The sequence below is a fragment of the Aythya ferina genome (assembly GCF_964211825.1).
Source record: "Aythya ferina genome assembly, chromosome: 4".
In the NCBI taxonomy this organism is placed as follows: domain Eukaryota; kingdom Metazoa; phylum Chordata; class Aves; order Anseriformes; family Anatidae; genus Aythya; species Aythya ferina.
The window spans coordinates 53,693,687-53,982,044 of NC_140300.1; the positions used below are offsets into that span (position 1 = coordinate 53,693,687).

The 288,358-nt window shown below is 35.2% G+C and overlaps 1 protein-coding gene and 3 long non-coding RNA genes across 7 annotated transcripts in view; 2 read left to right on the forward strand and 2 right to left on the reverse strand.

Moving 5' to 3' along the window:
• Positions 1-69,144: 69,144 nt before the first annotated feature.
• VEGFC (vascular endothelial growth factor C) lies at positions 69,145-173,758 on the reverse strand. 4 transcript variants are annotated; one of them, XM_084516601.1, is made up of 7 exons: positions 173,630-173,758; positions 92,619-92,832; positions 91,090-91,280; positions 78,788-78,939; positions 74,873-74,982; positions 74,115-74,445; positions 69,145-69,668 (listed from the first exon to the last, which is right to left on the reverse strand). In XM_084516601.1, the coding sequence occupies exons 2-7, from the start codon at positions 92,770-92,772 to the stop codon at positions 69,554-69,556; spliced, it is 1,053 nt and encodes a 350-aa protein (XP_084372727.1). In that variant the 5' UTR covers positions 92,773-92,832; positions 173,630-173,758; the 3' UTR covers positions 69,145-69,553. The 4 variants fall into 4 exon arrangements, with proteins under 4 accessions (XP_084372727.1, XP_084372725.1, XP_084372724.1 ...); XM_084516599.1 differs by lacking the exon at positions 173,630-173,758 and adding an exon at positions 143,984-144,294; XM_084516598.1 differs by lacking the exon at positions 173,630-173,758 and adding an exon at positions 143,599-144,294.
• Positions 173,759-175,136: 1,378 nt separating this feature from the next.
• LOC311436420 lies at positions 175,137-181,925 on the forward strand. The gene is made up of 4 exons (XR_014692831.1): positions 175,137-175,258; positions 179,863-179,958; positions 180,146-180,229; positions 180,580-181,925. It is a non-coding gene; the product is annotated as an uncharacterized lncRNA (long non-coding RNA).
• A 10,280-nt stretch (positions 181,926-192,205) lies between these two features.
• LOC311436419 lies at positions 192,206-197,231 on the forward strand. The gene is made up of 3 exons (XR_014692830.1): positions 192,206-192,321; positions 194,385-194,572; positions 196,500-197,231. It is a non-coding gene; the product is annotated as an uncharacterized lncRNA (long non-coding RNA).
• A 79,889-nt stretch (positions 197,232-277,120) lies between these two features.
• Positions 277,121-288,358, reverse strand: part of LOC311435512 — a 19,957-nt gene continuing 8,719 nt past the window's right edge. The window contains exon 3 of the long non-coding RNA XR_014692184.1: positions 277,121-277,417. This is a non-coding gene — a long non-coding RNA (uncharacterized lncRNA). The remainder of the gene's footprint in view (positions 277,418-288,358) is intronic.

Sequence of the window (288,358 nt, forward strand, 5' to 3'; positions counted from 1 at the left end):
CAGTGTGGTGGAAGAAGGATTTTTTCTTGTTGTTGTTCTTCCTTATCTCTCTTGAGTTCTAAGGCATGTTGTGTTTCAGTACTGTGCGGGGACTCCTGAAGGCCTTTTCATCCTGAAAAGATCATATCAAAGATTTGCACAAAGCAAAATTCTTTCTTCTGGCCCTGGTTCTATCTGTGATGATAGCTTGCTGAATAAAAGCATTAATATTTAAAATTGATGTAGATGAACAGAATACTGACTAGTACTTGCATGATTACCTGTTTCCTGTTATCTGTTTCCTCTGACATCTTTTCATATACATATATATATAAATAATTTTAGCTAGATATTTAGCCTTGCCGCTATTTTTGTTGTTGTTGTTGTTTTTACACATTGTACAGCTGAATTCACTGGACTCCTTTTTAACTTTAGAGCTTCATTGTGTAAAACTGCTGTATTTCACAATAAATACAATTTATCTCTTCTTATATTTCAAAATATTCAAATATATATTCAAATTCATATTTCAGAAATATTCAAAAATTCAAAATTCAGCAGATAAATCCATAAGCTAGAATTTAAATGTTGGCTATCCGGTGTTTGGATCAAGAGTAGAGCTGTATAACTAAAAATGAAATTGTTGAGGCATAGCAGGTTTTATTATTTCAGACATTGCACAGTCTAAAATTAGTGCCAAGAACCTCTAGAGTTGCACTGCTTGTCTGAGCACTTGCAGAAACAGTACAGAGCTCTTCAACCCCTACCTCTTGACTGTGTTCCTGCTCTCTCTTACCTCCCCCAGCAAACCCAGTAAGGCAGACCTTGGAACAGCTGATTGTGTAGAGGGGTGCAGGTATAGTCACTAAAAATATCCACAGCCTATCAGCAAGAAAATTTAACACTGAATTATGGTGGCTTTACCCCCCAGGTTAGAGACCATGAGAATCATAAGCTGTTTGCAAATCTAAAACCTTTTTCTTTGTCTCATGGTGTAAGAAGTGAGTTGATGTCCAGAGGCATTTCTGGCAACACTCAGCTCTCTAAACCTGCAGCTGTGGGACATGTTTTTTCTCTCTGCACTATAGAAAGGGGGAGCAAAGCCCTGTAGCACTCTGGTAACACCCTTCCATCTCTATGGGTTTTGCTGGATTTATGTAGGAGAATTATTTAATTGCTTCAACATACTGATTACAGAGTTTGTCAAGGGGGCTGTGGAGTTCAGTAAGGATACTGTTGTTTTCCTGTGGAAGATGTGTATGACTTTTGAAATAACCAATAAAACCATCTTTCTGACCACCTAAACTACTCTAAATCTTAATGTGGAAACATTTAATTCTTCTTTGATTCTTGAGGTGACCTCAATCTTTCAGTGGGAACCTGCTCAACTGTTGCCAGAAAACATTTAGGAGATGGTTGAGTGTACTAAGATTTCCCTTAATACAGCATTAAGCTTTCAGATATAAAACCTGTTACACAAACATACTATAACTATTGGTCATTATTATTATTATTATTTTTAATGATTAAAGAAAGCAGATGTGTCCAGGATCTGAAGTTGTTGCAATTTCTTGCCATTGCTATTTAACATGACAAATGTATGGATAGAGGTGAGGAGAAAAGACCATGAATTCAAGACACCTTTTTCTTTTTTCTTCTTCTTTTCTAAGATTTCTGAAGTCAGTCTTCTAGTCCTACATTTAAGATAGTTTGAGAATTTAAATGAAGTTTGAGTATGTAGTTACTTATCTTCATATGTGTATATCTATCTCTATATATGTAGTTACTTATTTTCATATGCTGCTGAAATTATTGGTAGATCTAATAAATCTTAGATCTTTTATACCTCAAGACAGTCCCAGTACCTAGAATGCACCTAGTTTCATGAGCTGGGTTATGTGAATATGAAACCCTGGCCCCTTCATGGAGTGATGAATGCTGTAAGTCCATGGAGATACCATGGAATCCATGGAAACCATAACTAAATATAGTATCCATTGTTTCTTCCTGCATAGGAGGATGTGAAATAGGCAGAAAAAAACTTAAATCTGTAAAATTTATCTACCTGTATAATGGGTTAATGGCATTTCCTTCCTTTTATATTTATTTTTTCTTTTTTTTTTTTTTTTTTTTCTTAAGCACTCAGATCTCTTGGTGAAGAATGACGTATGAGAACAAAATAGTATGGTTGTGAGTTTCTGCTATCTTAAATAGAAATACAATGCAACTTGCTTAACTTTTATTGGTTTTAAAGTCTCCTTTCAGTAGGTAAACAAAATATGAAGTAGAAACATTGTTTGTTTGTTTGTTTTTGTTTGTTTGTTTTTAAACAAGTAATTGCTCAGACTGTTCCCTTTTTAAGGAAATAAGCACAAGGCCATAGATTAACAATAATTTTCTGCCAAGAGTCAAAGCTGAAAATGCCATAATTTAAAAGGCTATTTCAGTTATGGTCTAATATGAGTTGAATTTATTTCCAGGATACATGATACAGCTAAGAGAATTTTACAATATCTTGTAATGCTGCAATATGTTATTTTCTGAGGAGGTTTCGTGCCAGGCTCTGTTTTCTTCCTTTTTGAGTCAGATAGAAATAAAGCAGCTAACCAGCTAAGGATTTACTGATTTTATTTAAGAAATCATTGTTTGTATAATTACTGCAACATGTAAATATGTTTGTATAATTGCTGTAACATATATTCATCGGGACTAATATTCTGAGTTACTTGAATCTAATTTACTAATAGAATAAGTCCTTGAAGAGTATGTAGCTTAAATTCGAATTAGGAGTATTCATTTATGTACTATAGCTATAAAGAGGCATTTTTAAATACACATATTAAAACATGAAATGCAGTGACTTTTCTTTAAAAATAGTCTATGTGTTTATGTGAAGGGTGGAAAAACATGTGCTGCTGTTGAAATAGTTATTTAAATAAAATAAGAAAAAAAAAAGCTTACTACAAATGGTAAAATGTCTATAAATATCAGGCCTTATTAACACCACCAAATATAAAGTTTATTTGAATACTAGGTTGGAATTGGTGATTGCAAGAGGTCCCTTCCAACCTAAGTGATCCCGTGATTCTGTAATTTCAGTACCTTAGGAACTTGGTGTTAGTGTAATAGTACATAGTCTTTAAGTCATGAAATCCCTGAATAATTCAAGGAGAAAGCGACTTCAAAAGGCCCAAACCTCCTCTCGAAGCAGGACTGTCTTAAATATTAGGTTAGGTAGTTCAGGCTGTCCCACGGGAGGGCAGGGCCTCACCAGCCGGGGTCATCCCACCACCCCAGTCAGGGAACAGGGCAGCCAGGGATAGCCCTGGGCATTGGGCACCTCCCTGGGGATGGGGACAGGCTGAGGCCATCCCTGGACATCAGGGGATGGACTTTGGCCCATGGGGTCAGGGCCCGCAGTCTGGCATGGTTTGGCAGCAACTGTCACTTGGGTAGGCCCTGGCCTAAAGTGGCAGGCAAAGGCTGGGGCTGGCCAGTCATAGAAACTTTTTCCCATGGCTATTCTTGGCCATATACCTTGTGTTGGCAGCCAGGGTGAGGCATCCAATGGTCCTTGCTACGGTCTTGCCCAGCTTGACTGTTTTCTGGTACTTTTGAGGAGGACCTACAGCCCTGATTGTTCTCCTTGTCTGTATCTACGTGTCGCTGACCTATTTTAAGAGGTGGTTCTTTACAAATGTCTTTTAAAATAAGAAGACCTTTAGGCTGCAAGAAATTGTTGAGTTATAAGTCTATTAGCTATCTACGCTGAAGATGTTATTTAACATAGTATTGTGAACTATAAAATAGGGTTTCTAGTTCAGTTGATAGTATCTGATATCAAATTAATAAGTCTTCACATTACAAAATTGTGTGGTTCAAGCTTGTATATATTTGAGCTGTTTTTCTTGAAACTAAAACTGTATGCTAAAGTTACAGTAATAGTGGTTACATAAACTATACCTCCTATCGTTGACTGGGTGAGCTTTCTTTAGTTTGGATTGTAATAATCTGAATCTTTAAGATGTTGTTATGATTGATACTGATCCCCTTATGGTGGGGTCAGGATCTTGTGGCTGAAGTGAGAAGTATGTAGTTGCTCCAAGAGATTTCTATTTCCTTCCTGTGTTGGCAAAACTGTTGTGAATTTTAATTTTGAGTTGGGTTTAGCAATTTGCTCAGTGAGTATGTCTGTCTCACAGTCTTCATTAATCTCTTTCCATGACATCTACCATTTTGTCACCTCTGAAGTAATGGGGGTTAACTGGTGATGTGAACTGAGCGATGTCTATCTGCTTATTTGTCTGCTTTCTAAACATGACTGTTTCATGCCCATGCCAGTCCTATATGTTCATATTCACAGTCCTTTCCCTCTTTACTGTTCCCACAGGTTGCTATGATTAATTATGCTGGTAAGTTGCAGTGATTTACTGTGAAGAAAGGATGCTGATATAGCAATGGCAATGCCAAACAATATTTAACTTCAAAATTTTAAAAAATCTTGCATGCACATTGTAGAAATGAAGAAAATAGGTCAATGTTATAAATCCTGAAGGTATTCTTAATAACGACTTGCAGTCAGAGCAAGGTGAGAGGGCAACCATGTGGCAAAACTGCCATCCTTACACAGGGGCTATTGCTCGGAATTGTCAGTCCCATCAACTTATTCCCCCTGCATTTCTAGTTCACTTTAAAGGAAAGAAGGAAAGCTACGAAGAAGCTTGAAACTTCTTTTAGTGTCACCCTGAGCGTGTTAAAAAAACGGTCTGTGTTTTACCTTCAGAGACTTCAGGCTGAATGGAAATCTTATCAACATCAGCAGATTCTTGTGAAAGTACTCCAAGGTATTGTCCCACATATTTTACTTCATACAGCTATGAGTCTGTGCAGGGTGAAAGAGTAGTTCTGGCCTGTAGAACCATCTAATATACTGCTGATACTTGTGTTATCAGTCTCTATGGTATGAATAATAAATGCATTGTCCATGCTTCAGGATTTGAGACTGAGGGTATTTTCTGGAAAACTTTCAAAAGAGATAATAACAACACTACTTCTCCCCCCCCACTCCCTTTTTTTTTTTTTTTTTTTTTTTAATCTTCAGTGCTGAATTATTATTACTAATCTTGTTTTTTTGTTTTGTTTTGTTTTTATAACATGTTATCTGTGACATTTTTCATTATTTTCCGACTCTGAGTGGAATTTTAGCTGGAAAGCTGCTGATCAAGTAGCCAGATCTTGTAAAGATGGTGTGCCTTTGTTAGGTGGGTTTTCTCCATGCATGTATTCAAGCATGAAATTTTTTATCTTGAAGTAAAAATAATATATATATACAACCTTGTCTGCCAAGGCAAGTGAACGAAGAACATTTGTATTTCTCATTTAGACTGAATATTATTGTTTTTTGTTTATACTAATCCATTACACCTAAGGCTAAGGGTGTTATGTATGTGCCAATTAGGGCAAGTAGAAATAAGTAAGACTATGGAAGTATATTTCTGGGTTGAATTTTGTCAAACGTATGCTAGTATTTGTAAATATTCATAAAAGTTACATCATCTCATCTGGCTTTTAGATTTTACTTGGACTTGTAGGGTAGAAGTTTAACATTCTTTGCTGTTTTAATTGTAAGCTATATGTTTGATATTAAAAGCTTTTTAAAATATCTCCGAGTTTTTGAAGATTTGTAAAATAATTTTTAGAATCTTTTTGCTTGAAATTAAAGTTAGTGATCTTTTTAAATTAAAAATATACAATAGTGAAGTACAATTCACCTGTATAATTAAAGCAGAGAAGGTTAATTTTGCTATGATTTGCAGTGCTGAAGTTGAACAATTTTTTTTTTTTTTTTTTTTTTTTTTTTTGCTTTCTTTAACTGTAAACTACGTACATCATATGGAAAGCATTTTTTAGAAAGATCAAAAACATCATTAAGGTATCCAAGATAGTTTTCAGAACTTTTGTGCAAATTCAGCTTACTAATCTTTCTTTTTAAATCTACAGCAGAGGAGTATGATTTGCTCATATAAATGATAAGGTTAATGATTTCAGATCTTTTTATTTTAATAACCCTATTTAGTCTGTTTGTAATACTACTGCCTGCAGAAAAGTAAAAGCTTTCTCATGCTTGCTTAAACACTTTTAATATAGTTAAGGTGCAGCCTTCAGTGATTAGCATAGTATTTCTCGTTTCCTAGAGACCAAGTGCTAAGTCTATTAGACATTTCCTGCTATTCTTTTGAATTGTAAATACTATTCTTGTAAATTGAAAAGACCAGTGTAGAGAGATAGTCATGCAATTTCCCATCTATTAAAGATGAAGATTTGAGAATGGAGAAACAATAAAATGCAGTTTTACATAGAAATTAAGACACACTATAGATTGAATTCACAGGAGCAAATATTTGGAATGCCAGCGTCAATTATTTTCATTTTCTCATGATCTGTTTGAAGCAAATATCAGTACATTACTAGAGCAAATGGTTGAATCCTGATCACAGCTGTCCTGGAGGAAACTCTGTAGCGACTCTTTTTAGCGTCAGTGAAATTATTCAGTGACATAAGTGAGCTCAGAATTTGGCCTCCTGCTTTATCTTTTCAGAAAGTCCTTCAGTATACAAATGCAGATGTTGTAATTCTTAAATTAAGCTATTTGGCTAGTGTTTGGAATAGCAGCCAGTAAGAACACAGAGAGCTCACAACCCAATGTACACTGTTCTGTAAGAATTAATGTTTATAGCCGGATACAGCTGATTTGGGAGCAGGAGAGAATGGAGGGAGAGGAGGAGAAAGAGGAGGGGGGAAATAAAGTTCAGGGAGGGGGAGAAAAGGGAGAATGAAATCACACAACCTACTGAATGTTAGCTCTGTGTGTCAGCCTGAAGAGGAAGGGGACCACCCATGGGGAGGACAAGCGAGCTGAGACTTTTCTTCAAATTCTGGCTTTCTAAAATATGCAGTATCCCATAAAAGAGCTGCAGCAAAAAGTGTTAACTACCTTCAAGTGCAGGTATCAACTTAATGCTGTCCAGACTTAAAATGCGTCCTTTCAGTTGTATTTATATACATTGATCTAGAACACATGAAATTTATGGATTTGGTTAATCTGTGTTGATGTAGGAAAGCTCAAAGCTGTGTGCCCCTGCTGCACTGCAGGAGCCAGGCGGTAGGTGTATTGCTTCCTTCTCTAAGGATTCTGCCATTAATTTCATTACAGTTTAGATTCCCAGGAATTGTGTGTGAATATATGAATATACATAATTGACCTGCTTCTTGAAGACTAAGCCCAAGATACTTCCACACAAATGCTAGCAACTTCGTGTGGGATTTGTGTTAGTTCTAGCTTGACTTTTAAAGATCTTCCCTTTTCTAGACAGGGCTCAAAATGAGCCCTTTAGATTATTCCACCCTTGTGGCTACAAAGCCTATAGATTTAAAACAGTTTTGAATAGTTTGCCAACAAACTTAAAGGCATTGTACAGGATTTAGCTGCAGACTGAAGGGGGCATGACTATAGCATAAGGACAGAGGGGCTTGCCTCTGTTGTGCTCAGCCTCTTACTCTTCTGCAAATTATAATAATCTGTTCCTTCATTATAATAATTTCTGAGCAACTCACTTTAACACAGATCTTTTTCTGTTGCCTCTAGGCGTTTTGTAAGTAACCTACGTTTTCCTTTTTTGCCTGACTGAAACCAAAACAACTTGGGATGGCAACAGCATCCAGAATTCTCTACATCAGTTTTGTCCTTTAAAAAAAGGCAGAAAACAGGCAAGGTAAATTGTAAAGAAAGAGTAAGGGCAGCATTGCACTTCCTAATTGACAAGGTTTCAGTTTATTCTGCAGCTTTGGCTTCCAGGCATTCCTTATGAAAGTGTAGGGCAATGCTTGTGCTGTGGTAGAGAGAGCTTGCAGGTGCAGCTGTGTTTTCCTTTCAACATTTTGACTGTGAAAGAGCCCCCTTTCTTTCTCTTACTCACAGTGGCTATGCTTTGTTCTTAAAAATAAATGTTATACAGTTTACAGAATACGAATGGTTTTTGTGTTTTGGTTTTCTTTTTTTTTAGAGCCTAGCTGTGAGGCCTGGTTTGATGTCACCAATAGTTTGGTCTTCAAAAGCTCTTCAATCTCTGGAGGTGGTGGAGTGGTGTCTTGTTGTAGCTCTCCTCTGCTGGGGGGAGAGAGGGGCTGGAAAGAGGAAGGCGTTCAAGAGGGATCACTTTTTCATTGACAGAAACGTTTTGCTGCCTGACTAGTAAAAGCTCTCTATAGAAGCCTACAGACTTCAGCACATATTGCTTCTTTCACTTGTGCAATATGGCAGACTTGAAAATGATCCACTTTGCACTTATTAATGATATTTTCCATGCACTGCATATATTTACAAATTGCATATGCCAGTCAATAATTATAGAAAACAGGCTGTATGGGGGAAAAAAAGAGAGAAAAATGTTTAGTGTGTTGTGTCCTGTATAAAGACTCTGGAGCATGCATTTTACAGCTGATTACTTGGATTATAACTTTACCTCAAAGTAGGATGTTTTTAATTAAAAAAAAAAAATGCAGAAGAATAAAATAAGATGTCAAATAGCCTCTCTCAATAAAAATGGTTTAAAGTAGAGATGGTGTCTCTGATACAGGAAGTCACTAGATTGCAATTCAGTTGGAAATTGGGTGAGTGTTCAGGGAAAGTATTACTATACACTTACTTATCTACTCTTTCCAGTCATTTTTGTCACTTGCTGAGAGAGAATGTCCTTGTCCAGATGATCCTTTGGCCTGAGCCTGTGCCCTTTTGTCACTGGAACCTAAACACAAACATCACTTATATCAACAAGAAATAGTTGTTCTGGTTGTATAGCTGGTGGAGATTTTTTGTTTTAATTTTATTTTATTTTATTTGGCTACAACCTGGCTTTGTTTGTGGAAAGAAAATGTTCTGACTGTGGAAGCAACAAGAGAATACTTTTATTATGACATGTTTTAAAAAGTGGATGAATAAACATTGGTATTAGTGGTGTTCTCTTGTAAATGTTTGGGGCAGTAGTTGAAGTGGAAAAACAGAACAGTCTTGAATAGTTGCTTGCAACAAATCTAGCCCTTATAAATCAGTGCTGGGAGCAACGCATAATTCAAAACTAGCACAGTTGGGTGTCAGCTAGCATTGTGTGGTTCTCAGATATATTTTTTTCAAAAACCATAGAGTCATAGAGACAGGTAGTTAAAAACAAAATGTCAACCTTATTTCTGTGGAAAAGCAGAACAGTTTCTTTCCCCATTTTAAAAAATAATCCCACCATGTTTTTTACTAGCAACCCTTTGAAAGCCATTTCACTTTTTGGCACTGGATGTGTTGAGAACAACTGTGTTTTGTATTACTGTGTTGCACTGGGATATCCTGGTGTTAAAGAATATTTTCCTTTTCCCATAGATACCAGCCAAGACATTCTGGGGGCAGAAGAACTATTATTGTGTGAAAATTATCAACTATTGTGCTTCATAGCTCTTATTCCTGTCTGCTAATATTTTCTTATTGAAAGTGCTTGCTTATTCATGTACCAGATTTCAATCAGACAGCACTATTAAGACTAAAGTTGCATTACTTGCTGCTTCATATTGGCCCTGATAGCTACAGGAAGCTATCATTTGTGTGACTGTTAGCTTGAATGGAAGGCATTAGGTGTAAGTGTCTAACTTATGGAAGTGGTTAGGTAAGGTAGTTTGCAAACTACTGTGGAAGAGGGATACAGCAAGGCCAACACTACTGTACCAGCTACAAGCATGAAATAAAAGTCAATTATATTACAGTAATGCTAGTCCAATATCATTTCCCAAAGATATGTGACTAGAATATGTATGTATGTATATATTATTTATTTTTATTCTGAAGATACATAAACAATAACCTATGCAGAGCAATGCAGAATAATCAGTCTCTTCTTAGGAATGACTAAGTTAAGTAAATCTAGATGAGAGAGTCATGGAAAAAAGCCAATATAAAGGAATAGGAGGCTAAGGTGTTCATCTCCTCCTTTCCAGCAAGAAGAGAATAGAGAGGAAGGGGAGGTTTGGCCACCTCTGGCAGATAATGAAAGAAATATATTCAGCTTCCACAGTTTCAGTTAGTTAGTTAATTTGGAAGTCTGCATAAAAACATGCCATAAGAACTGTTGGAACTTAGATTTTCCTGTCCAAGTGTAATAAACAGACCACTTAGAAAGTAAAATGTTTTGGTTATACAATATGTCTATCCTGTCCCTAATATTATTTCTACTTGGATGCAATTCTGTTGACTCCATACCTGCTCGTAGAACATAATGGATTATTTATATGTTTATTAATAAGAGCTTTAGCTAAATATGACAAGAATGCTTTTTTTTCTTTTTTTCTTTTTTTTTTCTTTTTTTTTTTTTTCTTTTCTTCCCCTACAACTAACATCTTCCGTGTTTTGGTCAGTCATTTTACATAGGACAGATAAATTGTTACTATCCTTTAACTACATTCTTGAACTACTAATACTCTCTTATGTACTGCAATACACCTTGGTGGATTCTCAGTCCCATTTCCTGTTGGTGGCACTGTGTGATAGGAGTCGACCTGAAGCCATTTAGTAGGAGGATTCATATATAACTTAATGGTTTGGGTACCTATGACTTACGTGACAGGCCTTAGGGCGGGATGCAGTAACTTAAGGCCAAAAAAAAAAAAAAAAAAAGTTAAACACCACTAAAGCCTTTGTATTGAGCTGGGAAAGGAGGCCTGTTTGCACCTCTGGCTCAGTATTTTAATTGTTACAGCCCTGTATTGTTAGGAGCCTGAAAGGAAATATTTATAAGCTTGTTCCAATGTGTGCTTCACCATTTAACTTTGCTAGCAAATACTTTTCTTCTTGTGTCAACCAACTGGCATGTGAAAGAATTTGCATGTTTTTAAGGCCTGTGTTTTATTACTTTTCAAATTCATCACTTTATTTGATAGCTTTACGTGTATCCAATTTATCTAATTCAAAACCTTCTTACAGAGGAAAATAGCGGGTCTGTTTAGAGGAAGAGCATCAACATCTTCTTATAACTGTTCTGTATTCATTACTTAAAATTTTGAAGTCTGATATCATGTTATTTGCTCTCTTAAAGTTTTCAATGCTAAGAAAAAGAAAGGCCTATTATTGCAGTGTTTCTCTGGCTGACAGGGATTTGAGGTTTCTACATAACTGTTTTCTGGTTTTGATGAAATCACCGATGTGTTTGCTGGCTGTGTGTACATCAGTTTTGGCTATGTCACGTTGTATTTCCAGATGGCATCCACCTTTCCAATTTGATGTGGAACCTGCTCAGCTCTTCTGCTGGGAGCCAGCTGTAGTTGCACATGTTGTCTGTTATGCTGTGTATATACGTTGTGTATATACACAACAGGGAGAAACCTGACCCACTGCCAATCAGAAATGGCTATTTGTAATGTCAAGGACATGAGCAGCTCAAACTAGCTTACTTTCAAGGTTTTTTGTAAATAAACAAATTCCTTCTCTTTTCCTAAAATAAAATTTAGTTTTCTGTTTTAATGGTTGTGATGCAGCTACACTACACTTGCTTTTTTCACAGGCAATATATTTGCCCTAAGCTTGTTGAAGTTGAGTTGTTAAGCCTGTTAAGCTTAGTTCAGACCTTAATATACCATGATCCCAACAATGGAAGGATTGTGGCTGGCTTCAGCTGGTGCAGGGGTTTGCAGACTTCAGCACTGTGCCTGTGGTACGGCCACTGGTGTTTGTCCCCTTCGTTCCGCATCTGGGAACTGCTTTGGGGTGAAGGAGCATGGATAATAAATTGTTTCTGACATCTGCAGAAGGCAGTAGCTGTAACTCATGATAGAGGTCACTGGTGGGACAGGAGGTTTGTATTGTCTCCTCTTTTCCTGCTGCCAGTCATTTACTTTTTATAGGCATTAAACGTTAAAATAAAAATGATTGTACATTATAAGCACTTCCTTTGATGAAGTATACAAATGTTGTTTGAAACAAAGTGAACTAATTCTAAGACTGATTTAGATTAAACATTCCACTGGAGTACCTTTATGTTAGGGCTTGATTCATTTACATCTCAGCTGTATTTAACCACTGATTTTTCTATTAATAGAACGCAAATGGTAGCCTGTAGAAAAGGCTTGAGGTGAGCCTACTCCATGTGCGAACTTTTGAAGGGCTGTATTTCTTTGTCTGTGTATTGCATTTGCATCGATTGAGAGACTTTCTGAAGAGAGTTGTAGCTTAATTTTGAACGTTATTAGGACCAATACAGTCAGTCTACTTTCTAAATCCATGTTTTGTTGTTTTTTGTTGCAGTTAAATATCTTTTCCTCACTTTCAATTTTTGTCTCAGGTCTGGTGGGATAATTTTCTGGTTAGCAGCCTGTATCATGGTGTGGTTTAGATTTGTGACCACAACAGTGCTGATAGCACTGATGTTTTAGCTATTGCTGAGCAGTGCTTGCACAGTGTGAAGGTCTTCTCTGTTTCTCCCCCGCTTCCAGGGAGTAGGTTGGGGGTGGGCAAGGGGTTGGGAGGGGACACAGCTGGGACAGCTGACCTGAACTGCCCAAAGGGATGGTCCATGCCATGTAACGTCACGCTCGCCAATAAAACTGGAGGGGGTGAGCTTCTCCAAGGTAGCTGTTGTTTGGAGGTTGGCTGGGCATCGCTCTGCTGGTGGGAGGTGGTGAGTGATTGCCTTTGCATCACTTGTTTTTTGCTTGTTTGTACATTTTTGTTTTTCTTCACTTATTAAACTGTCTGTATCTTGACCCATGAGTTAGTCTCACTTTTGCCCTTCTGATACGCCCAAGTGGAGGGAGCAAGGGAGTGACTAGCTGGGAGCTGAGCTGCCCACAACAGTATTAAAAGATTCTGCATTCACTTATTCTGAGGTTGCTATAATTTTGACATTGCAGCTTAAAACTTACAGATTTATGAGCTTTGTACAGAGGGAGAGACAGCCCAAGTACAGAAACTAATGCAAACCCTCTTTTCTTGTGCCAAATCTGAAATCTGTTGATATGGGAAATTTCTTTAAATGTGTAGACAGAAGTAGTCTCAGCTGCAAAAACAATGAAAGCTTTTGAACAAACTGGGGACCTCACCCAGAAACTTCAATGGTTTTAGGAGAAAATTATTGCTTGCCAACTGCAATATACATAGGGTATCCTTTATTTCTTCATTAATGAACAAAGCCAAGATTAATTCTACTAGTCAGTTGGTTTGGATTTAGGGTAAAAGAAACATGAGCACAGAAACTAGTCATAGAGCTTGTGCTTTCACCTTGTATTAAGTCAGTCAAACATTTTCAAGCTTTAGAACAATATAATCTTACATGAGAGGTGTTTGAAATACTAATCAAATTTAATTCTTGGTCTCTGATCTCTCTGCTGCAGGGCTCAGAGGAAAATGTAGCTGAATAAAACTGGGCCATTTTAGAAGTAAGCAGAAGTAGTAACTTTGGGGGAACCTCCCAGGAATTCAGGTTAGATCAGGACCTTCTAAATTTGGTAGTGTATTCCTAGCTGTATGTAAGTGGTTTGAAATAGTATATGGCAAGGTACAGAGTGAAGTCTGTCAGCTCCTGATGTTGGTAGTTGTTGCAATTGTAGCTGGTGGAAAGTTTTTGTAACACCCAAATAGGAAAATTAGATTATAAAATACCTTCAGTAAAACTGCTGGGCAGATTACATGGCAAATCAGTTTGTGAGAATGAGAAGTATAAAAACAAATAAAACAGAGCAACAATCTGCAAACCTAAAACTAAATAATGGGGTTTGGGCTGCTCTTCTGTTACTTACAGGGACTCTTAGAGAAAGTAAGTTTTTAACAATGAAAGATGAAAAGTATCTCTGTTATAATAATGTCACAAAAACAGAGACATTGAGGATTTTTTTCCTCTCTGACAACCTTATTTGTTTACCAAAAAATAAAAAAAAAGTTTATAAACTATGTAATAATTTCCCCTGTGACAAATGTACATTGGACAAAGCTTCACTCAAGGTTTTTCAGAACATTTGATCAGTGTTCACATGATCACATGAGGTTATTAAATGTGCAGTCTCATCTGCAGACAACCTCTGTTCAACTGGGAGTAGACACCTGCATTATAAAAAGAATGAGTTATAAAATGTCTTCTGTTGCCAGTGACTGGGAGGATGAAGTTTCCATCAGAGTTTTTACTTTGTATTTTAAAATGTGTATTGCTTTCCTAAAGGCCAAAGAGCTGCAGGGTTTCTACTAAATATCAAATATATTGATTGATTTTCTTCTTCTCTGACATGATCTATGGAAGATCTCACTGAACTCCTTATATGTGAGAAAGATGGTTCAGTAGTTTGGCAAAAACTAAAAAATATTAAGCACAAGGGTGCAAAACATTGGCTCGATACTGGTTTAATAAATATATCAATGTGCTGCATCTGTTCTCTTGCTTCTGTCTTGTCTCTTTCTGATATCAACAATTTTTATGATATTCTTGAGTAATGTTGAGTTGTTTGAGTCTGTGCTTTGCTTACTTTTCCTCTCCAGTATTGCTTTGGTCACTTTAAACAAAAAGTTATGAATGATTGTCTTCAAGTATATTTAAGATTTTTCTTATTACATAAAATAAATGTGAAAATATTTGAATGCAAATGTTTATAGCTTCCCCAGAAGACTTTTTCATGTGTATTGCTTTGGTTACTGTGCTAACATAGTTTGTAGTTTAAGTATTTAAAAGATATTATATGGTTTAGAATCAGGTTTATAATCCTTAATAATCCGTAACAATTCTGAGACCTCACCAGAGGATGAGCTTGAGTGGGTTGTCTCCAGTCTCAGTTTTTCTCTTTGTTCTGTTCTCCCCTACTTGCATTATTGTAGGTCTTCTTAAGCAGATCACTTAATGGTTATGTGTTAGAGAGCAGCCACCCAAATATTTATGCTGAAGAAATGGCAGGATACAAGTCAGTGGGAAGAACTTGTCAGGTCTGATACCTTAACCTTGCCACTGGAATAGCTTGTTTAACGATCAGCTCTAAAAAGAAATTCTGAGAAAATTATTTTAAAGAAAGTCTGTTTTAACAAAGTTGAAGGAAAAGGAGAGGGAAATCCAGACCATTTGTAAATGGAAATGAGGTATATGAAGATACATGTTGATGTGGCAGACTTTTGTGTGTTGAAAGCAGAAAAGATGTGCTTTGCTGTGGTAGAACTCAATGAATTAGAAAACTTTGCAATAGCTTTTAGAATAGCTTTTTTAGATTTGCAAAACTGGCTGTTTTGAAGTACTAACAGAACAAGTTTTCTCTTTCATATGTTCCATAAATACAAATCTATGTGCATATGTAATGGGCTAGGTAGTCTAGAAGACCCCACCTAATAGTATTTGGTTAAAAGTTATTGTTTCTTTCTGCATTTTGTTGCATTTATTTATACACAGGCAAAAATATCTGAATGCTATCAATGTTGGTATTGATATTTTTCCATTTGTCCATTTTAATGGATATTAAAATATGAAGTTCAAGATTGTAGTAAATTATCAAGATTAAATTACAAATTATCAATATAGTAGTAAATAAAAATCACTTGTAGAAATTTCAGAACTATTTCCCTAGCAGTCTGTTTTTGTCATATGTGATTTAATGTCAAGCAGCCCCTATTTTTTCTTGTAGACTCCTGTACAATAAGGTTTACTCCAACTAACTGAAAACTTGACCATACAGAACTTTATTACGGTGTACCTGTACAACTCTCAATGTATGATACAATTTAAAGGACAATTGTTAATTCTCAAGGTTCAGAAATGTTAATTTCCAACCCCCACTTCCATACTTTCTTCATCTTTTTGAAGTCAGATACAGCTTCAACCAATATATTCAACCAAATACACAGGAAGTGTAGTAGAACATCATCTGGTTCTAACCGACAGGTTTCGTAGTGCAGATGTGAGGACAGTAGGGTTTCAATTTCATTTGTGTTGTCACATTGATGGATTAGCCATCAAGCCAACCCTTGCCATGGGTTATGTGCCAAGTGATGTCTTTTGAATCTGATTTCAAAGAAAACAAAAGGCTTTCCAATCAATGAAAGCCATAAGGGGGTCTCAGTCATCTATTATTTTTAACAGCTAGCAAGTCAGGCACATCAAAATGTACATACTGCTGTGGCCACTGTACTTTACATACTGGGTAGAGAACATGAATCAATTTAATATAATCTCTTGACCTCCATTAGAAAATTGTTCTCTAGAGATATTAAAATCTCTTCTGAAAAAAAACTGCACAACACATTCATGTTCTATACAGGGTCTTCAGGTGGTGTCTATTTTTCAGAGCTATTTGAAGGAAACATCTATGTGATTTGTTTTTGTGGGATTTATTTGTTTTATACAAGGTGGGGTACATGGTATTTATAGCCTGTTTGTGCCATCAGTTAGGGGGTTAGAATTCACATTTCCTTTAATGGGGATTACATTAGAGCACCACAACTGACCTTTTGAACCTTGGATTTTTGGTTTGGTCATTCTGGACTTGTTCCTGTGCGTGGAAAAAAAGAATTGACATAAAGGTATGAGAAAGTAAAGAAAGAACTAAAGAAGATGGCAGTTTCAGTGGGCTGAAGGGAGATTAGTTAAAAAATAATAATAATAAAAAATAAATGGTACCTATCAAGATACCATGCAGTTCCTAGTAAAGGTGCCTAACTATTTCTGATAGCCAAGCAAGCTCATTGAAAGATAATCAGCTTCTTTACTTTATGCTGAAAAGTGCTATAGTACATATATTTAGGGCAATTACCTCAACACATTGAATTATTTTCATTTAGTTGAATTTCTTCAACTAAATGAAATAGAGCAGGGCAAAACATGACAAAAAGTGGAAAATGAGATCTGTGATGTCTAATAGACTGGATGGCTTTGATACCCACACAAATGGGTATTTTTCACTCTTGACAAATTTTGCTTTAATAGCATTATGTCTCATTCACACGGTTTTATCAGCATTCTGTGAGAAAAGTATTTCCTTCATCTGGTATAAAAATGACAAATTTAGATTAGGTGGAATCTTGTTCTTCTGCAGTGATTCTGTGAAATATTGCAAAGTGTCACTAAAACTTGTACTGCTGCACTTGCATACATGCAGCATATCTGCACTTGTCTACATCTCTTTCAAAACTGATGAAAGGTTCAATGAGATATATTCTGGAGCTTTGTGTTCACTGTATTGTCTGTAACAACTGGACTTCAGAGATCAAATTCTTTGTTGCTCAGTTACTGATAATGGCAATAGGTATGGGTGAATTAGGAATTTGGCTTCAGATATTTTCAGTCTTCTCATGCCATGTTTACTTTCCTGTTCAATCATCTCATACTCCTGATAAGTGCCAGGCCCCTCACATGCTATTTATCTAGCATAAACTGGAGCAAATCCACATATAGCTGTCTGGATTGGTTAAAACTGTAGGCATCAGACTTCTAATAGTTTTACTAGGCAAGCTTGAGGGATCATTTTGCTTTTTGTTATGCATGACAAAACAAAACAAAAGCCAAAACAAACAAAAAAAACCACCCTTCACATGAAAAGTTGAATGCAAACTCACTGTTGAAACTGGTTATTAAATGGCTAATATGTCATGCTGGTATCCAAGCATGTTCCGAAAACTTTTGGGGTTTCATGTTGTTCAGTGATTGCTAATGAGATTACTAATTCTGTTAATTCTGCAAGGCTCTTCCACTCTGAACTGTGTGTTTCTTCTGCATGTATATTTCATACACTTAAGAATGCCAACCTCAAAGTGTTAGCTTTGTTTCTATACTTCCAGTCACGGGGCTTATAGGTGAAAATCCTTCAAGCTTTTCTGACTCCTGTAATGTAGCTGTTATAGAAATCCCATCTTGCTCTTGAAATTCTATTCTGTCCAAGGAGGAAGCTTTGTACCGAAGCTAGCTCATGTCTCTGGAAGAAACCTAATGTGCCTAAAAGCAGGGACCAGAAATCAAGTGAGCATCTGAAAGTTACCATGTCAGATGAGTAAGATAGTTGAGAATATGCCTGGCAATGTTTGCTGAGGAGGGGAAGGTAGAGGGAAGTATAAAAGGCTTTGTTCCCTTGTCCTTGTCCATGAAGATGCTCCAAGTGTGCCTTCAGTTTTGCTTCCTGTAACAGGATGTTGAAGCACCTATCATGATTGTCATATTACAGCACTAAATGCTTGAGCTTTCAGCTGTGGGTTGTTTTGAGAATGGAAAGCCTTTCTGAAATACTTGTTTTGGTACACTGTGACCTTTTTCATCTTCTTTTTTTTCTTTGTTAAGAATAAAGGCACTAGGTTTTGTTCAGACGTAGTATTTTATAAGCTTTTTTTTTCTTTATTTTTTACAAGCAAAATTATCAACATCTGGCTAATAATATAAGCTAATTTCAAATAAATTAATTAAGAAAAGTAGAAAATGCAAGTTCCAACCACATTGCAGAGGCGTTGTTTAATTCAATATACTGTAGTCTGTGCTGCTACTTAAATAGTGATGGATTAGAAACATATTTGGTTTCTCCTGGAAAAAAAAATGAGCTCAAAATATATTCCAGTGTGTACAAGATACAAAACAAAAACTTGCTTAAAATGTAAAGAAGGAAAATTATGCTTCTATGCAGGCCATTTATTAGGTTATAATAATAATAATATATTTTTTATTATTATATGGAAAACTATAATTATGATATGAAGCCACTTCAAGTATTTTTTTTTCAGAAAAAATCAGTGTACCTGTGTGATATTCATTCAAAATTAAAAAAATAAAATGTTTTCAATCAAATCTAAGAGATTTTACATTGGGCTTATAGCTAGGATTTATCAAACAGTGAACAGGTGATGTTAAACAGACCAAAAAAAAAGACTGCATGACATTTTCTTGTTTGGTATTTAGTGTCGCGATGGTACCAATATGACCAAAAATGGCTGCTTCCTGGCATGGCTGTTCTCCAGGGCTTGATTTTTCCTTAATGGTACTCCAGAAGTCAAAGCTAACACTTGAAAGTGGTGTCAGGGATGGAGAAGCTTTGGACCTATTGGCTTATCTCCGAATCAAATAGAAGTGTTGTGGTTTTTGCTGGGATAGAGTTAATTGTCTTCTGTGGAGTTGTGTTTAAGAATTTGGATGAAAATTGTCATGATAGCACATGGATGTTTTAGTTGTTGCAGAGCAGTGTTCACACGCAGCCAAGGACTCTCCAGCTCCTTGTGCTGCCCTGCCAGCGAGGGGGCAGAGGGTGCCCCAGGAGCTGGAGGGGACCCAGCTGGCCCAGGCTGCCCAAAGGGATGGGATGTCCCACACTACCTGGCGTCACGCTCAGCAATAACAGCTGGGGCAGAGAAGGAGTAGAAAGGTTATGTTTGGAGTGATGGTGGTGGGGTTTGTTCTTCCCAAGAAAGCATTACACGTGATGATTCCTGCTGTCCTGCAGTGGCCAGCACCTGCCTGCTGGTGGGAAGCAGTGAGTGGATCCTGATTTGGCTTTGCTTGTGTGTGGCTTTTGCTTTCCCTTGTGCATACCCCAGCCCATGTGTTCTTGCACTTTTACCTACCCACTTCTCTCCCCATCCCACTTGGGGAGAGTGAGCGAGTGGCTGGGTGGTGCTGAGCTGCCTGCAGGATTAAACTACAACAAAGACAGACGTGATACTTTGTTTTCTCTGCTGGGCCATCAGGTTTTTGCATATTTTAGTAGCCCATTGTATGTTTATGCATTCATTGCCTTTCAGTCCCTCAGTGGCCAAAATAGACAGCATAAACAATTTCCAAATTAAAGCTGAAAAGGGCATTTGTCACAGGAATATAAAGAGAGTTGGCTTTAAAATAGTAAAATAAAAGTTGTTGCTTCCCTCTGAAGCATGCCAATAGAATATTGGTATATTGTTTTAAAAAAGAATGTGATTGAAAATTGCACATTTTTATAAATGTGTGAGTTACAGCAGCTTAGAGAAGCTGCTGCTTTTGAGAAAAACTGATTAAAAATTACTCTTGTTTTTCTCCCAGCTTTTCAGCACAAAGCCTTTATTAATAATTCAAGACAAATTCACACATTTCAATTTAAGAACAGGTTGGGAACAATTGCATTGAGGTGAGTTATGGTAGAAAAGTGTTTTTAATGCAGACTATAGTATGGGCTTCAGTTTGGAATATCTAAATGTAGTGTAGATTATTAAAAGAAGAGGTTCAGTTTTCTAGGTGAACTTTTAGGACTATTTACATTTTTATAAATTTATTTGTGAATCCATATAAAGTACTTTTGGGTTATGGTATATTTTAGTTTTCATAGTTAGAAGGCCGTGTTAAAAGACAGTATTTTTCTAAAGCAGATCTTTTAATTCAATGCTGCAATTAATATTCAGCATTAATCCACCTCTTGTAATTGAACTGTACACAAAAATGAAGCACTTTAAACAATTTAAGAAAGGAACTTACTTGAAATACTTGATGGATGTGAATGTGGTCCAATCTGGCAACTATAACTAAATAAAGAAACAGTCTTGTAACTGTGTTCCCCCCCTCATCTACACTAAATGTGACTAAGAGGGAGTGTGTTCTTCTTCACAATGAGAGGAAATTTCATTTGTTACGTGGCAACTTTTAATGTTATCTCTGTAAGCACTGTTTAAGCACAAATTACAATACCAAACACAGATTTAATGGGAAAAACATGTATTGAACATGTGAAAAATGTATAGTTTGGTCCTATGAAAATTACTGAGAATTTTTAGGTAACCTATTCTATACTTTAATAAAAATAAATAAATAAATAAATAAATAAATAAATAAAGGGGTGAGAAACTGTTTTCTTTCAAGTCCCCATGTTGGTTCCAACAGATGTTCCATGTTTCATCTTGTAAGTGATACTTTAAAGCCATCTGTGGTGTTGTTAATGCTGAAGATAGTGACAGAAAAGTAAAGCCTTCATTTTAAATTTTGGAAGAGGTTCTTGGAACTAGTCCTGCTATCTATGTTGGTGATTCAAGAACTGTTTGCTACTGTGTTTAACTAGCCCTGAATGAAACCTTGAGTCTCCAGGGAGTGCATCCAAAATCACGTTTAGTTAACTATGGTAGTTTAAAAGAAATTAAAAGATGCAATGCTTCTTGAACTCCATAGTTAAGAAATGATGAAAATGATATATCAAATATGATATTGTATGATATGGCAAATATGAGCCAACACAGAAGCCTGCTTTTGTAGATGATATGTAATGGTGTGGGTTTTTTTGTTTTGTTTTGTTTTTTCAAAATTTCTGATCTTGTATAAACCTGCTGAAATTATTGGAGAGTATTCTGTACTTTATTTTCTTTTAGGTTAGATAAATTTTTAATGGCTTATGGATAAAAAAAAAAAGTGTATTATACTTTTAAAAGAAAGAAGATAGTCATCATCAAAAGTGATGGGTTTATGTAAATTGTACAAGAAAACTAGATATAAGCAACTCCATTTCTAGTTTTTTTTTTTTTTTTTTTTTTTGTCTGTGTTTTGCCACATGGAAGTCGTTTAGCTTCTGTATAGCATTTCTTCTTGTTCTATAATATGAAGTGACTTAGTCTTTCAATAGCACATCTTTTTGTAAATATTACTATTATTAACACTACTATTTAGTTTTGTATGCAGTTCAAATCCTGTTTGCAGTTGCTTTTTGACTTTGTTCACGTGAAAGATTCTAATTGTCCATACATTCAACAGAATATATTATAAACCATTACAACAAAATAAAACAAAAAGGAGAAAATAGTTGGGGCTGTTGGGGCTGAAATAGAAACTGAACTAAATGAACACTGTAGCATAAGTGCAGTACACAACAGCTGTATGATGCTGATCCAGAAGCTATTTTAGTGCCTACTGTATATTTATTTCCTTTATGTATTTAGATTTTTTGTTCATTGTAAATTTCACTTTGAATTTTATTAATTTGTAATATTGGATTTTGACGAAATTGCACATCCATATATTGTTTTTTTCTCTTACTACTGTTGATGCATGCTGTTAAATTTAACATAATTCTTAGGGAAAATCCACATAAAAATACTGAAATCATAATATTTTTAGTTGTTGTAATGCTTTTAGTAATGTTTAAATTTGCAGTCAGAAATTAATAGAAGAAAACAAAAGATTTGGATTGAATTATGCAATTATGGTCATTGCAAATTTGTTTGATGGGAACCATCATTGATTTTCCCCTTTTACTTTGCTCTGGTGATGCCACACCTTGAGTACTTCAGTTATGGGCCCTTTGGTACAAGAAGGACATTGGGGCCCTGGAATGTGTCTGGAGAAGGGCTACAAACCTGGTGAAGGGCCTGGAACACAAGTCCTATGAAGAGTGACTGAGGGAACTGGGGTGGTTTAGTCTGGGGAAGAGGAGGCTCAGGGGAGACCATATTGCTCTCTACAACTGAAAGGAAGTTTTGGGGAGCTGGGGGTCGGCCTCTTCTTGCAGATAACGAGTTTAGGTTAGAAATTAGGAGATATTTCTTCTCAGAAAGAGCAGTCAGGCATTGGAATGGGTTGCCCAGGGAGGTGGTGAAGTCACTGGTCTCTGGGAGTATTTAAGGAGAGGTTGGACATGGAGCTTAGGGACATGGTTTAGTGGGTGATATTGCTGGTAGGGGGCTGATTGGACCAGATGATCTTGAAGGTCTTTTCCAACCTTAATCATTCTGTGATTCTATGATTCTATCAAAGTAAGTGAATGTAGGGGTGTTTAGAATAAGCAAAAGGTCTCAAGTTTTCTATGACCGCTGTCAGGAGGAGAGATCGTTTATAAGCAGCATGAACTTATATAGAGAATCATAGAATCATAGAATATCCTGAGTTGGAAGGGACCCTTAAGGATCATCAAGTCCAACTCTTGACACCGCACAGGTCTACCCAAAAGTTCAGACCATGTGCCTAAGTGCACAGTCCAATCTCTTCTTAGAGAGCAGATATTTTTAAAAAATATAATTTTTTTCTACAGATAAACAAACAAAAGGTATCTCGTACTGTTGCCAGTAATTTAGAGCTTTTCTCAGGAAATTGCTTTGCTCTTTGTAGTTTCTGTATTAGAAATGGTGCAAATAGGCACATGATACATAAAACTAGAAAAAGAATTTGGGAATCTGGGAAATAGACATTCATGAGTGAAGCCAAGTAACCTTTACAGAGGTGAAGTTGATTTATTGCTTTGGTGACTGGTTCATCTTATGTCTCTCTGCTTCTTGCAACTCAGAAGCACTTTCTTTTTATTTTTATTATTTTTAAAGGATTTTTTTTTTTCTGTAACAGAAATCATAGAAAACAGGTCTTGAAAGCATGTCAACAAGTTCTCTAGCTTATTCTCTTACTCCAAAGAAGTATCTTCTGTATATGTGTCTTTCCAATGAAAATTTAAGATCCAACTGGGCATAGACCAGTCTATGACCGGTATGTCTAGAAGATTCCTGCAATGCTTTGATGTTCTTACCACTAGAAATTTCAATTTCAATATAATCCAAGTGTCATAGTAGTCTTTAGCACCTTGGCCTTAAAATATTTGCTTGATTAGATCTCCAAGATTATATCTAAATTAAATGTTTTAGTTGTTTTGAAAGGGCTTTTTTATTAGAATGATAATTGTCTGACTGTGTTATAGTCCAGTAAAATGCAATTGTTCTGAAACTATTTTTTTTTTTTTTATTTCTAAAATCAGTCTGAGATAAAGTCCTCCTCATTATTATTTTTAAATATATATAGAAAGCCTGAAGTGTGCTAAATTAGAGATTTACAGAAATTGATTTCAACACTAATTATATTTCCAATAGTGAATGAATGGTTAGGAAGCATGTTCACAGGGGAAGAAAAGAATTTGTGTAGATTTATGAAAAGCAAAAATTATGGGCCAGATTTAATAAGTGAGAATGGTGGCATATTTTGTTTGGTAATTGCAACCTGTTTTATCAAATCACGTGGTACATAAATGAACATCTTTTGTTGAAAGCTATGCCAAAACAAACTAAGTTAAAGCGGATGTCTATTCCCCTTCAGATTTATTTCATCTGAAACTGAGATAATAAATCATTGAAGTGAGGCCAGAAAGACAGTCAAGATAATCACTTCACCAGACCTTAAACAACTCCATTCATTTATTGGAAATAAGTTTTAATTTCACTGTGAATTTATTTTAATTTATTTTAATTCACACTATGACTTTGATTAGGCTGTACTGACAGTATTAAATGCTTTGACAGAGTTCTAATTAAATGACAACTTGGATACCAATAAAGATCAAAACACAGGAACAGCTAACTTTTACTTCTACTTGAGCAATGTACAGCAGTTGTTTCCTTAACTGTTCAGTCCAGTAATTAGTCTTGGTGTGTGTACAAGATGACCATAATCAGCATTCTTTTCAGATTATGAACTACTAGCCATGTTTTGATGTTCATCTAGTTTTCTCTCTCAGATAGCAAACCAGAAACTTATTAGTTTAATAGTCAAGAATATTTTCTGCTGTAATGATCCTCATTTATTTCACAACAGTAGATACCAATGTTATAAATGATGCATGGACAATGTAGGAAAATTAATTCTTACATCGTACCTGGAAAGTCACTGCTGTCCTGTTCTGAAAAACAATAAAAGCAACAATTTCTTGAGACACAGGAAGATTAATCATATCTTCCTTTTTTACTGGTGAAGTTGCATGGATTTCAAGGCAAAATTGTTCTTGCAAATGAGAAAAAGGTCTAAAATGTTCAAAAACCAGTTTCTATTAGGTGATAAATATAAGGTTTTGATTTGATATTTTAACTGCAGAATCTGAATCTAATATTTAGACACTTCTCAACATCAACTTAAACTGTCTCCAAGTATAGAAATTAAGGTAGTATGATGCAGCATAAAAAGTGTTTCAGTTCACAGAAACTTTCTTGATTCCTGAAAAAATAATCTGTAGGCAAGCTAGACTTTCTGAGAGTTGAATTTGATAAATCTTCATTACCCACTGACAGCCTATGTAACAAATCCTCAAAATAATAGTGAAGAAAACATTAAAATCTCTAGCCAGGGTTAGATTGGTTCAATTCTTTTATTTGCTTCTGACCTTTTCAAATGACTAATTTCTATAATGGGCTCAAATCTGTTATCAAAACAATAATTTTGTGAGGCTTCCAAGGAATTTCTTTATCTGCCATACAGGAATAGCTGATATCTTATTCACACTGGGGAGCAACTAGCATACCACTATTATACAATAAAGTGACATCCAACTCACTGTTATCAATAAGAAGGTGTGTGATATTTCACTGGGTATCTGCCTCAGGCTCATGTTGGCAATAATTACCAGGGAAAATATTTTGAGAATATTTTGAAGTATAATATTGTGTTGCAATGAAGCTGGATCTTCAGCCTTCTTATTAAGATAACTATGTATTTTCTGGCTTTTGAATCAATCAGCCATTGAATTAATGAAGCCAGAAACACAATGAGTATAGTACAATGAAACCTTATCCGCACACATCTCCAAAATTTCATCTGAAAGTCATTGTTTTGTTTCTCTGCGTGGAGTCTTCACTGCACAGCCACTACAGGATTCTCTGATCTGAAGTCAGACCAATTAGTAAATTTAGGCTGACATAAGCATATTAAATATTACCAAATTCACATTGATTAAAATACAATTATTCAATTTAATAACCGTTTTTTTAATAACAAACTCCTCATCTCTTTCTCACACACACCCATACACATGTTTTTTATAATATTTATTGGATGTCACTTGTGAATAAACTGCACCACAATTTAAATAAAGCATTAGTTCATAACCTTAAAACACTATTTAAATATCCAACAATACTCTGACTTCTTTAACATTTTAAATATTTCATACATTTTCCTAATGTCAAAGTTTACTTTACAAGGAGCTGTTTCACTTATAATTTCTAAGAAAGCAAACCAAAAATGAATATTTTAAAAGGCTTTAAAACACTTATTTGATTTTGAAAGGAAACATGAAAAGAAGACTAATTAACATTAAGGAGTGTAAATCATACAGCACTTTATTTATTTAGGTAGGTAGTCAGAGTTACGTGATAGGGTGGAGGCAGGATATCCTAGTCATCATAAATTTTTCCCATATAATTATGAACCCTAATCAGCATTTTGTGCGTACTTTTCCCTTGTGCAAACACCCAATGAAGTTGACAGTACTTTTTCTGAAGTCTAAAATCCTGTAGTACTTAGAGCTAACTCTGTGACCTCTGTATTTGTTGGAAAAGCCTACCAGTGGATCTAGTGCCTGCAACTGGAGAGGCCAGCCTAAATTGTGGGTAGATCAGAGCAGATCTTGCTCACATGCAAGATGGGGGTGAGCTGGATGCAGAAGCATATAAATTTTGGAGGGGGCAGGAGAAACAATTTCAAAACTTCTGTTCACTGGCATGGAAGGAGCTGTGGGAAAAAATGTTTTTGGTGATGGCAGAAAGAGTAATAGTATAATTTGCCTACTTGGTCTGGTGGTTTTTCAAAGCATGAAGGAAAAATGGCTGAGTTAATTAGTTAAATTAGCTAATGTCAGGGAAGTCTGAATAGTCCTGAAAACAGGTATGGAGATAGTTGGTCATTACACTGCATTCTTGAATAGAAAAGGTTTCTCTTCAAAAGTAATGAAGTAAAAACATTAAATTGTCAGATGCACCTTCTAAGGCAAAATTGTAAAGATACTCCAAATCTGGTTGCAAGTTCACCTTATGTACCTGACAAACACTTGTTATTTGTAAAAACAATCAAACTGTTCTTATTTAAGACCTTAGCTGTCTAGATATTTAGCTTTTACTTTATCCAGCCTCCATGCTGAGATCCTTACCAGCGTTTAAGAGAAACTTTATGAAATTGGTGGACTAAATTTGTCAAAGGACCTTGCCTAAGAGTCATTTTCTGGAAATGCTTTGTATTGATGCATTATCATTGATGATAACCTTTTTTCCTCACTTTTTGTCTGCTTCTTCTTTGTTTTGGATACATTTGTTTTCCATGCTGCTTCTTTCTGCTCATCTCTTTCATTGTTGCTGAAGTTAAGTCTAAAGAAGAAATTGCTGAGGTATTACTTTGTAAACATGCAGTGAATTTTAGTAACTCTCATGCCATTGGCAGCAAAATAATACTTAGTACAACTGGAAGGGAGAAAAGGCAGTCTCAGAAAGGTTACAGCAACAAATTGAATAATTTTGTGGCTTCTCTTTAAAATACAAATCTTATTTTGTCTGAGAAGAGTCTCTGTACTTCTGAGCCTGTTAACTGTGAGTTGGTCTTGTAGATTTATATAGGGTAGGTACTTTATTGTTTCTTCAATCAAAAAGCAGCAAAAATACAAGGTTGGCTCATCACTGGAAGCATAACATAATTTTGAATGTCAGATGTATCCTTGGGTGTGCTTTCTTATATTAGACACATAAAACATTTTGAACTTTGATTTATTAGTAGTATTTTTTTCCCATTTGGGATTACTTTTATGTAACACTGGATATCTTTTCAGAGCAGTATTTGTTTAAAAAATAAATAAATAAATCACTTTCACAGAAAAGTGAACATGTTTAAAATAAAAACAAATATATATACTTGACAAAATAAGTCTTTTCTGTCTGGATGATCCTGTTTTACAACCAGCTCTGAGCTGATGTTTATCATTCATAATTTATTACATAAATTATGAAAACAATAATTTTCTACAGAGGTTCAGTATTAAAAATATATAAATATAAATAATTAATCAAAGCCAACTGTCTCTTCTGAGGTATGATAGGCCATAGTATGTTTAAGTTTTAGCTTTCATATATTAATCAAATTGGAGTTTATAGAAAAATCAAACACATACTCTTTTTGGTTGCATGGCTGTTTACAGGTAAACAACAGGTTATAACAGACTTCAAAATATTCCATAAAAAATATATATATATATATTCTGTTACATCTTTTAAATGGGATTTAATTAGATACTTTTCTAGTTTGTCAAAGAACAAGTATATAAGTAAATAAGTAACAAAAATAAGAACAAGTATATAAGTAAAAATTAAAAAAAAAAAAAAAAAAAAAAAAGCCTATCAATACAAATTTCTGAAATGGCAGATCAGAAGAAAGGAGATACATAACTGTATCTATATATTATATGTTTAATTGGCTGGAAATTACACGAGAGAAATACCAGTATGGAACTTAGTCTGTTTGTTAGCGATGATTTAGATATGATATACTTCATTTCTGTTAAATAAACTAGTTCTTTCTGTTGTCTTTTGAAGTGTAACTTAATTTTAGGAATAACTATAAAGTGTAGGACGTAAACAAACATACAAAAAAACCCCTACCCCTTTATTCATGCTTTCTCACCACTGCGTTGTGCATGCTTTCTGAAATTATACTGTGGTATGCGTGTGTGTGTATGAAACTGATCAATTCTTACACTTTCTGTTAGTATTTTCATATCTTGGATGTTTTCATAGGCTGAATAATATCTAATAATAGAAGTTAAGTACAGGAAGGTATTTGTAAATTTAGTTTAGATTCACTGGGTGTTTCCTATATTTCATTAAGATTTTTCACTTTAACAGCTACAATAAACTAAAGTAGTTGAAGGTAAGGTTTGGTTTCCCCAGTTTCTTTGGCTTTACAAATGTAAAAAACAAGATGGATATTCTCTCAAAAACAAATATGTATAATGCAATTACCCACATATAGTTTATATATGCATAGCCTCTGTATATAATAATAATATAGCCTATAGTATGTAACAATATATGCAATATAATATTTTAACTATACATTTTTTTGTGTGTGTACAATCTCATAGATAAACTATACACTGCTATGGTATATGTAATTTTTTTTGGATAAAAAACAAACAAACAACAACAAAAAACCCCACCATCTTAGTGTTGTGTTATTTTGGCTTATGTTTTCTATACTCTTCCAATCACTGGGAAAAAATATCAAATATATATTAATAATCAGTGTTGCTGTAGAATATTTTTGTATCATTGGAACCTGTTGATTACACTTTACTGTCTTATGGCCTTTTCCTGAAGTACATAGCAATCTAAATGCTATACAAAATTATCTTTGATTAACATTTGTGCAGATAACTAAGTGCTCTTCCTGGGTTTTCATTAACAATTTATTGAAGGATAAAGATTTTAATGGAGATTTTTTGCCTTCTTTTTCCCTTTGCACAATATTAGAAAAGCTTACCAATGTCAGAAATTGTACTTTAGATAAGCTAATCTGGTCACTTTGGCACCTGGAAGTATTAAAATAGTAAGGGATCTGTGGATAACTTATTCATATATTATAAGTCTGTGGTCTGTGTTTCTAAATGAGACAGTCCCAAATAATACTTCTTCAGTTTACTGAATTTACTGAACATAATTACTAGGAAATCTAAGTTTTATCAAATAAATTGGCTGAGATCTGATTTCATTTCCTCTGTATTCAGGTAGACCTTTACCCTCAGGAACTGAGCTGTGGGTTTTTACTTCTGAGAGCAGAAGGAAACAGGATATTGTATTCTCTTCTCCTCAGTACTTGAAGGGAGTTCATCTGTAAATTGTTCGGTCTAAAATTCTAAGTGCTGTTGCAAGACATTTGAAGATGGGAAAAATGTTGTGTAGTGCTTGTCTTCCTTCCATTGCTTCCTGAGTGCCTTCATTAGCAACCCCGTAAAATCCTGTGTTTTATCAGATTTCATTTATCAGCATTAAGGATGACCCCGTCGTGTTTGCCCATTGTCCACTTGCTCATACATTAGCTCACAGCTGTCAAACAAGTAATAGGTGGAGGTCCAGTGGGCTGGTACTTCCTGCTCACTTCCAGATGTACTGATAAAAGAGTCTTTGCTGGGATGTCCCTCAGGGTTTGAGGAGCTGTCAAACTAAGGCTGAAGGGTTGGTTTTTCTCCCTTAAGCACACATACAAACATATCTCAATATTGAGAGTGTAAAAACAAAGCTCCCAAATCTAGAAATACAAACTTGTATTGATACGCATTTGCATTCAGAGTGTCTTGTATTTTCTTTAATCTTAATAATAATAATAAAAAACCTATGGTATTTTCTTTTATTATTGAAGAAATATCTAATCAGAGGAAATACAAGCAGTTGAATGACAAAAGCAAGAAGAGCTACTGTCTAAAAAAATCTTGTTATTTAAAACCTTATGCTTGCTCTTCTTATGCATACACTCATGAGTGAGCAAGAAAAGGAAGCTGAGCACTATCTATTTTATTCTACTAGTTTTGTTTCCGTAATAATCATAGAGAGCTGAAATTTGGTCCAGTACCTCAGAAAAATATGGCAACACATATGCTATGATGATTAATTAAGATTCAGCAGTGATTTGATAGACAAAAACTGCCATTAAATACCAAGGTAAGTGAATGATAAGGGGGACAAAAGGGAACACATATTTGTGTATACATTGACTTGATTCAAGCCGTCAGTTTAAAAGCTTCAGATTCATAAAATGCTGTATTGGTTTTGACTTTGAAATTGGATCTAGTTAGTATAACATCTATCAAACTAGCTTGCACCATAGAAAATCATCTTAAAATAATCTTGGCTCTGGAGTGTTGTATAGAAACTTGGCAGCTCTCTCTGGCTATTGTGATGCTTGAATTGAGCAGCTCAATCCCCACTAGGGTGTTAACTAACTTCATCCATAAATAAATTGAGAAATTATAGGTAATTATAAATGCACACAGTTGGCTCTATATATCTGTAAAACTTGTACTACAATGTTTGAAAGTCTATTGTCAAATTCTTATTCTGGGAATTAGAGGGTGGAGTGTTTAGTGTTTCAAAAATAAATAAATAAGAAAGGGAAAGGGCATGTATTGTTCTTGATCAATTACAAGGCTGAGTTTGTAAGTTGAGAGTCTTATGCACTTATTGGCATGGGCTTTTGTAATGGATTGACTGCACGAGTATAGTATGAGGAAGTGTTAAATACTTAATGCTTGACTGGTAATCTTCTTCAGAAATATTGATCTTCCAAGATGCAATGTGCCTTCTGCTTAAATGGATGTGTATCAGTAGTAAAAACCACCAGCACATTTGGGAGAGTCCCCAATAAATTCTGCATACAGGAGTAGAAGAAAGAGGTCAACTTCATTTAAATTTTTCATCCATGACCAGATATGTGGAAAAGTATACAAATCACAAATCTAAAGGGTTATTTGGTGTAAAGTGATGCTTTCTATTATTTATGTTTATTGGAAGAGTGACGTTCTACTTAGGTCTGTCCTAGAATGCCATTGTTGTTGGTATCTGCACGTGAAATGGACAGATATTGGCTTGTTGGTGAGTCTGTTGCTGAAAGTCATCTAATGAGGACAGAAAGCAAGTGATAACCCTGGAGGTGGAGAAAAAATATAATAATAAAAAAAAGCAGGCTGGGAGAAGCTGGATGTTTAGGCACAGATGAGAAAATTTCTCAGTCTAAGGTGAGAAAAAAAGTCACAGAAACCAGTAGCAGAAGAAACAGGAAGGCGATGAACTAGATTATAAAGAAAAATAAGTTGATATTTTGTGGAAGAAATTAGAATTGGCATGGTATGCCAGTAGGAACAGAGACTGGTACTTGATAAGAGTTGGTTATGCAGAAGTTTGTGGTATGAGATGGGGGATCAGGCTGTGCAGGGAAGCTTAGTTCTAGATCCTCATGATTGTTGAGTGCCAAAAGTAAATATAATCAAGTTATCTCTGAGTATAATTATCATTGTCTGTCTTTTGAACCTCTCAGTTCAGAGCAATATTGGTAGCTTTAAATTAAAAAGCTATGTTTGGGGGGTAGTCTCAATGCAGAACAGCATGATAGTATGCTGCTACAACTTGTACTTCCTGACTGCAATGCAGTCAGAAGAGACATTGCTGAAAAAAAATATCTCACTTTCCAAATAAGCCTTTTATACTTTAATTATGAACTAAAAGAAGAAAAAACAAAACAAAACAAACAAAAAAAAACACAGTGGTTTAAATTGAAATCACAGTAGGTGGTTTAGTTAGGATCTTATTTACAGACATTTCCTACAAGGAAAATATTTTCCACATAACTCTGCCTTTTGACATCATTGCCAGGATGCTTAAGGTTTGCTTTGTTCTAATATCCTCAAGGAAGCTGAAACGATCTTTTATTTTTAATGTGAAATAATGTGGATTTGGTGACTCTTTTTTTTTCTTACATATAAATTTTAAAATATTTTAAACGTTGAATTACTTACTTGGTCAATTTTTTATTTTTAATTTTTTAACTTCAGTAAGTAATATTTTAGCACAGCAAGGTTATGTTTTAGTCTGTGGTTCAAAATAGATGTTAAAGAGATCTGGTAATGGGATTTTTTGAAATTATCTTTATGGTGGTCAGTGCTAGGGTGAATATTTTTGCATGTGTTTGTTCTGTGAAGACAAAAACCTATTTAAAAACAAAGTTTTTTTTTGAGTGTGTTCCTTCCTACTTTGTCTCAGAAAGTATTTTAAAAACATGTATCAATTTATGCAAATTTGTCTAAGATTAACAGTTTACTGTGCTGTTCTCATTTTTTTTCATTGTAGTTGAAATGTCAGAGATACACATGATTGCAAGTCTGAGCTTGCAGAATACTAGTATTCAGTATGAAATTGAAGCTTGTGGAAAACATTTGGCTCATTGATTTTGTGGGATTTGAAGTAATGAAGTGATCTACAAGACTTTCAGAAGCATTTTCCCTACTTTTTGAGCAAAGACCTTTAAAAAAAAAAACACAAAACCTACATTGTGTCTCAGTCTACTGAGTCTATCTCAGTCAGATAAGATAAGTATAGGAATATCCTCTGTAAAGAAACCTGTGGTAGTTTATCAAGGTAGAAGGAAACAGCTAAAAACTTCCTTGATTGTTGAATGTTTGAGATTCTCTTTGTAAAAATGGATGTACCAAGTATTAATCAGTTCCATCCCCTTTGTGTCTGATGACAAATGATGAAAAATAGCTAGACCTACTCTAGACTTACTTTTCATCATGTTTATATATGGTGTCTTGAAGAAAAAAATGAAAAGAAAACCTTCTTAAATACATCCAGTTACTGATAACTATCAGATTAACTAGATGTTAACTAGTTCTTAACTAGAATTTATGAGAAAAGTAATAGAAAAAAAGAATGATATATTTTCAGAACAGATTTAAATGAATTAAAATATGCAGTAGGTTTTTATTTTCAGTGGTCAGTCTTATATATCCTTATGTATTGGACAGAGCAGTGGTGTTTTTTCCTAGTCTTTTATTCTTTTATTGACTTTTTTTTTTTTTTTTAAATTTTAATAATATGTGACACTATCTAAAGAGAATTGCTCATTAACATTTTGTAGAGAAGATACAAACAAAATTTGGTTACTATTTTAAAGATGGGAGAAAAATGAAACATGCAAGCAATTTATTCTTGGGATAAAACAATAGGGATTTTTCTTCATTTTGAAATTAGTAATTCAACTTTAAAAATCAACTTAAGTTAAAAATTAAAGGAGAAAAAGGGGGAAAAATAAATTAATCAAAATAAAAATGAAATGTTACCTCTTGGATTAAGATAAATATTTCAGGTAAACTAAAATACACTCCTCCCTGCCCCATTTACACATACCATTTTGAGAGCTGAAAGATATAATTCATTGCATTTCAACCTTACCAGACAGGACCTGCTGTTGTTGTGATTTTGAGAGTTTTGGTATAGGAGGAAAGATTATAATGGAGTTCCATTGACTCTTCTTTGAGACATCATAGAAGACATTTCATAGGCAGTTACTTTTCTACCAAAGTCACAGCCTCAGAAATGTTCTGAACAACAGACATAAAATATTTTGATCTTTTCAGTTACTACAGGAGACCTAAGGGAGGATATGGGTTACCATTACATGGATTGTTATTAGTATTTCTAAGGTTTGTTTTGTTTTGTTTCCTTTTCAGCTAGAGCTGTTGCCTCCCTTTACGTTTGGCTGATTACAAACCCTGGACTAAGGCCATCTGGCTTAGCTGCAATCTAGATAAGGTTGGCAAGGAATAATCTTCTGAGCAAATGTCAAAATCTGTAGCTGGTCCCTCAGTAGATAGTGCCTGTCTGCAAGCTGTCACACTGGTTTACAGCAGTTTAAACCTTTGCAGTATCATTTTTTTCCTTATTTGAGATTATTGTTTTTTTTTTTTTTTTTTTTTTTTTTTTTTTTATATTTAGTGACTTGTAACTCCTCATTAATAAGTGGCATAAAGAGTTTTAAACTTTAAGTCAGTTCTCTGATACCTCTTTGTGGGTGATAAATCGCTAGAAATGTAGTTGGAGCTGGGCAGCAGGTCTCTTATTCATCAGCATAAAAATGACGACCGACTTTGTGCTTGTTTATGAAGGTATTTTTGGTGCAGAAGAATATTGATGAAGGCTTTAGGACATAAGATACAAGTTCAGAACAGGGCAAAAGAATAGAGATTTTCTATGAAGACCGCCAAATGAAATTTGTGAAATACAACTGAAGTTTTCAGTTAGTGTTACATGTGAATGCCTCCCTCTTGAGAATAGAGAGCTGTAACTGTTCTGGACTTTGACATTCAGTATTACTCAACAGTTACTTAAAGGGTAAAATAGAAGCTTTTAGTTTCTGTCTATGTCCGTGACTCCAGGCTCTGCTTACCTAAAATGATATATTTGAATTTTAGGTTTCCTGAAAGGGCTTCTATGCATGTGCCTGCATAGAAGAGTGGGAAGTGGTGGATCAGCTGGGTTTGGTTGTAACACTCTAACCTAATCTTGACTCCAAAATGTTAAAAAATAAGATAAAAGCTGTGTTCTCGTATTCACTCGCATGGGAGAAGATCGGGGTATTCTATATGAGTTATGTCAAGGCAGCAGATGAATTTCTTCCTTAATGACTGTCCTCATGCTGACTTCTGTTGCTATGCTGATCTGTTGTTAATCCCTAGCCTAATATTTAGCAATGATAACTGACTCTAAACTGACTTCACAAACACACCCCTGCACTGAAAAAATTCTCAGGCTACACTGATTGACTAAAAAAATAAAAACATGGGAAAGCTATTCTTGTTTGGTTGATATAAAGAAAATCCAGCAAAAATTTAATCTGTTCTCTGCATTGCATAACCTCTCTTTGAGATCCTAAAGGTGTATTTGACTAATAATTTTCCATTCTCTTTTTGTGTTTATAAAAAATAAACCATTCTCTACATGAAAATGAGAGGATATTTCTGTATGTAAGACTTCATGAATAGAACAGAATAGTTCAGTTGAACAGGACAAAGGTCATCTAGTCCAACTGCCTGACTAGTTCAGAGCTAACCAAAAGTTAAAACATGTTATTTAGGGCATTGTCCAAATGTCTCTTGAACACTGACAGAAATAAGGTATCAATCACCTCTATAGGAAACCAGTTCCTGTGTTTGACTACCCTCACAGTAAAGAAATTTTTTGAAATGTCCAGTCTGAACCTCCTCTGGTGCGCTTTTACATGCTTTTACAACTGAGAAGATATTAAGTGACTTCACTAGAAGCTTAATGGACCGTGAAAGAGAACTCAGGATTGTAAAACATTGCTTTTCAAAGTATGATATCCAGGTTAAATAAGAAATAAGTCATTCAGTCAATAGCATTCTTGTGGGAATTAACTAAAGGGTTGGGAAGAATGCTCTGCTCCTTATATTCCTGAGGTTTGCATTTCTTAAGAATCAGATCAGTATTGATTCTTGTTTGTATTAGTATTTTTTTCATTGATGGAGGTAATTCTTTATTTTTGATTAATTTGGGCTTTAGTAGGCTTGATTTATTTACTACTTGTTTGCAATATTACTTTCTACCTTTTATTTGTTTTTTGTTTTTTTTTTTTAATTGTTATTTTCTTGATTTCTGTGAAGCTCTCATAAACTCTAATAAAACTTTTTACAACAAATTTTGCATGCCCAAAAGGTTAATTACATATCCCAATGATATATGTTTGGGCATTATTTCCAAATTAATACTTAGCTTGCTTTACACAATAATGATAATGATGTACACGTAAAAACATGTTTAAGCAGGTATTTGGATGATCCATCTTTTAGCAATGCAGCCAAGAAAAAAAAGGCTTCAGGGAAAAAATAGGTTATATAGTAAGGGCAGAGAAACAATAACATCTTTGGTTGCCAGCATATGTTTATACTGGGTGGGCTTTTGGCACAAGTAATCCTGAACTCTTTTATTAAGTGCATTTTTCCTGTAAATTCCCTGTAGCATGTTATATTTTAGTTGATGGTGTATCTAACTTGTTTCTAAGGCAACTAGGCTCACTTTTCAACTTCTGAGAGAGAAAGTCACAACATACATATGGATATGCTAGAACAAGAGATGTCAATAAGAAATCTAAATACTATCCACAGGCTTTTCATTCCTATCTTCCTGTCTAATTCTTCTTGCTTGTACGTAGGGTCCATTCTTGTAGATCTGGCTCAGATGAATATACTAGTCATATGAGTTTTCACAAGTTTTCTAAAGAAGGCATCTGCAAGACCCTAGTGGTTAAAAGGAAGAGGCTTAGGTTGAACAAGTTGTGTATTGTCATTCAATGGTCTTTTGGAAGAATAGTCAGTTCATTGTTATGAGCAAATATGTGATATTTAGAATTTTACTTTTGCTTTTAACTCATAGTTTTGCTTTGTTGACCTTGCTTTATCTCGCACATGAAAAGAAAATAAGACCTAGGTAGACGTACATGAGGCGTCTACCCGCGTTTTCTCTTATGAGAGAAAATTAGGGGGAAAGACTTTGTTTATTTACCTATGATTGCATTCAGAGGTTTTTATTTTATTCATGTCATGTTCAAAAATTTTACTAACTTCTTGGTTTATGGTGTATTGAGGGATGGTAAATTTATAGACTTAGGTGAGATTGTCTTGATGGAACCTTCCTGTAGAAAGTTGCACTACTAGGAAAATATGTTATTACATTTCACTATCGAATGTCTCTGTGCGGTTCATATACTGAACTTCCTATTGGAACTGAGAAAATTGTGTTAAGAATTATAAGCGATATATAGAAAAATGATGCTGAATAATAACTGGACAGATAAAGCAGTTTTTGCATTAAAGCTTCTGCAACATGGTAATTGCATTTCAGTGCAATGCAACCTATCCTTTTTCCATTTCAGACGCTTACCCTCCCTGACTGTCAAATCTGTGAAGAGCCAAATAATATTTCAAGAAAAAAAAGTTCATTTTTATTTAAATATGTTTAATAATTTACAAGAAAAGAGATTCTCTTTAGACTTTATTTGTTCTTGGAAGGTTAGGTTGAAATTCAGTGACTAGATATCTTCTGATGGAAGAAGGCTCACCCAATTCATGGTTAATTTATCTTTACTGAGTACAAATAAGGAAAAAATGGGGCTTTAGCTGTTCTTAAAATATGCCACTGTAATGCACTACCATTGAATATTGCCAAGGTTCTGAGCTGCCAAGTGGTCTTTGTATTCATGGCTCCATGGAAAAAAAATTGATTTCATGCCATATGATGACATATAAATAGGAAGGCATGTTTCCTTGGAGGATATAATTTTGTTTTATCTTGAGAGAATATTTTATCACAATATCACAGATAGCTCTAAATGTTATCTTGCACTTCATGTCTGTTTCTTTGGTTTTGTCTTCTGTCTCTTTTTGATGAATGTGTTCTCTAGGGGTTATCGTGTATGTATACATCTCATTTATGTATGATAAAAAACGTTGCTAGATTTAATTCTGATTGTAAAGCTCTTTTCAACCCTTGCATGAGTTTACTTTGATTCATTGCTTTTCTTTGTTTGGTGCCTTTACACAAGCCAGATATTTCTGTAACCAGTATTAAAAAAGCGTTAGTGTATGATTTGGTTAAGGTCTTGCTCCACTCTTTTTATACCAACACAGAGTCTACAGACATGCTAATTTAGATAACGTTTTCAAGGTCAATATAACTTTTTTTTGTTTGTTTGTTTTCTTGTCAGTTCATTCTCCCTAACCCTGAACAACTCCTCCTCACATATCTAAGGAAAGATGTTGTCTGGTGATTTTCAAGTCATTGGCCATCAACTTCTGAGTCTCTGACCTTCTTAACCTTCTTAGTACTCAACAAGCAAGACTTTTTTTTTTTTTTTTTTTCTAAACCTTTAATTTAATTAGAATTTGGATAGAAATGTAGATGAAAGAAAAGTTATGTATTTAAATATTTACTACAATTCATCTCCCTGGAGGTATTTTTCCTCCAGTATTTGAAACAATATTGCTGTTATGAACCTCTGTATTTGGTATTTGTTAGTTTAAGAGATTAAGGATGAATTTCACTCCCCTCTCCTTTTATTTATTTATATATATTTTTTAAATCTTTGGAGGTATTTTCCCTCATCTTTGAACATATTAGTTTAAAAAATTTTTGGAGACAAAAATTTTGGAGACAAAAATTACTGGTGACTTTTTGTCAACTGATCTCTTAAATATACACGTACATTTTTTTAAAACTAAACTAGACAGCTTAATTAGTTTTTACCCAGAACCTGCTATTACTGTTTGTTTCATCCTGTGATCATTTAATGTTTATGACAAAGTAACACATCAGTAGTATTGTCAGTGAAATGATATATAGAGTTCCCAAAGATTCATAGCAAAAAATAATTGATAGAATAATGGTTTTATTGATAACAGTCACTCATTCAAAATGATATTTCTAAGTAACAATGTGTCAAGTATAAGTCAAGAAATAAAGGCTTAAAATAGTTTGTTACCAAGTCAGAGAGATTAAGTCAAGCATGTTTTCACAAGAAAACAAAACAAAACAAAACAACAACAACAAAAAGAGGCTATTCTATATGTAAGAATGATGAGAAAGAAAGACAGTCGGTTTGGGACTTATCTGATGTAATATTGACATCCATAACACAGATATCTTTATCAGAATTAGTCATCTGGGTTCATTTATAGACAGAAGAAAGAAACAGGCATTTCTATAGCATGACTAAACTCATTCTAAAATTGGTAAGAAAAATGCACCCTTTAAGTGACTTCCGTTGACTGTGAAGGGACACAGGTAACTAGCTCAGGTATAGCCAACCTGTTGTGTTACTCTGCACAGAGATATCACCATTCAACTATCCATATATACAGCATGTAATTGAAACCAGATGTGACTATACTGTACTCTTCATAAATAATACAGACTTGTATTATTAATACATACTCTGCTAAGAGTAAAATTTAATTAGATTTTGTTTTCATATTTGTAGACTTGTAGACTTCTAGTTCAATACAAATTAAAAAAGAAGAGAAACTCTACATGAACTTCTTAAAATCTGAATTACGACAATGATTACTATAGTTATTCTGTATTCCTGTAGTTTTGAAGTTCCAGTTTGTTTTAGTTTGCTAATACGAAGTTTGCAAATGTATTAAAAATATTAAAGCATCTAATAGGCTGGTGCAATAGTGTTGCTCAATTACTATGAAAAATGAATCATGAAGGATGTTCATGAAAAAGGAGTAAGTAAAGGAGCTAAAACTGATAGTAAAGTAAAGGCAGTTATGATGAATGCAATTATGGTCAGGTTTGCAATTTCACCTTTACATATTTGGGCTTTGTGTTTTATTTATTTAAGATTTAGTAAATGATGTCTTTATTCTTGAGAAAGCTTTGTAGCTTTGTGATTAATTAAATTCCATTAGATAGAGAAGACTGAATCTCTGGTTCCTTCATAAGCAATTCATTGATAAATTTGCTTTGAGGCATTGAAAGTAAGTAAATGAATGATGCAGTGAACTGAAACAAGACCTCATAGCTTCCAATGGGAAATGTCTTCCTTGTTAGGCTACACAATCAGATTGTCTTGCGTATGTTAAATATTTGAATCCTTTTAGCACAGGGACCCATTTACCACTGAGGGGAAGGAGACTTGTCCCATTACAGCCTGCTCATAGCTTATCAGTTGGGAGGGCTTGTTACTTCCTGGAAAGGTTGACGGTGCAAAGATTGTACAAAGATAGGTAGCCGCTACCATTTGCAACTGGTTTTGGCTCTCTCCAGGGCCGAAACCCTAACTGACAAACCTGACTACCTTTAGCATTGGGTTTGAACAATGTACAGTAAAGAGCAAAATTCTACATAAAGACTCTAAGAAGAAATAATAATTTCGAGCAGTATTTATGTTCAGCAATAAGTTCACTGTAAAGAACAGGAGTGCAATTAAAAGAAAGTATTATGCATACTCCCTTTATGCAAAGGCATAGATTAACCTGGACAACTTGAAATTAGCATTTACATGCTAGATTTCAATGGTTCTTGTCAAGTTGTAAATTCTTAGATATATTTAAGTAGTATGTATACAGATACATTGTGGAATGTTTGATAAGGTTGCAGTTTTCAAGTCCTTCTGATCATTCTTATTGAAATTAAACAAACAAAAACAATAATACATCCATTTCAAGTTTGAATGTAGTAGGGTGGTACAACTGAAATGGAACTTCACAAGTATGTGAAAATCAGAGGCTTGCTTAATCATTGTGTTTCTTCTTCCTTTTTAATTCTAGCACAGTTTTTCCTTCTTGATAAGTAAGTAAATATATAACCTACCTTCCCTATCCACATCTGCAACTGTCCTTCCTTGAATAACCATTGCAATTGGAGAAAGATATGAAAGGCGACATATAATTATCAAGTATCATTATCAAACTGTGCTCAGGGTTGTCTAGGATTATCCTGTTCTGGAAGGGTGGGAGGGGGGACAAAAACAAAACAAAATTAAAAACAAAAGCAATGCCAACCTAATTGCTCGATAATGAGTTTGTTCCATAGTCTTTCAGCATGCTTAAGACAAATAGAAAGAAGGCTTCTGGTAACTTGAAAAATCTGGGAACCTAGAGAGTCACATTTAGGGGCTTACAAGGGTAGCCAGTCCTACCACCGGGCTACTTTTGTTCCTGCAGACAGGGTCCTTCTTCCAAGCCTGAAGAAAATTATGTTCATTGCCTTAAAGAGTGGGACAAAGGAAAGGAGGTCCTGCCTTGGCAGCTGTGGGCTTTAGTGTAACACTTCCTCTGGTGACATTCTTATGGAGTCAACATCCATGAATTTAATGAAACTCCGACCACAATCATATCATACAGATCAAAAGAATTACTAACAAAAAGAAACCCAGAAAAACTGGATTTCAATTATAAAAGAAAAACAAAAGTGAAACATAGAAAGCTTCTGTTAGGAGCAGTACCAGAACACACTAGGTGGTGCTATAATCCTAATAGCAGTTGCTCAGTACGCATCTGTTGTGCTTTCCTACTGTCCAGATAGAACTTGTTGCAGTTAGCTTTTTATATATTTCCGAATACTTCTGAAACTTCACATATTTTCTGTGTATTTTTAGATGCTGTTACTGATCTTTTATTTGGTGGAAACATCATAGCATACTTTTATTTCTCGTTTTAATTTTTAGTCTAGTGAATCAAGGCTAATACATTTTGATTCTCATTGTACTTCAGATCCAGCTTTTGGACATAAACTTACCTTCTATTTTGTGATATGATGTTTATTGTTATGTATGCATTTTAATAATAGGTACTAATATCACAACGTTATTCTATGTAAAGTGGACTATCTTTCACTGTAGAATAAAATGTATAATAGAACAGTAAGGGCAGAGGATGGCAGTGGAAGCCTTAAAAAATTGTACTAGAGGCCCCAGTGCTGTGAAGTGCACCACTGCTCACCACAGAAATGCAGCTCTGGCAAAATTAGCGATAGGGACTACAAAGAGAAGTATCTGATATATTGAAACATGTCATATACAGCATATTTGTTGTGGTGTGGAATTGTAAACCGGTGATAAGATCAATATGTAGAACATGTTAGAAAGTACATCAAAATGGTACATAGATGTTAGAGAGGATAAATAAAACTTTTTATTTGATCTCTCTCTCCCCCCCCCCCCCCCCCCCCCAGTTCTGGTCTTGATTTGTCATGATTTCAGATTGGAAAAAAAAGCAGGTTGTAATTGTTAATTGGTAAGATGTGTTTCTTTATCCCATGTTATCTGCACTAGTTATAGTGCAGCAAACTGACTAACAACAGAGGCTGTAATCTGGATGCAACATCTCCAGCAGTTCAATAGCACTGCGTTTTACTTCCCTGCCTTGGGGGTCATTGCACAAGGAGGGGAAAGAAGATAAAATATTAGGTAGGATGAGAGGAAGAGGAACATACCATATAAGTTTTCAGATGTAATGTTTAACAACTCTTCCATAGTGCTTTCTTGCTCTTCTGTAGTCAAGGCGTGTCTATTTAAGACAACATTAGTATGTACCATTGTCATGCATAATGTGACAACTTCTGTATTCATTGTTAGCAAGAATAATAAAACAAGAGTACAACTTTCAAAGAAAAAAGTCATCAGAGGGATGAATTATATTGGAAATAGTCCTAGTACTCATTTTTATACATCTGGATTAAACAATAGTATGTGTTCACAGTGGTCCTATTAACAAGTCAGTAACAGCTGGAAATACTCTGTAGTTATGATGTGAACTGAGAATGGTGTGGGGAGATGAGAGCTCTCCAGTTCAACATTTAGATTAACATTTTTAGACAGTTTGAACCCATACCCTAGAAGAAAATCAAAAGAACTACATGTTTTTATTAGTTCTGCACAAGTCATATATTATTTTACTGTATCATATTTTGTTTAGGCTATTTAAATACAGTTCTTTTGTCCACTGTCCTGTATTAGTATACAGTTACATGCTGACATCCATTGACAAGGAAGGGTTTAATTGTATGTTTGCAATCATGTTAGAAAGACTTCTTTTTGCTTTGGGTAGCCAAATATTGCAGAAATTAAATTAAGTCTAACAATATAGAAGTAATAGCATACTGTCAGCACTGTTTGCATTTGATTTCTCCAAGTTAATTTTAATACAGGAAGTACCAACATCCATATCAGGAAATCTTTGCTCCGACTTTAATTTATTTGTTTATTTTGTCCATTCTTCAGTAAACAAGGAAACAAAACAAATAGTTTTCTCTACATAAAAAAGGAAAATCAATAGAAAGCAAACATTTCTCCCAGAGTGCTCTTTCTTACCTGTAGAGCTGCTTCTGCTTACAACTTTAAAATTTTTACATCAGCATCTCTGAAACAAAATAGCTGCATTCAGTGCCCCACAAAAACCTAATGTCTTCCTTTATAATAGGTCTGAAATCTTATTCTTTAAGCTATTGTGATGCTTCATGAGAGTTAAGTTCACATATCTCATGCTTTCATTATATCTGTTTGCCATGTTTCCCCTCTAGGTTATATGGTTCATCATGGTCACGGTAAATATGCTTTGTTATAGTGACTCAGGTAAATGGACAAGTGTAGTGACACTAAGAGCTGTAATCTGTTAGGTGAACCTCTTGAGCAGTAAACTTTAGTTATGAGATTGTATAAAATCCTTGTGATTTCTTTCTTTCCCTCTTTTTGTAAAATGGAATTTATAAAAAATTCCATAATTAAAAATAAAATAAAATAATAATAATTAAAAAAAAAGCCCCAAAACTCAAATTTCCAGATTAAAATAACAGGAATTGAGATAACTCGTATTCTCAGTCTTTGGCTGCTGAATGAAATCCTTTATGGTTCTCAGTAGTATTTGGTAACTATGATTTTTTATTTTATTTATTTTTAATCACATCTTCAGGCTAATTTCAGTAGATTAGGAGAATTAGGTAACTTGTAGTAATTTGAATGAGCTGGATTGTTACATCATGTAACACAGCAGGCCAGGGTAAAGGAATACCATTTCCCCATAGGAAATTAAAACAATGTACACCTAGTTTGAGATGAGAAAGATAACAATCAGTTTTAGACAAAAGATCTTCATATCTTATAATTTTATGATTACACAATAAGTATAATTAAAGCTGGAAAAAGTAGAAAGTACTTTTTATGAGTACACTGCTAGCAGCTTAATAAAGCAATGTTCTAAAAAATCTCTGTAAGCAATTTAGAAAAGTTCATACCGCATCCTTCCTTGTTCTATAACTGTTCTCTGCAAAAAGTGATTTTTGCTGGTAACTTTTTAGCTTTAGTTTGACATCCTCTGTGTATTATCCCTTCAGCTGACACAAAATGCAAGTTATTTCTGTTTACTTAAGAAATAAAACACGTCCATACTTATGTTGCTGATGGCACTGATATATAAAGACAGGGCAAAACTTAGGCTACTAGAGTTTTCTCTACTATTTCATAATTTCTCTAGGTAGAGTTCTCTAGGTGTTTTTGTTTGTTTGTTTGTTTGTTTTTTCCTTAACTTCAAAACAAAGAATTCAGAAAATTATGATAATTAGGTATCACTTCAGCTCAAAGGTTAAATCTGTAGGGTCCCTCAGACTTCATCCCTTCCAGTGTATCTCTCTTTGATACATGTATCTCTCACAGTAGCAACATTCTACTGGAACCATCTAGCTGTTAATACAGGTGAGGTTCAGGAATACCTGTTTTACAGAAATTTGGCCAAAATTGCAGAACTCTTCCTGCCAAAGATGATGATGTTCAGCAATTGCATTCTTCATCAAAAACTGCCAAATGTGCTTCTTGATTAGTTCCTTGGCATACATGGAGGAAAAGTCTGCCAAGGATTCAAGGATAGAAAACTAGTGAAACTAGTTGTAGTCCCTTCTCCACTTCTCCTGTTGGCTAACCAGCATGCCCTACACTTCACACTAGTAGTGATAAGATAAGAACAAAGATGACATTTTCATACTTTCTTCTAATGTTGGTTTTTATAGCAAGCATAAACCTCAGAACCTTAATATTCATTATTCATAACTTAAAAAAATCAGTCCTTGACCAGTCCAATATAAATATCCAAATAATATTCTTCCTATATGAGAATATTCACTAATGACCTAATCTGTCGTGTTTTTGTTTGCTTGTTTGTTTTGGCAAAGTACTTTGTGAAATCATATCTTTTCTACTTACAATTAATGTAAGATAATGGTAAGATAAGAATGAATTAAAGGTTGAACTTTCAGAATAAATCTGTAGTTCTATAGAAATCTATTGAATTTAGTTCGTGAAACTGTTTTCAGAATCCATGGCATAACAAAATTCCTAACATTTTTGCATGTTAATCACAGATATCAAGGTGCCTTAAATACACTAACCAGTCTTATCCTCTAGCTTGCAGGTATTTGAAAGTTTTAGTTTCTTCCTTTTAGGTTCATACTTTACTGAAGTTACTGAGAGATTTGCATTAGAAATAGGATCGTGTTAAGTTTTAGCTTTTCTATTTAGACCTCTTCAATTTTCTGCAGCAGTTTACAATTTTGGAGAAAAAAAAAAATATCTTGTATTCTTTTAGAAAGAGGAGAACTGGGGGAATACTTAAAATTGGTATTGGGATAGGTTTTGTATGCTATCAATAATACTCATCATTACTACAAAGTAATAATGATTAGGCTGCACGATATTTATCAATCCTACTTCTGTAAAAACTTAAAATGAACATATAAAAGCCCGTAGTGTAGAAGTCCTCCAGAAGTATCCCTTTTGGTTTACATCAGCAAAAATGAGAGAAGGCACTAAGTAATTTATTTCTGCAGAAAATGTACAAATATATTCATTCTGTCAACAAGTTTCATTTTTACATTGCCTTTCAACCTAGAAGATCTCAGGAGTTTTAAAAGCTTCACCAAGCAATTTGTAAGAGCAGCCTACGCCTGAACTATGGCCAATGTGCTAAATCTTTCGTTTTTGTGGCACTGAGTACTTTATAGTAATTTAGGTTATTTTTAAGGTACAATCAGAGAGACAGGATTAAAAGACTAAGTTGGTTAAATGAATTCCTGTGGGAGTGATAGTGATACATTCACTTTGTAAAGAAAAATAAGAAGCCACATCAAAAGAAAGAGAATTCCTTTGGATAAAACATGTAATATTGCTCTGAGTAAATACAAGTCTTAAATCTTTCAAGCTCTGGAGGTCAGGAAAGTCATTCACATGATCAGTTTAATTCCTACTCAAAGTATGCTAATGGGGCCTAAGTGTAAAGTAGAAAAAAGCAAACAAGGCATAAATATTTGTACTTATGTCCGTTGCTCTGAGTAGTGTCGACGTGAATTAAAATTTTTCTCTGCTTATTTGTAAGGACTAAGAACAGATCTTGAATAAATTTGCCTGTCATGTTTTAGAAGGAGGTGGATTGAGTTTTCATTTGATTTATTCTGTCCCATCAACCTCTTAGTGTCACCAAATCAGAAAAGGTATGGTTCTTTTTTTTTTTTTTTCTTCTGTTTTTCTAGTTTGTGCAATCAAACTGCAGTGATAGTAACTATGACTATTTGCTAGCTTAAAATGTAACCCTGTTAAATATCAACCAAAACCTTCTGCAGAAGGCTGCCACCCTCAGCTTGTGCGTGACTTGGCTGTTTACAGAAAACTAGCTGCATGTTTCTGGCTGTTTACAAAGTGGCTCCGAAGGTTTACTTAGCAGTGGTCTGCTTTCAACAAAGTTGTGCTCACTATTTCTGACTGATTTCTGTACTCCCATGAAAAAGGGGAATAGTTTGAGTTTACTTGTGCCTAAGCTTCAATTGTGAACTGATTTCAGAGTGTATTTTAGGAGAAAGTGTTGGTCCTTCAGTGAGAACTGTTTCTAGAGGAATTCTCTTCTGGGTGGATATAAAGGTTTAGTTGGTACCTACCTTGGTTTGGGATCTGAAAGATGTTTGAAATGGGGTGTGTTAGATGTTGGTTTTATATGTGACTTATTGCTTTCAGTGGGATGTGGTACTGTTAGAAGGTCCTCAGTGAGAATAGGAAGGTAAGAGAAGCACGCTTTTATTGACTGCTTTTATCCAGTGATCTACAAAAACACATCAGAGTGTCTTTATTTTAGATTGTTTAAAATGGGCTCTGGGAGGTGGAGAAAATAGTTGGAAATTCATAAGAATTTTATTTAAACAAACAAACAAATAAAGCTAGAAAGATGTAAATAAGCTTTTAGAAGGCATGATCCCATGAAGAAAAGTGGAATGTCTTGAGATTGTTTAGGGGAAGAAAAAAAAAAAAAAAGGAAAAAAAAAAAAAACAATGATGACCTGGTTGAATGGTGTTCAAATCGATGTGGGAAAAACTGCTTGAAAATACAAACTTTTTTCTTGTTTTTAGATAACACAGAAATCAATTGGCTTCAAATTGCACTGAGGACAGACAATTAGGGCAAGACAGAAACTTATCAATGGTAAGGACAGATGGATAGAATGCCTAGAGGGCTGTGAAATCTCTATAATTGCTTATTTTAATATTTCTTTGTATTTTTGAACTTTTCTGTTAAGGAATGATGTGAGTATGGGTGATTCACACCTTAACATATGGAAATGTATTAGAGACCATGCTGAGGATACTTAGAGGATCTTTCTACAACTGTTTCTTCTTTTTCCTTTTTTCCTGCTTGTGTTTTCACTCTACACAATATATAGTCTGTCATCTTACATATATTTTGTAAGTGCTCATGGCCAGTTTAAATAGAGTGGGACAGAACTGGAGATATATTCTTCCTTGCATATAGTAAAAAATTAAGATATAAGAAAAAGGAACAAGTTAATTTACCACATAGAAATAATGAAGAATATTGTTAGATATCCTTGGGTGCTTTGAATATTATAATGTCAACAGTTCACAGAGTCTTTTAAGAAAGATTGTAAAAATAAAATATGACAAAATATGTGCTCTGGTTAAAAAAAAAAAAAAAAAAAAAAAAAAAAAGCAGATTATAACAAAGAAAAAGAGGTATTCTTATGTTGTGGATAACCCTCCACATCTGGAATATGATGGTATACATCACTTCAACTGTACAACTGTTTCCTTGCAGAATAGCGTTGTGGCTGATGTATAGAGAATAGTTCTATAACTAGATATTAAGCTAGTGTTTTCTAGGACTAAACAATAGAAAAACTGGGTATTAAAAGAAGTGACACATATCTACTCTTACTTCTTTCAACTGAAAACAGATTCAAATTCAAACTCATTTCCAGAGATGTAAGACAGTTATCATGAACTAACCTGTTATGTGTTCCTTTGAGCTGAAAGAGAAGAGGAGAGGCAAAGAGGAGAAAACCTCTCTAAGACCTTAAAAATGAAATAATATAGAAGCAGTAGTCAACTTTGCAAATTGTTCTGACTGGTGGGCATTGTGTGCGTTTTGTGCAATTCTTTGGCTCCTAGTAATTAGGAAAATAGTTTTAGTCAAGTCATAGAAAAAATATTTCACTTGTGTATGTATTGCTTGAGAGATTTTGATTATATTAACAAATAGTGGTGTACTTAATTTCTTGTTTAAACTAACTTGGTGATTAAAGAGAAAGCATTCTTGAATTATTAAAAGCAAGCTTGCAATCACCAAGAGCCCAAAGAGCCTACTGAGTGATTTGTGACTCTTCCTTTTTTTTTTAATAACTTGATGTCTTTTATAAAATTTTTAATACAAACATGATTCTGATAGATGCAGTGGAGCTGAAATATAGTTTCTTATTTAGAAAGTATGAGGAAATAATCCAAATTTGTAAAGATGCTCAATAGATGTTGAAGGAGGTATTTGTTGTAAAAAGTACACATGCATGGAGCTGTACTTATGGAGACGGAAGAAATGAGGTGAATCTACTAAACTGCTGCAGTAGGTTCAAGACTGGCTTATGATTTGTTCCCTTGTAGTGCTCTATAAAAACAGTTTCCATGTGATTTAAAAGCTAAAGTCCCAGTTTTGAGAATTATACAGGGGACCTATACGTCATTGAAAATGGAAGGTAACAGTCAAACTTGGTCAGATTGAAAAATTATGTTGTCAGCCTAGACTCTGAAGAACAATGAGCAGTTAACATAGCTTTCCAAGGACAATAGCAGGAAATGCTTTTAAGAGAACCGTTAAAGAAAAGCGTTTTTAAACTGCCACTAAGTCATTTTTGACTCTGTCTTCAGTTCTGCCACAAGATGACAGTAGCTCAGGATGTGACTGTTAGGGTGTTTATATGTAATGTTCAGTAATGTTATGGTGTAACCTTAGATAAAAGGTGTGATCTAAGAATAACAGTATTTTGCAAGGGAGCATGCAGAATTACTTCTTTGTGAAATCATAGAGGTGAAGAGGGTAGTTCCAGTAAATTCTCTTATGAGTCATGTTAAGAGGGAAATGAAATTAAATATCTGCCTTGAGGCCTCATTTTGATAGAAGTAAGCTATGGATTGAGAAATATGCGTGGACAGAGCAAGAGGTGTAGTGGGTATCTGCTCTTGCTAACCCCATTATGCTTTATATAACAAACAGGTCTGATTGAGGTCTCATTGATTTTAGTCAATAGAATATACACAAATTACATATATATATGTATATATATGTATACATATATATTTTTTCCTGTTCAACTTCTCCCCTCTGAGTAGCCTTTTCAGGTTAATTCTTTGTTTCTCAAAGATCAGGCTGCTGCAAGTCATGGGAGGGAATATGAAGTATTTGTTACAGTTTAGGAAGCATAAGAAATTTCAATTACTGCAAATAATGGTACTTGGAGTTGTGTCGTCCTTGGCCAATCCACAGATGGTAGTGAGGAGACATAGTTCCTGTATATTAAGAGGCTGAGAGAAGGAGACTCAGTTGTGGAAACTTTTCTCAGGATACCTTTAACCTTCCTGGTGCAATTCATGTAAAATTTGGTCATAAGTAAACTAGTAATTTCTATGAAACCACCCTGTTGGAGGAGTTAAAATGAATATTAGTAGTTTGAATAGCTTCGTGGTGTGGAAGTGAGAGGGGAAGTAAAATCTCTGATGGCATGTGCAACACCTCCAGCTTCTGGCCTGTGAAATTTGCTTCCAGACTTGTTTCTAGATATTCATTCAAAAGAATCATTTACATGAAAGAAATTAATCTCATATATTTGATAGCTTTGATTATGATAGTAGTTTGGATATTTAACTTCATTAAACACATTTTAGACCATATTCTCTACCTGTTGCTTTATCTGAAAGGATGGTAGTTCCTCCAGAAGGACATGTGTCTTCCCAGTTACTCCATTGAAATGCATATTACCAGTCTTCTTGATGAAATGTACTGCTCCTTTTCTCACAATGACAGCATCCTTTGTAGGTAATTCTTCCACCTCGCAGTTCTCATGCTATTCACTTTCAAAAACTTCTGCTAGGATGTTCTTTTTGGAGCTTTTCCAACATCTGTGGTTAGTCATTGGAACATGTTGCCCAGGGAGGTGGTATTGTCACCATCCCTGGAAGCCTTTAAGGAAAGGTTGGATGTGGTACTTAAGGACATGGTTTAATGGATAATATTTGTGGTATTACCACAAATTATAATATAATATAATTAATATAATATTTGTGGCATTACAAAAAAAAAAAAAAAGATGTAACAGGGAGACAGTTGGACTAGATGATCTAGGAGGTCTTTTCCAACCCCAATGATTCTATGAATTTATGGTCTATGACATAACATGTATGAGGTGTATGGAAAAGCCAAAAATAGACACATTCTAGAGAAACAGCAGAAACAGCATAAAGCAGAGCTCCTATTTCGCTTTTAAAATAAATTTCACTTTAAACATAAATTTTAATTTCTGATTTCATCAGAAGAGATTTGTTTAAAAAGTTACATTAGTGATTTGATGCCGCAATTGTCTCCAGAAACCTTTTAATGAAACAAGTGCTTATTATCTTACCATTGTAGTTTAGCAGCAGACAACATACAGAATTTTAAAGGTCAGTGCTTAGGTAGCTATCTTCTAAATACTGAGGGACTGGAGTAGTGGAAGAGGGACAAAGATCACTGCTTTGGGAAGCTTGCTTTGCTCTGAATGGAAATAAAAACCCAAACAAACCATAAAGTCTTAACAATCACTTTGTGTTCATCATGATTTAAAAAGCTTTTGCAAAACCTCTCTCCATTATGAAGCCAAGCAGGATTTGTCCCTTTATGATGATTGTCTTAGAGCAGTTAAAATGCAGGAAAATGAGTTTAGCAGCTGTCAAAATTAGCACAACTCTAGGGACTAATAAAGAGAAAAACTGTAATGTTAACACATCAGATAACATCCTTGGGATGTGGGACAACACCTAATGTGCGTTTTGTCTGACCTACTATATACGTGTGTGGCAGCCCTTGAGTATAATAATTAACTTGAAGAAGGACATTCTGCTTAGGCTTCAAATTGTGTATACTACTTAAAAGAGAATAAACATTTGACTAAGCCCAGGAGATCAAAACATCATCTGAATTTGTGGAGAACTACATTTCAGTATTAATACGTGATTAAAATGTCCCTTAAAAAAATATACGTGCATTTGTTATTTCTTCAGTGTACGAATCTGTTAATATATAACAACACAAAATATTTCTAAAAAATTTACCAGGTTATGAATGACAAAAAACAATAAGTATATATGTTCAATGCATAACAACAAATTTTAAGAATTACTAAGCGTGTGTTCTTCAAATATATTTCCAGATGCTAAAACAAACAATAAAAATATACATAGAAACTATAAGTATGATTTTTTTTCCAAAGTAAAATCTAGTACCTCTTGAAGTCAACATCCAAAATTAATTAATTAAATCCAAAAATACCTTTTTAGGGAAGATGTCCAGGCTTACTGGGGTGAATAGTGATTTAAGAAGGAATTTCTTGCCTTTGCCACCTCCTCTCTGCCCCAACCTCCATCCTGCAAGACAGCGTGAAAGAAAGCCATTTCTTGTAGGTCAGATGAAGTAGAAAGAGGTTAAAATTGCCAAAGCTTGGGCTGAAACAGACTTTGCAGGGAAATTAAAATAGACATACATTCTTCAGATATACCTGTATTGGTCACAAAACAAGAACAGTGTTTAGATTCAGTTTTAAACAGCGGTGCAAAGAAATCTGCAAAAGCCAGATGGCTAGTCATTACAAATGTGTGGCAATGGAAATCACCTCCCTAATGATCAAAATAAAGCTCAGGATGTAATATGCTCCGGATGGATTATTGGTGGGAACTGGATAAATTCTTTCAAGATTTTTGACATTTCAGGTCTAGCAGCAAGTATTAAGAAAATAAAAGGAAAGAGAAGTAGAAAAACAGAGCGAGGGACAATTTAAGTTTATCAATAATATATCTTCCTAAACTAACAGTCTTTGATAACTTTTAATTCTGGTGATGTGTGTAGGTATTTTCTAGTCCCCCCTGAATGCTGTTCAAGCATTCAGTATGCACATGCCTTCTGTGCATACTGTGGTCATTGTAGTTTGCCTTTTGTATTAAGTGTTTTCCACTTTCTGTGGAATAGTGGGGTGTTTTATGCCTTGTTTTGTGCTGGAACTGTTGTTCTGTGGACTCCCGAATTTCTCTTTGCTTAGTTGCTTGGATTCTGGGAATGACACCTTATACCTGGAGGGAATTCCCCTCCAGGGAACTTCCCTTCGCTTTTGAAAGATGCTACATAAACTCTTCACTGTATGAATTCTTTACATGGAACTCATAAAAAGATGTCTTCTATGTAAACATGTATAACATAAATGGCATTGTCATTACAACCATAACCCAATGCTTCCTGAATTTTATTTTTGGATTACTAATAAGGGACAAAATAATAGCAAATGGCTGCCTGCTTGCATACAGAACCAACCTGCCTTTGCAGGTTTTTATCATTTGCAAGGTTGAAAACAGACTATCAGCTCTTGAAATGTAGGACTTGCAACTCTACTGTTTTTAAAGATCTGGAGAGGGGTTAAAGGCTATGTTATGAATGTATTACAAATACTAGTTGTTAATGGAAGTCACCGCCTTGACTACAATGAAAAACTCGTGCTCTCAGGGAGCTTGGAGAAAGTCTGCTTTCCGAAGGCACAATTCACTTATTTCAAGTGGTATTGTAGAAAAAAGCCAACAGCTCTGAACCACTATTTCTTTTTCACAAGCAACGAAGAAAATTTTTATTAGATTTTTTTTTCCCCAACAGACAGTAGCTACTATTGGCTGACTGTATTCAGAGAAAAAAGAGTGTAGAGGACTGACTAACAAAATATTTCCTGATACTTAACTAAAGGCTGGGATGTCTACCATTTTTACTTATTTATTATCTTCTCTTTGTCTTGCTTGGGTCAACTTATGTTGAATACCACCTTCTCTGAATGTACCTCTGCCATTCTTAGGTAGACAGAAACAGGATGATTACTAGAAAATAACAGCATGGTTGGTCTGTTTGCATCAGTACATTTACTAGAAAATCCGTTGGCTATGTTATGATGTATTTATAAAATCACTTGCTTTGAAGTATTACATAGAAAATAGATGGAATTTAACATGACTAGAGCACATGACTGTATTCTTAGGTGTTTTCTTTGCTCATATATCTTTAATCTGCATTTAGTATTGATGAACAGCTTGAAAGCCTTATAACGCTGTTAGCACAAATATTTTGTGTCATCTTTACAAGTAAAAGCAGCCTCTGGGTGATAACTTAGTCTATTTCTATTTTAAAAGAGATCTGTGTTGACATTGTATTCATGCTAACTGTGTTGATAGACCTGGTCAGATTCTTTGCAGGTCTTGTCTGAAGCAATGTTTTCAATGTCATACAGACTATGCCATAATCTTCCCTCTGAAATTTGTTTAAAGCCTGTTGTAAATCTATATGATCTTTTTAATTCAGACCTCCATAATGTGTATTTTCAAACGAATTATTTAAAGAACAAGTCAAATATAAAGTCAGTGTCAGTGGGATGTGGTGAAATTTTCCCTTCTTAACACGTGGTGGCAGGACATGAAATCAGGTAGAGATCAAAGAAAATGGGAAATGAGTACAGACCCAACAATTAGGTGTTTGGAGAGAACTCACAACTATACCAGTGTTATACTCAGGTAGAAAGTGCTTTGTGTGAAATGCAAAATTGCCATCAAGTTTTCAGCAGATGAGGTTGTCTGGGTTTCTATTCAAAAGAAAATTTGCACTGACTCCAGTAATTTCATGCAGGGAAAGCCCTGGGGCTGCAGGAGTTAGACTGTTCAGTCTGTCCCAGAGGTGCGGCCCTCCTGAGGCAGTTACCTGCCAGCCAATATGGAAGCAATGAACAGGGGAGAGAAGTGGAAGTCACCCCCTGCATGTGATTAGCAGTTAGCTTCTTCCCTAACATCAAGTTGTATCTGTTGCCATGGTAGAAGAATGTATTTTGTTCCCCCCGTATAACATGTATAATAAATGTGTTTTTTGATGAACTAGCCCTCCCCATTGATGATGTGCCCTACTTGTAAGAAATTCTGTGTTTTCTACTGCACTTTCTGCCATAAAATTTCAGTAACAGAATGAGATCTTGACCTCCTCTAAACCTCTCTGCTCTGCTGCTTATTTCAACCTTTTCCAAATTCTGCATGAGCCACATAAAGAGGCTGCTCTCTGGATGGCAGTGGACGCAGGAGTATGCCTGGTATGCCATTAGTACCTCCAAAGTTGGAGAGCTTTGTAGGCACCTACACAGAGAAAACCTGACTCTCGTTACATTAGTAGTTGTTTGTGGCATGCTCTTCCTAAACCATTTTAGAGAGGGAACTAAGTTTACATTAGTAGTAATTCAGTACAGCTCTGGCTAGACAAACAGCAATAACGCTGATGAGTGGAGCTGGTGAAGCAGGGAAAGAGCTGGTGGGACCCTTCAAAGAGGGTCTGCAAAGATTTGAAAATCTGTCCTGAATTACAATGTCTTGAATTCTAGTTTGTGTGCTTATTACATGTATGATAATTGCATCTTAGGTGTCAAGAGGTTTATCTTTTCTCTCTTTAAGTGGCACTCTCTAAAATTACCGCTGATTTTATAAAACATGACTGCAACACAGGCTACATAACCTAAAGTTTGGCATACTCAGAAGTCAGTGCTAGTGCAGAATGCTGTGGTTTCCCTATTCACGGATGCATGTGGTATGCATGATTAACCTTTGCCTTCAAGAATACGTTGCTATATTCTTTCTTTGTCACATTTAATGTTTTATCTGGAGAACACAATTTGAAAGTTTTTAACTGTGGTTTTTAGTTTCTATAACATCTCTATCTAGGTATTTTTCAACATCTGAGGACTTGCATTTGGTATTGTCATTTATTTAGGATAACTTATAGCTTAAACGGCTATTTTAATGTTGAGGCACAGCCTATTGGGTGGTTTTAGTCTCTATTGTGTTCACACTTGCACATTAAAATATTTTAGCTTTTTTTTTTTTTTTTTGTGTGAGTGTGTGAATACCTGTTTGCAATTGATGGTTTCTTAAAAGGTGGTTATAGGTTAATTTTGCTTTAAGAAATTCTTAGTTTGGGTGATATCTTAAAACAAAAATGAAAAAATGAACAAAAATGATGGTATTTGGTATTTTCATTCCAAGTATAAATTTAGTATCAGAAAATAAAATTGACTGAAATGTTTGCAAAATAAAATTATTACCGATATATGGAATATTTTCTGTAATCATACACTCCTTACAGGTTTAAGGAAATGAAATTTCATTCATGTTTGGCATATCATGTGCATAACCCCATAGAGTTCAAAGTTTTGTTTTACACTTCAGCACTGGGAATCGGGATTTCCCAACACAATGTGGTCACGAAAAATGAATTAGCACTGACGCAGAGCTCATGACCTCCTTGGCGCCAAGGGGCTACATTTAGCCAATTTCCTGCAAGAATATAGTTCAAGGAAAGTTTCTCACTGATGCCTAATGTAATTTATATGATCACACATTCTTTTAACTTCTATAGGAGTGACTTTAAAAAAATCCATTTTTAATACTTATATGAATACCATTCCCTGGCTGAAAATGAGATTTAATTCCACCACCTTTGTATATGCCCTGTTTAACTGTTAAGTCTGATGTTTTGTTATTTCAGCAGACTTCAAACGTGTAATAAATAAATTTCCACTGGGTTGGCACTTCCTTTTTGCTTCCTGATGTAGGGATTGATTGTTCTTTGGAAGTCTCTAGGGATTTTATGAGCTTTCTCAGAACGACTGACTTGACCACAAATTCAACCATCATAATTTTCAGAAACCGTTCACACAGAAAATCCAATAGAGGCCATTTTTAGAACAATAGCAACTGCTGCATATTGTATGAGATCAAATGCCTTCTCAGGTGTAATAGGAGATACAAACAATGATGGTGGAATTGACTCAAAATATTGTTAGTTCATGGGGTTAGAGAGTTGTGGGAGAGGTTGTTATGAAAATTTATATAGAAGAAGTGTTACTGAAATAAGGACTTCTCACAGGTGGTGTCCTTATGTATATGCATGAAAATACTAATGTAGTCACTTAGACTACAATTTGAAAGCTTAGCAAGTATTATGGAGAAAAAATAAATAGGTTTTAAAGCTACTTATTGAACCCATCTTAGGATAAGTACATAGTAAAATTTTGGTCTAAATTAATCTAATCTAAACTAGAATCACAGAATCACAGGGTTGGAAGGGACCTCTGGTTGGGGTCGGAAGGGACCACATTGATTTCAACCTTCCTGCTAAAAGCAGGTTCCCTTAAAGTAACCAGGTTGAGCAGGAATGCTTCCAGGCAGGTCCTGAATATCTCCAGAGAAGGAGACTGCACAGCTTTTCTGGGCAGCCTGTTCCAGTGCTCTGTCACCCTTGCTGTAAAGAAGTTCTTAGACGTGTTTGTGTAGAACTTCCTGTGTTCCAGTTTTTGTCCATTGCCCCTTGTCCTATCACTACACGCTGCTGAAAAGAGCCTGGATGGAATCAAGCGTATACACATATATGTGGTCAGAAATGAAATACAGATTCTTATTAAATAAGCATGATGAATAAAATTGGTTCTTCTGGATAGCTCAAAAGACTTGCTTAACACCTGAGATTTCATATATCCTTCCTTCTTAAGTACTTTTGGCTACAGCTCGGTATAATTTCTCTTCCCTGCCAAACTGTGCAAAATATGTAGGAAGATGTTTGTGTCTAACGAAGGAAAGGGAAAAATTGTCCAAGTGGTGAATACTTAATCACAGAATCAAGAATCATATAGGTTGGAAAAGACCTCTAAGATCACCAAGTCCAGACATTAACCTGAACTACTGAATCCCATCACTAAACCATGTCTCTTAGTGCCACGTCCATACATCTTTTAAATTACTCCAAGGTATTTAAATACCTTCCAAGGAATGATAGATTTTCTAAACTCAAAAAATGCTTAAAGAAGTTCATATTTCAAACTCTGTTAAGCTATTGCTCATCATCTGTCTTTGTTGGTAAGACAGTTTCTTCAAAAAATATATTAAAGAAAATTTTATTCTAAATGTAGAGTAAAACTATTTTAAATATTAAACAGTATTTGTTAGCAGATATGCTTTGTAAGGGTGAAAGATGCACAGTTAGCATTCCTAGATTCACTATTAAAAACAATTAATAGAAATAATGTTAAGTGACCCAGAAATAAGCATGAAATGTGCATTTAATTTATATATATTTTTAATTATTATTATTTTTTTTAAATTTATTTTTAACATCTTACCATTGTTACATAGTATATCCTGTATGGGTTGGAAGCCAAGTGGTCATTCTACCTGTGTAGAATGGGTGTACTTCTTTCCTTGCCAGGCACCATGACTCCTGTTAAAAGGAGTAATAAAATAAGTCTGCAATCTCTACTTGTTAATTCTTAATTTATATTTGAATCAGTTAGTGTTGGAATGGTCCATATGTGACTCTTGGAAGCCTTGGGTTTTAGGGGAAACTCTCCCAAACATAAAACAATGTGTCTGACACTAGCAGAAGGTGATGGCAGGGGATGTTTGAGGCAGAGGTTGACCTTGGGCCTTGGTGTAGGTCTGGACCTGTTGCCCTGGGGCACCTGAGGAGAAGTTATCCCCTCCAGCTTTTGCACCACTCCAGGGCTCTGCCTTCTCTTGGCTCTTTGGGGAACATGGTAACCTGTGACTCTTAGCAATGTGAAGGTTTGGGCATGTGACTCATGGATTGGTGCAGTCATTCACTTGGGAAGAGGTGGGTATTGGACTACTGTGCAGATATTATACTAATGAAACTGAATACAACATAATGTGATTTTCCTATGTTCTGACCACATGAAAAAAAAAGGCAAGGGCTTTGATCAAAAGTAATCATGTTTCTCATTTTTATCCACCAGTTTTACCATGCTGTGGAAAGACATGGCTGGAATTATACATACTATATAAGTAATTACTATACAAGTTTATACATGGGAAGTAAACGAGCTTGGAAATATTTTTACAGACTGCCATTTGCTGAAAAGAACTGAAACAAATTAATTTGTTAATGCATCTGTGCCCTTTATAATCAAGATAACTCAATCATTTTAATAACTTTATGCCCAATAGCATAACTTTTAGCCTTCAGATGTGACTAACATGTAACTAGTATTATGGACTTAACATGAAATTAGAAAGGGTAAGCTACATTCAGCAGAGCAGGTTTTTTTTTCTTTTCTTTTCTTTTTTTTTTTTTTTTTCCCCACCCACCTGCATGATTTTAGATCTTTATAAAGAGAACATAACTTAGTTTGATCTGTGTTGCTCAATAGCCAAAGTGGAAGAAGCTATGTATACAGTTGTATGAAGATTAATATTTTCATTATCATAGCTTTTCAAAGAGAAGGTGAGATAGGAATCAGTCTACTCTTTATGGACTACTTAGAAAAAGATGGTCATCTCTGCAATGTATATTTCTGATATTCTGATTCAGTGAGCTAAATTTTGAGACTTTGTGGCTCTATTAGGAGAGAAACTATGCAAAGTTACATTCAGGCCTTCTTCCAGTGACAGCTTACTACTGTGGAAGGAGGAGAGGCAAACGAGGTTGTGTGACGTGGCACTGGCTCTCGTATGAACAAGGGGCAAATAGCAATCTGTCTCAGTTTTGGAATTGGGCAGATTACCCCAAGCAGCAATACAGCAATGATTAAAGGACCAATGGTGGGACTTGAATTGCTACACAAGGATTGTGTATGAAATTAAGTGCACAAGGAAAAAGGTAAGAGAAACTCAAAGAGACTTGACCTAGCATTTAACATAAAATTAAATTCCAGTAGTACTACATAAAATATATTTAGAAAAACTATACGTATATAGATCTCTTACAGGTTAAACAATAGCTGGTAAATAAACATTTCTCTAAATTCATTCATAGTATGTACTGGGAGGAGAAAATTATGAGAAAATGGGACACATACAAAAAGGTTTGAGAGTTGCTGCAGTTTCAGACAGGTAATCTCATCAAAGACCTACTACAGGGTTCATTTCTTTGCTCAGGGTAATATCTTGTCTTTTTTTTTTCCTTCCTTTCCATAGTCATATATTGCCTAATACAACAAGAAGCAGCTCAAAACAATAGTTTTTCCCCAGTTTTCCCTTAATTTCAAAACTCAGATCTTGTATTTTTTGGCCCTTTTTATCTGTATATGCTTACATATACAAATATATGTATATACACTTCGCTTATACATATACATTTATAAATATGTCACTTCTGTATGTCTATATTTATAAACATGTATTATATCATCCTTGGCTATCTAAATGCAGGAGTTGATCAGGTATTAGCCAAGATAGTAGAAAACCAGTTTTACTGTACACTTAAAAAGGAATATTCATGTTCATTATGTTTACAGAGTAAGTAAGGACATGAAATACAAAAATTACATCTTAAAGTGCTCTCAGAATTATGCCATTTTTAACTCACTGATCAAGAGAGACTTAAGTATCTGTTTGTTTGACTTGGATGTTGGTACCTTCTGCCTATGAAGCATTTCCCATTCATAGCATGTCAGAATCTGAGATCTACTTCTGTGTGTAGATTCACTGAATTCAATGATTTCAACAGAAAGCAGAAGGAAGGTTAAAAAAAAAAATAGCCTTCTTGTGGGAAGGGAAAGATGAGTTTATTACTATTCTGGTATCATTATGCATTATTTTTCTCACTGTCTTTTCTGCTGTCTTTCAAAGACAACCATTCCCCATTCCTCAAGAACTGGATCAATTAAGAAATGGGACCAATTAAGAACTGAGCGTTTTGGATGTGGGTAGCTTCCTGCAGCCATCTGAGATTGTGTAGTAAACTAGTCAGCAGTTCAGGTTAAATAGACATTGAAGGTAAACTTTTTCTGCAAGATTTTGTAACAAATGATGAACTTTACAACTTAGTAAGGTGTGTATAGATGTGGCTTTTTGAAATTCTATTTGCAAGGATGCAAAACCCTAACTAAGACAGAAAAGAGACTGCTGCTTCTGAAGATAATGGTGTTCCTCACAGAAAGAGTAGTTGAGGAAAAAAAATCAAAATGGATCAAAAAGGTTGGCCGGAGGCTGAATTGCTATTGTAGGGGAATCAGGCTATATATATACTCTATATAATATATGAAGTATATATGACACACAGTGAGATCTGTTTGTACAATGCTTTGAGCATTCTTCATTCCCATCAAAGTCTGGAGTGAAATAAGAAGATAGGTCTTCAGAAATGTGTCTTGTCATAGGAATCAGTCTACTGTTTATGGACTAGTTAGAAAACAGATCAGCCTAATGCTAGTCTGAAAGAGCTAGTTAGAGTGAAAAGCCACTTCTCTTTTGTTTTCAATGTATATGTCATTTTTTAAAATTTATTTTTATTTGCTGAAAATTTATGAGATATATGAATAGCACCGGAACCATGATTTTACTGAGTAATAAAATCGTGCAGTGTTCTCTGTCTTATTTGCAGTCAAGCATCTCTAGAGAATATGTTTAACATTGATTTTTTCTGTTTTATTTTGACATGAGAGGGAGATTAGATCTCTATTAAAAATACATAATGTCTGTCAGATTAAAAAGCAAACCCAGAGTAATCAGAAATCTAACTAAAGGAAAAATATTTATATGCAGTATGAATTTTTAAAGTTCATTAAGGTCATATTTGATGTTCCTCTCATACTTGGTGTGTCTCAATAGATGGCAGGATCCAGATGAATAATTTCATTTGTGTATGAAAATGTTTTCTACTCAGCGGTGTTCAGTGGCAGGACAAGAGGCAATAGGCAGAAATGGAAACAGAAGGTTCTGTCTGAATTCCAGGAAGTACTCCTTTACCTTGTGGGTGACAGAGCACTGGCACAGGCTGCCTAGTGATGCTGTGGGGTCTCCTCCTTTGAGATCTTTGAAAGTTGCTAGGACGTGGTCCTGGGCACCCTGCTGTGGGTGGCCCTACCTCAGCAGGAGGGTTGGACCAGATGTCCTCCAGATTCCCTTCCAACCTCAACCATGTATTGGTTCTGTGAATCTAGTGCATACCAGGCAAAGCTGAAAAAGGCAAATGAAAATTACGAAAGCCACAGCAAAAATACATTTTTGTTGTTGTTATTGTTCATTGTAAAACAGTTGCAACTCATGACAGCAAGACGTTTAATCAAAGGAACAGAAACTTGTCATATCCTAGATAAGAGAAGCATGACAGAAGTGAGAAATGGAAATTATTTGCATGGAATAGGTGAAGAAAGTTTATTTCCATGCTTGTCAAAGCTCCAGAACTATGAGGTAATAGCGAGTGATAACATCCAGGACAGTTTAGTCCTTTCTCAAACATTGGCTGGCACGTTACAAGAACAAGACAAAGATGTATGTACTGGAATTCAGGTCTTTCTGGTTTGTGCATAAAGACTTTAGTACTTTCTGAAAGTCTTCCAGCTTTTACTTTACAGGGTAAATAGAGTCAATAGTTCATGTATTTTGATGGAGGTTAGGCATACAGTTATGTTTTACTAACAGCACAGACAGCTATAGGCGTTTGCAGAAGTGCATCATCGAGGTAGGGAAACGTGCTTTGAAAACTTGCTTCCTGTGAATTAGTGTCAAATGAATGAGGATTTTTAGTCAAGTTTGGGATTCAAGTACTTCTCATAGTGATTATATAGTCAGTTGTGGATCTAATCCTTTTTTTTTTTTCCTTTGTACATCCTTTGTGTTTTTTTTTTTTTTTTTACCATTCTTCAGTGATAAATAATGAAATTTTAAATGCTCATTCATGTGTACTCATTAGACTTAATCAGTTGTTTGTACGGCATTTGGCTATGTTGCAAACACTCGCTGCACGAAGAATATAGTTAATAGACCACAATGCAGTCTAAAGTATCTGTTTTAAAACTTCTTGAACCTTATATAAAACAGTTTTGCTGTCGATATGTGTTGTTTCAAATGCACTTAATCTTAATTAACACTTCATTAATGCTGGGATGTTTAATTTTCTCTTACTTTTTTTCAGTCCTCCATAAAGCATGCTTTGAACTTAGCAGTGTTGTTCATTCCCCCTGAAAAGTTGACAAGAATTCTAGTAGGCATCTGTGTGCTTCATTTTGTGTAAAGCAATAGCAAAAGTTGTGGATGATGTTTGCTCAAGCTGCACTATTCTGACAGCTATAGTTAACTCTCTGGTAACAGTTAAGAGATTTCAGGTAGAATGATGCTATATTTGTGATTATATGTAGTTCTTTATTCCTTGAGCAAATAATGCTGTTGGAACAACCTGTAAAGAACAGGAGTGCTTGATGACATTTACCAGGCCTTACTACTGTGAAGACTGATCACAGTCTTAGAGTCATGCCATCAACATGAGTAATACCATTTAAATCAGAGGAAAGAATCAGTGATGTCAGCAACAAGTTGTCTCCTGTAGATGTAATGGTTTTGATTTGCTTTTAGCTAATTTAGCTTATTGTTCTTCTCAGAGGTCAATATGTATCTATATATTATTACTATTTTATTTTATTTTTTTGGATGAGTATTGATTTCTCTCCTTGTAGTTTGAGAATCCCCTTGTCTAATACAGATATTCTTCATGGTAAGCTAAAACTAGGTCAAAAGAGCTGCCCTATGGGTATGCTCAATTGATGCCAGCACCTTAGAAGCACTGGTGGCTGTAGCCTCACCCCCAGCTTGATGTCATTTGGAGGAAGGATGTTGGTTTAGGAACCCACACACGGTATAGTGCAGGATCCCAGCTGGTGATAGAGGCAATAACAGAAATGTGGTTTTGAGAAGGTAAAGTTTTATTAACCTGCTACTTTGGGCTTTTTGTCATATCACAGTTAGCGTTACTAAAATAAAAGTAGTTATTTTGGAAGTATTTTTCAAAATAAACTACAGTTAAAGAATATAAGACATACAGGAAGTATGTTTTAAGGAACAATGAGCAGTACATAATAAAGTAAAGGGAAATGATAACTGGTAGATTTTCAATAGCTAAAGACTTGTGATTGTAATGATTTGTAAAATCTGAATGTTTGTAAACTTAACAAAAATGCAGTAATGTACTGGAAGACTAGATGAACTTTTAGTGCTTTGATTCACTAAAGCATAACACATTATTGATTATTAATCATACAAAAGAACAAAATACTAATTTATATGAATATACTTGCAGAAACATTAAAATTCTTTTTATTACTCATTGTCTGTTCTTGCACATAAATGTGAAAGGGCTGTCAGTCTTATGATTCCTCCAGAGATGACAAATATGTACCTAATATGTATTTAAAAACTCATTCTCTTATTTTTGGAAATTATCTTTGATAAACACTTAATCTCTACATAAAGCATACATATGTATATTTTTTCATAGGTTGGAAATGAAAGTAAACGTTAGTCCTACATCTTCCTCTAATAGGTGTAACTGACTTGATTTTGTTTCAGAAAAAATATTTCAGCGTTGCTTCTCTGAGCTTATCTTAATTTTAGTTGAGTTTAATTCCAGATAGGCTTTCAGGCAGCATGCCCATGCATATATTTAGATTTTTATTTATTTATTATTTGAAAGCAATACAAATCCAATATGTCTTCAGTAACAGGTTATATGCTGTATTGTAAAATAAATATCTCTTAAATGGTTTATTAAAAACTGATTGGAGCAACCAAAACCAATATAGCTGTATCTACCTTGATGCTAACCCATGGACTAAGTTGAACCTGAAGTGTTCTGTGACTTGGCAGCTCTCTGCATCCAAACTACTAGTTGTGGACAGGGAGCAGGCTGGTGAAAAACACATTCTCCTTATGAAGGCAGTTTACCAATACTACCATGAACTTACCAGTACTACCTATCCCTAAAAATAGCATTACCCTTCTGGGAAGGAATCTGTGACCTCATTTCATCTCTCTTCTCTCTTCACAGTGATTATAAACACAGAGGTGGGTAATTCTGTGATAAGAAAGAGCAAAGAGCTACAGGTTTTGTGTTATGTTCCAAAAGTCACCTTACCTGCCCATAAGCCCTGGATTTTTTCCAGGCAAGTGTGAATGAGGTGAATGTAAACTCAATTTTACAAGGCCAAACTGCTGTGTTGAATGTGGCTGGGGACTGTATGAGTGCAATGTTAGACTGGAGAGAGTGTCCAGCAGTGTTCAGAATTAAAGGTGGTATTTTGTACAGCAAAGGTGATATAAATTGCCTTTTATGTTTCAACTGTAATTTGTTAGAGTGGTTTCTGTAGGTGTTAATTTTATTTGCAAGTTCGCTTTGGGAGTCTCTCAACTGCATTATCATTTTTATTATTATTTATCTTGGGCAGATGGGATTTGCAGTCTTAGAATGCGAAGTTTCAAGTCATTCACTTTCAGACTTCTTTTTGAAACTTGTTCTTTCACGTATGTATAGTTAAAAGTATCACTAGGCATTAAAATGGATTAATCCACTTGTTTGGATGATTATCTAAAATATACAGTAGAAAGAGGTTTTAATGGTAATATAGAGGAAGACAATTACATTTTTAGTGGGAGATAAGACATAAAAAGCAAATGGAAGGGTTAGAGTTAACAGTGATACGTGAGAAATGCTGAAAGAGAACTTCAGATATTCTTATGGGGAGACTGAGATATGGTCCAGAAATCTAAGAGAAGTAATTTAAGTTGAAAAAGGGGGCAAAGGGGAAGAGTTCAAGGACCACGCTTAGCTGATACAAATGTAGGGAATGGATACAGATTTTGCTGAAACTCAGATGAAAGGTCAGTGTCTGTCACGAACAGATTCAGACCCCTTACCCAGGAAAAATGGCTGAAGCTAGAAAGTGTGATTTTCATTAGTGTTTTGCTGAGTAGAAAAAGGAGTAAATGGTAATACACAATTTTCAGAGATTTCCACACTGGTTTGCCAACAAATGGCAATACTCATATAAAAGAGCAAAGTATTGTGATTAATTTTTTTTCTGGAACGTGCTGTTTTTTGTGATCCAATCCATTCCTAAGAATGGTTTCTTGATTCCTAGTTGCAGAATACAGATAAAATGTACATTTTTATAATGTTCAGTTATTGAAATGTTAGAAATTATGCTATTGTAACTTTGGTGTTTTTTACTGTTCAGATGGTTACAGATACATTACGATTATAAAAATGTATTGATTTATCTAGAGCCTTTTAATAGCTCTAGTGTAGTCTGGACTCTTTAGCCTGAATTAATTAGTTCTTTGTTCATATTTATTACATAAATAAATACCTGGTTTATATGATGTTAGCATTTTGTCACTCAGAAGGTTGTCCTGCATTCTTTCACAGAAGTTTTTATCTGAAATGGAAAAGGAAAAGAGAAAGAGAACAAAAGCATTCTTCTATGAAATACATCATCAAATATAATTGTCACTTTTTGCAATAAAGTAAAATTAATATTATAAATTGTGACTATATTATAATGACTAAATTACAAAAGTTGAAAATTCTGAGTTCATCATGTTGAAACTTTTCTACTTGAGTGCAACCTTTTTGTACCTTCAAATGATTCAGTATATATTTCAAAGAATATGTTCCATTACTCAGGCTAATCTGTTGATGCACTTACTGGCTGCATAAATTAGTCAATTCCTAGCTTTTGGCATAGCTTATTATCACTGCAGAAGATCAGAGAGAATGATGTTAAAATTCAAGGGCATTCATACTTACCATTGAGATCTGAGGACAGTAAATAAGAATATCAAAAGTAATCCTAATGCTAAGCCTTTCAAAATGAAGTACCATTTACATATTCAAGATTTATACATATTCAAGATTTTGTGCTGGTCTTTCAAATTGACTTAAGAGGTTTAAGAGGTTTACTTGTTCAACACGAATTAAATGTCAGCAGACGAACACTCATACTGTAAATGTTATCTCCTTCTGTTAATAAAGGTAGAGAGGGACTGTTTTGCATAATTTATGGTCTCTATAAAGTATCATAATTGAGAGAGTGCAGGAACGGCTGTAAATTCCTGATGAAATGCAAGCATAAATCTGTTTACTATTAAACATGATTTACTGCTATTTCTCTCTTTTTTTTCCTCCTTCTCCCTGTATTTTTTTTTCTAGAAGGTGCACAGTTTTTACAAAAAATGGCAATATGAACTTTATATTCCAGAGTTGGCATAGAATAAATTGTACCTAGGACTATCACCTGTATTTTGAGATCTTCTTTTAGGTTGTATCTTCTGTATCTTCTTTTTTTTTATATATATATATTTAATGAGTTAGAAATTAAGATGAAAATTGCAAGGGAATTATAATGAAATAACACCTCTAACTGAAAATAGTGTAAACCTATTGGCTACTCTATATGCTTGATGCACAGAACCACCTATTATGCCTCCAGTAAATTATTTTTTTCTTGCTTAAATATAGATGACTGATTTTGTGCCTATACTGAGATAAACAATCACATTTTATCACATAGGGTGGGAAATCTGTAGGCTAATACTAGTAATAGTTGTAATATATTTTCTTCTTATGCATAATGTAATTTTTTTTTAAAAAGGAAGCTATTTTAGTGTAAAGCAGAATTGGAAAGCATGATTACCAGAAAATGCAATCAACTACTTGCATATATTATTCTACTTAACTGTGTACCTCTGAGAATGCCTGGCCAGTCTCTTGCACAGGCATAAGCCTCGTTTGTGGTAACTTTTAGAATTCAGGTCTTTGGTTTCTGTATAACTTAGTTTTACTTGGTGATTTACATTTTTTTTTTTTTTTTTTTTTTTAATTTTTTTATGTCTAAAGGTCTCTATATCTGGAAAGTTAAGAGACTGAAGAAGGTACATTCAGAAAAGTCATTTTAATCAACTGCTGCTGGTTGTAATAGTTTACCTGCCTGTTCAGTGCTGTCACTTCTAAACTGCCTGACTTCTCTTCCCCACAGTGCTGGGTTTTATGATTTTGGAGTGTAGTTTTTGAGTGTAGATTGTGGTAGAAATCCAAATATCTGGTTAAGCAGAATGACTTTATTAGCTCTGTTATTTTAATGAATGCATTTCAAATTGATTAGACAATGTGAGCATTGCGCTGTTTGGTAGTTTTATTTATACAGTATTATAACATTCGCTTTTTATAATCTATGTACTTTCTGGAATGCAGTTTTGCTCTGTTGCTGCTTGTGCCCTCCTCCTTTTTAACCACAACTACATATTATTTTCTACTGACTTACTTGGCTTCTAGTCCTGGTTTCAGATTTGGTTTGTCCATCCACCGCTACCTCTCTCCTGTATTGGACATGGGTAGATACGAGGAAACTTATTTTAGAAGCTTCACCTACATTTTGTTTTCTCAAGACTTCATTAAAGTTTGCTCCTTAATTGAAAGAAGCATAAAATATTTTAAGAAATCAAGCAGCTGGCATATATAAAAGTAAATGTCTGGATCTTTACAGAATCACAGAATTGTCTAGGTTGGAAGAGACCTCAAGATCATCGAGTCCAACCTCTGACCTAAATCCAGTATTTAGTAATACTGGATGAAGTTTTGGCTATTAACCTCTTGATATTAGATTTTCATAGCCAACAATTTAGACACCTATGAGAAGTTGTGCGTGGTTGCATTAGTATAAAGCTGTATTTAGATGCTAAATTGTCAGTTCTACCTGCATTTAGTTGCTGAGGCAATATACTGATAAAGACATTTCTCAGTACATGTATGCCCAAACTTCATCCTATTTAGCTAATAAATAGTTGGTCTTTTAGAAAGAACTGTGAAGATAGCAGATGTACAATGAAAACTGTGATCTCTCAAATAACTTTGCGTCCTGCCCACTTATTAGACCTATCTCAACTCACAGTGGAAATAGTAACTAAAAATAGCCTTCACTCATTTTAAGGAGCTCTGATAGCTAAACATGCAAAAACCTAGAAAAGCAAGCCCCACTTCTAGGAAACTTTCTAAGTAATTGCTACTCAGAACCAGCACTTGGTTGAGAAGTAATTATGACAACTAAAAATATTTTTGTAGATCTACCCATTATAGAAATCTTGCTTTTAAGATTTGATTGTTCTATTTATGCAAACCTTATTGGGTGCAGAATTTAACAACTTCCTTGGAAATTCTGAAATATTTCAATTTTGAATAGGTTGTCTATGCACATTGCTCTTCCCATGCAAATTAAAAAACCTTACCTTTATTTATTTATTTATCTTTGGAGTTGAAGATGTTCGATTTTGCATTCTCTTTAACTAAGAGTGGTCCTGACTATTTTTTTTATGTACAGTAGATGTCAATTCATACTGGACTCATGGATGTCTTCTCATGTTCCCAGTGGAATGTAAAATGTACTATTTTCCTTCAAAGTATTTTTGCACATGCAGATTTTTGAACAAGATAACCAACTGTATGAAAGGGTAAAAGTGCAACAAAGCATTCTGAATTATTTAGTAGTATATGGCCTGTAATGTTATATAAAAAGCATAGCTGGTGTTTCTACTTTCATACTACTAACCTTCAACAGATCATGGTTTTATACTATTCTTTAGGAATGCTAACAAGAAATGAAATGAAGGGTGTACGTAGTGGAATGTGAACAGTTGCTGTTGTCCTTATCCTTGTGCAAGGTACAGGATCTCCAGTGTTTTCATTAGTTATTAGCTATATTTGCTTTGCTAGTTTCCTTCTAAAGACAAGTATATCACTGGATTATGAAACACTAAGTATAACTCCTTATATTTCATATGACATATACAACAGATTCAAGAAAATGCCTGTAGTCTTCCTCTCTTAAAAGTACTTCCTTTTAACATATTTCTCCCCATTTTTAGGACTTCAGTAACATAGCTGAATTGTAGTTCCTTTCTATAGGTAGATGATCAAACGTTCTCAGCATTATATAATACAATTTCCATTTTATTTTAAACATACTTTGCATGATATAAAAATATTGATCACAGTGAGCTTTAACAATTGTTACTGCTATAAACAGAAATGCTGCACAATGGTTTTAGTGGAAATAAATTATATAGTCATTATCTCTTTAAAAAAATCACAAGAAGGAGAACCTAGGCTGTTTGGTCATTGGCATAAAATAAGTCCTTATTGAGTTCTTTACAAAACTTGAACCCCAGTTATTTTCTACATTTGCTTTCCACATCTTCAGAAAAGCACAATGTATCTGTCTCTGAAAGCCCCACAGGGTCTCTGGTGAACATTTAATTCCAAATATTTGCAAAGTTTCTGTTGTTCTTTTGTTCTAGTGGAAAAATGTACACCAAAATAGCAAGTAGTGCTCTCTTCACTAATTCATAAGTGGTCTTTTCCAATATGTGGGTACACAGCGGCATACTTCTTCACTAAAATAAAATCCAGCATCACAGCGTTTCGTTCGAACTGTACATGGCGGTCTGTAACAACTAAAGAAACAAATAAAGTGGGCATTAATAAAACACAATAATTTATATTAACCTGGAGTATAAATCTGTGTGCATTTACATTGCCGTTGCTCAATGGAAAGTTTTATTCCCATGAATACATATCTTTTGACTTCTGTTTGTGTTCTGGGAACCCCTTTTAATTGGCCTATTCTTCCAAGATAATTCCAAAAGACAATGGCAAGAATCATGAATGTTATGGAAAATAAATAGTTTCATTGCAAGAAATACCCATGAATTAAAGTGTTGCCGGGTTGTAACTGCAGTCTAACCTTCAGTATCACATCTTTTTTTTCTCCCTTTTAATTTTGAAAATACAGTAATATTTTTGCATTTAAATTGGCTTGTGATGAGCTTGCATACTGTATCCTGCCAGGTGGCAACCTGGAGTCCTTTCGATTGTCAAAAGTACCATTTTCCTACCCAGTACTGTTTCTTACCTTAATGCAGTGGGCATAAGAGATTTGTTTATTTTTGTTACTCTGTGACTCTGATCTTCAAAACGAGAACGTACTTTCTTCAGGCTGCAAATTCCTACACCACTCTCTGAGTTCAGTAGTGTTATATCTATCTATACCTCATATTGCATCTATCTGCATTCTAAAGTAAGGTCAGAGCCTGCATACTTCTGATAAATCTGACAGGAAAAAGAGCAGAAATAGCCTCTTTTAGATTAAAAAAAGTTCAACAAAAATAACGCACAAGTAGCTAAAAAGCAGGAAAATTTTTCGTTAACTGAAAAATAGAAGTCATACAAAGATAATATCTGTGGTTGTCCCTGAACTCCTCTTCCTTTTCCTTTTTTATTTTTTTTTATTCTTTTAAAACAAGAACCTGACCTAAAATAACCTTGCAATAACAATGCTAAATACTTTCTGGTGTATAATGAAGACAAAGTACAAGTCTGTTTTTTTGTTTTGTTTTGTTTTCAGACACTGGCAATGAGTCAAAAGACAAAAGTATATGTTTCAAATTTCAACAGAGTTATACTTAAAACTTGTATTTAAATAATGTGTGTCTGTGAAATAGTGATATTGCTAACTTCAGTTTAAAGACATTACATTACGCTATACTAAGGCAATTTCAGTATCCTTTTCCCTAGGCAATTTTTGTTTCAGGCTTGAGGGTACTCTTACTATTGTTGCAGATAAGATAGTATGTCGCATGCTTGTTTTGGATACCAAATTACCACTTTGCAATAATTTGTTTATGATATGGGGTCTGGATTACAGTTACATTAATTCAAGCTGGTTAGTTCAACCAATGAACTTGGCTATGAAGAAAGCAATAAGGAATGAGGAAGGCTGCAAACATGGCATTTATCAACTAGTCACGTCTTGTTCAGTGTTTTCAGTGTCATTAATCATAGCTTATTTCACCAGTGTGGTCTCTGTAATTAAGAGAGTAACTTTACTTTGTGCTAATCTAAGTCTTTACGTAGATACTTGAGATCAGCCTAACAGCTCAGAGGAACCTGTCAGAGCCCTACTGACCTTTTGCCCAATCACGTTTGGAAACAGTGGTAAAAGGCACGAAAATCTCATTGTCACTAGAGAGAGAGAAAGCAAGGGAGCAAGTAAACTTTACTATTATGCTTGCCAAAGGATCTAATACTCTGCAAATCAGCCAGAGGGTTCTACTGGGAAAAAGATATTCCTTAGTGATGCAATGGATGAAGCACTGAACTCTGTCTTTTTAACTTTCACGGCAGAGACAGGCAGACTACTTACTGTACTGAGTGATAGTACAGTGAAATAATAAAAAAGAAAAGATGATACACAAAGTCAAACTCCCCTATGACACACTGCACAGAATGAAAAGCAGTCATGTCGTCATTAAATATGTGGAGTCTGCTTTGTTTAGGCGTCATGCCTGCTAGTGAACTGTGGACTTCAACTCAACTTGCAGTTGAGAGATGCTATAAAGCATCTCTCCCAAGTGAGTGTCTCAGTTCTGGCAGCAGTCACACTCCAGTTACCTGCAGTCGTATCCTTGTTTGGGACACTTCAACAGAGCAAAAAATTCCCTCTGCTCTCCTCCCTCTAAAATCCTTTGCAGATAGGCACCCAGTGATCTGGCCACACCATAACTGGCCAAAATCAATTTTTAATGTAATGGTACAGAGTGAGTAGTAGTACAATAATTGTAACTATATAAATGTGACTTTCTTAGGAAACTGCTGAACAACAGACTGGGTATTTCAAAGATTTAGACTGAATATTGTTTATTCAGGTATTCTATGGGTGCTCTTATGTGGCTGATGTCTGTTTTGATGAGAACAATCTGAGCATGCTGGAGTGTGCCAACAGTATGTATAGTGTTGGGGTGAATCAGTGGCAACTTTTTATTTGTGGTCAGTGATTGTGATTTTTTGCTACCAAAAGAAAAATAAAAAATCCAATTCAGGTGTGAGATTTTGGAGAGTCTAACATCTCCACAGATGAAACTGAAGTAAATATGCTACTTTTAATGATGGTAGCACCTTGATAGTAAGTTTTAGTGTTATTTTATTTTATTTTTCCCTCCTATCCTGTGCTTTGTAAACGGGTTTTTATCCCTGCCCTCTGGAGCATGTTCTAACATTATGTATTGTACCTAAAACACCTCTGCCTCTAAACATTTAGGTGCTTCCAAACAAGAATCTGTAACACTGCTCTCTCTCTGCACAGGGAGCTGTCTAGGACAGCTGCCTAGGTCTTAGAAATCTAATTATTAGAAATCTTATTATTAATCTTATTAGAAATCGTATCATCCTATTATTATATATTTATAATAATAATAAGCATTATTATTATAAGAAATTATTATTAATCACAAAGTTATAGAGCAGCACCTCCATTTACTTGGTCTCATAACAGGAAGGGATCTTTTTTGCGAAAGACGATGTTGTAGGTCTTTTCCTTTTTACAGAAGGTTGTGGATTGTGGACAGAGCTAAAATGCAAATAAACTACACTAAATCCTTTACAACCTAGTCCAACCTCTGACCTAACACTAACAAGTCCTCCACTAAACCATATCCCTAAGCTCTACATCTAAACGTCTTTTGAAGACCTCCAGGGATGGTGACTCAACCACTTCCCTGGGCAGCCCATTCCAATGTCTAACAACCCTTTCAGGTTGGATGTTAGGAAGAACTTCTTTACTAAAAGTCCCCTGGCGCAACTTTACCCATTCCTCCTTGTCCTGTCGCCAGGCACGTGGGAGAATAGACCAAAACCCACCTCACTACAGCCTCCTTTAATGTACCTATAGAGAGCAATAAGGGCGCCCCTGAGCCTCCTTTTCTCCATCTGTTTCTTATATCATATTGTCTTTGAAAGTAAGAAAGAGATTCAAACTCTGTTATGTCAACCACAAGAGAGAAAAGCAGATAATGTTAATTATCTGCCAGTTGTTACTCTTTTTTTTTTACTCCTTTCTTCAGCACAGCTCTAATTCCTGATATTAGACATGTTGTCTTAATTAATGATAAACTAACGTGGACATAACTGCCAATTACATGTTTTATGAAAAAGCATGTGGCTTACTTTTGATAAACTACAAATTACCAGAGATATTTAAATCTCCCTATTTTCCATTTCCAATGAATGGACATTTCTGGAAGTGTTAAGAGTAATCAATACAATAGAAATAATTATGATATATTAATAAATAGAAGTGATCCTTCTCCTCCAAATAGCATAGTCTTATGTTTTAACAAATTAACTTTGCAGAAAAACTTACCTCAACAAAATTATATAAGGCAGAAATAATATTGTTTGATTCTTAAAACCTAGACATTTAAATATTTATGTATATAGACTGCTACCTCTGTTGATGTAGCAGTCATGGAAGGAAAAGCTCCTGTGATATATAAATAAATTTCAGAGTTTCTTGCCTGGCCAAATCCCATTTTAAAGGATGAATGTGTGTATATAACTGTAAAATTACATATTGTGCCTTTTCACAGAAATCACTCAGAGCTAAGAGACTTTTTGTGTACTCATAAATCTTTAGCATCAACTGAGTGAAATGAAGAATATGCAGAATTGTGGAAAATAAAACAAATGATTATATCTCCAGAACTGACTTCTGAAATCTAATTAAGAACAATTTTGTTCCTGGAAATAAAATAAGTGGTACTTTAATCTTCCTTTCTTTCTCTCTTTCTGTCTCTTTCTTTCTTTCATGTTACTTAATTTTCATCAAAAGAAAAGAGATTAAATATGAAGTACTAGTAAGAGAGAGCATAAGAAACTAAGCACGCTGTAAAATATTTATTCTGCCTAGTAGTTTCCTCTGAGATATAAAAGCTATAGAAGACAAAACTGAACCTAAGAGAGGCTTACAATTTATGGCTACAAAATGATTCAGCAAAACAGCTAATAACACAACCTCAAATTTTATACCTTAGGCACACCAAAAGAGATGAAGACTGATGTTTTACCTGCATGTCTGGTGATGGAATCTTTTTCCTTTTAAGAAGCATTTATTGGGAGATTCTATACATTCACAGATGCATTTTGCAGGATTTAGTGGCTGATGTTTGGGACAGGTCTTTTTACATACACACTGGCACTTCTCTTCATCAAATTCTTTGTTGGGTCCACAGGAAGCAGGGAGAAGTTTGTTTTTGCACATGCACTGACACGATGCTCTGTCTAATTCTTTGTGAGGTCCACAGCTTGAGGGCCGCATGCCTCCTTTGCAGACACATTGACAGGTTTCTTCATCCAGCTCTTTGTTTGGTCCACAAATATGGAATCCATCAGATGTGTCTGGAAATACAACAAAGAAGTTACACAAGTATCAGAATTTTGTTTCATCCTATTCCCATATTTTTAAGTGCAGAAATGATAGTAAATTCTTACCTTTCAAGGTGTCTGGAGAAGAAACATAAATCAGAAGACAGGCAACATTATGTAATACCATTAATAAAGAAAAAATTTATTTAGGCTGCCCAGAGAAGTTGTGGATGCCCCAACCCTGGAGGTGTTCAAGGCCAGACTGGATGGGGCCCTAGGCAACCTGACCTAGTGTGTGGCATCCTGGCTTATGGCAGGGGGATTGAAAGTAGATGGTCTTTAAGGTCTCTTTCCAACACAAGCCATTCTATGATTTAATTCTCAACTCTTAATTTCTTTACCTTCTTTAGGTAAGTCAAACAATGGAACTACATTTAATCTGCTAAGCAAAACTACCTACCAGAATCGCCAAGGTGAGAAGAGAAACCAAAATCATGCTGTGCCAAACATCTGCAAATTTGATTATTCCAGACATGATTTTTTGGACAGGTCTTGTTTGCCACGTGACACCTATAGAATGAAATATACAGTTGGTTTATTGCCATATGAAATCAAGAAGAAATTGTTTTTAGGTGCTGATTGCATTTTTCCCTCCATTACAAAATGCCTTTCAAAGGTTCATTCATGATCTTGTTTTTAACTCCTATCAAAGTCTGCTACTAGTTAAGGTTCCCCCAAGTAGGGGAATCTTTAACCATTTGCTGAAGATACCTTCTTACATTTCAATTTTTAGCTTTAACTTCTAGAAACTGATACTTGTACTTTCTAACCCTTGAATGGAAGCCTTATATATAAAATAGAGCAGTATAAAAAGTGTTTGCATGTCAAATACCACATAGGTGGCAACTGGAATAATTTTTTATGTTGCTTTTTAGCAGGACATGATGACAGTTGATAACAGTTTCTGAATCAACGGTGTAGACCAAACTCAATTTTCTAAAATGTAACCAGATTCTCTTCCCCTTTATATGATCGTTGTGTGTCATTAACTGATTATTTCTCATCAGCCTCTCAAATCTCGGCCAGTTTTCTTGACTCTGAAGATTTGGACCTCAGCAGTGATGAAGTCACTTTAGAAATGAAAGAAAATACACAATTTAACAGTTTAGTGCTTTGTACCTGCTGGAGTTTTGTAGCCAACATAGTGGTGCCAAAGAAAGCAAAAAAATCCTAACAGTAGCTAATCTCTTTACAGGATGTGAAACAGCTAGTAGGTCCACCACATGAGAATATTTATATGTATTATCTGATCTTCCTTATTTGCAATTTCTTTATCACCACAGACGCCCATTACAACTTTTAACGAGTCATGCCTAACTTCACCCATCCAGGCTGTGTCGTTAATTCATTGTGTCTAGAATATTTCTAAAATTCTCATGTGTTAAGACAGCTCATACATTACCCATTTTAGGCACTTTCTCATTTCCCTGAGAGCAGCAGCATTACTCACACATTCAAAAATGCAGGTGCTAGGACATTCTTCCTTGATTATCATTCAACCACATTAAACAACTCTTTGCTTCTAGTTCAACATCACCCTGTAACACCTCCTGTTTTATCAAGCTGGTGTTTTCTGATTTCATTCCGCTAATGATCTCATTCTTGCTCCTTCACTTGGCATATATGCCTTTTTGCCTGTCTCCTGTTGCAGCTTGAGAATGTACAGGCATGTAATTATATTCTGTTAACCCCCCCGCCCCAAATCACACCTGGAGCAGAGAAGGCAATTGTCAGAAGGGTGACACTGTGTGAAAACACCAAGAACACATGAACCATAATAAGACGATGCCGATATGAAAACTAAGAACTTGAAGAGAACCATATGTATTTCAACATCAAGATTGGAAACAACTAGCAAAAAACCCTGCAACTACTTTCCTTAGAAATTCTTTGGCTGCTGGGACAGAAAATTACTGGGGGACATGGCTCAAATTTTAAAATCTTATTATAACTTTTTTGGAAAGTTAAGAAGGCTTAAAAATCAGAGGAAAAAAACTTTGAAAAAAAAAAATCATTACCTTCTTTCCTAACCATTATCAACTCAAAATAAAATAAAACAAAATATAACAATAAAATAAAAAAGCATGCTAAGTCATTACCTGTCATTGTCAAGACAGATGACGCACAGGAGGGAGAAACATTTAATGTGTACAGCATGCACACAAACCACATCTAAAATACGCCTGTCAGCTCTGTAAGTACCTATTTACACTACCATGGAAAAAAAATGGTCATCATAGAGACTTGAATCTGAATGATATATATATTGAAGACCATGCCCTCCCCTCCTGCTCCACTTCCTGCCCCTCCAAAATCACCAAGCTCCTAAAATAAAGTAACAATTTTCTAACTGAGTTGCACATCTTGATGAAATTCTATACAGACAGAGAAGGGTACAGATTAAGATGCCATTAATCCAGAAGGTATTCGGAAACATTGGTTAGCATGAACTGACATGCCTCAGCCCCATAGGTATGTAGTGCTAGCTACTACTTATTAAAATGAAATAAACAGAACAAAGTGGGAGAACAGGCAAAGACCTGGACCTTAATTCGCATGATAAAGTTGTGCAGAAAATATATTTTATACAAAAAAGAGCAACTATTTATATTATGTCTTACAAGTTATTTTCCTCTTTCTAACATGTGCATCATGGCACAGTCCAGCCTTCAATTCCTACTAGATGCCAAGTTTACTACCCTAAAACCAGAATTTACACTCTTAGGCTTTTCTTTCCATTAATACATATGCATATTATTATTGTACTTCTGTTAAAATGAGAGGTGCAGAAATACATGTACACTTGCAGATCTACCACTGTGACAAGAATGTAAATTAAAAACAACACCAACAAAACACAAAAAACAGTGGGATTCTGAAAAGAATCCAGGCACTCATCAGCAACATGTAAATGGCTTTAAGTTTAAAAGCAATGATTTATAAAATGAAAATACGAAAAACAAACAAAAACAAAACACAAAAAACAATGAGCCTGAGTGCCTCAAGATTCTGGAAATGAAAGTAAAGATAATATTTAACAGTAGGCAAGGCCTGTGTGTGCTCTACTACTACAGAATGCTACTATATATTGTGTTCTACTACAGCATACTACTGCAGGACAGTCAGCTGGCCAAAGTCTGGTATGTCCATGCTTACTTCCCTTTAAATGTAGGTAGCTCTTTCATGCACAGAATAAACTCCTGTAATAGTAATTATAATTGTTCTTAGATACTGAGAAGCTGCCAACAGTCAGCATAATTTGTCTTCATTATTGACTCTCAGATTTTGACTTTTTACAATCCATTAATTATGCAATCAAACTATAAATAGATTTATTCCCTAGTATTTTTCTAATCCACTGTTTATGATCCACGTTTTGATAAAAACATTGAACATTCACATTTTAACTGAATGAACAAATGAAAAGAGAAAGACCTAGCTTGCTTCTATGGGTGTTTTAAACTATTCGCTCATCTTATTAAAAATGTATATAATTGATTCCAGTTTAGGTTTTAGTCATTCATCATCTATAATGCAACTGGTAGCCTGTTAGGTATTTTTGTCCTACTAAATATGTATGCACCATGAAATCACCACTCAGTCCTGTGAATTAATGATAGTAAGTTCTTCAAGTGTTTTAATGAAAATTACTTCAGTGCTAATACTTTTGTGAGTTTTTCCTTTCAAAATCACCAAGCCTATGAACTACTCAAACAAATCGATACGTCAGTTTGTCAGTTTTGTGGACTGCTTACCCTTCCCGCTCTATTTTGTTTTCACTTCTGGCATATGAAAATGTCCAAAAAGATTTTTAGTCAAAGATTCCCTAAGGACAGGAGTTTTCTTTTAACAGCTTTTAAAAAAATATTATTATTAATATTATTATATTAACAGTAAAATACAGCTTGAGGGAGACATACTACCTGTTCCTTATTTCTAAAGTCAGTATTTTTTGATAGCTTTCTTTTCTTAGTGTTATTCTTTTTTAAGAAGTTGATTTTTTTTTTCCCCTTAGCTACATTTTTGCTCCTCCGTGGGGAAAAACAAACCAACCAACTATTATAATTTTTTTTTTCTTCACTTTTTATTAGTGACCTATTCCCAGTTTACCCACTGGGTAGAAAGGTACTGTGTTAATTGCTTTAGTAATGTTCTTTCCATGTAAACCACCATTAGCTCCTTTGCAAAATGTATTCTGCTATTACTGATGTATACAAGGTCACCTATCTTAACTGTGAAAGCTTCCAGCAATATTTTAAATTTAATTACATATGCTTGCTCGTAAGGCGAAAGGAAAGACAAGTCTCATACTTACTGGGTTTGTGTTGCTGGCAAGGAACGTCTTATGATAGAATGAACTTGTCTGTAAACATCCAACTTAGACATGCATCGGCAGGACGTGTGATTGGCAAAACTGACGGTTACAGGTTTGGGGCCATGAGAAAGAGGCACTGTAATTTCAAACAACTACAGAAGGGAAAGCAAAGAGAATAAAAGAACTTTTTTATAGACCAGTAACAGTACAACTGAAGATATAATGACATAGACAAAACGCCATAGGGAATTTAAGCTTCGGTTTTTGTTCTCCACTATCATTCAGTTCAATATTCAATGATACTGCTAAATAATTACTAAGTTAAAAAAAAAATGAATACAGTATCTATGTCATAACAGTTAACATTTTTAGTGTTAAGTCCTGTTATATGCCAGTTTGCTTACTATGACATTCAAATCAAAGATGTTAAAAGATGAAAATTTATGAAGAACTCATTCTTCTAGAGGAAATTACTTCAAATTGGCAGCCTTTTTAATATCCAAAACATAGTGTTTGAAAGATTCTTCAAAAATTTGGAAAACAATAATAATTTAAAAAGGGGATCAGCTACGACATAATACATCAGTTGAAAAATTACAAAGCTTGTATAAAACAGCAACATACTGAATTTAGATCAAAACATTTTCATATAAATGAGTTTTGAGATACACATACCATATTTTTGACTTTCTAGTATTTATATCAGTGAAAATTATATGGTCACCCTAACAGAATGCATCTTGTACATTTCCAGAATATTAAGAAATGATATATTTTAATGAAATATTAATGTATGCAAATGAACAAAAGCCTAATTTTAGTGGGAACCGTAATTAAATGAGTCAAATAAGATAACTTCAGTGATGCCTTGTGAAAAAACTCAACATGGGATAACAGAAAACCACCCAGGTCATCTAATTTTAAGAAATTAAGAAAATTTCAAAACTAAAATCTCAATAGTTTACCGAAAAGTTAGGACAAATACTTTAGGTCAAAGTCTTAAAAGCTATTTTTGGTGGTATTTTTAATACAATAGCACACTGTTGCCTTTTAGGTGTGCAGTCACATTTCCAAATGCATTTAAGAATATTTCTGAATAGTCTGGGGCCTTCAAAATATGGTCATTAGTTATTTTTCCAGTTTCAGTTGATAATTAATTTTTAGCTGGAATCCGCAATGTGTTTTTATAATATATTTTATGCTTTTTTTTTCTTTACAGTCAGTAACTTTATAGTATGGCATATAGGAAGCTTGCAAATGTGATTAAAACACTGATCATTTTAAATTACTCAAGATGCAAAGTACATCTTCAGGATGTCTTGAACACAAAATCTTACAAAGGAGTACACAAGTGAGCCTGGGTGCTAATAAGCATGCAGGTACAGCTGTATGGGGTGTATTCACCAAGGACCCTCAAGGTAAAGGGGTCTTGAGGTAAAGGACCCTCAAGGTACAGCCCACAATAAAGTTCATATCATTGCCATACCTAAATTAGGCAACTTAAACCTAAACTTTGTGAAGGGCTTTCAACTCTGACAAATATCTATTTTACAAAATGAATTTTGGAAGCATTGAGTGACTGTATCTTTAAAAAAGTTTAATGTTGTGAGTGTCATCATAAAAGAACTGAGTTGGCAGAAGTACTATATTTGTATCTTATTCTGTTTCAGAATATTATAATGCTATTAGCTTTCCTGCAAGAAGTACTAAATCCTTTATATTATTATTTTTTTATTTTTTATTTTTCCCAATAGAATCTAAAAATGCAAAATGATATATCTTTGCTTCTGTACAAGGAAAAAACAAACAGAAAATAGTTTCCTGCATCTTCCATGTACTGATGGAAAAAAGCTCTCCATTTATGGAGCTACCATGGGAAGAGTTTATCTTGACAAAGAGGCTTCTCAACAAAGAATATTAACATTTGGATTCCTGTTCCCGTTGCAAAATAAATAACCCGTATTAAATTTTGGGGTCATTATAAAGGCACAAGTCCACTCCTAGTTTAAAGTTTGGTACTAATAAAATGAATGCAAAATCAGTGTCTGCCTCTCTTAAACATAACTATCACCAGGCAAACTTCCAGATTTTTCACTAAGTTCGATATAGATTTCTGGAAAGAGAAATTTTATCAACTTTTTATTATTCTTATAATCCTTGTTGGCTTACAAATCAATATTGGCTTCTTTACCCTCATCTGTTATAAAAGTTTTTAAATTAATCACAAAAGGCATTCTCACCAATGTCTCATCCAAAGAGAGCAATAATCATAACACAGTCTTTTCATACTAATATTTTTTATATGAAAATAAATTTATGTACCTATTTATTTCTCTTAAAAATATCCATCTATTTGAAGACCATCATAGGTTTGGAATTAACACACACACAAAGAAATCGGAGGAGAGTGTAAAGACAGAAAGGACCACATTTATGATAAATAGCTTTCACTTCTATATACAGTACACATTTGAGAAAATACATGCTGAGGTTTTTGGCTATCTGTTTTTTAAATCCTGATCTCTAAAGAGATGGCAAAAGTCAAAGTCACCTACGTATGCAAGAATTCCATTTTATATACTTTTTTAAACAATTTGTGCTTTTGGAAGGACAGTACAGCCATTAAGGCCTCTTTAAAAAAAGGGCATCTAAGAACTTATAGAAGCAAAGGACTTTATAATGCATTAAATATCTTGTAAAAAAGATTTTTAGTGCATATATGAACCGAAGGGCAGATCAAACACTAGGGCTGGACAAAGAATATACACTTCATCACACTATTACACATATAAAGAGAATCTTCTGCTTTCTCTGTTCTCCTATGACAATATGAATTTGCTTTTTCAAAGCTGAAGTAAAAATCCACTAAAAACCACTAGTTCTAGGGAGAAGTAATAAAATTTAGCAGCTGAAGATAAACATGATTCTTTGCATGGACCAAACTACAGCTTCTTGAAAAAAGAGCATGGTCTGTTCTTCCTTTGCTCTAGGAATACATCAGTCTGCCATGCTGTGAAGTGTAACAGACTCCAGACCACTGGAGATGGCAGTGTAGGACCACTGCTACAATCCCCAAGCACCTGTTGGGCTTCTGGAGTACACTACGAGAAATTTCATTAAAAATTCTAAGACTTCCCAATTGTGAGCTGAAAAGAGGGTGGGCATGAATTTTCTTCATCTACATTTATCCTTCCATTTAAACTGTGAAAGGTATCAGTTTAGATGTGAATATTGCTAACAACTATTACCATTCAGTAGTACAATACAAAGTACCCTACTTCAGCAATGGAAAGGTAAACTAGTTTCCCTATTCTCATAGAATAACCTTCAATTTGTTAAATAAAATTCTGTTAACAGCATATTTTACATCACCCGCTTGCAGCTACTGCTTACAAATAAAGCCAATAACCCAAACTCACCTATTTATGTTAGAGATTATAACACATTATATTTAGTATTATATTTATGGGCCTCACTTTCAGAAAGTGCTGAAGATGATACATGGACTAGCATTTTGAAAAAAAAAAATCCTTAATGGAAATGATAAAGGATTGGAATTATTGATTTGTTCTTCCTTCATATTTTAGCATGTCTGCACATGCTATTAGGATACTATATTCTGATGCATTCTGGAAAAGGAGATATTTATTCTTCTCTTCTGATAATGCAAAATATATCAAGAAGGGATTTCACAAGAAATACATTATTGAAAAGTAATCTGCTACAGAAAATGTATTATATAACTCTGAATAATTCTGCTTAAATAATCTCTGGCATTTTGAAATAGGGTCCATTCTAAAAAAAAATGCATTGCTCTCAACTGATAGCAGCATCTCTAAATCCAATTAAGTTATTTAAGTGAAAGTGAATATACATACACAGAGTTTGAATTATTATGTCAATAAATCACTTCAAGTTAGGTAAAATCTGACCTTCTGTAATGCTTTCTGGTTTTGTTAATATCTCTAATTTATTTCTTCCTAATCTTCTTCATCCAATAGAGCAATATGTTTAAACAGCTGTTGTCAACTACAGGGCATATTTAACAATACTTAACAGCCAAATGTCAATATCCAGAAAGGACTGTTGTATAAGAAATGTGCCACAGCATCTGAGCAGGATGCTGGTTCTTGACTGTCTTCTTTGCTGGCACCATTGCTGGGTGTCTACTGTTGCTGTGGGTACCTCCTCTCAAGAGAGCAGATGGTTAATATTTCTGTCTGACTGCCCCATTCAGTAGAGGATTGGTTTCACTGTATTCTTAAAGGCCCAAATCTGCCCTTCCTTCTCAGCTTCAAATGATAGTAAAAATCAGGCTAATTCATGCTACAGACAATAAGGGGAAAGACATTTCCACCAGGTCAGTTCTTCAGGGGCTGTTGCATAAAGACAGATACTCAGGATGAAAGGCTGCAAAGAATGAACTTCAATCTCCTGAAGAACATGAAATCTGATGGTAGGAGGTATTAGGGTAGTTGTTTTTTTTCAAGGTGGAGAGCTTTTATGGCTCAAAGTTTTGAGAAAAATGTGAATAATTATAGTACATTTAACAGCAAATTAAAGTACGTGCAATGAGTATTACTAGAGTTAGAGGCAAATACTCAAAATTTAAAAGAAAAAATTAGACTCAACTTTCCCATGCTGTTCTGTATTTACATGCTACCAACACTACATTAAGGTCAGGAAACCAATGGAAAACAACCACCACAGCAATATGTGATAACTAAAGAGTATTACATATATATATATATATATATATATATATATATATATAATGTTATATATATATATATATATATATAACATTAAAAAAATAATTACAGTTAAAGCTCTGTTCCAGCCTCTTCCACATGAGCTAATACTCAGCATATATATTAATAATCATAATCAGCATATATAATAATAATCAGCATATATAAATAACATACTGTATATATCAGTATATCACAAATACTAATTGGAATCTCGACACAATGGAAGAAGAGCTATAAAACATACAGAGTTAATGCATTTCACAGGAACTGAGCACATTCCATTCAGCCAGTCTAAGGCTGTTTTGCAACAGACAACTAGCCTGCAGGTCTTCCAGTCTTTCTCACCCCTCCCAGTATTCCTCTACAAAGCACTGTGTTCAGCCCTTGTTTCCTTAGGTCTACACCCAATATGATTCTCCATGCCAGCCTCCCCTCACTTCATCCCAAACATAGCTTTTCTTTCAGCCAGCCAGCCAGCCAGCAAAGCTCAATGCCCTTCCCTGGTTTTGGTCTCCTTAACATAATTCTTAGCATACGCAAATCTTGTCCCAGCTCCTTCTGAATCAGCCAGGTTCCATCCCTCCCACCATGATAAAGATAGATGTATTAATGACTGGTTCTCCCTAAAAAAATATGATTTAGGTGTCTATATCTGAAACTGCATAGTCGTTCAACTCAAAGTTATGAAGTGCTCTAGTCACAAATAATTCCAACTCTCCAGTTTCATGCCTTTCCTAGGTCTTAAAAAAAAAAAATAAAAAATAAATGTATTTTTTCAGGCTTAAGAGCATGCAGATTGTCCTGAAGATAACAAAACACATATTCCTACTACAAATTAACAAGCGTCATATACTTTGCCTAAAGCCAGGAAACATTACAACTTTTTCAGAGAAAAAAAAATAATCTAATTTTATTTTGTTGGCCCCTTTAATTATCTTTAAGTTTCATTTTATGCTGACACCTCAACTACAAGAAGGACATCGAGGTGCTGGAGTGTGTCCAAAGAAGGGCAATGAAGCTGGTGAAGGTGAAGGATCTAGAAAACAGGTTCTATGAGTACTTTACAACTACCTTAAAGGAGGTTGTAGCGAGGTGGGGAATCAGGCTCTTCTTCCAAACACCAAGTGATGAGGGAAAATGGCCTCAAGTTGCATTAGGGGAGGTTTGGGTTGGATATTAGGGAAATTTCTTTACTGAAAGAGTTGTGCCGCAATGGAATAGGCTGCCCAGGGATGCAGTTCAGTTACCTTACCTTGAGATCTTCAAGAAAAGTGTATATGTACAACATAGCAGCATGGTTTAGCGGTGGACTTTAGTACTAGGTTAAAGGTTGGACTGGATGATCTTTGAGGTCTTTTCCAACCAGAATGATTCTATGATTCTCTCTCATTCTGGTCTAAGAAGCAGCAGAATCACCACTTTTGCTGAAGTTTTAAAGCAAAAACCAAGAAAGTAAAAACAATGCATCAAGTGTCTGGCACAGACAACATCACCTATTATTAAAGAATAGCAAAGTTAGGCTGAGAATGAAAATAGAGTAATTACCTAATGGGGTAATTTACCCAATGGGGTAAACTGGGTACTCCTAACACTAGGCTGCTTAAACTATATTTGTTTACCATTGAACATGATAGTGTGTGACTCTGATGTTTTTTTCCTTTTTTTTTTTTTTGTCACAAAAAGATTGAAGAGCCTTGCACAGTAAATTGCAAGAAGATCATCCACTTTTGAGTAAAAACTATAGTGTTATTAAAGCAAGAATTTTGTGCCAAAATCATTGCAGTAATTGATACTATGTGGATTTTCAAAAAGCTTTGGTTGCAGGGCTTTTTTTTTTAAGAATACATATATTCTGTAGTTTCTACTGACCATTATCGAGATGACTTGATATTCTTTCTCCTTGTACAGAACATACATACTGAATAGAAAAAATATTTCCTATATTTAAAATGAGAGATTTGTATTTCCTTTCCATCACAACTTTTTCCATGCCTATAGTATAAGAAAATGTGATTTAATTATTGATCAACAACACATGTTAAGTTATCATCAAATCTCATGTATCTGCTAAATATACTCTAGATCTTAAAGCTGATTCTTCTTCAGGTACCATCTTTTTTTTATCAAAGTCTCTTCAGATACTAATGGTCATTTTTACATTTACTTTTCAAAGCATTAGGACTATGTTTAATAACAGAAGTGTTAATTATCAGATAGGCTACTGTGAAAGTCAGCTACGAGACTGTTGTTTTATATTGAAAAAAAAAAATGCTTTACTTTCTACAGAATCACAGAATGGCGAAGGTTGGAAGGGACCTCTGAAGGTCATCTAGTCCAACCCCCTGCCGAGCAGGATCACCTAGAGCACATTGAATAGCATGGCATCCAGGAAGGTTTTGATATCTCCAGAGAAGGAGACTCCACAACCTGGGGCAACCTGCCCCAGTGCTCTGTCACAGTAAAGAAGTGCCCTGTAATATTCAGCCAGAACTTCCTGTGCTTCAGTTTGTGCCCATTGCCTCTTGTCCTCTCACTGGGCACAACTCAAAAGACACCGCCTCCATCCTTTGACACCCTCCCCTCAGATATTTATACACATTGATGAGGTTTCCCCTCGGTCTTCTCTTTTCCAAGCTAAACAGGTCCATCTCTCTCACCCTGACACATGATAATGTGCACTTTACAGTACTTAATTCTATAAATATTTCTAGGTAAATTTCTGTACAATAGTTTCCCTCAGTAACTATATACACCTGTTTTTGCAATTTCGATTATTATTTTTTTCTGTGTAGGAAAACATAAACAGGTTCTATACTTTTATTAATGCTGGCTTTCTCATGTTAATTACATGTTAAATAACAAGCAAATAAACAAACAAACAAACAAAAAAACAAACACAAACAAACAAGGAATAGTCTTTAAATTTAGACCAAAACCTGATACATCTTCTATTCGGTCAGCTAAATTCACCAGTTGTGACTGATTTTGTTATCCCTGCAAGACATTTACAAATTTATCACTGGATATTTGTATTTATAGAAAAGTAAGATTTTTATGTACTGTATTTTTACAGACTTCTACAGCTATCATTTTGCATTAATAAAAACAGAATCTAAAGATCATCTTACAGGACTGATTTTTTGACTAAATTCATCTGAGCACAACACTAAACGTAAAACAGGAACAGAAAGAGAAAATGATAACCTTTCTCATAAATGAGTATACACAAATCTATCTACAGATAATACTTTGAATATAGTATCTTCCCCATCATAAATCTTTCAACCTAGCCAAACATGAAATGCTCATCTTCAAAAACAAAGAAAGATAATTTTTCTTTGTACATTTGGACTACAGGCTTAGAGTCTATCGCTATAGTCCATAAATATTTTTACAAATCTCTGGGCATTTAATTACTTTTTATTCTCCATAGGACTGATTTGAAGCAAAAAAGTCAAGTAGTTAGTTCACTATCTAATATATTTCTTAATATATTTCTTATAACTTTTCAATGTCAACAAGAGGTATCTGGTCATCTTGAACTCATAATGTCTTAATTATAGAATATGTGTAATATTAAACTGCATTTTATTCACAAAGCACAACGCTAAAATACATACCATACATGTACTTTAAAAGGTTTGAAAATGTTGTTTTGATTTTCTCTCCTCCACAGTAGGAGACCTGTAATTTCAATGGCAAATTTCTCTACCTCAGACACAACCTATAATCAGGTATATTTTAGGCTAAATAGTTATCATTCATTCCACTGCACCAGCCAAAACTAAAAAACTTGTCCTACAGACCTGAATGTCAGCTGCTTATGCTTATATTTTCTGCCTCCTGGTACAGACAGGTATGCAATTAAAGAACTTTTCAGACTAATAAAAAGGTAAGAGGATAATTAGATCCCTTACAGAATCACACATGCAATTATCAAACCATTTTTTCCTGAATTTTCATTTTTTTACTTGTAATTTTTTAAAATTCTTGAAGTTCAGCGCATATGCTCTGTGCTGTGCTTCTCGAGTGAGAAATACAGTCAGAGGAGACATTGCAAAGGTGGTCCTGACTTGTTCCATCCAACCCAAATGGCCTTTGGCACTCTGCAATTACTATGATGCCAAGTGCATCAGTCCCCTTTTCTTTTCAGCCTCATTATTTCTTTACTCCTCTTGCAAGAGCTTGCAGGCCAGAACTGTGTGGTACCATAGACCACCACATAGAAGACTTCATAAATGATTTCATAAATGTTTAGCATGCTAGGGTTCCTTATTCTAACTTCTTATATTTGAATCAATTTTCTTCCAATAGATTTTAACAACAACAAAAAAAAACATTTGGAATTTATATTGATTTATCTCCCACTATTAATAGTAGCTACTTTATCATTACGATCACCAGTCTAATATAGAAAAATGCATGGGAAAAGACATAAATGGTAAAGTTCAAAATGACTGAAAATTCTTGTGACAAATGCATCTCCAAATTGTTTAAAGGAACATCACGTACATCTCAAATATGGCAAACAACATCAAGCTGCTAGCTTATTTCCTGTGAGAAAAGCTCCTCTAAATCTCATCTCAAACTGTTTGGAAAGATGTTTTCCCTTAAGGGATTATTACTGTAACCATGAAAAAAGATTTAGGATCTTTACATCAAATAATGTGAAAGAAGCCAAAAAACTGTCCATCCTGCCAGCCAAGAGGAAGAACGGAATGAGATGGCTCATTTTTGACATCTCCTCACTGCTTCTCTTTACCCTGTAAGTAAGTACTTCTAGGTGGGGCATACAAAAAATACAGCTCAGGACAGCTATTGTTGCACCAGGTAGTTCCAATGTTTGTAACTGCTGTTGAATTACTCGTATCAAAGAAACAGAGAATGGATATAGGATCAATAACAATTTAGGAACAAAAAAACACTACCACACAAACCGACCAAACAAACAAACAAACAAAAAAAAATCACCATAAAAAAATCAAAATCAAAATACAATCAAAACCCATCCAACCACCCTCCTCACAGACCTTTATTAGATAAGCCACCACTTACAAACCTGGGCTATTGCAGTGTCACGGATAAAGGAGAAGAAATGATCTACGGCATTTTATGAATTAGCCTAAGGGGATCTTCAAATGTTTTCATAGACCTTGTACCGCATCTTAAGGAACTGTCTCATATCCCAATCGTGATTGTATAAACACCCCTTAGCATTACAAAAACAGTTTTTGTTGAAATTAAAAGCAAACCTGAATATTTTTCTATTTTTCTCTTAATAAAGTTAAGTAGCTAGAAAGGAGAAGCACAGCCAGCACTGGAGAACTGTTGAACTCTCTCTGGACCACCACAGCATTCCACAAGCCAACCTGGGAACAGCTGACCTAGACCATTCTCCTGCCAATCAATGATTTGGTCTCCATAAAAGTAATTTCTATGCTTAGCTCTTTTCTTTTTAATTAATTACGAATAAAGCCAATATCCATTTTCTTTAGATTTTAATGTCTGGAACCAATACCAAGGTTTGCCCTCACAGTAAGATCTCCAGCTGAAAAGCTCCTTTGCCATTAAACACTTTTTCTGCAAGGTGACCATAAGGCTTCTCTTATGGAGTTTATACATCAAAAAATAAGGCTACCAAAAATGCTGACTTATGAAAAGAAACAGAAGAAGCCTGGTTACTAACCATTTGTTTTCATTTCATTCAGGAAATAAAAGGAAAACAGTAGTGAAAATAGGTGTGCAGGGTACCTGAATTCCACAGAAGGGTCTTGAATCCAACACTTTTTCTTCCTAATGCTCATCTGATACAGGGCAAGCTGTAGTCACATAACTTTAAAAAGATTTGAGATGATGACAGATGAAGAGATATAGCTATAGCTCTCTTCCTTTATAAGTATTTTTTTTTTAAACTGCATTCTGTCAAGGACCAGATAAAACTGGAAAGCAGAAGCGAGATAGAAAACTCTGAGATTATATTGCTTGCTTTTACAGAATAGGTAAGAAAGCAAAACAATGCTGTCATCTCTTCTTTCTGACAAGCCTTGTAGCATTTTCCTTTTCAGTCTCTCTCAAATCTTTAACTACACCTGTATCATATCACCAATGACATCACGAACTTAGAAAGAAACTCAGTACTAATCTAAACATTTTATGCTAGGCAAAAAAATTGACTAATGACTTCACTCAACAGGTATAAAAAGAAAGATGAATCAAAGGGGATTATTTACCCAAAGCTTACAACGTATTCCAAGACCAGGAAGTCTGTGCAAAATGCAAAAACTGTCTCCAACTAGATCATCCTTTCTTCAGGTAAGATAAACTTCTTATATGCCAGATAATAATAATAATAATCTGGCCATATTTCTTAGTTTGTAACATGAAAAATATATATCTTTCAAGCAACTGGAATTAGGACAGTTGTTGGGGGAATAATATCTATGGAGCTGAATGGTATCAGTGTTGTAGTTTTCCTTGTTAAAGCTATTTGAGTTGCATTATCCCTGTGCTGTGTGGCTGGCTAGCACTAGCTCACACTCAGGATTAAAAATTTTTGGTAGAATACACCATTTCACATAGACAGGTTTCATGAGAAATGAAGACAGAAGATGTATTTAAAAAAAAAAGTTTGCTTTTGTTTTCCGAATTTTTCTTAATCTTCTCTCAAGAAGGCTCTGAGCAATAAGAATTATCGTGACAAGGGAATGATATTTCCATGGGCTACCATTTAATCATTGGCTATGCAGTTACATATCATATATACATATGGATGTCTTCAGCTAGAAGAATCTAGTTGAAAAAGGAAACTAGATTTACTATAAAATCAGTTTTCTTCAAAGCATTAGAAAGAAGTGTAAAAAAAAAAAAAAAGCCCACAACCAACAAAAAGACCAAATATTGTAACAAGAGCAAACCCTAGCAAATATTTTGAAGTGTGACTATTTTTACACAACTTTTGTGGAAACCATTGTTTTAAGATGATATAATAATTGTTATAGATACCTAAAATAGAATATGGCATGTATATTTTTCCTTTAACAGAAGCTCACAGGCTCAATGCACAATCCCTGCACACTCTTACCTGTTCACTAGCCTTGAGCTAGTCCTGAAGAATAAAAACTGGACATATACCTGAGGATGTTGCATGAAAACACACAAAAAAGCTACTTTACACAAGTATCTCTTAATATGCCAAGGTTCAGCTCCTAAAAGGCTCTCTTTGCAATGTGAATCCTGTCTGCACATGTCCTAATACAGTCTTCACTAACAAAATTACAGGCTAAATACAGCAAACAGATAAAATTAAGTTTAATGGAAAATGTCATAACAAAACTGGACATCATAATCTTTTTTTTTTTTTTTGAAAACCAAATATATTTGTGGGTTAAGCATTTTCTTCCTGGCAGTAGTATCTTCAGCTGTTTTTCCTATATATTTTAAAATTTATTTTTTTCTTTCCCCATTGTGGCAATAAATAAGTTTTAAGTATGCACGGCCATAAACAGATTTGCAAGGAGCACTTGGATTGTAGTAAGAGTGAGAACTTACTGTCTTGCTGATGTAATTTGTGCTGATATTCATGCACTGGAGTCCTTCACTGTTGCAGCAACCTCCACATCTGTAGATGGATACACATGGGGGCTTAAAGAAGGTGTTTGTAGTTGCTCCAAACTCTTTTCCCACATCTACGCACACTTCACGTGGCATGCACTGAGTTTTTCTCCATTCAGTATCAATACCTGCCAAAATATAGGGAATTTCATATGTTATAAAGCAGCTGCTTAAAAACAGTACTCTTCTGCAGTAAATAAGTAGCCTTTTTTTTTTTTTTTATTATTAGAAACAGAATATGCATTGCAAGAGTCCCACCCTTTATTCAATGAAATACACATTGTTCAGTGTTAACTTCTAGCTAATTTTCTCTTCAAAGGCATGTGCCATGGAGCAGAGGCATATTTACAATGGAGCTGTGGATGCTGAAGCTGCATGGGTTCCTTCTTTGCTTGAGTTAAGTCCCACCTTAAGCGATATCTAGAGAAGTACTGCAGATTTCAAATTAAAATTTAATGGTCCCAACACTGTACTCCATTTGGAGTACTATACATTAAAAACAATAAATTTGCTGAATTACATGAAATAATATTACATGAAATAATTACATGAATTACATGAAATTAATTTGAATACATTCACTTTGTTAACTACAAGAGTGTAATTTAAAGCAAAAGGCTTTAGCTATCATGCACACCACGTGATTTAACCTGAATGGTGGTATATACACTTAGATCATCCACATAAATTTCAGCCAGTATTTCACATAGTGTTATACAGCCTTTACCAAAAGCAGAGTTACACTAAACAGCCATGAGACTTGCAGTTGTACAGGCCATTTATTCTCTGATGGAGCTAGTATTTGGTAGGCAACTCAGAGAAAATGGGCTCCATTAAGGTACATGATTTCCAATATCATGTCAAAAATTACTACTATAAATCTTGTGTTCCTCTGCCTGCAAGCACTTGCTAAATTGTAAGCTTCAGGTCACATAAAATATTAAGGGGGTACTGACATATTTGTTTGAAAACTGTTTTTTTCTTATTTGAATATAAGTCAGCTGTCCTCTTGTAAAAGGAAAAAGTTACAAGTGGATAGTTTGACCTCCTACAGCAATAACACATAAGAAAAGAAAACATTATCAGCCATGACTTAATTGCAGAAAATGAGCAGAATCAGTTACTGAATTGAACTATTAGTGTCTTCTTTGCTTTTTACAAATTTTTTATAGCCTCTACAAATCAAGATTTCTTATACCTTAAGAGAAACAATTTCTTACATTTACTGAGCTAAGAAAGCAATCTATAGCTTTCTGAGAATGGATATACCAAAAATACTTCTGTGGAGCAATTCATTTCACTGTGAAAAGTTGACAATGAAGTTTTTTTTATAATCATTACATCAAATGAAACTGCTGAGAGTGGTTTACTAATGATGCTGAGCTTTTAACATATTTTTGATGTAACTGACAAGTCTTCAGATTTTAATTCATCATGTTATAACCTATTTTATAACTTGTACTTACTTTTCAGGATCTCTGCGTTATAGTGTGCTGCAGCAAATTTCAGTGAATCATCTGATCTTGTGTCAAAGCTAGACTGTTCCCTGTTGTGTTGCCAACCTCCTTTCCTCAACTGACATTTGAACATTTTCCAGTATTCGGGGTAAAGTACTGTCATGAGTTCATCCACACTGGACACAGATCGCAACTGATCTTCCAGGTCTTTGCTTGCATGAGCCTGTCAAAGTAACATGTAAGATTAATTACTTTCTCTATTACACAAGGTTTGCTGGAAACTAGCCTGAAAAACAACTCATGCATTTTAAAGTTTTGATCAAAGGGGTCCTCATTTCAAAATCTACTTTTGTCAATTGATGTTGACATAACACTATATTGACATATACTGAAACATTTTGCTTGTGACAGTAACTCTTTATCATACATGTAGTTCAAAACACCTGTGTGAGAAAGAAGCTGTAGAATTATGCATATCCAAGTACAATTTGCAGATTAAAACAAAACAAAACAAAGCATTTTTTCCTGGAAACAAAAGCTTTCATGATACAATTTGGAATGCTTAAGTCCAAAAATATTGATATGATGCTCACATTATTTAATATTTAACATTATTTTTTCATTTTCCAAAAGTCCAGGAAAATGAAAACACCCAGAAATACAAAAAGGGTGAAAGCAAAATTAGAAAAATAAGAAAATAATTAATACGATTTTTGTATCCTTTTATGGAAAACCCTAGCAATGTGAGCAAATTCTTATTATAAAGGATTAATCCTTAAATTTGTATGAGTCAAGGATTTTGATACCTTTAAAAATCTGAACTGCATACTCCCTTGCTAGTAAGACTTTCAATTGAAACTCTTCAGGACTAAGGACAAGGCATAACAGCTTTAAACTAAAAAAACGGGAGAACTAGATTAGATATTAGAAATAATTTCTTTACTATGGGGGTGGTGAGGCACTGGAACAGGTTGCCAAGAGAAGCCTCATTCCTGGAGGTGTTCAAGGCCAAGCTGGATGGGGCTTTGGGCAACCTGATCTAGTGGGAGGTGTCCCTGCCCATGGCAGGGGTGTTAGAAGTAGGTAATCCTCAAAGTCCTTTCCATCCCAAACTCTTCTATGATTCTATGAGTATTATGCTTGGTAACATATTATTTCCAGAGAAGCCTCAAGTCTGGTAATCTCATTTTCTTATATGCTGGCTTTTACACAAACTCATTGCAATGGCATTTTCTTAAAAGACTGACTGGGATTTACATTTTAATTTCTCATTTACTCAAGATTCCTAGATTTCTCTATCCCCTTAGCTGAAACAGTATCAAGGGACAGCTGTGATTTCTTGCCCACCCTCTCACCCATGGATTGCTGAATTCCTAAAGGGAAAAGAAGCAGAAAATATTAAAGAACCTTTAGTCACCTTCTCAGCTTACATCGCCCTTAGATGGCAGTATGAGACACGAAATATAGAGGTATGCTTAGTAAGGTGTCTAGCTGTAGATTTTGTGTATGCTGCTACAAAACTTGTTTTGTTGGTCCAAGAAACACAATGTAAATAAAATGTACGTCTAAAACCAGAAACATAAAACTACAGAAATTAAAATGTAAGATTCAGTTCCTTATCAAACTCCACTATTAAGAAAATAAGAAATTCTTTCAATTCAGTGATTAAGTTCTTCAGTGATGAATTGCCCAATTAGCTTTCATTAGCTAACAAGTAAGGCTCCCAAGTAAAGCAACCAGTTCTAAACAAGCTCACGCAAACCAAAACTACTAAACTACTTTTTATCTCACAAACAACTAGAAAAGTACAAAACGGCACACAGTGTAGCATCCGCTATCTTACCAGGTACCAAAACCAGGAGAAATGCCTCAGTAAGACAGGCTAACAGAACTCACTTCCATAACTACTAATGCTGGAACTAATGCAGACTTCAAAATCATTTCATATGTCAAAGTGTTGTGGGTTAAATAAAATAAATATATAAATCACTACAGCCCTGCTAACCACAATGCCATGACAGACTACTTTGTCCTCGATCATTTTCACAATCAAGCTTTCAGTCTCAGAAACACACATTCAGGACTTCATCTCTTTCCTTGCCTCCCTAGGAAGGGCCTTCTCTGGCCCAAGCCATGCTGCAAGCAGTATCTTGGGCATTGTCTTCAACATAGTTGGCAACACAGAGCATCTTGTGCTCCCATCACTCCTGCTGTCCTTGCAAGACACCACACAGTTTCTCAATCCATTGGTCACAGGCAAAAATCCAATCTTAACAAACAACTACTTCAGCCACTGTCTGCTTGCTTTCATCTCTCTAAGTACATGAGTCTGGAGCACCTCTCCTATACAGAAAGGCTGGGGACGTTCAGCCTGAATAAGAGAAGGCTCCAGAAAGACCTCATTGCAGCCTTTCAATACTTAACGTGGGCTTATAAAAAAGATGGAGAGAAACTTTTTGCTCGGGCAGACAATGACAGGACAAGGGTGAATAGCTTTAAACTAAAAGAGGGGAGATTTAGATTAGAGATTAGGAGGAAATTCTTCACTCTGAGGGTGGTGAGGCACTGGCACAGGTTGCCCAGAGAAGCCCTGTCCCTGGAGGTATTTAAAGCCCAGTTGGATGGGGCCCTTAGCAACCAGATCAAACAGGAGGTGTGCCTTCCCATAGTAGGGGCAGCGGAGCTGGATGATCTCTAAGGATGATCTCTTCCAACCCAAGCCATTCTTTGATTCCATGAAAAGAGAACAGTTTTTGAGTAGCCTCATTCCCATCAGGTAGTTTCCCAAGCATCCTGCAGCACATGCCCCTTGAGAAGCAAGTTGTTGATGCACTGTACTGTAGTAACTGACATGTGATGGTAATATATGTCGTGGGAGGTCACAGCATGGAGGCTCCCTATACATCTTGTCACAGGGCTGAATGCCAGTTCATTACACAGAAGACAGAGATAGAAACTGTTAGTCATCTAATAGCTGCGTCCTAGCTGAATGGAGGTGATGTGAAAGTAGAAAGTGAATTGACACCTTCCACACTTTGATGACTTTCTAAAAACAATATGGACCAGTGTAGACAAAGTGCTAACTAGTGCTGTTTCAGTTATTCAAGGTACAGGCCTAAATCATCAGAAAAGTAAGTACTGAAACTCAAAATGACTTAGTTGAAAAGATAACATGGTATAGAGCAGAAAAGAGGTTGTATTTACTACGTATAATTTGTGTTAATGAAATTCTTTTTGGTGAGGAAATCAAGTCATATCTTTCCAGCTGGACAGCAAATTCAGTATACACGGGTTAAATGCATGTGAATAAAGGAAAGCATGAAGAAATAAGTGGCTTTATTAAATTACATTCAGTACTTTATTAAAGTATTGTCTCCAAGTGCATTTCTTCCTAAATGTTCCATGGGCCTCAGAGCTATGTGAAAGACAGAATAACAATCTGCCTACCAGATAGCCTACAATCTCAAGTGTGAATATATGGGTATGCTTTTTTTTATTATTATTAAGTGAATCCTAATTATTGCATTGGAATTACTTTCTGTTGAGTTTTATAAAACCATTTGCTTGTAAAGGTAACTTCAATTCAAATTTACGAATACTCTGTAGAAAACTCATTGACTAGAAGGCTTTTGTTCTCTCTAATCTTCAGATTTAGCAAGAAAAGAAGGAAAACCATGCATGTATACTAACTGTGGTATATGCAGTGTTCTGGATTGTGGATATATATGAATGTCATTTTTGAATACGTTTCCAATATTACCTTGACACACAGCTCAATGATTTCTGCTTGGTGTATTCACTGCAAGTCTGTGAAAGGCGTATATTTTTGAACTGTGTCAAATTACTCTCAGCTGTGTCAAACTGCTCAGAGGAATATAAGCATAAGAAGCTTTTAGAGTGATTCAATTTTTGCATGACAGTCAAAATTTATTATTGACATGAACATCAAGCCAAATGTTAAATTTTGGTTGATTAGAAGAGTGTGCGCTACATATAGTAAAAACACCAGATCATTAAGAACTGCTAAAAAGAGATTGCAGTTTTTTGTTTTTTTTTTTTTTTTAAATTGAATGCAACTGCTTTTCTAAATGTAAGACTTGCCTGGCAACATTTCCTATTTTGTCCAAATTTTGGTTAATTTCACAAAAAATGCTGACTCTATATACCTGTCTTCCATTCCAAATGATAAAGTAATAAAGCTTGCTGACAAGATTTCTTTCATTAAAAATTATTTAACTTCGGAATGTTTTATTCTGTCAAAGTAGGTTTTTCACAATGTGGGTTTCCACAATTGGAATGTCCAGTTTTTCATAAAATTATACCTAACAAAAGGAGAGGCGGGACACAAAGCAGACTCCATAACCATTAAAAAAAATCAGATCTATAATAGATTTTCCACGCATTATTTGTCTTTCATATCCCCAGTGTCTGCCTCTATTATTAATAACAAAGGTCAGAACACTTAATATTTGGCAGAATACATGACACATAATTGATGGTGCAATGTGCTATAATGGTACTTTATGCATCTGTTCCAATAATAGTTGTCAACTCACTACATTTTCAAGGATTTTGTTGACAAATCTTAATAAGAAAATTCTGCCTATAAAATCCTCCATTTTAATATGCTTATATCCTGTATTTATTGACTGACTGAAATGCAGTAAAAATCAAGTAGTTAAATTACAATGTTGAAACAGTGTGCAGGCAAATGGAAATATTGCAAAAGTATGTATAAACATTTCACTTGCATAATATTTTATTGCAGTCTTCATGTATTTCAGCACTATTTTTTGGAAGTTGCTATGAGAAAAAAAAAAAAAAAAAAAAAAAACAGAAAATACGCTAATCAGAGAATATGTCTTAACCATACTTAAGAATTAAAATTAACTTTTTTGTTTGTTTGTTTGCCCTTACAGTAGTGCCAGAATAGCCCTGATTTTGATCTCATATGCACTGATTTGGTACTAGCAAAATTGAATGACTTTCCAGAATTTCAAACTTCAAAGTTCCTGTTGGATACTGTTACAAAACAGTGCTTTACTGAAATTAAATGTTGACACTGAGCATTTTTTTTTTTTTTTTCAGATTAAAGAAGTAGTAACACCAGTGCAGCTAATTTGAACTAAATCAGAACATCATAATAACAGCAGTAATCTCTCTGATCAAAAAGATCAGTCTCTGCTCCAAAAGAACTTACAAAATGCATTGGACAAACACAGCAAATAAGAATGAAGGTACAAAATAAATAGAAAGTAGAAAATGAATAAAATGGTATGAACTACCTTACGCTTTAAATGACCTTCATTCATTCTGGCATTTTAAATACCAAGAACAACATGAGGCAAAACAAACAAAAGTAAAATATATAAAATGGATGGGGAAGGAAAAATAAATGAGTTTGAGGAGATATGTGGAAGATGGAATTTTTTAAAAATAAGCTAAAAATTACATTGGCTATGAGGACAACCTTAAAACTACAGAAGTTTCACTCCTGTACATCTTATCACATCTTATTTTGTTTAGAGTATTTTTGGTGAGGATAAAGTACTAGAAAATCATCCCAGGATTCCATTAGTATTCTTCTATTTATGAGTACAAGCATTTAAGTGTTTAGCATACAATTTCCACTTTGTGGGAAACCCCATTTTTATATGCATCAACACTTTGCAGTAAATATTTTATTTCAATATTCTTAGAAAATGTTGAAAAATATTCTAAGATTGTATATTTGTACAAAGGTATTTATGCTTGGTCCTTTAGTCAACATTTCAGTGCTCCTGTGGTTCTGAAATGCACTTCTTGGCTTGTACTTATTCCTCAAGTACATGCATTCCTGAACGGTTCTCAACATTCCCTAATAAGACGGCAGTACTTTCATCCAATCAATGGCAATTACTTATGAAAATACCACTTTTTTAATCTAAGTCTGATTTCCCTGGGAAGCAGAGAGAGAGAAAGATCATTCCTCTCTTTCTAGAGCAACTCCCCGCTCCACTCAGTGGTTTCTTTAGAAACTCATCTTAGGTGGCCAATTCTCCCAGGTTTCCATGAGCCTAGGCAATTAAGACACTGTTGTAGGTGACACGATATCTGATACAAGTAGAGATCATAATGCCACAGTGCACAGTGAAAGAAATCCATAAGATACAGACCTTTGTTTTTGAATATACGTGACTGTGTGTAGACATAGGAAAAGAAAAGGTGTTAAACACCCTTCCTGAAGGAATAGAAAGTAATTTTGAGAAAGAGGTTGGTGGCACCATAGCCAGATCCTGAATATTTATGACCTTTTCTGAAGCAATTTCACAACTACATTATAACAACAGAAAAGGCTTTGTTCCCATGCCTGGTCTTTGAAAATCAGCCTTGTTCCACAGCAATAGCTCTCGACTTGTGGTTAGCAAAAACCTACTGGCTATTTCTAGGGATACACCATGTAGTAATTACAAAATAAATTATGAAAATCATGCCTGTTTTCAATAGACTCGATTCACTATTCAGGAGCTTGTGCTAGATGAGCATACAAATTAAAGGTCAAAGGCTGTACTGCAGTCATGGAAATTTATGGGATAACCATTTGTTGTGTAAGTGTACCTGCATCTAGATTCTTTAATTGATTGAAAGATTCATAGCAGGGTGTCCTGGTTTCAGTTAGAACTTCCACTAGCATTACAAATAGATTGGGAATCAATAAGGATTTGGATTATTGCTGCTGAAAAGCTTACACCTGATTAAATCTTGGAGACACCAGGCAGCACATTCTGTAGCAGAAGAGATGCATGCATTTTCTTGGTCATCTTCAGGTACAGTGATCAGTGGTGATAAATGGCAAGGATCACTGGGACTAGGTGCATGATCAGAAGAAAGGGGAACACGTTTGAAAACTAAAAATAAAGGAAAACATTGTGATGACTACTGCATTATTAAGGTGGCTAACAGACAACACCATCTACCAGAAAGGAGACAGCTTGCAAAATCAGCCCTGTGTCCCCTGCAACATAATTACTGCAGACTGTCAGTTTAAGTCATATATGTAACTTCTATAACATATATATGACTTATATGAGGGAATATAATGTTCATTTTTAAGAATCGAGTTCAAATAAACAACTTTTCATTAAGGATGAAAGTGAAGCATTCAATTCTGAAAGTACTTGGAAACTGAGCAGAAATTGAACTTTGACTAAAAACTCTGGTTCTAAGACCTTATTATCCTGGAAAAATGGTAAAATGCCTGTTACAAGTAGGGGTTTTTTTGTTTTGTTTTGTTTTTTTTTGAATATGTCTGTTTTAAATGCCCTGCAACCTTTTGTTTTCCTTCCAACAGTCAGACATATCTCATTAAAATCAGTACACAAGAATAACCCACCATGACTTTACAACAAGATTGTTTATTTTCAGTCTTTTAGTGAGCTTTCATTGGTATTATCATGACTTTTATTAGCAACTGCCATTAGCTTTGTCAGTAAAAGCAAACAAATATGGAGACGGTTTTTGAAGAAAACTATTAACATCGTAACACTGCAGTTATCTGTCATCACTTTGGCAGATGCAATACTGGCAGTGATATTTCAAGGCTTTTAAATTATCAAGCAGAGATTTACTAGATTGAAAGGTAAGGCAAAACCCCATTATTTTAATCTAAATGCCAGCCCACTCTGGGACAGTACCTGAGTCACACTGTATGAAAACATCCTAGACCCCAGAAAGAGGTGAGAATTCTGGTCATGTATCAAGCGTTGGACTTCAAAAAGGCAGTTGGTATAGATTTTCATGTAATAATTTCTATTCTACAGATCAATAGTGCATATGAGGAGGTTTTCCTAACAGCTGGAATAAGAAATTGCACATTCTTATGAACATTTCTGAATTATGTTGAACACATATGGCTACATCTTCTGCGACATTCTCACCACAATGACAGTATTTAGTTTTAAATTCAACTTTCTTGTGTATTCTTGAATTTTTAACAATGTGGCTGTTTATAGGACAGAAGGATTACATGAACACATCACCTCTTATTATCGTTGTATAATTTCTCTCACTGCTAAGTAACTTTGCTTTTCATCAAGTTTTTAAATCACTATTTAAAGCTCCGAGCAAACATAATTAATCCATGGTCTAAATATTTAGCAACAGGTCACAGAAATTTCTTGAATTAATTATACTTTTAAAGCAGTACTTAAAATAAATAATTTCACAGGCCATGAAACAAGATCAATTGGATTTCAAAGAAAAAGCTGAACTTTATTCCTAAACAAATGTCCTAATCTAACAGGACATGATTTCTGTATTGTTAAACAAGCTTTACATAGTTTACAGATCTGTACAGAAATATTAATTAGAAGACCACCTACCTTGTTACATTGCCTATTTCAACAAATATGCCCATTATAAACATAATACAAAGCTCAAAGTTCAACAAAAAAAAAGTTAAAAGAATAACAAGCAATTTACAACATAGTAATTCCAGTTGCAAAATCTTTGTTTTAAATTATTCTGGGCAAGTTTTGCATAAATGAAAAAAGAAACAAAGGTTCTTGAAAACTCAAATTTAGTAAAATGCACAGGTTTCTAAGTGCATTCTATTAAGATTATATTAACGTCTGTTTCTTTTATTTACTATCACATTTCTTCAGTTCATTTTACAAAAGTCATAAAAAAGTATATTTAGTAACTCAAAGTAACACACCAGACTAACAAACCACACAGCTAAGTCTTTGTTAACTAAGCTATTACATTCTGAGATTTCATTAATACACAAAATGCTGTAAGCTGCTTTTATTTTTGTTGTCAAACCCTTACCCAAATATTTTATATAAAAGTTCTTTGCTAATGTATGAAAAATAAAGAGATCATCTGAAATTCATTAGCCTGAGGTAGGTAGGCACAAAGGACTTGCTATCCATTGCCTACTTGTGCCCATTCTGGTAATCTGGAAATTTGTTCCATCCTAAATTCTGCGTGGAACATTCTTTGGATCACCATTTGACATCTGTTACAGAGAAATTATACAGGGAAAAAAAAGCACTTGTTTAGACACTGAGCCCGTATTTTTTTTTTGCGCTCACGCTTTGATGGTGCATAAAAAAATAGCCAGACAACAGAGAAAAGCACTATCCAATCTTAATCCCAAAATTCCAAATGGATTAGAACAGTACAAAGAGAAGAAGATTTATTCTCAAGCCTTTAAGTACAACATTACATTGAAAGCAGTTTAAAAACAAAAGACAACAACAAAAGCCTTCACCCCCACACAAAGCCATATTGTTCCATTACGAGCAAATTATTTAAACACAAGTAAATACAGCACTTCAACACTTCAATATTTAAGAACTACAGTAGTCTGGCAGGGAAGGAGACCATTGTGTTCCTCCCATGTTTAAATAGCCTGTACCAGATTCACACTTCCAGGGATGGCAATCAGCTCATGCATTCATGTACCCCTACAGAAGGGGTAAGAAAGATGCCAGACACACCCACTTTTGCTTTCTCTAATGGGCTAACTTTATTGCAACTACAGTGTAAAAGACCAGTAGTTCTGTGAAGCTGTCACATCCCTTCCATACAAGGGGGAGGAAAAATAAAAAAACTACATTTTTGGATCAGAAAATGAGAACACTTGTGTATCATTGAAAGAGAAAGCTTACTGTACCATGTAAAACCTGACAGGTATTAAGGGGTTTGTCAGCAAGGCATGAGAGATGGGGAAATGTAAATGAATCCTCAAGACCAGCAAATCCAAGAACCAGACTGAGACTTGCTCACAATTCCCTTTCAGGCAACCAAATCAGGACAAATATATATTGCCCATTATTTTTGGCTTAAATTATTCTGAATAGTATATTGTACCGTAATGTCACTTAAGAAAGGTCAGGGAACATCAGCACTATTCAACAAGACCCTAATTTATACTGACAGGACACAGAGTAATCCAACGGTGAACACGGAAGACTTTTCGAAGAGGTCTTGACTACAGAATGAAGTTTTTACATTTACAAAATACAGAACAACCATTGGATTGCAAGAATATGTATAATCTCTATTAGAAGTTACAATACGGCACCGTAAAATCCACGACAGCAGCATTAGTATAAACTTTCCCTATAATATCTTGCTGAGTTGCCAGTATTCTTACCCAGGCCTAGAAACTAATGAAAAAGAAAACGGATTTATAGGGATTATATATATTAAAAGGAGGCATACAGAGAGCAGAAGAAAGGGGAGCAAAGGTTCTAGTTTTTCAAAGTCTGTGGAAAGATACAAGGAAGATATTTAAAATTAAGCTAATTTTAAGGTAAATTAAGCACATGCCAGATCTTCCTGTTAGATTATTTTCTCACATTAAGCTTTTTATCTGTTTTAAGAAATAAAATATTATTTTGTGAAATAAACCTGTTTTGGATCACTGCATTTTGTACTCACCTGGTCACAGTGTCATGGACAGAAGAACTTTAAATCCAGGTACCAAGGAAAATGGGGGTAAGGATGGAAAATAGATGAAAGAGTAAACTTAGGTTAGTACCAGGACAGTGCACCCTAACACCCAATCTCAGGCTCTAAGCACCCTGAGGTGCTTACATTTACTTTCAGAAGTAAACGTACACATCTTGATGGGACAAGATGGACTTGAAAGTGTAGATGGCCTCTAATCACAGTTTTATATTCTAATACAAGAGGAAGAAATTAAATCAAAGTAAACAGGTCTGGACTTTCTGAATAAAATAGATGCTAACACACTTCTCAGCTTTCTCAAAATAAAAGTATCCTTTTTATTTTAAAGATTTTAGCAGAAGGAAACGTCAAAGCAGTAGAATTTATGCAGAAGAGAAGTATTTGAAGTTTTCTAGCACATCCAGCAACCCTTAAGGGCTTTTTTAAGCATAGGAAACCATCTCCTAAAGTCAATTTGCAGAGATTATTTATAATGACTTGCATTTAAAACTGTAATAGAGATATGTGCATATGAAGTTAATGTAGTAGAAGGATTCCTTTAACTTTTTTCCCAGCAGCTTACTGTGTGTACCATAAGGCACACATACGCTTTTACAGGACCACAGGCCTGCAAACTGGAATTTGCAGCATATACTTGCTAATATCAAGAGCCCATTGTAGTCACTAAGGTTACCCTTTATAGGAAGGGACCATGAAACAATTTCTGTCTGTTCTTGTGCACATTTCTAGGATTTCTTTTACTGCAAACTGTAATTTCATTGATCAATCTTTTGATCATCAATTCTTTGAGACAGCAGCTTTTCAAAGAAAGCAGGTTCAGACCCATGGAACACACGTCCCACTACAATAACCGGCAGTGAGAATGACACTTCCAGTATAATGAATTAAATTTTGCTTCAAAAGAAAGTGCTTTGTTTATTTACAATGTTATGTTAACTTAGATGGTAACAGAGGGAAAAAAAAGTAATTGAATGAATCTCAGGAACGTTTTGCTTCATTCTTACATAGTTTTAGAACAATAACAACAGCAATTATTAATACAACTTTAAAAGCATGTAGGGCAGATGTTGCTGTATACTTTTATTAATTTACCCAGATATTATTTCTGACATCCTACACAATAATCTGTCTTCCATTTCTGAAAAGTCACTTAACCGACTCCCTATATTATTAGGGACAAAACTAGAACACTATACAATTCCTGATTTGCCTGAGCAGGAAATGAACAAAGAATGAAGAATTCTGCCATTCCATAAGACTCAGATTTGACAAGTGTGGCCTTTATTCGTGTCTATGTGACTATCCGCATTTATCATTTAGATCACCCAGAAATTTCACTATGACATAATTGTATTTTTATTTTTTATTTTTTTGAGATTTCTTTAAAATTGTCTGTGCCTTTAAACAAATGTGCCCAGATGCTGTGGGTACAGCTAATCACAGGCACAAAGACCCAGTCAAGGTCAGTCTGCAAGTTTGTCTCTAATTGCCCAGTTATACATTCCTTGTTCACCCAAATCTTCTACTGACTTCAATGGGATTTTTGTTTAGTGAGGATTACAGGATTTGGCCTCCTAGCTTATTTAAGTATTGCATCTATACATCACCATGTGTAGCATGTTTCAGTCCCTACGGTCACAATAGCTGTAATTTTACTAGCCCTAAGTATCACATTGAGCTTTTAGAAATCCTTGCCCCTCCAAAAGCCTTAAAACAGATTCTTTTTGTTATACTTAAATTTCCTATTTCAACATTATTGGAATTTTTTTTAACATGACAGCCAATATTTGTCTCATTGCTGCTATATTTTTCATTTAAAACATGCTAATTGCTTTGAAAACCTATTTACCTAACTACTGTTTTATTGACTTAACTACTGTTAAGTCATTCTGATAAAACACAAAGACAGTAATTTTCCTACCCTAGTTTTTTACTTAAATTCTCAGTTACACTTCAGCTCCTTATTAAAGCAGTCTGCTGATTTTTAGATGATCTGACCAATGCCCATAATAGCTTTTGTTGACTTCTCTAAACATTTTTGCCTGTTGCAGCATGTTTGTGTGATTAATTCCCAATTCAATTTTTTTTTTTTTTTTTTCAGATGTTTACATCAGGTCGCCTGCAGTCCTTCCTTAGTTTACCCCCACAGCATATGTTCATAAAGCATTTTTTCATCATTATGCAAACACTACAATCTAGACAAAATGCATGCTATAATTTTTTATCAGACCAGCTGTACTTCTCAAAGGCAAGGGTGTTTCTGTGTTGTCAGCTCAGGCCTGTTGGTCTCTTCCTCATCCAAACCGAATACATGAGGAAACCCAGACACAGCTGACAAGACAGTTCACTCAAGGACCTGCTTCAAACAGCACAAACACAAAATGCCATGAGTCAAGCTCAACTGTATCCCAGCTGGTCTGGCATCCTCAAAACTCACAAGCACTCACAGCATTTCACAGTGCAACACCCCCCTCCCCCCCCCAAAAACAAAAAAACAAAAAAACAAAAAAACACACAACTCTAAAACCAAACAACCCTCTAAAGAAACAACAAAATACAATATTAATTACGCCTCTGAGATGTTACATAGGGCCCAAGAGACCCATATAAACTGCTAGGCCAAGTGCATGTGGGCAGCCTGCTCAGTGATGCAATATTAAGCTCCAGCAACAGCAACAAGAGTTGACCCAAGAGATCTGGGGGCCACTGTTTGCTCTCTGCTACAGTCCACAAAGATAGCCTAGACACTCTCCTCTTTAAGAAATAGCATACATGAGAGATACACATGGTGCGACCTTTTGCAAAATCTTGGTTAACTCCTCATACCTCACAAAGTAAGGCCTGGCACAACACTTTCCTGAAAAGCGGGAACAGATCAAGGAAGTTAGGAAACAATGCATATGATTTACAATGCAGTAACTCCCATGCAGGTTGAAGCCAAGCATCTTCAGGGTGCTGCAGCTTAGTCTAATAACTGTATTGATCCATATTAATTTTCTATTGTGCTTTTCAAGGTACTTCCCAGATAAATTTATAGGAAATGGTGGGCTTTTACACAGTATTCCCTACAGAGGCAGGGCCTTAGTGAAAATGTAGCTGCCTCAAACTCCCTAACCAGCTATATTCAAATTTTCTGCTGGATTAAATTGAGAAGTGTTAATGGTGAAAGACTTTACACATCACAGACTGTGCTACTGCAAGAATTTCAAGCAAAACACCAAGAATAACCCAGACGGGGTTGTCCAGGTAGAAGGCCAAGTACCTACTGTTCTTACTTCAGGACATGACTTGCCTGTCTCACATCCTCTGATCTCCCTTCCATGCTGCTCATCCTATCTCAGGTCCCTACTGTCTATACTAAAATAATATTCTCAGTTACTATATACAGTTAATATTCTCAGTATACTGTTGTAGCAGTATACTTTGACATAAATATAGAAAATCAAAATCTGTGTTAGGGGACTACATAGATTCCAAAATGGATTTTCAAGAAAAAAACACATTCAATCAATCAGAAAGATGTACTGGAGAACAATCTAGATTTAAAACCTTCCCCCCCCCCAATTCTTAAAGGTTTTTAAATATCATGTCTGACAATCTCTCCTAGAGACTTCGTTTCTACATAGGCCCATGGTCTTCAGTTTATGCTGGTCCTTGGACAGCATAAAACGTTTTTGTTGGCCTCAGTTTTAACTATTCATTTCCGATTTGTGAGCAACACATTAACTGTGCACCACAGACTGAAGCTGGGTGTTAACAGACTGATTTTTGTCTTGTGAGAGGCCAATACTCTATGTTTTTATTAGTACAGCCTCTCTTCTGTACAACTGAATTACAGCATTTTCAAAGAGGAGAAAAATCACATTCCCTTATCTACATTTTTGTGGTTAAGCATATAACTGTAGTCATTTTCCTTCTTCTGGTGTACATGCATTGCAATATAATTTTATTTGAACAAGATTTTTTGAGCAGTAGATGAAAGATGAAGAATGAGCAGCATGAACTACAATGACACACTGGAAAAACTGTATAAAGCATATCCATTTAGTTAGAAAACCACCAAGCAACAAAATATCTATAACCACTGTTTGAGATTTCCCAGTTTCTCTGATATCTCTTTGTGAGTAATCTGAATACGATTTAATCTGGTTGACTTTCAAGGTTACATTATGTTCCAATACGGTGTGAAACAGTCAATGTATGCACCTGTATTTTTCATGCTTGAAAAGCACATGCTAGGCAAGAGATGTTATCGTCTATTTACTTTAAACACACACAAAAAAGCACTTAACTCCTAATAAAAAATATAGGACACAAGCTCAGTGCCGTGTTTGAGACTCTGCTACATGTCTACAGTCAACAGGCACAGCCAGGTCTTGCCCACATACAGGAACAGCAGTTAACTTGTGATTTCTGGGCTGCAACGACCAGCCTGACTGCTGTACTCATCCCCCTAGGCATATGCAGTAGCCGCAGAGTATATAGCTAGTTGTCAGATGGTACCCTGCTCACCAGATGCCTTCTGGCTCTGCGTGAGTACTTCTAGCACTCCTTCAGTCTTCAGTATCATGGTATTTCGTCACATCCAACCAGGGACATCAGATAACAAGAACTGGCAGTTTGATTCAGTTCAAAGGCTAGGTAACTGTAATTGCCATTCTGTCTGTAAGCAACTTAAAGCACAAACATGCTGGACATAAAGCAAAAATAGACAACCCAATTTATGGAAAGTAACTAGCCCTGCTAAATAAGTGCACATTTTTAAACTGAACTCAAATCTGCATCTTTTCCATGATTCCAAATTTTTTGTTTGGCTTATTTTTTGACCTGCTAGTAAAGCTTCCACTAAGCCATGGTAGCTTGTAGCCTACGTACAGAACAGAAAATACATCCTCTCTGAAATACTTGGATGCATCTTTTCCATCCTCAGTTTTTTTCAGATATTTAACAAATACCTGTCATTTACGGACTCCCATCCGCTAAATGATTAGCTCCTTGAGCTTAACTCTAGCATTCCCTCAGATCATTACTTAGATAAGATGAATACAACCCTTCTGAACAGACTTTAAGACAAAACACGTGCATTACGGTGTCTCAGCATGGACTGAGACAAGGAACAAAGGAACAAATACAAATGTTTGTATTTTATATCTGATTCTTGATTTCTAGTTATGTAATACTACAGTAATGCAGTATCCAATATCCCAGAAGAAAGCCCGAGAAACAGAACACGTTTAACACCTTAATAGTTGAATTGAATATCAAAAACTGCTGTATCTAAAAGGAGATTTCTGTTGTTGTTATTTATTCTTTTAAAGAACAAAATTTGTCAAAGTTTGTGACAGGAATATGTTCTTTCTCCTGATATGCATTTGTGTGTAAAATATCAACATACAGAATATAATGCAAGTTATTAATTATATTGAGCAAGTCATCCGTATTTGAAGAAGAAATGTTAAGATTAGACTGAGAAAGCTGATATCTATAAAATTTCACCCCAGGAAGGACTTACTTTATCTTGAAAGACAGATGAACTCTACCACAGCCATTTAACAACAACAACAAAAAATAAAAAGAAGACACAACCCAGACAAGTCTCCCATTCTGTCTCTTACATTGTTTTAGAGTCTGTGTCAGGGGACTCCTTTCAAAAAATCTTCCTTTCTACCCCTCCCTATTCTTCTTCTCCTGGATCTGCAATTTTAAATTCAATTTCTCTGGTATTTCATCTTCTTTCCTTTAGTATTGACTCAAGAGCAGTGTTTCACCCTTCTTGGATATCATCTAGGAAACTGGAACTCCTATGTCCATAATGAAAGGATTAAAGGATTAATGTCGGTAGAAAATATATCCTTATCAAGCCCACATATAAAAACTAGAGCCTGGAGAACAATAACTCAGTTTTATAGCAACTTTCAAGGTGACTTTTTTTTTTTTTTTTTTTTTTTTTGACATTTTTGACATCTGCGTGTTCCCCATCAGAATATGGGAGTGAATTACATGGTTTCTGAAAATAGGAATACATGTGTTTCTCTTTGTATGTCATACGTCACCCCCTATTACCAAATAATAGTTTGCACAAACCAGTGCTATTAGCATTTGTTATTTGGGTTTGGCAGAAACATCTGAACAGAAGAAGGTTTGAGAGTTGTTTTATTTGTTTGTTGTTATTCTTGTTTTATTTGTTTGTTTAACATTGGCCAGTGGTGTTTACTCTCTATTCCTTTTATAATCATAGAATCATTTAGGTTAAAAAGGTCCTCTGAAAGACATCTAGTCAAAACTGCTGATCAAACCTCCAAGGATGGCCATCCACAACCTCTCTCAGCAAATGCTTCTAATTCTTAATTGTACTTCTAGGAAAACAAACAAACAAACAAACCCAACACTAACTCATTTTCCTTATTTACTCTTGGAGCTTTTCCTCTTTCAGTTTATGACCGTTGTCTCTTAGGCTCTTCACCGAAATACACAATATTATGAGATACACATCTCTATTTGCTCAGTATCCCCCTCAAGTGTTGGAAAACTGCTATTAGTTCCCACATTCAGATTCTTCTTATACAGCATCTGCTCCTGCCCATTTTGGCATCCTGCTACTAGAATCACTCAAGTTTACCAATGTCTTGTACTCTTTTTTGTACTTGTTCTTTTCTTTTCCCCCTATCTACCTCCTCAAACCCCAAAATTGGATACAGTACTCCATACTTAGCAGTTTTAAGTCAAATAGAGTGGGATAATTGCTTTGCTCAATCTGCTGGCTGTACACTCCTCTCAATAAAGCCAAAGATGCCGTAGGCCTACATTGCTAGTAGGGCACGCTGCTGGCTTGTGTTCAACTTGTCATCTCTAATATCCCCCAAGCCCTTTTCTGTAGAGCTGTTCCCCAGCCAGCCAGCCTCATCCTCTGCAAGGAGCTCTTCCTTCCCAGGTTAAAGATGTCACATTTGTCTTTACTGAAATTAATCAGATTCCTGTCAGGCCATTACTCCAGCCTGCCTAAGCCTCTCTGAATGACAACCCTCTACTAAAATCTGTCAGCTACACTACCTTTACAGGTTGGTGTCATTCACAAAATTTATACAGGTGCACCCTGTCTCCTCCAGAATGTACCCTCTTCTGTTATTGATGAAGATATAAAACAGGATAGGTCTCAGGAGAGGCCCCTGAGAAAAGATACTTGTAACTGGGCTCCAAACAGACTATGAAACTTCAACTACCTCATGGAACAGTCTTCCAACCAACTTTCATCGTTTTTCCACCCACCCAGACCAAACATCCTAACTCGAATACAATACTGTGAAACACAGCAGCAAAAGATTTGCTAAAGTCAAGCTAGATGATATCCACTGCCCTCTTCCACAGATTGATTAATTATAGATGGTGATTAAATTAGTCAAGCATGATTTACCCTTATAACCACTTTGCCTCCAGAAGAATGCCATCTACCAGTTCTGTAAATAAACCAAAGTTTACACTCTCAGTTTAAAATGCAGACTCTGCTACTTGTCTCCCTCATGATGTTAAACTCCATTAATTTGTGGTTGCTAAAAGACAAGGATGCTATTGACCAGTTCTTCTTTATTTGTGAAGGACCCACGTTGACTGCATATTGCATCTACACTACAGTCCCTTAGCAGTCTCCAGAAATCTCTTGGGTTGCTTATAAGCCACTTAGTTGTCCTTTCAGCAGGCAACAGGGTGGCTACAGCCTCCCCTATGAACAAGGGTCTCTGAGTTGCTTAAGTATAACTGCCTTCTTCCTCATGCTGACTTAACGATCTGTGACACACACTCACTGTAATGTCACCCACACCAGCCCCTCCTCTAATCCACAAATACTCAACCAACTCTGTCATCAGCTCGTCCACTCAAACTGCTTCACTCTGTAAAGGGAAGCCCATATCTCTGTTCCCTCCATGCCTTTCTATATCCATTCATCACGGTTGTTCCAATAATGCCTCAGTGATGCATCTGCATGCATCCTCCTATTTGATTCCCAGTTTGTGTGCATCTCTGTGCAGGCAATTATTCCCTGACATTCTATAAAACAGAAAATTTATGAGAGCTTTTTCCTCAGATTTGACCATCTGCTGATAATACTTTTCTGTCCGTCATCCAAATTCTGGATTCTCTTCCCCCAACGTTTTTTTTCCTTCTCTCTAATCTGTTCCTATTGCTCTCCATTCTGACATGAAAACATTAATTAAAAAGTGTGTATAGACAAACTGACACAGTAGCAGTTTGCCTGGCAGCTATCACATTTTCAAATTAGCATTACTACTTTTGGGAAAGCTGTACTGTAGTAAATCAAAATGATGAAAAAGCTGTAGAAGTCTATGCATTACAGCTTTCAGTACTATATCTGCAGACAATGGAAAGAGTCTACCAGATAAAATCCCAAGCATGGCTTAAGTCTGTTCTAACATGGTGATTTTAAAGACTATCACAGCAAACTGAAAATAATATATTAGATCGACTGAAGAGACATATAAATACAGCTATGCTGCTACTGCCCGTAACAGTTACCCTACATGTTTTTATGCATTGCAGTGCTGAGATTGTTGAACTCCATTGTTTTGTGGGGGATACTCTCTGGACCAGGACACAGACTAGCATTTCAAAGTAACTGGAGCTATTCCTTTGAAGCTGAACTGCTTGTGAACAGCCATTCTAAAACCATTCTACAAGCAGGACACTACTCTTGGGGAAGGTGACTTTGTGTTGCTCTGCCACAAAAATGCAGAAAGAGTGGCTGCTTTAACTTTTTTGAGAGGCATAAAATGGCTCACAGCACTTATCCTACCATGCTTCAGAGCACAAAGCAACAGAGCTCAAAACATGTCTTATGCCAGAATATCAGCAGGGTCTCACTTCTGCAGAGGATATTGTCCAGCTAGACATGGAAACACTGAGCAACAGTCAAGAACACCAGCCCTACACATCTTGAACTACATTTCCACTATATTTCCACTTCCTTGGCGAAGCTGGCAGGACAGGTTCAGAGAATGATGGGGAAAAAGATTCATTTATTAGAAATGTATGCTGTTTCTCTTCCATCTAAATCAACTGACTGATAGTCACTTAGTATTTGTGCAGTGAATGGAGATGTTATTAACCCTTTTAGTTATAGCTCAGGGAATCTTGGAGAGGAGGGACAGACACACAACTCATCATGCTGAAAAATCAGTATTAATGTTGATACTGAATGGAAAAACATTTATTGGATAACTCCCATTGGTGGGCTATTGCTACAGTATTGGAAAAATTGCAGATCACTCATTGCTCTTCATAAACCACATAGTCTCAATCCACATTTCCAGTAGTGAAACCAACTGCATCCAGACTTAACACTGAGACCACTTTTACCATTTTTTTTTTTCTAATTAAGGAAGGAGATAATCACCAAGATTAAAGTAAAGCACTACATGTTTGTAGGAGTAGAGTACAGACTATCTATTTTTAAATTTTATTTTTGAAACAAAGCTATTAAGGAAGCACACATGAACATCATCTGGTGACTGCCCCTATATAAGCGTAGAGACTCTTAAGCAAGATTGTATAAGCACTGAGTATAATTTTCTTTGTATTGCTTGGTTAGAGAAAGTTTCTTAGAAAATAGATCACAGCATGGAAAAAAAAATAGAAAAAAACAAACATGCAAGATCGAAAGATACTAAGTTCCTCATCACTCCATTGAAGCCCCTTTTCAAAATGCACACAAAAGCAGGTTGCGTAACATAACTCTAGCCTAACACCAGAATCAAAAAAAAAAAAAAAAAAAAAAAGGCAACCCCTTTGCTAGAAGTGCCTGCAGATCAAGAAACCCAATCAAGATATAGTTGAAGGCACAATTCTGTCTTTACAGCAGTTGTGAACATTGATTTTAGGTGAGTTTCGCTATTTTCAGCTGCTGAAGATCTGGTCTTCTAATTTAAATTCTGTCTTGACTTTGAGTAATTCTGTTGAGGTCACTAGAACAGGGTTACTCAGGACATAAATTTACCCCAAGGGCTTTTGTTGCCTAAGCTATATTTATATTACATTAATGTATAAACAGAAAATGCCTAACAAGTTCCAGAAAAGCAATTCATGTAATTAGTTTTTAACTTGTGCTTATGTCTCTCAAGGGTTACTGAGGGTCGAATTAGAGAAACATATTTCTGAAAAGCACAACTCCTGAAATAATAAAGCTTCAGTTTACACTTTTAAGCAGTAGCACCTGTCTTATTTCTTCTAATTATCTTTTAAAAGAATATGTGGATTGAAATGACAAAACGAAATACAGAAGAAATGACAGAACTTCACATTAAAAGTCAACTTGTAGTTTTGTGAGTTTTCATAAATCAAAAAAAATGCTTTAGTTAATTTTCATGTAAATGCAGAACATGAGAAAGGCACACAACACAAAAGTCAGACTTTTAAAAAATATTTTAAAATAAATACTAAAACAAAACAATCCAAACAAAAAAGTATTTTGTGTTATGTGTAACCTATTTCAGTCTGATGTTGAGAATTCAGTAAAACTTGCATTATATACTGCAATATGTAATTTAGCAGGATTGGGGCCTAGAAATTAAATGTCATTGGAACCGAACAAGACTTAAGTGAACAGATGCCATTTGTCATATACATGAACAGAGCAGTCCTGTCTTCTTTTACAAGCAGCAGTGCGCTTTCATTTTTAGAAGTCCGTATAACTTGAAGGTCAGGAAACAGCACAAGACATGCAATATCTATGAGAATGCCAGCATACAGAATTTTTATTAACTAAACCTGTCTGAGAACTCTAAATAGCCACTAAAATAAAATTAAAATAAATTACCAAAGGTCACCACGCACCAGTTGTTAGTTTGGATAACTATAAAAGCAGATACCAGCTGTTGATAACTCTCATTTATTGAATTTATTAACGAGCTGCAGTAATGTGCTTGTCACGTTACATGACTATGCATATTCAACAAGTGTTGAATTCAACTTCACTTGATTCCATTTTGCATACTCCACAACCATTCACGTGATGCAAATACTTAATTTTTTTTAGATCCTATTACATAACACATGATATTTACCAACATACCTATTGGTTACAGAAAACTGAGAAGAAATAGTAAGGAAATGCAACCTCCTTTAGCCTAAAGAGGACAGATCAATCGTGATTTTCATACAGCTACTTGCAGTATGTAGATCACTGGATTTACATGTTTACTTTGTCAAACATCTGGATATTTTCATGCTAAGTATACAATCCCCTTATTTAACAGTTGCTGACAAAGCATGAACTTTGAAAGTGGAGATCAAAAGGAATAAGACAGTCAAATCTGTTTCAATCAGGTTAACAATACAAAACATGATGTTTCCAAATATAGCTAGAACACTGAGTGATGTGGGCAGCCCCAAGCAAATCAACTGTAATGGAGAAAGACAGAATTACATATTTGTAAAATGTGGAAAAAAAAAAAAAGAAACGTTTTTTTGCATACCTCATGAAGCATAGCAATTCCTAGTAATATTAAAGTATTTGTGATGCTGTTTTCAGGTTTCATTATAATGTTATATTTATAATGTTCCTAACTTGTTAGTGTAGATAAATTGCTATTTTGCAACTGTAAATAAAAAGGCCTTTGAAATCAAAAAAGGAATTCAACCAAGTCACACAGTTCAAACCAAAATAAAAAAGAAATATTATTGTTTCTGATTTATGGGGGAGGAACAGCTGGCATTTATTATGTCTGTGTACTACATCAATCACCAACAACACACAAACTCTGATAAATCTACCTTATGTCCCTACAAATACAAAGCTGTTTTTCCTAGAACAGATTGTTAGCTTATGTAAAAGGGTAAAGCTCAAAATCCAGCCCTCTCTCTTCTAATCAGTTCAAATGATTTACAAGGCAAAAATTTATCTAGTTTAACTTTTACATTTCTTTCCCCCCCTCTGAGCAATTGAGTTGTGAACAGAACATACTTGCAGGATAAACAGGACTGGTATGAAAGACCATCAGTAAGTATGACTGACTTTGGTCAAAGCTGCAATTATAACAGATGCCATTTGCACATATCTGCTGCAGCACATGCTGTTTATAGACAGACATCTATTGCAGATGGAGAACGACAAGACTGAAAAGAGTAAAGGTGGTAGTAAGGATGTTAGCCACAGGAAGGTGAGTAGGATGCAGCTTCTCATGATCTGACCAACCAATATGCAGGACGTATTAGTACAGGGAACTGTGCTTTAACTTGCCCATCTGCTGAGAAAAAAAAATGAAGCAGAACAGATTGTCCAGCAAGTTTCTGTTACATACTTTTTTTTTTCTTTTTTTTTTTTTCTTTTTTTTTTTTTGACAGAGAAGATAGAGAAAACAAGTAGAGAGCAAGTATTTTGAAATCTGAGTAAAACTTTAAGGCAGAACTTAGTCCAGAAGTCCAGAATGTGAAGAAGGAAATAGAGTTTTTGACTAAAGTGTCCATTAAACTTCAAAACAAAGATGATGATGGACAGAAGTTTATTGACAGATTAATCTGAGAAGACAGACTTTTCAGTCTCTTTTCAGACAATTTTTTTTTTTAAACAAAAGCTCATTTGTAATTAGCTGACATAATTAACACAGTGACAAAGAACTTCAACTAAAATTGGGAAAGCACAAAGTGTTCTCCAACATGTTAATCTGGATGCTTCAAAACCAAATGCCTTTGTCTAGTTAGCCCTAAGATATTTTCAGATTTGACAGAAGCAACTGCAGAGCTATTAACTGCTGTCTTGGAGACCTTCTGGAGTATTGGTGGTTTCAGGAGACTGGAAAAGGAAAGCAGAATTCCAAAGCTCAACGCCAATTGCACAAACACAGGAACAAACAATAAACAAACAAGTTATTTGCAAGTTCTTGGGGAGTGGGAAAAGAAGAATCCTTGCCCCCTGTCCTCTCAAGGGATTGTAAACATCATGGCTGTGTATAACACACAAATCATGTCAATTTAGTATCATTATCTTTTCCTTTCATGACAGTGAAGTGTGTCACACTGATAAGGAAGAAGCAATATGAATCAGATGAGTTAGGATAAAACCTCTGGAAGGTAAGCAGCACTCTAAGATTTACACGTGGGGAAGTGCCACGCTTTCTCTTTGCAAGCCAGCAGCCCAGACTCATTGCTCCCAGCACCCTTCTCCCAATCTCTGCATGGAAATGCAGACTCCAGTCAGATCCAGACACCTTGTGCTTCTAGATTTACCATGGATGCTTTTTAAACCCCCAGCACAATGAAAGCTTTCAGCCAAAAACTGCATTAGCTGCACACCAAGCACTTGTACAACACAGACTTTTTTTTTCCTTCACAGTCCTACCCTGTGCATGATTTTGTGAGGCCCCATGGGTCAGAGGGACCCACTAAAAGATACTGATAAGCAAACACAGCACTTTCTCCAATGTGTTGCACTGGTAAGGGACTAAAAGAAACAGAAACAGTTACCATGGAGCTGCACTTCCTCTTAACAATTATTCTTGAGAAAAATCAGTATCATTTTTTTTCTGCTAGCTCAGATGCCTGACCCTACTTTTCTTGGAAAGCTTGTGACCTCAGTGTGATTTAGAAGTCTCATTTTGTCCACTCTCTAATTTATTTTGACTTGAGTAAGACTTTTTCCTTGATATTCTAAGATGCAGGAAATTTGGTATAGAGGAAGTTACTACAAAGACAGAAGCAAATCTTTTGGAAAACTATGCTACAATGTTTATTAGTGGTTAACTGTCAAAGCGAACACAGCTGTACTCATGGTGCTGTTCTACTGAACATATTATTTACAGATTTGGGTGGTGGAAGAGGGAGATGCTTACAAAATATGCAGCCAACTCCTTCGTGATAAGCTGTAAAAACAGGAAGACAGGATTGGAACTCCAAAGGAACTTTGCAGACAAGAGAAATACTCAGAGAAAACTAAAGATGGTAAATTCATTAGGACATATCCAGTCTTCAGGATCTTTTAAGTTCTGTCCTCCAAGAAGGAATACTCAATTGGACAAATACAAGTTGAAGAAATTCCAGCTTTGTACTCTGCTCTCCAAAACAGTGATCTATGAGTCACAAGCTGAGCACTAGTTAACATCCACAAGGAACAAACTGAAGGAACTAGCATTGTTTAGTCTACAGAAGAGAAGTCTAAGGGAAATAAAGGGCTAAGAACTAAGGAGAAGGAAATAAGCCATTCTGCTTGTCCACATTAACCAGGACAGATAGCAGTTGACCTAAATCTAGAGCAAAGAACATTCACATTGGATGTTAGGTAAGAGAGTTGTGTTGAATAATCCCCCTGTTCTAGATATTTGTACAATAGTAAACTTTGTACATAAACAAAGTTTACTAGTTTACTATTTCTCTCGTACCAGTCTTCCCTTTACTGTCCCATATGAAGAGCATATAATAGCAAACAAAAAAATGCTGTGAAGCTTTTAATCAAGTCAGCATCTCGTGGTAAAACTGTACCACTACAGATGAAATCAGACTAAACAATCAAGACAAATTTATTTAATGAAAACAGACCAGCATATCCTATTAAAAATTGTTACAAACTAATATTCCAGTGTATGTAACAAAATAAGGACATGTAATTTCATTTGTTCTGGCTTCAACTAGATTCAGTGGACCAAATATTTGTTCAAAATTGGTATAGACAGCTCTATATGGGAAGCTACAGGACACCTGATCCTAACAAGTGGAGTTTAATTTCATAAAAAAGTGGTCTTAAGTGTATGCATGTGTGTACACACACACACACACACATATATATATATATATATGAAGGAAAGTAAAACTGCTTTAAAAATGCAGACAAGCATTGGTATATTGGCTTTCAATAAATCTGTTTTACATAAGCAGCTGACAAAATCTCTTTATGAAAATATATCAAGTCCTTCTACACTATTATTTTGTGCTACAGTTAAAAAAAGGCCTAATAAATGTTGTTTTGACATCTGTTTCAAAATCAAGACTCTGTCTATCATATTGCTACCTGGTACTTTAAGAGGGTATGGGTATGGAGAGAGAATGAAAGGTAAACAGATCTTCTTATGACTAATGAAATAATTCCAGATGCTTATTTTAGAAGCAGTATCACTCTCATAAGGAGTATAAATACAATTTAAAATGTAGTTCTGTTTTCTTGGTGTCTGCAGAATTTATGACAACTCTCAGACTACAAAGTCCATTCCAACCGCGTAACGCAACAATACAGGCATATATAAAAGTCAATATTAGAACAGGTAGAAATGTACTTAGACTTTAAGTAAATAAAACAAGAGCACCACAGCAGTGAAATGCTTTCAGTCATCAATACACACTTATATTGCTGTCTGGCTACTTTTTCCATTCATGGATTCAAACATAAGCCACCCATCCCTGTGCTGGGTCTACATAAAAATCTGATCTCTGGCTTAGCCACAAGACTACCCTCCATTCTAAATTGCATCACACAGACATTCAGCAGAAGCCAGCTCTTTGTGTAACAAACACTCACAGTTGCTTGATTTATTGACCCACTACAACAATCTTCAGTTCATTAAAAGAAGGAAATGTAGTCTTAAAATGATTTGTTCATAATACATGCACCTCCTCACCAATACTTCTGTCTAAGGCGTAACATAACATTAAGGATCTTTCTGAATTAAAAGCTTTGCATTTAGACTGATGATACATTCCTAAATAGTTTTTTTTTTTTTTTTTTTTTTTTTAACTAGAATTAAAAGAAATCATGGCATAATTTTCAAACATTATTTTGCCCTTTTGTTTAAATAAAATATTTTGTGATAATAATGTACCTTAAATAATGAAAAATCTTGAATTTTATTAGTTTGATGAAATACAAAGTAAATTGTAATATAAAGTGGTATCTTACTTTCAAATAATGTAAGGCAGTAGAAGGAACAGCAAAACAGAAATCATATTTCCTTCTCTTGAAAACAAAAAGCTTGTATGTGACACAAAACAATGCAAGTGCATTTTGCAAGTGCAAAACAATGCAAGATTTGCAATGAAGTCTGCAAATCACGCTTGGACAAGTAAAGCTTCTTTTTCAGATACCAGTTTTCAATGAAAGAGACATTTGCTACACAAATACACAAAGTTGGTCCAACCCCCACTGCTATCAGTAGTGGAACATCCACTGGTTTTGATAGAAGATTAACCAAACATGTGGGGTGCCTGAATCTATAGAACGAGATTTAAGACTCTAAGAATGAGTACTGCCTTCATAACCCCAAAAATCCTCAGCCTGTGGATTACACAGAAAGTGATCTGAAGTGGAAGATGTAAGAAGAGGAAATAACATGAGGGGCATTAACCAAACTCATTCAGCTTTGCTGCTGTTTGCAATAATTCATACAGGCTAGTCCACAGTTAGTCATCTCCTCAAGAGAGTTTACAGGAGCACTTACAGGAGCCTTTGCTATGGACCTTCTTTGTTTAAATAAGCCCATAATGTAGTGATAATTGTTATTTACATTTAGTTTATGTGCGTGGCTACAGTTTATCTTTCTTACATATGATCACAGTAAGAAACAAATTTTAGCAAAAGCAAATTAACTATGAGTAACACAAGACAGATAAGAATTCTTAAAAATGAGCAATTAGAACATGACAGCTTTCTTTCACTTTCCAAATGATGCTTTAAAGCACTTCAGTATTTAACTACAGTAGAGGCTTAAATCATAATACCAGAAGCAACTCAACTGTATTTCAGGAGTTGGAAAGTGAATCAGACAGGAAACTAAATGATGCATTTAAATAAAGTGCCTTTTTAGAACCATGATTTTCCAATCAGCAGAACCTTTCTTAAGTTCTAAAATTGATATAGGTATGAATTAATCACATCAAAATATATTCAGCGTCACATTATGGCTTTAATCTGGGCAACTGTGAAAATCAAATCAGTCTATTTGAGTTGCATGGCAATTTAAACTTACAGCAAGCATCTTTCATACTAATTATGTAATATGGAGCTGCAATATCTGCTTTTGAAAAAGAATTCTTCCCTATTATAAAGATGCTATCACTGAAGTCCTGACTAAGGTAAGTGAGCTCATGTGTTTGCTATTTTATACTATCTCTAGTTTTTAAGAGAAAATAAAATAATAATAATAATAAAAATATTGGCCCTGCTTTTAATATAATTCAATTTTATTTTAAAGCACTTGCAAAAAAATAAATTTTACAGCTACATATCAATGGTCGTATTTTATTCTTGTAGATCACAAATTGTTCCAGTTGTGAAGTAGGTAAGCATACACACAGAACTGTTAAATGAACCTAAGAGCAGTGAAGCTTTTTCTGTCTCTTCTGTTTATTTTTTTTTAAAGCCTTCTGAGGCAGGGTTCTGCCCTTGCTACTACAAGATGTAGAGCAACAAGACCAATCACGTTTAAAGACCTAAGGAACATTTAACAATGCTAACACAGCTGCAGTATCCCTGCAATAATACCGCTACGTGAGTATAAAACTAAGGCATACAACAAAAATGCACACAAATTTTTTTTTATTTTTTTTTTTGAAGTAAGGATTCACTAACTCGGATAGTTTTTCTACCAAGCCAGACGTGATGTGCTAAGAAGCAAAATACACAAGCAGAAACCTTCAACAGTATAAAACTCCAGGATTTCCCAGAACACACTGCTTATACATTTAAATTATTTTCCTTTCAAGATGCATACTACAATAGCTAAGTGACAGGTATTTTCCTTTCTATTCACTGCGCTAATAAAAACATAACGCAGAAGTTATGACTAAGCAGAAAGAAAAGCTTTGATAGTAAGAAAACAAATGCGAGTCAACTAAAATGCATGATCCATGTCTCCTGTTTGTGGACATTTGCTTGGCATACACACTCCTTTCTAAACTCCTCTCTGATATCATTGTTTTGATTTTCATAGAACAGCTTGGGTTAGAAGGGACCTTAAAGATCTTCTACTTCCAATCCTCTGCCATGGACAGGGACACCTCCCACGAGACCAGGTTACCCAAAGCCCCATCCAGCCTGGCCTTGAACACCTCCAGGGATGCAGCATCCACAGCTTCTCTGGGCAACCTGTGTCAGTGCCTCACCACCCTTGGAGTGAAGAATTTCCTCCTAACATCTAATCTAAATGGGTCTTCCTTTGGTTTAAAACCTTTCTCCCTTGTTAACTGCCTGAATAAAAAGTCACTCTCCATGTTTTGAAAGGACGGGTTAGAGATGGAAAACAGCTTGACTGCCTGTGTTCATAAAGCAGTAAGGAGAATTTAGGAAATTAAGTATCATCCTGTACTCATTTGCACTTTCTTTGTGCTTCTCAGAAGACTAGAAAAAAATACATTCTAATAGTTCACCTAAGAAATGTGAATCCAGTATTTCAGGACTGTTTCTATCAGAAATTCAAAACCACCGAGGGATTTTTACCAAGTCCCTAATTCAGGGCATTGTCTTGCTCCATAACTGGCTGTTGCTCAGGGTTTCTCCCTCCTCCCTATCTGTTCAGTGCCTAGAGGTTAACCATGATATCCTGAGTGCAGGGCCACACAGTCTGGCCCTTAGCAGGTTTTCCTTTTTCCCCCATTCTTACTACTGATCAGATCCTTCATCTTTTACCCAAAAGTATAACCAACAATAAAGGAGTGAGATTTGTACTAGGGACAATGGCTACATATTTTGTTTCTTTCTACACATGAATCTGCACGTAGGTCTGCACTTTATGACAACAATATGGGTCAAGTTCCGTTTGCATGTTAGTGCAAACCCATAGTAACAATTGGCTTAATAGATTTGAGATATACAACTGAATAAATAAGAGAATATAAGCCAAAAAACTCATAGTTTTTTAAAAAAAAAACTCTTATTTTAAAATCCTTAACAATTTAAAACCATAGTCAAATCCGAACAATTTTAGATATTTTAATATATAAATTGTATTCTCATTTGCTTGGCATGCTTAGTCTCTGAAAAGTGGTGTATCCACATTTAATTATAAAACAAATTATCTAAAACAAAACACTGCATGAAAGATTTTTTTTTTTTTTTTCCTTTTAGCAATATTGCCAAATCTTATTTTCATCTTCTAACATGGCCTTTACTGTTTTACTTAAAACTTCTGGAGGCAATCACAGTTCGAACTTTCACACATGCTATTAAAAAATAAGAAAAGAAACAACAACAAAAAACACAGCCCACAACATAGCAAGAACAAAAAAAAACTCTAAAAAAAATTTAAAAAAAAAAAATAAAAAATGTGATACTTCTTCCAAAGCCAGTAAGGTCATTTGGACTGAAGTGCCCAAATTACTGACTGGATTTGGCTCACTAGAATAATTCCTTCTGTACATAGCTACAGCTTACTCCCTCCTGTCCTCTTTTTCAGATACTGCTACATATGAATATAGGCAAGCTGGGGCTGCCTGAATTGTTCTTACAGCTTGCTCCCTACCATATCATTTATGGGAAGTTCACAGCTTCTCTCTCTTCACTTAATTACAAACAGGCACATCATGATGATAGCTACTCTAACTTACTGAAATGTAAGTAAACATTTGTCCATCATACAAGTACACATTCTTCTTTTATAAGAGGATACGTAAGGACAGGTAAGAGGCAGCATACAATCTCCAATCAGGTGATGAAATATATATTCGTTACAATGGAGATGGGCACCTGTATGTTATTAACGAGCATCTTGGGATGAAGACACTTGAATAAAACAGGCTTCTATTAGCTGTTGATTTGACAGGACATAATTGCATTTTGGTCATGTATGATTATATTTCCAATATTTTCCATGTTCTCTCACATCATGTCATAACCAGATCACCCCATCTCAAAAATGCAAAGGCATAAACACAAGAATGGCAACCCACAAAGTCAAGCTCTTTCTGGACAAGAATTATAAAATCACAAGTGATAAAAATAATTATACACTATTTCCCACAGAACAAAATCTGATAGAAATCTAAAGAAACAGACAAACTACAGGTCAAAAACAAAGAAAAATGAGTTAGTTACACATCCCCACCAACACTCAAGCTGGTTGTGCAACACAAGCTTCTTGCCATGTAATGCTGTAGAGGCCAGGGCTATAAAGCAGCTCTAACACAGGAATTAAGGAAACCTGTGGGGATGAGCGGATAATAAATGTGATAGACTGGAGTCACTGCAAGGATAAAGCCAAAGGATAAAGCTGGGGTGAGAGGCGGCAGGAAGCATCTCTCCAAACACAGCCCTTCAAGATCTCAGTATTCACAACGCAGTCTGATGAAATACCAACCCTGATTGATGTCTTAAGCTTTTTTGTACTTGTAGTCAGACTGAGAAGGATTTGACGTGCCATGCTACATGTGCCTGTACAAGGATGGTATGGTGCTTGAGGAGTCAGGTACCACAGAAATAGATCACCTACTTCAAATTCCTGTGCAATGGCCATTTCCATATCTCAGCACTGAATCTAACATCTTGTAAACTTTAAATCTCTTAACCTGAGAGGCATCTAGACTTGATAATCAGAAGAGATTGTCAAGAAGTCACAATTTTCCTTGTCAGTTTATTCCAAAGTTTAGTCACTCAAAAAAAAAAAAAAGTACTAATATTTCAGACTTCAGCTTTTAATTTTGATATGCACTTTGCCACTTGAAATTTTCTATTTACCAAAGATATCTGCATGTTTTTCCCAGTCACCATTTATTTAAGATTCTCCCTAGAAGCTATTTTCCTCTCTCTCTCCTTTCATAATTATATTTCTATAACTATAGAAATAGTTATATTTCCCTCTTTTCCAGGGCAGGCTGATCCACAGACATCAAGATGAGGGGAGGAGGGTACTTCCCTGGTGCAGCTCACTTCTTCCCCTTCTACATGCACTATATTCTTATGACACCTCTCCCGTGACAACACTCTAACGAAGGATCAAATAGAAATAATTTTTCCTGTGGCCTTAAGTCTTTCTACTAGTACTACTTGCCATAATAGTCTTTTATTATCTACCAAGTACTCAACTTTAAACACTTGAAGGAATACCTACGCAACCTAAATCAGTTTTGTTTTAAGTCTCATCAGTTTAAAGTCTATATTTTGTTTTGCCTGGTTTTTCACACGTAGGACTCTATTTTAATGCATTTTAAAAGAGCAGGGTGAAAACAAAACTAAACGATCTTTAGAGATCCTCTTAAATTAATACTCTGTTCACCTTGGGCTTACACTAAAAACAGAATGGGAACTGTTTGTATGGGATGTAGCAGATAACATAGGAAATACTTTTGCAACAGTAACGTATGTTTGTTTTTTACTCTGCCTATCTTTATAGGTTGTCATTTTATAGGCCATATAAAACACAATTGTGATTTATTACTAAGGCCATTCAAGCTGGCACAGTAAATCAGTTGAACTATTTTTAAGATAAAGTTTCCAGGCTTTCAAGACAACATTGTATCATCTAATACTTCGTTTCTGCCAATGCTCATTGCCAGTCATAACAAGGAGGCCTGACAGGGTCAGTATTATCATGCTGAAAAATTAGGGCACTCCACTGGATTAAAGTAAGGGTTTTAATTGATTCATTTCCAATTTCCTCTCTAATGAAGTTGAACAGCCTTTTCCCATTTAAAAACAAAAACACGCCATGAGTGGGAAATGCAGGGAGTTGCATTCAGTGTTACTCATTTGTCATATTTTCTATGAAACTACCACTTGGAGTGCTAGTGTAGAGAACAACATTTCAAGTACAAAGTACAAATTGACTATTTTTTTAAATAATGGCCTACTTAAAGCATCTTTCTTTCTATTTAAAGCAGGAAGATGCATTCTGTTGCACTTCACAGTTTGGGGACAAATATGGGAAACAACTAAGGTCACTGTGAATCACTTTTGACTTAAATGAAACAAATAACTGTGAGAGGGTGACACAAGTCTCATTTTTCCACTCAAATAAAAAAAAAATTATTAAAGGAGGATGAAAATGAGGGCAAGTGTGAAAGGAGCAGGAGTGAAAGAGAAAACATGTTTGGCATCTAAGTTAGGAGAGTGTAGGCAATTGGTTCGTTGGCACAGCTACAAAGATCTCAGAGTGTATTTAAAGGTACATGTGTGAACAGTCACATTTAATCATGGAAGGAACTATGGAACAAACTATAATCATTCTTGAACTCCTATCTGTGCAGATCAGGACATAAAGACCTGCAAAACTGAAGGCATCAGATTAATAAAAACAAGGTTATTCAGTTCATCACTTACATCTCATGCATATCTTTATCAACTTTTACAACTATGAAATGACATAAGACAACATTTAAGTGAGAGGATCCAAAGTTAGCTCAACACAGCCTACTAGTCATTCACATCAAATAGAGCTGACACTGATTTGAGTGAGAGTCAGTCTTCTAACAGACAGAAAAGCTTCTCTTCAAGAAGACACTGCTTTGGCTTGCAGGTGTGTCTCTGCTGTAAATAAAAACCATTTTCCTGACAATGCACATTTGCTGCACTGGATTATACTAGATTTCAATAGTATATTAACCTAAGAGTATATAGACCTAAAAACTTGACATTTATAAAATATTAATAAAAAGGAAGTAAATATCCTGTACTCTTAACAAATGTCAGTGTAACATCTTATCAACACTGTAACAAACATAATAACCAGCTCCTGAATAACTTGTCTGCAATCCGTCTCCCTGACATGGGCTTGTCAACTTTACTAGAGTTGACAAGAAAGCTTCAGGCAGTGTATAAAATAGACAATTATTTTTTTCCAGTATATACCTTTCTAAAGACTATTTCCATTTTTAATGGATTTTCCCTATGATGCTGAATTTTGCAAATTGTGGCTGACCTACTGGAAATAAACCCATAAAATTACAAGACTTTACTTTATGGGAAAAAAAAGTATTTTTACTTCAACTGTAGCAGAATTGTTATCTGACATTTTTAAGCGTTAAATATAATGAAAATAATATTTAAAAGAATCTATGTGTATTGATATGTCTACACATACCTATGTGCATATATGGATATATATACATTTTGTGTGTGCATGCATGTGTGCCTATACATACAAGGGTGGGAACAGCATCATTTTATTCTACAGTTAGAGCTAAATTAAGCAACGGCATCCGGATACAGAACAATACTTTAAAATAAAAGTATATGACCTCAGGAAATACCATACTAAAATTATCTCCCCTTTCATACCACTGTATTAGCATTGAACACTAATAAAGACAACAGTTGACTTTAGGTATCAGATGTATTGATCTAAGTCACAGTTTATTTATTGTTTTCAAATATACTTTAGACTCTCTCAGCCTAGAGTATCTTGGTATATAGTGTTCGTATTAGCTTTAGTTTCTAGCTGCATATTGCTGGAGCTCAGGGAATAATTGCATGGCTGTTCCCCTTCACTTTCATCCTCTCTCCTCTGCTGCTGCTTTTCTTTACCCCTGTCACCCTCTCCTTCAGCCACTTGCTATTTATAACTCCACACCAACCGACAGGATTTAAACTACAAGCGATACTTCAGCACTGCATCTAGCTTCACCAACTTCAGCAAAGAGGACACAGAGAAGAAAGGATGGAGCAGAAAATACCTTCTCTGGTTACGTAAGAAACAGGTGCATGTGTGCACATAATTATTTCATTTAATACCCCCCAATCAGTATATGCCCACTTCAAAGTGATAACTTCTGAAACTTGAAAATTAGAAAACAACTTGAAACAGTAGCTGATGAGATAGTGTCCTGCATTCCTCACAGGTGCCTTTCTCTGTCTTCTAGTTATACAGAAGTCCAGACAGCATGAATCAGTTACTTAACCACTAGGCAGATAAAGTGAGATAAATCCAGCCAATAACCACAGGTGTTTTTCAAAGGATTACTGCATCCTTCAAGACACTTTCTGCTCTATTGCTATTTTTCATAGTGCATTCATTGCAAAATAAAAAGAAAATAGGCCCTCGTGACAGAGTTAGTTGTACCGCTGTGATCTGAAGTTATTGCTCAACAAATACCCTGGGCTAACACCACAACCAATGCTCTGCTCAGTCTGCTCCCAGCCACTTATTCCTGCACCCCCCATGTCCTTGAGTACATATAAAGTCAAGAGGTAAAACAGACTGAAAACGTGGCCTAACAGACTTACACGGGCTCTCCAGCAGGGACAAATAAGCAGGTGGGCAACAGGAATGCTATTTTGGCTAGCAGTACCAAACAACACTGGGTTAAGCTGTTAATTTCAGCTGGACCTGGTCCCATTTTTTCACTTATAAGACCTTGTTTCTAGTTGTTTATTCAAAGATTTTGACAGACTTTAACCTGAAGCTCAATTTTTTCCAATGTGGGTCTGTCCTAAAGCCTGCTTTTTGTCCGCATTAAAATTGTGCAGCCTCCTCTCTGGAGATTTGTAGCATCTTAAACTGACAGAGAAGTATGATCTGGAGTGATAGAGAAGAGAAAGAAACACAGAGGGTGCCTTAGGGGCATGCTTTATTATCTTTAGTAAAACTTGCCCAACAGATAAGTTTTCTAACCACTGCAGCTCACAAATTTCTAACAGAGCCTTTGGCAGATTACTCTGCTAAAGCAAGAAAGCTTGAACCAAGGATCAATAGGCTCTCCCTGAAGCTGCTGTCTTCCCCGTGTGTGTAGAGTTCTGGCCTGCAGCTGGTTATGAGGTCACAGCAGTGAGATTTTTCTCTCTTGGGCAATTCCAGAGCAGGCAGATGAATGGGGGAAACCTGAGTGTAAGGGAATAGAAAGCAGAAAAAGGCTGTCCACCCTGAGAGGAAGATGGTAAAAAAGGAAGGACACCAGGAGAGGGAAGGGAGCTAGAGTTTGCAACTGGGTGTCAGAGGAAAGAGCCAGGGAAGTAGGAAAAAAGTGCTGTGATTTGAAGCAGTGACCTGAGCTGGGAATGAATTTGCTACATGCAGATACTGAGCCAAAGGGATCAGAGAAGAGCTGAGTCAGCCTGGTGCCACTTAGTTGGCATCTATTTGCAAGAAAAAAGGTAATTAAAGGTTAGAGGGTTAGGTACAGACAGGGAGGGAAAGGGCTTAAACCATGGTCTGAAGAAGGGAAACAAGTAGTCAAGGAAGCAGCATGGAATTGGCACAAGATTTAAAACACAGAAGCTGCTCAATGGTAGAGGTGAAAGACAGAAGCCTAAAGCTACAGCTTGCTGCTCCCCTCAGCTGCTCTAGGATTTACAGTGATGCCTTGGAGAGCATGTGTTGTGGGGGAAAGGGGTCCAGACACAAAGGTTCTTAAGACATGGGCTTCCATCTCTTCAGCTGGATCAGTTTCCTTACGAATTCACAGCTCCCAGATTACATTCAGCTCAGCTAACGTGTTGTGGTAAAGGTGGAAGCAACCAGGTTGGTGTGGTTTAACACTCCCTAACCCCAAGCCCCATTGTGCCATATAGAGAAACAGGCTGAATATGGTGGGTGGAACCAGACGGGATGTGGGATGGCAGCAGGGAAAGGAGGACAGAGCTCCCAACACTCCTGGAAGCTGGTCATACAGGCCCATGCCCACTGAAAACACTGTATCAGGTACAGATGATACAACTGGGAGCGTTTTTGGTAGTCTTTTCAAAGTCCCTGGAAATTACTCAACTCCAAAGTGTTAATATAACACTGGGAAAAAAAAATAAAAACTTTAATTTTAGTTTTAGTTCTAGCATTGGTTTTAATTCTGTCATTTTGTAAATTCTGAATGCTTGATTTTTATTGGAATAGCAATCTAATACATATTTTCATATACCACAGTTGCAGTGTCCATCAGTACTATTATATAGGTAGATTTAGCTTGGCTTTAGGGTGGTACATTATCCATGTGGAATGACAGCAAAATAGCAACCCTAAATCTTCTTCAGCATAGCTAGAGAAAGGTTTCCAGATGCTGAACTCATGTCACTGTCAGCCTGGGTATAAAGTAAAAGGGAAGCAAGTACTTGCTTATACATGTATGTTCTTCCTTAGTTTAATATAGGTCACATGTTATTTAGAGTACTTCTATAGAAAACATTTTGGACAACTGCCTCCATTCGACATGAACAAATAATAACCAACCAAGGGATGGGGTGGCTGTACAAACTATCAGGATAATTTTAGCTGCTCAGGAGCAGAATTAACATTATTGCAGTAATTAACCTATTTACAAACTTAATTAACAATATCTCCCTGGTTCTCCCCGTTCCTGGGCCACCTTCTGCTGGAAACATGGATGACTAGCCAAATCTAGTTAAATTAGTAATGTGGTCCAGTATTACCAGTCCTTCACTGCACTGTCACTAAACTTTATACACATATAAGAAAAAAGTGGTAAATATAAATTGAAGATCAGATCATGTTACACTAAGAAAATAACTACTTCCATGTAAAGTTTTGCCTTAATCTTTTACTTCATATATTGTAACTTCTTCCACATAAACATAAAAAGTTCAACAGGAGATTTTGCTGCCAAATAAAAACCTATTTTACTCAAAAAAAAAAAAAAAAAAAAAAGCAAAATTTTAGTAACAACAACAAAATTCTCTCTCTATATAAATGTTTATATATATATATATATATATATATATATATATATATATATTTACATACACACACACACACATATAGTAGAATTCTCAAGTTGTCTTTCCCAGGTACAGATCTGCCAGAGTTTGGAATAAAATAGAGAAATTGCCCCCCAAATTAGTGGTAGAAATTCCTCTGTTATGATCAGCATTGAGTAGAGCCAGACAGGTTGTAGAATTTGTTTTTCTTTCAATCTTCCAGAAGACTTTGAAGCCAATATTTTGGTCCAGCTAAAGTATCAGGACACTGCTTGCAAAATGATTCTAATTTTATAGAAGGTGTCGTGGTTTAACCCGGCTGGCAGCTAAACACCACGCAGCCGTTCGCTCACCCTCCCCCCTCCCTCTCTGGGACGGGGGAGAGAAATGGAAAGTGAAGCTCGTGAGTTGAGATGAAGACAGTTTAATAAGACAGGAAAATAATAATAATAATAATAATAATAATAATAATAATAATACAATGATGATAATAGTACTACTACTAATAATATGTACAAACAAGTGATGCACAATGCAATTGCTCACCACCCGCTGACCGATGCCCAGCTTAACCCCGAGCAGTCCGGCCCCCTCCCCCCGGCTAGCCACCCCTATATATTGTTTAGCATGACGTCAGATGGTATGGAATACCCCTTTGGCTAGTTTGGGTCACCTGTCCTGGGTCTGTCCCCTCCCAGCTCTTACTGCACCCCCCAGCCTGCCCGTTGGCAGGACAGAGCAAAGGCTGAGATGTCCTTGGCTTAGTATAAGCACTGCTCTGCAACAATTAAAGCATCGGGGTGTTATCAGCACTCTTCTCATTCTAAGCCAAAACACAGCATTCCACCAGCTACTAGGAAGAAAATTAATTCTGTGCTAACTGAAACCAGGACAAAGGACATTGGTAAATAACTGGTAAGCAGTGGATAAAAATAGTTTTTGTATGAAATTCAGTCACTTTAATGATTACCAAAAGCAATGTTTACTAATTCCATTTTTATTTTAAGGTTACTACTCAGATATCAGTGCAAGTTTTACGATAAGATAAGCAATTCCATATCTTAGCAATACTTTGCCTTTACTTTAAAAGTCTCAACACTGCACTGTAACCCATAAAATAGAAAGGAAATTCCCATTCTAATGAAACCAGTTAGCTAATGAACACACCCTGCTTTGGCTCAGAATAAACTTTCAATTTTATAGTTTCCTCATAAGGCAGTTGAAAAGTTAAATAGACAGCGATTATAAAAATGTAAGCCTTTACAAGTGCATTTGTTAAATAGATAATCTGTAAATTAGGGCTTGTATGATAAAGACTATAACAGGGATTTTGAGGAATGTATTGTACATGTTATTTATGGAGGAAAAAAGAATAAAACTGAAGTTATTCCAAATACAGTTTTCAGAGTTCTGTAAAAGAATACGTAGAACAATAGCAAAATGTAATAGGTTAGCACAAACATGGAACAGAGACTTAGAATAAGAAGCTGAGGATTATTCAGAAAAGACTATCTTCCATTTTATTCACTGTATCACTTGCCAGACAACATCTAACAAATGATCACATGAATTTAAACATAAATGCATTCAGAACCCTTAACAAAATGCACAATTTCCTCAGAGAAGTAAACTTTACTTCTCTACTGAGGGAGAAGGAAGATATCCACCATTAAGAAAAAGCCTAGATGAACTAAGAATCTTCTTTGGGATAATACAGATGTTTCTAAAGGGATAATGCTGGATATCCTCTGAAGTTCATACTATATATAACCCTTACCTGAAAGTTTTCCTTTAACTCCCTTACCTTTTCCTTCGTCCTGGAAAAGTAGATAGGGGGAATGAACGGAAATTTTGGACTTAAGTGTGGACAACCCAACTCCTTCACCCTCCTTCTCTAAATATCCCTGCAACTCTTCCCACATTTTTAAATGGAGTAGGGCATCAAGACCAAGCTAGGATCCTCTGCTTTACCCCTGTACTCAGTGTACTGCAGTTGTGCTCATCAAGTGACATTTGGAATGTGGAAGTTCCTACAAACAAACCCCATAATAAAAGTTCCCATCAACAAAGCATCTTTAAAGAGGCCCAGATTTTGATTCTGACCTGTAGTACTCTGGGAAAGTACTGTACTCCTTTGGAAAAGTTCTGCACAAAGTTGTCAAAACCCCAGGCAGAAAGGAACTGAAAAGACATTGCACATATAATAAATGTCTAAAGCTTGAAGTAAAAGTGGCTTCTCAATGAGAGCGGTTGTGAGGGGTGGGAGGAAGCAATTTGACATTGGCCCTAGTCCCTGTGACTGGCCAAAATACATTTGTATTTAAGTATTTTTTGAAAGAATCAAATAACACTTGTGTTTCTTCTTTAGACTTTGAAAATCTCAGGACACATATCCCAGATCCCCAAACAAACATTAATTTTCTTCTCTCGCTACTGAAAATTACTTTTGTGTCTGATTCTTGTGATACACAAGGCTTAAAGGAATAATAATAATAAAAAAGAAAAAAACAAACAAACAAAAAAAAACAGAATATAAGCTTCAGAAAGCAAATAAACTGAAAAAAAACAACTCTTTATAAATATTGCTGGTCATCAAAATCAGAGACACTCCTGTCACAGTCGTGGCCTGAAGTAGCTCTAAATCTACTGTGTTGTCTTCAGTATGAACTGAGACAAATCCATGAACAAGATGTCCATAAACAGATACTAAAGAGAAGGGGCAGTGATGTATCCTCTATGAGTGTTAGGACGGCACGAGTGAGTGACTTGCAGAAAGAGACTAAGCCAAAGTGTTCTCCCTAAACAGCACGCTGTGCTGAGACTGTTAGAGGCAAAACACTTGTCTAGGCACACCTCAGAAGGGCATTTTGTACATTTGATGCTTTAGGCCAGGCTTGGCACAAATCTGAAAATTTGCAAGCATGGGTGGGTAGATTCAGGATAAATTTGCTTAGTCATATGCACCTAGTTAGTGCATATAACGAAGCTCTCACAAATCTTGCCCAAGAGTCACGTTTTATTGTTAACAGGTATAGACAACCTTTACAAGCTTGCTGGTATATTTTACAGATTTTGAGAACACATTTCTTAAAAAAAAAAAAAAAAAAAAAAAAAAAAAAAGTCATTAGGAACATTAAATATACAACTCATGGCTTATAACTCGGAAGATAGCTAGTCCCGTTAAACCTCTCATGCACATGTGGCAGGCAGAAAAACTCATAGCATTATGAGCACGTAAGTTAAATAACTGTACATTGTCTTAACAGAGGCCTCTAAGAACAGCTTTTATGAGAACTTTGAGGAAGAAAATAACTACAAAATGTCTTCCCCCATCTAATCCTTCAATATAAATACTTTTAAAACTTCTTTAGAAGAGGCACTTTAATCAAACTTGTGTCAGACATGTTACGAAATACTCTCCAATCAAGAGACTTAAAATAAGTGGAATTATTAGGGAAAAGAACAAAACATCATTGTGTTCCTACACACATCCGTGGTGTCCCATATCCGGAATACTGCAGGCATTCCTGGCTTTCCCCTCTCCTTGTTCTGCCATCTTACAGAGAATTAGGAAAGCTATGAAGTCAGATGATCAAAGGTAAGAAGCGGCTTCATTACCAAAAGCATGTTATATAAATGAAGGACTATTAGCCGGGAAAAGAACAACTAAGAGAACGCAGTAAAATCACAAGTGGCATGGACAAAATTGTTCCCTGCTCTGTCTAGGATAAGGACTAGGGATGATTCATACATAACTCACAAGTGTCAGGCTTAAGACAAATTGCTTTCAGTTTCATTGTTGTTTTATACATATATATATATTATATATATAATATTATCATTATATATATATATATGTATAACATTTATATGTACATATAAACAAACAGAACAGCCACTCAAAACTAAAGTTCTTAATACAAAGAGGTGTTGATGTCAAAAGCCTCTGTGTGGGATAACACACAGGAGAAAAGTCAAGTGAAACATTAGAAAAATACTTCCCCCCCATCATTTAAGGGGGTGAGGCCCACAGGCTACCCTGCTGCCAGCAGTCTGTAAGCATGTCGTGACACTTCCCATTTTGTTTGCTTAGAAGGAGGTTGTCAAGTAGGTCCTGTAATTTGGCAAGGCTTTAGATGGTAAGGGCATAAATTAAAAAGGAAAGAAAAAGCCCAGCCAAAAAACAACCTAAGAGGTACTGAAAGGGCCAGCAGAGTGGCTGTAGCCAGGTGCATGTTACCATGGTTGCCCTCTCACTCCAAAAAAACATCATGAGCCCAAGACTCTGCAAGCGTCTCTCTCCACTGCCCCTGTCAATGCTTGCTGTCAAAATTTTCCAGCTTAAGTCCCCAGTTGGCCATGGAACCAGCAGCAAGTACATGTTCACACACCAGGGCTGCAGGCATTCCCCTGAGCTCGCTCTGTGGGATGCAAAGGAGAAGAAACAAAGCAAACAGCTCATGAGCTGTTTCCATGGCATGGTATGGGGACAAACCAGCTGGATGCTATGTGCAGGGGACAAGCAGGGCAGCTCACCAGACAGAGGTTAGAAAAGAAATTTTGGGGGATCAGGACTCAGTGGGAACAGTCTTACTGGCTACAGGTGGAACAAACTGGGGGAGAAGCATGGCAGACTGCTCCTCATCACAAGAACATAAAGGGCTAACCAGGCATTTTGTCTGACCAGGTACAGCCACCATTCTTCTACTTTAATGTCACTTCAATACTCAAAATAAATACCACAAGCAAACTATCAGAATAACACATCGACTTAAAGGCTCAAGAGAAAAACACAGATCATCCATCTGTCATAAGAGATGAGGATTTGAAAGTTTCATTAATTTTCTGAAACTGTTAGCTATGCTAAGATATTCAAAGAGTTTCATTACTACAAAGACCTTTTTATGCCATTAATCCAGATTAATGACGACTGTTCAGCTTAGAGTTTGCTTAACTCTTTGGTTCTACCTCATACAATAAGGCATCCTAATTCTCCCTTCCTTTGAAGAATGTGGTCCTGGCCTCTGAAAATCCTTCCCCGCTACTTTCCCCATTTCCCCATCTACTTCCTGCTGCAAGATCGCAGTTCAATATGCTTTTACTGCCTTATCAGTCCTTCCACTGCTATTTGGAATAATAAAGTACTCAGAACTCCTCTCCAGGGCTTTACTCCTTTTTGTTTCTAGTGATTTGATCACTTGCTGAGCCAGCCACCCAGAGAAGAAAACAAGCAGGGTTCTCATTAATCTTAAGGATCCTGATCATTCTTCACAGTTGATGATCAGGGCAAAATAGGTAGGCTCTTATTGGGTAAGGAGAAAAAACAACAAAAACAAGCAAGCATTTTTTCCACCCCTTTTAGTTGCACAGGCTGCATTTAGTCTTTTTGATTGCCACAGTCCTAGGAAGGAATTGTACCTGCAAAGACACCACTATATAGCACAATTTGCTATTCTGAGACAGCCTGATCTTCACCTGAGCCCAGACTGCTATCAAACCCACCTTCCCCAGTGCAGACACAGCAAATCCCCTCCTAAGGATGGTCCAGACAATTTCACGTGCCCAGCACTATGGTGTTACTGTTTGGCAGGGGAAAAGTCACACAGCCAAGAGCTGCCCAAGCTGTTGGGCTCTGCTGAGCAGCAAGTAAGCAGACCTTTCCGAACTGTACGTTCAAAAAAGTATGTTCTCATGCCATAGGTACACCTGGGAACACAAGGCAGAAGCCCCAGATTCAGCACCACTAATGGTCCATCAAGGAGATCCCCTGGAAATTTGATTTTGAGCCTAACTTCTTGACTTCTGCTGCCCGACAGTTTAGATGAAACCTCTGTGAAAGGATATGAAACTACAAAGGACACAGGCCAACAGTCATGATACGCAGTCATGTCACTGTTAATGTTCTCCTAAAAGGTGTGCCCAGTGGCCCGTACGTCATGGTTCTTGGTATTTTAAAATGAAACTGACATTTTGTTCCTCTATAGACAGCCAGAAACACGCCCAAGTAGAAGGACAAAATAATTGTCCATTGCTATCTTCCTTCCTGGAAAAAAACACTTCTCCATCTTTACTGAACCTACAGTGATTCAAAAATAACAGCCTGCTGATTATTAGCAAGATTATCTGACTTCTTCCAAGTAACAGAATATTCAATACTGAAGATATAAAGGAAATAAAAAAATCCTTACCAAAAAGAAATATTGAGATCTTAACAAGAGTGCCTTGACATCCATGAATAACAAAAAAAAGAAACATGAAGTAAATGGTCATGTTTGTACCACAGCAGCATTCTGCCTGTTATGCAAGACTTGCTGGGGAGCAGATGGGGGAGAAGAGGAAGTCATAGGCTCTGCTTTTATTTGGAAACATCTGTCCCTAGGCAAGAGACAAATGTCAGTAAGCCGCTACCTCACAAGTACATCTCTTAGTTTCCTTGGTTAATTACTCTGTCACTCTAACCGTAAGTAGGAATTCTGAAAGGGATACACAGTGTGTCTATCTAGAGTCTTGGCACTATTAAATTCACAGGCAATGTTTCTTTTCTATCAAGTTGTCTGCTGCCAGATACAAACATCCATAACCAGAACAACTGATGTTACATAATTTGCCTTTTCTGCATTAGAAATAAAGAGAAATAGTAGGAGTGATGTTCTCCAAGTAACAGAGAGACTGGAAGCAAGCAGAGATTTTTTCATCAGTATTACTCAGTATTACATCAAATAAACTACCCTTTTTAGGGATAAGAAAGGCAAATGCTTTTTTTTTTTTTTTTTTTGGACTTCCAGTGAAACCCACTTTTCATGGTGTCATCTTAGTCTCCAGATTACAGAAAATACAATGCTGCTGCAGTTTGCGATACTTAGCAGATGTTGGTTAAGAAGAGTGAGAGATCAAGTCTGTGGTGAGTTCTCAGAGCAATAAAGGCAAGATTTCCAGAGAAAATCTGATTTTTATTTTTAAAACATACCAAAATGATATCCAAGAATTGTAGAAATTTCTCTCCCCCCATCCCACTCCCAAATGAATAAACGAAAGCAAAGCCGTTCAAGCACATTTCCAATTAAAGTTTTATTTGGTTTAGGCTCTCCTTATATTTTAAGCTATTCAGAAATTTTTCTTTCTCCATGTTAAGTTTCTGTAATATGTATACAGCTCAAAGTGAGAGCACCTGGACAAGGCAGTTCCTGGAGTTCAATTTTTAGAGCACTTCTAAGTGCAAATAAATGTGAAACCAAGTCCACAACTCCTCGTCTTGGTGTTTATGAGCACCTTGAACATGAAAACAGGTTCACAGCATTGTCTGCTTGGGCTGGCTTTGGGTCCCAGGGGGCTCATAAAAGGGAATCCCTGCAAGTTGCCATCAACCACTTCACCAGCAAGAATCCCACAAAACTGGACTTACAGTCAGTGGAGCAGGAACTTGGATCTCAACATCTGTTGGCAGCACATGGCACACAACAACTATCAAACTTTCCTCACATGGCTGTGTATACAGATACTTGGAGGTAACGAACATTAAGCCACCTATTTGGAAAAGGAGGGATGGGCTCTTGTATCAGAATTACAAAAGCTCTGCCAAAACTAATGTTTGACCTGGAAGTAATACCTCAACCTCTACAATTGTTTTTCCTTGTTTCTCTGATGAGAATGTTATTTTTTCAGCAGACTGCAGAAGTTACTACCAGCTGCATCTCTCTTGGCCAATCTGGAAAACCAAAAACCACACCCATAAAACCCCCAAATCACAAACATGAGTAAGTAGACAGCAGCTAACGTGTGAAGTTTCACTTGGCCAGTTTTTCTCTTGGCTCTAAGTATTGCAACTTGGCTGTAAATAGTGTGATGCGGCAAGTACACTCTAGACAGCTGGAGCAGTCCACCACAAATACATTTGGGTCTGACAAATTCTGCAGTCAAAGAAAATTGAAGGGCAGCTAGGGATTACTTTTGTTTCTTCTGAATAATCTCTAGTAGGAAATCTACAGTTTTACATCTTTACAAAGTCCTGGAAATTTCACACGTGGGGGTGCTACAGATTTCCTTTGGAAAAGACTGAGGAAATTATCAAGCACAACTACTGTTCAAAGAAGTAATCCCCTCTGATAAATTGCTCTTTTCTCTCTGGCAACTGAGCACAGATCTTGGATGAGTCAAAAATTGAAGACATTATACGGTGTAAAGGACTTTGCTTTGGATGACACAGGCAGATGTCATATCATTGTTGAAATTGCTTATGTCACAACACAGCCACAAGCATGCAAGAGTAACACAGGGGATGCAACATCTACAACACCAGACACAACAACCACAACCCTCCTGCAGCCTTCTGGTGTCTTCCAAGAGGTCTCCAAGCTCTTCTGCAGTATTTTCCCTTACACCCAGGACAAAAGGCCTGCTCTTTTTTATGAGGAACAGGATTTGAACCAACTTCAACAGGGTTCAGGGTGATGGCGATATCAGAAAATTTGTGTTGTTAACTTCCACAATCAATGTTCATTGAAGTTAACCCCAATCAAGGAACCAAGAATTCCATACAGAGGTAACTACTACTTCTGTAATACTCAGTAACCACTCCTAGGAAGACAACTCATCCTGTAAGAAGATGACAAAAACAGAAGTCACCCATACCTGGGGAGAACTACAGCCTAGCCAAAATCTACTAACTACTACTATTAGATTTTTTTTCCCCTCCAGTTGTCAGCTGTTTTTTCTTGTGCTTTTTATTTTCCTTCTGAATGAACTGCATTCCTCCTGGTTACTTTGCTAACTGGAGCACCTTACCAAAATATTCATTCCACCAGCAAATAAACTCTTTAAATATCTGCAAGGAGTTTTAGCCATCTTAAAAAGATGGCTAAAGAAAATCAAGAAAATTAAAAAAAAAAATATGAAAGAGATAGAGAGATTGATTTACAATGATGACAACATGAGAACAGAAGAGTAAATGACTTATGATTTAGCTACTTCACAACGAAATTCTGAAATGCAAAGGAGAGCAAACAGAGCAATGCATTAATATTGAGTCATTGGAAAAATCTTTTGGTGACATAAACAGAAAACAGTTTTTAATACTATGAAAAAAAGCTGACAAATTCATATAAAATAAGAATTGAGACAATCCCTTCGTGATCCCTCTAAGCTATCAATGTTTTAAATTAAAACTCTGTTGCAATTTACGCAGCCATTACTGTCTTTGACACAGATTCTTATATGTGCATGGTACTTAAACATCACTCAGGATGGAAATCCCTTCCTCCCAAAGTACAGCTGTTGAATATGTATAATAGTTAATGAAACTATACCTATCCCAGTTACTAAACAAAATTCAAGACTTTATAAGACATAACTCTTCTGCAACTCTGAAGGAGCTTACATCTTTCAAACAACAACCTTACTTGGAATTTCTTATAATTCATTCTACACACAGCTGTAGCACATTTTTTACATTAAACAAAGATATTAAACTTGATAGGAGACCAGTCTGACTTCATATGGATTTCCTTTGTTCCAAGCATTTTGTTTTAATGAATCACTGACCACATTCAAAAAGGCAGCAGCTGAACATGAGGTTCTAGCCAGACTGCCTATTCTGGATGCAGAGTATCAACGGGAGATGATTATAACCACCACTCTAGCTACAACAGCAAAAACAGCAAGTCTTGGTTTATTTTTTCCAAAATAACTGAACACACACCCTTGAAGAACATGCAGAAGCTTAAAAGACGTTAAACCTAAATGAGCTTAAAAATAATATTTTTGAAGGGATGTTTCTGTAAGCCTTCAAGCACTGCAGTTAGTTAAAATAATCCTCAAAGGGTTTTTTTAGAGCCTTCAGAAACGCGGTTATTTGTCAGCAGCAATCCTGTGAAATCCCTCACAGACACATAAGTGTGCTTACACAAGATACCCAGGAATGCACATACATACACCAAGAACTAGGAAGTGCCATGAGCTCTTGGAGCTTAGTATTGTACTCTCCTCACACAGAAAACTAGGCAAAGGTTTAACAATTTCACTTGCAGAAGCTCTACTTAGTCTTCACAGTAGGTCCTATTACATTACTCAGATTCATCTAGTTGCATTTGATACAAGTCATGCCTCCCAAAAAGATAGCATCTTTGCATGTTCATCTGAAAAAAGAGTGGCCACGTTTATAAAAAGTTGCAGGAGACAAAATAGTAACAGCAGAAGAAAAATAACCTTCTCCCTGCCTATTCATTTTAGCACTGCTTGATTACTGGGCATGAGGTTTATGAAAAATAGCAGTGCTCTAGCAGACCGGAAAACCCAGCCTCATTTCTTACTAGCGTGCGTAGCAAGCATTGAGGCACAGAGTAAGGCACACTTCATAAACTTAGAGCTGGCCATGGCATGGTAGATTTGAGATACCATCAGGATGTAGGAAAAGGAAGAAGTCTCAGACACTGACAGACTGCTTTCCTCCCACTCCCACATGAATGGTATTTAAACATCATTAGCCATCAACTGGTAGCACTTTATGATTAGGTCAGATTTAAAATAAAATTAAGATGATAAAGGCATGTCTCAGCAGAGATAGCATCCGAGATAATGGGAGCTCATGTAAGGGCACCTATTTTCATGAGGGTAGGAAAAGAAAAAAAATCCACAAAATCAAAGCACAAAGACTGTTCTGTATGGCTGTGTGCACAGAGAGGCCCCATTGCTACTTTCAGGGACACACCTAAAACAGTGAAATAAAATCAAATTTTCAGTTGTTACTCAAATTTTAATGCAAAACTAAGAATTCTTGTGTATTTATAGTTTCAAACTGCCTGAACTGATGTGGAACAATTGATCAACACTGCTTTTGCATTGCCACATAATCCTAAACGTTTGACTACATAGCAAGACGAAGGTGGGACTTCAGCAAGACTTCCCAGCTGTGTCACTAGCTTCTTCCTCACTATTGTTACTGTGCTACTGTTACCACTATTGTTACCATAATAACCTATTCCTGCTATTGTTACCACATTCCCATTAATTCAGTCTAAGTACATGCCACTGTCACGCCTTCATTTCAGTAACTTCAGAATTTTAGTTCATACCCAAAATGCCCACGTAGCCCCTCTAGCTCGTTTTTAAGCTTTTGCCAAACAATAAGGTATTATTATTATTACTAAGTACACTTTGACCTCCTGGGTAGGCAGCACATATTCGCTGCATGTCGTCGATTTAAAGACGTGCCACAGGCATGAAGCACTGGGGGCATGGCTGGGTGCCAGGGGACGAGGCAGCGGAGCCAGCTGAGTGAGGTTCTGTGTGCTGGGGGAACTCCCTGGTGGTGCAGGAAATCTGAAGGAGATGATTTACGGGCAAGGGTCGCTCCCCATCCACTGATCAGACAGTTCATCTGAGAAGTCTTAATCTGGGCCCTGTAATCTTGTCAAATAATGAACACTATCCTTTGGCAGAAGAAAAAAAAAAAGGGAGAGGAGGCAGTGTTGCACAAGCTTATCAGTGGCCAGCTGCAGCAGAGCATGCCTTTACAAGAGCTATGTATGAAGACGCACTACTATTTTTATCTGTAATGCTTCCAAGTTGCTGCATATCTCCAGGACAAAACTAATACATAACACTCACCTGCATAAAAACACAACACTATTTTCTGCCTCCTGTGTTGGAGGACCCTCAACTTCACCCATACTCTAGAGAAACATTTCTAAAGCTGACCTTCTTAAAATAGGAAGCAAAGAGGAATAAAAGTTGTAAAAATGTCAACCCAAAAGGCTATATAACTTGTACTTAGGCATCAGAATAAAATGCAGCAGTATGGGGTAGAAAGTTAAAACAGAGGAAGCGTAGTATCTACAAACAGAAGTGATCATGCATTTTTCATTCAAGTTCAGAAAGTTCAAGCAAATGTCTTTTCACTGACAATATAATCATATTTTCCTTGAAACAATTACTTACAGTTTACTTATTTAATCCTTTCTAATTACTTGAGAAAGTCATCCCACATTCTCTCATCACAGCAACAACTGTGCACAATACTCACTCATTCCAACAGTTCCATCAGAAGCAACAAACTCCCAGCTAAAGTCTCCCAACGTGACTAAGCCTGCTGGGATGCACAATCTCTCTCACTCTCTGCTACTCACCAGTAGCCAGGCACAAAAACACTTTTCTGTTAATGTTATAGCTTAACACACACTATCCCACTCACTTCCCTGTCTCTTGACCTTTCTTCCTTTGGTTTGTTCACAGTTCCCTTCTTTCCAGGGAGTGCTTGCACTTCTATACGGTGCTCTACAGCGGCAGCTCTGAAAGACTTTGAAGTTTCTTTAAGAAACACAGTGACTGCCTTACAACACGTGCATGGGAATGCACGGCATCACTCCGGCATTTCTTCACAATCAGCTGTTCGATCTCAGCCACTTCAGTGTGCAAAGGATGCACCATGTTCCAGTTTTGTTTTGTTGTGTTTTTTTTTTTTTCCCTACCTTTTCAGCACAAGGTAGTCTGAGGGCACACACCTCTAGCATCAGTTTCACTCAGTTCACTGGCTTGTAGTCAGTCACATGCTGGAGAGAGTCCAGGTATTTTTACCCTTTTGTAATTTTTTTTTTTTTTTTTTTAATAGCCTAAGTGTTAAGAGTGACCAGGTTTATTTTGTGTTCCTAACTTTTAATACTTAGATTTGAGGAGTACCTAGTAAACATTTAAGCAATAGGAAAGCTGACAGCATACTAGCATTTAGAACATTACAATTGACAACACTCATTGGTAATTAAAATATTTGGAGGGAGACTACAACATACTCAGCAACCTTCTCCATACAGAATATTACTTGAAATGCATGAAGCCTGTGAACAACATATGGTCTGCAACAGTCTGGATATCCAAACTACATGTATCTATGTGTACACCGTCAACACTTGACTTCCCATGTAGCTACTGTAAAAACTCCCAAAACTCCTGTTCAGTAAACCAAACAGCACTGTTACATTATGTTTATTTCTCCAACCAAATCAAAACTATCACTGCAAACCTAGAAAAAAGAAGTCAGAATACCAGCTCAGCTTGTAATCCACACACTCCCCCCGCCAAATGAATAACGAATAAACTCAATCCTGATTGCTTTCCAAAAGCATGACACAAGTCTTCAAAACAATGAGATGAGGGGAAGAGCTGTTATAAAGCTCAGACTTCAGAGGTCTATCTAATAATGTCACATTCATATACAATCACATTCTATGCATCATTTTTACGCATCAGCATACCAAGAACTGCAAAACCACAATTACTGCTGAGATGTACTCAAACACTAAGTTACAAAATTTCCTATGCAAATAGAAGTTAAGGCAGCCCTGCAAGTATCTGTGATTAGAACTGGAGGATTTAATCAGGACCCGATCCACATGCCTGGGCAAGGTTCATATTGGTGTGTCACATCACACCTTCTGTACGCGCTGTCACGCAGCACTAAGTCATCCGAAGTGTCAATAGCTCCAAGAGAGACTTTTCAACAAGTGGAAAGTCTCCATTTCTGCTGTCACCGTCCCCCACGTTTTCCTCACTGCTCCATCCCTGTGCCCAGCTGCTTCTCGCAGCCCTTCCTCCAGCAGCACCGGGCTCCTTGCACCTCAGCCCGCTGAAAGGAGCCGCCGGCGCTGCCGGGACACCCCAGCTTCTCTCATGCCGGAGAAGCCCTGAGCTTTGCCGGCTCGGGAAAGCTTCTGCTGCCGGGCACAGCCCCATCCCCATCCCCATCCCCGGGGCGCGCAGCCTCTGGGCTGCCCATCAGATGCTTCGCGTTTCTTTGGGAATGCGGCTATTCCCTGTGCAGCCTTCTTTTTTTCTTTTCCCTCCCTCCTAGAACACCTCTTCCCCTCCTCCCCTTCTCCCCAATCTCTTTTCCTCGCCGGTACGACTTATGAGCGGCGCACCCAAGGGGGCTCGGAGCCCGGTGCCCCGTGGGGCAAGCTTGGCATCCTCCGCGGGGCACGGCCTTACCTTCGGCTCCCCGGCGTCGGGCTCCTCCTCGTAGTAGCCCTGGCCGGACTCGTAGGCGGCGGCGGCGGCCGGCTGCCGGGGTCCCAGGAGCAGGGCGCCGGCAGCGAGGCAGCAGCCGAGGGAGAGCACCTCCAGCAAGTGCATTGTGCTAAGATGGCAGGGCGGGGGGCCGCGGGGCGGGCGGAGGAATGCGGGCAGAGCTGCGGGGCTTCTTCTCGTCCTCTCTCTCCCCACCCCGGCTTTCGCTGTCCTGTCCCCCCCTCCCTCCCCTCGCAATATCCAAGGCAGTAAAATCCGCGGGATGGAGAAGATGCGGTAGCAGCAGCAGCTCCTAGACGCCTGCAGGGGAGTTCCCAACTTTCCCGGCCGCTTTGCGGATTCTCACCGAAGTTATCCGGAGTTTGCCAGGTAAAAAACCCACCAGGAAACCGGACATCCGAGGCCGCGCTCACTCAGGAGCAGGGGAGGTGGAAAGCGCAGAGAGGAGGAGGAGGAGGAGGAGGAGGGAAGGAAAGAGAGAGAGAGAGGGAAGGAGAGCGGCACGGCGCAGCCACCCGCAGCTCCCCCTTGGCGGCGCGGCCCCTGCGCGCCCTCCCGCGGGGCCCGGCCCGGCCCGCAGGGCTCCGCAGGGCTCCGCGCAGCGCTCGCCCGACGCCTGTCAGCGGCGGCGCGGCCGGGGGGTGCACGGCGCCTGGGGCCGCGCATGGCGAAAGCGCCCTCTGCCTGCGCCTCCGGGCGGAGAGAGGGGGCCGGCCTTCCTCCTCCTCCTCCTCCTCCTCTTGCTGCTGCTGCTGGTGCGCCGCCTGCCGCCGGCGGCCCCGGAGCGGAGCGGAGCGCAGCGCCCCGCACCGCGGGCAGGGAGAGGGAGAGGCCGCCCCGCTCCGCCAGGGAGAGGAGGGGGAGCCCCAGGAGATGCGGGTGGCCGAGCCCGGCTTGTCTAGCCCCAAGCTTTGCGCCTCTGCCAAGAAAAAAAAAAAAAAAAAAAAAAAAAAAAAAGAAAAAAAAGCTCGCTCTAGGTCCCAGCCCCGAGGGGGAATCAAAGTTCCCCGCTGGCTGCATTCAGCTCCGAAACTGCTGGATCAAGTTGGTTACAATGCACTCTGAGCCCGTGTGAAGTTTTGCAAGATTTGCCTTTAATCCTAACCAGCTACTTGTTGAGCAGCATTGGCAGCTCTCTTTGAGAGAGCGTAGCAGGCATGCAGCTTTTTTGGCTGGAGAGAAAACATTTGTCAAGTGAAAAACCGAATACCCCACAGGGTATCTCTTACTTATTTGCAGCCTCCCTATCAATGACAGCTTGGAGCCACCTCGGAACAGAAGTGCCACCCTGTTCAGATTCTGAAGTAAAACAACACAGACGCTGTGCTACGGGGTAACACTGATCAAAGCTTACAACAAAATAAAAAGTCAAACGTTAAACCAAAGCAAATTGCACAGTGCTAATGAAATAATAGAGAACAGCCTGCCCAAACCTCTGCTATGCAAACAGAAGAAGTTATATTCCCTGTTCCACCACTGCTTGATGTTAGAGCATTTTTGAAACACGTATATGTTTAAAATTGCTTTTCAAACTGTTCCGCATCCCTCATAAACATCTTCTGGATACAAGACTATATCAAGACTATATGGGAACATACCGTGTGGGCAGATCCCGGACTGCCTTAGCTGGCTGCTGGCACCCTGCTCATGTTTCACTGCTCCTCTCCTTGGGAGCCCCAGTATGTGACTCTTCAGGGAGTGCCAACCTAGAGTTTACGCACAGGGGGCTCTAGCAGGCCTGTAGGCACCTTCTGTTCTTTCTGTGTCATTCCTTACCCTTCTCAAAATGGCATTTCACAGCTTGCTGCTGCACAAAGGATTTATTTTGATGCTAGGAAGCAATCACTTCACTTGCAGTCAGAATGAAATCTCAAGTTTGGATAGAGAGATGTTTATAAACAGTTTTCATAGTTACTACAAAGTTATTGAAGCACTAACAATTTAATATCTGTGGGACACAGTGAAGCAATGAATAGATGACAGTGGTAGAAGTTGAGTAAAACCCTAAGAAGACACCAAATAGTATAATTTACAAAGCCTGTTGTTCTTCAACAGACCCTTACAGTGCTACAGATCAAAGCACAGGATTAAAGCCAGCAAGCATACTCCAGGATGCAAAATCCATCTAAACAAACACAGCGTTATTTGATTGAGTTTTAAACACTCAAAAATCTCTCAGAAACATCATGTTGCTGCAGAAAGTGACAAAATCATGCACAGATATTTCAATGGAGTGTCACGCAAAGAGCATCTCTTCATTGCTAAATCACAAAAAATGGAACATGATGCTCATGCTATGCTATCACTACATCAGCTGGCTTCCTCATCTCTTTTCCCACTTCAGCAGCACTCTTTTCGCTTGATTCACAGAACATCCTTCATGGCATGAAATACTTTTACACGAGAGAGCATTTCCACCAACTGCTCTGTGTAGTGAGTTTAAACCATCATGATGGAAAGCTCATAATCACAGTTTCATAACACCTCAAGTCATAGTCTAAACTTAAAGGTTCTAAAATAAAAGTATCATAGATTTCAACCACCTTCAGTTTACAAGTAAATGAATACTACATTGGCTTGGAGTCATTTTACAGACTTCTGTCAATTCAGGCTGTATTTCTTTCAGTCCCCTAAAAGATGGGATAATTTAAAGTTTTGCTGATTTAAAATCTTTTCTCCTTTCTCCAATCAGCTAGCAATAGATATCCTTCCTCTTATTTTCAAATTACAATACAGAGATTATTTGATAATTTTCAATTATATGAAAATATCCATACAAGGCCTACAGGAAAATTTAATTAATTTTAAGCAGCTCTTAATAGTCTTGGCAGTGAACTGACCTTATAAACACAAATGACTAAAGAGATATCTCCAGTAGTGTAGAAATATAGTTTTAGCTCTTGGCATGTTATGCTTTAACAGTGGTAATAGCTACTATTGGCAAAGAAAGGAAGTTTTTCATGTCAAGTATAAAATTCCTTCAAATGAATTCTCTTGGTCTTGTTTTAAAATTGCTTTAAAATATATCCAGGCCTCATTCTGATGGTGAAGTTGGTGTAACATACATCTATGAAACACATTCTTCTGCAGCATCTAGATGTATCTGTTAACAGTCCTCTCCAATATATTTGGCAGATATATTTCACTACTTGCTTTCATACTGCTAATGAATGGAGATAAAAAAGTCAGAGATGAACCACCGTAGGAAACATGAGCCAAGAATGGGGAACAGAAAAGTGTCAATAACAGAAACAAAAGTCAGTAGCATGCTGTTGTAATTTGGTCTGTTTGCTTACTATAGAGTTTGCTTATTTTAGATCTTTCAGAACTGAAAAACAAGCTGTTGAATGTTTTCCTTTCACACAATGTCATTTCCATTCTCCTTATTCTTAAAGCCCTGCATTTGGTTTGAATCAATCTCTCTTGTGCTCTGCTCTTAGATAGAAACATATCCAGGAGTTAAAACGGCAAGTTTGCTTCTGTTTCCACAAACACATTTACTGGTGAGTTTTGGTGGTATCTGTATTTAATGTAAATCTCAAAGATAGAGACAATTTTCCCCAAGCTCAGCAACTTGAAGTGCTATTATGGAGTAACTCAAAAGAATGAAGGTGCTATTTTAAACTTAGTCCTTAATTCTCCTACAGATATGACTCTCCCATTGTTCCTCCAGTGCTTAAAAGTATGGAAGAAAAAAAAAAAAAGGATGTTAATTAGTATCTTAACTAGCAAAGTCCTCTGTAAAATACTGTAAATAAGCCTAATGTATGAGGGGAGAAGGCATTTAGGGTTCAGTGTCAAACTATCAGAAAATTCACTACTGATCAACTGTTCTGACAATTGAATCTTTCAGTTCCAACTCCTATTACACATTTCTTATCCTACTACTTATCTACCATGTGTAACTAGTTCTATGCAAGGGAACAATTAGCTACTGAAAAAGACGATGCAGTGGATTTGAGGCTGTAGTCCACTTCTCTGCCACAAATCCTCTTGTTTACATAAAACATATATGATTTACTGGAAACATTTTGGAGTACTGAAATTTCATTGTTTGTGTGCATAATGGCCTTCCGCATTCCTCACAAGCGGATTTAAAAGCATAATTTGTACAGGCCCTCAATTAGTATTTCCTTATACTATCCTAGAAAAGGATTTAAAGAGTGGGGGCTTAAAGATCACCATAAGTAACTGAAATCTTTCCTTGACTTTGATCAGGATTCCTTACTGTACAACTTCACCCATGGGGTACTGTTCTACACAAAACCCCCAACTAGGGACTCTGAAATGTAACTTTAATCAGAAATATTGACAGGATGAATAGCTTTAATTTAATGAGAGGTGGCATATCTGCAAAGTCATTTTCTATGATGCTTTGCTTGGCCTAGTGCTTTTCATTTTCTGGATTTTTATTATTTCCAGTATTTTTTATTTTTTAAAATCATCATCTGGAAATGTCTCTTTCTTTTGGTATAGGCATTCATCCGTCTTAAAAATTAACTGACAAGACAGAAACCTTTTGTCTTCAGCCCTTTGACACTCATTGATATTCAAGGATTACAGGATTATTAGAATTTCTTTGTTCTCAGGGATCCTCTTTCTAAACTCTTAAAACCAAGGCTATTGGCATTTAACATTAGAACTTCTTTATGCTATTGACTGGCCATCTGCAATAGCATAAAACACTATCAAACCTTGCCATATTAAGGAGATGTTATGATGTAAAAAGGTGCAGCGCAAGGCAGCATCTCAAGGAAAGGAAAGTGTTTGAATTCCCTGAGCCAAGTTAAATATCTTGGAAGTTGCTCTCATGCATTTTATTCAGCCATCTTACATTAGAATCTCTCTCTTTATCATAGTGCCTCTTTCGTCTTGTGTTTACGGTCTCACACATGAGCAGGCACGCAGAGAACATTAACTTCCTGTAAATTAACCTCTCTATGTAGTGATGTTGTTCGTAGTTATAACCTCTGACTAGAAACAATAAAATGACAGATTGTAAGCTTATGTTACCTCTTAGCTGAAAGCTGTGTGTAAACTAAGTTGTGTATAACTGAAGCCACGTCACTATATAAATAAAATTAGATTCAACAAAACATAGTAGGACTCAACACCATATGACCACTACACACACAAACTCTTGCACTGTTACAAACATTCCAGCAGTAGCCTTCCAACTGACAGCCTAATAAGACAAAGAATGTATTCAGAATTCTCCCCTTTTCCTATAGTTGCTAAAACAATGGCCCAACTAATTATTTCTGTAAAGAGATGCAGTTTCCATTAACTGTGTTCCTGCATACCTTTTTCTCCACTAGTGTATCTTCAGGTGCATTCTCCACTTTTTTATTCAGCGCCTCGTCTTCTGTTCAATATTGTGGCACTTCTGAGAGTTTAGAATATGCTGAACCCTTCAACTAAAAATTGAAGAAGTATTAACTTTTGGTGGAAGACTTATCAAGCAGTATCAAGATGAATTCATTTCCAAGCCCAGAACAGTGCAATGTGTTGTTACTTGTTATGATCTACATTTTTTCCTTATTATTTAATAGGTTCCTTACCAAAGTTAATTCTTCTCTTACCCTTTTTATAAAAGCCTTTTATGTATTTGAACACTTACTCCCTCCCTACTTAGCCATCTTGTTTTAGGCAAAATAATAAGCTTTTCCAAAATTTCTGCACAGATATTCATTTTTTTAAAGTTCTACTCATCCTTATAATTGTCCTTGGAATATTCTTTAATTGATCCAGACATCATTTGAAAGATGATGTCCAACACTGGAAAAGAGTACTTCAAAACTGACCTGTACTGAGCAAAACAAAGTGCTGATAATAGTACAGTAATAAAACATCCTTCTGCCTGTATGTTCCTATATGGTACTTGCATATTTGGCAGATTCATATTCAGGTTGTGGTCAGATTAAACTTCTGATTTATTTTATTTTATTTTATTTGAGGAATTTCTACCCAGCTAGATGTTCCCTTTCCTCCAATTATAGATCTGACTCTTCTAAAGCAAGTAGAGCATTCACATTTCCGAACAGAACGGTGTCCATTATCTCCCATTTCTTCCTGTCATTTCTTGACTTTATGAAAGTTATTTCCAATTTGAAGTCTACATGTCTGTGCTGTCCCTGCTAGCTAGATCTTTTCTGTAAATATAACAAACTAATAGTATATTCCACCTACATCACCCTTCATTCGTTAGGGTCAACAATAGCATTGTTAGTGATACACTGCAAGATTTGGCTGAATTTCTAAAAATTCAGGTGCTGGTTCAGACTTTGGATTTCACTTCAGCCCATGTTACTGATTCAGAAGTGTGAAACACAAATCAGGAGACATGCAGATCCAAGATTCTTGCTTAGGTTCATCTTCATTTTTCAGGAGGAAACTAGTTGAAAGTAGTTAGAGATTAGTTTAAAAATGATGAAAGGGAGGTTTTTGGGGGTTCTGTTTTTGTTTTTTTTTTGTTTGTTGTTGTTGTTGTTGTTGTTGTTGTTGTTTTTTGTTTTTTCCTCTCAGGGGCAGGGGTGGGGAAGATATGTGTTTTTTGTTTGAAACACCAGGTAGCTAACTTCTGAAATTTGATACTGTGAGAAGCTGTGTAGGCACACATAACCACAAAGTTTAAAAAGATCAGAAAAATAATGGAAATCAGGACAATAAATGGGTACTAAGAATAAGTGAATAAATAAATAAATGATGTAGGAGTGGAAGACTACCACCATGCATCCCTAATTCAGTGGATACAGGTGCTGGAAGAACATGAGTGAAGTGGACTGCAGAAAGCAGACAGTCTTGTGTGCTCTCCCTAAATAACATTTCCAATTGCAACTGTTGGAGACAGAAAACTAGATAGACAGTCTAGACAGACAGTTTGTCTGAGCCAATAGGGCATTTCTTATATTTTGAGGCAAACTGAATCAATTCCTCATTGATTCAGGTCCAAACCACAAAGTAAATTTGTTCTTGTCTTTCAGTCTCATGTCCAGACCACGTACGCTTAGTCATAACAAAAAAAAAAATTTTTGCACATCAGTATTGCAGCAGAAGTCAGTCCAACAGATAGGGTTGGAAGCAAGTACACAGGAAATCCAATCTGTAAAATATTCTTTATAATCCAAAATGAAATTAATAACAAGTGCTATTGCCATCACAATGGAAAATAGATTTTATCATTCCATCTTAAAAAGAAATATATATATATACACACACACAAACACATTATTTTTGATGAGGAAGTTACCATTACTAACAGTTTGAATTGGCACCATGCTTAACTCGGTCACTATGAAGGTTTGTCTCTGCTAAACAATTGCTTAATAAAAACCATAACATGTTTCTTTCAAAAAGCTGTGTTTTGTACTGAATCAAGAGTGTTATTGTTGCTATCAGACCTAAGGATATATTCTGGGCTCAAGACCAGAGGATGAGGATCTACCATGTGTGAGAACTCAAAATTAAATCCCCAACCTTTTAATTTTCCAAGATCTACTAAAAATAAAATAAAACAAACGTGATGACAAAGAATTAAAGAACAAAGGTGCATTGATATGCAGATTGCATCAGAGGCCACAAATAATTCCCTCCTTCACCATCTAGCCAGGAAATTTCATTTTCCTAATCACATGACATTAACACTGAGTGATACAGATCATAATTCCCTGCAATATGGCAAAAGCTGTGCTAATTTTCCCCCTCATCATTAATTATTTAATGAGAGACATTGTTAGACCAGTTCCGAACTGTTTCTGCACAACCTGTTAATATCTTTCTGGTCTTTTCCAACCATAATGATTCTTTGATTCCTTTAGCCTCTTGTTGACTTTTAATACTTCAGGCTAGACGAAGCAGCTGATGCATATAACATGGAACCAGCTCACCACTGAGCAAAGCAGCCCTCAGTACAGCACATCCATCGTCCTTCTGCTTGCTTATCTCTTTGTAACCTGAATTGAAGCAGCTACTACTGATCTAAAAAGCGGATAGCATGCTGGGCCTAATCTATTTTAAAAATTCCTATCCCATCACAAACCTACAGCTATACTCCACAGGGACACTTCAACTAATCTGTCCCAGCATAAAACTCTTGAGTGCAAAGGGTAGAGCAACAGACCATTTTCAGTAGCAAGTTCCAGCTGTGGAACTCAACCTAATCTTCTCTATTGATAACAAATATAAGCCTGAGTGTATTCAAAACTCAGAACAACTCCAGCCTCTTAGTAAGACTCCCTGCAGCGATGGCATCTTCCCAGGGCAACCAGGCGATATGGAAGGAGGAGGAGGAGGAGGTTAAAAGAATGGATAGGTAGGTAGATGCATTTAAAAAAAAAAAAAAAAAAAAAAGTGCAGATATTCTATATAAGAGGACAGGTTCCAAAATATAATATTAAAATAATTTTCAGAGATGCACAGAATTCACTTTAAAAAAATAAAACAAAACACTCTGAGCAATCAAAAGAGCCTGCTTAGTCATCACTAGTTTTAGAGCCAGATTTTGTTTTTCCTCCTTAATAATGCCAGAAGGTTAGTCATAATTCTGTTCCTGTCCATTTGTATAACTTATAGGGCCACTCATAGCTACCTCACCTACACAGGATACAGAAAAGCCCTGCTCATACATCCATCTCATTTTTCTTCACCACTGAAGCACTATGTGGTCAGGGAATGTGGTCATGGCTTCTGAGTTGCCTCAGTTGCAGGATTATGGAGAAGGTCAGACAGTCAGTGAGCCTGGTCCCTAACTACATGCTGCTGCTGCCAGCTACAAAAGCAGCTACTCAAGAGATTATATGAGCTACACCATAGTTTTAAAAATCTTTATAGGCTAATGAGGGAGTACAGAGGGCCATACCACATACTTTTTACTCTCAGGTTACTCCTAGTAAATCACTCAGCTTTTATAAATAAAGTAGATGTTTTCTGGTGGATCTTAATATTCTGGATTCTTAATATTCTAGTTGGCAAAGCTATATAGAAATTAGAGTAGTCCAAAAGCACATTTATTTCCACACAATTCTGAGATGAGTATTTTTCACCTGATAGCCTAACATCTATAGTCTACAGTCTTTGCACCAAAATGTTCAAAAGCAGCCAGTGGGGATTAGGAGCAGCTCTTAATTGCAATTAGATCCTTATGAATTGCAATAGGCTCCTTTCAAATCACATCTAATTTTTAAAAGTGATTTTCTTTATCCAAGTACGTTGACTATCTGAAAAGGATAAGATTCTTTCTCACTCAGTTGGGAAAGAGATGTATTCAAATAGTGATATAAACAGTAAGTCTGTTCATGTACATAGGAGATCTTGAAAATTCAAGTTTTAAAAATAAAGAGGAAAAGCATATTCTCTTCCCCTCCCCCAAATCAGAAGTAGACATCATAGTACAGCAGTTGAGTTTTTTTTTTTTTTTTTGCATATTTATTGTGTGACATGTTTAGTTTAACAGTAGCAGATGCCTCATTAAGTAATAATTCTGAGTGCCAGCAGGAATAAAACAACTTCTCAAATTCAATCTATTTGCAGTCAAGTTGGAAAAGAGCTAGGACAAAACTCAGTGAGTTTTCAAAAGGTTACCCTAAATATACAATATCAAAGCTGATAATTAAGAAGGCTAATTTCAGTCAGCTTCATGTTTGCACAGCAGTGGGAGTAATTATAACACTACTCATTCTTTCAGGTTGGCTTGAACACTTGACCTTATAAGCAAACTCCTTTTCCCCCCTCCCCCCAACCCCATGATGCAAAGCTAAACCATTTGATTTTAACAAAACAAATGTCAAATTGACATTTTGATGCACATTTAACTGTTTTCTTTCACTATAGATTAGGAAAAAAAAAGATACTTTCTAACATTTCTGCATATATTTTAAAAAGTTCTTGTTTGCTTGAGCTTTTCTTCAGTTCATCAGTTGAACTGTACAATACACAGAAGTCCCCAAATTCATGCAAATGCCAGGATGCCTCCAGGGCACCGTTGCCTTATTCCACATTCCTCTTAAATCATGCCAGCATTCACTAACTCACACAGGGCCAAAGAATGCGAAATCCAAAAGGAGAATTACAATGGTTCTTAACAGTAGTCATATGTGGGCACATTTTCAACAAAACTAACCACACCCGGGAAAAATAAAACATGGGGAAGAGGATCCTACCTCCCTGCTGTCAGAGTTAAGGTTCTAGCCTAAAGCCAAATGTCTGGTCAATGAAGAGCAATAGGCCCTTTCCAAAGGGGAACTCATTTTCCCTCTCTTTGGCGTTTATTTTAGGACATGTACTAAAATTTATTTGTTCTCTGTTAGTAGCAAGAGGGTGAGGGTGGCATAACTTAGACTATATACCCAACTTTGAGATACCTAAAGTTATAGAAGTCTCACGTGGAGTATCTGCATCCTGTCCTTGGGAAGCCCCCACATTATAATGAGAAGTCAAAGAAGTATACAGAGGAAAGTGGGCAGGAATATGATTGAGACACATAATTAAATCTATGGAATTAGTCTCTATGTTGATAATTTGACTATCAAAATGGAGCAATGGTAATAATAGCATATTTGATCAAATAGGAATGTTTCTCAACTGACTGACTTTAAGCCTTCATTTTAGAGTTATTTCTTGTTCATTCTTTTTGGTATGACAGATCTCATAATTTTTGGACATGTCTGAAGAGAAGTTCTTATTGCAAACAGAACATGCCTACCTGTGGATGAAGAAATTCTACAATTATCCATGCTAAGTTTCTTGTGCAATAAATGCAAACTGCTCAACCGAATTAATAGCAGAGAAGAAGGAGAGAGCCAACTGAGATATAACTTCCGTGTGAGAGATTTGTTCCTCCAAGGCACTGTACTTTTAATTTCCATTTAGGATGCTGAATTTCTGTTACAAAATTATGAACAGACAATAATTCTACTGAAGACATTCTGTTCTCCTGAATTTAGTTGGTCTGACAAAAATAAATTCCACAGCTGTGCTAATATTTCTTTTTCATTCCCTTTTAAATTATACTATGTATATGGCCTTAATCATTACACAATTAAGTAATGAGAAGCACATAACTTGCTTTTTACATCCACTACAGAGGCTTATACTCATTTTTTATTTTTTTTTTTAGAACAAGGAAGAAGTTATTTACCTTATTATTTTTATGATTTTTGCCACCTATGAGGTAGTAATTCTAGAAGGTCACAGACTGTAATTACATTATGGCATTCCTTATGTATTCTTACTTCAAAGAAGCAAAAAGTTGCATGAAGTAACATATCCTATTAATCACAGAGATTTGAGTCCATCTAATCTTTCTCGAGAATTTTGGGTGGAAAGCTATTATAATGTCAGATACTATTAGTGAAGCCTTAGCTACTCAACACATGCAGCAGACGTTCTTGCATGAGAATTGACTCAACAGAGTTAGGAGACAATGAAAGGGCAGCAGGGCCTGTGGCCTCTGCTCTCCAGTTCAGTAAAATGAAAAAAAAAGAGAATTCACTAGGAGCTGTCAGCAATGAAACATCTCAGTTCAACATGATTTCACCAAAGATCAAATAGAAAAGGCTAATCTTGTTTTCTAGACACTTAAATCCCATTTTCCCAGGCAGATTTACCCCCTGGCTTGTCCAAAAAGTGTCTTAAACAGAATATCTTATTCCAAGTTCTGTTTTTTTTTTTTGTTTGTTTGTTTGTTTTTTTCCTCCCCTCTCTTTAATACAACAGGGACAATAGCACTGAATACATCGGTGTCACAGTTACAGTTTCCAAAGATCAGACAGAATGTCATAATGCATCTACAGGAAATAGAAAGCATGTCACTAATACATGTACAGTACATTTATACTTCATGAAATTATTTGTTTACACTCACGTCAGAAATTTTCAACTTGCTACTCTCACAGACTTCTAATCATCCAGCAGAAGAAGAAAGCAACAAACCTTTATTAGGTCTTCTAGGGCCTAAAAGTTTTTTGGCTTATGTTCAAGATTGACAGGAGTACAATTTTATTAATATTTGGCTAGTGTTTTGTACATGAAAGACATCCTGCTGCTCAGTCATACACATGCTACCAGAATACATAATATCGAATTAATGAAACATGTAGCCATGTGATTTGGTAAGTGGCAGTTACTAAAATGTTGCTTAATCCACAGGGGTGGGGAGGGAAAAAAAACACATCACCCTGCATGCTATTTATAATATATAAATTTAAATCCAATTTAAGGTTAAGGGATTTAAACAAATATCTGTTTTTCCTTTGACACCTGATATTTACCTAGGAAAGCACTGTTTTGTTCTGGTTTAAAATTTGCTTTCTCCACTTCCCCAGTTCCCTCCATGCCATGATTTCCATTCAGAGAGGCTTTGATTTGTGTTCAAAGACCAAAGTGTTAGGATGAAATATGAATCAATTTTATACTTAAGTAGTAAAAGCACTTATCAAGTTTTATCTGTAAATTTGATTCAGATCAGCGTTATGGTTTAGAATCCTGTTTTCGTTATGGCTTAGGAAGAAAAAAAAAAAAAAAGGGGGGGGGGGGGGCGTTCCCAATACTATTGCTAGTAAAAGCCAGTTTACCTAACAATATTAACAGTTTTCTACTATCCTCACTGAGAAATTTAATTCCCAGTGTTTTGCTTTTTAGGCAGAACACTATATAAAGAAATCTATAGATTCCAAATGCCTTGGCAAGACAAAATTGTTTTTGCAACACAAAATGCTGTCAATCTCTGATTCTCCATCAAGTTCAGTCCTGTATTGAAAGCAAGGGAAGTGTTCCTCTTTCAACTTGGCATACTCAGCAACATAGCTTTCTATTTCTTCATTCTATAGGAATGAAAATGTAATTTAAGGACAAGATGAGGCTTACAGTAAGCTGATTCTATCATGACAAAAGTGCTTTCTTTCCTATTTAAAAATACTATTTATTTAGATTAGAAGAAAGAAAGAAAAAGACTCTAGGCACATAGTGCCATTCTAACAAACAACTCTCACAGAAATATTCATCTTAAACTATGGTAATTTACAGGTGCATGCATTCAGGAAGCAAGGACAAGGCTAAAATGGTTCATTTCCCTCTGTTAAAGCAGGACTTTCCCCCACTCCAACACAATGGCTGACGGAGAAAGGAAACAATGTGATGCACAACTCTATGCTTCTGGAAATACTTATACTTGGTGACTGATAAAAAGAAAATCAAAGGAACAAAATTCTTCCTCCAACCCCCAGCTCCAAAAAGTAGCGTGGTACTTTATCTTGCAACATTGAAGAAGAAGAACTGTAATAAGCAAACAGTTTATAATAAAGGAAAGTGTCTCCAAAACCACAAGTTTTCTCTCCAGATACCCAACACTTCCTATACTACTTTTTTTTTTTTTTTTTTTTTTTTTTTAATTTCAAAGATGAATTAATAAATTTCTTTTAACTTATTATGCACTTGTTAAAATGTTAAGCAAGGGTAATATAGTAGTGCTTCCAAAGCCATAAAACTTCATCAGACGCAGTGTAACCATGTATTTCTCGAGCAATACAGTTACAAATGACTACCAGAAACCAGCAACAAACCACTACAGAACAGAAACCTGAAATCAAAACCACATATTACCAAGTTTCTTTTACTTGGTATCACGTAAAACATAATTTTTATTTGAAACTTCAGCTCATATATAATCTGGTCCTATTTTCTAAGGTCACACAAAATTGCCTCTTATTTCTATCAATAGAAATAAGGTATTGAAATAGTAAGTACTGTTACATGACAAAGCATGAATTAAAAAGAGAAATCTTATTTTCACAGGTAATGGACTGTCCACAAGCTTAAGCTCCAGGAGTTTTTAATACAGTGCATATAGTTGTAACATTGTACATTAAGCAATTCTAATGAAATTAATATGATTAGAAAGAAGAAAAATGTGAAGTGCATAGTTCAGTGCTGTCAAAATTTAATCCTACAACTGGGAAATGTTTTGTGTGGATTCTTAAAAGAAATTCTCTTAAATGAATTGGGATTCTGTACAGAAATTTTCTCGCTTTGAAAAGTAGGGGAAATAAAAGGAAAAAAAGAAGAATTGGGGCAGAAGAAAATAAGAGAATTATTAAACTAGTAAGAAAAATGGTTAATAAAGTAATCTCAGTTCAGACAAAAATAATTAAAAGAAAAAAAATATAACAGATTGAAAGATTTTAAAAAAGGAAATAAAGCATCTATTCCATCTCCCTTATGGCCACAGTATTTTAACTTCTGTTAAAGAGAGGACATGACAACTATAGTAGCATTTCAGGCAGCATGTAACAGATGAGTTACTTTGCTCATATGTAATGGACACTAATAGAACTTTTTTTCAGTGAATATAAAATACATTGCTCAACTTTGAAAAGTATATGAAATGTTCACAAATAAACCAATAAAGGTCTGAGAGAATTTGAGCACATTAAAAAGAGCAAATTTAATTTAATAACTAATATTTATATTATAAATATTATATAATAAATTATTAATATGAACATGAGCTTCTTAAGAAATAAAGATGCAAGACATTTCTGGATCGCCTGTATAAGATAAGATTTCAGGAAAAAAAAAAAAAAAAAAAAAAAAAGACGTTGCATCATGACAATGAAACTGTGCTGAGACTCCTCCAACCAGGAAACTTTGTGGAGATCCAGGATTTATTTAGAGACAAGTCAGTTAACATCACATGTACTGAAAGGTACCCATCATTGTACATACGCATGCACTCAACCAAAAATAGTAAAACAAGAAGCATCAAATTAACATTAAGGCTATCTCAAGATAGCCTTAGAAGAACTTCTGTCTCAAAGCGGTATTGATATTTATTAGTGCCTAGAAAATTGCCATTAACATGTATCTGAGAAAATTAAGCAAACTTCAAATTAAGCAACCTTGAAGTTGATGGTAGTTTGACTTGAAATCACAGATGTTTCCATGTGTATTTTATGTGCTGTACCTCTTATATGTCCCATATAAGATTTGGGCAACACATTCAGATTATTTAATGTAATACAAAAGAAGACTGAGCACCATCTCTGCAATTGCTCTCACTGCTGCAATTTTTGGAGGAAATGGTACTTTTTAGGTGTCAGTTCCCACATAAAAGTCTCTCCTTAGTGATGCTAAACAATGTCTCCATTTCAGGGATCAGTGGTGGAGAGTTAGTCCATGACTATGAAAGGCATTATATCCAACTACTAATGGCACAAAGCAGAAACTAATTTTACATGAGAGTACTGACTGAATGTGGTAATTATTTAGTAATTCTTCTGATCTCTGTCATTCCCAGTGTAAATTCACACATAGCAACCAGAACCTTTCCAGAACTCAAGATCACATGCAACCAATCACATACTGTTGGACAAAAGAATTTTACTTAGATATGGATTCAAAATTCAATTGTGTACAGACATTTGAGAAAAGATAGAAAGAAAAGAAAAGAAAAAACAGCTAAGACATCTGAAAGCTGAATAAAGATGAAAAATTACAGGTCTTCAGGTGAAGCATATGACCATGACTCTGCAGAATTTATGTTAAAAAGAAAATTAATACGTTTAAAAATCATTATCTATTTCTGTTGTACAAATAAGAGAAAATTAAGAAGATTTTAAAATTATACATGCTGATACCATCTAGGGTTCAAGGAAGAGCAACATATACTGAATTAATTGATTTAACATACATGAGATCTTTTACTGTCCTCTTTCTTTTAAGATGCAATCTTTTTACAGAAAGGTACATTTTCATATGTTGACATTAATAGATTTTTAAACAGTGATCCTTGTTTAAATATTTTACTGAAAAAGGTGATAAAACGCTTCTGTTCATTACAGCAGGCAAGAATTAATTTACTGTGAATATACTGCAAGAACTGTTTATTTAGTTAATACCAAAGAGTTGGATTGTTTCTACTTCTTGTGCATTTTTAAAGACCTGCAACAGGAACTGGTGAAACAGAATCAACAGAATCAGGCTAAGGTTACTTGGTCATGACAGGCTACAACATGCAACTTATCCTGCAAATTGTGAAAAAAAATATCTGCTTTGTTTTCTAAGAATAAGTGATATTTATTTTGTGAATTTCAAATGCAAGTATGTATATTCTCTCAAGAATACAAAGGAAGAAAATTGGCCTTATTTCTTCTGTACTACCATAAGTTATATTGCTAATTACATATCATACTATGCCTGCTTTCTGTATTAAGCCATAGAGTCTGTAACCTTTTGGAGACATAACACTTGACTATTTTTTTTTTTTTTTTAAGCATTTAAACAAAGATTTTAGATGGTCTTTTACGAAGTGTCTGATGGGAAAAAAATAACCAAAAGACCCTCCAAACATTATTTGCTATATTGCAAAACCTGCTCTTCCTAGATTTTAGCATTTTCAGTATTGCATTGTCATGGTGCAACGTCTCCCCCGCCCCCCCCCCCCCCCAAAAATCTTATCTTATTCATACAGGCCATCCAGAAATGTCTTATATCTTTATTTCTTAAGAAGCTCATGTTCATTTTAATAATTTAGGCTTCTACTCTACTGATAAGACTCAAAATTGCATTATAACACGCAAAGGGAGCTATCAATACTCTTGCTAGTAGAATCAGAATAGTTGCTACCATTCCCATCTCTTCTTTCCCCAGGTTACCTCACTGCACTAGAAGCCTTTTGCTATGTAATGGAGAATAACTTATAGTAAACACCTGTAAGATCTAAGTGAATACATACAGAAGGTGAATGTGCCTCTGCAAATGTAAAGGCTGAAGGTGATGTACCGATCAGCATTATCAGAGGAGGCAACTGACAGTGACATCTGTCAAAGTCATTCAACTGACGGTTATTTCTGGAAAATTACATTCATAAGCAAAAATGTGTAATTGTAAGATAAAGTGTTCAGTTAGGTTCATGGTAAGAGGTCGTTTGTGGCTGCCAGCTCTCAAAAGATTTATAATATTCAGTTTGAGTTGTCTATTACCATAAAAGATAATTTTAAGCACTTGTTTTGGCTTTTAGGGTTTGTCAAAGAGCAGAAAAACCTAACTGATCAAGTACAATGTAGGATACATCTTCAGGCTTGCTGCAAACCTACTGTTGCCTTTATTTTGGGCATTTCGCTTTGAAAAGCTCAAAACAAGCAAGATAAATTCTCCAAACAATGGATGTTAAGAAATTAGAATTTAATCTAGCAGAAATATAACTCCAACATCACCCTGAAAACCAAAGCAAGTACTAATGAAAATAAATCATCTGTTTGTAATTGGTGAGATGCTCACTGAAACACACTACCACTACAGATCTCCCAGTCAGATGTGGGCACATTTGAATACATACTCTAGGGTACAAGACAAGGTAACAACTTCTTATATGCTGTGTTATGTTTGTCTGATCAGACTCAAATCTGGGAGCATAGAATTCATTTCACCCACCCCCCAGGGAAAGCTTCCCAGAAAGATGGCCTTGCTCTTGTTGCTGAGAAAATACAAAGTGCATGGTAACAGCCTGAAAAGAACATTATCTTTCTTTCAGAATCCATACATGTGAACATACTGTATTTAAATAGTATTTTGGCACCAATATTTTCAGCAAAAAAGGCGATAAAACAGAAGACATTCATTACTGTTTAAGCCCACATTCACTCACGCTTGTAATATGGATTTAGAAATTTCAATATGGCTTCAATTGTCACCTTGCAAACTGTGCAATCTTCAGATAAAAGTTCCAGCTACATTAATTGCCAAGCTGCCAGTTGTAGTTTCCTGTTCTCACTACTTTTCTGTTTCTCCTTTTCATCTGCCCATCATGGAAAACTTAAGCAAACACAGAGTAAGTGACAGAAATAAGTACTATTTAATATCTATCAATGACATAGGGATTGAGTGCACCCTCAGCAAGCTTGCAGATGACACCAAGCTGTGTGGTGCAGTTGGTACAGCAGAAGGAAGGAATGCCATTCCAACAGACCTTGGTAAGCTTGAGGAGTGGGCCCATGTGAACCTAACAAGGTTCAACAAGTCTTAGTGCAAAGTGCTGCACCTGGGTTGGGGCAATCCCAGACTTGTACAGACTGGGCTGCATCAACAGGGTGAGGGAGGTGATTGCCCTCCTCTGCTCTGCCCTTCTGAGGCCCTGGAGTGCTGCATCCAGGTCTGGGGCCCCCAGTACAAGAAAGATTTGGAGTTGTTAGAGCAGGTCCACAGAGGAGGGCCACAAAGATGATCAAGGAACTGGAGCACCTCTCCTATGAAGAAAGGCTGAGAGATCTGGGGCTGTTCAGCCTGAATAAGAGAAGGCTCCGGTGTGACCTCATTTAAGCTTTCCAATACTTAAAGGGGGCTTATAAAAAAAGATGCAGAGCAACATTTTGCTTAGTCAGATATCAACAGGACAGGGGGGAATGCTTTTAAAATGCTTTTAAACTAAAAGAGACTAAGATTTAGATTAGAGGTTAGGGGAAAATTCTTCACTCCAAGGGTGGTGAGGCACTGGCACAGGTTGCCCACAGAAGCTGTGGATGCTCCAACCCTGGAGGTGCTCAAGACCACATTGGACATGCCCTGGACAACCTGATCTAGCGAGTGGCATCCCTGCCCATAGAGGTGGGAACTAGGTGATCTTTAAGGTCCCTTCCAACCCAAGCCACTGATTCTATGAAAATTGATGTGTATGTGCTAAGGGTTGAACTAGCAAGTTAATTTGCTCAAGTGAGTAGTAAACAACAAGTGGGTAATAAGCTCCATCTCTGACATGCTTTACTTCTTGATTCATATTTGCAGCACCTCTGAAACCCTACCTAACAAGAAGACTTTTAAAGTTAATACCTAAACAGAACTTCATAGAAGTAGAATATAATTAAAGAGAACCATCAAAAGTTTCTATTACCTTTATGGAATCACACAATATAAAATAGTAATATGCTTAAACATGTCGAGTTATAAATTATGAAAGGTTTCCTTCGAATTTCCTTTTTGATTATTTGGAAGATCAAAAGCATATATATATATATATATATATATATTTAGTTTTGAAAGACTAGCAGGTTATGCTTTCTCTAACTGAAACACAGAAATGTAGTTTTTTTGTATTTCAATATGAATTACTTCACCTGAAGTGATTTATTTTTAACCAGAAGTCTTCAGTTTAAACAAGAGGATTTTATGATTGCTTTCATTTATACCTTTGTAGTTGGACTTGCAAGCAACTTACTATTGCCACTTAAGAATAAGACAAAGTATCCTCTTCGGCAATAAGACTTTCCTTGTCCTCCCTTCTACGTACACAAAATCAGTATAGGAGGGTTATCTTAAAAAAGATACATGGCACATTGCATAATGTGTGAATTCATCAAGAGTTAGACTGGAAGGAGAGCCTAAGAGCTAACTCCTCCCCAGCAGTTAAAAAGGGAAGGAAAGAAAAGTGCTGTGAGTGTTAACAACTCCAAGTAACAGAAGTAACAGCTCTGGCAAAAGTCCAGAATTTTTTAAGCTACAGCTCGACCAGTGTGTAATTTTTTTTTTCTCTGATGGCAACAGTATCTGTAGTCTTTGCTGAAACTCAAGAAATTCTTTCCCATTCATTGTAATATACCCTGTAATATAACAATAATTAACAGTTGCCACATTTTTCAGACAAAATGCTTGAGTAATGTGGTTTTCCAAAAATTCATTTCACAACCAGTTCCCTTGGCTGAGATTACTGTGTATTGCATTGTACCCACACTTTTAAAGCTGTGCTGTTACAGAGGAATGCAGGTGTCAGAAAGACATAGCTATTGATAAACCTTTGGTAATTAAATAGGTATTGCTAGAAGGCTGGGTGCATTTTTTTTTTTTTTTTTTTTTTTTTTTGGGGGGGGGGGCGGGGGAAGAGTTCTTGCCTGTTTTTAAAGTAGTATTTACTCTAAAATACTGGGTCACAGGGAGTAACATCTAGGTTGTTGTGTTTTGCCTTTGTGCTTTTTTTATGAAACAAACTGTCAAGGGAGGCTTTTTTTTCTTTCCTTAAATTTGGTCCTCTGAGGACCGAAGGATTGACTGCTGTGTCAAGCTGCTAAGCAGCAAAATCTTATGTATTATTTGCTGGAGAGGACAAATTGATGACTATTTGAAGAGATGCTAGAATGGAAGAGTGATTGCTTGCAGTAAACTCTCTCTTTACACTAGGTGACAGGTGTGGAGAAGACAAGGGAGAAAGTGTTTTTAGCTACTCCAGATGCATAATGATTTCCCTGCTTTTGAATAAAAGGACTTCTTCCCCATGCATGAAGTGCAAGCTAGTGTATATAAAAGAATTATAGTTTGTAAGCATTACAGCATAGGAGAAACAAATCTGGGTGCCAATTATTTTTCTTTCCCATGTCTGAAAACAATAGGAAAAACAGTACACAGAGACTAAGGGGTGCAGACTGGTAGTTTGTGCTCAAGAAGGGAGGGAATATGGAGAAAGGAGGAGGCATTCATTCCTGCTGTAAGGAAACATTGTCAGATGAAGCAACCAGAAAGACTTTTTAGCAATCCCAAAGAGCGAAGCATCTAGCATTATACAGATGTTTCACACTATAGTAGAAAAAAGTTTTTATTTGTTTAATAACCATCATAATAGATGGATAGCATAGAGTCCAAACAGAACAAAATAGAAGAGAGAACAAGAGCGATTAACTCTCTGAAGTCATCTGCATACAGCAGCACATGCTGGAACATTAACCATGCACCATTTAGCAGGACTTCACAGATGAAGACACTGCAGAGATCTTAAAGCATTCCTAAGATGGAAGACCCAAAAACCCACCTGGAAAATCTTCTGCAAATGCAGAAGAATAGGAATCTGTTTCTCCTAACTGGGCATCTGACCATATTTTCCAAACTTTAGTTGGAAAAGAAAGTGTTAAGTGTGATTTTTCACCATATTGAGAAGAGAGATCATTTATCATTTGCAGACAAGGTAGAACAGGTAGTACAAAGTCATGCTATCAGTACAAGAGGTGGTAAATGCAATACAAGTACACACTACAAGCGTCATGAGAAAAAACACAATTGACGGAATAAAAACTCCTCCCTGCCACCTTCCAGTTTTCTAATTCTAAGAGTCTGGAATAGCAGAATTGAAAGCAAGAATGAATGTTTTTAAATTACTATCATAAGGTGATTTACTGTATAAAAACAGTTAATAAACTTTATTACATATTTATATATATACAAGCACATAACTGTGACGGCATTATGGAGCAAGCAGTTAGGAAAAAGCAATGAAGTACAGCACAGTTAGCTCATGAGTTAAAGAACTTGAGTTTACTGGATATAGCCTCTAAAATACAAAGAAAAGATTTTGTAGGGGTCTGAGGTATACTGCCTAACCCAAAGATTAGAACGATTTATTGCTGAAGTGTCTATGATACATAGCATAAAGGAATTATTAGGGCATTCAATTTAGGTTATATATACACATGTAAATGTTATTGTATAATCCTGTATAGTAAATCATAATTTCTACAAACTCTAGATAATTTTCTAATACAAACAGAATCAGGTCCCAAATACAATCTTTCCAGAAGACCACAGATTAAACATTGAGCCAGAAACTAGTTACCTAGGGACTAGTAAGTATGGCCTGTTTATATTACAGATGAACAGAGGAAATTTCCAAGCAACACCCACTTACTCATTCTCATATATCACATGTATAGTACATCAAAAGGACTAAACATTCAATGATCTTGGTATAATGAGCCAAAGTTAGCAGTAGGCTAGTAGAACTACTCCCAAGAGGTATGAGTGTTGGTATGTGGGCCTAGGAACTTGAATCATATTCCAACTCATGAAATGACAAATAGCATTACAATTATTGGTATCTTCCAAAGTGAGAAGCAGCCCACATGATCAATAGGCTACTCAACTTTCTGTAAAACTAAACAGTATTTTAAAAGTGAGCACTCTGACCTGCAAGTGCCCATCCCTTCAAGAGAAATTAATAGTTGGACCTAATCTATGAAGAGCTATGAGCCATGTATAGGAGAGATAAAACATTGTCAGCCGTGACAATTAAAGTTAAGCTTTGACAATCAGTAAACACAGGCGTGCCATATCCATCTCAGAATTACAATTAAACTGTTTAGCTTAAATAGTTGCTCTTCATTTTACCTTTTCCATGCAAGACTACAGTTGTATCTACTGCTAAAGCATGTTATGATATGTAAGTAAGCTGCAGTTAGAAAAGCACATTATATTCCAAGTTAGAGCATTTTTCTGAACAGCTGTAATTTCTTACAGCAAGTTAGCAATATCACCAATAAAAGAGCAATATGAATAAATGTACAAACCACACAGAAGAAGTCGCTCCTGGTCACTATTGCGATACTAGTTTTTCCTTCTGTCTAGGTTTGTCAGTTGTCATTCTACTTTTGCTCAACTGGGATATAACAAAAAGCTTCAAGGCAGCAGAGACCTTTTAAAACACTAAGCATGTACGTTCAACCCCACTGCTCAGGATTGCTGTTCAACTACATGCAAACTTTCTCAATCACAGGGCTTTGCATAATAAAAGTAAATATTTAGCATAATCAAAATTATGAAAATATTTTTCTGAAGTTTACTTGAGATAACTGGAGCAAAGTTAAGAACTGAAATGTGATTTTCATATAAGTAATGATAAAAATAAATGATTTTTTTTAAAGTGAAATGAAATGTTTTTCAATGAAATGAAAGTACTGCTTTACTTGACTACTAATTATTCAGTCACATTTCTTCTCTTATCCCTGCCTTCACCCTTGAGATAAAATATTTAAGTGTATTTCAAAAGGAAGTTAAATTAATTACATATTAAGATATTAAATATTTCAGTCACAATATACTCTTCTTTTTTAGTCCCCATCTCCATAAGAAAAGGTGGCAAAAAGGAAATGCTTGCAAAGATTCTGAGAACAAAGCTCAGAGATCTGGCTCATATAAAAACATAAGTAATATATTTGTCTTATACACTAAAAAAGCTAAATAAATATGCAACTGGAAAAACAGTGACATTCTGCAGAAATGGAGTGTCCATTAAACAAGTCTGGATGACTTCTAGAATTGATGCGAGGTCCCAGGTATGGACTCTTATCCTAATCATACTTCACCATGACTTGCCTACTGTACCTCATGCACTTTCAGCAGTATATGGGGAAAGAGATCGGCAGAGCTGTGTAAGAGAAGTTCTTTGCTGTGGTAATGTCAAGGTGGGCTTTTCCTTACAAATCAAAATAAGTTTGTCCTGTTAAGTAATGGACAAGAGCCACCCTCTCTCATTAACTCCATTAATATTTGCTAGGTCTACAACATAATCTTTTTTTCCCCCCCGTTGTTGATTTTTGCACTCTTAGGATCCTGCTCTGCTACCAGACTCTTCATCAGTAGTAATAAGAAATTAATCTACAAACTAGATACCTAAATAAATTTGCTTGACCATTCTCACCTACTATTGATCTAGGATATTTGTGTATATATATGTATTAATATAGCTCTTAAAATAGCAATACTTTGGGAAAAAAAGAAAGGTCTATTTCGAGTACTAACATGGAACCCTAGGTAAGATAGAGATTTAAATATCCCTTAAAATCTCATTGCCAAGAGTCTTGAAAGATCATCTTACAGTGTTTAGCATACTTTAAGTAAAAAGTTTTAAAATGTTGCTCAGATCATACTCAAGACTGGGTAGGAGACTGCATTAAAATCCCTGTTTGTGTTCAGATTTTTAGCATATTTTTGGATTATTTTCCTTGCTCCTTGATCCAGCAGCTGCAGTAATAAATTCCAGATTGTTTGGCAAAATCCTTTCCTTCATCTAAGAGATACCTGAAGTTAACCAAATTTGTTCTTTTTGTCAGGTAAGATATGCAAGTTATTCATATATACTGCATTATATACTGAGATTTTAAGGAATATGGAAAAAATACCAAGGCATATCCCAAGTTGCACAGAGCATTTATTTTCATAGTTTTAATGATATCTGTGAAATCACTGTTTCACTTCAATCACTGAAATCACTGTAGGCTGCTGCTTTAGGTAGCAAGTGAATTATTAATTAGGAACAAATTACTGAGCAAGTATATCATTCACTTATGAGAGCTTAATCGTGAAAGTGAAATTTTCCACTCACATTCTAGCAGGCCAAACAGTCTCTGGAAGTACGACTTTTAAAGGAATTTTTAAAACAATTAGTGTTGAGAGAAGGCTCACATAAAGCTGCAGGGGCACAGCACAGGCACATTCAAAAGGTTTTGAAGTGGTCATACTATATATACACAAAAAGGCTAAACACTTCTTGTTTCTGGGTCACAGGCGATCAAGACCTTTCACCTTCAAGCTATAGATCTCTTATGCAGGCAAATTACTTACACCGCAATACTTCATAAACAACAGAAGCCCTAAGTGTCCCACCAGGCACTACAAATAGGGTAGGGTTACATTTGGGATAGATTTGATTTGGATGGAAATGAGCCTCCCTGGGAAGTCTGCTTAAGCCTTTTAAATAATGCCTGTGCAATGGCATGATGATTTAGTTTTTGAATTGTAATGGTGATGCTGCTTTGTTTTAGGAATGTAGCTGGTCTGAGTTACCATAAACATTTAATTCGAGTTTGTTTATTTGTTAGAGATATGACATAGCAGATGAAAAGGAAACCATCAGCTCTCCATCCCTAATTTAGTAGAGTGATTTTTGATTTAGCTGAATTCGGTATTGCATTTTATATGCAGTCATTAATAAAAATACTTAAAATCTAATGTAGAATCATGAAAGAAAATGCAGGTTAGAATAGCAGCTTGTCTAGGTGTCTATATTGCTACTGCATTCAGAAACATGTTAGTTTTATGCATACAATAACCTAAAATAAGGTAACTTGCGTTTTAGGGGGTAAAAAGAAGCTCATACTTTCACCAGTAGAAAGGAATAGTTACTATTTTACTTTTCTCCATCTGACGATATGCATATATAACCCTGCCATATTTCAGTAGATGATAAAGTGAGAAATGAGATAGTTCTTGCTAGAATCATTCCCTCTTAAATTGCATTAAATCTCACTTATTTTTCCTTCAGTTCAGTGCCTTTGCAAACCATACTGAAATCACCAACGATTAATAGGTATGTCCATATCCAGTACTCATTATTGGGAATGGGGAACTCATCAGGAGTCCAGAGACTGAAATCATCCTCCCCCTAACCCCAAGGTTTAGGCAACAGAATCATGTTTACTCCTTGGGTAGGTAATACAAAAGTTAAATGCTTATTTTTTGAATAATTTGCACAAAGCTTAATACTGATATTTTGAAAATAATTTCCTATTTTAATGAACATTTCCTGAACATCTGGTAGGGCTATTATGACATTAAAAACTGACTTCTTCCTGTCCTTAATTTAAGAATGTTTTTTTCTTCTATGCCAGATGCTGAAAATTATGTTTAAAAATAAATAATAGTCTAGCCATAGGTAAAAGAAAAAAAAAAAAAAAAAGGAGGGCTTATCAAAGAGACAGAGGCAATGGAATTCTTGCAACAGAATGACAAATCCCATTTTTAAGTATTTCTAAGTCACCACAAAAAAAATATATATATATTTTTTTACAGTTATTTTCAATGTAGCAACTGTTTCTTGAGTGCCTGGTACTACTTGGTCCCTATTCTACTATCTAGTTCAAACATTAAAACGTTGTTCTATAATTTTGTTGCTCATCTTCCCTTAAGAAAAGGCAAAATTAAAGGAAATCCACATAGCTGATCAATTTGTGACTTTCTATTCTTTTTATATTTCTAACTAAACATAATAGGAGTCTAATAAGTCAGATAAGCTTTATAAAGTTTTAACTTTTTTGAACACTAATTTAACTGTGGTATTCAAAACAACACTAAGAAATCTAATAGACTAAGAACTTAAGTGATACCTGGTTTCTGAATGTCTTTTCATTGTATGTGCAAAACAGTAAGGTCAACAGCATTATGCTAGAAAAGGAAGTTAAATAGATGTAATAAAATTAGATGCTGTATGTAATAAGAGGTATCCCAGTTGCAGAGAGCATCCCTTTAGGTAAACCTAGTCGGAGTGCTCAGTACTATATTAACTGACCTCGAACTTCTTATTTTAGGCAATATATAACTAATCAGAGGGACTTTTCATAGATAAAATGAAGAAGGTTTAACTAAGAATGAACAATTTATTCCACAGTATGCAGAACATAGCATTACTCTATCTTTTTTTTAAATCATAACTATGGGCTATTATGTTTCATTTTCCCCAAGTTACACAGTCCACACATGAAGCATTTAAACATTTTACAAGATTTCAGTTTTCAAATACAGTTCCTAAGCCGCTTATTTCAGCTATTTACTAACCATGTTACGTTTTAGATCCCTTATCCAGTTCAGGCTTCCTGAATTTCTCTGTTTTGCCTTTTCATTAAATACTGAAAAAAGCATAGGCTTATCAAGGAGACTTCAGGAATAAGGTTGGACAAGCCCTGCATGACAAAGAGATTACCATTTTTTTTTTTATTATCTTAGAGTTACCTAACAGACCACATAAAAACCCACAAAGAGTTTAAACAAAATGATATATATATATATATTTATAGTAACATCTTCCGGGAACGATTATAGAAGTTCAGTACTGTGACAGTCTCTCTGCCCATGTAGAGCTGCTAGAGGCTTATGATAGATGATATTTTTGTTTGAGGACAGGATAGGTATTGTGACCTTTTGAGTGCTAAGTAATTAATTTTTAGGTGGTAAAAAAAAGCATTGTATTTCAAGTGCATTGTCACCCATTTACTTGTTACTGCAAGAGCGAATAAGCCACAAAAACCTGCAGACTGACAAATTTTCTATTTTTCTAGCATGTAAGAATTCTGATACCTCTAAATCCTACATAACTTGTGTTATTATCTTATTAACTGAAAATTACTGAAAATTTGATATTTTAATAAGGGACTTAAACACATGTTTTCCATGATGTACATGATGCTATAGATGGCACAAATGCATACCAACAGAGTATCAGCAAAATGGAATCTGAATCTTTGGTCTTTTGCTTCTAGATTAATATCACCTGAAGTACTTTAACAACAGAAACAACAACAAGAGCACCTGCAAGGACAACACAGAATTAAAGTGACAAGAATATTAGCTTAAGAGGCATTCTTCATTTGATTCAGGATCAGCATATTCCAAAATGAACTGAGGTAAGGATGTCTCTTCAACCAAAAATAATTCAGATTATCAGTTAGGGAATACTAGATTCCCTTTCCAGCTCCCAAATGTCCCACACATTCACTGCAAGTATTTCCATCAAAAGTTTGTAGTCTTCTTAAATAACTAGAGTTGGATTTTTTTAGTACATAATACTTGTTTAATGAAGTAACAACATTTTAAAATTCAGAAACAAGCTCTCTTTATTGTATTTAACACCACATCCTTCCTTACTGAAAATGCGAGTACACTCCAATCAACTGTTTCAGCATTATTCCTGATAAATGTAATAACATGTGTAAATCAATAAGGGGGGGGGGAGAGGGCGGAAGGGATGTTAGATATTTCTGGCTTCATTTTAAAAAAAAAAAAAAAAAAAAAAGAAAGAAAAAAAAAAAGAAAAAAGACTTAGGGCAAATTAAGAATCAAGGTAGAAGATTCTAGATGAAACATTTTGGAAAAATATCTTCCTAGATGTTCTAGTCCCCTTTCTTTTTTTCTGCTTAGTCTTTTTGGTCAAAATTTTATCTGCATGTGATCAACCTGCACTGTGAGGCTGCATAGGAGTTAATAAAAATAGCACTAAGCCTGAAAAAATATGAAATTACATTTTGTTTTTCTTGATCTCTTCCACTGAAATTTTCAGGAATTAAAAATAATTATCTGTTTAGGCATGATGGTATTTGTTAAGTAGATGTTAGCCTGCCATATCTGCAAATATGAGGAAAAAAATAATAATAAAAAAATAAGCCTATGTTTGAACTTTAATTGCTCACCATGAAGGATAAAGAGTCAAATTACAGATTATGAACTAGCACATTTTACACATCTAAAGTTGCCTTTTCTTGGTATGCTTCGTATTAATTTGCCCAAGTCCACTGAGCAGGGCACAGTACAGTAGTTTCTTAGACTTTCATGTCCCAAAGTATTAATAAGAGTAAAAAACCTGACAACAGTGTAAAACAGGTCCAAACGCTAAAATCTTAAGTAAGAAAAACACCTTTCTAATGACCACGTTTTCACGTGACGAAATAGCATTTTTTTCCACAGGAAGATCTCATTTCATTTGATTTTTTTTTTTTCTACAGTTACTCCATTAGTTTTCCTCCATTTACCAATTGTCAACTGAGGTTCAATTTCTTTCATTTGACCATCCAAGTTCAGTCCCCCCCATCCTTTTTTTAAATGACCTGGGCCACTCAAATTGCATTATAATATATCTGATACATCTATTGAAAATTCTTTTAAGGGAAACTGTATCAGAGTGCTATGGTTGCCTGTGTGTTGACCCAACCAGTGAATCCCAAAGGATTAACAGGCATTCACACAGCTCCTGAAGTGGCTGTTTCTCATTCTGTTTACCTACTAATTCCAGAAATACACTCACTAATTAAAAAGGTATTGGAAGAAAGGGTAAAAGTTGCTTTCAAAGTCCCTAGATAGCACCTACTATAAACAGTTTTCCATTTGTAAATTATAGTACTGTAAGAAGAAAAAAAGTCACCATTAGTAAGTTGTGCAGTGTTAGACATAATATGAAGACATTCACTGAGGTGAAGAGTTTTCAGGAAGAGCTGTCTAGCTAAAACATAATTATACAGAGCAAGGTAGTAAGCTCGATTGGCCTATATTTTCTCTCTCTACACCAGTGAAATCAATCTGTAAAATGGTACATTTGTCTTAACATCAACAGAGATGTACTGATTTTGCTTGCAAACTGTCACGACATAATTTATATATTCACTCCTGTTGATCTAGTTTCACATTACAGAAACATTATTCCAGAAATACTTAATTTTTTCAAGTAAGCATATTTCTTGTTCATGATCTTACATTACTCTTTCCTCCATTCTTTCTGTTTTATACTATTTCACTACTCCCCTACTTAAAGAAGTAAACAAAGCACTTAGATGAGAACACAAGTGTTTATTAAACTACTCACATCAGCAGACATATTTCTACTGAAATAAGAACTTTGCCTATGAGTATAATAAAATCAGGTCTGAAATGTTCACACAGACATATACTCCCTTAACAACATATGGACTAATTCCTTTTAAGCTTTTCTAAACTCGTTTCCCACGTGTTACACAGCAGAAGTTTTATTGTCAGGAGAAACATAATCAACATTTGTTTATCACATAAATAATATTACCATTATAGTTAAGTGTCTCGGTCATTCTGGGGACAAATCTAAAATAGATTAACTACAATTTGATCTAATGACTGCAGGAATAACAAGTTCCCTTAGGGGAAAAAAAAAAAAGTTTTCCTAAGGTTAAATCCATATATTCAGGCTTCATTTTAGAGTGTCACAAATATAAACCATTTTTTGCACTGTAATTTCTCTTACAAAATATTGAGAATATTCATGTTAACTTTTACTCTTCTCCTAACATACTGAAATACTAAAACCACTGAAATAATAATAACAACAACCACTACTACATGAATACTGAGATACATTTAGGATGAAACAGGCATTAAGATTTACAAGCGCTTCTTTACTTCACTTCTATTCATTCCCTAAGGCTTCTGGGTTACGTAGCCATGGCTTTAGAATAACATAAAATCAAAATTTTTGGTTAAAAAAAACTGACAGAAGACCTTAGTAAACTAGGCTCCCCCCCCCCCCCCCCATCAGGAAGTACAAATCCATGTATGCAACTACTCTGTTAGAGGCAAAACAACATCACCTTTTATACAGAAAATTAACACTCTAACCTTAGATAGATATTATTCAACACTTACACATAATAAATAAATAATAATAATTAAAAAAGCCTACCCAAACTTCTGTAGAAGCAGTTGTTGGATATTTGAGACATCAACTGATGGATATGAAGGGCAACTAGAAAACTCAGAGAAATACTGGCTGCAGGGGCATGCTGATTGTTCCACAGCTGGGCAGCAGTACTTCATCAGCACACAGGAATTAAAAGTAAGTGACAACACCTGCATCTTCTTTTCCCTGCTGCTCAGCTTTGAAAGGAAATCAGATTAGGAGTGGCTGGTTTGTGGAGTCCTAGTGGGGCTGAATAAAGCTAATGACTGTTGAAACAGGAGGTTGACTAATAGTGGTGGTTAAAGCTATCTTCTTCAAAAGAATAAAGATGTTCTCATGAATTTAGAGCAGTATAAGTACTTTTTACATTGGTTGGTGAAACTAGGGAATTTTCTAATAGAAATATCTGTGTAAAAACAGTAAGGGAAAAGAGGGCAAAGGTAAGGCATTGTGTTATTTACAGCCTTCACCTCACCTGAAACTGAACAAAGCATGCTCTTTACTCAGGTGAACTAATTCTTAATTGCCGATTTCAATGTTTAATAGCAGTTTCAACATATTGCACTTAGCTGCAAAAAATAAGTACAAATCACAATTTGTGTAATGTGTGCTGCTCTATATGCTATATACTAGAACTTCTCTTGAATACTTTTAATTTCATAATGATGGCCAGTGTATCGCCCAGCAAGCTGCACACAATTACTGCACAGAGATTTGCTCCAAACACATTTCAATGTATATATAAGTTTATTTCTTTTCTAGTTTTATTTGCTTTACTAAGTATGTTCTTCAGCTCAGAATTGCACTTATACTTAGGAGCTTTGCTGGACTGGAGCCCGGCTATTGCTGAGTATGGTTGTCCAACAATGGCACTTTAATGTTCCCAGTTGAAAGCCGTATATTTTCACATACTTGACTGTCATCTTTTCTAGGCTAAATAAAAGCAATGGACTTTGCAGTGCTTCCTTACCGTGTTATCCTTCCACTTGTAGTACATAGGCCACTGAGTAATAGTATGTGGTAAATCAAGGAACTGAACCTAATTTTAATAACTAGAAAAACATTAGAGGCCAGGGGAGAATTTTTAATTCTTCTTTCTATGTTTTACTTCATTAGCTAAGTCACTTAACTAGGAAGACTGAAGCCACAGTGATATTGATTTGATTTTTTGTGTGTGCTGTTTTGTTTGTTTGTTTATTTGTTTGTTTGTTTTTCCACAGTAGAAATATCTTGAAAATGAAAAAAGGAAACCTAACACGCAACATAAAAGCAAACAAGGACAAAGAGAACTTGCTTGGAGGCAAGTAGACTAGGAGAAAAGAGCTTCACTTGTGTGTTGCCTGACTGCTGGTTTGAATTCATATGTAGGAAGTAAATGATCAGCCATGGCTTCTTTCATTTGGATTACTATGCATGTTCATATACTCTATCAGACTGATAGCCTGATAAGTAAAGACTGATATAAGTCTGGCAGAGTGTTGTAATGTCAGTTTGTCAGACTGACGTAAGCAGAGACATTCAGATAGACAAGGTATATCGTGAGAAAAGTTTAAGACCGTGCTTTCACCCTGTAAAGTTGTTTTGATCAAATTCCATGCCCAGACCAAGCAATCAGAAGAACCCTATTCTCAGGTAAATATTAGCCAGTTCATTTTGGGAAACATGAGTTTAACCTAAATTCACTTAGATGAACAGTAAGTTCTCCTTTTTTTACTTCATAATATGACTGTAAGTGTATCAATATTTTAAAGATCAATGGAAAAGATGAAATAAAAATGTCAAGTCAAATCTCAAAAAAAAAAAAAAAAGTCTCAAAAAGCTTGTTATAAAATCTCAGAACTGTAGCTTCAAATTCATTGCATTTTTAAACACTCCATAATTTATTATTTTTTTAAATTATGGTTTCAGGATATCTTTGCATGGTTGTCCTCAGACTGCTGCCCACAAAACCAACTTTTCTATGGAAGTTTACCGTTCAAATATTTTTTTCTCTATCTCTATTCCTTGTTTCTTATAGCAGACATATTAGCAATAGCATAGACCTTATAGTGATTTACTTTCTGTACTGGCACACCTAGGAAAAGAGATCTCTCAGTTGTACAGGATTGATATTCATCTCCTGTCCTTTTCCCAGCATTAGCCCATGTATCATAGCTCTTTCCAGTGTATCTCTATACAGTTTCCCACGTTAAACACTACTGTCTTCTGCAAAACCAGAACTGTGCGGTATGTTTATCTATGTGAAAAACAGGTGCTGAATGCAACCCAAATGGTAGTGTGAGTAAAGAATTGCTCCAGAGAGGTGTTCAAGCACATGCTCTAGCTTTCTAATAGCACCTGCCCAAATCCAGTTGCTGACACATGAAGTGGTGAAAAGCATTTGACAGCATAACTCTTCAGTAAGTCTTGCTTCACAATTCTTAAGTAGGGAAAAAAAAAATCTTTTTATCTTCATAAATACTTCTGGGCCCATACAAGAGTCTTATTTGCAACACTTTAGAGAGCATTCATACTTCTTTTTTTATATAATAAAGGTGTAAAACAAGGCTTGAGTTGAGATAGTGACTTTCTGGCATTCAAATCAAAAACAATAAAATCAAAAAACACATAACCAGCTACAGTCCAGGAGAACGACTATGACCATGAAGAAACCTTTGTATTGGAAATGTCCAAAGTAGAAGGTGACAGGTTGCAGAGAATATGATAGAAACGGTCACAGTAGTCATATGAATGACAGATTTTTTCTTTCCTAGTCTCCCTATGAAATACGATTTTGATATGCTATGGGGCTGTAAAACAGTTAAATATTCATGTTAATAATAAGAGAGTAGAAGCCCTTATTTCTCAGTCATGTTTTAGAAAGAGAGAAATAATAAACAGAAATGTAATATAAGACAGTGTGTGCAAAAGTTAATTCCATTATTAAAAGAATTAATTTGTGACTGTAGGTTTTGATCAATGAAAAACATTTGGTAATGCTGACGAGAAAGAAATTTTTATTACATATTAACACCACATTTTTATTAGGAGTACTTGCTCTTGTTAAAATAAAAGTGAAAAATGACCTCAGAATTCCCTGTGCTTACTTTAGTGTGCCTTGGGCACTTTTTGAACTTTCCTAATGCATTCAAAAGTTTTATAATATTATGCACACCATTAACTAAGCACATTTATAACAATATTATTAAGAATTATGGACTCAGGAACTAAGCATATTTTTTAGTGTTGCCAAAAATGCAGGCAACATTAATCACCATGCCTTCTTTTATTTTCCCTATGGAAGGCAACAAAAAAAACCTGCTGAGGTTTCACAAGAGCCATCTGGGAAAGTTCCCATCTTTTTCTCTTCTCAGAAGGAAATCTTATTGTGAAGATGGATGTTGACTATAACAACTCTAGAGCCTTATGTATCATAAAATCAATTTTAATCATATGATCATATATTGTAAAGGATACAAGAAGTTTTTATTAAAGTGAGCCAGATTTTGCCTAGAAAATCTAATTCAGGAGTTGAGCTGGGTATTTTTTTTGTTGTTCTATTGCAAATAATTGTTCATTTGACTTCCAAATACAATTCTACTTATCTCAAACTACTTTTTGTATTTGTAATTGAAGCAGATGAATAGCTTGGACATTAAAAAAACATTTTGGCATGGGATGGGATGTTCTCTGAGTTATTTTATAACTCAGGGTCAGGAGAACTCATCGATGACAGAAGAGCCTGCAGGGATCCTCTCATCCTAGACAGTGCTTTACCTGTCAAAGGTAAAAGGCCAAAAAGTACTTTGGGAATTTTTCTGAATCTCTTCTGTAGACATTCTTCCATTTTGAGGAAGAAACTAAGAAAGCTGTAATAACAAGTCCCACACTGATGTCTTTAGAGTAGGTTTTAAAACTGTAAATTAGTGATTTAGCTTAGGAAATTCCCACTCCCATTTTGTCTCCAGCATCTCATTCTCTTGCTCTTTTCACCTTCTCTCTCAACTCAGGTTGATACACTTGTTTGGAGAGTGATAATGTAAACTGGATCACAGAAAAAAGTTCTTAACAACAAAAAAGAAAGTTAACTAAAGAAATATATACTTAAGAAATAATATACTCAACGTGTGTCTTAAGTGATTATATACTCAGTTTGAAAACAAAACAAAGCAACAATAAAACAAACAAACAAAAAAAAACACACTTGAAGCATGCAAATTTCCTGTAATGAACAGATGTTTTTAAAAGGCAGCCTTTAGAGTGGAACTGTAATGGTACAATATTATTCTTCTGAGAGTTTCTTATAGGGCATATAAAAAGAACTATTCAGCATTTATTTCAGGAAGTATTTAGAGTCATATACTACACAAGCATTTGTGTAAACCCTGGATTACATTTTTTCTACATGAACAGGTAGAAAACAGATAGAAGCATGATTCAACATTTGCTGTTGGATGACTTACAAAGATAGAAAAGTAATAGCAGAGGAAACAATAGGAGCTAAACATGCAGTTACGGTCCTCAGTCTTGTTCACTGGCTAGCTTTACAGGGCACAAAGATCCTCAGAAGAGAATATTGCAGTATATGAAGGAAAACAGAGGTTTTTAATTTGTCTTATTCTATTGTCTCACAGTTCTCAATACTGTTGTAGATTTATTTTAGGTCTTCCATGGTATGGTGACGTTTGTTCATAATTCCCAGACTAACTGCAGAGCTCAACCACTTTCTTTGGGACTGCATGGCTCAGAAGGTCATGGGTGTTTTGTGCTTCGCTAAATCTTAAATTGCTAATGTCGGTGAGGATGAAGGGAATAACTGCAGCTGGTATGCCTTCCTTGTATATGTTTTCAGACAGGATCCCTCTATACATTCCATAAATGCTTTCAAAATCGGTTCCCATTAAACAAACCAGCATGTGCTTAGGGATTTCAGTAGCCGGCAAAAAGTAATTTTCTTCCAATCAAGTCAGTTTTAAAAGGGTATGTGTTTCCTCTATTATAAACATGCTGTTACGCTTTGGAAGACAAAGCCCTAGTTCTCCTCTCCCCACTGTTCCCTCCCCTTCTTGAGTATACCCCCTGCTCTGGAATGCAAGACTTTTTATTCATGTTGTCTTTCATTCCAGAGTTTTCAAAGTCATGCCATATTGCTGGGAACAGTGAAATCAAGCAGTGTATCATAACTTTCACTTAACAACCAGAACTCAAAGGAGATGAACATGCAGACTGAAGAATTGTGTTTCTTGGACTGGGGACTGCTACAAAACAAAGCCTTTCTCCCCTCTTGCTGCATTAAGCTCATATAAAATAAAAGAGAATGTATGAGATAATGAGTAGAATAATTAATAGAATAAAAGTGTTATACTATCTAAACAGTTAAGTTTTATTTCAGTGTACATACAGTTATAGTAATGTAATAAGTTTAATATATATGGATATGCTGCAGAATTGCCATTCTCAAAAGTAAAGTACCTAATTAAGGGGAAGGGAAGGGAAGGGAAGGGAAGGGAAGGGAAGGGAAGGGAAGGGAAGGGAAGGGAAGGGAAGGGAAGGGAAGGGAAGGGAAGGGAAGGGAAGGGAAGGGAAGGGAAGGGAAGGGAAGGGAAGGGAAGGGAAGGGAAGGGAAGGGAAGGGAAGGGAAGGGAAGGGAAGGGAAGGGAAGGGAAGGGAAGGGAAGGGAAGGGAAGGGAAGGGAAGGGAAGGGAAGGGAAGGGAAGGGAAGGGAAGGGAAGGGAAGGGAAGGACTGGTTGTATTTTCTTTCCCTATCTATTGAGGTTATGTTTTATTATTCTTTGACCTAATACAAAGTGTGTACTCTGACTATCACTTCTCTTTGAAGATATGAACAAGCAACATTATGAACCCTAATCTTCAGATCGTATCCTGAAGAATATTGTTCTACATACTGCTTGTCTCCTGAAACTTGTTATAGGTTACTACGTCTAACAATTTACATTGCACTGGGCAGCATGTGTCTCAGGCTTTCTGCAATGTTTGGTTTTATGCTCTCTAATATTTAATGCTTTGTAAATATATATTCTCAAGTTTATTGGTGTTTGGTGGGAAAACAAGCTGAGGACTATAAATTAGAAACCTCCTAAGAGCAGCAAAGTTTCCCATTTTATATTCTATATTCTATTTCAACCTTTGGTTTCTTTTGTATGGAAGTAGGATATGACTTGTTATTGCTCGTGGAATACAATCTAGAGATGAAGGTACCTAACAAATTTCTTACCCGTTGCCTCTTCTTTCATAGGAGGAGGCAAAGAGGAAGATGGACTTAAGCAAAGAGACTTCAGCGTTGCATTGTTATGTTAGTTGCAAGTACAATTACTGCTTTTTGAGTCAAATGGTAAAGTAATTCCTCTCCTTTAATGTTATCCATTCAGATGGTATTTTTCCAGTGAAGGACCGAATAAAGACTTAAGGAACTGGGAAACTTTAAAATTATTACAGCCAGAGAGTTTGAAGGAAAATCCAGGAAGATTTAACTTTTTTTTTTTTTTTTTTCCTCACGATCTGTTTTTTATTCTTCACAGACTTGTGATTTGGATGAGAGCCATGATCATGATGCTCCCTGAACACAATCTAATTTGGACTGTAGTGTATGTCCCAGTAGGAAGGTATAAACACTGCCACAGAGACTAAGAGAAAGAGTGTTGAATAGAGGATATGAAGTAGCAGTGTTTATTTATGTTCCAGATCACAGTAGCTTAAATACTCTTCCTTTCACACTTAGTAGCTTTAATGATACCTCTTACTAATATTAGCATGATGTACTCCTAGCAGCTGGTGCCAATGCATTATTTGAGAATTTGAGGACAAACTACAGAGTATAATGCATTTAGGAACTAAGCTTTATTGTCCATTAAATGACTATTAAGCAGCATTAGAAATGTGAAGATTTTTCATTTATGCATGCTTTACTTGAGGTTAAATTTCACTTTAAAAATGATATTTTTTTTTGTTTCAGGTAGAATGTACATGTTATAAACCTGTACTTCATCCTGATGAGACATGGCGTCAGATTTTCATACCTATTCTATTTTCATCATAATATACTACAATTTTTGCAGGACAATTTAAAAAATATTTTTATTTATACTTTTGAAGTTGATAATTTTGATTTATCAGGTTATTTTTAGTTTGCTTAAAACATAAAGCTAAGCATTATTCAGTGACAAAACCTTGGGAAAAGACATGTATTGACACCTATAACTAAAATTCACATATGTAAAAGCTTATTTTAGGAAATAAGGTCTCCTTTTCTGTTCCACATACAGAATTCCTCACAGAATTGTTGGAATTGCTGTAGTTATGAAATAATACCACTTAGCTGCTCTTTCTGCCACAGAGTTTCAGTCAGGAAGGATTCTTTACATCCTGTTCTAAACCACTTTGCTGCAATTAAGTTTAAGTGCCACTGGGGCCTTCTGGGGATAAAAGTAGCTATTCAAGTGCAAGGTCATTAGGAAAACTTGGAATTTCCAAGTTAGTTGTTATGCCTCCTGTTGTGAAAAGTATCTTTAAAATTTTGTTTGAAGAGCCATGACATCTGAGGTGCAGCAGGCAAAAAAAAAAAAATTGGCCATGTTAGCATTGAGTTAACAATACAACATGATCTTGATTCCAGACATAAAAGCAATATAATAAGAGTACAAGATATCTTGATTTTTTTTTCTTAATTTATATTCATAAATTTATAACTTAATTCATTTGGGAATTCTGAAAAGTCATGATTCCCTTCTTACCAAATTTGGATGGGTACATAACCAGCAGTTATCTCCATTCTTAATGACAGAAAATAGATGATTTCATTGGCCTACTGGTTGGTACAAGATGGTAACACCTCGTGTATTTCTGAAAAGAAAATAGAGAAATCTGTTTCTTAAAAGAGACTAGAAAAATAATATTCATGAACCCTCCTTAATTATCAGACCATCCTAACCCAGCCAATTACTGGTTCAAGGGCTACTCTCATTTGCTGGTGACTAACCATCTTCCTTTTCCCAAAACCTGTAAGTGAATACTTAAAAGGTGGGGTTTTTTGTTTGTTTGTTTTCTCCCCTGTAAACTAAACAAAGACCATCATGTAAAACCTCTCTAAACGATACAACCATACAAGTGGTTGATATAACCTCCTTGCTAATAGATACAGAATAGAAAAAAAAATGTAGAAATAGAAACAAAATAGAAATACAAATACAAAATAGAAATAGAGAAACAAAATAGAAAATGATTCCAAAATACTTGTAGCTTTTTGTAGATAATGAATTTTGTGAATAAACTGAATATTCCTTAACTCTTGAAATTCAGTCAGATCTTGGTTGGCATGTGCTGGTTCCTTTCTTAATCAATGGGACTCTTTGCCAAAATAAGTGCTGCTTCTACTGCTGCTGCTTCTGAATGAGTTTTTTTACCAAGTAATTCAGGAGTTGAATAAAAATGCAGACTTCAATGTATCAAAACCCCAATTTATATAATATCAAGATCTGAATTATGCACAAGGTGCTTATTATTATATTGCGTCAGTTAATATACATTATTAGTAGCTACATAAACATCTCATGACTGATCAGTTGAAAACTCTATTATACTGCTAACATTAGAAAAAATAAAAAAGTCAAATCTATTATTTTATAAAAAGATATGTGTGTGTGATTTTTCTTAGAAACAGATAAACACGTTAAAAAAATATTGCTTAAGCTCAGTGGTTCTCTTTATGTAACATGACCCTTTTAGGTTGTATCATTCAGACATGTCTCCTTCACTGGTAGAGAATGAGAGGAATCATGATGGACAGGGAATATTTGTTTAGGTTTTGATTCTGATAACCAAAATTGGATCCAACTGGCAGAATGTTGTTTCTGATATTTTACATGCAGTCTGGTCTATCCTTTGTATGGCTGTGCGATGGAGGTCAAATGACTTGCTTGACAAAACGATAAGCAGACATAGTCTCTGTCTTGAAGATCTTGCAATAGATAGCCCAAAAATATAGATCATTTACCAAAAAAAAAAAGCTTTTATTGAAGGAGACCACTTTAAAAATCAACAGCAACAAAATAAGAAAAACAGTCTAACAAATGAACAAACAAAAAACCTGCAACAGTCTAGCACAGTAAAATATTAACAGTAAACGTATATGAAGGGTAACCCTGTTATTCCTAAAGACTAAGTCTATATGGAGGATGACCCTATTACTCTTAAGTGTTTGTATTTGTAGGACTTAGAGGGGAAAATTTTAACATTAATATGAAAAATAAGGATGGGGAGGCCATTCCAAATTAAGTTATAACCTTCTGTATGGCCCTAAGCAAAAAGTGGACTGTGAAAAAAAAGAGTGTAAGAAGGAAAATTTGTTGATGGAATGAGGATAAAGAAGTACTACAGTGAACAAGAACAAACTTACATATGGCTGAAACTTGAACAGACCTTTAGAGATTAGGACTAAGTACTCAAAGAAAACAAGTCAATGCTGAAAGTTAATCAAGATGCAAGTCCTAAATCTGGATATTAATTCAAGCTGTTGCTGCCTTAATGAATGGAGGCAAAGAAGGTAGAAATGGATGAGGTTAGATGACTAGTGACTAGCAGTCACAATTAACATATGTATGAAATACAACTTGCATTTAACACCTATTACTGTTTTATAATGCTTCTGATGTGTCATTAGAGAGTCTACAGCTAACTTGCTCTTTGAAAATCTATGTTACTGGTCCCTGTTTACCACCAGATTATTCATGTTTTTCCATGTGAAACTCTGGCTTAGCATACCTCAGGGATGTTGGCTATATAGTGCTACTAGCAGTCACACTACTGACTTTTAACCACCATGTTGATAGTTGACCCCAGCATTGTCCTGTTTCAGAGGTGTTGCCTGCCTTGGCTTGACAGAGTTTGCACTGATACTGTACTGAAAGATATACCAATCAGCTATTACTAACACCCAAAACTAGACACTGATGAAGAACACATGGTGAATTTGACTTAAGGTTAAAATATTTGATTCTCTTGAAAGACACAATCAGTTTTTCTGGTGTAATATTATCAGCCTTATGGACTGGACTGTGAAGTTATACTAATTTGCCTTCTTCATTAAGATGGCTTTATCTCATAATAGCATGATGTACATACAGTTCATGTTCAGAATCTAAAAATGCCACAAATCGTGTGGAAAAAAATGAACAAATACAATTATGACATAGCTAAGTTCCCTGTGACTTCCTCTTGGTTATCGTGAATACAATTGTATCTTGTAGAGTCCAGTCAGCTGTGTCCAGCTGTTTTGTCAGGACACGTTATTAGCAAACTCATTGCACCAACATAAAAATGTCTGTTTTCTTTCATTTTTTAAATCATTTTGTACACGAAAATAAGTATAAAATTAATATACTGTTAAATAATCTTTTATTTTTTTCACATAGAAAAAAATGTAGTCACAAGAAAGTGTTATGATAATTAAATATAAAACCATTAAAAAAAAAAACACACATTTGTTGTGTTCTTAGACTTCTACAGAAAAAATAGTTTCCTTTTCCTCATTTCTCCACTGCATTCACACAGCCTTAACAGGCATCTCCCTGCAAGTATTTTTGGCTAGATAAAAGAGTTTTACAACTCTGGGGAAAATAACCTTACTATTGCTCTTAACTATCCCCTTGATACTTTCATAAAAATGTTAGACCAAACAGAATCTCTCCAGGAAATTCCTAAACTCTAACCTTTCAGGGTCAGAGAATGCAGCAGACAGTTTGTTGTCTTGAACAGTGACCTCAGTGCAGTCCTACTCCAAACAAACGTTTAGATGCTATCTGTGTATTATCTCAGGGGAATTCAGTGCTAGCCCTTAGAGATCAACAGTAGCACTTTTCGTACCACTTTCTTCACTTTCTACAAAGAATGAGGAAATGACTCTCAAATCCAATGTTTTATATATGTTGTAATTATTCTCTTAGAATAGGCTAATAGAATAATTATGCAAGATTTCTGTATTGCAAAAGATTTTTAAGATAAAAACCTGCAACATTTCAGCCTTTGTGATGTGAATGATTATTCTGAAGCCAGAGCAGCCTTTGTGCTTATTTAGGATATCACAGGACTGAAAGGGATTTTCTGGGTTACAAAGAACATTATATGTTGTAATAAAGAACATGTTGTATAATTTATTCCATAAATGTAGGAAATTCCTTTTTAAAAGTAGTTAAAAAAGGTTCCCTTCCTGACATGGTGCAACACATTATAAGCTAGAATTTACCTCGGTATTCTTACATGAAAAGAAAATCAAAAAGACATTGCAAAAATCACTATTTCTGTTCTTTTGTGGAAATAATCTCTGGAAAAAATACCTTGTTTGACATTTACGGAGATTTCAAATTCTGCCCACCAAAACATAAATATTGCTTGTTACTTCATTAACATACAAATTATGCAAAAATAAAGTTTTGCTCCATATATTTATTCTTCAGAAAAGAATATTGAAAAAAACATCTGTAGAGAGGAAATTATTTAGTGGGTTTGTCTAATACGCTAAAGCTGTCAAAATGCTAGCAACTGTTTGGCTGAAATTATATAATATAATCTTCATAAAGTTCTACAATAATAATGAATTCTTTTTGGCATAATTGAGTTTTCAGCCAATAAATAAGGTTGTTTTGGAGAGACTCCTATGAATTTCTGGGGTTTCTCAGGACCAGACACATTCCAAACTTTGATCAATCTCTTCTAGAAAAATTGCTCAATGACATTTTTTGCTATTTTATCCACTAGTTTCTCCCAGAAGGCCAAAACTTGAAGATCTCTGTACTGCTCCAGCTGTAAAAGCACATCTGTTAGTTTAAAATAGATCGACAGCTTCCTATAGTCAAGGGGCAGACTAATGCCATTAACCTTCAAGCTTTACAAGAACTTTTCAGTGTTCAGTTTTCAAATGCAATATACAACAACTGCATGTGAAGATGATAAATGCCATGAAGAGTCACCAAAGTACGTAGTAAAATCCCTGCCAGGGACTTTAGCTGAAGATATATATTTTTGTAATTTATAAGTATGCATTTACTAAGTAGTAGATTTTTAAGAAGAAATATGATCTTTGACAATTAACTGTAATCTTATAAACCATGGACTAGTTGGGAGCAGCGTTCATTTGGATAAGGGAAGTATCTCTTGAATTTCTAAGCCTAGCAGTGTTAACTGTAGAAAACATACCTGTCTTTGTGGCTGTCTTACATTCATAGTCAGATAGAAGGAAATAGGGAGTAAAAATGACCTTTTCCACCCTCCCTATAATGAGCTTTATACCTGAAACATCCTGAACATGGTATGAACAGTCTGAATTATCTGTGTAGCAAGGAAACTGGTAACGTGGTAACCACTACTCCACAGCAATAGATTGGATTATTGTGCCTTCAATAATTAAATAAAGTTTCAGTTTGACACTTTAGTCCATCCTTCATATCTGTCATTTATGAACCTGCATATGGACCTCATTAACAGTGCCTTAAACAAAAGCCACATCACAGAAGGTGCTTATCACTGTCATACATAATACAGTTAGAATGACAAAGATACATGGGTAAGCTAGAGAACTACTTAGACCACTTTTTTTTTTTTTTTTAAAACTCTTCCAAAAACTACAGAACTAGGGATCAAGTTTTACCAGAATAACTATTATATTGTCACTTTTAGTTGAAGATCTTTACAATTAGGCTAAAATGCCTGCTTACTTTTGTGACATTCTCTCTGATTTAATAACTTTGCTGTTTTTCCCTAACAGAAGTTTAAATAGGAAGGATGGAAATGGTACTATCTTTTCATGACCTATAGGTTGGTCATTTGGATGGGAATTTAAAAGCTGAAAGAATGTAGTTTCAGATTTCTCAGTGAAAATATTGTATTGAATTTGGATTTGTCTTATTTTAGGAGTGTGCTTTAACCAGTAAGGTACTGTATAAAAGCAAAAGTGAGAGGGCATCACTATCACCTCTTTTAGACAGGTTTTGAAAGAAAGAATACAGGCATCTATCTGAACAGTAGGATTTGGGCTGTGAAACTTGAAGGGGAGGAGACACTTCTCTGCAAGACTGAGAAAAATACCTAAATACAGGATAAGGGTTTGATTTAAACCACGTTCCTGTTTTCAGTTTTATGTTGGGCCAGCAGAAAGTGGCTCTCTGCTCCAAGTGTTGTTGATCATTTCCTCTGCACAGTATAGGAATTGTGGAGGGGATGAAGTGAGAGTTAGGCACAGAGCTGCTCAGCACTGTATCACCAAGCTTGTTTGTTATTTTTAATCCGGCCTGAAGTTCCTTTCTAAATATTGCACAGGAAAACTAGTGGAACCAGAGACTGAAAGGGTATCTGCCAAGTCACAGTTCCCTGCCATAACCACAAGGCCAACATTCCTAACGAGGAGCTACAACAGACATGAGTCACTGTGGTTGTGGTTCTGCAAAGTAACGTTTTACCTTCTAATTTAACAATTGTCACATTACACTTATGTTAATTTGTACTTGTGAATAATGGTTTTTATTTGGCTTATGATTTTCCTCTTGTACTATTTGGTTCAGAGGAGCTGCTGGAAAAGTTCTATTTCAAAAGAAAAATATTTCCTATAAATTGCATATAGTACATCTGGAAATAAACAAAGCAATTCCTCACATTTTTTTATGTTAACATTTAAACTTCATTATGATATCTCAGAAATATTACCAACATTACATAAAGCACATACGGGTAAGTAGCTTTTTGCTAAAACAAGCTTTTAAAAATCTTTATAATAAAGATATTGAATGCATAAATTTTGCCTAGATGTAGTGACTTCTAAGGGCTGCATTTCACTATTTAGTCATGGAGTTGTCTGTGACCAGACATTAATAAATATTTTGTTGCTTATTTACCAGTGTGTACAGCCATGTTCTCTAGTTTGACATTTTTCTTCCCACTTCAAAGATGGCAGGTTTTCTAAATATAAAACACTTAGAGAATTTTCCTTGGTGCTCATATATTAGTACTACATAAATACCACTAAAAGACCCCATTAAAATAAGAAAACATCTGAGGTTTTGATCGGTTAAATATTTGGACAGCTCAGCTGAACACTAAAAGTCTACATTTACCAAGTCAGTACACAGTGGTATCTGAAATACTAAAAGGGTAAGAGGCATTATCTTAAAACCCACGGTGTGGTAACTGCTGGGAAATGGGCTGTCTTTTTAAGTAAAGACAGCTGACCACTAGGCACTTGTAACACAACAGAAACATAGCTGTTTTTAGTCCATACTGAAAGTATATTCTGAGTTAATTGAGATCTCCAGTAAGCAAACATCTCTAATTCTCTTGCTAGCCAAAGCAGGAATTTTTATGTGTCTCTTCCATATTATCAGTAATCTTTAATGGAATGTCTTTACAGCTACGTAATCTACAAGAAGTGCCAGAGAAGCCTGTCCTTTTGCCCTCTTCTTTATACCTGATTGCTTTAGAATCATTACCAACTAATGATACTAAAAGCTGTGGGAGGTCAAACAGCTACGGGGATATTTTGTTACCTTTTTAAAAATAATTTACAGATTACCCTCAAATCCCTCATGATTTCTTCTAGTAAAGGGCACCCTATGTCTCACAAGAGATGAAACCTGGCAATTGTGTTCAGTGGAATTCTATAAATCTATCCAAGCATTTACTATTTAAATGATGTTTCAGGCTACAAGTACAAGTCAATTTTTCAGAGGAAATCCTAAAAACTGCTTAAAGAGAAATACTTTCTATATAGTCAGAACCCACCCCCAGTAAAAAAACAAACAAACAAACAAACACAAACACTATTATTATTTTCATTTCAGAAATACTCTGTAGTCCCAGTCTGCACAGGACTCTGATACACAGATGATGCAAACTGTAAAAAAAAAAAAAAAAAAAAAGACAAAAAAATACCTTGAATACTTTTATTTATATTTTATTTATATTTTTAATATTTTGAATAATTTTATATATTTGAATAATTTTATATTTATTTTTATATTTTATATTTTATTTATATTTTGAATAATTTTACTGTTCTGAATAAAAGAATAGGCATTTCAGTTGTGTTTCTGAAACACAAGATAGAAAACTCTTCTGACTTAATATACAGAGTAGAAGCCAAAACACTCCCATAACAAACGGGTTTCTTGAAGTTGTTCTTTACATTCGGTATCCTTTCCTTTTGCTTACGCTTTCTCAATGTTCATATCACTTGACTGTGAAAGAGCTTATTTTCATACTAAATTATAACTTTTTATTTAGATAGTGTATGCTTCTGTATTATACTAACAATGAAAAATTAGCAGACTTCTGTTAATTTAGTCCTAAAATGTCCCAGAATTTCAAAGTATTCTCAAATGCTTTTCTTCTCTAGCAGGGATAAAAACAAGCAATAGAGTTTACAGCTTGTTACTTTAATTGTTATATTCAATATATTCTGTAGTTATGCTGAACTGTGGTAACCGAAAACTGAGTAACCAGTAATGTGATCCAAGTTGAATTCAAGCTTTGCCAAAAATAATGTACATATTTCAGCATATTTTTGGCTGTACACCAAACATGAAAAGATTTGTACTGGACTATTACTTGTTGAATTAATTGTCTTATCCAGATACAGATTTATTTACTTTAAATGTAAGTTTGCATATCTTCTTTTAGTGTAATAAGATTATATGATTATATAGTGTAATAAGATTATATAGTGTAATAAGATTATTTTTATATATCATATAAAAATATCATATTATGAGATAGTATCAGGCAGTATTATGTAATACTCTAAACCTAACAGTTTCTTTCTGGATGCATTTCATAAAGTGTAGGAAATCACTTGCTGTAGGAGTCTAGCTCTGCAAAGCTACTGTAGAGATCGTAGCACTCATTGAAAAACTTTTGTATTCAAGCAAATTCGCATGCATTTCTTTATTAGAAATATAGAAAATCTGTTTCATTAAGACATGTTATGTAAATCATTGACACTACATATATATAATCAATCATAAATTGTATATGCTATATGATGTGATATACATGGTATATAGTATATGCAAGATAATATATAGTATATATATTACCTTATATTTTATATATAATATATATTATATTATATATTATCAGTACATATAAAATACAGTATGTATAGATATTATAGGGGTTGATCCAACCCTACTGAAGTGAATAGTTCCTAAATGAAGCTTCCTTGAATGAGCTTTGTTCAAGGTTTTAGTTAAATAAACAAAGCATGTATGGTGCTTTAGATTCCCTAGGGGCAATAGATAAAAGCAAAAGAGGATTTCTTCATTTGTATACTTTGATGTTGGTATGGTCTTCAACCAGTTAATATCAGAATAAATCCCAACCATAGGTGACATTTGCTGATCTCCATATATCTTATGTTAATCAAAATCCAAGGAGTGGTAGTTAGCACAGGCTTTAGCTCCCCTATGATGACCAAGCATAGAGAGCAAAAACTGTATGAATTACTAGCTAATAGGGAAGGTATGAAACCAAAGATAAGTATCTTTTAAATTCAAATAAACATTAAAAAAAATAGTTTTCAAAAATAGGAGAAGAAAAGTAGTTTTTTTCCTTTCCTGGGTACAGTAAGAGTTCTAACAAATGCAGTGAGAAACCACATCCAAAATATCTTCATCTTGCCTTGTGTATTGCTGAGAGACTAGGCTGCTCTGCTTGTGTGTATATCTTTCAGTCATGGGTCAGCCTGGTTAGACACAATAAAGCTTACTGTTGCGTATGTTCAAATTAACTTTGTGAGTCTTCAGAGATGACACAGCACCTAGTATAAGTAGTGAGATTTAGATGTAATTGGACAAACAAGTACAGTATCTTCAAATTAAATCTTAAATAGAAGGCATTTCTGCCCCTGTACTTCAGCTTTTATTTGATTCTTACTGTCTAAAAAACAACCAGGTGATTCTCCTCTGTTCACCAGTCAGGACTAGTAACAGATGCTTTTTTTTTTTCCTTCTCATCTATCAGCTCACATTCTCATTTTTATCTTCTCTCAGAGAGCTCCTACTAGCTGCCTTCCTGAATTAATGATCTAGCAGGCATTTTTGCCTTGGTCCCAGCTCCTGAGTGCTGCTCTTGAGTAGTGAATAGAAACTTGCAATAACACCACCCATGCCTTTGCTTGACTGCCAAGCATCTTGGAAACGTTTCAGTTTTGGTACTGCTTCATGCAGTCACCACTAATCCATCCCTCTCCCTGTTGCATTCTCCGCTATTGCTGTGAAAGGAGAAAAAAATTACCAATGACTATGAAGTCCCAGATTCATTCTTTCATCTGGTACTTGAAGGAAACCAGCCAGGGTGTGCAATCTGATGAAAAGTTGCACAGCCTAATGATTTTCATGATCATTTATGATTTAAGAGACAAACTTCTAGTCCTACATGTGTCTTTTGTTGCCCTGGGGAATATAGCCCTGGGAAAGTCATTATTGCCATGGTCTTCTGTTCTGTGACCTACAAAATGGGGCTATTGCCTTTACATCCTACACAAGGTACTTCGTGTGGTATTGGTGGACAGCTTTAGAGAACAGCTTGAAACTAAAAAGGTAGTAAAGAAATGCTTAATAAACAGCTTTTCCATAATAATGAAACAGTACTGGCAAAGTGTCAACTATGACTGTCAACCTGCAGACTAGGGAATAAAATGGTCAGTTCATGTTAAGAATATTATCGCAACTGTGGGACATTTTTTGTTGGAAGCATTATTTTATATTTTAATTGAAGGTTTTGAAGGTTTACCTGAACAAATCATAAGAAAAGTGAGAGTATGAAATCCCACTGACTCAGTATGACCTCTGCTGGCCAGAATCCTATGTCAGCAGAAAAGAAGCAACTCGCATGTAACCTTCCAAAGGCCTGTTAAGCTGGTCATCTATTAGCTTTGAATAAAGGTCGATTAATAACCCATATATTTGTAATAAATTTCAGAACTCAGCTGCAAATTTCTGGCACTGGATTCTGAGAAAATTTTAGTAAAATAGAAATTAAAAAAAAAATCTCAAATAAGTATTTATATAGGATATGTTCAAAAAGTAAATGTAGCTCTGTATTTTTACACTACACTAAAAATCAGCTATACAGTACATCACTGTAAGGATTAGAACAACTTACGATCACTCAATAAAGACTTAAATAGATCTACTACATTTTTAATCATCAGTAAATAAAAATATTACTTTTACTTAGCTAATTCACCCTTTCTGCTATACTGAAGTATAGCATGCTTTTTGTGTAGTTATGTTGTAGACAATAAAAATTGTCCGTTCCTTTACTTCTTCAAATCTGTGTTGTTTTAAGATGATGTTAAATTTTTTGGTCCTGTAATAACTATCAGTGAAGCGACTTCTTAGATAAATGAAATGCATTGTTAATATTTTATTGTTAGCAAAGTTCTAGGCAAAAGAATGGTAAATGTACGTCCTTCAGTTGTCCCTCAGTTTGTAAATATATCAGTTGGTAAATATTAATCAGGTTCTGGCAAAAGCTAGAGGGTTCTTTCAAGTACATATAGCAAAGAAAACTGCTTCAACATCAACAATTGCTAATCCAACAGCACACATACATGAAAGCTTTTAGGTTTTCAGTCCTCGGACTCTTTCCTGAATTTAAGACTAACTGGTGAAAGAAGAATAAGCAAAACAGTGAAAGTAACGGCTGAGGTGAGGTCAGTAGCTTCTGTCTCATTATAAAAAATTTTATTTATTACTGAAGGATAAAATTTTGTTTATGTGCTAGATTCATAAAAAAGTTAGAGAAAGATCACGAATGAGATAGCTGTCTATTTAAACTTTTACTGGTTGAATTTATTCTAAAATTTCAGTCTCAGGGTCTCACCCTGAAGGTACCTGAAATCACTGAGCATGTAACGTCTCTGTTAGTGAAGATAACTACACAGGAAAAAAAAAAAAAGCTTTTTGTAAAAGCTAGAAATGTCCAAGAAAAAGCTAGAAATGTCCAAGAAATATTTACATATTTGAGTAAGCGCTTGCTTAAGAGGTAGGAAAGGAGCTCAATAAGCTTGCAGCTGTATTTAGTCAACAGGTAAAATCTGACTTGGCAAAAATGGTACTGAAAAGGCAGTTTGTGAGCATGTTTTGACTGCACTGCTAGGTCTCTGATGTGTAATCCAACAACAGAGTTGTTGAAAACTAGGCACAACTGGTATTTTTAAGGAGGAAAGCTCCAGCATACCTATGTGCAGGATTCTGAATTCTCATCTAAACAGGCACCTAATTTTTTATTATTTTTTTTTTGACAAATTGTAAAGAATGTATTTAATAGTAAAATAATTCAACAATTACTATACAGAACGGAAAACATGAGCCTACATCTGACCAGTGCTTCTGCAGCAGCTAATAGGGTTAAATTTTTGAGGTGGAATTTTGAAGAATGCAAGGGATAATCTTTCCCTGTACAGTAATCTTGGAACATAGTGACATTAATCTCATGCTTATGGTATCCAACAGCTTGGACCTTTGTAGTAATTAATAAGACTTTTTCTAGTTGCTGCTAAAATTAGCTTAGTCATGGTTTCCAACTAATACATCTCAGCGAAAAGCCTGCAGAAGATTGTTGATATAACATAAATTATATATATATATATATATATATATAAAAGCAGTACAACCATTTTTCCCAAATATTTCCCCCAAATGCTGAGTATCTGCATTTTTCCTATGCTGATACTCAGAAAACTGACAATGCAACATATCACTGCATTCCACGTCCACAGGAGAGCAGTCTGTGCTGTGTGTTATGATGTTGTAGCATTAGATGAGCAAACAAAAGTTGGTTGGCTCTGCTGCTAAGAAAATCTCATCCTATGTCTCACCACTATTTACGACAGAGACATTTTTATCAGGTGTTATGAATGAACACCCTAAATCAGCAAAATATTACATCAGTCTGTCTTCTGTACACTGCAATATAAATTAATGAAATGAGACAATTTTATATGTTCAAAATGATCCTCTTGCAAATATGAAATGAAACATTTAACCTACTGTTGCTATTTAAGCATATAACAGTTTATTTAAGCATATAACAGTTTAGAATGAGGAATTCAAATGTTTTGTGTTGGTCCAAGAATCAGGACGATCTGTTACAGTTGTTTGGTTTCCCTAAGAAAGGCCAATTGAGACATAGTTAACATATTTTATTATTTGAGAATTTGATCAACTTATTTGTAATTCAGGCCTTGCACTGATATTGCATATTGTCACTCCTAGAATTCCTTGAGACAGAATTTTGTCTGTAATACTTGAGTGTATTTCCTTAAGTGCCCATCCTGTACCGTAGAACCCCACCATTAAAAGTAAATACACCTCCATTAGCAACACTGTTATTCACAGTTCCTTAAAAACAGGCCAAAATTAATAGAAATGACAATAAAATCGAGGAACAGTACATTTTCCATGTACTTTTTAATACATGTACATGCTGTGATAAGGCATGTATATAAATCACTGCCTTGTTGAATCTGTTATGAGGCCACCACACTCTTATGAATAACATAACTGAGCATAGAGAGAGAAAGGTGCTTTAAAAATATATTGTCAGTATTCCTTCAGTTTCATTTTTCTGGGGGACTGCCTGTAATACAGATTCTATCTGAACTGCTGACCTTATCCTATAACAATGAGTACAATGTTTCATGTCAGTGTTTCGAGAAGTTTGAATTCCTTCTAATAACAACAGCTAAGACTTTTCTTTACAAATATATTTCAGAATCTGAACTTCACGTTCCCACTTGAAAACAGAAGTAATGTGAACAAATATCTTCCTATTCTGTGGGGACTGGGATTTATGATAAAAGAAAAACAGGCACTAAGAGCAATGTGTGCTCCACTAATAAAAAGGGAACAGTCAGCTAAACCAGCGTTGTGATGGAAAACAGAGTGGCCTTTGATAGATATGTAAGTACATATTTCTTCATCTGAGGAAAGGAAACATTCTGGAGTTGTGGAAAGATCTGTAAGCTCTAGCACTAAAATTCATTTCAGCTCAATACACATCAGGAATGCAGTGTACTAATAAACTGTAAAAGGAGATGGAGGAACGAAGGGAAAAAACAAGGTCTAGGATTACTTCCAAAGGATATGGACTAATTTTATTTAAACCCTGCCATACTTTTTGGCTTGTTAGTGCCGAAAATGTCATAATATTTTACCAAGGCCCTCAAAGCAGTAATATAGGTCCATTTATGGCATGAAATACATAAAAAGGCATAAAAAGGCTTCTAATTTAAAAACTTTCTATAATTTCATCTTAATGATTTATTTCTACTGAAGAACATATAAATCCTCAGAATTACTTAGGTACCTAAGCCCTACCAAGGCACATAATTCCCTCTTTGACAATGTGCCTAAATGTATCTTAGTACCTTATTGACATGTTAGGCTTTAAAATTTTTCTGTATGTCATTTTTCCATTATTAAGGAGTAATTTCTACGTGAAGTATTCTTATGATATGAAAACTTAAAAGAAGGTTCCACTTCTTTAGTACTTAACAACTACCTTTTTGCCTAAGAATATTCAGAAAATATTTCATAATGATCGTTTCAGAAAGGTAATTGCTTATAATCACTTGAAGAAAAAAATAAATAAATAAAAGACAAAAAGAGAGAGAGAAAGCTAATCATTATTCTTCCTTTCCAAATATAAATACTTTAAAGAACTTAAACCCTTATAATAGCAAAATTAGTTTATGGATGTAAGATCAAAGCATGGTCAAACTTGATGATGCTGAATTCAGTTTAATCTTCAAAATAATTAGTTTTTCTTTTCTGGCATCTTGAACATGGATATCACAAACGCTTAGTTGCCTATTAATATTTTTGTTGTTTTGGGGGGAGATCATGGAAAGATATCCACTGTGACAATGGTTTGCTTGGCACCAAGTAAAAATTGTAAGAACTGTAAATTGTGATAGGGACATTTTCTCTTAGGTCATAATTCAAAAGAATGTATTCAGTCAGTCTTATCAAAATGGAATTGATAATTGATTCTTTGTCTATATAAAGCTTATTTAAAGAATGTCCTGAGATATGGAATGTGAATTTGCATCAGCTGCACAACTGTTACAGTTTGAGGGACCATGTATTTTCTCCTCTAAATATTGCTATGAAGTAAGGATATTCTACTGAATCTAACCTGTTTCTGTTTTGTATTGAGAGGCTGCTTTTTGATAAATGTTGCATAACTAACACAAATGATTAATATCTTCACCAATCTGATAACATACAAATTCTTGGACTTCTAGATCTCATTGCAGTCTGTGCTTTTTTAGATAATGATTGCATGTTATGCTTACCATAATTTTTAAATTTAAGTTGGTAGGAAGAGAACAATTTATCTGAGTGAGAAAGGATAGCTGGACTACCAAAATTTAACATACCTACTGAATATGGGTGATTTATGAAACTTTCAGTGTTCTGTCTACATGAATACTCCCTAGACTTTTCCTCTTGTTTATGAGAGTGGCCAAAATTTCAACAACTTAGAAAAAACAACAACAACAACAACAACAACAACAACAAACACAACAAAATAAAACAGCTAGATAGGTCAAACTCTACACTCAACTATACCAAAGCCATCCAAATTTCACTATGTGAAGTCACAGATAAAAAAGGGAAAGCAGAATCTAAATTATTACTTCCAGATAAGGAAGTTCCTGAATTAATATTCCCTTAAATTCCCTTAAATATTCCCTTAATATTCCCTTAATTTTTCAGAGTTAGAAGTACAACTTTTTCTTATGCTAAGAATCATTATTTCTTAGGAACATAAACTGTCTTGGTTAGCTGGTTAACATTAGCCATGCCATTCATGTCATTTCAGCTAAAACACCTCTGCAATGGGGAAAGTCCAAATGTGTTTCCGCCTCGAACCAAATATCATGTTAAAGGACTAAGAATTTACAGTATTTCATGGATTCCTTTCCAATATATTCGTCTTTTTGTACTCCAGAATTTTCTTGAAGAAAGTCAAACATCTCCTGTTATTTTGGGCATGGACATGGTGATGAACAAATATCATGGACAAGGTGATGAACAAAAAATCAAATAGAATGTTTCACAGGGTAAAATTACATATCAGACTTGATTTTTAATCCTGTAATGCAAGCTTTAACTTAGCAATCTGATATACAACCTCATATATGTTAATTTTTGTTAATATCGATGGACTCATTATCAGACTCTGGATCTGGACAAAATTCATCAAAATCACTAATTTCCTGAAAGTGAAATGGATGTTTTTGGGACTGGGACTATTTGTTTGCCAAATCCATGAGCTCTACGTTAGTTATATGATGAATATCCCACATAATTAGCCACAGGCCTGTTTAGAAAGTTCAGTCTGGTTAAGAAATTGATTTAATATATCTTCTATGGCATTTACAAATGGTTATTCACTTCATACTTGACATGAAATGCATGTGTATATAAAATAAAACGTCTGAAAGTCAGGCTTCCTAAACAAATTTGTGAAATAGTTTTCATACACAGAAAAGTGCCTTGATCAAATGCTATCATTATTGAAGACTAACAATTTTTTAATCACTCGTTCTTGAAAACATCAGCCTAAAAAAGCAGGATATTTTCTGCAGATATTGAAAATTATCAGATACTTTAATTACTTCCTGTATCTCCTCTTATTTTTTTTCTCTCAAAACATTTTAATGACTGAGTGCATTGCCATTTGGCTTTTATTCAGCAACTAGAAGTTATCCAGCAGTTTATTTATAAAATTTGACAGCTTGTCTCCTTATGACCTATGAAAAAAATGGATAAGGCAAAATGATCTGAAGAATCAGCTTTCCCTAGGTAAACAATAAGATTCCTGCCACCTGAGAAAATACCCCTGGGAAGAGGGATTTTCTTTGTGCAAAAAAATTAGAATAATTCTGTTATGACTAGCATAATGTAATGACCCATCTCAAGGTATCTGTTAAAACGGAAGTATACACTCCTGTTTAGCAGTATGTGATCTGGTATTTAAACAGAACTTTAAAACTTGAATAAAACCTAATTTACCTACCTTGATTAATAACATGCAAGATTTTTCATGTACAATGGGGACTGTACTCATATTTTTTGACAAAGTATTTCCTTACAGGACAAAATTCTGAAAATATATTCTTTAAGAAGAAAAACAGATCTTTTCTAATGGTGAATGCTTAAAATGGTTGCTTCAGTTTAACAATTGATAAATTGTACTGATAAATCTTAAACATTCTGACAGCGTTACTTTGTTATTTATGTAAATAGTACATGTCAGCAAAATATGTTAAGACCATGAGAAAAATCTAAGTACTACTGCAGTAGATTTTATGCTGCTCATAACTGTCTCATGTCACTGAGTCAAAGTTGATATGTTAAGAAAAAATCCCAATTTCCCTAAATTTTGAATCTACTGTGACAAGTCTAGGAAATTTAGATACAAGGAATAATTTCCCATATGTTAGACATTCCAGGATGACAGCGGTGCATTGAGTCAGACAGACTAGTATTCTTTAACATGATAACAAGTATATAAACTTATTTATATACTGAATTCACCAGAAAAGAAACAAAAAAATAATACTTCAAGTATAACTTATTTTTTAGACTAAAAAAGATGTCTAAAAACCTTTGGGTTAAATTTTATGTCTTATGAGAATTTTAGCATACTGCAGTTAATTTTTAATGGTGTCAGTACCATCACTGTATCTAAAATAACTTATTTTATTTTAATGAAACACCAGTAATACTTATCACTTCTTGAAATGAAAGACACAATTGCTTTAATCCATATATTAGAAATTTCCAAATTCAATATTTTTTGTACAAATTAAAGTTGATAATGGACTTTTTTTTTTTTTTTTTTTTTTTAAGAGTGGTCCAAAGAATCTTGAAAGTCTTTAATATGTCTTATTCTGACCTACAAAAATACTGTATTTGGCAAGATGATCTGAAGAATCAGCTTCGTCTAGGAACAAAATGTCTAGCACCTGAGAAAATCCTCCTAGGTATTTTCTTTAAGCAAAAGATAGAATAATTCTGTTATGACTGGCATAATATAATGAGCCAGTTGAAAGTATGTATTAAAATAGGAACAAGTACACGGTTCTAGTCTTTTTCCGGTTTTGCTATAATATGAAATCATGGATGTATATAAATATATACATTTTGGCTTCTCTAAATTGAAGCCAAAATGTTTCTTCATCTAATAGCCCAACTCAAGTCATATTTAAACTTCTGTTGCTACAAGATGAAGAGTAAGGGTCTAATTCTAGATTTATAATCCATCACTGAGATTCTTAAGGTTAGAATGTATTGAGGATTTTTCTGAGATGTTTTGACAGCTGATTTTGAAAACTCTAGTGACATTGCTACTGGCAGGTCATGCCAAGCATTCAGTGGGAAGTTGGCATTTGCCTTTTTTCCCAAGGCTGTATAAATGTCTGGTTGTTTACATTGCTGTTATCTCAGGAAATAGGCTAGAGTGTCTTTCTGCACTATAGTTCATCTGCTCTAATTGGTATTAGTAGAAACTACAATAATGAGGCATTACAAGATAGTTATTGCTAATTTTAGATGTAATACCATTTTGTTTTCTCCTTATCAACTTTCATATTCCTGTATTTTGCTGTTCTGCAAAAGATATTTGTTAAATTTGGGCTTAGTACTGCTGGATGTGACTATATACATTACTACAGTAATCTATGCTTAAAACGTATAGCACGTGTGCACATAATAGAATTTAATGGCAGATATACTATTACTATTCACCCAATTAAAACATTTTTTTGTTGTAGAGAAAAATGGTAAAGTTAGGGAAAATGAAAGTTTAATCTTCAGAAATAATATTCTTTAACTTCCCTATCTATCTATCTATCTAACTACTTACATATATATACATGTATACATTAATTTTTCTTTTGTTTTGTTTTTGACTACCTTTATTTACTCACTGTGACTAGCAACACAACTAAGGCACATTCTGTAAGTATGGAGGTTTCCTTGGGTGCACAATACCACAAGTTCTCCAGTTTTGGGAGGAGTATATGAAAGTAGAACTTTTGGATATTGGGCTTCTAAAGTAAAGTGAAGTCATTCTATAGCAAAATAATATACTTAAATGTGATTTTTGGACACTTGATTAAGAGACACAATGCAGAGGGATTATCTCTATGGTATCTGTTAGACACTATCAGGCTGACTGAATATCAAAATGATTTGAAGGACCAGTGAAATGGGAAAAAGAAAAAAAAAAAAAGTAAGGAGAGAAAAATGAGGCAAAGGTAATCCTAACTACACACAAAGAACTAAACAAAGTATGAACTACAGTATTAATAGACTATATATTTCCTAACAGCATCTCATTTACAAAACTAGATAGCTCACTTTTCTTAGAGATGGAAAAAAATCTCATTTCTGGGGCAGGATGCCCCAAAATTTATAGACAGAAAAAAATAATTAGGACTTCTAGTATGCTTCTGTATCTGACCTAGCTTGAGCATCTTAAGGATGGAACTTCTGTCACTTTCCACAAAGTCCACTTTATCATAAAGTCATGATTTAGTAATGAAACAAAGCCCATGCAATTAATTGAACATATTTTTCAAGATTTAATAAATTATTACTTCAGAGATTTTATTTAAACACAAAATGATATTTTTTGTACTTAATGTGTTTCACTTTGTTGTAGAGAAGTTGAATTACAAAAAAATATGACCACTTCAGAACAGATTTTTCTTCTACGTTATATCAGATTTATGGTTTAAATGATTTTTTTGTTTGTTTGTTTTCTAACAAGACATTTCTTACTTTGTTTAATGGCAACAACAACAAAACAAGAGAAATCTAAATGAAGCATTTACTCATGGAATGAAGCATTTACTCTTGGGACATTTCTCATAGAACAACTGATGCTATTTCTAGTGGAGAAAATGGACAAATCATGGTTACATTTGGAATTTATATCTTTTAAATTCAAGTTTCTTTTTCTTTTTTTTTTCCATTATCTTCACTTTAAAAGTCCTCCTTCATTAGCCTTTGCAGTCCAAGTTTCACAAATAAAACTTGTGTTAGTACTTGGCATGTTTTGAAGATTTTTTTAACTCATTTCCTGCTTTTAATTTCAAACAAACTTCTGCAAATTGCCTTGGCAGCATTTTGCAGTAGCCAGTTTGCTTCTGCAAATACTAATTGAGGATAAAAAGCACATTAAATAGTCGATAATCTCAACCAATGTAAAGTATTTGCTCTAAAATTCTTTGCACAGAGATTTTGATGTCTACATATTTCTTTTGGGGTATTTTGTTTCACTTAAAATACTTTTTTTCTCTTATGCAAAAAGCAACCCTAAAACACAGAGAACAGCAGACAATAGCAGTGTCTTGTGTTTTCAGTTATTGTGATAATCAATTAGTACTGTCTATGGAAAATAATCAGTTTAGAGAAAATACAGATAAACTAAAAATGAAAAATGATTCCTTTTCCAAGGGTACCTGAATCTGAAACACAGCTTGTCAGATTAGGCAAAGTATCTATTCATTATTTGTGTATTAGCAATAAAAATTGAATATGATATTATCAATTATTCCTAGCAAGTATCACTGAATCAAAGTAGTATATGGCCAACAATATCTTTCTTTAAAAAATAAAAATAAATCACAATTTAGCCATTTCTTTAAATTGCAAACGTAGCAACGTGTGGGACTTTACATGCCATATTTGGTATTCACACTTCTTCAGACAACGTAAATGGATGTTGTTGTATTTTTCCTTTAAAGGATGACATTTCCTTATTTCCTTTCCACTTTCAGAAACACTTGTTGGAGCTGGGCATCAAAATTCAGCAAATGATTTTAAACTAGGTAGTGCTCCCTTAAACACAGCTCTACTTAGCATGTCTGTTTCTAACTATTTAGTGATTTCAAATAAGACAATTCCTTTCCTATAGTATAGGCTGTTTCCATGCTCTTTCCAAAGCATCAATTGTTTCTAAAATAAGATCTTTTCAAGGACAACTAAATAATTTCCTGTCACATCCATATCTGACTCTTACCAGTACACCAGTATGGAATTCAGTTATCAGCTGGGAAATGCAGACATACTAAACCTCAGACAGTGCTAGAAGGTATTCTGCATGTTGTTAGAATAGGACAATACCAGAAATGACATAAACGTCAATGCCAGAAATATGAAGCACTTAAATTACTTACTCAGAATCATATTTTTCATTACTTTGTTGCTGTTGTTGTTTGGTCTGGGTAGTAAATGTAAAGCCAGACTTTTTCAGTACCTCAGCCAACGTTACAGGGATTTTCCCCTACAGACTTTGGGAGCCATTCTAGCTATCATTCTTTCCTGAACAGAGAAATCTGTCACACCACTGTTCCCTCCAGATATTTTGTATCTCCAGTGATTACTGGTAAACTCCAAAAGAAGTAACTATAAACAGCAAACTCCATGAACTGCTCCAAGAAGCTATTTTTAAGGTTTTTCTTCTCTTGTTTTGTTTTACTTTTTCCTCCCTCCTCAAGGAAGGAGGGTGAATTAAACAGGAAAGTAATTAGATAGAAAGAAAATCATACCAGGAATGAACCACATTGCTGGAATTTCAGCATGGGTTCTGCTATATACCAGGCAAATGCTGATATTAGGTGCTGCCCACTTGTATGAGTATTTTTTCTTTTCAGTTCATGACAACATCTGGAATCCTTGTTTAGAACAACTCCAGAATGTGCTTAATGAAATTAGTCCTCAGTATTCAAGACAAACTTTATTATTCTGGAGACTAAGCCTGACAGTACTATAGGTAGATAGCATCATTATTTATTACTATTCTAAGACCAAAATATTTATTTATGAATGAAAGTTCCACTATGGAAGACGCTGGACAAAGAAGTAACAAAAACCCAAAAAAAAGAAGAAGAAAAAAAAGGTACTTACTGAAAATCAAAGAGGAAAATTGAAATGTAGGATGTGTGGAGGAAGGAAATAAATAAATTAACAAAATGTAGATTTTTCTGAAAGCAATGTTTCAGCTTTCCTAGTTGCTAGTAAGTAGTTATCACAGCAGAAAGAGAATCAAACTGTAATATTTCCACATACAGGGAATAACGTATAAATTGAGGTGGAAAAAGCACTGAGATGATTGAAGGAAAAACAGGCAGGTAATTAATTAAACTTGAAATTGCTGACTTTGGAAAACTGGAGTCTATAAAATATGAGTTATTTTGACGCTGAGACTCTGGCTAATTAGTGACTGCCCTTATAGACAAAGGCAAGAATAGTAAGGACTCAAATCACTCCCATGCTATTTTAACCAATATTATTTAAAAACAAGGCATTGTTTTCAAAAACACAGTCATTATCTTCTCAATATTCATCAGGCCAGACATCCATCAAAATACACGGTAGCTAATTATAATTCCACTTGCTTGTTTGGCCTGCATATTCACTAATAATTCCCCATGCCTATCCTGTTTTGATGTAAGATATCTTGTATTCAAAACAACCAAATATGAATCAACATTTTCATGTACAGATTTTAAGAAATGATTGTACAGTTTTCCACAGATTTTCATGCCAATATTGTCAGCTAGTAAAATCAATACCTGCTGCATTTCACAGAGTTAGATGCATTAGGAAGGTTCATCAAAACTATCTGAATGGGTAATCTATTAAACTGGCCTAGAAGTAGGATGCAATCCTAAACCTGCATCCTAAACCTCTTTTCTAGGAGCAAGATGATAAATTCCAGTTTTCCTCATTTGTGTTTGCATGAGTATAGTAGGAACGGAGACAGAGGGAATAAGCAGAAGCATACAGTTCTTACGTAACAAACGTGGCTTAAAGATTAGTTTAAAATACTCAGGACAGATTTAAATCAGTATTTTACCTATCTTGACACAGGAATATCATTGGGTCATTTATTCTACAGAAATATTTATTTTTACTGTAAGACTTCCTAGTGCACTCGCCTTACGATATAATTAAAAATATAAATGGTTGACCAATACCTGGAGCAATTTTATCATATTCTGTTTGCCTATTTCTGGTTCAAACACGCCTATGAAATTGAGTACACTGAGGAAGAAGGTGCTTAGACTGGGAGTCTTCCTTTGTGACTAAGCTTCAACTAGGACTTAAGATAACAGTGGTCTGGAATCAAAACTTACGCCAGGAACACAAACTCATGGGCAGAAAATGAAATGTAGAGAGAATGTACCTGCCTCTAGAGAGAGGTGGCAGTTAGTGATACCAGTGTTGCCTAAATGGGTAGCTAAGTGCCTAAAGTGGTGTACATTATCACTAAAGTACTTTTGAGGAACCCGGCTGAGTGAAAATCCAGCTATACATCTATCTTTTAGGTATCTTTTTACTAAAACATTGTTTTGTGGCAGTTTTATTTTGGTCATATTTTGGCTTTATCTCTTCTCTTCTCAGGCACAGTATTTGTTCTAGTAAACTCTGATAAAAAGAGGTCAGCTATGTTGTTTATGTAACTTCTATTTCTGTCTTATTCATGTTCCAACACTACCATTACACTTTGCAATACTTGAGCAGAGGATTATGAATTCTTGGTTTCTGGCATTTCTCTTGAGCTTTTTGACAGTAAGAAAAAATCAAATAGAGAGTCTGGAGGAGGTCAACAGTTTACAACTCTTAATTATTTTAACAATAATAGCACTGCAGTTTTGCCAAGATTGAAATGTCACTGGCATTGTCAGTCTAAAATGCAATCATCCCCCTGCATCATTCATCAAGTAAATCAGGAAATACAAAAAGATATGTATTTATACGTAGATATATGTATTTCAGTAATCTTTAGCAAAATAACTGAAAGACAACGGAATGAACTTGTTCTACATGCTGCAGCTACCAAGCTGTTTATCCTGTACTAAACTGTACTTCATTGCACTCACTCATTTATGGAATATGTTTGGCACTGATCTGACTACAGCAAGTATTTTAAAACAACCAGTAAACATGTATACATAGGCTTACATACAACCTGTAAACCTGTGTACATATAAACATACATATAACATATAAACCTGCACACATAAAAAAACAAACATAACTATATGCATGAATACCAAGATGTGTGGAAATGTCTGGCCATTTTTTCATCTTTGGTATATTCACTTTTAAAACATACCTTTGAATTAGGTATCATTATTAACCCTTTTTTATAAAATATAGAAACTACAGATTACATATATAAAGACGTTAAACTTTGAAGCTGTAGGCATTGCAGTATTTGGCTTTTAAAATCTACAGTAAACACAACAGCTATTAATTAGGCAAGTTAAATTTATATACTTAAATATAACCTGGGAAGAATTAGCATGGAGTTCAGCACAGTTAGGGTGTTGGGCAGAGGTCACTTGAGCTATGGATAAATAAGCTGGACTGTTTGAATAGCCCCTATTTGAATAGCTCCATTTCCACTGAAAGGTGTATTTTTTTTCACCAGAACAAAATCTTCAGCTGCAGACTAGCACCACAGTGCATGCTTCAGTCACAGTATTTTCTGCCTCTGCTCTGGGACAAATGTTCTATTCATTGCAGAAAAGTTTCTCTATATAAATCTTATCTCTTTAGGCCACAAAATCTTCAGTTTCCTGTGAACTGAAATTTACATGAATGATTCTAGAAAATGAAAAGCCAAATTTTAAATAAACAATTTATAATGTGATCTGCTCTACTGTACATTGCAAATAATGCCACCATCTGCATTTCATCTGCATTTGATTTTTTCTGTGTGAAGGGCAATGAAGCTGGTGAATGGTCTAGAAAACAAGTCTTATGAGGAACGTAAGAATGTGAGGGAACTGGGGTTGTTTAGAGTAAAGAAGGCTCAGGGGAGACTTTACTGCGCTGTACAATTACCTTAAAGAAGACTATAGCAGGGTGGGAATTGGGCTCTTCTCCCAAGCATCAAGCGATAAGATGAGGGAAAATGGCCTCAAGTTACACCAGGAGAGGTTTAGATTGGACGTTTGGAGAAATTTCTTTTATAAACTGAAAGAGTTATATGGCCTTGGAATAGGCTGCCCAGGGAAGCAGTTGAGTCAACATCCCTGGAGGTTTTTAAGAAACATGTAGATGTAGAACTTAGTAGCATTGTTTAGTACTTAGACTTTAAACCTAGACTTTAGTACTAGGTTAAAGGTTGGACTAGATGATCTTAGAGATCTTTTCCAATCTGAATGATTCTATGATTCTACCATTCCATGAAAAGGTTCTTCACTGAGAGGGTGGTCAGGCACAGGAACAGGCTCACCAGTAAAGTGGTGATGGCACCACGACTGCTAGAGTTTAAGGAGCATTTGGACAATGCCTTCAGATATACGGTCTGATTTTGGGGTGATCCTGCGTGGAGCCAGGAGTTGAACTCAGTGATCCCTGTAGGTCCCTTCCAACTCAGGATATTCTATGATTCTGTGATTCCAATACAAAGCTTTATGATTTTAAACATGCTTTAAATGACCATATATTTGCACAATTTACTAGTTCTATTAGTATAAATTGTGAAAATGTGTGGTCTTATTTACTAGCAAGTGCATTATAATGCCATAATTGATTTTAACTTCTGGGGTTTGTGTGAGACTTAATTAAAATGAAACTCAGTGAAACTGGCAAGGCATAAAAACTTGTATTTCATAACTTTTCTACACACAAATACCATCAGGAACTCTATGGTAAAGAAAGAAGTTAGAAATGTGCCAGAGTTAGAACGATGCCTCAGATGTTCTGCAACAGATGCTTGGAAACAGTATGAATTAGTATGAACAGAAAATAAAAACACAAAATGTTGCTTTTCTTTACAGACAAGATAAAAGTCATACAGCAAGACTGAAGGGAAAAGGTTGGCAAGATGGATGTTGGCTGGAGTTTCTGAAATGGAACCTTCCTTCATTTGTACTTCATGTCTAAAGCTTTGTATTCAGCCTTGGCTTTGTTTCAAGCTGGATGGGAAACAGTTTTACAAAACTATTTTCTCTCAAAAACAAGTGAGACTTCAGTAAGGGACAAAGAGTGAAGAAAGACTAATCTGGCAATTTGCTTGATTATATGAGTGGAATACACTGGTTGTGCTATTCTTACATTTCTCTTGTGCCTACTTTAAGTCGTGTATCTTTCACTGCACATGTTTCTCATCCCCAACTTTCCTCTCTGTCACAATGGAAAAAGATTGCCATGACAACAAGTTTTGTTTTTTTTTTTTTTTTTTTTTGATATATTTTATATGTAACTGTTCACATATTTATATGTCACTTTTTTACTTCCCTTTAGAAAATATCAGCGATCCATTCTTTCACAGTGCCAAATGTTATCTATAATTATTTCTACATTATCATTTGTTAGTTGGAACTAGATATACTCCAAGGAAGAAATTCAACAGCAACCTTGATAAGAATACCAGAAGAAGCAATACTCACACAGAAAAAGATTATTATTTATAGTGATATTGTGCTTGGAATTCATTGAATTCACAGACTGAATAATGCTTACAAAATATGCCCAACTGCCTAGTCACTACAAGGCCTGTCAGTGAACTGATTGATTCTTGTCCCACTTTACCCATACTGAAATCAGTGGAGATTTCATAGTTCAGTTTATTACTGATCCTTTGTACTGCTATTACTTGGAGTCTATTTCACTGAAAAGCTTTTTAGCATAAGCAGCAAAACTAAATAGAAACACTGAAATTAACATTCTGACAAATAGAGATCTATAGGAGTTATATGAAAATAATTTTCCTGACTGCAGCAGCCACGAGGCTATTTCAACACACCTGTAAGATTACTTCCTTTAAATGTTACTTTCATATCAAGTCATAACTATCTTTTGCAGTCTAGTTATATTTTTTAATGGATGATTTAACATTACCTTGAATTACCAATGCCACTAATTCTAGAGGCAATAATAAGGCAATAATAATCGAGCTATACCGCTTGTGGAGTCAACAAGGTATAAAATACCTATAGCATCGTGGAAATACCACCTTTAAAATCCTTATCATGGTACTTTCCCATGGTAATGACTCTATATTTACTTAAGTTAAAATGCATGTAAACCAGAAAAACTTATTAGCAATCTAGTCCAACTGAGGTACACAACTTCATGTCACAAAAAAATAAATTCCTATATCTTATGATACACTTAACAAAAGGGTGGACAATTTTGGTCTACAGTTCTATCTCCACTCCACCTTCTGTTTTTAAATATTGCCTGGTGTCTAAAGATTATAGTATTAAAAAACTGTTCTAGAAGCAATTTTTGGAGTATTCCACATCACTAGCAAAACTAGAGCCTCTTTAAAATCAGGATTAAAATAACTCTGCAGAAACAGACTAACTGGAATAACTGTTTTTAGAATGGGACCTGGATCTAGACTGCATCTTTGGAATGGCTATCCATTTCATGCTTTGCAAATGCAGTTTTCATAGACAAGGGATTGTGATAACATTTGAAAAAAGCATCAGTTTGTTCTAGTATTATTTTTAGAAACAGTCTAATGAATATTTTTATCAACATTGTGTTTTGATGGAAAACACGTTTTGACAATACCAAAACTATTAACTAAAGTATCATTTCTCCATGGAAACATAGAGTTGTTGAAAAACAAAATTCTTATTTTGTTAAAAATGAATATATACTGGCCAAATTACAAAGTATTTTAACATACAATATGCTATTGTACTGACTGATAAAAGATGTAATTTCATTTTCTCTTTTGTATCTCCTTAATGTACCAAGACAATTCCTCTTAGAGAAAAACTACTTTACAAGAAAGCCACAGTGAATCAAAATATAAATAAACTTGCTATATCATTTATATAGCATTTAGAGAAAAAAGGACAACTACATTTTCCATCAAATACTGAAATGTGATTACATGAGAAATATTTAATGAGTTAGATACTGCCTACAGAATGTTGAAACTTTGTTCTCATTAATGAAAATAACAGAGAAAACTTATTTTCCAACAAGCAGTAGTTAACTTTTTTCTATGATTTTGTTGATGTATAGCTGCTTACAGAAAAGTGATGCTTTTATATTTATATAATCAAGATCATATATTACTTGCAGTGTTGTTAATATTTGTTCTTGGAGATCTACACGGTGCAGTCACAGTTTACTGGGAATGTAGCTGATACTGGTACTTGGGTGAGTGTTACACAGAAAAGTTCTAACAGAATAAAAACAACTTTTTTTCAGCTGGGGCAAATACCTGGACACTGGAATCCAAAATTTTCTGTTGACATTTGGTAGCTTTTTGCTGTCTGTGTAGTAGCAATAGCCAAATATATTTTTCTTGATATATACTTGGTTAAGAAAGCATAGCTTTCTTTTTGGAGATGCAACTGGAAGAATAACATAAACAATCTTCATTCATACATTTACGAATAAAAAGTAGAAAGGTCATTCTGCAGATATTTTATCACCTTCCTAACTACTTGGATAAATACTGGTAAATATTTTTGCTGTGCCTGACATGCTCAAATGTTCATGGAGTAGAATGAAAGCACAATGAGAACAGAGTGAAATGTACAGATGATATTTTTTTCTGCTTGAAGAGCATTTGTCACTAAGTCAAAAAGCTGAAAAAACACCTCAAGATTCAGGTGATCAGTTACATCTACTAATAGGTGTACTTCAAAGTTTATTTCTAAATTAGGAATATTTTGCTATGCTAATTTCTATTTTGGAAATTCTTAAAATCATATAACTGCATGAATAACATACTTAATTTTGTTTATAAATGTCTCTAAGAATCAACCTTGGTGTATTCCAGAAACAGGGCAATATATGAAAAGGGCAAGAGGTGATCTGAAACTAAATGTTGCATAAATCTGAACAATGAACCTCCTAGCCATATATTACTGCACTACTTTGGGGCAATTAATAAGTAATTATTTATAGCAAAGGATGACAAGTCCCTAACAGCAGCAAGTCCTGCATTTGTGGCATTTACTATAATACAAGATCCCAGTGTTTTAACTGACTTATTTGAGTCTTATAAAAAAGTGTAAGCTGTCTCTATTTATCTACAGATTTGGCTAGAAATTGTAGTCTGGATCTAAGAAACACTTTTCCAATGAAAATGTTCTTCCAAAAAGGTTTTATTTTTGCCAAAATAAGTTTTTCTTAGGGGAAAAATATGAACATGTTCCCGAACAGTTTTAGAGATGATTCATGGCAATAAGCTGCACTTACACTGCAAGACAAAGCTGAGCTCTTTAGTTCACTTGTACTGCTTAAGCAGCTGAAGTAATAGACTGAAGGTTGAAGACTATTATCTCAGAAATACTTTTACACTGACACAATATTTCTTACCATCATGAATCTATTTTTATTGAGTTACTAACTAGATCCAAGACTATCTTTGTGGTTTGTTCTACCATATTCAGCTTCTGACAGTGAACTGCTGAGGTTCTGACAGTGTATAAAAATTAAAATAAAAAACAACAACAAAACAAACAAACAAACAAACAAAAACCAGGACTATCCATTCAACTTCTTTAACAACTGAAAAGTAGTATGAGATAAAGACTTGAAAAAACTTTAACTTTGCCTCTAAGCTTGCCAAGAACTCATTAGCTGGAATAAATTGTTCATCAACCTTCTTACTGAGTGAAACAGAGCTTTTACAGCATTTTAATAATACATCTAATCTCAATTTACCAGTTTGCTACTGTGCTTTGTTGCTCATTTAGATCAAAATATTCAAGCATTAGGGGTGTCAGAGAAGCATTTGGTTTCCTTCTGTCCTAAGTGTCCATTTCAATATGGTAGAGAAGAAGGATATAAGGTAAGTACTCTAAAGAACTAGAGATTGGTCTTCATGGAGTCCAGCAGACTCCATGACATTTCAGTTCTTGCAGCAGTCTAACTACTCCAGCAAAACACCTCACCACAGAACTGGAACCTAGTATGTCAGATTTCCTCTTCAGTTAATACGTAGTCTTTTTTTTTTTTTTTTTTTTTATCTTTATTAAAGTGTTTCTTTGTTTTTTGAACATCCACAATCTTTTGGCATTCCAAATGTATTGATGTGCGACAAAGTGCCCTACTGCCTGATAATTCATTAATATCCCTAGATATTAATTGGAATATGTAGTAAATTTTGTTTATTTTCTACCTTTTGATTCTGTTTTTGTGTTTGCTCCTGAGCACTGACTTGATGCTTCTACATCATTCTTTCCTGTACCTTCAAGATCTTTTTTCCTAAATAATAAATATCAACTGACTAATAAGTATTTATTTAATGGGTACTGACTTACATTTAACTATACTGAATTCCATCTGTCTTTTTATTCCTCTTCACTCAAAAACTTCAAAGTTTACCAGAGCTCTCTGCAGCAGACTTATATTTTTACTTTCCTTTTATTTCAGCAAATGAATTAATTTATATCAGCAAACTTTTCATTTATTTGCTAGTCTCTATTCTAGATCAATTATATAAGACCACGAGCAGATGTTTGTGAATCGCAAACTCTCAAATTTTCATGCCTTTTTTTCCTTCATTTATTCGACTTTCAAAATTTTGTTCCATCCAAAATGTTTAGATTACTCCATTTTTCTTATTTAAAATTTCTCCATAAACTAGGTGTTTTCATGTTCTATAAAAATCTTTGCATTGATCTATATGCTGCTACCTGAACACTTTCTGTTGTCCTGTTTCCTCTTCTTTACTTTCTTTTCTTTTGCTCACTTTTCTCCCCTCTTCTACTCTGTCACTCTGTACTAACTACACCAGTTCAACTGATCATGATTTTTTTTTTTTTAAATAATAGTAGAAACTGAACAGACATACTCTGTAAGAGAGGAGAATAAGAGGGCAATTTAAAAGATACTACCCAACATCTAGACCATGACAAAAAAAGTTGCTTAATAATGTTGTGGTGCTGACATCACAGTTTTAGACAGTAAAAAAAAAAAAAAAAAAAAAAAAAAAGTAAAAAAAGGTAGCAACATGATAAGAAACTAAACAGTGTATTAATGGAAAGGTTAATGAAGTATAATTTGGCTTGGGAACTGATATTTTAGAGCTATTGAACAATGTTCAAACAGATGCCAATGACCCTCAAATCCCTTTACACTGTCTAAGTAATTGTTGTGTGTATTCTCAGCTTGACTTCCATTAGCCAGAGGGTATGAATGAGAACAAGATTACCTCGTCATACATAAATAAATAGTATTTATCTAGCATAGGCACTTAATCATTCTTGAACAAACTCCTTAAATCTTTTAAACACATGAAAATCCCCCAAGGCATTTTATTCTCGCACAGGGTGCCATTTTTAGGCCTTCTGATAAGTCTTTGATATTGGGGTGAAATTTTGGCATCACTAAGGTTAATAGGTGATATTAACCTTATATAAATATATAAATAAGGTTATATAAATAAGGTTAATATCACCTATTCTAAATATTTAAAAATATATAATGAATATATATATACACGCAGGATTCTGAGACAGATTTATATACATATATAAATTTGAGTAAAAATATTAATTTCAATTCTGTGATACTGTAATTGATTTTTTTTTTTAAATCTTCTATAGCCACTGGGACATTACAGTGTCATATATACATTCTAAATAACAAAAATTATTTGACCTCTAATGAGATTGTCCATATGACGTGTTCTTTTGATGCATGGTTGCTGAAATAATGTCAGTTTTAAATGAATGCTAGTGACATATTATAAACTCTACCATGATGAAACAACTTTATTTATTTATCATCAGGGTTTCCCTTGCCATGATGGATTTTGCACTTATTTGGTGTGACATCTAAATTGGAAATGGTGAAATTTGAGAAGACACAACTGAATTTCATCATACTGTAAACACAATAGAGCTAAAAATGAATGAATGAATGAATGAAGAAAAATAAATGGTTTGCATAAGCCAGCTGTGATTTTTAAAACTCAGTTAGCAGGCCAGCACTTCAGCTGGTACAAATCAGTGAAAAACCAGTGAAATCATCTGAGCGAAGCTAATCTAGATGAGACAAACATTTTATCTCAATTTTCTTTTTCTTCTCCATCTCATTCAAAATCAATTTCAAAGCATAATATTAAATATAATTTTATTGTTTATTTTATTTTCATTATGCTTCAGTAATGCACTGGACATAGCTACATCATACATCCTTGTAATGATCAGAAGCGTGTGTATGATTTAACAAAATAAATTGGGGTTTGGATAAACTAAAATTGATTGTGATTTGCAGTCATATTATCTTTCCAAGATACAAAAAATTAAATTTAGCTTACAGTATAATTATTTTTATAAGATTTTAAAATACATTTCCTGTTTCCCTAACATACTCTGAAACTGAGTATGAGAAAAGCAACCAGCTATTAGCACTGTTCCCAACACAAACACTTCTTCCAGACCAACATCTAATCCACTGTAAAGCAACCAGAAATATCCACTCTGATGAGAGTCTCAAACATTAATCATATCTAGACTAAAAGTCGGCTTATATTTTTAATAGAGTATGACAATTTAAATACATTTTGTCCCATTATTAATAAATTATTTATCTAAGCTTCAAAAAAGGTCCATTTTACTTTCCTCTGACCCTAACTTATATAAACATTATAAACATTACTAACAATATTCCTTCATCCATTCTGAATTATTCTCAGTTATTTTGAGAAGTTGTTTGTGATCAGGAATTTTGCAGGGCAATTAAAATGCTATATAAGTAACAAAAATTAGATTACACAGCATATAAATGACAGCAGTGCTAATGAAACCTACATATGAAAACAAATTCTAGAGATGAACTATAAAATACCATATGTCACAAAGCTGTTTCAAAGATTTTAATAAAATCTGGATCCATCAAATTATCATTAGTGCAAAGCACATTGATATACATTTTTCCATACTATAACAGCATACCACATGAATAGATAACATACATGGATAGGATAGTAATTTCTCACACATGCTACACTTAAGTTTTGCTGTGTTAAGAACTTCATTTCTGAAAATTGGAAGAAGATGTATTCCAATGAAAGCGACACCGAGAAGCACTTTAGGAATAAAAAATTCTACTTCTGTTACTTCTTAGCTACTACAGTCTATTTCAAAACATCTGTCATGATTTAAACTCCAGTTGAATCCAAGTTGTGGATAAACCAAGGACAATAAAAAGTAAAGCTTACTCTTGCCATCATTGAAATAGATGGGAACTTTGCCTATTTGGCTTCAGCAAGTAAATTATCATAAATTGAATGTACTTATTCATACATGTACCTAGCTTTGTATTACAATGCTAAGATAAAAAGCAAGAGCCTCTCTTAAAAGCTTGAGGATTACAAATTATTAAGTGATTTAAAGTGTCTAAAAATGTAGACAGAGTTGGTGTTTCAAAAGTTCAAAGTTAAGGAGCCAGGAATCTACCAGTTCATTGAAAAACCCCTAAGAGAACTGTGTGTCTTCCAAAGTTGCAATTATCACATTATAGAGTAGGAAACCCCCTTTTTTCTGTGTGTTTCAGCCACTGTTCCCCTAAAATGCCACATTCTCTAAAAACAACAACAACAACAAACACGCAAATATTGGCCCCCAAAGTTAACAAATAAAGGTCTTTGAGGTCAAAAAGGAAGAAACAATATGAACTGTGGTGATATGCTTTGACGAACAGACTATCAGAAGTTATTCCTTCTGTAAGCAGGAAGTAAGAAAAAGTTGAAAAGGTTTCTCGAGTAAGAAAAAGTGGAAAAATTGGTCCAATTATGCATTTATTTAAGGAACCACTGTTTCATACTGTGTAATTAAGCCTTTAAGCTTAAGATTGCAAAATAAAGAGAAAAGGTGTCTAGAAAGTCTTAAACTACCAAAAAGATCAAGTAAACAGAAAACTTAATCTTTATTACTTACAGAAAACAAGTTCAAACAGTATTTATTTTTTACTGCTAGAGTATGTTCAATAATACAACAATATTACCTAAGAACAGATAAAGGTCAAATTTACACCACAATGTAAGGATAGTGTTTCTTTAGGAGAACCAGGAATTATTTTTCTATATATCAGTTCAGAATACTTTTTTTTTTTTCCCCCATAAATTACAGCACCTAATTCACCTTTGAGCTGGTAAAAAAAAAAATAAAAATAAATAAATCAGAAAATATCTTAAAAAAATAAAGCTCTTCCTTCTTTACAGAGTTAAAAGTTTTTGTGTTTTTTGTTTTGTTTTGTTTTTTAGTTTTCTAGTCTTTTTAACAAGTTTAATAGTAAGTTTAAACTCCTGTTGACAATTTATATCAAAATTATTATTTTGGCTGGAACATTTTCAATTTATGATGCCATATACCCAAAATGCAAAAAAAAAAAAAAAAAAAAAAAAAATCATACTAAGTATTATAAAAATAAAACTAATTCTTAGCTAAATTTCCATGCCTTTTTTTTTTTTTTTTTTTTTTTAAAGTCAAGCTATCTTAGTGGATTTACTTTGAGAATACTTAGAATATTAATATTTATTAAAAGAGAGAAAGTACAAACAAATTACAAATAAATATTGCATAAAGGTTATGCTGAAATTAAATGTTTTTCATTATAGGCTACCTTTCATAGCTTCACCGTGTTATTTGTTTGCTTCATAGTGACATCACTGAAATAGATACACTCTTTTACTCATTTATGAGATTGTGTTTCCTCAAAAAGGAAAGTTCCAAACTCCTCACACAGTTGAGAAGTTACCTTACCTTCAGTTGCAGAGTATGCATGCAAGCAATGAGAAGTAAAATTTGAATTTCTTCATCCTATTAATTATTAAAAATTGTAACTATATGTACAACCTATTATTTTACTGCTTTATAGATCCAGTTAGATTTATGGCTATGATCCTTGTGGCCATTCTATATACAAATACATAAAAACTCTCAGTAGAAGCCATATAATTATCAACATGGTTGAAGTTTGTCACAGCACAAATATTTGCTAGGTCAGTGCTTATATTACACTTGTGTTATGAGCCAGTCCTTTGTCTCACAATGAGATACTAATTTCTCTTATCTAGGATTACAACTTCAATGCAACAAAATAAGACATATAACCTGGCCACTGTAAAAAAATTATTTCCTTTACTCGGCCTGGTGAGAGGTTACAATTCAGGGTGGTCATAAATAAAATAGTTATATCTGGTTTTGACAAGTCAAATAGATTGGCCAAAAATGAAAATAGCACAGCTTGTGTTAATGAGAAAATTAAATAATGCTGGTTCAGATAACTCATGATGCTGATTTAAAATCTTTATGGTTTCTCAATTGCCAGGAAAATATCATGCTACCTTAAATTTAAGTTTATCATCTCTACATAAAAACACTTATCCTAGGCACAGACTTAAATCTCAGTATTTTCATGAAGTATCTTCCAGAAAAAATAAACTGTCCATAATTTATCCTTGTAAAAGCTTCCAACATTTCTAAGTAAAAAAAAAAAAAGCTTATTAATAATGAATGCTGTTATTTTGACAAACTAATCTACTGATTAAACAACAACAAAAGGATGTTTTATAGCTTATATCACTTTTCAGAAGATTTGGCTGGTCATTAAAGATATGGTTTATGATTTATGATTGCAGCTGATTCTGCTGCAGAAACCAGCTCTTTCACCATTAGTATAGCACTTACTGTTTCATAAATGATTTCTAATAACACATTTTTTTTTTCCCAAACAAGCTAAAGTTTTATCTTTTGAAGCATCTACCTGATCCCTGTATCTTAAACTCATAAAACACATAAATTATTAAGGTAAATAAATACAACTTTTATTTGTCTTTCTTATCTTGACTCCCATTGGCACTACTAGCTGTCTATTAAATAGACATTACATAGTTTTATCAACTGTATACTCGGTTTTAGGGAGGGGGATTATGCAAGAGGAATCCAGTTGCTGTCATTAGAATGAGTTCTGCATCAGAAATTAACAATTCTCACTGCTAACGGAGTTAAAATAAGTATATCTATAACTTTTTCTATCTATCTATATAAAGGAAAGGTGCATGTCAAATTCAAGATTAATACTATTCCTGTGGTTGTTTATGTGTGTTTACGTTTACATTTATACCAGATTCTATTCCCACCAGGTTCTATTCACACCTGTCCTGTTTTCCACACTTATAAATTAGTCTCAAAGCCTAAAGAAGGGAGAAAATCATTGGTTTACTAGTTCTAAAAGAGCAGAACTATTAAGTGGCTGAGATACCAAACAAAATGTTAATTCTTAAACTCTATACCAGTGTATCCTTACTACATTGTTACATAATTACATTATTAGTATGATGCTTCCTTGTGACTTACATATTCATAGGCAAATTGTACAATTCTCAGGGCATATCACAGACTTAGATATGCATTAATGTTAATTTCTAAAACTACAAAATCAGAGTATGTGCAGTCAAAAAAAAAAAATCCCACGTAAAGGAATTGTAAAAATTATAAAAAATTTATATGAAAACCTGTTTTTCCTTTGGATACCTTATTTCTTTGAAACTTATGAATTATTTAGCTTTTAATTTAGTTAATTTAATACATTTTTAATATTTCTCAAAATGCCAGTTACAATATATTTTATAGAATATTTTGAAGGACAGAACATGCAGTGACAATTTGGAAAGCTCTCATTACTGTAATCTCTTTTGCAGCATAGTATGACTGGACCAAAATTTAGAATTATGGAATATTTTTTTCTTCCAATTTTATGTCTCTTTGTTCCTGGCTGCTGCTAAGACTCTCTTTCTGTTTCTGCAATATAACGTTGTAGCAAGAATTGTACTGCATATTTTTTTTTCATCTGGACTGACCTTTGGCAGGCTTCCTCTAGCACCAATATATATGTATATGGGCTATCTTGGACTGGAGGAAATAATTTCCTAAAGGAGAGTTGTAGAATTGAGATGTTGTCTTCCAGAAACATTTGAAAATATACATACTTTGGCCTGTATTTGGCTTTCTCTCACTCCTATGAGCCTGTCCAATACTGCACTATATTTTACAAATTCTGATGTAAATTCTTTCCATTCAACAGGAAGCCATAGCTTTCTGCTTCATCCAGCTGTTGCTTCACTTGGTTACATGTTATCCCAAGAATGTTATTGTGGTCTCATTTTCCAACACAGAAGAAAACTTGTTCTATTTGTTTTGGTATACATGATAACATTAAAAATGAAAAACTTTTCTAAATATTTTTAGGAGAGATGTGGAACAAGATGTGATTACTTTAGTAGTAATATATCTGAAGAGAAGAAGTACTGAGGAAAGGTTTCCAGTTCATGAAGGACATTCAGCAGGGAATATATAGCAATGGGAATGTGCTGTCTTTTCATGATATGAAACTAAAGGAGTCTGTGAAATTTGGAACATTTTTTTCTCAAAAACAGTGGATACCAGAATTGTCTCTGATAAAACTTTTACTGCATTAGAGTTTTCTAGCAGATATTTGTCAGGTTTCCTAAATTTTACTTGTGTCCCTGTATTTTATGTCTGTACCATTGGCTTGCCAGCCACCAAGCTAACAGTAATCCATGCGGTACATTTACAGCAGCCAAAGAGACAAGTGGAGTCAGAGATTTCAAGGCTTCCTTGTATGTTAGCTCAGCAGCAAATCTGGCTCAAAGGTTTCTAAGGAAACACAGTTTGAATGGAAAATGACAGTTCATCAAACCTGAATACTGTTTAGAAAAAATAATGTGATTCTGTGAACCACAGACAGCTGACCTTACAGTCTACTGGAAATGCCATACTTCTGGGTTGGTGACTCACACAATGGTCTGGAGATCATCTGGTCCAAACCCCCTGCTCAAGCAGGGCTGTCAGTTGCCCAGAATCATGTCCAGACAGCCTTTGAATAACTCCAAGGAGAGAGACACCACAACCTCTCTGGGCAACCTGTTCCAGTGCTCAGTCCCAGTCATGGTAGAGAAGTTCTTCCTGCGACTCAGTCAGTGCATACTGTTTCTTGTCCTGTCACTAAACACCACTGAAAAGAGCCTGGCTCCATCTTCCTTATACCCTGCCTTTGAGTATTTAAATAAGATCCCCCCAGAGCATTGTCTTCGCTAGGCTAAATAGTCCCAGCTCTCTCAGCCTTTCCTCATATGAGAGATGCCCTTACTCATCTTAGTGACCCTTTGCTGGACTCTCCAGCATGTCCATGTCTCTCTTCTACTGGAGAGTGCAGCAATCAACACATTACTCCAGATGCTGTGTAGAGGGGAAGTATCACCTTCCTTGACCTCATTTTTCCTCCTTCTAATACAGCCAGATGGTCAGCCCCCAGAGAGTACTGGTGCATGTTTTAGTCTCTCCCCAGGTGCAGGGAGAATCTTTGCACTTCTCATTGTTGAAATACAAGAGGTTCTTGCAAGCCCTTTTCACCATCCTGTCATGGTCCCTCTTGATGGCAGCACATCCCTCCGGTGTATCAGCTACTCCTTCCATTATTTTTTTCCTTCCCCCACTGCACTGTCATCCTGGTGTTTGATTACCCTCCTTGCTAGTGCTTGATTAAGTCTGGGTATCAATTGCATGTACTAGACTCATACATGTTCTTGTATAATGTACAGTTTGTCCTTGATATTTTCATTGCATAAAGAAACCAACTGCCAACTGATTCTTCTTGCAAACAGTTGCAAACTGCAACCTGTGTCTTCCTCAGAGTAGGAATTGTTAAAAGGACAATTGAGAAGCCTATGACTAAGAAATTAGTCCACATATCAAGGTACCATCTGTAGAAGCTTGACTGAGGCAAGAGATAATTCCACAGGAAAAGATTATCTGTATCAGGACATTAACCTTCGGTTCACAGAAATTTGCAATGAAGAAGCAGAGCAGGTTTAATCTGAATGGAGTCTCTCTAAGAGACTTGTGAATAAAATTATCATTTGTCCAAACCTTTATCTTCTTTTATGAGGACAAGTTTAAATTGTCCAAAAGGTTAGAAAGTATTGCTCCATTAAATCTAGTCAGACAGTTTGAAAGGTGGTTAATGTCAAGTATCTGTATGGAAGAGATCCTTCTGGTAATAAGGAGAGGCTTTCTTGCACGTAACAAGACAGTGGCAGCAACACATTAGGTCTAATGGTCTTCAGGGAGGTTTGCAACAGCTAATGAGAACCAGCCAGCTCTAAGTACTGGATGCGTATGCAGAGGTGAAATTTCCAACAAAAGGAATCAATTAGTAGAGATAAGGAATTTCTTAAAACAAAACAAAACAAAACAAAACAAAACAAAACAAAAACAAAAACAAAACAAAACAAAAAAAAAAAAACAATAACAACGAAAATAAACAAAAACAAACCGCCAAGCTTCTATGTCAGTCTATAATATGTGGATAACACAACTAATAGCTCCAAAGATATAATTAGATAACAAAATACTTCTGTACAATGTAAGTCACTGGGTGATACTTGTAAATATATCTTTATGCCTACCTTTGCAAATCAGAACTGTTGAGGATAATGCTATCATAATGTCACTAAGACAGCAAACATATAAGAACTTATACAATAAAGTATAACATGTTTTCATGGTTGTAACCAAGAAGTTACCATAAAAGACAACATGCATTCTTGATTTGAATTTGGCATACTAAGGCATTATATTAAAAAATAATAAAATAAAAATCCTGAGGAAGAGTCCTTCAGTGCTTTATAAATAGAATATTTATAATAAAGTTACTGAAACTGTATGTTATATGTCTGGAAATAAGATATATTTTTAAATGCATCAGCAGACCCAAATCATCCATCCAAATACATAGACCCTCTAAAGAGGATTCTGACTTCTTCTACTTAAGACATTTCGGAGGGTTAGTAAAACTAAGAGATGAAAGCTTGAGCTGATATCATCACAAATCTGGTAGATAAGTTTATATTTTCTCTTTAGTACTGGGCTAGGCTGAAAAATCCTAAAGATAGCAGACAATCTGTTCAGAGTTCTGCAGGAATCAGATGCTTGAACAACAAAATGTGAATATTTGATGAAAAAATGACACCCAATTAGATCTAGTCCATCTGAATAGATAACTAGAATTTACGGTGGGAAGAAATTCAGAAGAAAAGCTTAAAGCCAGCCTTAGTCAAAGTGCTTTTGCTACCAGTAAAAGGGAGTCATGTTCCTCTCCACCCTGCCCTGGGTCATATTACCTACATTCAGCACAGGAATGTTAAGCACATTGCCCTGGAGTAACCAATTGCACAATATTTGTATTCCACCAAAAGCTGAATAGAAAGCAGAATTATTCTGAATTCTTTTACAACTCTGAAAATGGAAACTTGGTTTTATATTTACAATGGTTATTACTTTGCAAACACAAGCCAACTCATTTCACAGAGGTTGTTTGCATACTGGCTTCTGTATGAGGTACCTGTGCTATCTTTTAGATGACCACCTGGAGTTTGGCTAGCAGCATCACTATTGTAGCACAGCAACATAAAGCTGTGACCAAGCTAGCTTACTTTTGACCACATTTTGAAGACCTCATGGGATTCAAACACATTGACTAATTCATCTTGACATTGGTGGAAACTTAGAGAAAAACTAGCAAATATCTACTGTAAGACTAAAGTTTATTTTGAAAAGCACTGTAGGTCATTGTTGTTGGTGTTCATCCAGCTCTATAAAACTTGGTGCCAGAGACAATGATTCCAAACCGTTTGTGCAACAAATGTTAATCTGTGAGTTTACAGAGATTAGCTCAAATAGTTTAAATTGAAACATGTAATACAGTTTAATATAATCTATACCTCTTTTTGTTGCCACCTGTAGTAGAGTAACTATGTCAACTCTTTTAATACACCAGTAAAATTCAAGAAATCAGAAAGAATCTAAGCTTTGCTAGCAACATTGTGGAGTCTCTTTTAGGTAAAACTTCTTGCATAGTTAGCAAAGAAAGGAGATACATGTATGAATAACAGTAATGTAACAACTTTCAGTTTGTTAGGCATTGTAAGGACAATAAACTAAAAAAAAAAAAAAAAAGTCCTCCCTTGTTAAGATCAAAATATATTCACACTTTAAGACTCACTACAAACCAATTTGAATAAATTCGAGGAAGGAGTCCATTAGTAAGAAACCCCAATGTAATCAAAGAAAAAACATTTATAATACACTTAAAGAAATGGGAGTAATAGGTCCAGTTGGAGTATGTTGGGGGCTACATACCAAAAGAACAGGAAACAGTGGAAAGATGAGGAACTACGATGAAGTTTCAGAAAATGCCTTTAATTGTAGCCAAAGTGAGGGATTTTGAGAATTATCAGCTAATCTGGATGCATGTGACCACCCATCTCTTTCCCAACTTGTTGCAAGGGCCTGGAGAGCAGCACCAGGCCCTATTGTTCCTGCATGGCCCTGCTGGGACTGTGGGATGGGACAGGCTGCCAGGCTCTGCCCTGCCACCCCATTGAGGGGTCCCCAGCTGATGCAGTGCCCTTGCACTAAGCAGGGAGTGCAGGCTCAGGGCCAGGGCTGACCATGGCTCCTCTGCCATGGACTGGTGTATGGGGTGAGGCAGGCCAGGGTCATTAAGACCTATTAGGACCCTGATACCTTCCTGAATGAAAAGCTCTTAAAGCAAATGAAAAAGCCACAAACAATTAAATCCCAGCTTGCCACTTTTAAGCTAATTTAAGTACTTCTATACTATGCTGCAAAACACAAATTAGCCAGATAGAAAGATTCCTTAAGTTAGTTCAGAAATATCAGTTTAACTTGATGCACAGTTTAACATCTTACATTTTCTAAAAGGGATAAAAATAGTTTAAAAAATATTGATGTTATTGGCAACTCTGGTGAATGTGAACATGTAGTTTAGGAGTAAAGCTTCATTTATTTTCATTTTCAGGAAGTTATACATAGAGTGGATTATAACTGTGATTGTACATTTTGAAATTGAAAAAAAAAAAAAAAAGAAAAAAAAAAGAAACAAAACTCCTGTCCTTGCTAGCTACTACTTCCAAGAGCCTAAGCAGAGACTCCTGTACCATTAGATATGTTTATTCTTTTAGAATACCACTGCTGCTATTGCTTTTCTCTTAACCATCTGTACCATAGCTGGGCATCCAAAAATCATTACTATTTCACCCTTTAAAATTATTATCATTAAGGTGTTATTTCCCACATTGGTATATACTAATCACATAGAAAATCACAGACGGGAAACCTGAATGTAATTTGCAAAATATATCAAGAACGTGTGTCTTATTAAAGATCCTTTATAAACTCCAGTGACCACAGAGAGAGGGATTAAAGGTAAAAACTTTCTAGTCGGTTTCATTTTGGTGGTATTTGCTTATACACCTTTCAGTCTCATGGTTTCTGATCAGATGTTCATGCCTACTACAGCTACAATATGCTTGTAATAGATGCTGAAAATTACTTAATAATTCAGGATTTTTCCAGGATTTGAGGCTGACTGCGGTTGTTTTGGTTTCAGGACATCAGTTGAATCACCTCCAACGGGCTGGATTCATGCCCAGTGAAAGTCTTTCAAGTTGGTACCAAAGAAATGCAAGCATCTAAAATCATTAAAATGTTTTTGAAAGTAATTGCTTATGCCTACATGCAGAATAAACAAAGCAATAAAAGTAATCAAAATCTTACTGAACTATTTTAACACACACAGTCTAAGGTCTTTGAGCAATAAGGCAAAAAATAGTCCACAGTATTTTGAAGGGCATTACCAAATCTAAAGAATGGAGAACAAAAACATATATGTTTCAGAACTATGCATGACAGTGAAAACCTAGTATCTACAATATGGTCTATGTTTGTGCACTACCTTCACAACAAGCATTTGTTTCAAAGGAGAAGAGACTAGTTTGAGGTAAATTGTTGTTTGTTTTAACTTCTTAGTGTTACTCACCTCCGTGTTTCCTTGTAGAAAATAGTACCATTCTCTTGTTTTCTTGTAGAGAGTGGTAGCATTATAAACATATTTGAGTAGATATTCAGAATGTATCAATAATTAGAAGCACCTCTGTGGTTTTGTTGCACATGGTTTGCGAGGAATGAAGAAATGGGTGGATATCATATCAGAACAGCATAATTTTTCTTCACGATTCTGTGAAGATGCTTTGCAACAAATACTGTGCATATGCATATAGTGTTCTTCAAATGCAACTAGTAAACATACTACAACATTCGTTTTAGTCACAGTTTGACAGAAACTAAGCAGATTGTTTATGAATTTTGAATCATCATTTGATGAATGTAATGATCTTCAATGAAATACAATAGAAAGTAGTTCAATTTAAAGACCTACTGAAGAGACGAAGAAACAATTGTTTATAGCTTCCAATCAGTAACAACTAAAAGCATTTGGCACAAGGGACACACCACTTCAGAAGCCTCTATCCACAGAAATGTGCAGAAAAGCTTCCTGGTAATTCAGCCTGGTCACTTGAGATTAGGACCACAATTTATTTAGCTGTTTGATAGCCAGCTGTGGATGATTTCAATTACACATGACAAAAGTTCAGGGTCTGTATCTGAAAAAGGATTTTGGCATCTAAAATCTGCGTCCAAAAATGTAGTCTAAAATACCATACTGACTGAGCATCTAGACACTTTTATCCCACTTGAGCCTGTCTGGGACACAGCAAGTAGGTGGAGTGTTGTATGTTTCTGGGGATGCCTGATCTGGTTCCAATGAAAATGTAGTTGTGCATTCTTTACGGTACAAATTGATGACAGAAGGAAATTTAAGTTAACAGTGTAATGGTGAGAGCACTTGCCCAGACAAGAAGAAACTAGCACCAAGACATCTTACCACCTCAGTACCCCCAGTCACTGGATTTCATAACCATTTCTCCTTCAACATTTTTCTTTACTGGTAGAATGTATATTTTATTGTTGTTGTTATACACTTCAGAATGAGAGGAAGAGCAGTTATTGGTAATATATATAATGGTAAGTATAATGGTAATTTTGTATTACACTTTACTCAGGTTGATCTCAGAATGCACAGATAGATTAATTTCCTTCCTTGTGTGTATATGATCCTTGTAAGACGAGGATGTTTCTCAGAAATACAGGGAATCTTATGGTTGCCTGATAATCAGCTGTAAGTACTAAAATTCAGAATCAATGGAGCATCACTACTGCATGTACAGAACCTCTGGAGAAGTCTTGGATCAGAGTAACTGTTTGATTTCTATTAAATTATTGTATTGGAAGGGTGCTATTGAACACCACTAGCACTTAATAAATGGCCTGACCATATAATCGGCACAGTATTGTTCATCTTTAGGCTGTCCATATCATAATGTTAAATGATAAAGGCTAGTGTACTGACATAAATCCTATGTTGAATATGAACAATTATTTTCTTTTGATGATAACGTACAAACAACTACTCCTGGCAGTTTTTCATGTACAAATTGTAAAATGGTCTTATTTTAACTTTTATATGACACCAAGTAAATTTTTCCAGCAAATAAAATCCATTAGGCTAATAACCATGCTGTGAAATACTAACAATGTAGCATCTGGGACTTTGCACTGTATCACTTTATAAATATTTGTTATGTGAAATTTAGTTCATTCCTTGTAAACTGCCTTGACTTGGGGAGCACTGAAAGCATCAGCTGCATAAGTTTAATGTTAATGTCAGTCTTTGACCTCTAAAATATCTGTCACTGTTGGCAATAAATTAGTGAATTTTACCATAATAATTTTGCCATATTATAAATTTCTTCAGTGACATGGAACCACTGTTGTTTAACAGAAAGGGAAATACACATTTAGGTCAGGAAGAGAGCAGACTAAGCGAATTAGGTTGCAGAGTCTAAGTTCTCTGTTGTAGGCTTTGCCCCAAAACATGATGTGGGAGCTATCAGCATAACATATGCTACATTTCTTTCTTTACTGAAAAATTGAAGAGCTTTAATCAACTTGTAAAGATTTTCAGACTACTCTGACGGGCTGTACATGCAGAAACTGTACATTTTTGAAAGCAACCAACCCTCCCCTCCCATTAAAAGATCTTAATTTAAGTTGCTTACAGACTGAGATAAAGATATGAGTTGGATGAAAAATAGTTGCTTAAAGAATGTGGCAAATGAAACAGTGGCAAAGAGAAATATATTTGACAAGGAATCAGTGTAGGAATTTGAGGCTAGCTAGCCAAATTGAACATAGCAAGGAGGTAAGAAAATGGGGGCACAAATTGAAGAATAAGATCAAGCACATACATGTGACTAAGAGGCAGTATTGACTGTTAAAATAGAAATTAGAGGAACAGCTGAGATAGAAAGATTGAATGCGTTGACTGTAGAAAACAGCCTGAGATATTAAACTGGCAACGGAAAGGGAACATTATTTTTTATTGTAATGGGAAACTGAAGGATTATACATTCCTCAAATGACTAATAATATTTATGAAACTCAGGCTAGCAAATACAATTTCCTAGCTATAAACATACATCTAGAATTAGAATAGAAGCATATGTCTAGAATTAAATAGAATAGAATAGAATAGAACAGAACAGAACAGAACAGAACAGTTGGAAGAGGCCTACAAAGACCATTGAGTTCAACTGTCAAGCTACTTTGGGGCTGATCCAAAGTTAAAACATATCATTAAGAGCATCACCCAAATGCCTATTAAGCATGGGGCATAAGACACCTCTGAAGGAAGCCTGTTCTAGTGTTTGTCTGCCCTTACAGTAAAGTTTTTCCTAGTACCTAATCTGAACCTCCCATGATGGATCTTTGAGCCATTCCCACACATCCTGACACAAGATACCAAGGAGAAAAGATGAACACCTCCTCCTCCATTTCTTCACCTTAGGAAGCTGTAGAGAGCAATGAGGTCATCCCTCAATCTCCTTTTCTCCAAGCTTAACAAACTTGTCCTCAGCCTTACCTCATAGGACATGCTTTCCAGCCTTTTAACCTGGTTTATTGCCTTCCTCAAGTATCTTAATATCCCTTTTAAATTGTGGAGCCCAGAACTGCACATAATTCTCCAGGTGAGACTGCACCAATGCTAAATACATTGCAAGAATCTCCTCTTTTGACTGGCTGGCTATCCTGTGTTTAATGTACCCAAAAATGCCGTTTCCCCTCTTGACGGCCAAGGCACATTGATGGGTCATGTTGAGCCTATTATCAACCAGAACCCCCAGATCCTTCTCTGCAGGGTTATTCTCCAGCCAGTCATCTCACAGTCTGTAATACAGCATTAATTTGTCCCAAGTACAGAATCTGGCATTTGTTCTTGTTAAATTTCATGCTGTTGCTGATGGCCCAGTGTTTCAATCTATCTAGATCTGCCTGCAAAGTCTCTTGTCCCTCAAGAAAGTCCACAGCACCTCCCAGTTTAGTAATGTCAGCAAATTTACCAAGGATGCATTCAACTCCTACATCCAGATCGTTGATAAAAATATTGAACTGAACTGGCCCTAAGATTGAGCCCTGGAGAACACCGCTAACACCTCACTGCCAGCCAGAAGTAGCCACATTCACTACAACCCTTTAAACCCTACTGTTCAGCCAGATCTTTGCCCCGAATACCATGTGCCTGTTCAATTCACAATTGCACAGTCTAGATATCTGTCAATAGCTTAGCACTATTTTCTGTTCTCTCTACAGTGCTGGAACTCTTGTGGTATGAAATTAATGGTTCCCAATTAACTGTACTAGATAATGGAATTCTTATTCTTGCCATATTTCCAAAGAAAACTAAGGTTATACCGTTGCCTTTTCTAATACCTTTTTTAGTCAACTGGACATTGTCCACCAAATTTTTCAGATAGGAAGTGGTCTTGTTTTGCAACATATTTTGTGAAGTACAACAGCTGACTGAGAATACAGAACCCATCAGTGATCTTCTGGAGAAAAAAGAGAAAACAAGGAGCCTTGCTGGTGGTATTGTGCTTGCCTAAGTAGCTCCTCCTAATCAGTATACATGCAGATTTGTACTGTTGAGTGTGTTGTTTTCCTGTTTACTGGTCAACTTAAAAAATAATACTAGAATTAGGTAGAGCTACTGGAATTTCATAAGAGTAACTATAGAGAATTAGGGTATCGCAAGGAAGTAGCAAAAGGCTGGAGATACTGGAGGACCTGAAGGCAGGAATAGGAGCTACAGGACACTAAAGATAATGGAAACTAATGATAAGATGATCATCTTACCCTGATGAGCAACAGCATCCAGTACATTGTTCCCTCCAGCCCACAAATTCTGATGCCAAGCTTCATTGAATTCCTGTATAACTGAAAGCTAGAACAATTTTTTTTCTAACTCCCAGGAAATGGCTCACATTCACACTCAAAATTGTACAGTGAAGGAATGTGAAGTTAGAAATTATTAAAACTAGTCTCCCAACCTCAGTTTGTCCCTTGGTGCATCAGGCAGTGGTGTCCAGTAGCATTTCCAAAGTATATATACCTAAAGACCTTTGAGATTCAGTTTCTGTTTTTCTAAACATTGTTGAGTTTATTTTCAAAATTCTGTACTCTGTAGATGAGCAACAAAATAACAACAATAATAAAAACCATTAAAAGGTTCTCTGCATGAAAATGGATAGTACTCCTCATGTTATACTTAAGTGCATTCCTTACCTGTATAGTGATTAAAATGTTTCAATATTGTTATTTAAATACTTTGCAGACTTCCATTATAGAACCTGCTAGTTAGGCTTTAACCAGATTGCTGTGGGAAACCAAATTATTTCTTGGCAGCGAACTAATAATTCTTTACCTAATTTCCTTAGAAGACAGCCAGTGCAATAATTTGCCTCCTTTCATGTGGTTTACAAAGGCATAAAATATAATAATAAAAGTAAGGCAGAAGTACGCAAGCTGGTTAAGTGGATGTAGTCAAATGGTTGCCCGCTTTTTTCCTTCATTTTTCACAAAATATTCACTTCATACTTAATAAACTGGTTTTCTACTTCTTAAACTTTGTTTATTTCTTGGATCTCTCTTAGACTAGGATTACAGGGAATGGGTTGCTTGGCAGAAGTTTTCTCCTGTTCCAGTTTATCTTTCAATTCTAGTAACACTTGGTTCTTGGCTAACTGAAAATATGTTTCCCTACAGTTGAGAAAAGCATTATGCAAGTTATAGAAAAATCAGCTCTGTGCTCTCCTGCTGTCTTGAAGATCTGTTTGGTATTCCCAGGAGCATGAAGTGATTTGTATCGAATTTATTCACTTCTGACCACCACAGAGTGTAATAAATGTTTTTCAACACAGTAATACTATCATTTTGTAGTCCCCTGTGTAAACAACAATTGATTTGTACAAGTATTACTTTGCATTGACTGTGCAGTTGTCACATTAAACATCTTTCCTTGCAAATTATATAACTCACATCTGGTCTCTTAACCTTGGGATCTCTGCCATGTACTGCTATATCTATGATTACTCTTTTGGCAGAAACTTTTTCTTCTACCAGCTTTCAAACTTCAATGCATACTTTATACATATTGTGATAAATACACACTCTAATTCCTGACTTGTGCCAAGGTCAGAGACAAATAGTTAACTTTTGCTCTGGCTTTGACAACTCATTAAAGACAATACAATTCATACAATACAATTAATCCAATTCAGCACCACCAGCATTTCTGAAGGTTTTTTTTACTTTGCATGGCATCCATGAAAAATTTTGGAAAATAATAAAAATAATTTGAACATTATTTTTGCAAGTTAGGAACATTAATTAATATAGCAAATTGTACAAACAATACTTTTAACTCAAGAGATGTGTTTCAATTTCTTAATAGGCTTATGGTGAATATTTACTATGTGATTTTTAAGGACAAAATAAGTATAGAGCTGGTCCAATAACAGCGGATCAGATTCTCTCCCACTCTGCATAATTTGTAATCATTTTACTTTGTCTGAACTGAATGCAAAGCATTGCTACTTTGTTTATGTTTACCTCTAAAAATGTAAACAGCTGTGTATGGCACCAGAGAATATTACCTACTCTTTTGTTCCAAATTATCATCATTTAATTGTTTCATATTTTTTTTCTGCTAAAATATGTCAAAATATACATTTCTAAATTTTTTACACTTTTTTTTTTTTTAATTAAGTGCTCATTTAGACCTCAATTAAGTTCAATTGCTCTCACCAACCTACAGCACTTATTTTTCTGTATTTTTTCACTTATTTTTCTGTATCAGAATCTTGATAATAGTGAACATGTCAAGCAGGTAACATTGGAAATTGATAGAGGTGACTTTCAGTCAAAAACTTCAGAAGATCAATGACAGTTTTCAAAAGATGCTAAGACTTTTTTCACTGTAAAGTTTGTACCAGTATTGTGAGCCTGTGATCACTACGGTTTTGCTCTGATAAACTGTAAATAACAGAATTCGGGTCTGAAATCCAAATGCTATTATTCTGAAATGTTTTCTTTTTAGGGTTTAAAAAAAAAAAAAAGGTTTTGCCAGTGGAAACATTAGAGAAATTTCAGAGTTTAATTTTGGAACTGTCATAATGAGCTATTTAGAACTGAAAAGCTTCCTTTTGACCAATCCAGCAAAATATTCAAAATACTCAATTGCATTGTTTTGACCAGCTGTAATATCCTGTGCCCCCTACAACTTTCCTATTTATGAGAATCAGGTTATGTCAAGTTACCTGATGTAGCTTGAGCAGGCAATGAAATACTTCATTTAATTTCTGAACAGGAAATATATATTTTTTTTTAGGAAACAGGCACTTAACTAAGCAAAAAAATGAAATAAAAAATTAAAAGAGACGGTAAAATAGGAACTAAGTCCATTATTAGCAATCTTTCCTGTTGCGTATGTTACATAACACTGAAGTTTTTATATTAAAATTATAAGTTTACCCTAACTTAGAAAATATCTTGATATTTCAATCAAAGTAAAAAAAACTTTGATAGTGTTATTAAACCCATTGTTTTATCATCTCTAACAGTATCCATATACTGCCAAAATACTCAGAACAACTATAACTTGCAACAACAAACTTCCTTGAGAAGAACAGAAGCTTCCATAATCTTTACTCAGAGAAATAAACAGACCAATAGGTTTCTTAGAACTCCAGGTTATAAAAAATAATCTTTTTTTTTCTCTTTTCTTAAAAAATGGTAAAATAGATATTGTAGCAGTACTTATTAATTAAACAAAAAATGCTCTGTTGCAATGATATGTTGTTTAATTTATGTTTGGTGCTTCAAGTTTAAAATATTAACAGGGTTGTTTGTTTATTTGTTTTCCATTTGGAATACATCAACCATGTTTCCCCACCTGTCCTGTCTTGAATTGAGAGCAAACTGTACTGAAATAAGAAATACAGTTTGACAAATGAACCCAAATGAGTTTTGAGGTTTTGGGACTTCATCCTGAGAAGTTTAGAATACTACAATATTTTTAGTGAACAAAGATTAAAAGGCAAAAGTCTTACAAAAACAAAGGAAATAGAAGAAAACACTAAATACGTTTTTGTTTGTTTGTTTTAAGTCTTGGGATTGGGTTAATGATCAGGTAGAGTGAAACAGTCCAAACTGTTGGAAAAAAATAGTTGTCTTACATTTAAAACAGTAAGGAAAGAGATATATAGAGCAGTAAAATGAACAAAGTAGAAAGGCCCATTATTTCTGCAAAGGGAAAAATAATCCTATTCTATCCAGTAGAATTGTTTTAGTGTAAGTTGCTTGCTTACAAGTTGCTGGCTTGCTTTTAAAAAACACGCTAAAGAACATATATCCAGTCCATTAAAAACCTAGAAAGGAAAATAGTACCAGGAAAAAAATCTTGATAGTCATCACAAAACACAAAATGAAATCCTTTTAATTATTGTCAAAGTGCGTTCATTCATCATTCATCCAGAGAAGCAAACACACCAACAAAAAACACACGATATCTGCTAAGTGCCGAATAAGCTAAGTGCTGAACTTAGGTATTTCCCCATAGTGAGCTGATATCTGACAGATATCATCACTCAAGTAAAATTGTGATGTCTGAGACAAGAATGTGTATTAGGGGATTGGAATCTGGAAAACTCTTTTTTTTTTTTTTTCTAAACAATTTGCTTACCAGTTTATTAAGAGAATACAGTAGCTATGCCAAAGCAAAGAAGAAAGCACTTCTCAGAAAGTGTTTTACTATTACAACATAGAATAGTCTATTTTTGGAAATCCAGAAAGCATATTTATATTTTTAGAATTACTTCCAATGTGTTTTTTATTTTTTTTTAAACTAGAACTGTATTCGTGGTACAGTCCGAGTAGCTATCAACAGATCTTTGAGCCACAATAAAAATGAAATGTATTATTTTCTACATATCAACATTGCAGACAAATGTTGACTTAGTCCAGAAATTCATGTGCAAATTACAGTGCAAAGTAGATGTAGGAGCCTTTGATATGTATTATCTACCTCTGAGCATATTTAGTGTATGTAATTTTGCAAAATAAACTGAAAATTTGAAAGGTTTCTGAACGCAAGATATCTGCTTGCTATATTTATTTTTTATTTAGCTGCTTACATACATTTAGCTAGACTTTTTAATTTGTGAAGCAAATTAAAATACATTGCCATCAGACCTTCCTTTAGAAACAATGCAATCTAGTTATATAGAATGTATCAGTTTGTTTTTGTTTGAGAGAGCATGCATCATTTCTTATTCACCGATTTCTCATGATTATCACGTCATTATTTATTTATTTATTGTAATTACTGTAGCAAGTTACAGTTTTAAACTCTATGGAGTTATTATAACTTACTTAATTCCTAGTTTTTAGCAGGCAGAATAAAGATAATGACATGTATTTTATTTTCATTTAGCAAAAAACTAATGGGCTGTGAATATTGCAAAAGGACAGGAAAAACTGTCAGGTGATTTTGCTTTTTTAATAATTATTACAAAGTAAAAGTTTGGAAGCAAATTTATTTCACATTCACCTTTCAAAAAAAAAAAAAAAAAAAAAGAAAAAGAATCCTAATCCCTTTTTTACATAAAGTGTTTCTAAATTTTTGAGTTTCAGTATAAAAAGACTGTTCTCTGTGCAACTTCATAGGTACTGATGTGTTTATTTCAAGCTATGCCTCAAGCATTTCTCAAGGAATACATACAGCTCTCTTGAGAAAATGTCTTAAATAAAATAAGAACAAACATCAAGAATTCCAAATAGTTTCTGCATACTGCTGATAGATGTCTTTCTAAGTTACTAGTTACAGCTTTTACCTCCTGTCTTCTAGATTATCAAAGTACTCCCTCCAAAGGCAGCTAGTTCAGAAAAAAAAATATAAAAATCTCACAGTTAAAATTTGATTAATCTGTTCCTACATTCTAGGCTGAAACCCTGCCCTCCCTGGGAAAAACAAACAAACAAACAAACTAAAACAATCAAACAAAAACCAGTAACTGTCCTGACTCAATAAATTTAAAAATTCCTGTGAAAAAAAAAAATAAAAAAATTCCTAAGAAGGTGTGATAAAAGCATTAAGATTTCTACAAATAACTCTTTATTGCCCTCATTATTTTTTTTTTTTGACTGTTTGCAAAAAACAGTAAATGTAGCACTTTATTCAACTATCTCAACATAAAGCAGCCCATAATTTGGGTACTTAGTGATTGCACAATACCTATTTCAGTTCAGTGACACCGTTTCCACCTAATTTCATTTTGTGTCAGCCTACAACTGAGACTCAGAGTCATGAAGTCACTTACTGAAAATGATTACAAAAATGCATGATGAATATTATTATTACCAGGTAGGCTAGGTTTTCCATCAAGCAAAGGCACAAAGTCATTATTTGAAAGAAAATCCTTGGATGTAAGCTCAGGATCCGGAGGGAATAGCTAGCCTTTAATGTTCCTGTTTGGCCTCTTCCAGGGCCTCCTCCCACCCTGCCCACAGGGTATGTTTGGGGACAGTAAATGGCTGTATGTGTTTAAGAAGCCTCATAAAAATCAGTCTTGTAATTGAAGCTATTGTAACTACAAGTGATCATTTCACCAGAAATTTGCAAACACGGTGCTGAAAGGATCTAACCAAATTTATTTCAGATCCTCATTTGTTATTACACAAGACTATTAGATGTTTGTAGATAACAAGCAAGAATAAAGTGCATATGTGAAAATCATCAATTTTAATTATTTCTAGGTAAGAGCGTCTAAAACCTGCACTGTTATGGCCCTCTTTGAACAACCTGAAGAGAAGTTTTATACCAGATTAAAAAAATACATACTCAATAAACATACAAAGTAGTTGGAAAAAATATTAGTAGAAAAGAAGAAAATAACCATTATTCTGGAACTTCAAAACTTTCCTAAGGTGCTTACACCACCTCCAGGCTCCAAAAATTAAAAGAAAAGGCACTCCATATTTTCCTCTGTGTTCAAAATTACTTCATATTGCATTTTCCCTTTTATTATTATTTATTTATTTATTTATAGCTTTCCCTTTCTATTTATAGCTTTCTTCTTCTAAGTAAGCTTATAATTGTTACAAGGAACCCCTTCATCTTTACATATTGTTTTTCACTCTACTTCCCTATATTGTAAAAAAGTTGAATTTAAGATAAAATAATATAGCAGATACTGCAGAATATTCTGATATTACTTATATAACCTCTTTAAACTAAAGTTACCTCAACACTCATCGTAGGAAAAGCAAAAATCACATTTCAACAATTTACTTGATTGAGATTTATTTCTTATGTTTATCTTGATTTCCATTACAATATTGCTGGATTTTGTTGAAAACCTATGTGATTTCTGGACAACTCTTTTGGCTCTGCATTTCAGTATGGCCAGAAATACATATCAAAACAATCTATTTGTTATACGAAAGCCACTGAACTCCTGTCACTGAAAATTGAATTTATTTTCCTTTCTAATTTATTTTGACGTTCTATGAGAACGTCATTAGACAGCCACAAACGTCTTCTTCTGAATAGACCATTTATGTTTGTATAACAAAAAGCATCCATGTAGCACATGTAGATACGTAGGTAAATTACACGCACTGAGAATGCCCTGTCCCTAACTTTCTGAAAGCCTCATTTTTCAGTAGACATGATATCCTCATTAATTCCAGCTGCTGGAGAAATAGAGATAGTCTCTAAAACAGCTAGACTCCATGGACAAGTTAATTCCAGGTAGGTGATACTGCGGGGTGTATGTGGGGTTAGGGATATGACAAAGAGACTTGTGGAAAGAAAATGACAAGAAAAATCTAAGACAATAGGACTCAGAAATTTACTGTGTACTGAATAAGCTAAAATTTCCACCTTACTGCAGGAAAAGTACATTGTATAAACACAAAAGCAATGTAATAAACCGTTCTACCTTGAAAGTCACACAAAAAGATAGTAGTACTCGCAGCAAACAGTTATTTAAAATAGTGCTAGGAGTACCAAAGATAAGATAATTCAGGACTTAGTCTGCTCCTGACATCTAACTACCAATCCAAAGCTCCTCAGCTTTTTAGTGCAAACCCTAGACCCCTCTGCCACTCCTGGTAAAGAGATGTGATGAAACAACATTTGTAAAAAGCAGAAGTGTCTCTCAAGGGCACAAAGAAGTGTAGTAGGACTGCTGGTGCAGACTTCATCGGTTATTTGTCAAAAGTAGGGTAATTTGTTAAGGTACTTTGTAACTATAATTATTAAGTTATGAAATGTTTATGGGTAGTGCATCTCAATGGGAAAATATTATTTAAAATGTTTATACAGAATAATAGCCAACAGATTGGTAAATAAAGATTTCCTGTCATACTATTTCAGGACATCTGAAGTCTCATGCATGAAGCAAAACAGTATTTCATAAACCATCTATCTGGGCATGTCTGGAGAGTGTATGACATTGGGTTTCCCACATCTATTTACAGAGCTAATTTTCTTTGGGTTTGGAGTTCTTCCAGAGTTCATGTTTGTTTTTTTTTTTGCAAAAAGTAGCTATGGTACTGGCCCATTCAGACTCATTTCTGTTACCCTGATTTCAGAGACATCTGTAGCTAGCAAAGTGATTCAAACGGTGCCATTCAATTCCAGAAGCTGGAAGTCCATATCAGTTGATAATAAATGTTGTTTTGTAAGCTAAATATTATTCATATGTATTTTTTGAAGCCATTGTTTAATTTTGACAGCCTGTAAGTAAGCTTACCACAGGCTAGAAATGAGCATTTACCTTGGAATCAATAAAACTACTTTTGAAAACTCACAAATAACTTCTGTTGCAAATTCACAGATATTCAGTCCCCTTAGAGGTAAATGAACATGGTCTGAATTTTTTATATACCTGATGAATAACCATTGGGCTACACCTGGATCCAAACTGTCTCTATCTGCTTTGTGCATAGATTACTTTCATTATATTACATGAAGTCTGCTGCAACTTATTCAGTAAATATCTTATTCAGTAAATGAATAAGATTCTCATTCATATGCAAATTATTCCACATTCCATAGGATTTGGTATTGCAACATAATCACGTAATTCAGAAGCCTGTTTAATTCCATCTATATTTGCCAGGAACTGATGTTACATTATTTTTCTGTGTTACTATTTTCCACTTTCAAAAGTATATGAGCATGGTTTTAGGCGATGTCCACAATAATACTACCTTCCACGTGCAAAGTGCTCCATGAATTTTTGAATAGAAAAAAAAAAACAAAAAAAACAAAAAAAAAAACACACCACAAAAAGATTTCTGCATAGAAATGCAACTGACTACATATAATCATTAACCTGTTTAAAATGGGCTGAAAATAACATGAAATATCCCAACCCTGGTGGATTTGGAATTTATTTTTTTAAGTGTAGTAGGACATCATAGTTTTCATGACTTCATAAGCTAAAGTTAGAGTAGTAGCCACTTTAAAAATACAAGCTGCAGTTTAAATATTTTGGATGAAAGCAGACATGAAATATTTCTTACTTCAGCTTCATACAGTTAAGGAATTATCACAGTTCTAGATATATCTTTCCATAAATTCATTGAAAAAAAATAAGGATTATTCTTTGTATCAGGGAGCAGAGATGGATAGTAGTCTTTCTTTCTCTGGGGCATATCCTTCCTACTTGAACCAACTTGAATGGTCTTTCCCTGTTGGGAACATGAAATACTAACTAAGCATTTGTTGCTTTTTGCAGCAGCAGCAACAGATTCAAAGATATTGTTGCTACTAGTTTTTGGCAAAAAGCCATTACAACACATTCCAATATTGCCTTTATTTTGTGAGGGAGCTCTGCTGTAATGGAGAGACATAAACCAAATATTTTCTTTGGTTTTTCTTTCTTTTCTTTCTTTTTTTTTTCTCTTCGTACAGAAAAATTATCCCCATATTAAGGGCTTTTCTATTTCATAGCAATTGCTCTACCATTCCAGTTAGGAGGTTGATTTGGAGCCTTAAAACTATGTTGTGCAACCTGTAAGGCATAATGTATGTTTCCCATTCACGCAGTTCAGAAAACAGTATTTAGTCATTAATATCCAGGTCTGCTTCAATGATAAATTCCAATCAGAAGTCAAGGAGATGGCATACATTTCTGATACTCATCTGCTATTATTGCAGAATCTTGCTTAACTTACGCTAAAGCTAAGACGTCTGTCTAAAACTCACTATTTGCTTACACACTGAAATGAACTTGGGAGATTTTGTGTCATATTGCCCCCTGGTGAAACTTTTTGTACAATTTCTATTTCAAAACTTCACTTTTATTTTTATCACTGTTATTGCCATATTAATGTATTCTTGATGACTAAATGTAATTCTTTTAATATTAATAAACTTGTACTCATTTAAAGACAAAATCCTCATACTCTGTTAAACAGGAAAAGCTAGAATATTCTTAAGTTATTTTTTCTTAATCTCATCACTGAGATTTTCAGGCTAGACTTGCAATAGGCCTGGGTTCCAAACTCACAGTCACTTTCATACTTAAGGTCATATCCGTAATAAATTTCAAACTTACCGATATTTTTATATAATACTATCACACATAGCATAACATTTAGTACCTCATTTACCAGACTACAATAAAATAGAAAGAATAAACAATTCTATTGAAGAAAACACAATTAAAGAGAACACTGTGTAAAGTATAAACTGAACTTTGGCAGGACATAAAACACTGAAGCTGTAATTCTGCATCCAAAGTTAAGGTCATGCTAACTGCTTAGAGGAGGATTATGCGCTGCAGTAGGGATTACCTTGAATTCTACTCACTGCCTATAAAAGACTACTGCTAGGCTTTTAGTGACATTGACTCCATCAGAAATATTAAGGACAGATATTTCAGAAGTGCTTGGAATTCAGTACCTCTTATTTGGTCACCTGTGACAAATTCTTGAAGACTTCTTAAAGATGAGCAACTGCAATCACCTGTCACAAAAGGAAACAAGTAATTTTATGTATATATTTATATATAAATATGTAATATATATATATACATAAAGCCATATAATTACACCAAGTTTACTTGAAAAGTAAAATAACTTTGTCATTTGACTAAATTCATTTTTTCCTCCATCTTAGATATTATTTTGATTTCCACCTAAAAACAGAAGCCACTGTGAAAAGTCATTTGGCACCAAGGTGGCAGTACTGTCATAGAAGAGGCAGAGTCTACTTCCTGAAGACCTTGCTTTAGACTCAGCTGCTGAGTGGGCAACTTGCCAGTCTAACAGATGGGCATCAGTAATGGCAGTAATGTGCCCTTGCCCGTGTCTGTGCAACTACTGCATTTGCCTAGGGAAAGGCTTTCATCCAAGATTGTCCAAACAGCTGTTCATTCTGAGTTCCTATCCACGTTGTTAAGAAGAGATGTCAACACTAATCCGTTTTCGAGCTATAATAATTATTTTTTAAAAGAAAATAAATGCAGCTTTATAGCTGGTAGAGTATGCACAGTGAAAAGTCAGTATGTTTACACAAGTACATCATCTTCATAAGGCTCTCAGCTCCATCTTTCAAATGAAAAAAAGAAAAAGAAAAGGCATGATTATGCATGATAAAACAAGGCAGCAAAGCTATTTCATCATGAATACATCCAAATACAAATAAGACCTGGTTTAGTGTGATACTATAGCTGGATCCCAGGATTTTTGTTTCTATGACCAAGTTTTATGGAACTCTGTTCCATACAACAGTTCTTAGAGGGATCATGCTCCTCTTTGAGTTTTCTCTTTCTGATAGCCTTTTCATAAAAATGCCACAGTTTTAGTGCAAAGGAGGCAAAAGAGGACACAATAATGAGACAGTGACAAACCATTAAGTGCCTCGTACTGCTGTACCAAGCCTAATCCTACCTCCACTGCAGTGATGGCAAGTCTCAAGATCTGCTTTCTATGGTCTTCCACTTTGCTATTAAATCAGTACCTAAAATCCCACATCAGAAGATCAAAAGGCCAAAGCTTTTCCTATTGACTGTTTTTTTAAGTGATGTGACACAGATGACTATAGATGATATAGATGTGACATCTATGACTAACATCATACTGATGACATGTTGGGCTGTGAACTTTCCAGATCTTGGTGCTTTCAGACAATCCATTCATACAGTTAGACAGCTGACTAATGACAGCTCTGAAGTTCCTGTCCCTGGTATCACCACTCTCTTGGCAACAGAAGCTGTCAGGCTTGCTGAATGGACTCCAACAGTGTCAGCTGAATGTGTGGATACATTCAAGCACTGTGTTATCCAGTAGTTGCTACATTATCTTTCCCATGTTCAGGTTCTGGTTTAGGTTGGAAATTAGGAGACGTTTCTTCTCAGAAAGAGCAGTCAGACATTGGAACGGGTTGCCCAGGGAGGTGGTAGAATCACCATCCCTGGGGTTGTTAATGGAAAGGTTGGACCTGTTGCTTGGGGACATGGTTTAGTGGGTGACATTGGTAGTAGGGTGATGGCTGGACCAGATGATCTTGGAGGTCTTTTTCAACCTTTATGATTTTATGATTCTATCTTTGGGTTGACAACAAAATGTAGGCTCTAGGGACTGACTTAGGACACTTAGCATGTGGAGTTGATATAAAAATGTTGATTTCTGAAAATTGGTGGGTTTCTCCTTTGGATTGCAGGACCTGTATAAAAACCCTTTCTAATTATGTGGACCTCATTTGCAATTATGTATCTCTACTACTTCTATCTTTTATACATTTTTATATATAACATTTTTCTTAGATGCTTGAAAAGGTGAAAATATCACTGAGTTAAGGACTAGAAATATATTGTAGACATTTTTCTGTACCTCAGTAATATTTTTTCTCCTAATTTGTACATATATCCTTCCAGTAGTATTTATTCCCTCTGTTGAACCTGTGTTCTTTTTCATTTGCAAACCATATCTGATATGTAAAAAAGGTCCCATAGAGTTATTTTTCAAAGACGTATTGAAAAAAATAGCATGTTACAGTATGCTATGCTTCCAGATATGCTTCTAGCCCAGGTTCCAATCTAACCCTTCCTTCCTTCTAACGCTAATCTTCTAGGGGATAGTATATAATCTACCCTAAGAAGCAAAACAAAAAGAAGCATAAAAGTGACAGTATTTTCTGTGGTGTACTAGTGACAGTACATTTGCTACCAGTTGGATGATATGGGTTCCAATCTGCCCCAGTGCAATATAAATTATATTTCTTATAGTTTAATAGCCTACCAATAGCTTTTATGATGAGTATTTAAACAAAACAAAACAAAAAATCCTCTTCCAAAACCACATTACTAAATAAACTCACGCTAATAGGCAGGAACATTTCAGGTAAAAGAAAGAGGGACATACTTACAAGTTCCCTTTGTATCGATGTTAAATTGTTTGTTTCGTTAAACATTTGAATCCCAATGTATGATATAATCACATCATAAATTTTGATGTAATTAAACAGTGACCTTCCCTGGGAAACTAATGGACTTCTGGAAAACATCCCTCAATAAGATAAAAGATATGCTCCTTTCCCATTGAATTAATTCACATGGCCTTCATGGAATTTTCATACGATCACATTCCAGTTTGGACTGAAAACAAAAAAAAAAAAAAGGTTTTTCATATGATATTACTACTTTAAAAAATCTTTAATGTGTGTAGAAAAGACCCAGGCAGATATCTGGAACACAATTCAGAAAATGATCGTACTCCTTTCTGCACGATGTCAAAACAGTCTTTGCCACCTATCATTTTTAATGTTCCTTGAAAACTTATTAAAGCATTTACAAATAAACTTTCCACATCAAAACCCAGGGTATCCTTTTAGTGTTTTGTTCTATTGTGAAAGCCACAGCGATTACAGATTAGTCTGGTAGATCTTTGGCTCCTGCCTCCCCAGTTTTCTAAAGGCAACACTTTCTATTGTAACTCATTATTGTTTGTTTCCTTGACAATCTTTCTCATCTAGCCTTCATGGCACAAATGACTACAGACCTGGCAGCATTAGCAGATTTCTCATCAAAAAAAATTCACAGAACGTTTTGTTAATTCTAGCTATGTTGGTGTCAACACAAGCAGCAGAAAAAGAAGAATAAAAAAAAAAAGTGGCAGGAAGAACTTTTTACTCTTCTGCTGCTTGAGGAAACGAAGTGCATAAGTATCTATATACACACCTGTAAATATTCCTCTGTGGGTACATACCATGAAATATTCTGTGTTGTTCTTGGGGCAGCATAGTGCTAGGACTTTGCTCCACAAATCTCTGCTCCTTCATTCCTCCTAGCATGGCAGCGAGATTTTTTCACTGCTGAAATTGCTTCCTGTATTGAAATGCTGTTACTTCTAGGAAGGCAGAGTAATGTCTGATCCTCTAAATTTTATTCAGCTTGACTTAAAGGTGACTGAATAAAAACAATTAGACTAATTCAAAGTCTTCAAAGTGTCTTTTATGCCAAGTGAATCTTGTGACTGTACGTATAGTATTGTATCTTACAGTTTTGTGCATGCACAAGCAGAATCAAATATGTTTATACAGACAGTTTCACATATAGATTATTCTACACTCACACTACACAATTTTATTTTAGTTCCCAAAATGAAACCATGATGATCAGGAATTCTTGGGGGGTGGGGTGGGGGTGGGGGGAGGAGAAGGGATGATGGGTAATCTTTCAGGCATAAGAAAGGGCAAACAAAGAACTGTCATACATTGATTGATTTTATCCCAATATACCAATATAATCACTACTCCTTACTTTCATGTCTAAGAAAGAGAAAAGCTTCCTGCTTTTCATGAGCAGCCTGTTTTCAATCATTGAATCATAGAATGGCTTAGGTTGGAAGGGACCTTAAAGATTATCTAGCTCCAACCCCCCTGACATGGGCAGGGATGCCACCCACTAGATCAAGTCAATGCCAAACTCTTGGCTTGTTGATGTTAAGTGCTGAGTGCTGTGGCTATTGTTGAGAAGGTGGCCAATTCCCAATAATAACAGTACTTGATACCATTTTCAGGAGCCACAGGAAGCCTAAATCACTGCTCTCCACTCTTCACTACTCTGCCTTTGCTCCATTTTTTTTTTCTACCCTTCTGAGACAAGTTGATTGTTCCGCATTGATTGTTCCTGCTCACTGTCAGAAGATGCTTCTGAGAAGGTATAAGCCAGCTCTGCTTGACAATGCAAGCTTGGATTCTAGGCACTGTGAAAGCACACACAGAAAGACAGACCTGTTTCTAAAATATACCATAAGGGAATACACAAAAACAAAGCATAAGAGAAAAGACATATTATGTATGGTTTGCAAGGGAAGAACTGAAGCACACTGCGATTTACTTGCTACAGGCAAAAGCAAATAATCACACCCTAGATTTCTTGAATCACTTTTGCCACAAGACCATTGTCTCTTAATGCCATTTGCTGCCATATGTTAAAAAGACTTACAGATATACAGGGGGTCTTCTGTAACAGCATCACTCTGACACTGCTGCAGGATTTTTGGTGAGGATGAACTTTACCTGGGTCTGTTCTACAGAGTAAGAATAGGGACTGAAGAAGGTAAGGAAAAAGGAAGGGGACAAGCGGAAAAGGGTTACAGATTACACATTTCTCTTAACCCCTACACACTGTGGGAGAAGCTAAAGTCCCTGTAGTGCATGTGGGGAAGTGGATGGGGAAGGCAGTGTGGGTTGCCCCTGCCATGGGAAAAGGCAAACCCACTCGTGGGATTGTCTTTGCCCAAGGACCAGGGTATACCTGGTGGGTAATGCAGAAAGATGGGGATATCAAGTGTGTGCCTCAAGGAGATTTAACACTGGGAGAAAATTAATCTGTTATCCAAGTTATGTGTCGTAGGAGGACACTGCAGAACCAATGACAGGTCAACTTTGCAAGGAACCGGGCAAGTGCAACAGTGATGTGAGCTAAGCTGGTGCTGGTGTCAAGAAAACCAACTTCGCCTGCCCTGAGTGACCACTTTGACAGATGAAGCTGAAACCATCAACAGTTTTTATGAGCATTTTGGGAAAAGACCTATAGAATAAAGAGAAGTACAGACATAAAAATGCTTCAATGGACAGAAAACAATGGTGATGAGAACATCTATATACTAAACTGTACCCGATTGTGACACAAATGTTATGGAATAAGGGGTGGAAGTTGTGTTGGGTCTGTCTGAGCTGGAGTCACCTTTTCCCTGCAGCAGCCCGCACAGTATTTGGAGCATGTATTTGGAACATGCTCCAGCCTAGGCCTCATGTTTTGAAAAGGCAAATAATATCAGGCGTTTGATTTTGACCTAAAAACAATACACAAATAACATGCTACTATTTCTCTTGCTAGGCACTCAGAAAAATGAAGAGCAGAGATGCATAAGAAAAGTTACAAATTAGAGAATAAAGCACTTTTTTACTTCACTGTTTTACTTTTGCTAAAAGGATATTAGCAAAACATGAAATACAAGGTATTTTTTCAACTGAGTAATTTCAATAATATGTGTTTCACAACAAACACTTGTCATGGGACCTCTGTTTAAAAGTCAGCTGCATGTTAGATTAGGGGTGTTGGTAAGAAGGCAACTTTATACTCCATCTAGATAATGACATAACAGAGAAAAGATATTACTCTCATTTTCCAATTTCAATTTGGTGTTTATTAAGATGGATTTTAAAAAAGTAGATTTATTTCATTTCTTCTTTGTCTTTCATTGGAAGTAAAAATGTTTTTAATTGATCTGAACTGCATTCCAACACCTATTCAGATAGAACATTAAGTGTTGTAAACATTTAATTTACATCATACATTTTCTTTGAGTTCCCTTTCCAGTTGTGTATACAATTAAATATTATGTTTTGAATGGCACAGAAAACAGGTGTAATATAGCATTCACATGTTACTTTTATGAAATAGTAATTCTGAAAACTTAATTGAAATTCTAACTACAACAGGCAGATGGTAACTTAAATCCATTTCACCTATTGTTTTGAAAAATGTTTTACTTGGGGGCTAATGAAGATATAAGTTCACTACTGACTGCAAAAGTTTTCATATGGTGCAATTAAAAATGTAATCCAAAATTCTTTAACAGTGTTTTAGATCAATCAGACTGTCTACTGGAATATGGAAAACCTGAAACTTAAATTTTTGTTTAGAATCATTATAGTAAAGCACATCTGGACTCTTGTACCCATTTTGCTAGGGGATCTCTCTTTTTGACAAAAAATCACAGACTCTGATTTTTCAATAACACGCAAAGCATTGTTGAGACTAACTTTTTTTGAGACAACTGTTTGTTGGCTTTTACAAGATGCTGTTTTCAAAATAAAGAATGTTCCACTCAGCTCTAGTTTCTAGTATTCTTTTTAACTCCTCTGCTTCTTTAACGACGTTTTTGATAGTAACTTATGGAATGATACTACTTGAGGTGTTTTTTTCTTTTTCTCTTTTGTTTTTTTGATATGGTTTAAAAAGCAGTTATTTATGTTGCTCAGACCTTGAAATAGTTTTTTTTTTTATGTTTATGCTAATGAAAAGATAGAATCTTCTATTAAAGTATCTACTACCTGCAATTTATACAGCACTGTAAGCCCTACAACATATTATCCCTGGAAGTTTATAAATCAGAATCCCCACTGAAATGCAAAATTCTTCTTAAAAATCAACAGCAAATTATAAATGAACAAGACAATGGTCTACTATGATGCTCGTGATGCAGCAGGCAGGTATTCAAACTCTCTTAAACCTATTGTCCAATCTAAACAAGAAATTCTATCAAAACCGGGGAGGAGTTTGACTTTGGATCAGTTTTAGACTTCTCATCTGAGTCCAATCTCTGTTGTCAAACTTAAAGAAAAAAATAAAATAAAATAAGCTGTTCCTGAAACAATGACCAAATTAATTCTTTGCTATTTATTTCACAAATTGTTCCTTTCAGTGAATCAGAGAATTTCATTCACTAGCATTCAAACCTAGATATGTCCTTCATCCCAGGTCTCTAGCTAAACCCCAAAATCCATGTAAGGTTTAAATGACTCATCTTTTGCAATGGTGTTCAAATCTAGCCATTTTTGTCTGGAGCAACAAGCAAGATCTTTCTTCAGAACTTACTTTGATAACTAAAAACTTCTCCTGATGCTTTTAGGCAGTATATTACATGTAGGAATTTATTCTAGGATAGTGTCTCATAGAAACATCTCATATGTGCTCTGCGAAGTAAAAATACAGTAACAACACAAACACTAGGCTTTCCTTACATTCCTTGATTTTTTAAAACACTCTGCATTCCTTATTACTTGTTTTTTCAACTAATTTTCAGGTTTATTTTATGGCACACTTATCATGTATGCTTGTGTGTGTGTGTATGTGCACAACCACATCTATACATCTGTACATATACAGCACAATATATACAAGGTACAATAGTATCTTGTTCAACAGAACTAATAAAGAAATTTAGGATTAAATTACATAAACTATAAGTGTAACATCTGACAAAAGCATTCACCCTCAAGCTTTTAAGACACGTTATTTATATAAAGGAGACTTTTGGACATAATAATGTTAATTTGTGAGTCCATAACATTCAGTGCTGGGTTTCTTAACATTATCCTGATGACACTCAACAACTGTGTTGATAAGAGTCAGCATGTAGCAGGAAAGGAACAAACTACTATTACCAAGGACTAGATCTGCAAGATTTGGATATTGGCTCACATTACAGTTTTCAAAGGTCATGGATTTAACACAGGATGAGTACACGGTATTACAGGTAGGTAGGAAATTAACAGATAAATTTTCCTGTAATTAAACAAATTAAATGTAACATATGTACATATGTACGTAAATGAGCTTATCCTTTGCCCAAAAACAATGTTCAGAAAAAATGATGTTCAGAAGAAAAAAAATTGACATCTTACTCCTTTTTAAATTATAAAAGAGGTAGCATTTTCCCTTCATTCTCATTGTTAATGCCTCAGCTTCATTTAACAAACTGGGCAAATTCAGCTTCCTTCACTTCAGCTTCCATATCCGAGACACAGATGATTTTTATCCCCAAGAGCTGACACTGAGGACTATGAGGTAATGACAATAATAGCTAACACCTTTTATCTTTATGAGGATTATAATCATATCCTCTACTTGTTTTGGAAAGTTTGCTTTTCACAAGAGAATTCTGAACCAAAACTGCTTCTCAACTCCTGGAAGAAGACTTGTAAATGCTTTCTCCTCTACACTCCCCCGAGACATAAGTGTATTCTGCTTTCCCTAAAAAAAATAGGCCATGTGGATTCTAAAGATGTTACAGGGTGTTCCAGTCAGGCACCTGGTGCAGCAAATGAGAAGAGGACTACTGCAGTTTGCAAGTGCCTGGCACATTAGGCACAGTCAGCAAGGACTCCGCCAGAACAACTCAAAGTGCCTGGATACATACTGTGAGGTTGTCAACAGCCTGCCCAGGGTGTCCAAACAAAAATGATCTAAAGCAAAAGCATGTGTTTAACAGCTTTACCAGGGCTGTGATTCTTTTCAGGCAGATTATTCCTAACTTTCCAATAATTCTTTCCTCATTCATCTACACAAATCAATCAATCAATCAATCAATAAATAAATATCCATTTCCAAAATGTTTTCTGCTTAGACCCATATGGTCTCTGAAAATAAACAGCAATTTCTTATTAATTTTCATTACATAGCCATGTAGTGAAGGCAGCTAGAAAATGGAGTATGTGTAGCTTTAGATTACAACACAAATACTTATTTATCAAACACTATTTGGAAGAGATCACTACAAAGATATGGATAGGCTACTTGGATAATCTGGGTTTTAACCAGAACTGCTTTGTATGCACTACCTGTGTGCTTAATATGGCTCCATGGATTTCCCTTACTTCAAAGAGCGCTTAAAGTTGTGAAAATAAAGTCTGCAATTAAGAAAACAGGAAACTTTTTTCTTTCTTTCCTGTATCCTTTTTCTTCGTTCCCGTATCCTTTTTCTTCTTTTTTTTTTTTTTCTTTTAGGAAGGTATGCTCTTTGCATAGCTTCTAAGATGATGTACATAGTCTTTTCTAATAAGGGCTGTAAATTCTACCTAAAGCTCTACTGCAGTATCCCTTGGAAACTGAGTTTAAATGAGGGTTTCATCATGCTTGTGTAGTCATTTAGTCTTCAACTGAACACATTATTCTGGTTGTCGTCAATTAGTTTTCACACTCTAGAGTTCTGACCTTAAAAAGTTGTCTTTCTCTTCTAGTTATGAATACTAATGATGTAGCAAATATTTGGCCCTTCTATTTTCAAGAAAATGTTTCTAATGCTGAATTTTACATCCATAGTCTATAGCTTACTGCACATTATGCCCAACCAGATGGCCAGTGATTTTCTAATGATAACAACAGTTTCATACCTAGTTGAGATGCCTTGTGCTTTACTAGGCCCTGCCAACCGCATTGCCTCTGCCAAGAAATTTCAGAAAGGTCTCCAAGGCTTTTCAGCTCCAGCAGTTCATAAAGCCAATGTGAAAAATTAGTTTTGAGGACTAATGACCACATGTCCAAAAGATCAATCCTTCTCTTCTATTTCTTGTTACATGCACGTGATTTTATTTATATTGCATTATGAGAAACCACTACTGCTGGAATTTGGAGGGCAGTTGAAATCTATACATTTGACTTGCTCTTCAAAAAAAAACAACAAGTTTGGATTTCCCCAGACACATTCTCTTTTCCATAATCTCACCCGAGAAAAATATGGAAAAGTGGACATTTACCCTGGATTTCCAAATGTCCAACAGTTCAGATGGTATAACATTTGTATATCAAGAAACACCAGAGAAGTTTTCCACGCATTTGAGTGGCTCATGTGTTGACCTTTTGCATTTCGGATTTCAACCCGACATATTATGTGGCAATAGGTTGTTCACACTCAATACATCTTGGTATAAGGTACTGAAAATGCCCAGATTACTTGAATAGTACATGTATCAGACATCTAAAACACAAAGGTTTTGTAGAACCTTTGCTGAGCCCATAGTTTGCACATATTAGTAAACTTCTGACTTGAGACAAATCAGATTCACTGCAGTTTTTTTTGTTTTTTTTTTTTTTTTCTCCTTGAAGCAAAGGCATCTACAGCACAGAAGACACCTGTACTCATCAATCAGAAATAGGTGCGAGTCACCTAGACAAATAGAGATACGAACTTAGGGTTATGGGAAGTGGACTATGATTCTGTTGACTAAAAGCCCTTGACTGTGTAAAGAGCTTCACATGACAGGCTGAGATGTGGAGATATAAATGCTAGGGGAAATTAACCTCATTTTCTCAATTTGTGTGACACAGAACACACAAACATATTTATGTCCAGGAACTCACAGAAAGACATATAGATGCTCTAAGCTAACTTCTGGTAAACTCTGTTCAACCCATTTATCATTTGCCCTCGAACCCTGTAATTAACATGGATGAGCTGGGAATCAGTTCTCAACGGCCTCTGCATTAAATAACACATCCAACAGCATGAAATACACCTTGTTCATACTTTTGATAGCATGCATTAAAATTATGATGTAGAATATGTAGATTTATATCTAAATTCTTCTCTGATTATACAGTCAGTGAAATGCAGCTTTAAGTTCCCAAAGCATATGGTATATGTACTTTGAGTAACTGCCTTCTTAATAATGAACTTCTGCATGCTTGCACTTACAGCTTTATTTTTTGTGTGTGAGCTTAGAATGTGTAACAGCATAATGTGATAAAGATAACACAGTTAACGAAAACTTGCAAATTAGAATTATCTCATGCTTAATATAAAAAATACATGTGAATGTGAAGTATACTGGTGCTTATTTTGCCAAGGTTAAGTCAGCTTGAAAATCTAGAACATTTATACTTAGGTATCTAGAGATATGATAATTGCATATCTCGATATAATATATATATATATTATATAATTTTATATTATATATATAGAGAGAGAGAGAGAGCATGCTATTATTATAGATAGCATGCAAAACAATGTAACTTATTTACCTGATATCATGTGAGGAAAAACATTCAATGCCATAAATGCATCATAAATGCTCTTTTGCACATGCAGCTTTTTTCAGTTCAATTTCCAAATTTACTTTTGGTTCTGATATTTTCCTCAGCATTCCGGATAGTTTCTTTGTAGGAAACTGTCCTCAGAATTCACAGATGCATGTAGGTATTCAATTTAATCACTTCTCCATTTTTTAGACCTATTTCTTCTGTGTATAAATAAAGCTTTTACAACTCAGAAGGCATTATTTTTAATCCTAATATATCGACTAAATTGATCCAAACAATTAAAAAAAAAGAAAAAAAGGAAATGTAAATTGTAAATCAGAGCAAAGTCATAGTGATTTATCTAGACTAGTTAATCTAGAATGTTTGTTCATTATTTACTTTCATTGTACTTGCTTGTACTGACAATTTTTGCAATGGAATATTTGTATTTACCATGTTGGTTTATTTATGTATAAATAAAGAAAATCATATATTTTCACACAGAAAAGCATTAAATATGCAGCTGTTGTCTATAAGAAGTTTAATAAAGAAATGTTGACTGTTTTTGGAAGTAGAGCTTGCAACATATGTATAAAAAGTTAATTTTCTTTCTTAATCAGCCTCTATTGATGCTGGTTTGATTACCCATGATAGATTTTAATTAATATTTCTAGTATTAAAATTCTGCACTTTCCTATCTTACTCTGATGGGAGTTCAATAACGACAACAATTAAAAAAAAATAAAATCAAACTAATTATGTTCATGGAAGATTAATATAGGTACCAAGTTAGGGACAGTAAAGAGCTTAGAAATTATACTGCAGGAGTTAAAGCCATATGAAATGGGTTTTTGGTTCTTGGACCAATTTTCATTTTCATTAAGTAGAAATCACATCATTTTCCAAGTTGCTGAAAATGAAGTATGTAAGGAAATTGATTTGACATCAGTTATATCTGGTTTGCATTTGGAATATTTACATAACATTAGAAGAAAATAATACTTTGAAAAATTATTTTTGGTATTAATTAAATTTGTCCAGCAATAATATTCTGCTCCAGTTCATGTTATAGGGCTCTACTTAGCTGTGAATACTGACTTTGGTAGCTGTAAATCACCTTTTCTTTCTCTTAACAGAGTGCTATTCTATTAGCGATTTTTTAAAGGTCTGTTGGAATAACAAAACACCAAAATATTGGAATATCATTCCCTCAAAACGTTTAGGGATATAAAGGCTAGAGAAGAGAGGTTGTTTTGATAATCTGACATGACATAAAATCATACATATATATATATATATATGTATGTATGTATGTACATATATATATATGTTCTTTGTGCAGAAAATACTGCAGGCTAAAAAATGTACTAAGCACACCTGAAATGCATACATTAACTTATGCCACCATTTCTAAGACACCACTTTAAATTATTTAATCACCTATTCAGTCTTAACTTTGTTGCACAATATAATATTATGTTACACAATATAGCCTCTGAAATGCAAAAAAAGCACAAAGATTTGATTAACTGATGAAAACCATGAATAAACAAAGTAGTCTGGGCTACATAAACAATCCTGTGCTAATATTCAGGCAGTTCTGCATATCTTATGTTTTTTAGTCATTCAGACTCATTACAAAATACCAGCTGCGACTTTATAAAGGGCTTTTTTGGCACACTAGATTTCTTTAACCACATTCTGGAAATATTTGATTGGCTCTGACCTTGCCTTCTTATACTTCCACTTTTGCATAATTTGGACACAAGAATGTAGAAAAACTGTGCCAGGTAGGATTCAAGGCAAAAGATAGCTGTGAGATTTACCTTCAGTAGATGCTTGTTAGAGCAAACCCAAAGTTGTTCTAACCTGGAACAAGAAATCAGAGCTCTAACTACATCCTGGATAAGTTCTCACGCTGCTGTAACCAGTGGAAAAAAAAAAAAAAAAAAAAAAAAAAGTCTATTAACCCAAACAGACCACAATGACTTATTTTGAGTATTAAATACAATTAATACAATGAGTATTAAAAAGGGTAACTAGATACTGTTGTGACTGATGTATGATAAACCGTAAAAGAGACAGCACGGTGTTACTGGAGCACATTTGCAACAAATTAAATAATCATCTGCAGCATTGCCAGTAGAACAAAGAAACAGAATTGCCTAAAACACAAGGAACAGATACAGATAATGATAAACGGGAATAAAGAGAGAGAGAGATAATTCATAGGGATCTTCATGACTGAATTAAGCTGCTTGAAATACAGTGCCAGCAATCTTGAAGTGAACAGGATGAGTACATTTTTTGTTAGTGATTTGGTTTTCATATATTAGCCAGCCAACCCACACTTGCTGTCATTTCAGAATAAATGAAAGTAGGCAGCCAGATCTATCACTCACACTTGCTCTAACTCTGAAACAAATGACAGGTTTCATTAGGCTACAAAGAAAATTGCAATCAAAATGTTGGAATATTTTTTACTGAATAAATATAAATTGCTGGAGCATGTGTGCAAAAATATGAACTTATGGCATACATCATAAGAATTTCAAAGTATTCATGCACCATGTTCATGGAACAGGAAGAGATTTGCTTGTCACTGTTCTGCAGTGGAAGACTTACTATTCTGCAACACTCACTGCTTCTGTCTGCCCACTGCCATACACTGCAGTGATGATATTGCCAGTCATCATCTTCGTATGTTGATTAATCCTTAATCAAAGCCAATATGTGCATCTTCAATGCAATCCTCATACCATCACCACCATGACTCAGAACCAAATAACTGATTATTAAAAATAATTTTTGAATATTACTTATACAAATTACATCTACATGTATTTATTACACCTATATGTATTTAAATAAAATAATACAGTTTATAATTTATAAATCATTTTAATAAAATAATAAAAATAAATAATAATGTATATGAAAAAATAAATAAGAAAATTTTCTAACACAAAGTTTTGTATTTCCATCATTTTAAGTAGCTGTTTTGAAATACACTGTAGAGGTCCAGTATTTCATGGCTTGAACTGGAATAACAAGCATGTAAAGTAACATTTGTTCAAGATATGCCAAAAGGAATTTTTTAAAATGTACTTCTGTATCTAAGCAAAATAACACACCACTTTTAGAAGAGGACAAATAGATTTTACAAAGCTGCTTCTGATCATGATGTGTTTCGTGTTCTGCCAAATGACTGCCATACACATGTGAAAGAATGAAAAAAAAAATCCTTCTTCAGCAAAAGAATTCAAAAAATCTCACTCTCTAGAAAACGATCAATGTCATTATAAAATGTCATTTTAAGGTGAGGAGAAGGTTAACTCTATACTCTGCTTAACACAGCTGAGGTTTTCACAACCTTTTTTTAGTGTTTCATACCTCTTAAATCACCAACTACCACTGAGTACAAAATTCTCACTATCTGCAATTTTTCTTTGTATCCAGAAGAAACAGTAAAAATTCACTGAAATAAATATGATAGTTAAGTTAGTGCATTATTATACACTGCACGGAATAACTTATTTGTGGCTACTTCTAATCTCCTAATATTTGGTATTCAGTTACAGTGATATAAAATTCTCATCAAAATTTTGCCAATATATCTAGACACAATTTCTCCTGAATTTTAAGGACATCCATATCAAATCCATTCAAATCTAAATCTGAAACATCGATCTGTTTCTAATTACAAATATATAACTGTTTACATTTTTATGGATAAATAATGAATAAATACATATTTTTTCTGGATAAATAAATAAATAATGGCTCATCTTGAATGGATATTACATGTTGGAGAATTAAGTTTTAATTAAACAGAAGGAAGGATCTCCTGCTTGTTTTATGCATAACATCCATTATACACGTATTATAGAGACCTTGACTGGAAATAAAGATATTATCATAAAATGCAAAAAGCACCGTAAATTCTTTTCTTCTGACTTAGACATTCTCCTGAAATATTCTACTGAAGAATCATAACAGGAAGACATTGGGCACAATCACAGCAGTGTCATCACAGGCATATGCCAACATTTTGGTCAAAGTCAGCCTTCGGTACCTTCAGTCAGCTTCAGTAAGCACAAGAATAGAAAGGTCTGGATAAGAAAGCTATTTTAAGGTTCTAGGTACGTCATCTGAGGCATTGAGCTGAGCTTTTGTTGTACAACTCGGATTTTCTTAAGTAGACCACAAGAATTTCTGAAAATCAACTCCAGATGGATTTGTTGTAATGACAAGACATTCCCAAATGTAGCAACATTGGCAGTCAACTCAGTTCCCACATCTCCCACAAAATCCCAGTTAGGAATAAAAGGATTACTGGAAAAAGGATTACAGTGCCTACATTTCACTAACTTAGGGATACCTATATCAATACATCGCAGAAAAAAAAATGCAGAAATGTTTAAAAAATTAAAATGAAAAGATTTGTAGCATGTAAGTCATCGGAACACTATGGCTAGTCAGGTCTCTGTGCTCTACCTGCTAGCTATGGTAAGGAAAACGGGAGCCTGCACCCATGATTGCTTGTGAGGCCAACAACAAAGGTAGGATGCTTAACCGCATGCTACAGAAACTCTAATACACTGGTGAAAAAAGGAGTTGGAATCAGACCCTCTTAATTCAGCGTTCCCTCACAGGAAAACCTGTACCAAATAAAAGTATAATTTGCTGTCAACAGACAGCACTCATTTCTGCAGCTTCTGCTCTGTATTGTGAAATCTTGCCGGGGCTCCATGACCTACACTCTACCAAGGCCTACTGGGATCTCTGGGAGGCCACTGATCACGTGACACGTTTTCTTTGCTTCCAGCACACGCTGCCCTCCAGCCTGTACTCTTGCTTTTGCCATGAACTTCTACCCCTATCTTGCCAAAAATGAGAAGAAAGGTTGTGAGACTTCTCCTGTCCTGCAAATGTGACTATTACGTAGGGGAGTTGTTGCTGTTACCTTGAGTGCAGGAATGCATGAAGCAGAGTATAAAATAACACGTTTGGTTATACACAACCCCACTAGCAGTTATGTAGCTTTTACAAATCACTTTCCATCTATAGACCATGTGACATTTTACAGAAAAGGTTATGTTTATTCTCTCATTACAGATGGAGAAAAAAAAATGTACAAAGGGTTTCTAAGGACCAAAATATAGTTTAAAGAAGAACCAGAACAGAAGTTAGACCTTGACTACCAAACCTATGTCCTGGAGACCAAGTAACTATTCCTGCAATTTCTAGACAAGCCAGTTTTGATGAGATGTTGAGTAAGAGTTACTGGTTTTGTTTTTCAGGTTAACTAAACAGTATTTTGAGATGACGGCATTTTTGCATTGCCCTACACAGAATGTAAAAAATCAGTTTTTGCCAAAACAAATTGTAATACCATAATGAAATATTCTGTGTCTCAGTTCCTTCAAACTGTAAGTTGCCTAGATACTGCAGTAAGTAACACATACTCAGAAAAGTCTCAGTAATTACAAATTATAGTGTTAATTTCATATAGACAATATGAATGATGTTGAAAACAAAAATGGCTGAATTTTCCTAAGTTTGAAAATGCATCTACTGTCAAAAGCTGGACACAAGAGGTACATAGAAAAATGAAGAAGAAGACATATTTTAACTTTAAGATAAGAAATACAGATTTCTATTCAATAGCTAGCAAGATGTTTGTGTTCAGTAAGAGCTATCCTAAAGATGTTGTCAAATCAGGAGAAAACTAAGCAGTTCTCATTCTGTCATAATACATTAATGCTGATGTTACAGCATGCATAAAGAGTAGAGGTAGATTTGAGTCTAAAAAGAGTAGTAGGTTTCATACATATTTCAGAATTGGTGGTGGCAACTGTATTTGAAATAAAATATAAAGCAAAAGTGTCAAATAAAGTTCAAGAATTAGCCAAGAAATACAGCAATACATGATGTTGAACTGAATGTAACTGGGATTTAACAACTGCATGGAATGTAATTTTTTGACTGAGGAAAAAACTGAGACTTTGAAAATCATTTAGAAACATCAATTCTCGGATGCAAATAAAGGTATTGTGAAAAGTTTTAATTTGATCTACCTTTTCTTAGATTTTTATTTAATAACAGATCAATTATAATACTAAAAGAGAAAAAAAAAACTGTAGGAAATGATTGCACACTAAAGCAGCTCTTAAAAGACCCTTTATGATTTATTGCTGGGAAATCATATAGAAACTGTGAGATGGATGCTGAAGTGCTCTTGATCAGTTTGGTATGGTTCACTTCATAACTGGCATTGTAAACAAGTATGTAGTGGTTAAAAATGGTGCTGAAAAACTGTCAGAGTATTGATCTTCCTTATGTTATGAGCTGTACCTGAATTATAAACCACAGTCCAGCAGGTGACAAATGACATATGCCTGATCCCTCTATAAGTCTGTCATTTTTTAATGTGTGTGTCATAAGTCAAGTTCTTCCCTTAGCTATGCAGTGGAATTCATGTTACCTTAAAACAGAAGGTAAAGGAAAGTCATATGTAGCAAAACACTATGTAGTTTAAAAGTTTTTGACTTGGGACAATGAAAGGCAAGAAAAATATTCCTAAATTCATGTGTCAATCTTTCTCACTAGAACTGATTCCAATTCTCATTTAATTCCAGACACATTCAAAACTAGAAGTATGCATGTGCTTTATACCCTACAAGTAAATATTTCTTGCTTAAAGGATTTTACAAGAGAATTAATTCTGTTGCATGCATGAAATTGTCAGCAAACTTAGTTTTATACAGCATGTCTGGTGTGTCATTTGTAAACGTCATTCTCAAAACCCTTTCTTCCACTGTGTTAATGAAAGTAAGATCTGTGTGCTGAAAGCAGACACAAATTTAAGAGCTTTCTTGAATGGCACTTTTAGCAGTGCCCTTCATGTAAATGATTAAATGCTAATTTTATTGCTACTGTATTGCTACATTCTTTCTTACTGAGTTCTGTAAGATTTCACACATTATGGCAAAATTAGCTATACATCATTATTTCTATTATAACATAATCCATGAGCAACTCAAGTTTAAGAACTCTGAACTATGGAGAATCTTAATACAGAGTGCAGGAACTTCAAGCTATTGCACCTGTTTGAATTTTCCATTATAAAGAACCCACATGATGTTCTCCAGTTAGTATTTGAGGAAAAAAATGTATGTAGGAACTTTGTTTCATAATGCTAGTTTTTCTTTGATAGACTTATTTAACTACATGTTAATTCTTTAAATTTGCAAAAAGTTTTTTTTTAAAAAGAACAAATGATAGATCATGTAGAACAAACAACAAATTTATCTTGATTATTCTATCCAACAAGTTCTTCATCTGAAATATTACAAAAAGAGAAAGTGTTATCATTAAACAGATTTGAAAAACAAGCTGTATGTAATTTGTCAAAGCTTTGAAAGGCTTTTAAAGAAGAGAGCAGAAAATAATGAAATACCAACAAACAAAATGCTTTGATACTACACATATTTGCAAACAAATAAGATATAAAGCTTTCAAGTAATTCTCTGTCTTATCATTCCACCTTTCCTATCATATAGTCTCCCAACTCAGGATATTCTATGATTCTATGATAATTCTCCTCCATCTTCTCTGAATATTTTCATTCTTTAAATATATTTCTCAAAAAAGTTAAGTTTTTCACTTAGAAAGCAGCTTAATAACTGTTTTCTTCAATTAAGTAAGATTAATTTTTAGAAGACATTAATAGAAGTTTACATTTTGATTTACAGATTATCACCTTTTAGAATCAAATGGAAAAAAAAAAAAAGGAGAAAAAAAAAAAAGAGGAGAAAAGTTCAGAGATAAGATTTTCAGAGATAATCTATAAAGTCTCAAGGGAGACCTTACAGTGGTCATCCAGTACCTACAGGGGCCTACAAGAACATTGGGGAGGGTCTCTTTATCAGGGATTGTAGTTATAGGACAAGGAATAATGGCTTTAAACTAAAACAGGGGAGATTTACATTAGATATAATGAAATTCTTTACTCACAGGGTGGTGAGGCACTGGCACAGGTTGCCCAGAGAAGTTGTGGATGCCCCATCTCTGGAGGTGTTCAAAGGCTGGATGTGGCTTTGGGCAACTTGGTCTAGTGGGAGGTGCCCCTGTTCATGGTTTTGAACTGGATGATCTCTGATGTTCCTTCCAACCCAAATCCTTCTATGATTGTATGATTGTATGAATTCATTTATTCTCAACACCCACAACCTGATTTTTACTGCTCCTCTGTCATTTTACTCATCATGTATTGGTAAGTTGCAGTATGATCCATAAAAATAGATTTAGGCAGTAAAATAGATTTAATTATTTATCCAGGAAAATCTTTTCACATGAATTTATATTGCTAGGCATAGGAATTATGAAGGTTATATGAGTGCCTTAATTTAATATTGTTGGTTTTATAAAAGCTGTCAAAAACTATAGACTATAGAACATAATACTTTGATATAATTCCTTTGCTTTTGGTATAGACAATTGTTTTCCATTCCTGCAAATTCTCTCCCTCTCTCTTCTTTTTTTTTTTTTTTTTGTCTTTTTGTGCATATGTGTGTGTGTGTGATTTTTTTGTTGTTTTTAAATCTGTGATGCAGCAACATAAGCCTTCTCTGTCACATGAGCAGTGGTGTGGGTATTTCACCTCATGCTCTGTACTTTATTGCCAAATAATAATTAGCATGACTAATGAATCTAGTATATCTCACATGCCCAAAATACATTAAGAGCATGTTAAAATGAAAAGTAGCTTAGACACTCAGATATTACAAAATTTGAGTACTGAATTCTTCCATTTGTACATTAATGTATGATAGTCTTTAATTTATCTTTTTTTTTTTTCCAGTACAACTTCTATCAGTGGCTAATTTTTAAAGAACAGTTCCTAATTATGCTTTTTTTTTATTGCCAATGTTATACGCATAATATAAGACTTATTTATTGCCTGCTGTTCAATTGTTCAATCTGCTCTAAATGTAGAATTAAGCTCCTTTTTTTTTTTTTTTTTGTTTTTTTTTTTAAATGTGGAATTATACTATGCTTATTTCAAAAACTTCATGGGCTATAGGAAAATAAGGGCACATTCTGCCTATATTCTCCATCATATAGATTTTCGTACCTGCCATAACCTGTCACAGTTTCAAGTTTAAACTTTGCTCCAGGACAGGGCAGGATCCAAGAGCTGCTGTGCCATGTCACCTAAAGTACCCAGCACTGTATGTGTGTTCTGAGTTTCCTTAATAAAAGACAAGACTGAATCTCTCAGAAAACACAGTTCTTGGTATATTTTATTTTATTTTTTAAGTAGTGTTACCTTTTCACTTCTACTCCCAGAATCGGTATGCTCCACAGATTACAAAGTGCCACCATCACCAACTATGACAGAAAGACGTGTATACTTGAAAATCCCACCTCCCAGAATAGAATGCTCTGCTCATCAGGCTAATGTTGCAGTATTCCCTTCTGCACATCAAGATTAATAGTGCCAGAAATAAAGTTTTGCAAGAAGCCTGCTAGGAAGTCCATTAGTCTTTACCGATGTCCACCAAGACTTGGATGATAATGGAATAGTAACCTATGTGGCTTACGTAGTGATGGCTACCTCTGTGGAAGCTTCGTCAATTCATACTATTTAAAGGAGGAGAATTTAGAAGATGGTTTAGGAGACTTTGATCACCTCTTTTCCTGAAAGAGGTTTCCTGAAAGAGGAATTTGCCTATCTTACACTGGCTAGTCACTGATCTTTGGGAGACATGGGTTGTAAAGCTTTATAGGAAGAGAGCTACTCTCTTAGACATTGATTCTTGGACTAGGAACCAGGACACAAACAAATACTTTGAAATTAAACTAGAGAATCCTACTCATTTTCATTCTATTTTGGTTTGATGAATTTTTAATTCTTTGTAGATGCACAACATTCACGGGAGAACTACTAGTGTATAGATCCATGTGAAAAGGATGCTCTTGAAAAAGGTAGAAATTTAAGGAAATTTTATACCAAAATTAGTCATTCTGAGTGAAAGGAAGGGCATGATCACTTATTAAAAGGAGAAAATTGCATCCTGTGACTCCCACATAGTGGGAGGCTCTTAAATCATCTTAGAGCTTAATCTATACTTTGGATAGGATATCTGCTCAAGTAAAGAGGTCTGATCTGGCCATATTTATGTTGTGTTCAGGAACTTGGTTGTCCAAGATGGACTGATTCTACTTTGTGACATTTAATTTTGTTCACATCAAGTAAGCAGGTTCAGCATCTAACTTATTGTGGCCTGCGTTGCAGAGTAGGTGACTGAAAGAGAAGTGGTACAACACACAGCACTGCACCACAGAAATCCTCTTGTAAAGACATTCCAGAGTGTTATCAGTTAAGCCAATTCAAATATTTCTCATGTACAGTAGTATTTGCTGGACAGAGCTCTGAGTAGGTGTTGAGTAATAATAACTCTTCATCTTAACTTCAATAATGCTTGGAAATTCACTGGAAATTGTGATGTATTGTATTGAGTGAGGGAGTACTAGGCTTTAATCTGACTACAGGCAATTCAATTTTTGGATGATTTGTACACAGTATTTACACAATTGCTTCTCTTTTTCACTTGCACTCATAGTAAGCAATACTGACAAAATTATCTACATTTATTCTGAAAGATTTCAAGTTATAGTTTCAGTAAGACTGATCTCTATCAACAACTAATTTATCACAATCATTCAGAAATTGTAAGATGAGAGTACAGAGGTGAAGGTTATTTGACCTCACTTAACCAAAACAGAAATGTAACTTGAGTACCTCATTTGATCTTCTAAATCAATAGATAAGAAGCATATTGCTTTATCAGCAGAGACTTCTCATCAATACTAAATGTCTTCTGTTTACTTTCCCTTATCTCTTCACACTACAAAATTTTAATGACAAAACTTGATTATTTTGGCAAAAGTAAGCTTAGAGTGATTTTTGAAAGAACTACAAGCATCAAAGCAATAAGCTACCACAGTTGTTAACCTTTGTAATTGTATAAATAAAGCTAAATTGAGTGGTTTGCAAATGGGTTCATTTCCAGGCATTTATAGATTGGAAATAAAAACATTTCCTTTCCATGTATCTCAAGCCTCAAATTAAATATCTGCATACTCAAAGAGAAGTATGCAAGAATTCCTCAACTGACAGGGATAACAAGTATTTCACCTGGGGGAGACGGGGTGGGTGGGAATGAGTAGATGTTCAATATCTGGTTAAAGCTTTTCTAACAATATATTTGATATAAACATCACCATTTATCCATATACAGTTATGACTAAATAAATCCAAATATGTCCTAGTTATGTATTTAAAACAGATTAGCTGAAACAAGACAATCAATCCATGAGTTACTGTTCTTCAGGGAGATTTCCTATTCTTCCTTGGAGCTTAAGAAGATTGTACTTCTAGGAAGGTTACTCTTATTCACCCTTAAAAGCCAAACAGCCAATCCAGGTAGGGCAGCAGTATGACTTTGTTTCCCTTTTGCCTTGAAAGATGGCCTAGCTAGTACCACAGGGGAATTCACAAAGCTGGGGCTGTAATTTTGGCAAATTACAAATTAGGAGAAAAACCTGTTTGCAGGCCCTACAATCTATCACTTATTCTGTAATGTTTGACAGTCAATCCTGCTAATGATCTGATCATACAGCAAACAGATCTCTACTTCTCATAGCAATAATTTAGAATTTGTTAGAATTTCCCTTACTGCTGCATTGTATCTAGCTTCTCCTAGAAACAAGTTACATTAGAGTAGCTTGCATTTTCTGTAATCATAAACTGCAACTGTCTCAGTTTGAGAAGTCACAAGAACGTAAGAAAGCCCTGAAGACCTAATTAGCTCCTTATCTTTCCACAGGTAGTTAACAACAAACAGATATCAAGAAGAAGTACAGCAAACATTGTCCTCTCAATTGCACTTCTACTTTCCAACAGCTTGTAACCTCTGTTACGTCACCCTGCAGCTGTCTCCTTTCCAAGTGGAAAAACCTTATCTTCAGCTTTTCTGTAACTTTCTCCTATCTTTTATATTACTTCTACTTCAGCAGGAAAAACAATGGGATAGCAAGGGGGTGAGGGAACCAGGACTGTGCAGAATGCTCAATAACGTAATGAATACTCAGCAATATGGCATAGCCATAGGCTTTTTCTTTTTTTCTTTTCTTTTTACATTCCTACTAACTCATATTATTAGTATTTTAACTACTACTAAGAAATGAACTTTGTTCTGGTATTGTCACAAAACTATCAGTTATAAGCCCAAATGTTAGAATAACGTCCATCACTTTATTTTTTTATTTTATTTTATTTTTGTTCCAAACCAAGATGACTCTGGTTAGATTTATACATTTTGAAGTAAACAATTAAACACTTTGGAAAGTCAGTCAATTAAAAACAGAGAACAAGGACTTTTGTTATCGGAGTCTGAAATAGCCCAAACTGGATTTATTAAGCATACCTGTCAAGTGGTTTTTTTGTTTGTTTGTTTTTGTTTGTTTGCTTGTTTTTTAGATTTGACCTCTACTTAGATGTTATTAACACTAAATGCAGGATCCAGAGCAGTTCTTTAATATGCGATTTAGAGTCAGTGCTGAACCATTTTGGAATTCTTCCATAGAATTCCATCAGCAATAAGCTAAGGGCTTTCACAGATTGCTTTAATTAGACACTCGAGGCCTAATTTTCTAAGGAGTACTCCACAACTGACTGTACATTCTGAATTACTGGTTATTCACTTTCCTATGTCCTTAACAAGGGACTTATTTGTTCTCTTCAGAAATGATGTTCTCAGCAGCCGAGGTCATAATCTCAAAAGAAAAAGCATTCCCACAAGTTAATCACCTTTGATTAGAAACAGTCAAATGGCCTATTCACTCCTAATTTTGAACTCCTAATTCACTATGGGAGTTCTGCCACCTAAATGTGTAATAGGTACTTTCCGTCCAAGTAGAGCACTGAAGTCATTTTCTTCAACAATGACATTTCTTCAGAGAACAAATATTATATATAATTTTCCATACTTTATCATTATTATTTTCTTGAAGGCAGAGTTTTCTAAAAATTTGTTTTTCAGGCACTTAATTTTCTTATAACTTCCTCAGAATTCTGTTTTGTAAATGGATTTTATTCTCACTAGCTTATTATCTGTGCCATAGTTCTCACTGGTGTGATCTGGATTGCACTATTCACCCAATATGTTACAAATAATGGCAGTTTAAATTGAGTAAGATGGTACTACAGGACTATTACCAGATTTAGGTGATAAAGGTGGAAACTTATTGTGTTTTACATCCAAGACAACAAAGCATACTGGATCAACCTTTTTTCATCCCAGGTATTACGAACTGGTTAGAAACAAGGCAATCAGCATGCTCCTACTCTATTCTTAAATAATTTCTGTCTGTGAGACACTGAGATGTTTTGTAGTGAAGGTAATTATAAAATGACACTATAGTAGAAGAGGAATTAGGAAGACTGAAGGCTTGCATGAACTATTCATATGCTTGACTGCTAAGCTTCTCTTCAAAACAAGAACCGATTGGCTTTAAAAAGGAAAATGACAGAGCTGAAGGCAGGATGACATACAGCTGTGTTAAAATTTTATCTTGCTACCTGAACACTATGAAGATACGGGAAATTATTTTTTACTAAACATTCGCTGCTATTCAGTCACCTTCTTTCATGTGCCATCTATGTTCTGCCTTGCTACCACAAACTATACCATCTTAATGCTAAACCACCCCACATCTCCATATTCCTGCTATCCAGGGTTCAATTGTATATCATGACCTTCATCGTTCCCCTTTTTACATTATTAAGTTGAAAAAAGAAACAGTAAATTGACCAAATTCTTCAGATTATTCTCTGCATCTCCTGGTACACTTTTCTGCAGAGTAGATGTAAAAATAACGATTAAAAAAAAAAAAAAAAAAAAAAGCCATGCAGAGCTTGCATGCTATGAGCTGCAGACTGAGCACCAATTTTGTCTTTCATATGCATAGACATAACCTAATAGGGAAGATGTCTTTGTCTTTGGCACATTCATCTGTGCCATAAATTGGAAGGAATATCTCATACTCTGCTTCTAGAAATAGACAGTTATGCAGATTGTCTCTCAATGGTCAAAAAGAGAATTATGCCTTCTGAACACAGTAGCTCTGGCCCTTCAGTGAGTGTAGAAGCATAATTTTGTAAGAAAGTTTACTGATCTCAAAGCTCATTACACATGCTGCATGCATTATGTCCTTGTTTCTTATAGCAGGCTTTCATTAACCTTATATTATTTGAATAAGTATTTCATACTCATTATGCAGTTGATTCTACCTCTCATTTCATTTTTCAAGCAGCGCAGCCTTATTTAAACTATATTTGTTTAAAAATAACCAATTTTCAGATGTGCCAAGGGATGCTTCTCTCATTAAAAAGTCTATGTTTCATCTTATCTACACATCAAGTCTTATTATGTAAAGGCAAGGGTTAACAAATATCCACAGAAATAGTCATTTTCCATGGGTGGAAGTAGAATCAGTTGTTTGTAGAAGATGATTCCAGCAACCAGAAAATAAATGTAATGTCTCATCTAAATGTCTGCTTAGTCTTTCTGAAAAACAAGTATTAAATTTAAAAATACATGGACTTAAATTTGTCTAAAGCATAACGTAATGACACTAAAAATATGAAAAAGAGAACAGCCCCTGGAAAATGCTGGCAGCCATTTACTGAAATATGAATTCTCCTGAAATGAATTGAGATAAAGACAGTTTAACAGGACAGAACAGGAAAGAAATATAACAACAATAACTAAAGAACAACTGATGCACAACGTAATTGCTCACTGTTGACTAATACCCAGTCCATTCCTAAGCAGCCCCTCTGCCAATTCCCCCAGCTTTACTGTTGAACATGCCAACATGTTCAACATGGTGTGGGACATCCATTTGATTTGGGCAGCCTGGGCCAGCTGTGCTGGCTGGGTCCCCTCCCAGCTCCTGGTGTACCCCCAGCCCACTCGCTGGAAGGAGCTGGAGTGCGAGGAGCTGGAAAGGCCTTGGCTCTGTGTGAACACTGCTCTGCAACAACTAAAAAATGTGTGTTACTAACATTATTTTCATCCTAAATTCAAAACACGGCACCATATCAGATACTAGGAACAAAATTAACTCTATCCTAGTTCAAACCAGGACAGCCTGGTCCTTTGGAAGGGCAAAGTGGCTTCAGACAAAGTAACTTTGAATAAACTAAGTTTAAGAAGTAATTTTGGCTTATAGAAACAGAAAGAATAATAAAATACACTGCTACATACATTGCTTATTTAGGTCTCTGATTCTAATTTGGCAACAAGTGCTAGCGGGTACTTTACTGTGATACTCTAACCTGATTCTGCAACTCAATTGCCATAACACAGGAACAGCAACACCACCTCAAGTCATGTAGCCTACATTTCAAATAAATGCACGAGTGCTTGTGTAACATTCAACTACTGTAAGGGAATAAGAAATCCAAAAGTCCACAGAGAAACATATGATACCTTCCTCAAGTGGGATTTGAATGAATTTAGCAAATAAAGCACCAGACCACTTTTAATGAAAAATTTTAAATTAATATTGAGTATTTGTGTACTGAATGAGATTTGAGACTATTTTTTAGGAAAACAAGCACAAGTCCTTGTAATTAAACTCTATATCATAACATGTGTGCAGCTCCACTGAAGTTGCATGTGAAACCCAACTGTTAATCTTCTAATTCTTGGCCTTGCAACATTAACAATTCTACTGTAATATTTTTCAAATTAGCAGATTAACCTCTGCTCCTCTACCACCCCAGCAATTCTCTCATGATATTTTTAAACACTTGGATTACAGATCAGGACTTTTTACTCTACCATATATGTCTTCCTTTTCTGTTTAGAGAGACGGTACACAAAGAATGCAATGATTATGCCAGTTGGAATAGATATGAAACAGATCATCTGCCATTGTACAAGCACTTATCATTTACTCAAAGTAGGGGGTAGGAGCAGACTTTTCGCTTAAAAGAATATGTCAAAGCTGATCAAAAACAAACCTACACAAAGAATAAAATTTTATATGTGAGATTTGATCTAATCAGTTCACTCTACTTGCACTCTCTCTCCTTCAGGAATTCAGTTTTTAACCTAGTATCAGAGAGCAAATCCTTTCATGTCAATTAATTCCTATGTGCCTATTAGATACATTGTAATAGTGGGTATTTGTTTTTTGCAACCATAGTGATGAAATGTGTTTTTTGGCTAAAGTCTTAAGAACTCTAAGCAAGTATCTGCCTTTGTTTAATTTCAGAAAATCTGAACAGTCATCTAACACCAAATAATAGGGATTTGGGGAATAGAACTTCAAAATAAGTTTTGCAACATTTTTCAGACACCGGTCTACCAACGTGATTTTTCGATTAATTGAAAAATATATACATGTATTATAAAATATGCAAAGATAAGACAAATCTGATTATCTTACTGGTTCTTTATTTAGTGCTGTATTGTGGGTGAATTTTCTTTGAAATACTTCAGATACTTATTCTTGAAGACGTTTTATTTCTGTTAACTGCTTAAGGTCCTACATTTATAACTTTTAGATCTGTTTTATCAAAGGCTAACAGAAATTACCAGATAAATCTTTGTTACTTGATTTTAAACTATAAATGCTTAAGGGAACTTAAGCATTGGAATGTTTGTTCCTACTTGACAATCCAGAGCTCACGATCCATCAAAGTCAATAAGACTCTATTAGCTCAGTTGGTCAGGCTCATAATGAATGGCAGATGCTGTATAGATCAACATTGAAAAGATGATATCACTCAAGAAGGACTGCCAAAGATTCCCAGCATCTTTGTATTGATTTATATAGAAGAAAACATAAGCATTGTTTATTTTAAGGCTGTTTAAGAATGTAATATGCCACAACTCTATACTGAAAAACAATATAAATGGAACAATCTATACCTGATGCCAAAGTTACTAAAGCATAGACTGAATTCACTTGGAAAAGTCTTTTCACTCTAGTCCAAATGTAAAAACAAATGAACAAACAAAAAAGAAAGAAAGAAAGAAAGAAAGAAAGAAAGAAAGAAAGAAAGAAAGAAAGAAAGAAAGAAAGAAAGAAAGAGAAAACTAACATTCAACAACAACAACAAAAATCACCTTCCTACTCTAGCATGATTTAAAATGCTTGGGGGTACAGAAATTGTAATCACAGTATCAACTAGAGACATCGTGGCAGATGCAGGTTCCTTTAATTCAGTGATGTACTTTTCAGTGATCTGTATTATTTCCACTCCTTAAAAAATTTAACATCTACCTCTTCTTGCAAAGTTATGGGAACAATTTAAGCATTTTCTATAGTACACAGAATAATCTAGCTTTCAAGAGAATTCGCAACAAAGCAGAAACTCTAAAGGGATACAATTCTATTCTAGTTTATTCATTCAATACTTGTTTTACAAAGTCTCTTACATACATGAAACCACACAAAATAAAACAGTATGGTTCAGAATGAATTACAAATACACTTAGCGTCTTCTCACTGGATTAAATCCAGTTGACTAAAACAATGGAATAGCTCTTGATTTATAAAAATGTGACTGAAAATAGAACATATTTCTTTCATTATCAAAAGAATAATTCCCTCCAAAAAAAGCAAATGAAAAAAAAATAAAATCCCTCCTTTTCTCCAACTGCTATACATAATCCAGTAAAATTATCCTGACAACACTTCTCAGCCGAGTTTTTAAATGAAGTATTTTAAAGGTGTTGGGTATCCTTATTTTTACATGGTCTTAGCAGTCAGGAATTAGAGATAAAGGTCCTGTGGAGGAGCTCATGGTGACAAAAACTGTAGAAATTGACATGAAATATGAGACTACATTATTGTATGCATCTCAGAAACTGTACTTTTTTTTTGGTCAAAAGCAAAACTCAAATGACTGAAATTACACTGAAATGTCCAGCTGATATTTCTCATATATAGGAGAAATGCAAAAACCTTAATTAGGGAAGAGCTAGAAATACACAACTAATATTTCAGTTTATCCTATGACATGACAAACTATGTAGCATATAAACTACATGGCATACAAACATCTGGGGCAACTACAGATACAATCTTTTGACGTGAAAGAAACACTAAATACTGTCGGTGCAGAAAAAATGCCTTTTACCACCACTAGATCCTACTCCTAATTACTTTGAACTTTATATCTTACATGTTAGTTTCACATTCTTTTATGGCAAGAGTCTTCTGCCTGAGAAACAAAAGGTGTACTACCACTTAGTTCTGTAAATATTCTTCTGTCCAAGTCCTGATTTCCACTTTGATGAGAAGGCCCAAGTGTATCCACAGCTAAACTACTGCTAATGGCTCATCAATGCCAGTATGAACTCCCAGTAGGATTTCTACATAAAAAGTTCTTTGTCTGTCTGGTTGAAATAGTGAATACATGTTTTAAATAGATGAATCTCTTCTGGCTAAATAAATTGAATTGGCATTGCAGAAGGCCAATGATATCAGATAACAGCAATTATTATTTATAAATGTTATAATAATTTCCCTTTGTCTAATTTCTGTTTGGAGTACTGAAACAAAGTTTCACAAGTCACCCATCACAAAACAAAACAGAGGGAAAATGAAGTATCTGACCTTGATACTTCAGATAAAATTATCCTTATCAGTTACTCCTTACTATAGCATCCCTTTAGGACACCACTATAATATAGACAAGCAATCTGATCTTACACCTCAACCCTCACATTTCTAAACACAAATTTTGTCTGTTATGTAATTCCATTATAGTCACAGAAACGTACTGTCACTCAGCAATTGAATTTGTCCACAAGTTTTCTGTTCAACATTTAATTTACCTTGTATTCTCAAACAAATGCATGACCTGATAGATTTGGCATTGAACTGCAAGAAGTAAACACAAGCTCCTTTTTTCCTCACTATGCTTAAACACAATATGTTACAGATTTTCAAAAGGACATCTGAAACAGCAGTAGGGACAGAGAGTGTTATCCATCTTGAAACAATTTGTAACTCCTTCAATAAGAAAAATGAGAAAATCGTCCTTTTAAGAAGCAACCCATTTTAACCCTCATAGCTATTACAGTGTTAAAGCATGATTCTCAATAGTTAAAAATCAACATGGATAAACAGAACATTGGAAGACTTGATTTTTAAGTTATTCTCATCATTTTGGAAGACCTATCTTTGTTTTTAACATTCCTGAAGATGGAAGTTACATGTAAAGAATTTCAATGCTAACTTACCAGTTACAAATCCCAAATCTGAATATTCAGTTTTTGACTGTTTGTTCTTAAAACAGACCTATTGCAATTTAAGGTAGTTCTTAGCTAGAAAATATTTAAATGCTAATTTTAAAGACCCCAAAATTTTGTTCATGGAAGTTGGAATTTTATGAAAAAAAAAAATGTCCTTTACCATAGTTTTCATTTATCTTGTCTTCTAAAAATTTGCTCTGAATTTATTAACTTGCCATATGATTATGAAGGCACTGTATCTAAAATCACATTAGTGAAGGTTCTGATTTGAGTAAGCTCACAACAGCTCTACTCAATGTATGTGAAAGAAACCTTTTCATTATACCTAGATTACTTAATTCAGTTCCCTGAATGTGATACACAGCCTGATCTTTAGCCAGTTAAAAAAAAACAAAACAAAACAACAACAACAACAACAACAAAAAAAAAAAAACACTAATGGGCACAAACAACAGCTTAGGTAAGTGCAAGCTGATTAGTTGCATTTAAAACAACTGTCAAAAATAGCTCTATAAAGCTATAAAGTGTCTTAGTAAAACTAATTTATCCAACGTCAGAGAGATAAAAGAACCTGTACTTGGCTTGTCTTCAGCTTCACTGTTCTCACACTTCAAAGTGATTTTCTTCTGGCTAAGAAGTGTGCAGAGTATGCATGTAATCACTCCAAGAGTCTACCTAATTGAGCCAATCTTTGTGACCTCACATCAAGCTGTATCATAAAACAAGTTAAACACCAAGGTTTCCTGACATTAGGCAAGTTTATAACGGAACCATGTTAGCTAGGTAGAATGAACTGTATTAAAATTAACGGTTTATGTTTGCATAAGGTTCCCAGCACCAATTAAATGGTATTTCAAATGATAAATAGTTATATTTCAGTGAGAAAGAAAGTTTGGAAAGGTGCTTCTTGTAAATACAGTCATTAAAGTATATAAGGTTAAGGAATATATATTAACCATATAAAGCAATATATTGGGTCCAGTTAGTTAACCACAGACTAAACCCAAATCACCTGAGCAACCAGTGAGTGCCCAGAGGCATCAGGGCAAAACATTTGCAATGCTCTGAATTTCCCAGAGCTGATAGGGCAGGTTAGTGTTAATAACATTGTGTTAGTGCATATTGCAACCATAATTGCATAAATCAACTGCATTTGAGATGTTTGTAATAGGGTCTTTATAACTTCACTGTGTATGCAACTTCTGGTAAAAAATACTCAGGTCCTAGTATACTAGGACACTGGCATATTAATTAGGATACTTACCCTACTGCAAAAACAGTCATTGGGAGAATTGATGATGTTAAAAAAGTTGCTTCTAAGTCAGAGAGCACAGTTTAACTGTTTTCATTTATTTTAATCAGCAGTATAATGAATGCCTTTGTTAAAGAATGTTTTGCATTTTTCATGTCTTTTCAGAAGAAGAAAAAAAAAAGAAGAAATGAATAAACAGCAAATGAACTCTGCTCTTTCGAAGACGTATAGTATTCAATTTACAGCAAATACACTCTTTCAAAGATGAATGATATTTTCTTTCAAAGATATAGAAGTTATTTCCACTGAGAACTGTAAATTGTTACCATATATGCTAAATAGCTTCCTATTAAATGTATTTTATTGAATGATATTTGAACTAGTACAGAAAGTATTACATGAGATGCTTTCTATGACAGTTGAATAATTGATAAAGAAAATATAGGGAATTACAATTTATAATATGGAAAACACAAGATAAAAGGATTCACACAAATGCATAGTGGTTAAATTCTGAACCCCAAAGTAGATATCTGAGCTCATGTAATGAATTAGGAACATATGAAAAGACAGTTAGAGGTTGATAAGTATCTGAGAATGAAAGGTAACGAAAGAGTAAGGCATAGTTATAGTTATACAGCCTGACTGGAAATAACTTCAGTTGTGTTTTCATCAAAAACTTTCCTGAATTTGATTTCCTGCTGGAGGTCATCTGTTGATGAAGGTCTTTTTTGACAAAGTAGAAAAAGAAGGACTCTCCAAACCACAGAATGAGAGAAATTGCCTGGATGGGGAACAATAGGTTCAATCTCATTTTCTGTGTAATGCAGAGCAGTAACTTGAACTATGCTATGCTAGGTGAGAAGACTGATATCCATGAAGGGAAAAGGTTCTCAGTGACAAGGTTTCTTCTACTAACAATGTTAAAATTTCTAAATAACAAAATGTTCATCAGGGTACAGGACAAGTGTATGAATGATCGTATATCCCAGCACACCTAGGACGCTGGAAATGACATGCATATTTTATATATATATATATATGCAATAGGAATATAATCCTATTTCATCTGAAAAAAAATATACATACATATATATTCTGGGTGAAAATAGTGAATCTTTTGGAAAAGTTCATTTGCATTAAGAACATGAAGTAGATGTCACTTTGTAAGTTTTACATACAACATCAGGAATACCCCTAACTATACAAAAGCCTAACAATAATTCATATGATTTTTTCCTTGATCATGCAGACCTCATCTCTAATAAAATACAACAAAGCTTGTATTCTTTCCTTCAATTGATTTTTTTTAGTGCCTTTTGAACTGTTTTACCTCATTCTTAGTCTTTCTTCATGGTTCTTATTTTTGCCTTGTAATTGAATAATTAAAAATATGTATTGTAGGCATATATCAACTGCATATCGGGGTGAGACAGAGTAAAAATGGGACTATTTATTTTTCCTACTTGTTGAAAAAAAACGTTCCCATACTATAATGACAGACTAACAAACAAGTGCAATGTATCACCTATAACTAAAGTAGTAGAGCATAGCAAAATGCATACAGGCAAAATCAAACATTGTAGATGGGAAATCTTTCTATCATCCCCCTGCAGCCTTCTTGTTTTGTTTTCTTTGTTTTCCTTTTTTTTTTTTCTTTCCTGAATGACAGCTGACATGTGGTACATGAATAAATAATTTACTTTCCATATAAAATAACTTCCAAGTTTTCAAGGATGTTATCTCAGGAAGAGTTAAACTAGCATTATCCAAAGAGAAAATAAAGCTTGATGTCCTAGAAATTAAGCTCAAAGTATTACAATCTTCTCTGACAGACTATTAAGAATTTATCCAAATTAGAGGTAGCAGGAAGAACTAAATTTCTCTTCAAGAATGTAGTTTCCAAACCACATTGTTTAATTAGGCAATGTTGCCTCCATTGTTTTATATATAAAAAATGTAATAACAATATGGGTAATCTATCACCAAAAAATATTCTTGTCACCCTGAAAAATAATGAGTAACTACAGTATTAAAGATGTCAAATAAACACACTATGTTTTTAGAAGGTTGTGTAAGAAGTTCTATATGCACATATCAGCACTGCCAGTGGAATTAGAAAAAGCAGAGAAAGCAGCACATTACCCCCAAACTGCTGAATATGGCTAGGAATATCTGATCTGAACATATATTTGTGCATACATCCTGATTTTATACAGATGGCTAGCACAAACAAATTGTGTCTTTCAGTCTTCCATTACAGGTCACAAGATGTCTGGATCGTAATTGATTGCTTTACCAGATAAAGATTAGGTTCTTATAAACAATGAATGTTCCATGTGTCTAACACATTAGTAGATTAGACATCTGGCTGTAAAGTGATCTCTTCAATGACTAAAAATAGTTCTAATTACAGTAATAATAAAATGCATTATTATACTTTCTCTACCAAACAACCTTATAAAAAATAAACAGATGGTGACATTTTATATGAAATCATAAACATATTTAAAAACCTGTCTCTCACCTCTAAATATACTCTGCAAAAGAACATAAAAAGTTCTCGTCCATGCTAAAAATCTCAAAGACAATGTCATATATTTGTCTAGCAACCATCTGTAGCTCTTCTCAAATAGGCCCAAAATAATTCTTTACACAGAAATGCATATACAAGCAGATTTAAATGGGTGAGTTTGTAAAGGACCTTGTAATAATATGTCTTCTTTTACTTTGCACTTTCATTAAGTGTTAGAGTGTACAAACAGTGCCTTGTAGTAAATTTGAAAGGATATTTTTAATTACTGATATGGTAGTGAGAACATTAGTTGATATGTAATTTGATTTAAATTTGGGGGGATCTTCAAATGCTGTTTAGAGACCTCAGCATTATTACTAGTCATACATTAAACTCTTTCAGTACTTGTATCTAACAACTTCCTTCAGAAATAGTGTTTCATTTGCTCTATACAGCAATTTTTCACAATGCTCAAACATTACAATGTTAATGCATAGGTTAAGATTATATGGTCATGTCTCCCTCTAGTGCCTGTATCTGTTCTCTATAGTTTTAACTGGATTTTAAGAGGTTTCAGTCTGTAGATCCTGGAGTTTGGTATAGTCATCACAAAATTCAAAGAGAAATAAGGTAGAAGTGAGGTATTTGCTAGGTACCTATAAATATTTACTTTTTTTTTTTTTTTTTTTTTTGGGGGGGGGGGAGGGGGTAGGTGTAAGGTAAGAGGCCAATAATGCAAATATGAACCGAATTCATATTTTAATTTAGTCTTCATCATTCTTTTGATCTCTCCTCAGACTTTATTTTAGATTTAATAACTAACTTCTTCCCTACCAGTGGGAAGGTATCACTGAAAGGTTAAGATACCTTACTACTAAGATCTTTTATCCAAATCTCTACACTGTGCAAAAACACTCTGTTACCATAAAATGTAGAGAGTATTTGAAAAGTTCTTGTTTGGATTCAAAACAGAATCACAAAACTTGGTTGTCATAGACTTTCCAAACAAGTGGCCTCATGCAAAGTCACAGATGCAAGGATGTGAAGTTTAGAGTGTTCTTTTTTCCTACTCCCTTTCATTACTGCTTAAGCTCCTACTGATAGGAATGTTTGCAGTACAACACATCAGTCATATATCATGTCTTCTGTTATCCAATACTACAGATTCTAGTTATCGCTGTTTAATGGCATATTGTAAGACAATGGGAAGTGGTCAAATACATTAATTTGAAATTAGTTTTAATATTCACCTTTCTACAGAAAGTTGCATTTGCAGAGGTAACTGAATGCAGCTGCACAATTTCTTTGTGTCTGCAGCCTGAAACATAAAGGAGTTCACAACCCACAGAGCCAGTGTGAAATCATTGCAGTACTCTGACATCTCTTGTATTGAAAATGTTAGTATACAGCCTATAATACTAAGTCATTTCAACTCTGTCAGAGTAAATAAAAGTATATTAACCACTTGTAAGTTGTTTATTATGTCTAGTAACAGACACTTCTTTTGTACCAGTGCTGAATTCTGCAGGACACTCTCTCCTAAATTCATGCACAGAAAAACATCTTGTTTAGCAGTATCATTCATCCTATTTTTTATATCAATTAATTAATTAATTAAGAAATGGTAAATTCATACCCATCGAACATGAAGTAATAATTTAAACATTTTTCCTAGGTATATCAAATATTGAAAAAAAAAGTCTATTCTTCTGCTAGTTAACACTTCTGTTTTTCTTTTGTCACTCTGAATAAATTTTCACTCTATACTCAGCCTATCTACTTTACAACTCACAAAATAAAATCATCAGGCAGTAAATTAGAAACCTAGGTCAAATTAATCTACCATATGAACAAAGAGAACACCAAGGAATTCAAAGTCCTATCAAGTTTCCCACCCAGTGAGATGGGTGAAAATGTTTTATTTGGAAAATAGTTTTACTGTGACCTTCTGACTAGCTGTTTTCCCAACATCCCCTTGTGTTTTGGATGAATTTTGGTCAGCTATAATCATTTACTTTCTCTGTGTTCATTTTCTGAAAAGATTTGCATGAACAATCGCTAAGGTAGAAAGCAATTTCATAGAGCTATCACAAGTATTTCTATTATTTAATATTATTATTTAAATGAATATGTACAGTATCAATGGTGAGAATACTAAAGCATCTATAAAGTAAGGAAAACAACCCAGTTGCAATGTCTAAATAATGTTCAGTATTTGTAGAGCTTCATGATTTTGAGCTGAATGGAATGAGGAAAATGACATAAACTGCTTTTAATTATAATACAAGAAATAAGAGATGTTTTCATACATTTCATTACAATTAGATCTACGTATAAAGTTACTGTCTTGGGTTTGAAAACCAGCTTAAGAACAGGAATTCTTAAAAGAAAGATAAATTTTAAATTGAAATACAGACATTATGAATAGAAGTAACAGAGCTACCCTTATCTGGGACATTTACAATATGATTGCTCAAAGCCTCGTTTTGCTAGGAAATGGGCAAGAAAGTCTGAAGATTTATTACTCTGTTGTTTAAATGAAGGTGTCTGTGCACTGTTAACAACACTGTGCCTGCCATTCAGTCTCCAAACAATTGGAGGGCATATGCTCTCATGCCTGGATTGCCGAAAGAATAAGAACTTAGTACAAAATTTATGATGTTAAATAAGTGATTTTTTAAAACTATTTCAGCCTAAAACTAGTCTATCACAGTAAGAAAGTAATAATCCCCCAAGAGGTATTGGTAATTTTCTTCTGATGTGTCAGAAGACCAAATTTATTTGCTGAGATAACATTTGCAATAGCAGAGTATTTTTAGATTTATCACATATTTTAAATGGGAAGATAACTATTTTTATATTACTACAATCTCCTTCTCTCCCAGCATTCTTTCAACTTCTCTCCCTTTCAGTTTAACATGTGTGTTTCTTTCTATCACATCTGAATCATTCCTAAAAATAATGAAAATGGTGCCCTCTGAAAGTTGTATCTCAGTTGTATAACCCACCTGCATATGTGTATACTAGTTGAATCTCAGATCCAAAAGGTAGGGAGAGAGCTGTTATATTATTCATTACATTTCTCAACCACAGAGATGATACTTTGAAGAAAACCCTATGGATGCTGAGAGTGTTCTATGCACATTAACGTGCCTTCATGAGTTCAATAAAACATTATTAGGCAAGTTAAAGTGGACTGTCAGTGTAAGTGCTTTTTATATTGCACAATCTATTTTTCACAACATAAAAATGCTTCTTAGAAGAAAGCCTCTAGGAGCAACGGAGTTTTTACATCAAAATGTTTTCATCAGGAGTATGCACACACACACACACACACAAGTGAGATGCAAGCCTCTGCACAGGGGGCTTTGTATGCCTATGGGCTCTCCAAAGAGCTGGAACAGAATCTGATGTCACTACTGAGAGTATGAAGAAAAATCCAAGCTCTTATCCCTTCTGTGGGAGTAGCTGCTCAGATGTCCAGTTATGCTCTCATCACAAACAACAATCAAGCTCACAGGAACATTGGCAATCACACACTTCTCCGCCTTTAATATTGGCCTCCCTTTGTTCAGTTAATTCAGTTCTCGTCTTCCATCTTAGCTTCAAACAAAGGCTTGGGAAACAAGAATGAAAGCCAAAAACCAACTGAGTCCAAAGAGATAATGATCTCTCTTTCTTCTTGTTAACTCTGATGGATGTGACAAAGTTCCTTTCTCAGCCCTCGCAAAGTCAATAAAGGATTCCATTGAGTAGAACTAATCAAGCTTTACTAAAAATTGGCAGTTAATTAGACACTGAATTTTCTTCCAGTTCAGACTGGTTTTGCATTTTATGACAAAGACATCAGAAGACACAAGGTCATTTTGTATCACCAAAAGAAGGAAGAGTCACATGCATCATGTTGTATTAATATGTTTCTTTGTTATTGGGCAATTAAAAACCCTGAAAGTGGTATTATAACACTTGCTGGTCAATTCATCATCTGTTACACATGCAGTGGGTAATCAGCTCAGTGTTGCTACTTGCTTGACATTCTCAAAATGAAAGTGGATAGGCAGTCTGCATATTTGAATGCACAATGCATGAGCAGCATCAGATTGTGATCTTGACCTCACTAACCCTGGATTTGATCTGAGGTAATACCAGTCATATAACACAGAGTTTGCTTACATATCTGCTCTGTAAAAGGAAGAAAAAAAAAATGACATTTTCCTCCCACTTAAATTAATCAGCTTGCTTTCTGTTGCAACATAGTATATGTAGGCCAGGATCTAAAAAAAAAAAAAAAAAAAAGATAAACAAATCTTTGTAAATCTATGCCTAGACTTCTGTATCATATTATTTCCCGTAAGAATAACTCTATTTACTTAAAAAAGCAAACCTTACTATGGACATCCTATTTTATATTGCACTGTGTTTAAGAACTGTACCTATAAAATTCATGCAGACCTTAGCTGTAATTGCAACACATTTATTAGTAGAATGGAAAGATTTTCTACCCATTCCAATGTACATTTGCTAAATCTTTAGAGGTTACCTTTAGGGTAAGCTTTTAAAACAGCTGATTTTAAGCTACTGGACTTCATTAAGATGTTTATTTTTCTAGGTCAAGCATAATTTCCGTGTCCAGTACAATGCAACATATATTAAGGCATGGATGTTGGTGAAGGTATTCACATTGGCTTAATGATTTTCAATATACAACTAAGCAAACAAAAGAACTAGGTAATTTCACTTGATTTTGAAGCATCACCATTGAATGCAAAGTGTTCTGGTATTTTTTTGAAATTGTCGCCCAGCTTTTAGTTTGTTTTGGAAGCAACTAACTGTCAAAAACTGAAGGTTGTCTGAAGAGAATGTACTCTTCTGCTACTTTAGTTCTGCAGTGTTTTTCCTCATATTAACAGAGAAATGCATGCATTGCTCTATCACTTTTAATTGACTGTGCTTATGGAGAACCATAAGATAAGGAGATACATTAATGGAGATAAGGAGAATGCTTACAGAGATATATGAAAGTGTTATTTTTCCATAATTAATTACAAAGACTGTAATTTATTATTCATAACCAAAATTGATATGACTTGTTAGATACCAATAAACTATATCCAGTACATTTGGCACTCCTAAGCGTGAAGAAATCATTTTAAGAGAAATGTTTTTCAGTGTTGAGCTGCAGCAAAATAAGGAATTCCTCAGCTGGAATACTGGACCACTGGAACAACAGTATGGAATATCAGATCAGCGACAAGTTCTGATACTATTAGCAAGAAACAGTACTTTGTAAATAATCTTATTGGCTTCACAGGAAAGCAGAATATTGCTTCATGTGAATAAATTTATTAGGTTATGATCTTTCACCAAGTTGAACATTCATTATTATTCTTCCTCTCTCCCCTCATGTACATGCTTGCTTTATGGAAGGGTGAGGTTAGCCAAAGTACCTAGCCATTTAAACAACAGGAGATAAACTGCTCCCTACAAATCAGTGCAATAATCTCACAGTCCCACACCACAGCAAGGGAAAGGCAGAGGAGAAATGATGATTCTGAGTCATAATTCTTTTCCTAAATGGACTCATGGACTGAACAGCTTCTCATTACACCTTTGCATAGGGTGGGTCAGAGAAATACGATTTTGACAACAAATATTAGACCTTAAAAAGGGATCAAGGGATACAGTGAGGGTCAGCTATAACCGCAACACATACAGCCTTCTGCATACAAGCTGAAAGTCCACTCTTTGTACTTGACAGAAAAAAATCCTACAAATATTTACTTTAGATTTTTTGAAGTGATCAAATTAATCCAATTAAATGGTGGAACCATTTGACAAACTTCAGACAGAATGATGCTTTTATCAGAAGCATGTACTTCAATTCAAAGCAGATAATTGCTACATTAAAAGTGGTTCACATGGACAAGCTCTTGCTGATATTTAAATTGGTCCAAAGCATATTCTTACCCAGGACATAAAACAAGCAAGGGCAGTTCATCTCTGCTTTTGGAGTCCTCACCTGAGTTTCATGAGTTCCACATTTCATCTGAAGCTGCAGTACCTTGCCAAATACTGTCATGTGAAGTAGATGACAAACTAAAACATCTTGGATTGAAAATTCTGCTTATCATGCAAAGGCAAGATGTTTGCAATTTTGTGATGGATTTTCCTGTATCGAACTCATATCTACAGATATTTAGATTTGAGGATGCTTTAAAGTCCAGGTTACTTTTTGACTAGTATTTTACTTAACACTTTTGCTGACTAAAAAATGAGTAAAATCCAGTTCTTTGTAAACTACACTAGCAGTAACACTTCAGTACCGGATATCTGTACAATACGCATAGTATTTATACCCCCAAAAAAAGAATTCTTACAACAAAGGAATGCTGACAGATAGAAGATTAATGAAATATTATTATTTTTTTCTCCTGGCAACAGAATTCTGTATTTTGCTAAAAATATTTTAACTGATGAGTGTATTTTTGTCATATTCATATATTTTTCTGCAGAGAAAATATCAGAAATTTACATGAGCAAGAATCAGTCATACTGAATGAATATATCATAAAAAAAAAAAAAACAAGTCAGAAATTCTGCCTAGCTCAGGTGATTATACTTTTAGTATCAAATTGATATATATGCTGAAATATATGATTCAGAACAGTCCACAGAAAGTATTTTCAAGGTTATAACTCCTGAACATTGTGTATAAAGTCAGTTGAAATGTATTTTTTAAAAAAGAACTTAATTAAAAAAATATTTTTCATTCTAAAGTAGATTTACACAATTTCTAGGAAACATTTGAAAGAGAAACAAACCAGTAATTTCAAAAAAAACTACTTAAGGCGGAAGAAAAAAATATTCCGCTGTGACAGAAGAATAGGTTTTGCTTTCAGTTAGAGTCACCAGATCAATATTGAATTTTCTCAGCTGTGAATGATAGGACACTCGGGCATGAATTTGTTACGCTCAGTAACAAGCCAGTTTTTGCCTTACGTATGCATTTTGGAGAAAAGATTTGCATGTTTTCATTCTCACTGAACACTCTTGAGAAAGGTGAGAACAAGCAAATTGTCCCCACAGCTTACATGAGGAAAAGATTTCTGTTTATCATAATGATCTCTCACATAACAACTTTTTAATCCTCTGTTAAGAGGAACAAGGCAGCTGCATTTGAAGCCCTTCCTCCAGCTATGTATTGCTCAGTTGTTGTTTTTTCAAGGAATTCAGGGACTGGTGTAATTAGGCTGAAGGGACCTTGGGTCATGCTTAACAGTTAATTCTGCTAATATAGCTGATGTGTCCAAATGTTCCTTTGGGGCACGTGTGTAAATATCTTCTCTTGGTAATTCTCTACTCTCTACTTCTTATCATAATGACTTGGCAGCTCCTTCCAATATCTACAGTCCATGTTTAGCGAGTTTTAAGGTAAATATACTAGGATGCAATTTCTCATTTATTAATTAACAGTGCAAGCAATATTACAAGGATACCAGATTATGAATTTACACTACCACAGAGTGGACTTGAAAATAATGCATAAGGAAAGATTAGGAATTCTACACTGCTGAATACTTCTAAATTTGCAACTTCTTTGACTCATCAATGACATGTAATTCAAGTTGTCTTACAACCTTTAATTCAGATCATTTATGTTCTGAATCCTTCTTCAGATCTTAAATTCAGATCATTTACGTTCTGAATACTTCTGATCCTGAGCTACGGTTCAAGTTAGTAGACGTAATGGAACTCAGTACTTTACAGAATCAGGCCAGAGACAGCAAACTTTGTAGCTCCCAAGGAGCTATGCACAAGAAGGGCCAGAAAGATGTTAGAATAATGGAGTATGTTCCAAAACAAGCTACCATGAAGAAAAGAAAAAAAAGTAGCAAGCGATATTCATGAATGTTATACAACTAAATGATGCATCATGTTACCATCACACAGTAGTGGAGAAGGGAATAAATAATTCAACCAGGAAGAACAGCAACATGGAGTCAACTGCCAGTAGGCTAAAGAGACAAACATACTTTTCTTTGTTTCAGTACTGAAACAAGATAAGGCAGTTCACCTGTTCTCTTTCCCGTCTGCTATTCTGATATTATATTCTTCAGAGCCACATCCCCTGATACGTTTTGTACAGGACAGCTCCTTAATCACAATTATAATCACCAGGAATGATTCTCATACAAGGAAAAAAAAACACATATGAGTTGGTTATGAATTCTGTTCTTGAGAATGGAAATAAAACCACAGAGAAATAACTGGAATGTCTGAAAACAAAATTACAATTAAAAATCTAAACACTGGAAGTACATGACTTATTGAGTACAACACTCTGGATCTCCCCCTGTCTCTGTATCATCAGGCTATTCCTCACAGAGGGTGTCTGTATTAAGGTTTTATTTTAGATCTACATTACACTGTTCGCATGAATATCTCCCTCACCCCCAACAATTACTGTACCTTGGATCAGAATTTCATTTCATTTTGAGGAAGCTCAACTAGAAGATTCAGTCCAATTGTCATCAAGTGCTCTGTATGGTAGATTCTCACGAGAATCAACTACCACTGGCAAGAGAATCACCATTCCTTCCCTCCATGTTCCTCATCTCTCATTTTGTAAATTTTAGTTAGTTTTAGAGAAAATCAAAACATATGGTGCAACAGAGTAGATAATAGCCATTTGATTTTTCAGGAAATATTATTCAATAACATGACCAACCAATCAAAGTATAATATTTGCACCTATTTAGCATACTCCAATCATTGCTAATAGCGTCAGAAACAAGAACAACCAATAAGGGGTTTGAGCAAATCCTCACAAAAATTATATAGCAGTAGAGGAACAGCATGGTATGAAATTGTCACCATCATCCTCATCATCACCACTTGCAGCATTCTTTTTCTCCTGAATTATCTCGTGCTATTTATGTCTCTGTGTGCCATCAGCTACAGACTCCACCAAGAAACCTTTGTGTCTGTCTCAACATCTTGAGTTTGTGTGCAAGTGTTCTCTCTGCCTTCTACAGTGCATTCTGTTACTTTCCTTCCACCCACTAAAATAGGGAAGAGTGCTTCAGGAGTTTCAAACTAAAACAAAACAAAAGAAAAAGGAGGGAAAAAAATCAGGCACCAGTGAGATCTTCTTGATCTGCTAATACAAAATCTTGCAATTCACCACTATCAATGAATGCAGCTCTATTGTAGTAATGTACCAATTAAAGACAAAAAGTCTTTTCCTGCCATTAGCTCATAATGAAAGAGGCCCTGCCCAACTAACAGTGTTCTCACAGTGTATGGGAACTTTCTTCAGCTCTTGAATCATTCTAGACATGCTGTGAATAGCTCTGTCTTCATGAACTAGAGGACGGAACTGTGACGTGGAGGGGGAAGATAAGACTCCTCTGGAATAGCTCAGTTTCTGCCGTTCTGGCCCATAAAAATCTAGGAACATTCTTACTTCCTTTCCCATGGTCATAAACTCTGGATAGAATGTGGAACTTGTGTCAAAGGGGAAGACTACTTAGTTAGTGAGTTATGTTGCTTATCCTTATTTAAGAATTTGTCTGAATCAGACGATCACTATCAGAAACATCCTCCTTTGCTAAGAACCGTGGGGGTATTTTTGTCTTGTAGGTTTTGTTTGAGATGGGGAAAATCCTAATTTAAGACTTCCTGGACTCCTTTTCTTCTTTGTCTCCCATATACAATCTTGGCTCACCAAGTTGTGGTAAGGCCTCTCATATTTTAATGCTCAAAAGGACCAAACTCAAACTGAACTGTGTAACGATATTTCAAGTTAGTTGATAAGGAGTTGAAAGTTACAGGAAAACCAAATGAACAATGAGAAAGTGCTGGACAGAAAGGACAATATAAAGGCAAACTAGAAAACAATGTAGCATAACAGATGAATAGAGAGTTAAAACTTCCTCTAACTGATTCGTCTGCTTCTGCCTCTGAAACCTCAATCAGTAAGGCTATCTTCTCTTGGAGTCCACTGATTGCCGCTAAACCACAATAAAATGTGAAGAAAATATGAAGAAAAAACAACTCAACTTACCGAAGTTGGTTGTACAAACATTCTCTTCCCATCTGTTCTTGAGAAAGTAGCTATTATGGATGGCAGTGTACGGGTCACTACTCCCTTAGGGACACTGAATACTAGCAAGAGAGACTGGTTTTATACTGGCAGTATACTGGCAGCATTTAGCATTTTTCTACATTTGGATAGATTCCAATCATTGTTCTGCTTTGAACAAGCAAGTGTTGGGGCACTGGGTGTATAACAGATTATTTTTATAGCACCTTTTATGAGCCTACTTTTTTGGATTTTTATGTGTTTTTTTTTTTTTTTTTTTTAATCTGAATTGATTTTTTTTATCAATTTATAAATTGTACATCAAAGAAACAACATTCAGTATGTAAATCAAAACTATAATTGTATTACAAGATTCATAAAATCCAAACAGTGAATATTTTCATGAGACTTTGATAGTTAGTTATTATTAGCTGTACAAAAGCAGTTCAGATTATCACTCTTTCATCTACAAGTTTGCATGACAATTCCTTGGCTATTCTGAACAAACATCACCCACTTCATGCCAAGAATTCTCACTAAAGTGTAACTTGACATCAGCTATTTCTGATCATTTTAAGATAGAGAGTTGTGGTGCAAATTGATCAACAGCGATTAAAAGCTGTGACTCAAAAGTGCTATTTCTCTAACCTAATCCTTTCTATCCCTTTTCTAGGCTGAGGAACATTCTTGTTTCACTTGCCACTCCCAGTGTGATTTTCTGTGTGAGCGCTCAAATCTTGTGGGCTTTGCTACTCCAAGGAGGCACTGCAAACGCAGACACCACACAGACAACAAGTATACAGAACAGTATGTGCACCAGAGTACATATGTACCAAATATTCTGAATATTTAAGTATGTGTTTCCTATATCTAACACAGAATTTTAAATTAAATGAAAGCAAGAAAATTAAAGGAATACCTTGGGATAATCAGAACTATCTCAGTCCAGCACTTTGTGTTTTATTCTTCATGAAAACTAGCAAATTAAAGAGAGAACATTCAAAAGCTTGAACAAAGTCAAAGACAATTTAGAGTTAAGACTCATGGTACATACCAGTAACTCAATGACTGTTTGACTGTTATAATTACCTCCGATAACATGTCATTACTATAGGACTGAGCTGCAGCTTTTTGGATTGCTTAGCCAGGCAGCTTAGTAGCAACTGGTCAAATAATATACATGTAATTTCTTAGATCTTCATGTTCAAGAACACATCCCTTTTTCCCTCTGGGAATAATGTTGTTATTAGTACTATTCTGTACAAATTATTATTATTTTCTTACAGCAATACATAAAGGTGGCAGTCAGGGAAACTTGATTTACAGTTATATATTACAGTTATAATTTTATCCATGTTGATGGTGACTATGTCCTACAGTTCCCAAGAGTCATTCTAGTATAGACATCCCACTGGCACCTCTCCAAAAAACATCCTCCCTGCCATCACACAGCAGACCTTCTAGGATTTGTTCCAATTCCAACCTTTCTACAACTATTCTACAACCTACAAAGACAGTATTACATAAAACATAAAGAACTCTACCCACCAGTGTGTCATAGCAAATGTGGGGGAAATCTTGCAGCAGGACAGCACCTCTGCATTACCAGTTTTCTCTATTGTCCTCCCAGGGCCCTTCTGCATCCTGGAAGCTGACAGCCTACAGTAGATAGACTGGCCTGTATCTGTCTTCATAGGGTTGGCCTGCTGGAATATCTACAACAACCAATTTTTCCTATGCCCATCCCATGCTGACCTCATGTCCTGCAAAGGCAGGGCATGCCAGAATGCCTCATGTGCAGACTCTCTTCACCACCTGACAGGTTGCATGATGCTGGGCCTTAAAGAGAATCTGTAACCCTAACCTGGCTAACATCACTGGGGTACAGAGCAAGCTGCCTGCAAGGAACAAGTAGGCAGAAATCTTTCTTTAGTTTATGCCACAATATACTGCATTCCAAAAAAAAAAAAAAAAAAAAAAAAAGCCAAAAAGCCAAACAATGAACTGCCCAAAGGGACCCTGTCTCTTGCCCAATCCTGGGGCACTCTGCAATTAGGTGGCCCAGGAGTACTGGGCTCTTATTTCCAAAAGACAAATGTACTTTATAATACAAGCAACATCAAAAGAAGCCTCTTCAGTCATGGCTATCAGTGAAGAGCATTTGACCTTCAGGAACACTGATTGCTGCCACTGATTCCTACCACTGATCACAGAATTTTTCTAGGTTGGAAGAGACCTCAAGGTCATCGAGTCCAACCTCCAACCTAACGCTAACAGCCCTCCACTAAACCATGTCCCTAAGCTCTACATCTAAACGTCTTTTGAAGACTTCCAAGGATGGTGACTCCACCACTTCCCTGGGCAGCAGGGTCAGTTAAAGCTTCAGACTGGTACTATTACAGTAAACACCTAATTAAAGTATCTGTAAAAAAAAAAAAAAATACTTAAAGAGATATGCAAGTGCAAGCCTGTTAACTGTAAACCTACCTAAACAGGTAAAGTAGTGAATCTATATTCTAGGAGTTTTAAACCCATCGGTATGACAAAAATTCTGCTCTCCAAAATATTTCAAAAGACACTGCAATGGATTTTCACCTCTATAAAGCAGACAAGTTTCATTGATCTTACTGAAATTATCTTAATTGATTCTTGATTTCTGTTAACTCTTTCACGGTCTACAGATTTATTAGAGTAGCTCAGGCGGAACGGTGACATGGGAGAATGCTATGCACCTGCACTTCACAACACATTTAGTAGAACTTAGTACAACATCCCGTCCGAGCAGCCAGATTATTTAGCCCTTTGTGATTGACAGTAGGACAGTTCATGTAACCATTCTACCTTATCAAAAACAAACAAACAAACCACAACCATAAAACAAATGACAACAACAAACAAACAAAAAAAAAACAAAGCATTATGAACTGTAAATAATTTAAAAGCTTGTAGATATTATACATTATTATTTCATAAACTATGCCATTTTCTAATAAAAATGCTGTTTAACTAACAGATTTTTAAAATACTTTGTCTAATTTTCAGACTGTAGATAGGTGTAAGATGAATACAATGATGGATAGAAAATTAGTACATAAAAGAGGTCAGCTACTCCTACTAGAAGATCACAGAGATTAGAGCACTTGTTTTGTTAGTACATGCAGACTAAGATTCTGATTCAGGTTTGACTTTTCCTTGCACAGAACTCTGTCTGCTACCCCAAGGGCCCATGAAATATATTCTCCTGTCTGATTCCCTGCAAAAGAAAATGCTTTCACATTATCTGTGATAAAAATGAATTTTCAAGTTCCCATATAAGTAACAAGGAAGGAAACCTCATTCTTTCTAGTGTTTGTTTAGCAGCTAGACTTCAAACATTCTCTGAAAAGCAGGAATGCTTTTCAACTGCAGGAAAAGGAAAATTGAAATACAACAAGCACACTGAACAGATGAAAGGTCCTTAACTGCATCTACAGATTACATAATAGGTTAACAATGATGGGAACCAAAAACGTGGTTACAAATCCAAGATAAAGAGGGCAACCAAACTACGCAAGGTTCACAACAAGTATTAACTCCTTTACAGTTAATTTTGTAGGGTTACTGTTCTCATTTTATACAACCTAGAATAAGAAATTTCTTGTTTGAGCACAGAGTGATCATGAAGATTCAGTGTCACACAGTTTATTCTTTTAATGTTTGTGTATGAAAAATAGCAGCTGAAAAAATTTGCATTTTAAGGAAAATTAATAATTCTGTATCAGACAAATGAGGAAGTCAATCAGCTATTGTTTTAGCCTACGACAAATAATCTTAATTCTGACTCAAACTGATTCATTGTCCAGAAATATTTCTTTGCATTTTTGCATTGAAAAAACAAAGCAAGAGCTCCCTCTATGTAGCTCTGTATGTATTACTTTTCTGTATTCTGTATTATAGATGTTTGTTTTGTGTATTAAAAGTCTTATTGTGTGAGTAAATTATGTATATAAGGTAACAGCAAAAATATGCAAAAAAAAAATCATAGTCCCCAGTTCTAGACTGAAATATTTTCTTTCAGTAGAAATTATAGAGAACAATTATCACCTAAAAAATGTAGGCTTGTTATAATAAATGATTTGGTATTAAAGGTTCACTGAAGTTACAGAGCCAGAATTTCAGATGAAGCATGCCTACGTTCTGATACACAAACATTTCTGCTTCAAGGCAAAATAAACCAAACTACTTAGAAATATCTGAGGAGGCTCATTATTACTACAGTCAGATGGCAATAGTATTTACTATTCTCGGCTATCTTCCTCGTCTCTCTGTCTAAAGCTTCTGATCTGACAGCATGAACGACCACCACAGATGGTTTACCATCTCATACAGCTTACCATACCAAATTATATTGGTGCTACTTAGGGTTACTTTAACACCCTGGGTAGTAAACTGCAGTTGTTTAAACATGTTTCAAGTGTGGATGCTACTGCTGTAGGAGCAATAAACTTGCAGAGGATGCCAGGCAGACAAGCAGTAATTGCTTCAGCCAAATCAACTCCAATCATTTGTGTTTGTAAATTAAAACTCTGAATACAAAGGTGATTTTTAGTGATGTGTTTTAGAAATGGGAATCATTACAACATTTCCAGCCTCTCTTTACAAGAATACTCCTGCCTTATGTAAACGATTCCTACAGCTATTTGTAATTTTTCACAGAACATTGGCAGACAACTCCACAACTGAAGTGGAAAAAATGCTTTTATTCATGAAAAAGAATCAATAATGCATGATGATAGTGAGTAGTCCTAGCATATAGTTAATGTAGATATTATTCACTGCCTTAAAGCTATACAAAACGATTCCAGATTTCATTGCATTTTCTAAGTAAGACAAAGTCATCCTTTACCCATCCTTTCAATTCAGGATCAAAACTTTTGCCAGCACATTTCAAATTGAAAATGGAAAATTAACTTCTGTCTGGAAGTTTGTGCCAGTTCTATTTTAAATTTAGCAAGCTCTGAGACTGAAGTGGTTAATGACACTGGTAACTCCCATGTTATCAGTATGCAAGTCTTACTATTTACTTGGAGGTTTCCTCCCTTTTTCTTCAGTAGCTAGGCAGACCAGCATTATGCTCAGAGCTATGAAAAGAACACTGAATGCTTCTGGTTCATCGACTTCAATAATTCCTTCCTCATACCCTGAGGAAAGCAAAAAAAAAAAAAAAAGAAAAAAAAAATCTTGCCTTCAGAATCACTGGTTACCTAGCAAAAATATTTAGTACCTCAACACCAAATGTTCCAGCAAAATGCAGCACTTTGACCAGGGCACTTGTCAACCTATGCTGTTGAGAAACTTGTAACCTAATCTGTGAAGAAATCCTCCAAGACTACTTTCAAGACATTCAGATACAGGGCATCCTAAAAAAGGTTGCCTTGCAAGTCTCAGGACCTAATCACTGTAAGACTGATAATATCCAGTCTGGATCATTTGATTGCAGACCCTTTCCATGCTTGCATTTTGTATAGGATATCCATCTCCTGAAGGATGGATTGCGAGAGGCTAGGTGCCTTTCAAATTAGTAATTGTCTTATGCAGATCTTCATATCAGTGGTGCATTGCTGAGGTACTAATGTGTCGCTGGCTTCTGGCTTATACTCTAAGTAGCTTTGTGGAATTTGTTATGTTGACACATTCCCAGTACTGAATGCACGTTCAATAACTGCTCATCTGAATAACCCACTACTGTTATAGTGAACCTTCTGGACAACTTGTAATATGTAATGAAAAGAAAAATATGACATGGAAGATACTTATCTACATACTACTGATAAATCTGGAGATGTAACAAGCAATATCTTCGATTTCAATTATACAGTTGTAAAGCACAATCCAGATATGACTGCAAGACAGGTGGGATAACCTGCCCAGTATTAGTAATTTGCTGGCAACCACAATATAAGACCTCTGGCTTCTCTGTGCAAGTTTTTGGATTGCTTAAGCCTGTACAGTCTTTACTGTCTTTGTGGAACTAACTAATTACACTAAATTTACCTGTGATGTGATCACATAGTTATTTGGGCAGACAGGCCTAAT

Bases quoted from the DNA above. Each gene is read 5' to 3' on its own strand.
- VEGFC (XM_084516598.1), bottom strand. From the start codon at position 143,742: ATGCACTTGCTGGAGGTGCTCTCCCTCGGCTGCTGCCTCGCTGCCGGC. The intron at 91,281-92,618 runs GTAAGTACAAGT...ATATTTTGGCAG, and splicing joins TAACGCAGAGATCCTGAAAA to GTATTGATACTGAATGGAGA. The intron at 69,669-74,114 runs GTAAAACATCAG...TTGTTTCTTTAG, and splicing joins TTCCATCACCAGACATGCAG to TTGTTACAGACCGCCATGTA.